This window comes from Scatophagus argus, chromosome 19 (assembly GCF_020382885.2).
Source record: "Scatophagus argus isolate fScaArg1 chromosome 19, fScaArg1.pri, whole genome shotgun sequence".
In the NCBI taxonomy this organism is placed as follows: domain Eukaryota; kingdom Metazoa; phylum Chordata; class Actinopteri; family Scatophagidae; genus Scatophagus; species Scatophagus argus.
Genome location: NC_058511.1, coordinates 13,122,837 through 13,411,194, shown reverse-complemented (window position 1 = coordinate 13,411,194; position 288,358 = coordinate 13,122,837). Strand labels below are relative to the sequence as shown.

At 40.1% G+C, this 288,358-nt stretch overlaps 2 protein-coding genes across 9 annotated transcripts; one reads left to right on the top strand and one right to left on the bottom strand.

The window, feature by feature from the left end:
* Window positions 1-52,230: 52,230 nt before the first annotated feature.
* LOC124050087 (MAM domain-containing glycosylphosphatidylinositol anchor protein 2-like) lies at window positions 52,231-273,227 on the bottom strand. 8 transcript variants are annotated; one of them, XM_046372209.1, is made up of 19 exons: window positions 272,955-273,227; window positions 211,342-212,398; window positions 162,878-163,017; window positions 153,923-154,097; window positions 137,868-138,064; window positions 134,644-134,779; window positions 134,111-134,380; window positions 120,685-120,776; window positions 120,364-120,601; window positions 108,885-109,205; window positions 99,372-99,644; window positions 87,064-87,212; window positions 80,595-80,772; window positions 72,489-72,509; window positions 70,137-70,292; window positions 67,289-67,450; window positions 61,650-61,780; window positions 60,975-61,071; window positions 52,231-59,406 (listed from the first exon to the last, which is right to left on the bottom strand). In XM_046372209.1, the coding sequence occupies exons 2-19, from the start codon at window positions 211,412-211,414 to the stop codon at window positions 59,318-59,320; spliced, it is 2,898 nt and encodes a 965-aa protein (XP_046228165.1). In that variant the 5' UTR covers window positions 211,415-212,398; window positions 272,955-273,227; the 3' UTR covers window positions 52,231-59,317. The 8 variants fall into 8 exon arrangements, with proteins under 8 accessions (XP_046228165.1, XP_046228158.1, XP_046228159.1 ...); XM_046372202.1 differs by lacking the exons at window positions 211,342-212,398; window positions 272,955-273,227 and adding an exon at window positions 170,242-170,669; XM_046372203.1 differs by lacking the exons at window positions 211,342-212,398; window positions 272,955-273,227 and adding an exon at window positions 170,242-170,669 and having other exon boundaries at window positions 134,644-134,776.
* LOC124050088 (low choriolytic enzyme-like) lies at window positions 177,624-180,067 on the top strand. The gene is made up of 8 exons (XM_046372211.1): window positions 177,624-177,838; window positions 178,000-178,018; window positions 178,153-178,206; window positions 178,383-178,529; window positions 178,617-178,734; window positions 179,403-179,581; window positions 179,684-179,765; window positions 179,892-180,067. The coding sequence occupies exons 1-8, from the start codon at window positions 177,770-177,772 to the stop codon at window positions 180,016-180,018; spliced, it is 795 nt and encodes a 264-aa protein (XP_046228167.1). The 5' UTR covers window positions 177,624-177,769; the 3' UTR covers window positions 180,019-180,067.
* Window positions 273,228-288,358: the final 15,131 nt, after the last annotated feature.

Below are 288,358 nucleotides of genomic sequence, written 5' to 3'. Positions count from 1 at the left end.
TCTCTGATGTGCTTCTCTGCACAGAGACTGCAAACAATATAATCCTCAAATAATGTTTGCAGAGCCACGTCCTCACTTATACTCAATTCAAGCACGATCGCTGTCAGTCAGGTTTTTGAACAGCCTTCATCTTAACATTTTTGGGTTAACTCTTGTGTAATACGTATGCAGTATTAGTAAGATATCCTAACATTAGACAATAAGGAATAGATATGGGTGGATTTACAACTGAAAATGCTTGAGCAGCATTTTTGATTTTGATCACTAGGGCATTTCTCAAAGCATTTGACATTTTGACATGTCACAGCAGGAAAAACACAAGTGTAATTAATAACAATTAAATCTATCTATCTATCTATCTATCTATCTATCTATCTATCTATCTACACTATATAGACAAAAGCATTGGGCCATCTGGTCATTACACCAACAGGGACTTTCATGACATTTCATCCTAAATGCAGCTTTGCAGCTGTAACAGCTTCCACTCTTCTAGGAAGGCTTTCCACAAGATTTTGGGGTGTTTCTGTGGGAATTTTTGCCCATTTGTGCAGTAGAACATTTGTGTGGTCAAAAAGGCCTGGCTCGCAGTCTCCGTTCCAGTTCATCCCAAAGGTGCTGGACGGGGTGGAAGTTAATTAATATTCCACTTCATTGTAAATAAGGGGCCCTGCCCAACAGCTGAAAAACTGCCCCATCCCAGAGCTTTTGCCTGTATAATATATCTATCTGGGTCACTGCAGTTCTGTCTGATTGCAGTTACATCATTCGACCTCATGGGGGTAGTGTGCACACACTGTTGATATGAGTGAAGCAGCTTTCTGTCCCACATTTACAAAAGACTGATATTTTCAATGTATGAGGTTTACAATAAGGCCTGACAGCAGTGAAAATGGTCATGATTCACCCTGTTGAAGTACGCAACAATAATAAACTGTGAATAAATAACAGGTGCACGGTGAGGAAAAAAAACAGGTTTGCAATGCTGCTGTGCTATAGAGCCAATAACTCACAGTCTGGGTGGATGGTGTTAATTCAGTGTTTATGATTAAAGTGTCTAGTGTGCATCTGTTTCTATGTATGTGCAAAAAGTGGGAGGAGTCATTAATTTGCTGGTTTTCCTTGTAGAAATTGTGCAAAAGATAATTATGCTTTTGTAACTGCACCCACATGAAGTGACTTATGTGTCTTTTAGCCTTGAATTTCTTTCACTGAAATCTTTCTGCAACAAATGCTTGAAAGAGAGCAACAGCAAGAAAAGTGATTGGTGTCAGAGGGTTATTTGTATTATCAACACTGTAATTAGCAGTCACTCTTTTAATATCAGTCAGGAGTCAGCAGGCCTTGAACATATCCTCACCCATGCACAAGCCAAGCAACCAGAGTGCAGCTCCTCTCCTGAAGCATTTTTTCACATTTCCACCCCCCACCCATCACCCATAGCAGAGGAATTAAGGCTTTCATAATGGAAATCATCTCTCGATGGCCTTGGTCCACTGTGGATAATGTGTTTTCCGCTCAAGCCTAATAAGCCCCCCCTAAGCCATATGGCAAGCTGAGTTCACCTGCCTGTGCCCCAGGCTGTGAGAACCCATCTTAAGCTTCGGATGGAATATGATTCATATGCTGCTGCAGCTCAAACCAACAGCTCACACTTCATGTGATGCAGGCAGAGCACCTTCAGGGTGTAAAGTGGGATAGGTCAGCAGCTGAAACCTCCACCAACATCTGGCAGCAAGAAAGTTGGAACTGTTAACGTGTTCCATAAAACTTTCAGCTATAACCATATCTCGTGGGAGGACAGTAAAGGTTGGATTACAGTGCAGTATAGCAGGCGGGTTGTTCAAGGGAGTGTGGGATTTCTTGCTATCATAGTCCTGGTATCATCATGCAGCGAGGAGCCCTCCATCCAACAAGCTGCACAGGGCTTTGGAACATTTCCAATCCAGAGCTTAGCCTGCAGATCTGTAGTCTCAGGACTAGCCCACGTCTGCCCTGTCAGATCTAATCTCTTGGCTGCATGCCGTGAAATAGGGCTTATTAAGAGTTTAACTGTGATCAGCCCAACCCCCGATCTGAGGCGTGCAAAGGAAAGGGGAACTCACTCACCTGAAAAATCTCAAAATCACAAGAACTGGGTGGCATAAGGGGTTGATATCAGTCTCCAGAGGCTTTGCTGTACACCACTACATGCTCTCTCCCTTCTGTCTCCGGGATGCATCATCTGTTAACCACTAATTAGAAACCAAAGAGAAAAGATGGATTTGAAGTTTGAACTGGAACTGGTCCCAGTATGATAGCTCACATGGCTTAAAGGGACAGAATTCTGAGCCACATGCTCCAAAACTCCTGTCTCCTCATATTACTGACACGCTGCCTGCTTGTATTTAAACAATGAGATTCATGACCCAGTGCAAATTATACATTTAGAGCACTGCTTTACACCTCAGTCCATCACTCTACTAGTACGTCTACAGCTCATTATTGATCTTATAATTTAGGTTTTGTGAACTGCTGCAGGAGTAGGTTAGGCCTGATATTTTTTTCTGCTGCTATTAGTTAGTCTGTGTCCAGACTTTATAGCCTGAATTTAGAAACTGTTGAATGAAATGATGCACAATAGAGCAATTACATTGCACAGCAGCTGAAAGAAAAGCGATGTTACTTGAATTATGCTTTTTAGGCTTGGTACTGGCATGCTTCCAGAAATGACAATATCTGTCTTAATACATTGTTCTTTTGGTTGGTTCACCTCTTTGCTCCATATTTAAATATGCATCAGCATCTGCTGGATGGATTGCCATTAAAGACTTTTCCTCTTACACCAACATGAGGCTCACATTTGTGGTGAATTTTCTAAGCAACTAATGGATGTACTGCTGTGTAATTTAACACACAAATTCATGCCTGCCTCAGGAAATTTGTTCAATACTTAGTTTATGATCAAATAACTGTAAAATGAATAACATTTCCATCAGTCTCAACTGTGTATAGAGCTAGTTAGCAACTGTTAACATGCTAACCTGATAAACTAAAGTGGCTAACATGGTAAACATTGCTAGCAGTTGCTAACAGCAGCATGTTAGCACTGACACTATGATCAACAAGTTTTTTCTGGAAAGCTGCAATACTGAAGGTATCTGTGACATTTTCACTAACAGCGCATTTGTTTTTTCTTACAGTATACACTCATGGCAACAGAAGCATGAATACAGCTTTTTATACTAATCTTTAGGCACTCGCAGCACTTGGTTAAAGTTGAATATTGAAAAAGTCAATGAATTTACTTTACTGACATTGAAAGGCCCTTTTCACAGCAGACATTTTGACTTGTCAAAGCAGGAAAAGCACAGATGTACAGTAACTAATAACATTAACAGCAGTTCCATTCAATTAAGTGTCCCAGTACACAGCATCAGTGAATGAGCATGCACAATACTGGAAGTACTCTAAATTCCATCTGTACCTTTCCTGCTTTGACAAGCCAAAACACCTCCTGTGAAAAGGCTTCATGTCCTGCTCTTCGTACTCCCACTATCTCAACAACTTTTGTGCGGTAGCAAACATAGCATGGAAAGATGTTTTAGTGTGTTTTGTTTCCCAACAAAATAAATTTGGTGAAACAAATTAGTCACCCAGTCTTACCCCAAGGATCCAAGTCCAAATGGAGCTTTAGTTTGTATTTATGCACCTTGAGGTACAGACTTGTGTCCCAGTGGGTGACCTAAGATGGTCAGTGCATTATGATGGCGAAGGGAATGCTGATTGCATAATGGTTTTGAGTTAGTGGCAGAACTAAGTAACAATGAAAGACATATGTCAAAACTGTGTCGTTTGGATTATGAGCTTTTTTCCAGTGTAATTTGGTTTTAATGTGACATGTTCACAGCATGATGGAAAGCTCATATTTTTAATTTCAGGAAGCAGAGAATGAGGAGCACATTCATTACAGTTCTGTGACTGAATATATTTCATGGTGATATAGACTGACTTAAACATTGCCAGAATACCTAGTTTCATCTAGTGGCATGTGTACAAAAGTGATTCACTGCCTGCATCAGTCTCCATTAAATCCATGCCAGGATATCCGACGTGGCCTTGCACAAACCTATTGTTGCACTCATAAAAATATTCAAACCTTCGGATACCATTCAAGCAAAGCATTTTCCTCTATTGTGAAAAAAAAGGCTTGGCTTATCAGGATGTTAGATAAAACACAGAAAATTTTGCTCTACTTACACTAAGCATAATGTGTTTTCAACTTGGGGCTGTAGCAACTTTTTTCCATTTCTTCAAAGATTGTATTGTATTTTGGAGCAATCCCTTTCTTTAACAAGAACACAAACACGCACAGGATTACACACTGCGCATGAGGGATTTTTGTGTAATTGAAAATGGGTTTATGTTCAGTAGATGGAATTCCATCTCCCTCCCTTCAGTTCCATCACCAAGAAGGTTTGGCTGCGGCTGCCATGTAAAATACATTGTGACTGCTGAGTGAAGAAGACTTACTGATAACAGAGCATGTTTCTTACACTTTGTATTTATGACACACGCCCCTGAATGTTCTTTCTGAAGCAGAATCTCCTCTTGGGGCTGAAGCATAACAGGAAAGTGTGGTGTACATGTTGGGTTGTGAAGTCATGAACCCACTCTGCTGTTTGAAAATAAAATTGCACTCCGTGGGCAGCCTGGCACTGGAATGTCACTTTTTCTTTTATTCTTTCTTCCCTCTGAGCATACATGCATGAGCTTGAATGCACCTTGGAGAAAAATGAGACCGACTGGGGGACAGAGAGTATTTTAGGGATGAAGGGCTGTGTGTTAAATGCTGTGCATGCTCAGGGTATGCACCTGGTGCAAAACCATGGGACATTAAAGCACAAGAGCAATGAAAGAGGTGACCGGTCATTTTTTTTCCTGTGCAGCTTTTCTATCCTGTCCTCTCCAGCCAGCTGAGCCACTCAGACTCAGAGTTTGATCATTGTGTGAAGCCTGACATGGACAAGGCACCATGCAACGAACTGAAAGGCTTGGCAAACACCCAGGCACTATTGCACACACACACACACACACACACACACACACACACACACTTACACAAACATACATCTGCACACACTTTTTCTTATTGTCAGTCTCCCACACCCTCTTATTCCTGTTTTTTGGTCAAAGATGCCCAAAAACACAAAACTAACAATTCACACATTTCAGCTACCCGCCACTCTGCACTCGCTTTCAGAATCCCATTCATCTCAATAATGGAGGAGAGAAAAGTGCCAAGAATGTCTGTGGCACCTCTACCACCTTGCATTTTTGAAGGTGCCAAGCAATCAGTCTGTCTGACAAAATTCATGAAGGTGCCACTTTTAAAGAGGAGGAGGAAGAAAGGGCATGTTTGAATGATGAATCTGTCCGGAGGATGAACTGCAGCTTTGGGGTCTGTCTGAGTTTCTAAAATTTTTTTCATTGTGGCTGAGGCAGTGACCGTGGGTTCAGTGTGGGCTCGTGACCACTGAGAGGAGGCAAGGTAAACTTTTCATCTGCAGTAAACTACTCAAACAAGTGACAGTCTGAAAGAAAAAACAAAACATTAAAATGAATTATAATTTGTGTATTTCTGTGGCCTTAACGTACATTCTAAACAAAAGAAAAAACAGAGAGAGAGAGAGAGAGGGAGAGAGATGGAGATGATGATGATGATGATTAGTGTAAAAGACAGACAAAGAGGTGGCAGATGACAGGTACAGTAAACAAGCTGAGGCATGCAAAGATGGCAGGACAGAGCCAACACAATTAACATAGAGCTGTGGCAGACATTAAAATGTTGGATCAAAGATGCAGTGACATAAGAAATCAGATAAAGATACATCGATATGGCTATTTGCACAAATACATGAACACAAATACGCCAGAAAACGTGTATGAGAAAATGTTCTCAGTTAAAATACAAGAGATTTGTAATTTGGAAATACAAAATCAATTCTACACAAACTGATATTATCACATTTAGGGGATTTAGTAGGAGGATTTAGCCTCAGTATGGGTCTTGCCTTAGGTCCCGCACATGAAAAGATGAGCTAATGATGTTTATTTCCCACATAATAGATTTGAAGTGGCCAATCAGGATGTCTTGCAGGTGGGAGGCAGTGAATTCAGGCGTGCATGACGACTGAGTGACTGAGTGAATTAAATTAAAATGAACTGAAATGCACCTGGGAGAATTGAACCGTGAAGCCAGAGTTTCTCTCTATTTCCTTCAGATGACAATAAGGCTGGGCATTTAGCAGATGCTTGTTTCAAGAGCGACGAATTTAAGTTCAATGGTGAAAGCAAAATCATAATTCACCAACTTCCAAGCAACCAATTAAAGAAGTGCAAAAGACACAAAACAATACCGCACAGCACAAAGTAGAAGAGAAAGACCAATCCAAGGTCATAGACTGTGATCAGGATAATTGTTACAGTGTTCCTTAACAGTTTAAATGTGGGGATTAAACTGTTGTGTACGACAGTTCACATGTTCAGGATGTTAGGGGTGTCACCAATTCAGGATAAAGATGATTTTTGAGTCTCATCCCTAGGTTGTGAAGGCATTTGGGTTGGGTTGGTGCCATTTTGATGTGAATGAGACTCAACAATCAACGATCTTTCTTTAGAATGGCTTAACATATTGTGCCTTTAAGTATTTCAAATAATTAAATACAAGTTCTTAAAGTGTTTTGTCAAAATTTGTTAATTAAAAATCTGACAGGCAATCAAAATACATTTTATAATTACAAAAAACTCAAAAGCAATTGAATATGTTTTTAGACACTACAAATATCAGCCAGCAGGTACATGAAAAAAATAGGCTTTCATTTGTAGCTGTGTGTTTGTCAGTGCCAAGTTGCATATTCACTCTTTTTTTTTGTCTGGTCTGCATCAACAGTCTGTTTGTCCAATCTTTTTTGTTTAAAACAGCTGTCTGCTGTGTCAGGAAATAAAGTTGGTTGCCTTGAGAGAAAATGAAAACATTTAAGTTTTTGTTGCAGGCTGTAAAACCAAAACAATGAGCTGAAAGATACTTCATAAAGCTGAAATGAACAGCAGAACTGGGTGATAATTCTCTTTAGGTCTGTCACAGAGAATGAGACTTTTTACATTACAGCCAGTCATTTGATTCATTGTTAATATAAAAATATGGATTAGTTCAGTTTTAAAGTCACTCAAGCTCCACCTGAATTGGATGTAGAAAACCTTTGATTTAAGAACAAGACTCTGGAAATGAAATTGCTACCTTCCTGTCTCTGTGCCTTAGGACAGAGACACAGTAGTTTTTTAAAAACTCTTTAGATCGAAAATTAAAAAAAATGTGGCAGGATTTTGCACTAACTATCTAAATAATGTATTACTCTTCACACCTTACATACTGCATCTACACTATTGCACATACCTGTATGTCCATTGACTGTACTTCTGCTGCCGTGACTGTGACTGTGTGTGTGTGTGTTTGTGTGTATTTATTGTACATGTCTGTATCAGTATGTTGTCTTTTTACTGCACACTGTGTGTGTTTGTGTGTGTGTATGTGTGCGGGCGTGTGTGCGTGTGTGGGTAATTATTGTCAATGTCTTACCTATATGTTTAGTTTTTAACTGCACATTGGAGACTGGTCAAACGCAATTTCAATTTTCTGTGCTAACCCCTGTTACATAGATTTTTGACAATAAAGTACACTTTGACTTTGATTTGTGAATTGTTTTCATTTGAACTTACGTCAACACTACATTACAAATATATTCAGTTTATTTTTGCTACATTAGACATCAAGATTTAAATCTGTGAGACAGGTACACTGCCTTCAGCAATGGAACACATCATCTATGAGTCATACAGGTCCCACAATGCACCTGACTTAAATATTTATCATAGTATGTTGTTTAATAAGCAGTGCACACTTGAAAATGGTTTAACCAACAATCTGCAGAATCAAGCGTTGGCCTCCGGTGGACAAAAGCATCTGCTGAAGTGGGAGTGATTCTAAACATATAAATGAAAGAAAATATAGACAGAGAGAAGGAAAAAGGAGAATGTGATGATGCCTACAGGCTCAGACCACGATATTATCATTTACACACTGACAGTTATGGTACATATTCTGCTCCCTTTCAGTGTCTTGGTGTTATGTTTGATCAAGCTGAAAATAATAGCTTGCAACATGCTGTATCTTCATCATGAAGTAGAAGGTGAAATCATCAGTTATTTGACTTTAACTGCTTGTCTTTGCATGATCCTGTGCAAAAGTATCAGAGTAATAAAGTGGAATGATGCAATTTTATGTGCAAACCTCCCCCGGCAGGAATATAAAGTGAAGGCAGGATGGAGTTCTGCTTTTAAGGCTTGACCCTGCTCCCTGGTGATACTGCATTCAGCAAGACAAGACTACAGCTCATCCTAATTATTTCTAACTGATGGGCCAATCCATCAAGAGAGACAGTCTAAAAGAGGAAAAGGAGGAGGAGGAGGATGAGGTGGAGGGAAACAGGGATGGATGGTAAGAACTCACACTGAGACTGAACCACTCTTCCTCTGTAGGATCTCTCCTTTCTGTCCTTTCTGTCATTTGTTCCTGTTGTTCTTTCTTTTTTAATCTTTACCCTGTCACATCTTTTATTGCTTTTCCTTCCTTGCTTTCCTTGATTCATCCCATGCTCCTCACAGTAAAATGTGCCTTCTTTTGTGTTACTGTACTGCACGTTTGGCAGGGTGAGTTGATAACGCAAATACACAATGTTGCAGTCATCATAGTTTATAATTCAGCAGCAAGTGATCTTTTGTCTGAGTGAGTCAGTGTGAATTTTGATTTAGCTCTATTCCTCATATGAGGATTTCATGACAAATATCCATGGTCCAGGCACATCGGGTCATTAAATTCAGATTTATAAGATTGATATCAATACTTATCAAAACACGAACGCCCCCTTATGCCATTAAAGGCCCCAGGCACCTATTCTTCCCTCATGAAGAGAGAGACAGATAGACCTTGAGAATGGACAAGAGAGAGAGAGAAAGAGAAAGGGGATAGATAGAGGAAAAAAAATGTCCTCAGTCACAGCAGCCGAGTGCGATTCAGCAGAGCTGACGTCTCCCGATTAGCTGACGTCTCCCGATAACAATGGTAAGGGATTAATCAGTATTCTGTGCATAGTTTAGGGCTGCACTAGTCCTTTATCACACCAGTAACTGCAGCCTTTCTCCAAAGGTAAGGTTAAAGTGGAGATTATGCTTTGTTCCCGCTCACCTCCGCTAATGAACCTTATCTCCCCTCACTACCCATCTCTTCATTCTGTCTCGCTCACGTAGAATAACACACCCTCTGCCCTCTTTTCTCCTCTGGGGAGGAAAACAAAGAAGAGGTCTGTGCTTTCTGTCTCTCTTTTTAAGTGCAATGGGCTGGTCATCCTGTTGTCTCCTTCATTTCCGTTTTGAGTCATTCACATCGAAGCATTTACACTTCACGGCTGCTTAAAGACTGTCCAATCCAGCATCTAAACAATTTGTCAAAATCCCTAACCATGGAGCCATTAGCTCATAAAGCTTCAGGCAAAGCAAAAGTAAATGTCCCTTCTGCAAATGTAAACAATAAAGTCTAAGTTAATGTAAACATAATGTTGCAAGTCCAATATTATCTTTGTCACATGTAAAGCAACAAATCAGTTCCCATAAATGCTACTGCAGTTACATTTTCTGAAAAAAATTACACAGCAAACACATAAACACGAATAGATAGTTTGCTCACATTTGAAAACATCTAATTTAACCTCAAGGAGTTTGGTTACAAGTTCCATCCATTCATCCACTTTCTATACTGCTTATCCGTCTGGGTCACAGGAGGGGCTGGAGCCTATCCCAGCTGACTACAGGCGAGAGGTGGGGTTTAGAGTAGCCAATTAACCTAATGTGCATGTTTTTGGGGCTGTGAGAGGAAGTCGGAGTATCCGGAGAAAACCCACGCAGGCACAGGGAGAACATGCAAACTCCACACAGAAAGGCCCAGACCGAGATTCAAACCTGGACATGAGGCAACAGTGCTAACCACTGCACCACCATGCTGCCAGTTGCAAGTTCAAACAGTCTATTTAAAAAATAGACCTATACATTTACTAAATGGAGATTCAGACATCATATTAAAACAGGCTGTACCATGAAAACTAGTTTTACATAGAAATTATTTTGTTAAAACTAATTTCGGCCGCCAAATGTAACAAATGAAAAAACTAACATTAGCTTCCTGACATAATTGTCTACTGGTTTAGATTAAAAAAAAAAACAAAAACAAAACAATATCATCTGAAATTTGGTTGACACTGACTCAAAATCAGATCAAAATTCTGTTTAACAATGAATTCATCTGGGAGAATTTGAGTTACATTTAAACAAAAGTAGACTATGCAACATACCTACATTAAACACTATGTTGTCATCAAAGTAACGGACTAAATATTGCTGGTTAGCTTAGCATAGTTGGCAACTCCCTCTCATTCTAAACTGCAAACTAACTTTCTAAAATCTTTATCTTCACATTATAAGCAAAAAGTTTGTGACATAACAGGACATGTTTAAGTTACTTATTTTACGAACTAAAACACTTCTTATGTTCAATTGTGTAATCCAATTTAAAAAGGCACTCTTTTGAAACAAACAAATCATTACTAAGAATAGAAAAACTTGCAAAAATATGCAGAATTATGGCTATATTGATTTTTTTTATAGATTAAATTCAGCTTTATTGTCACTGAAGTACTGAGTAAGGCAGTTTAGCATCTAAGCAGAGGTGCAAACAGAAGTTATGTGCAGAGTAATGTGTGTATCTATAATGGTGTATACTGCATATAGAATAATTAGAATACACAGAAAGGGGTAAATTCAAGTATGAAACAGCACCCTTCACACCTGAGCTGGAGGCAGAAATATGGAACATGGTGATGGCCAATCACGCCATTCAACTTGAAGAGCTTCAGAGTGCTGTTTGTACATAAAGGTGGGATCGTTCAGCACAGCGACTCTCTGATCCTCTCAACCATCAACAGAATGAAGTGGAGTTGCAATGTATCACACAAAAGCTGCCTTTCTAGGGTTACCTTTGAGAGAAAAAGTGGAAAAGTGAACAAGCTGAGGCACCAGCGTATATCCAGACACAAATCACATCGCTGTACCTCAATGTGTTGTCCTTCAGTATTCTTGGATATGTAAATGCACACTTTCAGAACATGGTAGTATTTGAATTATGCAACGTATGTGTGCTTATTGTAGTTATATGTTTCGAGTGTTTTTCAAAACTACTTTGTGTTTGTATCTCTGCTTCTCCCACACAAATGTGTTGCCTTTATGAGGCAGCATTCAAACTGGCAGAGACAAAAGAGATGTTTGATGTAATTTGATAAAGTGTCCTCAAATATTAGAGAATGCTGTCATTTCCCAAATTTCCATCATTGAGCTCTACAATACAAAAACACTTTGTTGCCTTGTTGGAGGCTTTGCTCAGCCTTCTTATTTCCCAAAATGAGAGTGCTGGTGAGAGTCAACTTAATGAATGATGTGGCAGTTTAGGACAATTTTAGTTTTTACCTGTCTGCTCTTAAAAAACCAATGGTTTCCCTTGCAAGACTTTCATTCCTGTGTATTCATTGTTTCTCCATTCAATTGAGGGATTTTACTCATCAGCCTCTAAACCACATTCATGCATCTCAGACGACAATGCCAGATGTGATGTGAATAAAATGTTGCAGCTAAAAAGAGAGGGCAAACTTGAAGAGCAGGTTAGTGCCAGAAAACAATGTGCCAGAGCAGAACTTTCTATTTACTTGTGATTTTTGCTTTGCCAAGCTTTGGTGCATGTATTGAGCTATAGCTACAGCTATAGCAGTCCAGGACTCACTCACTCTATCTATCTATCTATCTATCTATCTATCTATCTATCTATCTATCTATCTATCTATCTATCTGTGTGTGTGTGTACAATATGTGTCATTTTTAAAGGGGTGTCCCACCAAGTTTAAGCTGGTTTAAATTTTAAAAGTTTAGGTCTCGTGGAGTACTGGGGGTTTTCAGTGTGAAGAGAGTAAAGAGAGCTTATCGACTCAATGCTAAATTAGCCACTACAAACACAACACAACCACATCTTTGGTCGAACTGTCAGTGGTCGAGTTGCATTGTGGGTAATGTAAGCACCAGGTTTTGACAAGGAATAAGAATATGTAGAATAAAAAAAAAGATAATATGCTACTGCATTGCTGGTGTTCCCCCCGGCCCTCAGCTCCTTCTGTTTTTGTAGGGTGTCAACATATAGTTTTGCTTTCGTGTGCCTTTAGATCTCAACATTCCATTTGCATAAAAACAGCAAAAAAAAGAGTGTTGCTTCAGCTTCAAGGGACATATCTTTTGTACACGCACTATTGTTCACACCGAATCTCTGCAAAAATGCTCAAGCAATTTCTCTGCATGAATGCCCTTTCTAAACCAACAGGCTTTAGATGAATTCTAAATCACTCAATGTGCTTCACTCTCCACTTTCTCTCTCAGACAACTCAGATCCAGAGCTGGCATGATAAATCTGTATGCACATCTGCCAAGCCATTTCTGTCTCCTCTCCACTTCTCTCCCCATCTCCCTGTACTAACCCCCCCCCCCCCGACCCACCCCATCTCTCAGTCCCAGACTCATTTGATTTGGGGTGTAATTGCGGGTGCAGATCTGTGGCAGGGTGTGGAGAGGAGCGATTGCTGTGCTCCACTGAGTGCTGAGGATGAGATAGAAGAGAACAGTGCCCAGGAGACTCCATGCTACTATAGCTGGTTACCTAGACTCAAGCCCAGCTCCAAGCGCACTACAGTGCCAACGGGAATCTCAAGTTGACTTTACCAGTTTAAGTCTCTCTGTCTTGTTTTGTGTCTTTCACATTTGACTCTGGTAGCTCCTTATTCTCTTTTCATCTGTCTCTCTCTCTCATTTTTTTCTCTCTCCTGTTTTTCTTGTCTTCGTCTTCATTCATCCTCTAAACAATCAACAGTTTTTTCATAACTATGTATACTGTATGTATCTATTGTATATAGGGTCTAGGATAACCAAAATACGGTATTTCTCTCTGTGTCTTTCTCTTCCCCACCTTTTCCACAAGCATGCATTTTCAATTCGATGTGGACTTAGTTCCTGCAGATTTATCCTTGCTAAGGCTCGCGTTACCAATTACCACGCCAGGTGCTTTCACATTTTCGATTTCACATTCACTTGACTAGAAAAGTAAACCCAAATATATGTGAATCCATACAGCAGATGAACAACAGTGCGATTCTTTTTGCAAGTGTTGTTGTGTGGAACCTTAGTGTGCAGCCCATCAGGGGAGCAGTCAACCTCAAACACAGAAAACAGTTCTTGGGTTTACTTCGAAAAGGCCAACATGATTTTTTTGAGACATCAGGCATGCAGCTTCTTCATGCTACACAAGCTATAAGGTTTGCCATCATGATATTTATCTTTTACTTCCGTTGCTGGCCTCAAAACTGTAATCTCTGTGGTGCAAGCTACTAATCAAGTCACTCAAAATGCGTAATTATGCCAACAGCCAACTGTTAAAACCCATCAGCCTCCTGTGGTTCCATGGCATCGTATTAAACAGAGGTATAGCCTGTAATTATAGTCAAGACACACAGAGTATAAAGTGAAGTGCCTATGGACAGAGCAAAATATTAAGCTAGTTCCCCTGTGAGTTAATACCCTAGCAATTAAGTCCCAACATGCTACAGTACATAGTTATCAGATAGACTGGGCTATAAAGCTTAATTGCATGACATTGACAGGCAAAGCTTTCTCCAAATTGGTTCCCATAAGAAATGAACTGTTGCTGTGTGAGATAAATATTCTGAGTGAGTCTGTTTTGGTGGGATGAATATACAGACTCAGCTCCCTGCTCTCTGTCGCAGCCTTGAGATCCACACAGAAGAGTTTCAGGAGGGAAAAGATTTTGAGTCTGGGAACAGTTGCTCCACAGGACACTCTAGGCCTTCACAGGAAATGATTTATTCAGGAAGTAAGTGTAGCAGTGGGCCATGGGGCCTCCCCTGCCATCATTTAGGTGCATGCGCCTGCTCCATTCATCCTCCCCCTTTTATTGATTAATTCATGGCCCTGATTAAATTTTCACAAGTTGCCAATTGTCCTTCACAACGTCTGACTCCCCTGTCGATCTGGAGTGAGTAGGGACGCCTGCCCTCTTGGTAATGGGAGAAAAGGACGCTGCTCCACTGAAACGTTTACTCCCTCATCACAGACGGAGCTGGTCCAAGAGATCCCCTCTCCCTTGCTGAATATTTTACAAATTGCAGCCCATTATAATCTTTCTTTTTTTGGTTACCCAGTGAGAGATTACTTAAATATTGATGATATGGTAATTCATCAATAATTGCGAGCTGCTGGGATAACAACCCACATATGGGCAAAGGAGAGTATCAATTAAGCAGTCAATCATTTCTCACTTACACTGTGCAGTGATTCAGCATTAGTCAAAGGTATTTCGCAATACGTCGGGCATTAAACAACATTCTATATATTAAAATGTGGGCTATCCAGGCCAGAGATTTATTCCGTTATTCATAAGGCCTTGAAGAAACTCTGGCAAGAAAAATCATTTTAAAAGGTAGATGCAAATGGCAAGATTTCTTAAACTAATTATGCTGTGCGCAGCCATATTTCCTAGTTGAAGATACAGCAGGAATCTCTAAAAAAATCCTGTGATTTAAGACATAAATTAGAGTTGGATGGCAGTGTGAGTCACCTTAATACCTTTAATGACCATGTTCAAGACAAAAGTGTTGCAAAAATGTTAAAGGTTTGACAGAAAGTATGTTACCTACAAGGCAGAGCGGCAGAGATGAGCATTGTAAGTTAACAAAGTTTCCCCAAAGTAACAGCTGAATTATCTTACAGGTTTTGACTCTGACTGCTGAACTCCTGCTATTTTCCCTTTCATGTTCCACTTTTCTCGAGGCGATGACACATAAAGCAAGAAAACCCTTCTGACTATGAGAAATCACTTTCATTTCTTTGCAATAATAGAGTCAAAACCTACAATTATTCCCACACTTCTCTACCTGATTACGCAGTGGTGCGCGCACACACGTGCATGCACGCATGCAGGCACGCGCACACACACACACACACACACACAAGTACAGATGAAATAAAAAAAAGAAAGTAGCTACACTAACTTTGCTTTTGGGACAGAATCTGTATCTCCACAGCAATAGATCATGCTCCTTCCCATAACAAGATGATACAACTCTGTGTTGCATTATGCCTACGCATATTTGGATGTGAGTTAAGTGAGAGACAGAGAGAGAGAGAGTGTGTGTGTGTATGTGTGTGTGTGTGTGCATACGTGCCTGCATGAGCGTGTGTTGAAATTATCAGGAAGCCATGGTACAATAATTCTTAAATGTCTGACAGTTCAACGGGAATAAAAGACATTATTTTGGTAATGTTATTCAATAAATTTAACAAGATAATTTAGGATCAACAAAATTTCCCAAAAGGACTTTAAACAAACAAACTGGTGTTTTTGATCATATCACATGGATCTTCCCCACCCCGATGGAGTTGGCCAGCTGTCACTGAAATGTAGATATTCACATTTACATGTTTCTTTTGAGCACATTGAAGGCTTCTTGATAATGTCAGTTCAAAAGTTTAGATTTAAAATTCTACGTTCTGGTTAGACAAAACCAACCAAAGGCTCCAGAGCAGCTAGTGGTCCTCTGCATTTGATAGATTTTGGACTTGTTGTCTTCAAGGTCAAGAGAGCAATTTCAGTCTCAGTTTTAACAATATTAAAACTGTGTACAACGAAAATCTATTTAAATAATCCTCCATGCTTCCACCAGTGTGCAGCATAATGTAGTCTCATGCATTGTATGTGCAGTGGTGGAAAGCCACTAAGTACATTTACTCAAGTACTGTATTTCAGTACTTCCGTGGTACTTGTACTTCAATTTTATGTTACTATATACTTCTTATCCATTACATTTATTTGATAAATTCAGGCACTAATTACTTTACAGGTTCAGATTATTAATACAAAATATTATCAACAAATATCTTGTTCTTCTTCTTATTGTTCGCCTTCTTATTATTATACATTAAGCTACTTTTACTTCACTAAAGTTTTGAATGCAGGACTTTTACTTGTACTGAATACCTCTCCACTGTGGTAACACTTGCACTTAAGTAAATGATCTGAATACTTCTTCCACTGACATATATTTGAATCCCAAAAGACTCAATTGCTGGGATTTAAAAAAGCAAATAAACAATCTGTGCAAATTATAAACTCTCTCCTGTATGTATGGCAGAGGAATTATGTCACATAAACTCCAGGCCAAGTATGTTTAATAACCCCACTTCAGTTCAGAGACGGCGCAGCATGGAAGATGTCGGATGGGTATTTAATAACTGAAGTGTTATCCAAACCGCAACCCTAAAATTAGTCACCATGTTCAGTTGCCATGGAGAGTATCAGACGGGGCTTTGTCTGTGTGTCAGAGAGAAGCATAAATCCCACAGCCCTGCGATAAAAGCCACTAGATTAGAAACACGGGAATGTGCTGAATGCATCTTTTCTATCTCTATCTCTCCTTTGTTCTCTGCTCACTTTGTTGTTATGCCCTTTCCTCACTCCTCTCATTCCCATTTCTATCTCGTTACTACCTGTCCAAAGAGAAAAAAAATGGGCTCTTTTCCCTGCCATTCTCATATCAACCCGTAACTCTGCTTTTTCTGTTTCACTGTGTCCTCTTGCATGAGCATTATTTCCACACACTTGTGTTTTCCTCACTTCCTTCGCTTCTCATTTCTGCTGCTATACTGACACTTGTTAATTCCAGTTGTTTCAGCTTATTTCTTCCCATTTTGTTGCACTCACTCCGCTTTTTTCCTTTCCTTTTTCTTCCTCCTTCAGTCCTTTTCGGACTAAGGGTTGCCTAGTGTTGCCCCTTGTGAAAGCACCATCCCACTGTAAACGAATGAGTCTGTCACAGAGCAAACAATCTGCATTCATCATGTCTTATCTGCCTGGGCCTCCATGGCAGCAGTCATGATATCCAGGCAGAGCGAATGTGTTTGGGCCTGTGGCGTAGGGTCAAGGTCTACGGCTCACGGAAATAGCGACCAGGCTCAAGGCTTATTTGCAGAGCTGGTGTTGGATTTAAGCATCAGGCTGTGGCGGAGGGGAGCAGGCAGCTTGCCTTGTCCTTGATCCAGGAAAATGCGCTTTCTCTCTCTTTTTTTATTTGCCCAGGGTTAGTTTGCTGACCATGCATGCTCTTTTCTAGAAATGCTCGACTTCAGATTCACGCACTTGCAGCGTACATACTAACATCTGGCGGCATAATAGGATAACCAGAGTATTAAAACTTAACATAAACAGGTTTAAGTGCCTTGCTTGAGGGCTTATCATAATTAATTGTTGAGATGAGCGAGGAGAGAGCACTGCTTAATCACTTTTCCTACCCTGAATTTTTTCTTGCAGTTGTAGGATTTACACTGGAGCATTTTCAGTCACATCTACTTTAAAAATCGTGCTGGGTTGATGTTACAGATTAAAAAAAAAAAAAAGATGCTGAAAAGTTTGGACTCAGCCTGAAAGTCAGTATGTGTGAAATAAGTGTTTACAGTTGGCAATTCCTAGGTGAAATATTATTCCAGCAAGCCATAATAAGACTGAACAACCGAACAATAGCTATATGGGGACTTATTGTCAGTTATCAAAGTCATTACTACAGACAGAAACATGCAAGCTATTTCTGTAAACAAAAGCAGCACCACTGAGCTTGTATTGATGGGTTTTATGATGAGTATATGTTTAGACTGTCAAAAATGCTTGTCAATATCAGAGGGATAGCTGATGAAGTTTCTGCAGAGTTTATTGAATCCAATAGTGTTGAGACCTGATGTGAATTTTGATTTCATACCTCATACTCTGTAGTGATGGTGTGCACTGGTAGCAACAGTATAACAGAAGTACATGAAAACCTTTACAACAAAGACTTTGTCTTATCTGTTGCTCCATTATTCATCAAGAAGCTTTTTTTTTCTGGAGCTACTCTGGAATTAAACCAACTGGCCTTGAAATGATAATGATGTCGGGAAAAGTGTTTGTGAGAACTGTTTGGAAGCCAGATTGAATGATAGCTTTAGTTTGAAGGTCAGAGCTGCAGCACTGACCGAGCAACAGAGTCACTGACTCCACCTGCTGCCAAGCAGACCTTTGGGCTATCTATCACTCACCCACCCGACGGACGGCCGCAATCTGGGTGACTGGACTACACCTCCCAGGTAGCCACTCTATCACCACGGACAGTGTTCGTGGGAGCATGGGCACAGGGCACGCTGGAGGTCGTAGTCAAATGCATGGCCCAACAGTTCCATCTGAGGACGGGTGTGGGAGGAACATAGAGGTCAAGGGCCACATGGACATTTCAAGTGACTGACTGGATGCGAGATGGAACTCTGCAGCGATAATAAAGATGCGACACGCTGGAGAGAGCCCGTGACACATGATAACTGTTGGTGTGGTAATTAGAAATACTGAGATGGACATCTGCAGCTGACCATGAACAACGCGCACCGACACATATGTTTATGTTTGTGTAATTACTAATGTAAAATCTGAACAGACTCCAGTTGTGGCTGCGTGCTTTCTAATTAAAATCCCATCTCTGTGTTCCTTCTTCCAGTCACCCATCACTCAAACAAAAAGGCAGATGTGTCTTGGGGAGCAGAAAAAAATAAATCTCTCCACCATAATACATTCCCTAAATCAATTTTTCATTTTCACCCTCTTTTGCTTCTGAGTGAATTATACATAATATCCTTGAAGAACCAACCAAAAGTTAATATAAGTGCACTGGTTGTGCTGTAATTATTTCTTTAGCTGTGTGTGTTTCTTCTTCATAACTCAAAAGGAAGTTTGTGCAGGGGGGTCATGCAGCACCACACCAGTGTATATATACCAGTATACAAGCAAGTTAATGAGTACCTTGAACAATGTTTTTGTAAACAAATTGAGTTAACCTGTCTTTTAATTCAATTTGGCTTTTGATTGAGTTGTTAATTCTGTTTTTTTTTTTTTTTTTGTTTGTTTTTTTTTTAAATCGGCATGTGCATATCTATGAGAGAAGTAGAGCTCAAAAACAACTCCTTTAGCATTTGGACTAATTCTGTTCCCTGCTGCGATGTGAATGGATTCACTGATGGATGCAACGTGAATAACAATTAATATGGATAATGGTAATGACCACTGGAGTCACTCCTAGCACTTAAAGTGGCATTTGAGTGTTTCCTGTCTGCTCATTGCATTACCATTCATGATTAGGTAAAGCACTATGACAGACAATGTCTAAAAGCAGCGGCCTTTAGACCGATTTTCACCCTAAACACACCCCGTCCTATATCTTATGTGGACCGTTTGCAGCTGTCGACAGTGAAATATACTATTCTTGACTGATAGGGACACTGCTCCACTAATGTATATTTAATTGTATGAGCCATTAAGATGCTGGAATATTTCAATTACATACATGCATTATACTTCCCTTGGAGGAACAGCTCTGTGTTTAATTTGATTCAGTATAATTACTGTAAAATGAATTTTAATTGTTATATCCAATCCTAAAATAAATTGGCATATATTTTCTGCTCCCTGCGGTGAGGTGACTTTTCATTTGGATTTGAAACACTGCAATGAGACTATATTTAGCTGAATTAAGCAAATGGAGTCCATCTAGATAACTTCGTTTAAACAAAAGCATGAAGACAGTAAGGCCTCTATTAGCCCACATTGCTGCAGTATCTAGCCCAGTGAAAATCTCATCAAGGAGTGTTGAAGTCTTTCTAAAGTGAATGAAGAAAATGGAATTGAATGTAAAAATTGGACTCATAACCTTTTTTGCTTCACCAAAATCAGACAGCAGTTTGAGACAAATCCTAATCTGCCATGTTGTTTCTCCATTCAGAAGGTGTCAGGAGCATTATGGGCATCACAGAAGCATGAACATCTGCCATATTTATTACAGTTGGCTGCCTATTTCGCTTTTAAAAGGACACTGGCACCTGCGTCTGTGCTGCTCACTGTGAAATTTTCACTATTTGAAGATGAAATATATGCACCCCTATCTCTCCCCCTGTCTCTTTCTCCATCGATGGCTTCTGTTGTCCGAGCGGATCCAGCAGGTTCCGCTGGGTAGAGATGAGCCTCCCCTATTCGAAAATCAGGAGACACAGCCGCCTCATAATTAGATTTGCTTTCTGTGTGGCGCCAGTCCCTTCAATCTAATCTATTTATGCATTCCCTCTTTCAGGCCTCATTGAGATTCTATCGCCTTGTATTTGTACCCCGCCTGTCAAAACGGCCTTCTTTTCTTCACAATTTTGGGCTCATTTCACTGGCGGAGATGGGCGATGATTGCCCGCTGGTCTCATCGCAAATGCAATGTGCTGGAACTTAAGAGGCTTCTCCTCTCTCTTTAAAAGGCTGGAGCATGTGTGTGTGTGTGTGTGTGTGTGTGTGTGTGTGTGAATGTGCATGTTGGTTTAGCAAGATGAGACATATGCTTGGCTGTGGGATGTGTTTGTGTTGTTGTGTATTTGTGCTCATGTCCTTCTGTCTCTATAGTATTGTTGTGGGCATCAATAAATAGTCTGTACGTGAGTGTGTGAGTGTGTGGCAGAGTAGTAGGGCTGCAGTCGCGGCAGGGAGGAGAAGGTGGAGTGTTAAAGTAAGATTAACTTTATTGATCCCTGGGAGGGAGAACTGGTTATTGTAGGAGCAAACAATAGGCTGAAAATTCAATAAACTGAACATGAAGATGTGTGCATCATATCAAAACAGACCTCTTCTTGGCTTCTTGAAGTTCTCACAATGGTAACACTTAATGTGCACACTTTTCCACCCAAAACATGCCACTATTTTCAAACCTGAACGCCAAAGATGAACCATATAGAGAGTATCTAGTGTTTTCATCGTATCATCTGAAATTAAAGTGAGACAACAGCCAGTGGCCACACATGATAAATGAACAAAAATGCTAAATACTGAACACTGCACAACAGTAGCACATGCAGACAAGAGTCACAAAGTGAAAAAAATAATTTAGTAATGTTTATCTAAAGCATGCTAACTAGCTGACATTAGAAACTAGTTTCTGGTCATACCAAATCAAGACTGTATAGAGTAAGGTGTGTTGAATTGAAAAAAGGGTGCATTTATTTGCTTTTGAATTCTTATTCATCGTTTGAATAAGACTGAGCTATTTTGTCCATCAAAAGAAACTGCCTCATTTTAAGCTAACGCTTTAGCTGCACACTAGTACCCAAACCTGAAAGTGAACACTTTGCCAAATTAAAGGGACAAAAGTGCATTGTTACCTACTGACACTGTCAGGTTTAACAGCTGGAAGTAACACTGTCTGTTAGTCTTTGTGTGGAATGTTTCTTAGTGTGACTGTGTGCTTGAGCAGCTATGTACATTGTCCACATGAAAAGGAGAAATCCTCAAAGCAAACAGGATCCAGGTGACTTGAGGCGGTTTCGGCTGTCTAAAATGCTACTCTCTGTATCTGTCAGCAATGAAACCTGTCGCAGTTTGTTGCCAAGCCTATCAACGAGAATAGCAATGTCCCTAGAAGGGCATGGCAAAGATTCAGTACAGCCTAACAATAAATTACCCCGATAACAACAATGAACGTTTTTCCTGACAAGTCACTTGCTATTTTATCATTGTCCAGCTGTCACCATCTCCGGTGCCAAGTTGACATCGGTCCACATTCAAACCAAACCAGGGTTTGTCAGGAAGCCATCTGTACTGATGGACATAAAAAAAGAGAGAAACCAACTTAAGGTTCATCCACTTGACATCTTACAGGTGTTTGAATAAGAGGTTAAAAAAAAAAAGCCTTGTACAATGTTTTATTTATTTATTTATTTTTACTTTGTCTTACAGGTATCAAAGTGCAGCACAGAGGTTCAGCAATGCTTTTATATGTGTATGTGTCAAAGCCTAACTTGTTATTGTTAACACAAGATCATCTTATGATAAACATCTGAAAGATGCTGAGATGGTTACAGCATGTAACTTATATTAACTTGAATAAAACCACAAATTGTCATTTATATTTCTGTCTATGTACAGAATCAAACAAATGGATATATCATGTTAATTAGTGAGCTATGGAGGTGTTAATAAGCATATATTTGAAGTCTGGACAGGGCCGGGCTAATTGTTTCCTGCTGCTTCCACTCGCCACCCGTTAAGCTAAGCTAATTGCCTCCTGGGTTTAGCTCAGTAACGCTTGAAAGTGGTGAAAGTGGTATCAATCTGCCTCTCTAACTCTTGAAAGTGATTACGTGTATTTAAAAAAAACACTGATCTATTAAGGCAAACTATGTGAGTTTGTCTTAAAGGTTTTGTGAAGAACCAAATTTTTAGGTATATAGCTTATTGTTAACAACTTTTTAGATCATTATGTAAAAACTTATTGTGCGATTTTAACACTCAACACTAGATGGTTGCAGGTTTCAGGCCAACACAGAAGTGTTCCCATAGGACAAAGCTTGGACACATTGTTGTCGCTATGGTTTGTAAAGTAAGTTGGATGCAGTAGTCACTTTCTGTGCATACGCAGAGTAGCGCTTTCACGATGTTAGTCCATAACATAAAAATAAATGAATGATACACAGACCACCCAAAAACTTCATGAAAAGCAACAAGCTTGTTCAAGCCATATTCAGCACTACCATCCTCAGGAAACTGTTGTCTTTTTCTGTATTTGTAGAACTTTTCTATACTGTGATGTACTGTCTAAATTTGTAGCATGTTGGTGTATTTAGTTGGGTTGTGTGTATTTGCAGCACATGTCTTTTTTAACCTAAAAAAAACCTACCAGCTAATATCCCTCTGCTTTAGAGAAGGCACATAAGCCCAGAGTATGAACAGGCTGGAACTAGTCACTGCAAAACATCACAAGACTGTTAGTTAAAGGGCTAAAATCCCTTTTCTAAATGTGAAAAAAGTCTGTAATTGAAGTCAGGTGTTGTAAATGCACACTCAACCTTCCCTGTTGAATTCAGATGGTGAAACAAGCTGAGCATTCTAAAGCAGTCATGCTAATTGACTGCGTTGAGTAAAAGCTAGTCAGTATGACAGCCTGCTTCTGTGATGCTTGTTTCCTGTGTGCATTCAGATCTCTTGGGCATGTAATGCAGCTACGCTTCCTGAGAGCTGCAAGCAGCAGCACTGTTCTGCTGATGACACCATTACAGTGAGTGATGGTCTGTCTGACAGGGCTTCTGTCACCACTTGCAGGAGGAGTCAACGAACTGAACAGTCTCACAGCGACTGAGGAGCTCTGCCTGTTGCTAGAGGGATAAACACTGTCACTGGTTGCTTTTAATTTCACTCTGTCTGGTTGAGCATTTGTCAGCTGAACCACTTGATTGTGGTCTCTAAAGCATTTTAGTCCACTATTTGACAAGCATTCACTTCCTGTTATCTAACTGTGAGGGCTTTTGTCATGATTTTCTGGCTTTGCCCACTCGTTATGGATGGACGCCATGTAGTGTTCAGTTCTCATCTGACAGTTTAATTGCTTTTGTACAGACATGTTCGTGTGTGTAGCTTGTGAATTTGCATGTCTTACCGCTGCGACAACCCGAAGTTCATGGGAGCACCTTGAACTTACACCTCACAATACTTTGCAAATAAGATTAGAGCAATTTAATTAGGCAGAAAGCCACAGTAATAAAGCCATTAAATTAGTCGCTGGTGCAGGGCAACTGTGGCAAGGAATCCCACTAATTAACCTGTGTCTCTTAGACTGTTGCAGCCCAGGTTGTCATAATAACGAAAGCTTGACGCTACGCTGACCCAAATGTCCTCACCTTGTCCAAAACACTTAAATTCTCATCTAGTTGCAAAATTGACAAAGTTCAACACACAAAGTGTGCAACATCCTTGTGTCTTTTCAACTCAATGTATCTTTGATGGATGTAAAGTACAAATGGTTAAAGCATGATGACGTCACATGAATGATCACAGGTTTAGCTTAATTCAGTTTATCATGTTTTGCTTTCATCCTGATAATCTAAAATAATGAACATGTCTTTAAGTTCAAGCAGTTCCTTTGAGGTTTGAAGTGATATAACAAACTTGGCGTATGGTACAAATAATCATTGTCTTGAACTCATGTTTATTTCACAAATTCCTTTGCTTTTTCTGCTGCATGCAGAACCTTAACATAATATAATATAATATAAATAAAATAGCTAAATTGCATTATTTTCCTTTATTTAGTGAAGCTGCCCATAGACCAAGCATTCTTCTGAATCAGTTTCTAGCACTTGACCTGCAGCCATGCCCAAAGCAGCCCAGGCAGAGTCATAAATGTGAGGGTGTAAAAATAAATCCTGACTCAGAATCAAAGCTGAGCTTGATTGCAGAAATAACATCTCGTGGCGTATCACCCCTTGAACTCTCAGCTACATCCTACTGAACACAAACAAACACTTGAAAACAATGTTCTTTGTTCTCATACGGCTTTGGTAAAACATGAAATAGGATTAATTACTTCACAAGTCCACATTTTCTAAACACTGCAGCTAGAGGGCAAGCTAGCATAAAAAACCATTTCACTGTATGGCTCAGAGAGCTGAGGGTTAAACTGGACTTTTTTCAGCATGCTTGCTGAGCAATAATCCACTGTACATCACTCTTTTGTCAATTTCCTCAACGCAAAATGGGCAGCACAGGATGATTTGCCCCCTATTTTTAAATAATGAGAGACAAATGATTAAATTATTTGATAACTCATCCTGACCTCTTATGTCTGAGGCCTTCATTCACAGACAAGCACTTACATGCCAAGCTCCAGGAAGAATCAGCAAGACATAAAACATGACATCTTAAAGATTTAACACAAAGGTCTGAGCAGCACTTCATGTTTCTGTTGGTCTTTGACATAGTATCCGTTTTGGGTGGGTAGTGCTTCTGGCACGTGTTGGCTGACTGCAGCACCCATGGGACTTCGCCTAGCCCCTGGCATTGTCATTCTTCATTGATCAGAGGGGGAGAGGTTAACAAGGTCTCCAGGCTACATGCTGCTCTCTGCCTGCTGTTAGAGACCTGTTCCTACTGCTCAATCTGGACTGGGCTTCAGTGCTTTCACACGTTAAAGTGATTGTCTGAACCAGTGTTTAGCTTTCCTTAAGGGAAATTATATTTTTGATCTCATTTGTGTATTTACAGTCATCTTTTCTTTTACTCGCAAAGGCAATTACTGAGATGTGGGAATGCAGCAGCATTTCTAAAAAGAAGTATGATAGGGCAAGAAACAAGAGTGTCAGATAGGTTTGGGTTAGCTAGACTCATTTGGAAGAGAAAAGAAAGATGAACTTTTCACAGCTGTCCATTTTAAACTTTCATCACAGTACCTGGCAGAGTTTTGTGCTCACAGATTTTCCCTGGCATTGGAGTCCTGCTTAGGGCCACTGTAAATCACTTTGGGTCCAGTGCCGAACTCAGTTGAGCTGCCCACTCACCAGGATCTGGCACTCATTTTGGGACCACTCCCTGTCAGCCTTGATCGCTGGGTCCCCCACCCCCTGGGCCTGACAATCTCCTCCTCTCAGCAGTCCAAAACCCCTGTGCTAGCAGTGTAAACACCAGCACTCCTCACTCCCTGTCCAGGTAGAGCTCAGTTAGCCATGTAGCTAACTGAGCTAACTAAGTAGCCAACTTTGAATTTCATAGGTCTTGTTTTTCAAGAGCCATACATTCCTGTCCGGTTATGCAATTAGCATTCAGTGTGTAAGGGAACAAAAGAGGGACAAAAGATCCGAAACACACGCAAGCTGCAATAAACCCACCAATGAAAATCTGGCTGACTGAGTTTCTTCCCTAAGGTTTGGTCAACTATTAGGTGACAGCTCTAAAAAACCTGCACTGTAGATACTGCTGCTCCCTGCATCAAATATATTCCCAGTCGAATCCTTCTTTGACTTTCTTGTTCCGTCTTGGTCTTTAAGCCAGCAATGAGATCTCTACTAAAGTAAAATGAACATTTACAGGGCTTCAGTGCGATCATGGATTTAAGCGAAGTTATGTACAGAACAATGAGCATAGCTCATTAGATTGTCTCCACACCATTAAATCCAACGTGGTAATCCTGGCCTCTTACCTGCAACCTGCATAGCAATCATCCCTCCCTCTGACCTACTCTGCCGACCTACCACTTGCCCTCTCTCTCCCTGCTTCCTCATTAGTGGCTGGCTCTCGATGAGGAAAATCCATTAGTAATCCTACTATCTCCCACAGCATGAATCTGGATTTTTCCCACTTTTTTGCATTCACCAAAATCAGTTCCTGCGTTCTCTTTAATTTGCACGCACACAAGCATAAGCACAAGGCACACTTTTCATGCTGACATGTTTTAATTTTTGGTGTCACTATTCTTACTCCTGGCATACTGTTTGTCTCTCTCTGCAGCTTCACGCCATTATTCCTTGTCTTCCTTCACATGTCTGTGAAATACCCAGAGAGCACACATACACGCTCCCTCCCACGCACTCCTCCTCTGGCATACGGTGTATCTGAGTTGGGTGAAATCGTGGGCAGAAGATGTCTATTCTGCTTGGATCTAAATTGGCCAGTCCTGCACTCCGAGCTTCAGAGGATAGCCTGTGGTAACAAGCGGGAAGAGGTGAAGCCCAAACAATACGTAGCGCCAATCATTCATTAAGTTTGTGTGGGAACTTTTCTGTTCACAAGATGAGGAGGAGGACTGTATAATCAGGCGAGTCGTGAATATTCAAATGTACATATGTCTCACGTGAATATTTATGTCATCCACCTACGAAATGAGTGGAATGGTTGCAATATCAGAGTACACAGATAGCTGAGAGACATGACTTGGGGAAGCCGTGTAATAAATTAGAACATTTTCAGCACAAGGAAGACACACTGACTTCAAAAAAAAAAAAAGGAGAGAATTTGTAGCCTGAAGTCACCATATACACTCAGTATTGGAAGTTAAAATATAACAAAAGAAACAAAGAAATGCTGCCAATTCAGATGAATGGAACCAGAAGGGGTAATCATACAATTAATCTGTTTTGTTACCTGGATCACCCTGAAGCTACATGATACAACCCAGACTAAATTACACCAATTAGGTTGCTGTGATAGATCTAGTTGCTCTTCAGCTTCCACCCCTAATTAGTTATTTTTCTGCTGCAATTTTTCCAAATTGAAAATGTCAGGAAAATGCATTTATCACAAACAAAGCATAGCTAATTGTGGTGTGGAACAATGGCAGGGGTGATAAATGAATTAGGATGGATGATGTACAGTATGTGCGAGCATAGCATGTTCTTTGTGTGGGCACGTGCTTCCACAGGCAGTATGAATCAAAAGTGGTTTGTGAGAAATGCATAAACTGGAACAGACAGGCTTAGCTTTTCAAGAACGAGGTTATTTAAAATGATAATTTAAAAAGGTAATGTTAAGATCATTAAGTACAATTTATGTGTGCTTTACTTTACTCTCCCCTCCAATACATGCCACATTTTTTTTAGATGGTATTCCTACCTTCCTGGTTTTCAGCACACTATCGAGCCCAAATGGTCACTGACACTCTGTCACTCTGTCAAGAAACTGGCTTTGACTATTTCTACAGGTTGCAAAGCTAAGCTACTTCCAGTTCTCTGAATCGCTACTTAGTCTACATATCAGATTTGTTCAGTTATTCAGATTATGCCCATTGATGGCTATTTCAACTGATGGAAAGAAATAGTTGACCAGTCAGCAGTGGTGAAAAGTAACCACGTTTACTCACATGCGTATTTAAGTACCAATTTGAGGTACTGTAGTATTTTATTTTCATGCAACTTTCTGTTTCTTATAAAATATGATGTTTTGTCGTAAAGTAAACCACAATTGAAATGATTAGTGGACTAATCAGTTAGCTAATTGGCAGAAAATTAATTAACAACTATTTTGAACTATTTTTTCTCTCAGTAATTGCGACAACATTTCTCACTGAATTTTTACAAACCCATCATTCAATTGATTAATGAGAAAATAATCAGCAAATTATCATGTCAATACTTCCTCCAATGCTGCCAATCAAGACTTAGACACAGGGAACATATTCCTACATAGTTAGCTAGTTAGATATCTCATAACTTTCATGAAAAATAGCTTGATTTATTCTGCTCTGAAAGTTGTAAGTTGACTTACAAAAAACAAAAACTCAACATAATTTGATATTTTTCTTTGGTCATTTTGAAAAATTAGTCAACTTCCACGCTGACTGAAAATGACATGGGCAGGGTGGTTACGTCACTCACGACAGCTTGGTTGGTGAAAACAAACAACAAAACAGGCTAACACTAACACTGAGCAGACAGAGGTTGACATTTTAGTGGTAAATGAGTCTATAGAATAGAAGAACAGATAAGGCCGCACGGAGGTTCGTTCCAGCTGTGCTAACATATTGGGTACACTTCGACCTAACCTTGTCATTTCCCCCGTTGCGCCCACCACAGTTGGCCCCTCTCCTGTTTTACACTTTCAGGGGCTAAACGCACGTAGCCTTTATTCAATCTAGCTCTTGATCATGCAGATAATGACTTTAGGGAGCTAGTTAGGCCGAGGGACTTGAAGAGGCTTGGTACACATGACAGCCGACAGACGGGATAAAGAGACCATTGGCCTTGCCAGGATGACAAGCCGAGGGCGTTCATAATCAGCATGCAGCTTCTTACAACAGAATGTTGTATCCAGCTCCCATTCAAACAGTACGTGGGCAGGATAAGACTGTTTATTTGCACATGTACACACATTTACAGGGAAGCAGCACGTGTTAAAAATACATGTGGAGGCTGCAGGGAGGAGATTTTTGCTGAACTCTAAAAATGTCATGTGCAATAATCACAGAAGAAACCACAGGCAAGGTCAACCTGCCTTTTAAGGTCATGGAAAACTGAAATATTCAGTCATACTGTAAAGTACAGCAGTGCTGCAGCTGTGCCATAATCTGCAAACTGTAACTTGTGTACAGTAGATTTAGCACATGAATAGTAATGGAGGTCATCTTTGATAAAGTCACAACCAGGCAGAACTGTTCTGACACACACTTGTGTTAACTCCAAAATGTCAGAGCAAATTTGCTCATTCTCTCTCTCTCTCTGTCTCTCTTTATTTCATGCCCTCTTTCTTCCAGTGCTCTCTTTCTTGCTTGCACAGGAAATTTAGCAGGATGCTCATTCTCCAGAGACAACACAATTTCCTTCTTCTCGCACTTGAATCCTCCAGTCAACATCTCCCACTCTTGAAGCTAGGTAACGTCAGACCTCACGCTCATTACCAGTCGTAATCACAAAGGGAGAGAAGTGGCTGTAACGTATGCATAAGGGGAGAAATTGGCTGTCAAGTAGGGTGCAACACATGCAAATTGAGGTCCTATTTTTACTTGAGTCCAAAGCTTTACTCTAAATGTGAAATTAAGTGGAGATCCACTTGAATATTACTAGAATATAAATGAAACTGTCGTCATTTTTGTACATCCTCTTAAGGCTGTTTTCATGTAGCAAAACCGCTCATCATCAGAGATTTTACTACCACTTTTACATCCACCTATACTTTATTCTCTCACATTTAAATGACAAGCCTGGAAGCATTCTACACTAATATTATTTTAAACAACAAACCCTTCAAACATGTATTAGTAAATTAAACATCCTTTGAAAAAGGAGTGAGAAAGAAACAATATAATGTGGCTGGTTTTACACGTATGTGGGCAGTAGGAGTCAGAACAAATGTACTTGGATTGGTTGCTACAGTTAGTTAACTCAAAAGTAGTTAGATGGCTTCACCTGATGTTGATTTTAGGGTCTGGTCATAAGATGAGGTGAGGCATCATCACTGACTCACTTATGCTTGTTTACTTAATCCAAGAGACGAGATTTGGTCACGGCTGACATAGATATGCCATGCTCTGTATGGGCCTGGAGAACATGGCGACTTGTTCCCGGGGAGAAGCCCATTTGTCGCAGATGGCCACAGCTGTAGCACATTGGCATACGTTCTGTTCTGCTCTGGTTGACCCTCCCCTGTGCCGGCCCGGGTAAACACTGCAGCTGTGGTGAACCCCTGCCATGCACTCTCGCTGAGTCCCTCTCACTCTCTGATGCTCTTTCCCTCACATACACACAAGAAGACAAGCTCTTAGTCCCCAGAGATGTATATCTTCATCTGTGAATTCAGAGAAAAACAAACTGCCATCAGAAAGCAACATATGGCCTGCTTCTAATGGGACACATCTCTTGGGCTCTAACTGATACACTAACACAGAGGGCCCAGTGGCTTGAATGTTTTGCACTACTGTGGGGTGGAATCACTGAATATAACAAGTGAAACCTTTTTTTTTCTTTTTTTTTGCACAATTTTCAGTTTTCCATTGTTGTTATTTCTTCTGAGGATGATATGGATCTTGTCTTTGCCAGGTTTGAATCCCAAGGACAATTTAAAGAAGAATTCGGCAGTACAGAGAATCACAAAACTCTTTATTTATGCATGTAGGTCGGCGAAGAACAATTTCTCATTTACAAGCCTAACCTTGGAGGAGTGAATCTTTCTTTGCAGTAGGAAGGGGAGGGGATTAAAAAAATGACATTCAGGCAAACAAAAACACACTCCACTGAGGGAGCATATTATACATTGATAAACAACAACATAAACATTGGAATAAGTGCAGAAAGGCAGCAAAATGTGGTAGCAAAATAAAATTAAAACAGAAGGAATAATGAAAGGGGATTGAGCAATAAAAAAAATAGCAAGCACTGAAGAGAGGAAAAAAAAGAACAGTGGGACAGAAAAAAAATCATGAAAAACCTGAAACAGGTAAACTAGGAAAAACTGCCAGAGGCACAAGACCAAAATTAACATTTTCTGTTGCAGCATACTCAATAAAATGTGCAAATGAAGACACAGTGTGATATTTAAATCCACACTGAATATTTAAGACTTTTAATTCAGTCTAAAAGCACAACTGTTGGAGAATACTCACAACTGAACCAGACCTAACGCTTTGGACACTGATTCTACCAACACCTTGTGCACTTGCTTTGATCTACATGTACAAAGACAGTAAATTCCTGACTTCTGTTGCACAAACAAGAGAAAATTGTGTTATGAGGGAGTGCAAGAGGTGATACGTGATGGACAGATGGGCGTCTTGTAAGGCATTTGTTGGAAACACACATTGCTTGTTCTGTCTGTCTGAAAACAACAGCCTGGTCTAACCTAATCAACCCTGAAAGAACTGGAAACAAAATGCCATAGCTAGGATGTATTACTTTGATGGAACAATAATGAATAAAAGTAGGTGGACCCCTGAAAAAATATGTAGTTATCAAATGTTGCAGCTTTCTACCCTTTCTACTAAACTATTTACATCTTGTTAACGGCACTGTGTAAGACTGTAACAACAAAAGGGTGGTTTTAAGCAAAGGCATCCTGTCGAATATGATGAGAGCCAAAAAAATCCTGTGAGGAGAGCTTAAATGGTATAGTGAGTTCTAAAACCAAAAATGATTTTCTTTTTATCTTTTCTTTTTTTTGTGAAGAATATCATTATTATAGCATTATTGCAAAATTGTCTTGAAATATTGTTTTTGGGGCCACCGTTACTTTCTACACAAGGTACTTGCATTGATTTAGGTAATCAGTGCACAGAAGCACAAGGTTATTGTGGTTCATTACAAATCAAGTGGTGGTCAATGAAACAATCAAATGAAATTCCTCTTTCAGAAAACCTCTAACTGGTTGACAAGTCAGAAACAGAGCCTCAAAATTGATCTGATCCACCAAAAGTATCATGGGATTGCCAGTGGGGGCTAACAATCATGTTAACATGCTTAGAACAACAACAACAACAATTCACTAATATTATAATATTATTAGATATTTTGTGTTAGTATCAACAACATCATAGATCCCAGGCAATGAGGTTGGGTGGTAATGCATTAGTTGACAGTAAATTTAATAACATTACTGAGATTGTATTGTTAAGTGCTTAACATTACTTTGCTACTGTTGGGGGAGGATTGGTTGGAGGAGGTTCTCGTGTTTGTAAAGAAAAGTTAATCTTATTCTGTGTGAATTAAACTGTGAGCGAGCTTTTGCACAACCCTGCAAAGTGGAAAGTTAAACTAATGCATTGTTAGTTTTGGTCATTTCATAGGATGTATTGACAATAGGAAGAATCTAGAATAATGCAGCATTTCCTGCAGTAAATTCTATAAAGCAAGTAGTTTTTATAGGCCAAATATATTGTATGCAGAGCAACTGAGACTGAGAATTGAGAAAGGAAGCAGTTGCACTCAAAACAACAAACTGTCATGCTTAGATTTTGTTGCAAACGAGAATTTTAAAAAGTTAGGTTTTTGATGTTCTTATCTGGTGCCAGATTATAAAAGCCCTATAACAGAACAACAATGCACCAAAGTACGGTATGTATTCACATAATAGTGTGTATAATTCTTATTGTATAAAATGTATCCAGTACTGAAGAAGCACACATGCTACACTATGAGCTGAGAGTAAAATTTACTATCAGTCACAGCTGTAATCAGTGACTTCAACTGCCTTAAAACTTCTGTCAATTCTAAGGACTTTGCGGAAAATTCTCAAACAATGAATCCAAACAAACATAATGGCTTATGGTTTATGTAACACTGAGGTGTGAGAAAGGACAGCATCCAAAAAAAGTGCAAACAGTGTAGTTTTTGCCATGGAAACAAACTGATGTTATGTTCTTTTTTCCCCAAGTAGTGGAGCTGGCATTACAGTTTCAAAAGCACTGGTTCAATACTGTGGTATGTAGCCTACATACTGTGTTTCATCTGGTATGAAAAATTTAGAGTATGTGTTATATCACCATCCAACCCACAGAGACATGAATATCAAAGCACATTCTCTGGTTCTGTTTCATAACAACAACATATAATTCTCTTTCTACCTCTCTCTCACTGCTCTGATGCAACTTAGGCATGCATATACAGTACTGAACCTTGCACGTCCACAGAAAACACAGAATGATCAATGTTGAAACAATGGCGCCAGAATAAACCGGTGTTCACCCCTCCTCTTTTGCGGCAACTCCTTCCAGCTCCCAAATGAACACAGATGCCTCCTAATAGATTCTGCTAACTCAAAGACCATCTCTGGCGTAGCCAAGACAACACTGCTTATGATATATTCCCTCTTGATATTAAAAACAAGTGGGATGAGCAGAGGGATTGTCTGGGCTCTCTTATCTGACTTCTGAGAGCCTTCATCTATTCCCTCTTCTTCCTCCCACCTGCCTCCCCCCTGCACTCCCTCCTGCCTCCTCTCTTCCTCCTCCTGATCATCACAGCGATAACACGGAGTGATGAAGGGGGAGGTATGCATTCTGGAGGGATAACAATGTGGGCTAACTTCAGTCCCCCCCCCCCCCCACCATATTCACCAAATTCCCCTGATGCTGTTCTTAGATCAGCCTATTTGTTATACAGCGTTTTTTCCTTCACACACGAGAGATGCTAAGAGAGACAAATTCCTTGTTTGATTAGTGCCAGTGTTGCCTTGTCTCTTTTCACCACTGACAGTCTATAGGGATATGTGTGTTTGTGTGGTTGTGAGTTGGCCTTAAGTGCACCCTGTCGCACTGCCTGTTTTGGGGTGTGTGTGTGTTTACACTGAATGTATGTGCAAATTGGAAAATTCAACTCTTCATTTGTGGCGTGTGAACTCCATTGGCCTCTCTAAAGGCTGAAAAACAATTTACAGCTAAATATTGAACAAAAAGCATCTCTAAAAAGAAAGAAATGTAATAAATTGGAGTGCATAGTTAGGTTTATGGTCTCCTTTGGTATCACTATATGTGGTGTCATTAATGTCCATTATTGAGAACACGCCTTACCTTTCTGAAGTGGCTGACACAGAAAGCTAAAGACCCTAAACAGGCATCACTTATGCAAACCACGTTTACATATACAACAGAAATGAGATTAAAATTTAATTGAGTCAATAATGCATACGAGACAGAGCCCATGTCAACATCATTCTTTGATTGAATTAATTAGATTTTGCTCTTAATCTATCGTCATAATTGTATTAAAACATGCACAGGGCTTGGGTTTTAATTCCATTAATAGATGTGTACACATTTGCCATATTTCTTGAATTGTGATCGCATTCAGCGTGATATGTGGAGGGGAGCTGTAGCCTGAATGTTACCCCCAGCTGATCCATAAATTTGCTTAGAAATCTCAGAAACACAATACTCCTTTCCATTCTCAAAATTCCTGGATGTTACCAATAGAACCACTCCATTTGTAACTGATCTTAAATAAGATGCAACCTTTATGTTGCTAATGTCTCTCTGACAATATCAAATGTCTGTCCTAATTTGAGCATTTTTGTAATTGGTAGTACTTAATGTGGTCGACACTTTACAAGGATGTGCAAACAGAATGGGATTGGGTAGGGAAAGGATGTAGGAGGCAGTTGAGGGTCCTCTGACTACATGAAGACAATATACTTCTTGATTGGGTGCCCTAAAGCATTATGGGAACACTAGTTCCAAAATTCAGAACATGTTTATCTAAATGGAAATAAGAAAAGCAACAGGGGTGAAAAAATCCAGGACAAATTTTTTGTTTATGTGCTATATTATAGTTCAGAGTTTTGAGGCCCTGTGTGCCGCTGCTTGTTTTTGGATCATGAGCTTTGACCAGACAATTGTCTGTCTGAGGTGATGTCCATGGATCAATATCACTGCTAGTGCTTACAAATACATCATTGCATGGCCTCAAAACTGAAAATGTTCCCTTAAATAAACTTAATGGATATTTAGCTAAAGAAAGAGTTTGGGTTTTCTGTTATTTTTATCTTCCACTCACAGCAGAGCTGCATTTCTAATGAGGACTCAGACAGTTCATTGACTGCCATTGAACTGAACTAGTCACAAATTATGGACAAACTCACTCAGTCATCACAAATTTTCTTAGAACACAGCCAGTCAGTACTGATATTGAGCAACTGATAATCAATCATAAAACACTACTTCTAATCATTAGCAAGACAAGCTGCAAAAGCTTTTCCTCACAAGAACTAAAAACACAACATGACTAACCAGATGATTAATAACTTTTGGTTTGAGTATGAGATATATTCAAAATATTAAGTTGTCATTTGGACCAATAGTGCATGGCCATATTGCTTACTGGCCCTTAAAATGTACATAATAGTAATAATAATCAAAATAAGTTTTGTTTTTAATAAATAAATAAATAAAAAAACAAATCTATAAAATTTTCCCCAAGGAGGCAACAAACACTATGCACTAATGCGACTTCTAACGGGAAGTGCTCTTTAAAAGATTATCTTCATGATTATCTTCAGGACATTTAGGCTTTCCCAAACACAAACATACCTTCTTTCAGCATCTTTCATACAGCCTTTTTGCATCTCAACTGACATGTAGTTTAAAATCAGCTGATTTCAAACTGTTGAAGCTGTTGCATGGAGGATTAAAACTAACCGAACAAATAAACAACGAAAAATCATATGACTTTATGTGCTATAACAACACTTAGACTGAGAAGATATAAATACAATGTGGAATCGAAATGGATGCTGTTATTTGAGTCTTGCAAGAATGACCTTCAAATACAAAAACAACTCACTTCTTTAAATTCAGCATCTTCAAACAATATACAAACTCGACCAAACCGACTCAAAGCTAAAGACAAGAAAAGCCTTCACCACTTAACAGCATGCATGCACGCTTACACTTACACACTCATACACTCACATCAGAGTCAGTTGTTCCTGCTTTGCATAAACCAATAATGTAATGGGGAGAAAGCCATTCCCTGATGAACACTGTTATGAATAACTTAAAATAATACAGCTCAAAACCATCTCAAACTTTTAAACTTGCACCAATCACACACATTCAGAAAGCCCATAAAGAATTGTAATGCCAGTCAATAGATGTAATGTTGCAGAATCATTGTACAAATAAGATGAGTTGCTTGCATTTACATCCAATTCAATAACAGCCAAGTGTAAGCCGGTTTGATTTTTGCTGTGATGGATTGCAATCGAGCCTGCTAAGCAGCAGCAGTGGCCCCACGGCTCTGCTCTGCATTGAGGGTAGTAACAGAAGCGCTAGCTTTGTTTTTGTACCTCAGGGATGAGGTGACTGCTATAACCAGTTATAAGGAGATAAAATAACTCTATCTTTCTACTGTGGACATGTATATAGATAAATAAAACTGTGCTACTACCAACCAGAGCCAAAAACAGCTAAGGCTGACACCTTGGATTCCTCAGGGAGCTTGCAGTCAGCACTCTCAGGTCATGAGTCTATTCCTGACCCACTCACCACTGTTAAATGAAGCGCTATCATTGACAGATAGACTAGAGAGTAGAGTAGAGACATGGTGTAAAGATGATGTCTAACAAATCAAGCCTTTTTTAAATCCAGAAGGTATTTAAGATTTTCATTATCCTCAATCTGTACTATTTTTATTGTCCAGAGTGTCAGTGCTGATAAAAGACCAACATAATCATGCTATCCACAATATTCCTAGTCCTCATAATTCCTTGGATCATTTCTGATTACACCTTTCAATGAAGTGGCATCTGCTACAGTTTAAGAGATTTTTGAAATGGCATCATAACATAAACAGGATATGGTGGTAGCACCTTAGCCATCTACAACTGAGGACGGGGAGGCTGACATGAAGCAGCCTCAGACAGTGGTTACTAAGTCAACTTAATGTTGGCCTTTGCTAAAATGTTCATTCAGGAACAAGTTGCATTGCAGCACAGCAGCACAAACAATTGACCTTAACTACATTTGTGGCTTAAAGAAGAATATGTTGAACCTCTGTAGTTTCTTCGGCCTCCCAAAAGAAGATGAACAGAAAAAAAAAACATGGCTAAACTTAAAAGCACCAAACAAACATACAAAACTCCCAAAATGCTTTATGTATGCTCCTTTCTCACTGCTGTAAAGAAACCAGCAGAGTCAAACCCTCACTCTATTTTGTGGTTTGAGGGACCACCAGAGAAACAACAACATGACCTCTGGAGGGATCACAACCCCGTTAGGACTACAGGTATGCTTGCAGGAGAATAACACAGTGTTGTAATATTAATCTGTTATGGTAGAGTTGGTTAGTTTTACAGTTTTTTTTGCAAAAAATAGACAAATTATAATAAGTAACACTTCATTATGATGGTACAAAACACATGCTTAACCAATGCATAGCTAATGCATCACTCTTGGTGATTTAGTAATATATGCAATAAATTAGAATGCATTATAAATGTGTGTTGCTTAGCATTAATACATAATCAAGTCACTATCAGTTTAGGTGCTTGGTTAATGCTCAATGGATCATCAATTAATGAATGTTAACTGAGTTAAGCTTCCTCTGCAGGGTGGCAGGGCGCACTCTTAGAGATAGGGTGAGGAGCTCAGAGTAGAGCCGCTGCTCCCCCACATCAAGAGAAGCCAGTTGAGGTGGCTCGGGCATCTGTCTCGGATGCTCCCTGGACATACCCCACTGGGAGGAGGTCCCGAGGAAGACCTAGGACACGCTGCAGTGACTATGTCACTCGGCAGGCCTGGGAACGCCCTGGGGTCCACCCGGAAGAGCTGGAGAAAGTGTCAAGGGAGAGGGAAGTCTGGGCATCCCTGCTCAAGCTGCTGCCCCCTTAACCCGGCCCCAGATAAAGCGGAAGAAAAAGGATGGATGTACTATTGTATAATAAAATACATGTTGTTGCAGTTAAGCACAAGTTAGCTAAGACACAGGAATGAGGAACCACTCAGACTTAACATGCCTAATCTTATGGTTCATTTAACATGTTTCATAGTACAACTTAAAGCTGATCTGAAAACTGAACTGCATTTAGCAACTTTATCAACAGTGATCTTTTCCTGTGTCATTTGTCTGTTTTCAAAAGCTGCAGATGCTTGGGGATAATCTGTAAAGCATGTGTGAAAACCAATTTGTAGATAGTCTTTTTCAAATAAAATGTTCAGTTCTAGGTGCACAGCTAATGTCCAGATGACCAGCTACCCGTTCTGCAGACCCAGACACATCATACCAGTTGGAACCAAAGTAGATATAAAATGAGACATAGTTTTCTTAAAAATCTATCACAGTTGCTCAGACACAGTTGAAGTATGGGTCAACATATTTATCACCACCTGGATGGAGCACCCACTGAGCCTGCTGGGAAGAATGAAATACTGCCAACCACTCTAGCATCAGATATCCCCCCTAAGCCACCCAAGAAACTCTTTTAGTGACATGGTACTCTTGAGGGGACTCTTAATCTCAAGTCGAGCCCAAAAACCAGACTTTTTTTTTTTTTTTTTTTTGAGCCTGTGGGATCTGGTATATAAAATGTACAGTATGTAGACAAAAGTATTGGGACACACACTCTTCATTATTGAATTCAGGTGTGGTATGAGGCTGTTATTCAGATGTTGGGCTTGGCCCCTTACTTCCAGTGAAGGGAAATCTTAATGCTTCAGCATACCAAGACATTTTGGACAATGCTATGCTTCCAATGTTGTGGCAACAGTTTGGGGAACCCCCTTTTCTACTCCACCATGACTGTGTTCCAGTGCACAAAGCAAAATCCATAAAGACATGGTTGGATGGGTTTGGATTGGAAGAACTTGACTGGCCTACACAGAGCCCTGACCTCAAGCCCTTCGAACACCTTTGGGATGAACTGGAATGGAGATTGCAAGCCAGACCTTTTCATCCGACATCAGTGTCTGACCTCACAAATGCTTCACTGCATGAATGGGTAAAAATTCCCACACAAACACTCAAAAGCTCATGGAAAGCCTTCCCAGAAGAGTAGAAGCTGTTAGAGCTAGAATGTGATACCAATAAAGTACCTGTTGGTGAGGTGAGGTGGCCCAGTACTTTTGTCTACACAGTGTATGTGCTTCACCTCTACATTTCACCTCTGCATTCCCTAGAAATTCATTTTCTCTGCACATCAGTGTACGATATCGCTGTCTTTCCTTGTCTGACTACATTAAAAAACTGTCAGTTATACATTAAACAACGTTCAGCAGTTGAACGTAATATGTAAAAACCACGACTGCAAGCATAGGAAGCAGAAATAAACAAGTTATCAGAAAAGATGTTGTTTTTACCTTCCACAGTATTGCAGCTGTATGGATGATCTTGCAGTAAACAAGCACCCTGCTGTTTGTATTTCTGTTCTGTCTGTTCCACCCAAACAGGTACAACAGAGCTATTGGAGTGTGAGGGATATGTCAGTCAAGCTCAGTGTGTACACACCCACGCAGTCCAGAGGACATTTCAAATTAGCCACAATAAGTGAGAACACCTGTGTGAGTTCATGCACCATGGGTGTGTAGAGCCTATGAAGTTCACTACATTTTCAGGAAAATTTAGGAAATGTTGATTACAAATCTTGGGAATTTTGATGTATCTAGTTTGTCATTTATTAATAGTGGATTCCAAATTAAACTAATTTGGGAGGGGGATCTTATTTTATTTAAGTAAGGAATTTCTGGACCTCGTTGTCTCCATTATTTCTGGATATTTTAGTTAGCTGTTAGAGTTAGCTGTTAACTGCATGTTTTCATCATGTCGCTGCCCTGTCCCGTCTGCTCTCTCTTTTTACAATAAAATTCAACGCTGTTACTAACTGGTACATTTTATACAGAACAGTGAGGTAGAGTAACAGTACAACATTCCCACCTTGAACAACAAGAGTAAAGGGAGCCATTGAAGGATTACAAGCAAATGCTCTGATGTACCATTTTACAGTACTTGAAATGTCATTAGAAATTTAATTACAAGTGTAGCAGTTATTAGTTTTGTTCCACTAAGCAGATGAGTCACTTAATTAGGAATGATTCATTGAGCAAGTGGTCAATATGTAGACTCAGAAGTTTCTGAGAGCTAATCATTACAACTGTCATTAAAGTAGCCCCAAAATATACTACTGAACTTATTTAATTATCTGCCATTTCATTTATTTATTCATAACATATTCTTGGTAATTAATCCATGTTTCTCGGTGCTATATTTTGTTAGGTGTTAGTGTTGATTGGTCATTAATAAATTAATGGGCAAAGGAAGCAAAGCACAGTGTTTTTCTGGTATTCTGCTAAATTTGGGTATTAGTTGTGTTCTATCAAGTGAGGTCGATATGATTGTTTAAGGCTTTAAAAATTACGTGCTACATCAGCACAGTCTGCTCCACAACCATCTGTCATCCACCTCTTTCCAAAGCATCATCCAGCCGCACTTTGATCAGCTGCCCTGCTGTACGGTGGAGTTGGTCCGGTGGGACACAATGGAGGTCGTATCTGGAAGGGACAGTACATCAGCTGGACGCTAATCGGCTGACTCACCTTCACAATGCTCCCCTCTGGGATGGGCCAGAGGACTAGCGAAGGGGAAAGGCGGAGGGAAATCAGACTGTGAGCGATTAGGTTAATGAAAGAGGGAAATGGAGTGAAAGGACAGGAAAAGGTGGCCCTAAGGCAAATAAGTTTAGAGGAGAGCCGAACCAATTGGTCTGACAGCTTTAGAGCACAGCATTGAGACACTGATTGGCAGAGAAGAAATAAGAGCCAAGACACTGTCACTGGGTGAAAGAATTACTTTAAATGTCCTATTTTAGAGCCTCCAATTTCTATCAGCTGCTCGAAGGTCAATAAAGGCAGCTTTTTACAGCTGTCTGGTTTTACTGACTAACTGTAATTTAACTGAAAATCTCCAATAAAGTCTCCTTTGAAAGTTTCACTTGGCCAATTTTTATGTAGAAACACAACTGTCTCAGCCAAAACCTTGGAGTGGGGCTGCATCCAATCAGATGACACTGAGGCACCACAGAAGATGGTGATTTATGGCTGTTATTTTTATAGTTTTACTCTGATGGAAGCTGTGACCTGGTGGTGGAAATGTTCAGTGGTGGAATTATTCATATTATTTGCTGTGGCAACACCACAGTGCAAAAACGTATTACTAGTGAAAGTCATGCATGTCAAGTAGGTAAAGGTACAGAAATGTTATCAGCAAAATGTATTTGTACCTGTTTATAATTTAAACTTAATTATTTAAAGATTAATTGACTTATTTAAAGATTAATTCTTTATTTAAAGTTTCTTAATTTAAAATTTCTTCAGAGGAAGGAGAGTTTACTCTTAAGTGAGAGACTTATTTAAGGATTAAATATAAATATAATTAAAATTAATTAATTAAAATTAATTAAATATATATATGTGTGTGTGTGTGTGTGTGTGTGTGTTAAGGAGACGTTAAAGAACTTAAAAAGAAGGAGAAGTTTGTGCACCGAACAACAAATTATATTTCAGAAAAAGTCACGTTTATATATAAAAGTCTGCACAATTACATGGAATAACAGGCATGCCACAACACTTGAGTACTTCACCATGGAATATGCAGAGGAAGTAATGAATAAAAAGTTAAAAGTGAAATATCAAATAAGTTATAAAACTGAAGATAAAGATGTGAATATGTTCTTTGACTGGGCAGTTTTCTAAAGGTGTGCTTTACGATCTCATGATCACAAAGTACTTTGGTGATATGTCTGTTAATAGCATGTCAGATATGTCAGCTGGTGGTCATTGTCACAGGGTAGTGTGGTTTGCATGAAGCTGAATTTCAAATAAAACAAGCTTCACACACGCTTTCAGCAGCTCTTAAATAGAATTTTTGCACTAATGAGAAGTGACAGTGATGATTATTGAAATTTGCACCTTTGCATGAATGTGTGAGTTTGGCCCTAGGACCTGCTTCTGATTGAAATGTGCCGTACATGTTAACAAGTTTGTTTCCAGAAAATGCCTCTGTCAGGCACTGAAGAACAAAAGTCAGGAATTATACAGTTGGAGTTTGAGATTCTGAGTACTGGGGTGTTTTGTTAAATACTAAATACTCCTGAAATCAACAGCAGTGCACTGAATTATTCTTAATACAAATCCTCCTGTTGTTCTACTGTCAAAGAATCAGACAATGGAAAAGAAGGTGAATGGGAAATGATGACACTTCTTCACAAACTATTGTTGCTATATCTCAGCTCAACACCTTATTTTTTAGACAGAGGCACACCAAAGATTTCATTTCTACCCGGCAGCCGCTGATTTTGCCATCTGAAATGACACATTTTATGATTTTTAAAGCCCAGTCTGCAACCTACCATGTAGAAGACACCGAAAACAAGGAAACAACATTATTCTTGCAGTGTTGTGCTAGTTACTCTTACTATTACAAGTATGGCACAGAAAGAACATCAATTTGTTTTAACACAACCCTGCTGTTTAGCTCACATGCTTTTTTCATACTTTAATGACATCTGTTGTTACTTTTAGGAACATGGAGGCAAGAAGCTGATTCAAATACACCCTACAGTGTCAATGCTTTCATTCGCAACACAGCCATGGCAGTATTTGCCCTCCTTGTTCTCCATTTAAATTCTAGGAACTTTGCGGCTCTTCTTTAAATTATATAAAAATCCCCACAGACCACTGATTGTTCAGAGACAATAGGATTAACCAGAGTCATCTCGTTGTTCTGACACTGACACTGTTTTTTCTGCAGTCTTTTGTCTTGCTGCCCGCAGCCTTTTCTCAAACAAATGTCCTCTATTGTGTTCGTGATGTTATAAGTGGGGCTGAGTGCGTTATGTGTGTGCATAGAGAGTGTGTTCGAGAAAGAGAATTAGCGGCAGAAAAATTATGGTGTATATGAGCAGAGCAGAGGAAAAGGTTAGCAGTAATTTGTCAGTCTGGCAGTAAATGTACAGTAGAAGTTACAGCATGTCAGCTAATAATTGCTAAAGCCACTCCAAGTCCAAGAAAAGTCTCTTCTGTTGATTCTCAACCATTGGAAATGTAAAAATTATCCTAGAAGACCTGTTAACATCCTCTCCCACATTTAAGAGTAGTATCCAGAGTTTACTGTTCTAATGTGCAATGAACTGAACAGAACTGAACCTGACTGCTTAGTGGAAACACAGCTTCAGAGCATTGTTGAGATTAGGCCTGCCACTGTACTGGTATTGGAAAAGCATTTATTTTGCTGATAGCATTGCTCTCTGTGTGCTAATTTATTTCAAGGACTGGCCTTTTCAGATTACACTGGGCTCCTCAGGACATCTCAGAATTTAGCTGTGAGTACAACAGAAAAACATAAGTCGGCATTTCCTCTCTGTGCTAATGTGTTTTGCTGAGAAACAAACAAAAACATATCTGAGAAACAAGAGGAGCCATACAATAGTAGATGTAGCTATTGATTTTAAGAAAACTCTTCCTCTAGAATGTGGAGCACGTTTAAGCACCTACATGTACAAAACCTCTGAAATCCTCTCTCCACCTACCAACATCTTCCTTCTCTGTAAGACAAAAAGGATAAGACAACTAAACAAGCATTGTAATAAAGCTCAAAGGATCTCAAAGCATCTGGCCTGGAAAATGTGTACAAGCTGCGGACAAATAGCCAAGGAACAAACATCCAAGTGTCTGTGAGCTCTCATCAAATGTTCAAAAATTCACCTCGCACTGCAGAGCTGACCTGGTCTTTGCCCAGTATCCCCAACCTCTCATGACCCGACTCCGCAGTGCTCACAGACACTTCCCTCGTTGTCCAGGAGACAGCAAAGTGTCTCAGCATTGGCCTTTTGATCTGTAAGAAAAGCTCAGGTGGTCACAACCCAAACAAAGTGTGTTGAGAACGGCTTCAGAGGTTAAAGGTTCTGGCTGATGGAGAGGACCTGGCTGCTTAATGTCAGAGATGCTGAGTTCACAACAGCTGTAGGTCTTGGGGTATTTGTGCAAGATAAAGTGAATCATCTTTGGCCAAGGGAGCTGGTGAAACCAAAACAGGACGATGAAACCACGATGGAATTTTCCAATTTTTTCTTTTTGATATTTTTCTTTCCTGATTTCTCTTCCTAGTCTCTGCTAAGGGGCAGCAGGTAGTAAGTGAGCTAGGGCTACTCTACCACCAGCAGCCTCTCAGTGCACCTTCACAGGAGTGTGAAATATAATTGGACACCTGCATCCAAGGAGCACCAAAAATAGCACTCCACGTTTACACCAGAGCTCGGAGGAGGGAGAGCAGTGCGACAAGAGTATCACTGTTACCCTTTGTTAGACTCAGGCTTTTTCATTGCTGTCGTCTGATTGCCCGGCACTGAAATCCAAATCCACCCTGAAAGTTCCTGAAAGCAAAATGGAATTTCAAGTGCTTTTTGGTGTCTTTGTAAATTTTCGAGCATGCATTTATGTTGACACAAATCTCTCAGACCAGACTACTTTTTCTGTATTTGGTTTAGTGCAGCTCATTCATGAGGAATTTATAGTATAATACAAGGATTAAGAATAGTTTAGTGAGAGATGCAGCTATGGTACACTGCTTTCTGCCAACTCATTTTTTTTCATCCCTTGTCCTTCGTCCTCCGTTCTTTGCTCTAAATGATCCCTGGTTTCCCTCTTAGTGAAGCGTGATTTTCTAAATTTATCTGAGCACTGACAATAGAAAAAGAACAAAAGGAAGACGTTACCCTTCCAGAACTGAGGCAGTGTAGTAAGAGTGGAGCAAGGCCACGTCTGTCCACAGGACCTCTATTTACACTTCTCTGATCAATAAGCACTCCAGGCAGAGAAAACCTCACTGAACCAGATCTACATCTCCACCTCTTACCCCAGGGACCTGGATGAGGATCTTAGCACACAATTAAAATTTCACAGTTGACTGCATTCCACAGACTGTCAATATTAGGAAAATGAATAACAGCAAAGTTTGCAGTAAACATTAAGTTTAAGCGGACTAATAACTTACAACTTGAACTGATACAGGAACAAAAATAACAAACTAATGAAGGTCATTAGTCAAGACTAATTTACAGCTATGCTATGCTAGTTCTGTGAGGCTTTACTGACTTAAATACTAATGTCATCATGCTGATGTTTTGCAGGTATAACTGTCACCATGTTCAAGTTTACCATGTTACATCACAAGTTTATGTAATAAATATATTAATATGAAAATATGTAATATGCATGCTAACATTTGCACACAATGTTCAGCTGAGACGAGGAATGTCATAAGTTTCACAGGGGAGGAAGCTTTATTTGCCAAAATGCTATCATACTTGGTACAACACTCCAAATAAAGCGCCTTGGTCAAAGGCACTGACTGGAAAATTAACCTGACATACATATTTTGATAAACTGGATCACCCAGGGAAACTCATGCGAGCATGGGAAGAACATGCTCACTCCACACAGAAAGGCCCTGTCCAAGCCAGGAACTGAATCTCCTTCTTACAGTGAGTCAACAATGAAAACCACTGTGCTCAATCATAAAGTTTTAAACCATTTAAGGCGGTGGAATTTAATTAAAGTCAATAATCACTAAAGCTATTACAGTTTTACAGCTTTTACAGAAGTCGACAAAATTTTGTCACAATCCATCCAGACACATTTCACCTTAACCGACAAATTAACTTCATGGTGTGTCAGAGAAAAAGTCAGGAGAACGTTGTTGTAAGTTACATGAATGCCTCTACTAAAATTTGTGTCAGTTCATCCAGTAGATGTTGGGATGTTTCACAGGTAGGTGAAACACTTGACCAGCAGATGGTGCTTAAAGAAAAAAACAGAGAATCACCAAAGCCACGGAGATACAGCCTCTCTGCTCTCTCCTGATTATCTGTATTGAATAAAATCGCAATATATCCAAAAGGTGTTAGGTCACTAAAAACCAAAAATGCTGAGGACATGATCAAAAACAATGCATAAACACTCGAAATGTGTAGCGATGTCTGTATCTGCACAGATACAGACATCACTGCCTGTTTCTTCTAATTTTCCCATTATTTTGCTGTGTTCAAGATGTTTCTGGGATTTCACAATCATAAAGAAAGACTGATTGCTAAATTTAGTTCCCAGATTGTAGAATACCAATGTGCTGGTTTGGTGGCGATTTGATGACCTGAGAATGACACTCAGCTATCATCTATCTTCCTCCAGAATCACACGCCAGTGTTTACAGACAGCAACTGACAATTGTTGTATATTATGCCTTTAACCTCACAGGAAAAGTCATCCTCTGGGGAGCATGAATGTGTAAAAGTTTAATTTTCTTCAAGCCACAACACTTACATTTCTAAAAAAAGAATAAGGGATACTGCTATTATAAAAACACATCTATTGTCAAGTTCTGTGCACTAAATGGTCTACACAGCCTTGAATTCTGGGATACTCTATTCCTGGTTGTTTTTCTTCACCCAGCAGAAGGTTAACTCCTCTGGGAAAAAATGTGGCACAGGATAGCTGCTTTGTTCTCCACAAGACATAACAAAAGAAAACCGCTGCAGTGAACTAACTCACATCTTTCTGGACAAAACAAAATGAATGCCGTGTCACGCAGAGTGACACAACCCCCTGGTTTTGAAGGCAGATTTGAAATCCATTCGATCAGCTTGATAAATATCATTCCACATAAAACAGGTGCACACAGAGCATCCCAGCACAGCAGCCATGGCAGAAACAAACAAAATAAAACTGAAATTTCCTAAAGCGTCAGGTCTTGGTTGGGGCAAAAACTAGCTCTATCTATCTATCTATCCATCTATCTATCCATCTATCTATCCATCTATCCATCTATCTATCTATCTATTGATCTATCGATCTGAGATAACTGCTTGGTCTAACTTATTATCCTCATGCTGAAAGGTACATTAAGAGGTGAAAAAGAGATGAAAATACTCGATTGGAATTTCAGATACTTGCCAAATTTCAGCACTTAGACTTTTTAGTCATCTTGATGGGCTTTTTTTTACACAAGTGGAATTATTGGGAAAATAAATGTCCTGTGGGTGCATTGAAAAATATTTCCGTCTAACTTGAAACTAGCTGTTTCTAGCTGAAAAGCTCTAATGAATCCTCTGTAGTGTAGCTGCTGAACTGGTGAACATAGTAGAGCATTTGGCAGCTAAAAAGCCAAAAGAGAGAGACCAAAACAGACCAAAATTTTCTAGTTATCATATGAAACTTTTCACAAGTCACTGTGATCTTACATACAATAAAATATCACTTGCATTTCCGCTACAGCTGACAGCTATCACAGTATCATGTTGACTCCAGGAGCATGAGTTGAAGATTATTTCCAGGCTCTGTTTAATGTTGTTTGACCTACTTTTGTTTAAAAGGCATGTGACTTCATTGTGCTGTGAAATGAGTCAGCTTCACCATGCATGATCGGTCTCTCTCTAACAGAGTCAAATTTAAAGGAAAGGAATCCTTTTTTTTTTTTTTTTTCCCACATTTTTTATTTATTTATTTTTGCCAAATCTGATTTGAGACCACTTGATGCAATGCTCCAAGCAGGGAATTTGAAGCCTCTCTAAATTATAATTCTTGGGCTCCTATTTAATGGTGTGACCGCTCGCTCATAGGAGCAATGAGATAAGAGAGTAGTGGGGGTGGATCCTTGTGGCATTGTGTAATCAGGATGTGGTGATGAAAAAAGGTCATTTGTGCTAATGTAACATTTTTTATTCTATGAGAAAGACGTCAGCGGTGATAGATGATCCAAAGGTCACCGGTGTCATCACGCCCATTCTGTCCTGCGGGGTGATGCAAAACAGATCTGATGACTGCCCTCCACGCTCTGCACTCCATCAGTGAACGAGAGAGGGAACAGCTCATCTGGTGGGCAGATAAGGGCCTGGGTGGGGCTCGCTCACTCACATGATGAACAACCTTGCTTGTAACCTTAATCACAATGTTAACTCACTGACTGCAGTCTGCAGATTTTTGCACAGCAGAGTTGAGGGAATCGGTTTAAGGCCCTGTTATTTTCTTGCTGACATGGAAGACATATAGGAGCAGATTTATGCTCTTTTGATCTGTATCAGCAACTTTAACAGTAATGAAAAGCCTGTGTCCTCACACCCCGAGATGCTGCTTGGATAAACACACAATTCATACTGAGCAAATGAATCACCTACTTGATATGCGCTGTAGCAGTAATCATTATCTAGCTAGCTCATAAGTATTATACTCATAGCGCACCAGTAAACAAAGCTCGTGAAATCACTTTTTGTCAATTAGCTTTGAGAAACAATCCAATAAAAAAACAAAACAAAACAAACAAACAAACAAACAAAAAGGAAAATGGGATGGACGTGATGTGGAAAAATAAAGTGTGTCTTTGTTCTTATGCCTTACCAATTCATTCCTAAATCACTTAGCAAGGAAACTATACATTGAGAGCATGAGACATGACAAAGAGAGCGCTCTGCTTACAAATGCTGAGTGGAATATTCAGTCAGAGAAGCAGGCGTCTCATTTAAATTGACAAGAATGAACAACATAACAAATCAATACAAGATAGTTCTCACCAACCCTGAGAAACTTTTGGTTCTGTAGAAGCGGGTCACGCTGTAACCATGAGGAACCTACATGTAAAACCACTGCACAAGGTAATTCATCCTATATGAGATGGCATTATAATGCAGAAATATAATAGGAGTTATGATACAGGGTGACTCATTCATTCATACGATTCATTGTAACCATCATTGAATTAGGCTGAAAATCAGCAAGGAGTTCAGAATCTCTTCATCTATTTTTTTAAACACCTGGGAGGATGTAACTGAAACAATGAGGCAGTGCACTCTGTGAAAATGCTATGGATTTGCTCTGCAATGGTAATGCAGGACTCAGCCCTGCAGTACAGCAGAAGTAATCCCCTTAGAGATAAAGTAAAAGGGCAGCAACAGCGCAGTGCACATGTGGAAAAGGTGACCACTGTGCTGTTTAGGGAATGTTTGGCTCCTGTTTTTATATCTATCTACTGGCCACAATTCAAACTAGATCTGATGTCTTCCTCCCATGATGTGCGCTCTTATCACACAACACAGATGTCTGAGCGGATGCCAGCGGGCTCAGGTCTGTGATGAGAACTCCTAGTTATGCGTGGTGGCACCCGGTGAAAGCACTGGCTTCCGAAGGGCAGACAGATAAATTATTCAGCCTGAAGTTTTGCATCAACATGGCTCAGATGGCAGCACATGAGAGAGATTCATTTATGCAACATCCATGTGTGGACAAGGAGATGTCTCAGAGCCATGGTTTGAGTGAGAAGTGCTCATATGTAGGTGGAGAGGCAAATTATTGCTCACAATGGAAGAACTGCTAATTGCTAAGTTATTGTAGACTGTGACAGCTTTGTATTCGAGATGCAGGCGTTGAGGAAAACAACAAAAGCATTGTGAGTTACTGTATGCTCTGCGTCTGCTGTGTTGTTGCCTGTTTTCAGATTATTTTGGCCTGCATGAAAATGTTGAATCTTATTTAAAAACAATAACTTAGGCTTATTAAGTTAGAAAAATTATGCACTGATGGGGAACAGAACTAATAAATTAAATAAAATGTGTCTCTTCTAGTTCTGTTGTCAAAAAATATATGTGTTGATGTGTTTTATTCTCAAAAGAAATCAATTTTAATAGTCTCAGCTGAACACAAATTAGGATAAACACAACACATGTTGATGATAAATAAATGAGGAGGGTTTCTTTATTGATGTTGTGTCAGCACTGCACCGGCCACAGACTGAACCACTTTGACAAAGCTGACATAATTGAATAGATATTGTTTGACTGACATGGGGAGCCCTGTCAGAGGAGCATTAGCAAACCATTAGCATTCCATGACATTTTCCCAGCCGTCCAGAAAGCAAAGGTGGTTCTGTAAACAAAGTGCTGTTGCAGTGCATGGCAAGGAGAAAAGGGAATAGAATGTAAAATGTAAAATGGCATTGTTCAGTGTTTGAGATACCAGGTGCGCATTCTAATGCGGATATACAGGCCAGCTTCTGGCAGGCTGAAACAGAGGAGGGAGACGATAAGGGAGTGGACGAACGGTACATGCAGCAGGGTAATTGAAAGTGCCAGGGATTTTAAAGGCCAAATGCCACCAGGGGTTATCAGCTGCAGAAACAATCTGAATTTTATATGGGAGTAACTTATTATTTGAACAAAAAGGAGGTTTGTCACACTTTGCAGAGGGCACGCAGGATAAAAAAAAGATCATAAAAGCCACAAGTAAACTTTGGAGAGCCCTTAAAGCACTGTAAAATTACTTTTAGCACCTTGGGTTCAGCAACAACATTTGGATTGTGTACTTAACATCCCTCAGAATAAATGTGCCCCAGTTACCAACAACCGTTCCCTTCACAGTAATTGCCTGTGTAATATTATGTGGTATGATGTTGATACGATTATTACTATTTTTTTCACGCACCTGCACACGCTAAAGGAGTTTCCTAGTCAGATATCAGTAAATGGGCTAAATCCTGAAAATAAAAGTGACAACCGCAGAATCCATCATGTGTTTCTGATTGCCCATCACTGAGCAACAAATTCCCACAACAGCACTGCAGGGGAAGACACACTGATGGTAAAAAAATATTGTTGAAACAAATGTTATGTTGAGTGAGATGCTCTACTCAGTCACATTTGTGCACCTAAACCTATATGAAGACATGCAGCCATAGCATTCTCTAAGTCAGTGGGCAGCTTTATCAAAGCCCCAAGGCTAAAGAGAGACTGATGACAAAATCTTCATCTTATAAAACAATAACACTCTCCTGCTGATCCCTCAGGGTACAGGGCTGAAAAACAACACAGCTGGCAGATTCCTCTGCTCCGGGTAAAAAAGAGTGAAGGAATATGGACACAGCTTGGCCTTGGGGAGAGCTGGCTATACGGTGCAGATTTCCCATTAGTCCCTGCAGCAAGGCCTCATTGCGTGAAGAAGCCAAAGGTGTGTAAACAGATTATCCTGACGTGCATTAGTATCCGTCAGTGTTGTGTGAACCTGGTGTTTCCACAACCTTTTAAAATTAGTACAGTATGTTTAAGTAATGGTTCAAAAATTTGAAACAAATGGAAGGATTCTTCCTCTTGCTGCTGCTTACATGAGAAAATCGATATCAATCTCATGTTGAGTGAATTAAGAGTAAGGAGACGATTATGTTAGCTAACCCACTTGGAAGTAGGTGGGAACAGTTAGAAGTTAGAAGTTAGAAAATACCCTCCAACAGCTATAAACCTCACCTGTTTAACATGTTGTATCTTATTTAATCTGTACAGAAATGTAAAAACATCAGTTGGATATTTTACAGGGAGTTATGTTATGTTTATTTGAGAAATTTCAGATATTTCTGTACTATAAATATAAATACACAGAGCCAGAAAATGATTAGCTTAGCTTTATTCTCACTCTTGCCATTAAAGCAAAAAAATCTTTTTTTTCTCAAAATGTTGATCTATTCTTTTAAATGAGGCCACAGCACATGATATTGAAAGCTTACCCTGACCCTGGAACTGAATATAAACTGTCTACATTCAGTGCCAGCAGTATGTATATGATAAGTTTGAAACCTGCATTAATTACAGGGAATGTTTAAATTCCATACGTTATGGTCTATGGTCAACTCCATTTTTTCTGACCTTGCGGTCATTCAAAAATAAAATTACAGGTCTTTTGGTTTTCCTGTACATTTAGCATATCAAAAAGGTAGACTGCACTGGGATGAAAAAAGAAGAAAAGTCATTTCAGGAAGTGTACAGTAGCTTCTGCTCGTTGTCGCTCTACAAGCTTTGCTCAGTCAGGAGGCCCCTGCTGGCTAACCTTTGGATGACTTTCAAGTCCCATACACCATTGTTATTCCTCTGTCTGTCCCTCAGACGTCCTTTTCTTGCCACAATCACTCATATGCTCTAGACTCTGAGAGGAAAGCAAGCATGCTAGCTCCTCAGAAGAACCACAAACTGGGGAGTACTGTCAAAAGAACAATTTGCACTTTGCACAAGCTTTTGTTCCCAGCCCTTTGAATGGGAGACAGGTGGTCACTGTGGGGATAACTTGGCTTTTCCTTTGAAAAACTATTGGGACAAAGGTGTCAAGTAAAGGCAAGCCACAGAAACAAGAGGATTTGTACTAAGCACCAAGCGTATATTATCAGACATTGTATTCTATTCTATCCTATTTTGTTCTATTTAGGATGTTCTGGTCTCATACTGTCACAAGTGAAAATGTATGACACGGCGTGTAAAATATTCCTTTTCTTTATTTTTTTCATTAGTTGCAGGTATGGCACAAAAAATGGGTGATAAATCCAAAGAAATACAGTGAAAAAGAAGCCTGATCATATATAAATATAGAGCACAGAACAGAGAAGAGTGACAGGTCATCATTACAGGGTGTCGGCACAGAACAAGATAAATAACATCACTGAAACACAGCTTTCTCAACAACCTTGATATTACAGCATCAAATCTCATTATTCCCAGGGGTCTTTTCAAAAGTGGAGGGCTGGCAATTTCTCAATGGTGGCAAACACCTTCATCTTGTCATCCTGCATGCAGTCAGCTGCACTGATGGCAAAATAGCCGGACAAGTAAAAACGGAGTCTGTGTGAGCATTCATGTTGCTCCTGCCTGGTGTGTGATTCTTGATCAGAGCAGGTAAAAGAGAAAGAAGTGGAACGCCATCGAAAAGTCATGAGATTCACTCCAACACCAGAGACAGTAAGGTTCCAAGAGGTGGCAGTTTTCCCACTGGTAAAGTTGTCACACTGAGAAGCCATGCCATCAAATAACGACATACTGCTTCTTTTCTGACAGAGTGAAATGAGATCTCTGAAATGTGTCTACCTCTTCCACTTATTTAGTGAGACTGCAGGCAGCCTCCTGGCGAGAAGTCACTCACTACTGCCCAGTCACTGTGTGAAAGAAACTCACTGCATTAAGATGGCAATTTTACTCTTGAAAAACATTCAGCACAGGGGTAATGTTTCAGCTTTAATATGACAGACATTTTGTTAGTATTTGATTGCTTTATATGAACACTTTTCTGACTGCCAAATTCACAGTGACTACTGTTTCTACTGGTGCTGGTTGTGCCCCTCACACCCCCTCTTGGCACCAATTCTTTTCTCCTGAATCAATACCAAGAAAGAAGGGTGAGTATAGTGATAATAGGGCTACCAGCTGCCGTTATATCATGCTAGTGAAACTGAACGGTTATTTCGGGAGCTAAAATAGCGCGATGAATGGCACGATGTGACAAAGCCCTTCTTAGGTTGAACAGAAAATGAGAACATTTTCATTCAGAAAGAAATCTTGGGACTGTTCCATTTAGAGACCCTACGAGCATTAGGTTTTATGTACTTAAATACTTGGATGTTATAGTACTATCTTATAGCTGTACTGGTAAACATTTGAAAATTACAGCTGAATTATTTCAAAAACACCTAGCAAGAAATTACATTACAGCATAACTGAGCAGGACTTCACTTTCTAAGCAAGATCTTTCCTACTTTACGTTTATACTGTAATATTACAAGGTATGCACTTTCCAGGAATTAAGGCAATACCTTGTTTTAAATTAGATTTTCTCCCATAGCGACTGGAAATGGGTCTGCTCACATGGATAGGTTTAATCAAATTTACCAAAGAACCTGGGAAATTGTTTCGACATACTGCATGTTGCAGCAATTATGTTCAATCTGCAGCCTGCACAAACTCTGACAGACCATGTCCTTACAGTACTTTGATTTTAATGGTATTAATGTGAGCACTGGGTACATTCATGCACAACTGCATAATACATTTGTGTTTTCATCAAAAAGAAACAGAAAAGAAATAAAAGATTTTTTTAAAGATTCTGAGAAGAAACTGCAGTGAAAACATGTCCTTGTTTGTTTTTTGTATCATTCAATTTACACAAAGACAGCAAGTCAAGTGTGTCCTTTCATCAGTAAGGAAGGTGAAACTGCATTCTAACAGGAAAACAATGCGTACATCCCTGTACTGCAGACAGCTTCCCTCCTCCCACCTACCAAACAGCTATTGCCCTTTTTTATGCAATAAAGATCGACTTGTGTCATTTGTTTTCAGCAGAATTGCAAAGAAAAAAGGCAATTTCTAGTGTAAACTGCAACCAGTACAATGTAATGCAATACAATGCAACTGACCCAAACACCTCATTTATAATTTGTCGAAAGTGCAAGCTTTTTAGAGCGTGTTGACTATTGTGCATTTTCAGGCTGTACTTTCTCCTGGTTTTATGCGATTGCATCCTATCGAAAGGTGCCCAAAAACCTTTTTCCATATAATTTACATTAACTGCATGGACGGGCAAAAACATCAAGTACAATACAATCAAGTAAAACAAACCATCACAAGGTACAGCTTTTAAAAATGATGATAGAATTAAATCAACACCTTTCTGACACATCAACACATCAGAATTGATGATTCATGGTTACTTGGTTATATTTGGTGGAAAAGGCTCTGCTGTTAGTGAGCTCTGAAACAAGCTAAGCAGAACAAAGACTCTGCTGGGAGAATGAATCTCCTGTTAATGAACACATACATGAACACCGACTTTGTGAAATTAACAACAGCAAATATTTTAGGACATAATGAGGAGTTTTGAGTGGAGGAGGGAACTACAGGAGCAAACCACAGTAATAGTGAGAAGTATTGGGCTATGATGGCTATTCTGTACACCTGCATGAATATGATTGAACATTACTAGTCAGCTGACAGCCACAGCTGGCGATTAAGCCAGTGATTGTCAGGCATGAACAAAACATCTGATGCCAGTTCAGAGGGTAGTGTTCACTACCGACAGTTGCATTGGCTTGCACTACAATTCTTGCCCACGCAATAACAATAGAGACCTTTTTAATTCTATGTTATCATGAAAGTGCTTTCAAGGACTAAACTCAATAGATTCCAAGAAAGGTCTGCCAAGAGGACAGGAGCAAAAAAATGTGCGGCCATTTTATTTTTGCAAGCCTCTATTAAAATTTATGGCACTATCATCACAACTGCAAACTCTCGCATGAGTGTCAAACTAAAGTGGCTGCTTTGAGAAACATCTGTGTGCTCTTGGGCCCAGGCACAGTGATGTGAAAACAAACCACTTGGCACACGTGAACACATTCAGCTCCAGAACACAAACTAATCGGGAGCTGCAAATACCTCAAAACCCATTTCCCCTTGTTAGTTTATGAACACTTCACACCTTCCACAACTACAGAAACCTTTAATCTAATCATCAAAATAAAGTCAGTAAACACCATAAGAAAGAAAACTGTCGCACAACACTGTTTACATATTCAAAAACTGTTAATCCCTTTCAATTGTACTTTGAAGTAGCTTAGAGCACTTTTATCAATAAATAGAGCCGAGCTGAGTGTGTAAGCTACTCACCACGTATACACAAAGGGCAGAGGCTGACACGGTGTGTGTGGATTGCACAGAAATGGAAATCAAGGACATGGTGAGAGCTGTAATACCATGGAAACAAACAAGGATTCATTTTTCTGTCCAATTTCAGCTGTGGTACTTGGAGAATAATATTTCCTTCACACTGGTGAAAATTTTGCAGATGAATGTACCCAGGGTTTAATAATATACACCACAAAAGTAGGACTAAAATCAGGTCTGCTACAGTTTTTGAAAGGCTAATACTGATTTTAATATGCACAAAACAAATTGTAGTTATGGCCACCAAAAGGAAATATACAGTAGTTTTTCCAACTCAGGCTGTTATTTTGAAGCAACTGCTTGGCATTTTGCGGAGGACCACATATTTTTTTTTTTTCTGATTTAGATGAGAACTCTAGCACTAGCACTCTAATGTTTGTAAGAAAAATATAATCAGCCAGAAGCCACTTAGCTTAACTGAGCATAAAGATTGGAGATGGGGAAAGCGCTAGTTTTGTTCTGCCTAAAGCTAAAGAAACTCTTCCCAGCAGCACCTCTAGAGATCACTGGTGAACACATTATATCTTGTTTGCTTGATTTGTACAAAAACTGTAGGGAAAAAAAAAGACAAACCCTACTCTCATCAGGGTTATGTACCAGGCTATATCTTCGCCAGGAGCAGTGACTTTTGGAAGGCTCTGTAGCTGCCTGGCAAGCTTGTGACTTAATGACTCCCATTACATTTGTTGTTTTCATACTTTAAGTTTTGCATGAATTAAACAAGCAAAACATAAGGTGTTAATTAGCAAGCTTTAGAGGCACTGGTAGGCAGATTGTGTCACCCTCAGACAGAAGATTGGCATTCTTTCATTTAAATCCAGCTGTAATTTTTTTAATATCCATGTACTTTGAGGTGGAGTTACCATTACATGAGGATTCTTATCATAAATTAACCCGGTCCTAGGGGGGCTCAGGGTGTAAAACACAACACAACAATTTCCAAAATATGTTAAGAAACTCATATCCATACTTATTGACGACTGAATGGGGCACTTTGGCACTTTTCTTTACCCACTATACCACAGGAGGGTACAGTTACCAGCTAATGGATACTTTATCAGAGCCTATATTTTTGGAAAGTGTGTTAAAGTCAGACAAACTACATTTTCCGAATGTATGTCCAAAACATCCCGTGAATGTCTGAATGAAAGTTCTCATAATCAAAAGCACACAAAAAACATATTTTTTAGTAAAACATTACATCTAGAAAGACTGTAAGAAAAGAACCTCCCCCAGAATTCCATTTACATTCATTGTGATCTGGGCCTTATGGAAATAAAACCACAGAAATGAAAGAAAAACAGAAATGGATAGCAGATACTAGCTGTGATCATGTATCTGTAACATCATACAGACTATAATGACAAGGTAAGGATGCCCTGAAATGCTCATCATTCTGCTCTGTTTTGCTTAGCATATTTATCTTCTTTACAGTTTCTTATCACACCTATTGTACACAGCTTTATGTTCACACATGTACATGACCCACTCAGACCAACCCAGGCTTCGACGGAAAAGGCTACATATGCTGAACAACCACAACGCCAAACTGAAGCTTTACCCAGTCTGCATTCATGGGGATTTCATTTATTCTCCTGACTGGGCTGCCTTTGCCACCTTCAGCGTTCTGGCTGAACTATAAATATGAATGTCACAAGCAAAATATGATCAGTTTAAAGTTAAACATGGACTTGTTTCAGAGTGGTGTAAAGCCAGTGGGAGAAGGTTTTGTATGTGCAGAGAAATATAAAATGGATTTTATATGTTGAGACCTTAAACTGTATGTTGTGCTTCCTGTACTCCAACATAAAACATTTATCATAAACCTTTGAATAGAGCTTCTTTAACATTTACAAGTTATACAGTTACCAAATTGGTTTACTTCTTATGCTTCCATCAGCTTTGATACTTAAGCAATGCAAAGGGAGACAACAAGAAGAGAAGGAAGTAAAGTCATCTTCAACAGAAAAAATAAGAAACAAGACACAAGTCCTCAAAACATTTGTCATAACCAACAATGAACGGAATTTTTCATTTTCTTATTTTCTCTTTTTTACAATACATTTTTTAAAAACCCCGCTGGTTAAGGTTATGGTCTCAGGTAGATCTTCCACAGTCAATCTTCACAGTTTGTGTAAAAGCAGAGAAACATTCTCGCTAGAGTAATAAAATATCATGACTATTATTATGGTCATTATTATCTTTTATTCTCATATTGTTCCATATAAATGGTGGAGGATAGGGGCGAGGCACCCCAATGAAGAGCCTACAGTCCCAAAGTTCCTACTCTCCTCCCTGTACAACGCAATGTTTTATTCAGCAGTTGTTCTTTTCTTTTGTTAAAAAATGCTCGCCCGCAGGGAAGGAGAATTATGAGAAGAGAGAGGGGGTATTAATTCGACAAAGTGTCTTTATCCTCCTGTATGATCATAAACCGTCTTTCTGCAAAAAAAAAGATCCACAGCCTCACTGTTGCCACTTTTTGGATCCATATTGTTTCCAAACCTGGTCTGCCAGCACTGCCTGGTCGGCTGCCCTCAAACTGAACTACGTGTAGGCATAGGCATAGGCTTAGGCGCATGCACACACACCAACAAACACAGACCTACACACACACACACTCTCACATACATGACTGTCCCATCAGGAGTGAAATCCAAGGTGTAGCACAACCCCCATACTCCCTCTGAATACGCATGCCCTCCCATCAGCACTTGTGGGGCAAAAGAAACATGTAGAAAATAGCCCATCAGAGGAAACATGAACAGAGATGTGTCCGATGTTGATTAACACCCAGGCTCACGATTCGGTTTGTAATCTGAAGGCACTTTGTTTCATGGCAGAAAGTAAAGTGGCTTCTGTTCCACAGGCGGACCGCTGAGTCAGGCCTCACTAATTGGACCTTTCTCTACTCTCTGCCTGTTCCTCCTCCCTTCCTCCCCTTAATATACCTCCTCTCTGCTCTTTCCACCTCTCCCTCTTATTTCAGCTCCTAAGCTTGAACCTCTTTCTGCCCTCCTGTCCTGCTGTCTGCACCTTCACTGACTCTTCTGCATTTCTTTTTTTTTTCTTCTTTTTCTTCTGCCACCAGACTGTCGGTTGGCCACTTGGACTCGTGAGCACAGTGTTAAAAAGATACATGGACAGCTACAGGGGAGTAAGCAGACAGAACTAAATGTTGCCAGAGTCCTTGTTTTTCTACAGTAGAGCACCAAGCAGATAAAGAAATGCCAAGGTGTGACGTGAGGCTGGGCTAGAGTGAAAAACAGGTGTCGGTGATTGGCGTCTGGTGCAAGAAGATGAAGATAAAGATACACAGAGAAAGGTCTGATTCCATGTATTTGTAAGCAGGGAAATGTTATTTCCTCTTCAAAAAGTCAGCAGTGTCTATATTCCGCCGCCTCCCAAAGATTTTTTCATAACTTCATAAAATTGTTCTTGTGCTTTACAAACTGTCCTCCCTCGACGCTTGTGAACTCATTCACCAAAGTCCAGGTTTATTCATCGCCCACCTGTCTTTGTCCTCGTGAAGATGTTCCGAGTCCTGCACCAAGGGGTGTTTTCTGTAAAAGAGGTCTCTTTAAAAAATTAGCGCATCTTCTTTATTACTTTTTGTGTAACTTTTTATCACTATTTTTTCCTCTCTCTCATGAATTTCGGGCCCTCTCTCGTCTGTCAGGGATCCCCTGCTGCTTTCAGGATGCATGAATCTTTGGTGATTGGATGCCGAGGGTATAGTTCACAGACGGTGGGTCTGAATATTTGCCTCTGAGGTGACGGAGAGAAGGGTCACCTCTGACCTTCCAGCAGCGTCATCACCAAGGTGACGCTGAGCAGCCATATATGGGAGGATGTGAATGGACCCTTGGAGCTGAGATCTACACAGGCAGAAGTGAAAGAAACAGAAAATAACAGCAGCTATTGCTTTCCTATCCTCAAACAAAACACACCTCCACAAAAAGGAGCACATAGTGCTGTAATGAGCTGTGTGTTTGAAGGCACAGTTTACCATTTTGGGAAATATGCTTAGTCACTGCAAAGACTTGGATGAAAAACTCAATACCACTCTTATATGTGTGTGTGATAAATAATGAGGATACAGCTGGCAGCTGGTTAGCTTTGCATAAAGTCTGAAAACAGGGAAAACAGCGAGCCTGGCTTTGTCCAAGGAACCAAAAAACGGGTGTAAAAATGTGACACTGGGATTTTAAACTTTGGTTTGGCGCTGCTTTATTTCTTTGTTGGGCACCGTGACTTCTTAGCGTCTCAGCTGGTGCACTCTGTCCACAACATGGTTTTGGTTTGTCCTCCACATGACTTTATAAACCACCGGGAGCTTTTCGAAAGTGTTTCGCCAGCCCAGTTTTGCTGGTTTGCTCAGATTTTGTTTAATTGGTCATTTTCATTTGATTTACTTCTACCACGTAAAAGGAGACATGCGACATGTGAAAGGACATCATGTTTTATTTTGAAAGTTGACCAGATTCTCTATGCCATTCCTGTGTCTGACTTCCGGCCATGGTTCGATCTGCTATGTGCAGCTTGACGCAGATTCAGTGACAAGGTTCCTATTCAGCTCCTGGAAGACTTCGGACATGCGATGGAATCACAGACACTATCCTGAATGGCCATGATCAGCTCTGGTGGCCCTGTTGCAGCTGACTCCAGTTGCATGCTTTACAGAGTCATGAGAGTGGTATCAGTGTTCTCATTTACCTCGGCAAGAAAGCAAACAAATGAATTCTCAAAAATGATGAACTATTTGATTATTAATTCTTCCTTCTTACATCACATTAAGTCAAGATTCATCATATAAGACTGAATTTTGTAACTCTTTAACATCACTTTGTGTTCAGCCTGCATCACCACTCCTATGACATTAAAATGAATTAATGTTATCAACATTGAATCATAATAGGACCAAATGACTCTTGCAATAATAAATAAAACACATCTTGTAGACCAAGATCAACAACTGTCTTTTTAGATGCTTGGTCATTTATTACATTTATTAATTAGCTGAATTGAAAATTAAAACAGATTACTGATCCATCTATGGTGTTTTTCGGCGATTTCAAAGTTTGACAAACTTGCGGAAATAATGTTCCTGCAAGAATAAATAGCAGGATTTAAATCAACAATGTTTGTCTGCCTGTCAATGTCACCTTGTCAAATACAGGCCATTTTGTGTGTCCTGTTTTCTGTTTTTATCTTCTGTTTGTTCCTGCAGCGCAATTACAGTGCTTCACTCAGCCTCACACGGCATTCATGTGATTACAACACTGTTGCTACGGCAACTGTGTTTTCTCCGCAAGGTGGTAGTTCATGCTGGCACCTGTCTAAGATTAGATCCCCTCTTGTAAATCTCAACTTTGTTCAACGAATCGAGAGCGGGAATCTGGAGCTCAGATAAGAGGGACACTGAAGGGGATGTGGTGCTACTCACTGGGCGGTGGGTCTCGACACTCCCCTTCCTCCAGCGTGACATCATCGATGGCGATGTCTCCCTCAATGCCTGGTCCCCGGATGCCTTCAAGCACCACCTGCAGAGAGAGAAACACGTTAGCCTTATTAAATGTTCAGAGCACAAAAACAAGAAAATTATTACTGCTGCAAGAAAATATCTAAAACTAATCACACAGTGTAATTTTGCCAAATTGCCACTTATAAAAAAATAACAGCATGTGGAAATGTTTGTTTCACTCTTTAATGTCATAAAATTTAAAGAACTGAGAACGCTTGAGGTGTTGGAACATTTAGAAGTGAGAGTGGGAACAAACAAAAAAAAAAAACAACCCACTGAAGCTATAATTACTTTCCACAACTGCAGCCGTAAAAATGATGGAGGATATAGTAGGTCTGTATTAGCTACTCACACAAATTAGGCTTCCTGATGGCAAAGTGTGAGTGATAGTGCTTTCTTAACAGCAAACACTGTCTATGGATCCAGTCCACTTCTCTGCTTAATATCAAGGCTTGTGGAGTGCTACATCAATTGGCTGCCCCCGGGAAATCTCATAATTCACCATACAAACACAGTCAGAGAAGAAAATAGAGGGCAGCAAGGGGAACTCTGCTGTGTATCAGATTGATTGGGGGGGGGGGGGGGGGGTTGTCTCACCTGGAAGGATGCGGTTGGATGGATGCTCACTTTGGCCTGCTTCCAGCGATCACCTTGGTTACCACTCAGAGACCACACGGGGCCCTCGGAGGTCGTTTGGCCCTTCTGCCTTAGAAAAGCGTTTAGTGTTCCTACATGAGGGAGGAAGAGAGTTACGCACAGAGGTCAGAGCACACGCACACGAACAGCAAATAATTACAATAAATGTATAACAACCTCTATCTCGAGGCAGTGGACGCCTTAGCAGGCCACATGATATATGCTACCAGGTCGTGTGAAAACAACATAAACACAAGCTGATTCATAATTATATACTTGCACATGGTTCTTCAGTGTATGTTAAATCTGCAATACTCACTCAGTTTGTCTGTCCTGCATTTTGCCTCATCAACAATATATTGATATTTAACTTAAAGTGTGTCAGGACTGCTCCAGCTAACCAGTTAGTCATCACTGCCTCTTAGCATTCGACAGCGCATGAAATCTACATTTATTTACTTAATAAGTAACCATGATGAGATACAGGTCGAATAAAGTTTCTTTTCACTTTAGTTTTTATGCATGCCCCAGCCCTTTCTTTCTGTCATTATCTAGCTCATATCAAGGTTTATTTGTATTTTTAGAGTAAGTACAGGCATTGCCAGGATAAAAAAAAAAACAGACTGGAGGTGGAAAAAAAGGTTGAGAGCTCACAAAATACATCCAGTTTATGATTGACTACAGAATGACTTATGACAGAACAATGAAATTTTAATATTCCAGAAGAACACCCACATAGAACAAAAGACGAATATCACCAGCTCCATACCTAGAAAATATGAAGTCTCTCTATCCAGATGTTTTGTCTGTTGTTTGTGTGTCATTTAAATCAAGAACTTTGCCTTAGTAAGAACTTTATGGTATCAAGCAGATTGTAGAAAAGATGACAGAAGTGTGTCCACACAAACCTTGCATCAAGTGACATCAAGACAGACTTTTGTGCTACAATATGGATGCAACCCATTAAAACGGAAAAAGAAATGGAGAACAAATCCTAAAAAAAGATCAAAAATCAAAGTCTTTTCATATCCATAAAAGACTGGACATCTAAGCTCCTTTGTTGGACTAATTCTGCTCCTATATTTGAGATACCAAACAGTGGGCCATAGAGGGACACTGCAGTGACATTGTATGTAGACTTTTAAGCTTAATATTCATCTCTGTCTCCCGCATTTCACATTTATGTATTCCTTCGCATTCAGAGCAGAGCAGAGCAGCAGCAAAGGTTAAACTCAGGTCATGTGAATTGATACATTTATTAAGTTGGGATTCGGAAAGTGATGATAAATTATTCTCTAGCTCATATTAATCCAAATGAATTATAACTAATGGGCAATGTGTGATGAGAATTTTTGATGAGTGTAAATACTTTCCCTGTGGAGAACAGTTCCTCCTAATTTATCATAGTAGTTCATAGTAGTATCATAGTTTCAAACTATTTCTGCTCAGTCCGGGTTCCTTTATCACTCGGAGAGGAAGAACTACTCGATGTCACTGTTGAAACCAACTCCACATTTGGAAATGCAACATGATAGAACCATTTCAGTTGAATTCACATATAACCCTTACAATAATGCAGAAATGGTGGTTCTTAGTGGGACAGAATGGACTATACACCAGGTCTGAATTGAAGACTCCCCTCAGTGGGACATATCGTCTGGCCCTGGGCTTTGATATAAAACTGTCAGATGACGACACTGAGTGCAACTGCTTTACTCTGCACTCCAAACACTCTGATTGTGTTGGGTTTTTTTTCTTTGCCATGCAGGAATACAGAGAGAGAGAGTGCAGTATCCTTCAGCAGGAGGCCAGCAGGAGAAGCATCCAAAGACCCAAATCAGGTTAGCATTGACACCATAGCAAAGCCCAGCAGGACCACTGCTCTGAAGTCAAGTGAATTTCCCATGTATGGAAAACAGCACCTTTTTGTTGACAAGCGTGCAACAACAGCAGTTGACTGCGACTGCAACCTCGCTGCTTTTTGAAGTATCATTGCTTCACTGGGGTGCCTCATTATTGTACAGCCCCCTTCAAATAAAAAAAAAAAAAAACCCAAGTGTGCAAGGAAATGAGGGAAGGCTGTACTGTACGTCCCTGTTCACATTCTCTCATCAACGTGGTATACACTTTCCCCAGCGACAGCACAATCTCCAGTGAGAGATGAGCTCTTGTACGGAACATGACCTGCGGTTTCATCTCCTGTTGAAGTGTTTAGGATGTAGGAGGATTCTTGCTGAGCTGGCTGGCTTACATTTTCTTTGAACTCATCGTGATGTAGGTGGTTATGTCAGTGTCATCACATCCTGAGCAAAGGCACATGCTGTATATTCATTGGAGCACCCCCCTTTTTATATATAAAAAAAGAAATACCTGTGGCAGATACTGAAATTTAAAAAGATCTGAGAAGAGAAGGATGTGAGTGTGGTGAAAAATTGAGAAATAGCTCCTGGAAATTCTTCAATTATGTAGTGAGGACAAGAGAGAGGAGGGGATTGAGGTGCAGAACCACCCTCCTTCCTAATGAAAGGATGACTCCATGGCTTCTCAGAAGGTCAGACTTAAAACAGACTTGCCTGGTGTGCTTTGCTGGAGACTTAATCCTATAAACAAATGCGACACGGGCTCCAAAGGCAAACTTTGATGTGCGCTTCAGTAATTAAGTGTGACCTTGTCTCAGGTATCCCCCCGCGAGCTAACTACGGAGGAGTTTCTTTGAGCCTGTGCCACTGTTCTCATCAGTGTGTAGGCGAAATTCCTTATCGACTGATTCTGGCCTTCAGCGCTGCTGTGTCACAACTCCGCTGTGACTCACCTCAGCAGCGCAGTCCCAAAGAGCGTCAAACTCACAGGATTTCAAGACGAAAATGTGCTGCATCTGAAGGCTTTGTGACTCACAGCTCTAAATGCTAAACAACAAAGTTCTCTGCGATATGAGGAAATATACAGTATACGTAAACATACATTATTTGGACTATCTGCCATAAACATTCACTTCTCTGGGATGGAAAATACCATAAATCAACATTCCTGAGCTCAGGGGTGAATTTTTCTTGTGGCTGGAGAGGCAGAATACTAAATGAAGCGTAGCTATGGAGGATCTGAGCTGGGTTTCAAGTCCTTGACATTTAGCCCATTCATCATAACATGCCATAGTCTGGGCATGAGCTTCACCACAGACGGGGGAGGGCAGGGTAGAGAGGGTCTGGCTGGCGATCAATTTGAGCAAATTGGAAATGTCACGGCCTACTCAACCTCGGCAGGGAGCCGGAGGAGCTCTCATCTCCCTGCTGAGCCACCCTCTGACACCTCTATCCTTAGATTCTCTCCACCTCCCTCGCCTCCACCTCTCCAGATGTTTGGTCCAGCCCCCCCACCTGGACACTTGTGCTTGGCCTTTCGACTGAGGAGAGCTGAAAAGTAGCCTGGCTAATTTTCAGACTCAGACTTTCCAGTAAGTGGGGCCTAGTTATACACATTTTCTTTGGAGATGTCTGCCACTTCAGAAATACAACAGAGGAACAAATAATTTTGTTTATACTGCTCAAACCTGTGAATGTGTATTTACAGTTCACATTTTTCAGAGACAACGTCCTGGTTACTCATAACAATCCACTCAAAGTATTCACAGTGAAATTTGTGGATTACACTGAATAGGTCAGTGGTAAAATCTGTCTCAATAAACGTGATGCTGCATAAAAAGGCTCATTCAAAGAGTAACAAAATTCCAAAACACTTATTCAGACAGTGGTTCACCTCCAGCTGAGGTATTTATGTTATTGATGCATAGAGGAGTCATTTAACAAACTTCAGAAATTAAACCAGCTGGAGTGCCAAAAGATCCGGAAAAGATAATACGGCTCATAAAAATATGTATGCCAGTGCAATAAAAAAAAAAAAATAAAATAAAGTAAAAGAGGAAAAGAGGAAGCTGAGTGAGTTGGAGTTGGAACAGCAGGTCCAGCAGAAGCTCGGAGCAGAGCAGGTGGAGGGTGGCGATGCTGCTGATACCACCATGTCTCACTAGAATACTGAGGTAAACGCTTCCAAATGCTCGCCGTAAACACAGTGCAGTTTTGAGTCTGTGGTGATTTCACAGTTTATTGAACGTTAAGTTCAAGTTTAATGTGCATAAAACTGTTTATATAGTCTCTTTGTTTGTTATTCAGTTATATTTTTTTTTGGTTCCTCTTGTCTACTATACATTTTTTGTGAAGTCGTATTCTTAGCTAACTGAATATTTCTGTGGTGCAAACTCTCTGTGTCACTGTCTGAGCGCGATGAGGTCCCACATGAGCACAAATCAGCCACAGTTATAACAATTGGCTATTTGTTGTGAGAAAATTCTGTATTTTCTATTTTGCTTTTCTCAGTAGTTTGAAGTGGGTGGGCCACATTTAAGAAGCTGTAAAAATTTCTGTATGATCCATTTGCAGCTGCCTACATGGTCAGACCCTGTTACAGACTTTGAAATAAAATATGGAAAGATTCTTTGCTATTATTGTAAATGCTTTCCACAGCACCTTGGCAATCTAACGAACTACCCTTATGCCCAAACAGCATCCATCCCTGATGAAACCAAGATGACCCTGCAGCCCCACCCAGCGGTGCCCCTCACCTGCCTTATGAACCTGTGCAGCAGCTAATGATACAGGGTGAAGCTGACACAGAGAAGTCACCACTGGAGGCCTTCAACAATGTATAAGCCTGCTGTTTTATGTGCTAGAGATCCAATCTTGTTCAGCATCCCCAAATGCACAGGCACACATGCAGCCTGCACTCAGAGGAGGAGTGCTTGTGGTTGGCTGATTGGGTCCCTGGTGAAGGAAGCCTAAGAGTCGGTTGTAAGCCACAGAGTGCTCTTTCAATCGCTCTGCCATCTTTAAAATGGGCCATACAAGGTTGTTATCTACAGTCAGAGAGAAATATAAGAGTTTGGGATTTATGCTCACACCTTTGAAGGGGTTTGTTGAAAAAAAAAAAGAAAAACAAAAAACAACAACAACAAAAAAAAACTTCTTTTGCTTGAGACATCTGAGAGTGTATGTACAAAATTTTAGCATGAACGCACAAAACTCTCCACCCAAGGGGATAGAATCTCTGGAAATTACTGAATTTTTGTGGCTTACAGGGAAAAGTGTAGCCTTTCTCCCTTCTTTGTCTGTGTGTGTCTATAGGATTGTCGTGTCGCATGTGTAGGTGGCGCACAGCAATGTCAAGAAGCTTATCTCTCGACTTCTGTTTCAGTGCCAACATGATGATGAAATGTAATTTGTTGTGGTGTTTCCTCATTGGCTGTTATTTAGTTACGCACAGATAAGAATGCATCCCCTTCACTTAGCAGTGAATCGCCAAAGAAATTTGAGTTCCACTTGAAGCTGCTTTTGCTGCTTAAGCAACCAAACGTACTGAACAGTGACAGATTCTTTCAAGAACAAGAGTAATTATTATACTCTTCATCTATTTCCATGAATTATTGAGCAATGAATATAAATTAAGAAGATCTTTCTAGCAGTGGATATATGGCAGATTAAATGCAAGAACAACAAAGGCGCTTTTTATCCAGACTGGGGACTAGGAAGCATATGAGGAATGTATCTTACCTATGTGTTTTCCATACATGTGGTAGAAGAAGCCGAAGCAGTAGGCAGGTGGGTTGGTGATACCATATGGGTTTTTAGGTGCCACGTTGAAAAACGGACTTACAAGCCGTGCTTGGTCTCCTTCCTTCCGTGGTCTCGATGTCTCAATGTACATGTAGAAACCTTAAAACACAGGAACACATTAAAACACATAAAATATACATATATGTTTATACACAAGAGGCTACTGCAAGTAATCATCATCATTTGTCAGTTTTGTAAAGAGGATTCTGGTTGTTACAGAAAATGAGCAGTCAGATGATAATGCAGTTGATGAAGAGCCAGATTATCCAAAGCACTTCATTTGAAGGTAAAAGCCGAATGTGACGGCACTCTGAATCGGTAATAATCCACCATGGAACATTAGTGTGCACACAGTAAGAGGGTAAGTTTAAAAGATGGTTTGAGTAATTGTTTTTCAGTTTGCCTTTCCTTTCTCTTCCAAATAAGTCTAGCTAACATGGGGGTTTGTTTGAAACTAAGTGTCTGACTGCTTATGTTTCTTTCCCTGTAATCACCTTCACAGATCTGTGCATTAACCTGGTGAGTACAATGTTATTATTACCTATAACACAAATGTTTGAAATTACAAAAATAATGCTGAATTTGTAATAAATAAGAATGATCTTTTATGCTAATTACCCCAGAAATACTACTTTAATACTCAAGTATGTAGTAGAGTGAATACAGTGGAGATCCTCAGGACACAAGACAAAGTCATTGCACCTCACTTCGAAACTACACAAGCAGTGAATGTTCTCTTTGAAAAATATGTGCTCCTGTCAGGCAGCGTTCAGAATCCTACAACTACTTTCTGACTGCTTACTGATAAACCAACAAATTATTTGTCACTGAAAAGAGTGGGAAACAGCAGGACTTCCTTGGTCATGCTCAGTTGCTTTTTCAGCCAATTTGTAATAGTATGATGGAAATGAAACCTTCCATATCAGAGATAAGGAGCAGGGCTTTCTACGAAGGACACTGCTTCTGTTGCTAATAGCTATAACCAGGGGCAATTCAAGATGATAACAATGGGGTTACATTTATACTACCTCAATCATGGACAGCAGTGGTCAAACAGCCTTCTGATTGTGTCTGAGCCACATAATCTGAAACCAATCTCTGCCCTGCCACAGGCACAGAGGAGGTAGCTGCTCAGCTCGAGCCAAAATCAAATGGAATATCTCCCTTAGTTGAATCTCATATCAGATAATTATACGCAAAGAGGAATGGAGCTGGTAATGAAATGCTGGACGTTTTGAAACCATTAGGTGATTAAAGCCAATGCATTATTTACTGCTTCAGCTGCTGCTGGTGCCACAGCACCATAATGGGCACTTATAGTATTTTCCACCACAGAAACCTTCCTCTGATGGGCTCCTACAAATCCAATTTTGGTCATTTTTTATTTATTAAGTTCTTGAATATGGAATACCTGCACATGTAACTAACATACTGAATACTAAATACTATGCAGATCTCTCTGGCTTAGGTTCCTAGTTAAAAGGCAGCTAAAAAGATTATCTTGAAAATAAATGATGAAAGGTGCTCATTGTTAGATTGCTGCATCCAGCGACTGCTGACACAATGATTACAACTGCAATCATTGATTATGCAGCTGACACTTGAGTCCTTCTAACTTATTTCAACATTTCAAAGAAATGGAACTTTTAGTGGGATGTTTGCATATACTGTATAAAAGGTACAACATGTTGCTAATTTTACCCGTTACCAAGTAGTTTACAATAACACGATAATCACACTGTTTGCCTGTGGATTGGGGAAATTCATGTATTCATGCATGGATTACATGAGAAATAACAGGGTGGTGACCATTTAAATGTGTGCATTCAACCAAGTTTTTTCCAATCCAATGAGCAGACGCAGTGTTTTCAGAACCACACTGACAGCTGGAAAAATAATCACTTACATCAACTTCTATATTACTACTATAACTACTATATTATATAAAATGAAACTATATATCTATTCTATATACATACATGATTCTTGTTCATGTTCAGTGTCGTGAGTTGAAGCCATAGAGAAATACTGTGAATGAAATCTAGCGCAAAGACAAACACTGTCTTTTTCTCCTCCTCATTCTGTCCGTGGTCCTGACATATTCATCACGATGGCAGTAATGTCAAAAACGACGTGCACACAAAGGAATCCACTTACTGTTGCTGTAGAATTACATGAATGGACCTACTGAAGGGCCAAAGTTTAAGTGCGGTGTGGAAACTTGCAGTGCACATACACTGAGAACAGTAAAGTAGGAGACATTTTGTGCCCAACACATTTGCAAATTCATTCATAGATTCTTGATTTTTGAACAAGGGAAAACAATGTGTAAAGCTATACCGCACAGGAGGTGTGTTCTATATTTTACAAATACTACTATCAGTACTACACTCTGATAGACGCTGTTTGGTCACCTGTCAGTACAAGTAAAAATGATTGGCCTATTTCTCTTTAACATACCTGACTGGATGTTGACAACAGAAAAAAACATACTTGGATAAACAATATGGAGGTTATATCTATGATTTAATTTTTGTATTTTTAAACAATTTTTAGCAATTTTGAAAGAAAAAAGGCTTTGAGAAAGAATGAACCTGAGGAGACTGGCAAACCTAATACCGTAAGTTATCCTGAACACCTGATAAGGTAGCAATCATAATTCAAAAAAAAGGACACCAAATTCTTGGATACCAAGTATTGCTTTTACAATGTTATGATTAGACACTGTTTGGGGGTTTTAGTAGATAAGATTTCGGTCAAGATTCAACTTTTTCAAACCACTTACCCTGTTTGGAACCACTGCGGTCACCACTGGGCCCAGTATTGGGTGTATACTTTGTATCGCGGGTAGCTGCACTGTGCCGCGTCCAATCAAAATCATCATTTTTGTCCTGGGTGAACATGCAGATGGGCTCCTCCTCAAAGCTGCAGTGGAACTCTCCTGGTGGGTAACAGAGCAGTACCAGGCTCTTACATTCACATCATTACAGTAGAGAGAGAAGTTACACACTGCCTTGAAGATACAGTATGTGTGCTGTGCATCTGTCTCTGGGGGGGCAGACTACAACAAAGTCCTAATTACACCGTACAAACTGGTGAAAAGAATTTCTAAATTAAGATGTGACCTCTCGCTGACTGTCAGCGAGTGTGTTTATTTCCTGAGAAAGATATGCAGTTTGGCTCGGTACAGAAAGGGAGACTCTGCAGAGCGAGTGCTGCACCCTGACAATGCCCAATGGCAGTGTGTGTGTGTGTGTGTGTGTGTGTGTGTATTAGAGCTGGTTATTAGAAGCTATACCATGACAACCCACTACTGAGGCATGAGGCATGGTGGATTGTAAACACAGTAAACACACCCACACACACTACTTTAGCAAGCAACCCTAAGTGAGTAGAAACACTAAATTGTGATTTTTCTTTAAAAGTATTTATGGTTTTCTATATAGCAGGTGTGCTACTACTACTACATAAAAGCTGCTAATGATTTTGAGTAAATCTCTATTTTATGATTGAAAGTAAAAATGAGTTCAGTATCCTCGTCTCACTACTAGGACGCTGCGTAATCACACTCAAAAATGGACACCACCTCGCTCCTCCTCTATCACTCTCCATCTTCTCTATAGTGGGTGTGCAGGTGGAGATATTAGGTACTCCACCATTCCCTTCTGTGCTCTCCCTCGCTCTCCTTCCTCCACTGATGCTCCCCACGCACCTTTGACTGCAATTTTCAAACTACTGGAGTGTGCAGGGAGGGAATGAAACTGTAGGTTTTGTCACCCTTCAAGAAAAAAAATAAATAAATGTAATTGTAGGCCTGGCCTGAGGTTATGTGTCACATGTAAGGGAGAGTTCAACATTGAACATACTAATGATTAGTTGGAAATCACGAGTTTGTTTGGGGGTGACTGACCCACTCAGTTTAATTAAGGGGCAGCAGCAGGATCAGCAGTGTCAAAACCTCCACTTTATCCTTGTAACAAACAAACAAAAACTCTTAACCAGAGGACACAGTGGTGCTGAGAAGCGTCCACAAAGAGATAGTGAAAAAGGAACATTTAGATTCAGGAAGCAGGCATGTGTTCTGATAAATATTCATTGATTTATTAAAACATGGCTGGGAGCAGTTTGGAGTGGTGACCTTGAGTGGAGCAGAATCTGCACCTTTTACTCAGGTAATGGAGGCAACATAGACTGAGGTAGAGTGTGTGTGGATGCACAGAGGGGAGGAAGAGGGCAGCGATGCTGTGAAAGAGATAGAAAGTGAGAGCAGGAGAGAAAGAAGTGATGGAGTGGGAGAGTGGAGGAAGGGGCCAGGTTGCAGGCACTCTTGACTCTTCTCCTCGCAGGCATGCAGATTTAAATGGAGGTCTAGCTCCCGGCGCTAGACACTAACGCCCCCAACTACTGGGAGCTAAACTAAATGTTTTTTGCCTTCTGCGCCTAGCAGAGATAGGAGGATTTGGAGGAGAGGCAGAGTAAGAGAAGGCGTGCAGGTAAGGTAGTTTCCTTCCGGGATTTGGATAATGATGTTGGTGATTAGGATGTTTGTTATTATGTTGGCAATGTTTGTGCAAACACCCACCAAAATATATACCTATATAAATAAATAAACCACAAGACACAACAGTGCACTGCAGCACAGCAAACAATGATTAAGTGTGGATTCTCAAGGCGTGCATAATGTGAATTTGTAAAGTTTCAACAATGAAATGCGTCATAAATGGGACTAAACATTAAAGAATATAGACATACTGCAGAAATACATGCATAAGTAATGCTCACAAAGCACAGTGTGCAAATGTACTCATACACACGCGCGCACACACACACACACACACAAAACCTCATGCAAATACCCTCCATCATGTTCTGCAGAGATTTCAAACTCTCAACATGTCAAACAGCCAGATGTAGGTTTACTCAGAATTCCTGAAGGAAAGTCTTATTTATCATACTTCATTTAGTTCTACTTAAGAACACTTAGAAGGATTTACCAGTGCAGCGTGACATGTTGAGAGCCAGATCTCGACGGGATGTGCAGTTACTTTGAGTCGCCCCACTGTTCTCACAGAGTGTGTCACGACAGAATGAGCTCACTCTCAGGCGAGACATGCTAAGTGAGGTGCACATTACTTACTCAGGTGAGGGTTGATGGGAGCTGTGAAAGAGAAAGGCCAGGGAGAGTCATTAGTACAGCATATCTTAGCTGTCGGTCAATACGTGAAGTACTTATTAAAAGCAAATGTGCACAGAGGCACACACAGCTGTAGAAGTGCACTGTGTGGTGCTTAAACTATCGATAGAATCATTTGTTGATAAAATGTTTTGTGTGTTCTACTACAGGTCACACAGAACACAGCAGAGGCATGCACACAGTAGCTGTGGCTATTAACCTTTCATCCTGCTGGCATCATGATTCGGCACAGAGCTAATAAAAATCTACATGTATAAAACTTACAGACTTTGCTCAGTGTTCTGCTGTCACAAAATGAAATGAAAGAGGCCCATGGGAAGGTTGAAAATATTGTCCTGTGATATTAAAACACTGAAAGCATATTAGAACAAGCACGCTCCATCTTCGTCAAGCTATATTGCTTTCACAGTGCACAAACAAAAAGCAAACACAGAACTAAAGAGGGAGCGATCCACTGGCACACATGCAATGCAATGATTATTGAGAGGACAAAAGAAGAGAGATGTTCAGGTTTTAAGGTGGAAAGGTGACAGCCGTCGCTCTCTGCCTGTTATCAAATGTAAAAGACAGAGGGATTAGGAAGACCAGCCTGACCACGTTAATAAGCTTACAGCAAAACTGCTTATCATTATTCCCATTTACCTCCATTGCTGATGTTCTTGCTCAAGGTGACTTCCATTCAGAGCACTAAGCGTATTTCATACTTCTATTCAGAAGCCAATAAATCATAAAAATGAGTAATAATCACAAGTGGTTGTCTGCTAATCGTTCGTCTGTAACATCCTTATTTCTTCTGTGTTTTCATCACCACCATAAAGGGACCTTTTAGATCAAACACTAACAATTTGAGTCCAGTGAAATACATGCAAAATCTCTTTTGCATTCTGTCCACCTGAGTGTGGTTCAATGCTTCCCTCATTGATAATTTAAGAGGCTACTGCCGCAGCAAACACAGAAAGGTCAAGGGTATCACACGGAGTTGCAACGAACCAGTTAGTCGGCACTTCACTTTTTTCAGAGTAAATACCATTTAACCTGTCAAGAAGATTCATGGCTATTTTCATGATCGATTGCTGACCGGGTGAATAGATGCGATATATCAGCTTTACCGCAAAACTATGTTGCTGTGTGATTTATGAAACCTTGTTGTTCATGGGGGGAATTGATTTTAATCCAGCCAATTAAAGTGAGTAATAACAAATCATTCCTACAAAGGAAAAACATGCACTGAAGAGTGGGAAAGTACTGCAGGGCTATTGGAAATGGTCTTTTTAAAAGCAGGAATGCAAGCAGTGATTTCTGTTTATTGCCGTGTGGTTCATGAAAATGCATGTCTACAGTTTCACTTGCAGTGTGAAGAAAAGAGCAGTAAGCACCAAGACACGCACACAACACACACACACACACACACACGTAACAACAAAGACAACAAACCATTGCATTTCTGATTAAATCAGAAAGAACACGCCACGCTCCAGTTGAAAACTCACCATGAGGGGGAGCACTAGCGTGGAAAAACAGGCTGCACACACTCAGTGTATAAAAGCTTTAATAATCTTTTATGTTACAGACTTGATAACTTAGAGCTGAATCTAGACTGGACTGCACGGAGCCAAGCTGCTGCAGTGAAAGACTCTGCAGAGAGGCAGGAAATCATCCAGGCTGTTGCAGAGAAAATGTTTTAAATGACAACTTACAGCCTCAGGCCTGTGAAACGGATGCTGAGTTTCCTGACAAAATTCTATTCTTTCAACTCCTCTCCTGCTCCCCAGTTCTTTTTCTCTCTCAACCTCCCATTTCCTGTAACTCTCTTCCTGCTGCCCCCTGTTTTCCAAGACCATGGTTATGAAAATATGTTTCGTTGTCAGTTTTTTTATTTTACCTGCAGCTTCCCCAGGCTGACTCACCGTGCCTTAGTCCCGATGAATGTGTCTGCTCAAGCAATGTCTGCCCCCACTGAGGAAATCAAGCTGAGCACAGAGCAGGCCCACAGGCTACTTTACTACTGTTGTGCGTGCACTTACTCCAAAACACACACACACATACACGCACGCACAGATTATTTAACTTCCAATTTAGATGACTGTATTGCATATGGGCAAAAGAAACAAGACATGAAATCTATTGTTGACTCAACCATTTAAAATAAAACATTCTCTTCACAAAGTTTACATCCTTGTCTTTAAATACTTTCATAACTTATGAAAACATGAGTGAGCACTTTTCTTAAACTTCATGTTCAATCATAGGTGTGAAAAGCCCCTTCAGCAAGCTGCAAAGGCTTTAAAAATACCTCTTATTTCTTCCTTTATGCTGCAGCACTCTGCTTTCCCCTCCAGGTAAGAAAGCCTCACGTAATGATCAACGATGAGATGTTATTTCAGTATTTCTCAAGATAAACAGTCCAAGTTAATGTTGTTAAGTTTGGTGAGTTTTCACTGCAGCTCCTCTGTTAGGACAGGTCATGTCCTTACCCCTTGTACTGGGTGCATGTCTGACTCCTAGTTTCTGCTTTTCCAGCTGAGAGGACAAAACAAACTGCTGCTTGATGCATGAGTGCTTTCCATCCAAATTGCCTAATTTTGATTGAAACACAAAGTGAGCTCATTGACCGCCAAAGGACAGTGGTCCGCAGAGGCTGTTCCATATACAAACACTGACTTCATCTTGGCAGGATTCCCTGCCCACTGGCTTGCGGCTGTATTACAAAGCAGCAGACAATTCCATGGCTGCAGCCAAGTGTCCTCACAGACAACAGCAGCCCAGCTTCTTTCTTTTTTTTTTACTGACCTCATATCATCCATGCTGTCCAAGATTCTCATCTATCATGTTTAGGGGGCCTGGGGGAGGTGCCATGATGTTCTGAGAAAGCCCTGTCATGGCTTCACAGCTCCAACCATCAGTTGGAATAATATCAGTGTGGGCAAATGTAATTCGGCAATCTTCCCCTTATGTCTCCCTGACAAAAATAACATGACATTATTGTGTCCTTCAATCAAATCTTTGCTGCCAAACAGAGGATGTAATGGTTCTGCTCTGGTCCTGCAGTATATGCATTACAGACCCATGGACACAGCCAACTTATGTCCAACAACCTCCGGTGTGTTATCCTGCACTCGCGTCAGTGTGTGTATAACATATTCCAATCCTGACTCCTAGAAATTAAGTTTACACACAACTAATTTGCAACAGCAAATATGTTTATAAGGGACATATAACCCCAGATAACTTCTATTTCACTGAATCAAACATGTCATTTATGTGGCCACTGGATTTGCAACAAGGTGACTTGGCTGCACATTTGCTAATCAATTCCTCAGTGGACTTAGTTTGGCTGTGGCTTAAACGGTAAGCAGAGGATTAAGACATAAAATGACTGGGCTAAAAAGTGATTTCTTTCTTTCTGAGAGTTTGATGAGAAGACTGATGCCACTAGAGCCAACAGCTGGTTAACTTAGCTTTGCACAAACACTGGAAACAGGGGGAAGGAGGTAGTCTAGGCCACCAGTGACTCGGGAAAGACAGGAGGCTAGCTCTTTCCTCTTTTGTATTAGGCTGAGCTACTGGGCAGTCTTACCTTTACTGGACAGAAAAGAAAGTAGCATAATTCCTCTCATCTAACTTTCTGTCTGAGAGCGAATAGGTGTATTTCCCAAAATGTTGATCTATCCCTTTGAATGAAAATAATCTTGAAGACAGTATGCCAAAGAATACAATGAAAAGATAATAGCTAGTCAATCTTTCAGAGACCACTATGTCATGAAAACTGGTACTGTATTGATGATCACGCAATTACTACTTACTACTAAATTATATATATTAGATATTTGTCAGTATTTTATCATATTGCCATGAATATCCTTATAGTACAAATACCCTGATAATCACCAGGTACCAGGGTACCAGAAACCCTGGTAAATCTTGCAAGCTTGAAGCCCAAGACCAAAAACAATATAAAAATAATAAAATAGGATACTTTCAAAAAGTCTATTTCACTGAGTTCTCAGATAAACAGAGAGTAAAGACCAGGATTGAACAAAATCTTAGACTGGGATTACACTGACCCACCACTGTCCGAATGATACCCCTTCAACAACTCATCTATAGGAGCAGAAAAGAAGGTTTAAAGAAGATTTATAGGGGGTTGACTTTAGGACAGGCATCTTACTGTTTATTTCACTATGAGCTGCATAAAAATGGAAAATTAAGAAATGGCAGCACTGTGAGGACTGACAGGAGGTTTAAACATTAAATCCTTGGTCTTGGAGGAAACCAGAGAGAGAGTGAGTGAGAGAGAGAGAGGGGAGCGTTATGAGAAACATCAAACAGATGCAGACTTTGTCACTGCAGCAAATTTTGAAAGAGTGTCTTTGGAGCTTGGTGACACAACCATCCTTCATCCTACAGCTGGGGAAACTATAACCGCTTTTGTGTTTTCTTGCCAACTCACAGAAAGCTGCTACCATTGACTTCATGTGCATCAGAATGAGTGCTTGGCCTACTGGGCAATGCTCATACTTATATTTCTGAGGCCTGATGTTAAAACTTCAGACCAGGGCAGCAATGTTTATTCTAATGGTGAGCAAACAAGCTAACAGTCATATTTCCTTGGTCAGTTGTCCACATGTGTGTGTGCGTTCACATTCTTGGTCACTTATACGTGTTTTTGATTGCTGAAGGAAACCAAGCAAGCACAGGGTAAACAGGCTAACTCCACACTGTAAGCAGGAGAGGTGTTTGTCACTTTTTGAGATGTTCTGTTTGATTTGATTTAACACTGAAGATTCAATGGTTTTTACATGCTCATACAATAGAAAAGCTAGTGTGCAATAAAGAATAATTTAAAAAAAAAATCATTACTATATATGCTAGTTGTACTCAGAGCAGTACAGTTTTTTTGTATATTTGAACATGGTAATATCATACAAAATCTCACACAAGCCGTTGTCTTTGTAGTCAAAATCTTAAAATGCCAGCTGGGTCACTCCCATTTCCTTTGTGCATTGCATTGTGGGAGAATTAGAACTGACACCAACCATTTTGAGTATACAAATTTTGTCACTGTTCAAATGTCATGCTGTCAAAGTATGTAGTATGTGTATGGATATATGGGGCACAGCTATAGAAGCTCACAGCTCACAGCTGCTTCAGAGCGAAAGCAGTGCATTCCTGAACTAATTAATTTTATCAGCAACTGGACCAAAAAAGAGAAAAAGAATGAGAAAGAAAAGAGAAGAAGATCAGGCCCAATAATCAGCCAAGCCAAAAATCTCTCTAGCCCTATTATACACTTAGCTAAGCTTAGCTGAGGTGTTTAATGCCATACCGACACAGTGACAGGGGCTATGATCACACTGTATCAAAAGCATAGTTGTGTTAACAGTCAGTGATCAGAAGATGTTAGTTTGGCAATGGAAAATCCCATTATGTTGTTATATAGACACTCCGATTTGATTTAGAAGAGAAAAATGTGAACACTGAAATAATGATGAAGTTTACCTACACTGGCTTTTGCCTCTGCAAATGTCTGCACTATGCTTTGCACTCTATCGCTACCGAATCTTGTCATCTGAAGAAACTACTACTTTAAACAGCAGAGCCTTTTCCACTAAATTTAGCTGCGTAATCGTTGTCTATAAATTATCAGTTCTTTGACATAAGCATCTGACTAAAATAAAAGCGCTAAATATGGGTGGCTCAGTAAAAAAATCAAAACAAAATAACTGTCTCTCCTCCACGTCCAAATACAAAAATAACTGAGTTTCTCTCTGTCTTCCAAGAAAATATTACATTATATTATTATATTATAGACAGAATAAGGTCTGAATATAAACTGATCATTTATAATCACAAATACTAATTTAAAACATAACACAAATGAATTTCAGTGATAAAATCATTGTGCTGCAACTTGTACAGAGACAGGCAACAGGTCCTTGGGTGAAAGGGAAGCGATAACGGAGATGATGTCAGTCAGGCACCTGACGGGACAGAGTGGGTTGTGCTCAGTCCTACATTAGGCTGCTATAGCGACGCTATGCTGTGCGTGGGAGAGCAGAGCAGCTCTAGAGTGATAATTAGTCCAGTTTCTTCTTGGGCAGCCAATTCACATATCAGCAAACACCCCCCCTCCCCTCCTCCTCCTTTAAGTTTGTTCCTTGGTTTCTTCATTTTTTTCTCCTCACTCCTGACCTCACTGCACCCATCTCTCATTCTGCGTCTCTCTCTCTGTCTTATTTAGTCTCAGTTCTCTTCAGTTCATTTTGATTGGATTAAATAAATTCATTTCAGCCAAATTCAATTCAAGGTCTGGGGGAGACCACACAATATCACACACTACTAAAAAACTAACAGCAGAGAAAGTTTAAGCATCTCTCTCTCTCCCTCTTCCTTTCTTTCCCAATTCTCTTTTCAACAGCCATGATGAGCTGCAGTGACTTGAATAATTCACAACTGCAGCAGCTCCACTCAGGAAGACCTCAGCAGTCAGTGAGAGACAGAAAACAGTCAGCAGTTTGTTTCTGAAAATGCACTTCGCAAGTACCTGGGCATCTGTTCACTGGCACTGCTGGGCCAACTGTGAATACTAATGTAGCTTTTGTATTTCAGCCAGTCTGCCACCCCACAGGCTGAAGAATGTACCTTTATTTGCAAGCTGCTATTTCAATCTGTAGAGAAATACTTTGTGTTTTGATGTTTATTTTCTCACTGGTCTGACCAGACTGGCGTGCAATACAGTAGCATACATTTCATCTTCACGCCGTCTTTCAGGCTACTTTTTTGTTACTTTAGCAATGATTCAAAACCTCCAACCAAATTAAATGCATACTGTAAGTAGTGTGGGATGATGGGAGTTGTTGTCTTCACTGTATAAGAACCCACTGCTGATGAAAATCTTACTCAGACAGAAATGTTCACGGATTATGTAATGTAAAATTTTATTTACGTTACGTTTAGTCACGTTTGTGAACTTCCTAGCACACTCACTTGGTAGCAGGCAATCAATGTTACCCTCAATAAAATCACAGATTTTGCTGAGTTTTAACTTTGTTGGAAACATTTTGGACAATGTAAGTACACAGTTCAACAAAATACATAAAAAGGTCTATTTGGTTTAGACACTTTAAGGTGGAAATGTTTCTTATTATCTCTCTGAACAAAATGACAGCAGTAAACATGTTACTGTCCTCTCTGGTTCTCAGGAAAGACACAGTGAGTTTTTATTTTGTTAGAGAGGCCATGTGGGGTTTGTCAAAGCTGTGGACCTTTCAAAATATTTGTAATATAAAATTGAAAAAGCTATTTGTTATATGAAAAACATCCCAGGAGGCAAATCACAACCTCTGGCAAAAAGATGAAAAGGAATCACAGACAAGAAAACTGAGGGAAACTGAGTAAAGCAAAACATGATTCATCTTTGACAAGCTCTTTATGGCCTTGTGACCCAAACTACATTTTGGTCATCTGATGCTTTGATGTCATGATGATCTCTCATGCACAGAAACAAGTCAGTTTTTGCCCCAGTCCAGTACAGACCCAACTCAAGCAATAAAGGTCACAAGGAGGAGACCACTAGTCAGTTGATCTGCATTCTGTCAAATTGGCAAAAATGCAAAGTGAGTTGATTTCAAGTTGTCTTCCAAAGACTGGATGTGTTGAGATACAGTTCAAATTATTTCAACAAATTTGCTCTTTACTGGCCTTTCCTCATACATATCTTAAATAGCACATCATCATCATCATGATGATCGTAACGATTAGTGATACCAGAGTGAATTTTTAGTGTTGATGAATATGTGTCATGGTGCAGCAGCACAGATTCTAGCTGGAGTTATTTTAAGAGTATTTCTGAGTTATCTGAAGTATAATGTTACCAGCTGTAGCTGCATTCTTCCATGTGTGGAAGTTAATCAGGTTCTCTGGTGTTTCCCTTGTAAGTTGGGGTTTCTCTATATGTTCCAAACATGGAAAACTGAAAATACTGCAGGATGAGAAGACTGATCACTGTCCTCCAAAAAGACATTTCTAGTGTTCATATACTGCACTCACCGCTGTAAGTGACAATCCGGATGGTGGAGTCACCCTCTCCAAAACGTGTGATGGGGGTAAGGCGCACCTCATAGGATTCAGGCTTTATGAGCTCAGTCAGATTGTGTGTCATGAGCTCTCCTTTGTTGATTGTTCCGTCCACGGGGATCTCCTGCTCCCACCAGCGATGCAACCCCATCTGGATTGAAGGAGAAACCACAAGAGGTTCAGATTATTGAAAGTCACAAGACACCCAGAAGTTCTGCTTTTGCACCTACATGCACAAACACACAGACGTTTTATACATAATTTAAATCATCTGAAACATGCATCAGAATTTGCTACTTAAGAAGCTGTCGGCAATGGATTTCCATAAAATTGAAATTCATCTTTTACAAAAAGGCTTCAGAAAGTTCAGGTTTAAGGTTGGCCTATAGCCTATAAGTCAACCTGAAGATATGAATGGCTTATTGGTTTCTCACTGAGAACACACTGACAACAATCTCAAAGAACTCAGGAAGATCTAGAATTAACTTGACAATTGACAATAAGTTGACAATAAGTTGTCTATTTTATTTGGATTAAATCCTAGCTATGAAAGCTAGGAAGCCTTTCTTAGATACATGTAACAGAATTTACGTTTTGGTTAGAAAAGCTAATGTAAGAAAATCTGATGCTATTGACTAATCCTCTTATTTTCAGTTGCTCTGATGAGTCACTTTGCTCATAGTTTGAAGGTCTGAGAAAAACGTCACAAATTAACTTAAGATCTTGAAGTTAGGGTTTGGATCCTTCTACAGAGTCAGATATTTCACTCAGAAGTTGGTGCAGACCAAAAACAGAGCAAAAAGGAGAGTGAATATTTGACTCACATTGGCCAGGTGGCCACAAACCTGCAGGATGTCACCTAGTCAGCTGAGCTCCTGCAGCTTTGTTAGCATTAAATCAAGGGACAAACTTCAATCAGATTCAGATTTGGTCTTCAACTGCAGCACATTAATGAAAAATCATCAATAGAAATACTAAATATCGCATGAAAACATGGAGAACATTCGATCTGACATTAGATCATACCATTCGAAACTGTTGGGATTCTTTAAATTTTCATTGCATCCTTTACATTTTTGTAGTTGTCTGCGATTTAATCTAATTCATCCCAAATACACTCAATTAAAGTACACATAACACAAAGCACTACCGATTTTGTTCTAATATCACCACAAGAGGAGAGCACATGTACCATGCAAAGAGTGTTCCCTGGGATAAACTGGGTGCTTGACCACAGAAAATATGCTTTCCCTTCCCCACCACTGTGGAATGCACCGTCTCATCTTCCAGTTAACCTTGTTTATGGGCATTTGGACGATCCGTCGACATGAAATGTTACACAACAAAAATATATTTTTTTTCCCTGTAAGCTGTTGACAGCTAGCTACTAATTAGCCACATTTACTTTCAAAGCAGCCCAGTGCCTCTGAATTCAAAGACTGCTATTACCAAGCAGCAGATATATTCTTATATTTGCTGAAAGGAAAATTCCTGATTCATTTTCCCATTACAGATATGCCTCAGTCTGCATTACCGCCCTTGCAATACAGTCGTTTTGCAAGTAACCTTGGTGCCCTGTATACGACTGTCTTCAAGTTTTTCTTTAATCAAGCTCTACAATGGTTTGCTATCCCTTGCTACAGGGACTTTAAACTGACAGGAATTTTATCTCGTCTTTGCACAATGCAGGCCACACGAGCGAAACTGTCTTTAAGTGACTAAGCTCAGGTATCACACAAAAATTAGTTCAAGCTTTTTCATGTCTTGTAATACAATACAGCCTGTCTGAAATTCAAAGAAACAAAACGAGGGCTTGTTGCTGCATTTGCTGGGGGCAAAGAGAAGAGAAGTAGGGTACATTTTATCCTTGAGAATCAGTTTAAGGGGAAGAGCTGCACAAAGACAAGTTACAGCTTCTGCATCACAATTAGTGACTTTACATGCCCTTCTCAGTCAAAGGAGAAGAGAAAGTGTATTACTAGCAGGAGACATAGAGACAGAGTGAATGAAGGTGTGATAGCAGTGAAGCAGAGTCAGAGTGTGTGTGTGTGTGTGTGCGCATGAACAATACCAATTAAGTAATTACTTAGAGCCTGGATGATCCACAATTATGGGGTGCAAGTTTTCATCACCATTAGTTTGCAAGTAAATAGAGTGTTTTGTCTGCCACTGGTAATTGCAGATGGAACACTTGTCCCTACCTATCCTTCGAACATTTTCACTATCCTCTAAAGTACAAAAGGCATGGCAGCTAATTGCCATAAATTACACAGTATTGGTCCGTAAGTATATGTATGTGTGTTTCAACACTCTAAAAAGAGGATGTATCATTTTAAGCGCATTCGATATTTTCAGTAAAAACCTTTCTATGCACACAATGTTTTCAACCAGAGACACGTAGATGTATTAAAAATGGCACATTGTGTTTGTGCTTATCTGGCAGTTGGGTCAATGTCTGTGGGTTGACGGTGAGGGGCTCTGTGTCAGGAGCAAGATGTTGCAAGAGCAGTTGCAAGATTCAGAAATTATTCATACACATGACAAACTAATGAAATGCTAATACATATGTGTGCAATAAAGCAAATAATGCTTATCTATCAATCTGTGCCTGCACAGGTTATGTGCATGTGGCTGCCAGTGTGGGGAACCTTTAATTCACCTGTCCAAATTAATGTATTTTCAGGAGTGGTAGACAAAAAAATAATGGCAAAGGTGTCTATGAAACTTGACAGATTTGACAGTTTGAGGATAGAGGAAGAGGTAGGACAGCACAGTGACATGAAAATGGCCACAGCACTGAGAGCACATAAATGCAATATTCAGAGATGCTCTTTTTTTGTCCAGATGGTGGAAATCCACTTCATTTTATCTTTAGTGGAGGAAATGCGACAAACTTGCAACATTCCTGACCAAGGTTATCTCCTCTGTAAATCAGCCTCATAACAAGTGATATATCACCAACATGCATTTTCTTGCTTCTGTATTGCAGTGAATTTGCTTTGTTTTGATTTCTCTTTAAACTGAATCCGTTTGGCATCATAAAATCGAGCTGAGGTGCACAGTGTTAGTGCAGACGGAGCACTGAGGCTGCGCTTGGATTATCTGATTGGCATCAGCTGCATTATTCATGTTTCACAATCAGTAGCTCATTCATCAGCTGACTGGTGATGTCCATTACAACCTGAAACTTTTCATTGTGCTGATGAGCTTCATCAACCACCCAAACATTATCCTTATGTGTTATATTTGGCATTGATGTGTTCAATTTATATGTCAGTTTATGTTATGTATAATCACATCTGACAATTTTTTTAGATGACAGAAAACTTTATCTAAAACATGACTTTGCCTTTGGGTGTCAGCCCTGTGATTGTCTGGCAGCCAGTCCATTGTGTACCCCATCTCATGTCAATTGTCAGCCGGGATAGGCTCCAGTCTCCCCTGTGCAGATTAGCGGTAGCAAAAGAGCATGGATGGATGGACATGAGTATGAGACATGAAAAGTGGACAAAATATTTGTGAATGGCACAATTAAGCTATGATAAAACAACTGCTCTGTTGGAATACATTTGCTTTAATATCTAATTTATCGCAGTGTAATAAATGTCTTTATTGCTAGGAGAATGTCTTTGACTTTTTAATTCCCAAGTTGTCGCACTATTTTGCTTTCTCTGCTAATGTTTAGGGGGAGTGTAATGTTAGCATTATCCATATATTTGTACTGCTGTGTATCTGTTCTGGAGACCTGTGTCTGTGGACTGGTATGTGTGTCTTTGTGTGTGTGCGTGCATGTGTGTGTGTGTGTGTGTGTGTGTGTGTGTGTGTGTGTGTCCCAAAGTTCCCGGCAGATGGAGGCCTTAAATGTTAGTCTTGGCAAATGCAGACTCGAGCTGCAAACAACATCAAGTGGAAGCTAAAAGTTACATTTTGTCTGTATCAAAAAGAATTGTGCTTAAATGTGCAAATCATGTCAAAGTTGAGATGTTTAACTTTTTCGATGTTTTGAATCATACACATAGTTATTTGCTTATGGATTTTTGCACCATTGTTTTGATTCCCATTAATGTTCACTGAATCACCACATCTGTGCTCAATTAAGGTTTCTGTTTACATCCCATTACCTTTCATTTTCCACATTTTCCCCACAGAGGCAGAATGCCATATTGATTTAATTTCATTTGATTGCGGCAGCAGTTCATGCCTGTTTTTTTTTTTTTTTTAACGGCAACGTTAAAAGTAAAGAGTAGGATTGATCAAAGCAATAGCAGGATTCAAAAGCAACACGGGAATAATCAAAGCGTGATGGTGTATTATTAGACGAGGGGTCTACTGTAAATTCCCTGCATGTAATTAGTGTGGCTCCTATTGATCCACTTGCACACCCAGACCTGACAGATCAATTGAAAAAGACGAAAAGAAAGAAGGAGAAGAAGGAACAGATGAAAGACGCAGTTCTAAAATGGCAAGATGTCAATTGAAAAAGTTAGCTTTCAGGGATTGGAGATGGGCAATCAAGCCTCTGGACAGCAGAGAAGATTTTGAAGTAGTCGGGCTACAGTATCAGAACGAGGTCAGATGGCACACCTCCCCATTGCAAGCTTGACAGGTGCAGTGATTTGTGTTTTGTGATTCTTGCCCGTGCATGCCTTTCAGCTAAGAGCTCCATTCCCATCTCTCCTTCGGTCAGACTGTCTCTCACGGGGTCACTGGACGATAACATAAAGCAATCCATTACAGAGGCAACGGATTGCTTTATGAGTAGCTCTAAGAATTAATCCAAAAGTATCCAGAGAAAATGAAGCTTTCTTTACTGCACCACTTTTCCACAGTCAGTCTGGGGGGTAACTCTGCATTTATTTATTTACAAAGGGAGTCTGTCATCCTGCTAATTTATCTCTTCCGATTCTAACTCTTCCACACCAGAGAAAAATTGTACTATAAGTCTAAATCAATAATCAAAGCTCAGACTATATCAATCACAGAGGGTACACTGTTTAGTACATCCAATAAGAAAGTTGGTGAATTTTCACTAAAGCAAGGAATCTCTTTCACCTAAGACATTGGAGGATAGGTTGTTATGCCTCGCAGGAAGGAAATAATGGTCACAAAATGCACCCTCCTGAGATATCAAGGCAAAAAGGTGGAAAGAAATTAATTTGCCCAAACAATGATTGCTGAAACAGACTGAGGTAGTGATGTTTTTAATAAACAAACGTGGAGAAGGTTGAAATGTTAATGTGATTTAGGTGAGTGCATTCTAGCACAGATGCAGGCGTAATAATCTGTGCGCAGGCCTAGCTGAACATAGGAAAAGCAAATGTACATTCCTGGCAAGTTTTCAGTCAAACGTCTGGCAAGCGTGAACATGGGCCCTGTAAGCACAACATCATTTATTACCAAACAGACCAACAGAGATAGTTGACAGAAAAATCATTGCGCTACACAAACAAAACTGGTTTAGAATGTGTTTTCAAGCTCAATTCCTTGAGGGTGTACTGCAAAACAAACATGAAATTGTATTATTCATTGCAAACACAGTTGTCAGGGTATGCTCACTAATTTTGAGCAGAACTGAGTAGTATTGAGCATTGCGGCATGTGGAATTTAGAAATATATATGGATACTGTTTGTTTCTCTCAGTGCTGCAATGCAAATGCAATATTAACCTGCAAATCTGTGGCTTTAATGGACGCTTATTTATTATTTCAAAGTTTACATGAACTGAAGGTGGTTCCACACCTGCTGCTGTAAATAAAAAAAAAAAACTATAAACATCAAATGTGTGTGCATGTGTGTGTGTTTGTGTGTGTGTGAGAGAGAGATGTACACATTGATTGCCAAAGAGGAAACTGTAACGGTGCCATCTATCAGTGCTGTAAGCCTGTCATCTGTGGAGTTTACTTGAAAAGCAGGGAAAACAGGAGCTAGACTTGCTTTTTCTCTCTGCAGGGTTCCCTTTCACTCCTCACACTTAGCTTCTGATGGAGAAAGAAAACAAAAGCAATTCGTGGAAACCACAGAATTCATTGAAATGACGGCCCCTGACAGGTTCTTAGTCATCCTGTCCAGCCCACAGAGGCTCACTCACATCCTTAAAAAACTGCCAAACAAGACAATGAATTGAAGGTGTATGATTTGGTGCTGTCAAATGGTATACAACAAGCAGGAATAAAATGAGTCGAATGCACCTAAGAAGGGTCGAAAAGAGGATCAACAATACCAGTGACTTTACCAGTATTGTACCAAGAGCCAACATTTCACCCTTTAAAAACTCATACTTAGGCTGGAACAAATTCTACATGATAACAGAGCTCTGTGGGACTGAATAACACTTTTCAGCGCAGCAAGCATTTGAATGATGCGCCTACAGGTTAAGCAATGAAGGAGAGAACAAACCAGCTGGCAGTAAGGTGCGTGCTCAGACAACTCTGAGTCGTCCTACCTGTCTGATGCCTAGTCTGTAGGCGACAATTCGGTCCACAGCGTTGGGGTTCATCTGGGTCCACTGAAGCTTGAAGCCGTAGACTCTGGGCCTGTTCTGCCACAGTGGGCTGTAGGTATCGTAGTAGAATTCTGGAGGGTAGGCTTTACCTGTACAGAAAACAGAGAACAATACTTATTGCTTCTTGCCCGAGACTCACACCTATCTACAAAATTCCTGTGACTGTAACAAAAATTTGATAATATACTTATATAAAGTTGAGGGATAGAAGTATATGTAAAAAAGAAAAGATTCACTAAAATCAATCCTACCCCTGATTGCCCATGATCTTTGTGATGTTTTCCATAAAAGTTGACAGATGCTATTGTTAATTTTTCTAATGTAGGCCATGGTGGCTTTTTAAATTATACTGATTTGTCTTACTTGTTTTATTGTTCCATAAAGTACATCACCAGGGCAGGACAAATTACTCATTGCACACTGCTTATTCATGTACAGTATATAAAAAAAGGCAAAAGCAGTTTTTTGAAGTGATAATATTACAGATTTTATACACAGTACTTTATATATTATTTACAGTATATTTTTATATTGATCGATCAAAGCTTGACCTCATTCTCAGACATTAGGGCTAAACTCCACAGACTCAAGAACTGTCCCTACTAAAGACATAATTCAGCAGTGCAATACCTGATAAGTATACTGATCTTGAGAATTGGTGAAGTGTCCCTTTATTGTGGGTTACAACCTAGTGCAGTAAAAAAGTATATAATAAGCAATCATTTCTTATGTTGTGTTGTGAATGTGAAAGACGCAGGACTGCTTCAATCACAGCACTCGTACTTCTAATCGTGTTGTTAGTAAGGAAACACTTCATAACCCACGACTTGACTTTTGTTGCTTGAAATTAAAAATCTTTTCAAGTTATACAACAACATGTTTATGCATGTTTAGCAACGTTAACACTTTCACTTTAGATCTGGACTATCTGGAACACAGTCAGACAAACACCTCAGATAACATCCACAACACATTAAACCGTGCCAATGTTTTTCTTTTCTTGTTTTTTTTTAAGTGAAGGACTAAACACAACGACACATTTGTAGTGTGAATCATATGGCAGATTTGGAAAAAAAATATGCTGATCTTAAATCATTTGCATGGTTTTACATTAAGTTAGCATGAATGTAATTGATAAACAAATAGACAAATGGCAAAAAAACACGTTTTTTTTTATATTGAAAAGCCTGCATTATTATTTAGTGAAACACAGTGGAGTATAGCTGCTTGATTTCATCTGTGTGCAAACTCTGTCCTGCTGTATTGGTTTATTTCTCACTCGTTGCATGCACCCATCTAAACTTGAGTGTATAAACTTCAGAGTACATGTGTTATTTGTTAACATATGAGACAGCCTTAAAGTCAAAAAAGAATGCTGAATTGGCATGGCAAAGATGTACAGTGTCTTTCATCTTCACTATATTCTGTTTGTTCTTTTTTCATTCACTCTATATGATATTCCTTGCAATTCCTATGACCAAATTTTTCCCTCAAGGATAATTAAAGATTCAGTTTATGTTACATGACATAAGGAGTACTTTCATGGTATTGAATCAAAGCCTGTACCAGACTGCAGCAAGTCTCATGAATGTAAGAACATCCTAAAGTATCCATCCCACGCGATGACAAATCCACGCTGAGCGCAGGATACCTGCATGTTCAAATCACTTCCTCCATAAAAATACATAATTTCATCTGGATCTGGACCACCACAGAGATCCTCTCAAACTTTTTCTTTCAATAACACTGTTTGCTTTGTTGGAATTTGTGAGGATTTATTTTTCCACAGCTTCTTTCAAGTGAATCCATGAAGTTTTAAGCTTTCTAGTCACAGTCTGCAAGCTGATTTCTGACAGCTGAAGTAGAAGCTGGCAGGACATTGTATTTTAATCAAGATTTAGAAACAAGCTTATAGGATAACCTTCCAGGCAAAGAATAGCAATTCACCCTGTGTCCTTTTGCTATTTGGGCTTGTTCATTAAAGGATGACAATATCCGAGGCAGATGATTCTTAATAGCCACGGAAAAGACAGTAGAGCGGCCATTGTTAGCGCAAACAAAAGCAGCACTGACATTAGTCACCCGTGTGGAGATGCAGCAAGTTTCTGGTGTAAGTCAGGATAAACTTGTCATCTTCGTTTATGCTATTGATGAATTCTAATCTTGTTATTTTCCTGAACAGTTTGAGTGGTCTCTCCATGTGGACTCTGGTATGGGCAGACCCTTGAAGCATTTTGTTTCCTTTGATTTGATTCTATGTATGGCACTCAGGGGAGGAAATAAACTAAGGATTTGTGAAGGTCATAAGTTCCACAGGTTTTATGTCTGGTTTCAAATCCCTGGTTAAAGTCATAGAGACTAATGGCTTTTAATCTCAAGCCAGGTAATGTTTTCTTGAGATATTATTCAAATGTTTAAAAATAAGCTTTGACCTCATCAAACCAACATCTGAAACTGTGAAATTTTGAAGACAAATCAATTCTATTGAATGGAATCCCTGTCATTAGTGGATTTGTTCGTAAAGGCAAAGTCAGTCCTAGCATATTTTTCATGTAGAGTTCAACTTCAGTGACATGCAAATTTTCATCTTGTTATGGCTCGTCCACTGGGTTGCAGCAACAACTTTTATTTAACCTCATCTATCCGTGTATAAACTGCTCCACAGAAAAGGAAATGGTTTACAGACAGTTATGAGACAGGAATCGATGGCAAAATGTGTCTTATGAATTCAGTGAGAGAATGTATTGTGCTGTTAGTGGACAATCTGACTAAGTTAGCTATTTATCAAGCTTACAAGGTCGCTGAGCCAATTTCTGGTGTGACCAAGTCATAATGATGGTGATATTCCACATTTTTCTTATTGTCAAACAAACCCCATGAAAAGACAAAAAAATCAATGATGAGCTGATCCTGCTACACGGCTTTGGTTGTGAAGATAATGTCTGACATCTTATTCCTCTGTGCCACACACCACCACAGTTATCCAAAACCTATTAAGTAACTGCAGTAAGTGCTCCCAGCAAACACTGAGACATCACATGATTGTGGCTGGTTTAAATCATATTTATCAGACAGATTTCACTTTGTTCATGTTAATGATGTTTCCTCTTCACATAAAAGGGTTAACCTCAGTGTTCCACAGGGTTCAGTGCTCGGGCCTATCTTGTTCACTTTATACATGCTCCCTCTAGGAGATATTATTCAGAAACATGGCATAAACTTTTATTGTTCTGCTTATGACACCAAGCTGTACTTATCCTTAAAGCCTGAAGAAACAGAGTCATTAGTCAGACTCCAGGCATGTCTTAAGGACATAAAGGACTGGATGACCTCCAATTTTTTATTATTAAACTCAGACTAAGGTCATTGTTTTTGGCCCCAAACATCTCAGAACTAGAATAGCTGATAATATTGTCTCTATGGATGGCATTACTTTGGCCTCCAGTACGACTGTTAGGAACCTCGGCATCATGTTCAATCAGGACGTGTCATTTATCCATCATATTAAACAGATCTCTAAGACCGCCTTCTTTCACCTATGTAATATTGCTAAGATTAGGAGCATCCTCTCTCAGAGTGATGCTGAAAAACGTGTCCATGCTTTCGTTACTTTTAGGCTGGACTACTGCAACTCATTATTATCAGGATGTCCAAATTACTCTATTAATAGCCTGCAGCTGATCCAGAATGCAGCAGCTAGAGTTTTGACAGCAATCAGCAAAAGGGATCATATCTCCCCCATCTTATCTTCTCTTCACTGGCTTCCGGTAAAATTCAGAATAGACTTTAAAATTCTCCTACTTACATATAAGGCCCTAAAGGTACTATCCCCACAATACCTGCAGAATTTAATAGTTCCATATATTCCCAATAGAACACTCAGATCACAGAATGCAGGTTTACTTGCAGTTCCCAGAATTTTTAAAAGTAGAATGGGAGGACGAGCCTTTAGTTATCAGGCACCACTACTGTGGAACCAGTTGCCAATTTGCGTTTGACAGGCAGACACCACCTCCACCTCCAGACCAGATTTAAAACCTTGTGTATAGTTAGCCTATGGTATAGTTAAAGGCACTTCTTGATATACAGCCACAGAATAGGTTTGACTAACTCTTTTTAACTCTTTAATCTCAATCATCGCTTATCTGCTATAGACCTATGCTGCCGGGTGTCACAAACATGATCCACCAAGCAGTTCCCCCACCTCCACAACACCATCACCATCTCTACTCCCCCACCTCCTCTCCTCTTCTTCCTCTCCCCTCCTCTCCTCAGGTCAACATATGATCCAATATTTTATGTCACCAACTGTGTGTCCAGTTCTCCTTGTAGTTTTGTGTCTCTCCCTCCCTTTCTTTCTCTCTCTGTATCTTTCTGTAGGTATCTCAAGATCTTGTTCAACTGCATCCGGCCCACCGACAAACGCAATGTCTACTGTCAACGTCTGCCTATGTAGTTCTTCTATGTAGTGCTATTATAACTAGCTGAACAACATATCAGCTAAAAAACAAATACATACAATACATAGTCTTTCAGATTTCCAATTATAACAATCTGTCATGTTTGTCCTTTGTAATGTATGATGTTTATTGCATGTATGTTTCTCTCTCTCTCTCTCGTCCTGTCTACCTCTTTCCTGCCACTGTCTGCTTGCTCAGGGGTTCAGGCTCTGGGTTTCTGTAAAGCACCTAGAGACAATTTTGATTGTAAAAGGTGCTATATAAATAAAATTGAATTGAAAATTGATTTGGTTTGAAGATCCAATCGAGATGCCCCATTGTGGTTCAAAAGTACTTCCAAAAACAAAGTTGAGCCAACATTCAGGACGTCACCTGCCCCTCAGATGGATGTCCTTCCTGGACATTCCAGCAGCACTGAAATTCAATGGGCCTATTCAGATATTTTGCTCAGGTATATGTGCACAGTAAGCTTTCAGTGGCTTTCCTACAACGTGGCAACAATAAGTCATAATGTAATAACTCACACAGGACACGAACCTCAGTCACCTGGGTAAAATGTCTTTGCTTTACCCATTTATCCACCACAATGTCCTCCATTCACTGTTTCTCTTTATACTACACCACTTAACTTTTCTTGCAGAAAGTCCTGAAGGCAAACTTCTCACATGTATGATCAAAGGCAAACAAAGATTTTTTGCCATTACGAATACTACAGGGTTAAAAATGTGACAGGAATATACCGGTAATCTAAATGTAGCTATACATAAATGTCATGTTGATATTTTTCATATTTAAAATAGGACATTGAGTTGTAATTATTTTCATATGTGACCGTCTATGGCCATCTAATAACAACCATGTCACAAACAAATAAATTATCAATGAAATGTCATTTTAGTAACAAAAAAACACACTGGAATTGTCTTAAATAGGAATACACAAGCTTGAGGCTGGGCACCACAAATCTCAAAGTCACAGAAGTATTGACATATGGAAAAAATGCATTGTAGATTTTGCTCTGTCAATCTAATCTGTTGAAATAAGACAAATATCAAATAAAGCCAGCCTGATCCTGTAAAACAATTTATATGAAGTTAAGACAGAGTGTTTGGGGAATGTGAGTGCTCATTCAGTCGTACAATCATGCAACATTAGCTGTAAGTGATGTGTGATGCCAAAAAAATGCATTGTGGGGAGATGAAATCCATACCTCAAATCGACAGGAGAAAACAAAATCCATACTACACGGGAAAATTTCTTTGATTGCACTGTACAACTTTAGCTGTAAATACATGCACTTCAGATATAATCACTCAAATTAAGTGAGGTGCCGTTGTGGGAGGGAAAAAAAAAACACAGCGATAGCATTTTTTTCTCGCCCTCTGACTGGTTCAATCAATTCTCATAATCAACCGTGAAAATAAGTCAAAATCAAAAATGAGGGCATTTTGTTCTGTGTTTTGGAAAATAAATCAGGTTAATGATGCTTTGGGCAGTCTTTACATGGATGAAGCTATTTAAAATACAATATTGTAATCTGAGGGAAAGAATGCTCATTTATCAGCCAGATAAAATCATTCAGAAAGAAGAAAAAGAGAAATACCGCTAATGATCACACAATGTAATTTATTTTTAAACATTTTTAACAAGTTTAAACTGTTGAAGATTTGAGCAGTGTACTGTAAATTGAATATTTCTGTTTTATAACTGAAGATGCTGTCATGCAAATGCCTCTATGGCTCGGTGAGATGGTAATACAACAACAACAAGCAAGGACAAATACTGTCTGCAGTTCACTTGGCAGTGCTTCTCTGTACAGAACCAGCTGTGTTTACAGCATACTGTACAGTGAATGTTACATAAGCCAGCCTGGCACATATTGTCAGTTTTGTTCATGCAGTTTATACTGTACCAGTACAAAAATGTAGAGGCTTTAATTTGCAATAGAAAAAGGAAGGAAGAAATAATTAAACTGTCTCAAAGCATTGTATGTTTCCCAAGTTGCCCTTAAAGATTCCCAAACAGACTCTGCTGTAGGAATAAACGACTGAAAGGATAGCATTTATACAACTGTGCATTGTGCCTTTAGATATCGTGAAAATACTACACTCACAAGGTAAAGTGTTTTGTACTGTACTTGTTTCACTGATTGCATGTTCTTGTTTTATTTTGAGAAAAAACTTTTAAAAGTGGATTTCTTAGAGCTCATTAATGGCATAAGCAGAGAAACTGTCACAAACCCACTTGTGATGTCGTTGTCTACTATTCAAAAATCCAATGTAATGTAATGATGTGAAATGGTCCTGATTCCTGATAATATGTTATGTGTGGTGAAGCACATTACCTAACCCACTTACACTGCTTGAAACAGATAACCCTGGGTGGGAGACATCAAACACAAAGTGCAGAAGGCTTAATTGATTTTTTTTAAATCCTGTTTATAACAGCAGAACCAATGCAATGACTAATAACAGCTCAGTAAAACGCTTCAGGCAAGAAGATGACCTTGTTTGCAGACTTCCTTTTTTATTTTTAAGGGTTTATGAACATGTTTTCTTCTTCAGGACAACACTTTGTCCCACCATATGGTAAGCCTTGCTATTTGGTGCTGGGCTGATATGTGATGTAGGCATTTGTGGCACAAATTATGCTTACATATGGATGCACAGCTGGCTAAGACAAACCCAGCACCACCATACAAATAGCTAACTGACTGTAGGGAAAAGACATTACAGAATTTAGAAGTCTCAGTGGTAATTGCCTGGTTGTGTCCTTCTGGGATAGAGAATGAAATCTCTCTGTGGCGTTTTTTTCTTAAAGGGCAATGGCATTGAACTTGTAATGAGTCACTTCCACCCGTACTATTCAGCTAATTCTTCCTCTACTTCCTCCCTCCTCGCCTAATCCACTTGAAGGGAAAAAAACCCCAGAAAGATTTCTAATCGTTGATCATATTAACTAGGATTTTGTTTGTCCTGACCCACCGTGACTTCAGACTTTATCCTCCTCAGTCTGTGTAAATGGGAGGCCGTTCTACAGCCCAATCTTGTGATATTGTATTCATAAAACTAGAAGAAACATAAAAAAAATTAAAAAAACAAAAAAAAAAAAAAAACCTCAGAGGTTCAGGTTGTGTCTGTCCTTGAAGTTAATTGAGTCTCAGTCTGATCACAACGTTATTCATATGTTGCCTTTAGTCTCTGACCATGTAACGTCAGTCATTACTACCTACAGGATCCATCAATGTCACTGTGTCTTCCTGAGCTGTGAAAAATATTGAGCATCATCCACCATTTACTGTGGAGGTGAAGTACAATCCAAATGAACTGGGCACAGACTAAAGGGGCAGATCACTGAGTTGCAAAAAAACTTGCCTGGAACTCAAAACTAAAGCACAAATGTTGACTGAAGACCAACACTCTTTAAGTTTTAAACCCTCAAAGTACACGAATGTGCAGGTTTGAGGGTAAAATCAACTCAGTGTTGTTTTTTTTCTTTCAGTTGAAAATGTGAAAAACAAGAAAGACAAAAATAACACATATTTACACCCCCACACACACATATACACAAAACATCAGATTGCACTACTCTCTTAGAAAAAGCCCCAGAGGCCTATTTAAAACACACCTCAAAGAACGTAACAAACACATGAAAAAAAAATGACATTAATGACATTAACTTTGCTCAAAACAGACGATGGATCAAATAATAACACATCTAGAAGACTGAGTGCAGATAGGGTGAATGGATATGAGCTAGTAGGAGTGAATGTGTATGTCATGCAGACACATGCAGATATCTAATTGCTGCCAACTTTGGACACCATGGTCCACAATGTGATTGCTGCATCATTAGGCTACAATAGAAAGGGAAACTGGGATCGAACACACACATCATTATGTAGAATCTAAATTCATTTTGTGTAAAATGCAGACAATGAATATCTGAACATTGTCCCACAGAATTTTTTGTGCTAATTCATGACAGACTGCCAAAAAGAGGAATTAAATGTGGGACAAATGAGAAACATTGTTTGCCATTCTTTGCAAATTTCAGAAACTGCAGTATGAATTGTTTGGGAGACTAGTTGCTAGAGATAGAGGAGAGGAGAAGTGTGGACTAGATCTGCAGAATTTGTTGTCTTAATAGCCGTAGCCTAGAGGTTGGAGAAGCGGCTTGTGACCGGAGGATTGCCGGTTTTGATCCTGTGGACCGGCAGGAAAAATTTGGGTAGTGGGGGGAGAATAATTAACACTTTCCCCCTTCCATTATTAATGGCTGACGTGCCCTTGAGCAAGGCACTAACCCCCTAGCTGCTCCGCCAGTCTGACATGAGAGCCCACTGCTCCTGTGTGTGTGTTTACTGCATGTAATTTGCTGGGTGTTGCATATGTGTTCAACCAAGGATGGGTTAAATGAATAAATTCAGTGTAAAATGTAAAAAACATACATACTGCCAATAAAAGCTGATTCTTCTTCTTAAATGTTAGTGTCATAGTGATTAGACAAACTGCCTTAAAGGGGCAAGCGACTGATTTTACATAATGAATTCAGTTTACTCTATAATGTCTTCTTTAGCTCTGGAGGGAGTTTTAAAAATAACCATGATGCTGTTATCTGTGTCATCTCTGCTTGGGCTTGAAAATCATAAAAGAAAGCCTGCATTACCAACTGGAGGTTTGAAAGAAGTGGGTATTTAGGAGAGAGGGGAAGTCTAATGAAAAACACAATTGAGTTGCATTATGGGATGTAAAGGATCCAGGGTTTAAGGGCATGGCCTCGTAAAGCCTGAAGATCTTTACAAGCTGCAATACTAAATTGATGGAATACATGTTTAAATAGCAAGTCATTGTTCTGTGACCAGGGTTACACTGCTTCGTCAGTGCACATTTGGAGCTGGGATGTACAGTAAATGCATGAATCAGTGACTGCTTCAAACTGGAAAAAAAAATCAAAGAAGAAAAGCAACATGAAGACAACAAAATATGTTTTTTTTTCTATAGTCTGACTCTCCCAGCCCTTCAGAGGAGCATTTCAGCATTTTTGAAAACACTCAGGTTTCCCATGACGGAGAGCATGAGCCAGAGCTCAGCGGTACACATTACATCCCTCCGAGGGGTCTCTCCCCTGGCACAATTTAATGGCCAACATGGCCATTACAGCCAACTCAGTGTTTCCACAGATGTCCCAATGGCTTTGCACATGGGCATCCATGCACATGCACACACACTCTCCCCTGGCACAATACAATTTCTGCAGCATTTATATAAGCCACAGAATGGCTTGATCCTTGACTTTGGTGAGTTTGCATATGTCTGTTGGCATGGCAACATATATGTTTTGCATGGTATGTTTAATGGATCTGTGAGTTTAATCAAGCAATTGTGGCTTCAGGCCAAAACTCCTGACTGATATGTTTATTACACATCAACACCGCCCAAGAGGAAGTCAAGGGGAGGGCAGAGAGGTAATATCAGTTGTCTACCTGTCTTCACTCTGTAAAGTGAGCAAACCAAGATACTACCTTACTGTGCAAGCCATAACAAATATTTCATGAGCTTCATCTTGAAATGGGCTCCAAACAATTCATAGAGAGGAGCTGATATCCACTTTATAGTAGGTCATTTGTTTCAGCCATACTACAGAATATTGTCTCATATTGTGGATATTGAGTTTCATGATAATATTAACAAAAATCTTAAAGATTAATAAGAGCTGGAGTTAAGGGAATGGGGCACGGCAGATTTCATGGATGATGGGAGGAAGCAAAGTGGATTTTCTGCACCATGCTCTTGCACTCAGGGGGTTACTAAAAGAGCCTCCATACCTTTGGCAACCACTGAGTCCAGATGGTGGGAATCTGGAGCATTGGGCGGGAGGAATGGAGCAATAGCGGGAGAGAGCAAGAGGGAAAGAGGAATCGAGGATGAAAGGGAAGGAAGGGGAATGGAGGTAGGAAGAGGGGAGCAATACTAGGCAAACCCCAGCCCTGTTGAGAAAAACAAATGGCTGGAGGGGACCATGTGCTTCTGTCTCTCTGCTCTACCTGCTTCACAAGAGAAGACTGATTTATGACACACACATGGGCAGGGGGGTGTCCATCTCTCTCTCCAGGCGAGCTGGAGAGAGCGAGGAGATTAGAGAATGTGGATAGAGAGATATTGAAAATGAGAAAGATGAAGAATTATGGAAGGAAAACATGGTCAAAAAGAGAAAGAAAGCAAGAGAGGCGATAGCTAAATGGAGTGCAGAAAGGTACATTTAAAAAACAACAATAGATGGAGAGAAACAGACGGTATCAAATATGAGAGCAACCTAAGTGGCAGAGGATCAAAGTGACAAATGCTCCTCTTGTGACCCTGCAGCTCCTGTCTCTAATGGGAGGTCTGGGAGATTGAAACCTTGGCCTAAGTTCCTGCGGTCACTCACTGCAGCCAAACTAATTTGGTCCTGTCATAACAACTAACTAGGAGACAGACACTTGCAGCTCTTGATGGAAAAAAGGCAATCTCTTAAAAAAAAACAAAAACAAAAAGACAGCAAGCACTTATAATCTGACAGAACAGGTTTACTACATAAGACATAAGAGAAAGAATCAACGTGATCGACATGTCCCGTTCAGACTGACAATCTGCACATTTTCCTTCTTTCTCTCTTCTTTTAAATGAACTGTCTGTCATGCACAGAGACATCTAAAACACAGCGTGACAAGAACTGTTACATGTTTGAAGAGGCAATTTTAGCTGTCCAAAAAATTGTCTGTGAAGACTAATTACAAACTGAAGTTTCTGTAGACATGAGTGTGTGTGGCAGCAAAATGGCTGCTATTAAATGTAGCTTCAAGGTGAATGAAACACAGGAGGTCTGTAAAACCATGGATTTTCCCACAAGTAGTGTATAGGGGCCTGTTGTAAGAGCTATACTTTGCATGAGTTTGGAGAGTGATGTTTTTGTATTGGCCTTTCCAAAATTAAAAACAAAAAGAACAGAAGCTAACATGAGCTGCCTATGTTAGGATATCCATCTTGCTACTCTAGTTTACTACCTGCAATAATGACTAATACGTAAGATATACTTACTACTTACTGCACTATTTTTGGGGGTTATAGGTTACATTAAAGAAGCACAGTTCACCATAACATGGTGGAAGGTGTTTACACTCCAGCAACCTCTTCCAAACTCATTACCCGAGACAGAAATACTTTCACCAAACACATCAGATGGGCCTCATCCTAAAAGCTTTTTCTCTGTAACATTAAAAATGAAACAGGCTGAAAATATGATAAAGTCTTAACCTAACTTCTATCTTGCTTGTCCAAATATGTAAGCCAACAAGCCAGACATGGTAACGTTAGTATGAAATATAAGTCTGGTCTTAATATCATCCCTGATACTGTCGTAGTATCATACACTGTAATACAACTACAATGTTGTCTCTTTAATTCCATGTTTTCTACATGGAGCATCAATAGTTTAGGATTTTAATGCATTTTAAGGAGTTGTTGTTGTTTTAAAAGGAGACTGCTTGCAATTTTACACAGTCAGCCAGAGAAAATGTTTTCAACCAACTCATAGCTAGCAGGGTTTGGTAGTAACAGATCACATGTAAGAACAGTTCTAAGTAACAGTTGCCATTTCTGTTGGCGAAAATCATTTAAACAGCATGTGTAAACATGTAAACAGCAGTAAGGTTAGCAGAGCAACAGTAGCAAGGGAGCCAGGAAGACTCAATTATTAACAAAATAGTATTATGAAAAAGATAAATCTTTAAAGACAAGCACTCTTTACCTGTAACTTGGAAAGTGCATTTGCCTGCTCCGGCCTCATTGATGACATTACAGGTGTACTCCCCCCAGCCGTCTCGATTCAGGCTGCGGATGGTGTACTCCGTCTCATCTCTTTGGGCGTCAAAGGCGCCGGCATGTAGAAGCCGGTTTGATAGAAGCCATTCGAATCGCAGCACGCGGGAAGGGTGGGCTCGCAGCACCCTGCAGGTCATCACCACAGGCCTCCCCAGACCCTGACGCATCTCCATGTAAACCGGCTCCACTGTTGGAGGGTCTGAACAGGGGACAAATGGGCTCAGATGAGTTTCTCTGACATTTGATATGGAATGGATAATGTGTCAACTATGTTAATGCAGTGGAAATACATATATAAAAAAAGTCTGGATAAAGAGAGCAAAGATGAGAAAACAGAATGAGTGGGAGGAAGGTACGCTGACATCTACACAAGATAGATGCTATTCAGGTGAGGCCCATCTCGGTCAGACTAAACTGTGACCTCCAGAGCTATTTACAGAGAATGAATATCTGGAAGACAAAAACAAGTCAGAATAACAAATATAGAAGAGTTAGGCATGAGATGAATAAATAAACAGATTTAAAATTCTAGACAATTACATCTTATGAAAGTGTGAACACGAAAGGAAAATGGCTCTGAGCAATTTAACTAAGTTCATTAAAGAAGGACAAAACTGGAAACAAAATAGAAGCTTTTTGAATGATAACCAAAACATATTTAATTCATGAACACACAGCGAAAGGAAGAGAAACATTTTAAAAGACAGTTTGATATTGTAAAATGAATGGGAGCAGTGTTCAGAGAGAAAAGGGGTGAGATTTCAGCATATTGTCGGTAAACTTTAAACAATCAGCACTGCAGAGTCAATACACCTCAGCAATAGATGAAAAATGATGAGTGAAAACAATTGTGGGGACAGCGGCAATGGTTGCGGGAAGATCAATTTTGCAGAAAAACTAGAACAATGTTCTGAACAAAATCAGTCACGCTTCACGGAAAATTGGTAACAGGATGATGAAGTGCACCTCAAGCTTTCAAAATGGAAAATTAATAACTTATTTGAGTATCTGACAGGCTTCACCTCTTCTGACACAGACAACCTGGCAGTGAATTATTTAGCCAAGACATCTCAGAGCGAAGTGAGGGGCTGAATATTACCTTGTGCAACCTCCACCCTCCCTCTGCAATGTGTGGTATGTATGAATTTATATTTCAGCTTATGTTAAACGAGTGTCAAATTATGTGCATGTGACATAACCTGCATGTAGTGTCTGTTTGGGAGGACATAATGTATACAGATTCATCTGCACGCATGCATGGAAATGGTTAGAAATAATTTCTTAAACATCTTTGCTGTCGACATGCTCATACAGATGCTTGATAAAAGTCACTAGCGGGCCTGAAAAACAACATTGGATGCTGAGAAGAGAAAATGTCACACAGCCCCTTAATTGCCTGAAATTTACATAATTCCTAATAGCATAAAGGAGAGGCGGGTAGCTAGAGCCAGGGCTGGGGATCTTACTTTTTAAAATGTAATCTGTTACAGATCACTGATTACCTGATTGAAACCGTAATCTGCAACATAATCTTAGACATTATTCACACACGGTAATATAATCTAATTACAGAGCCTTCCAAACTTGATAGGATATTCAATTAAATGAACAGTTTATTAAAATTTACATCATATAATTTGATAACACTATTAATGTCATTATCTAAAACCTTAATCAGCCATTTTTTTAAATCTGTGGAAGATGCAAGCTTTTTATGGAATCTAATAAATACTCTTACATTTTTCTGGATATTTTTGCTGTGTTTTTAGGGTAGACATTCATTTTTTGCTTTTCTGTTGCACATAATTGAATTAAACTAAGCCTAGCCTGAAGAGCAGGGCAGGTTGTCCAGGTCACAGAGGCAGACAGGGAAACATGGGCAGTAAACACCATACTGTATGCAAACTAATACACTAACAAATAACAATCCAAAGTGGGATTTTACTCTCTTTCCATCGATGCTAATTATCACCCAACACACACAAAAACCTGTATTTCACACAGCCGATACTATGATTAATGACACACCATTAGATAATGGCAATGGATAATGACTGGCTGAAATGTGAAAAATAATAATTCATAACACAAGTAGCGAAAGAAAAAGTACAGCCAAATCTTGGAGAAGTTTGGACTGAAAAGAAAAAGGGAAAAAAAAAAGATTTGCCTCTTTCACCTGACGCTGTTCACAAGGTGGAGAGCAAAGTGGCTTTCATCTCCTCTAAATGAAACAGCAATCAGTTCCCTCCCTCAAATGAGCCTTGCCTAGGCTTTTACCCAGACCCAAAGCTTTATCTCTGACTCCAACAGAAGGGTCTGAATCTCTACTTATCACATTAAAATTGTAGGTTTGTGTGCGGCGTTGAATCACAGCCCAGCTCCACAGCCTCCCTGAGTGGCACTAGACCAAATTGCAGTAAGTGCATTTCCATTGACACAGAAAGACAAATGAAGACAGGATTTGGGTCTGCAGCAAATGGAAAAAAAGAAGGGAAAAAAATCTATTATATAACCAAAACATCCTTTAAACAAGGGCACATGCCTCATCTCCCCCCCTGTGTGTCTCCTGTGAAACAGCTGCCCAACGAACACAAGGGGAAAGAAGCGAAAAGGTCCTGTGTTATATTCCCTGAGCAGTGCTCTCCATGGTTAGTGTAGCAGCTAGGGTGGTGAAGTGCCAAGAGTTGTTGTAAGTCACAGGCTGTGCGAGAAGCCGGAGCACTGGCTGAGATGTAATCCATCATTAGTCACCGGTGGATACCTTGACAGTAATGTGGTGAAAAACAACATTTAGGATCACAGAGGCCTTTTCCCAATGGTCCATATAGGCTGCCATCAACAGGAAAGTGGACAGAACAAAGACATGGGGTATACATGGGGGAAATATGCGTGTGTGTTTTTGAGTGTGGGAAGCTGAGGTGAATTTGTGCGCATGCATGCACCTGCATTTCTGAAATATGGCTTGACTGGTTTGTACCTTTAGCTTCAGACACAATAGGTTTCATTTTTCTTCCACGTGCTTCGGGTGAGTGCATCAAGAGAACAACATGCATCTCCTGTGGGCGAGCCCACAAGAGTAGAGAGTAGTGTACGCTCTGTGCCTGTGCACATAAAGTGTGTATATGTGACTGCATTCCTTTTGTGGTTGAATGTTCATTTGGTTTTTCTTCCATTCTTTTTTTCCCCTAAAGCAGCAGAATGTTTTCCCTTGTGGCTCACTGGATTGCGGTGGAGGCAGAAGCACTTCAGGCATTTTGCTTTACATTGTTATTACTATATGTAGAAGCCCTGCGATCAAAATCCAACTTATATAAAAATACAGAACTATTATCAGCAAAATGTGATGTGTGGTATGTGAAAAAATAAAAGTAGGCCCACTTACTGCAGTGCAGAATAATGGTTTATATTTATTACTGTAAATTCTTAAATCGGGTAAATAAATTATGGCTCATCATTATGGTGAAATTACCTACATTCTCCTCCAACAGGTCACATGGTAAATTCAGTATGACGTTCAGCGCTTTCCATCAGAGGAACAACGGGGTCATGTCGTGCTCATCATTCTGCTAATGTGAAATAATGTTTTAATTTCTGATTAATTCCACTTATTTGTTTCTTGTACCACCCACAAAACTCATCATTTTGTTTTTTTCTTTCTCACATGAAAATCTGCTTGTATAAGGAAGGCCGCAAGACTTTTAACTGGAAAATTGTAGAGCAAGTCTTACGTGTCATTCATGACAACCTAACAGTTTGGGGAAAACAGCAAAGTGGAACATGACTCATGTAGGACTGATTAAATCAGTGCTGTGGAAATGGACATTACACTGAATGTATCAAGACGGCAGGAAAACAAGGAGAAAGAGCTGTGAACAGGGGAAATTAGAAATAAAGCCCTGATTCTCTCTGATACCGAGGTAAATAAAGGCCTATTCTCAGTTTACATCACACAAAAATGTGACAGGTTCAGCTACTTTTAACTTTGTTCACAGATGGTTAGTTTAGTTCAGTGTTTCCCAACATTTAATGTGTATCCCTTCAAATGGGCCATAAGATAAATGTAGGGTGCTATGAGATGATTTATAGGAAAGGAAAGAAGAAAAAATTAGACTTTAGATTACATCTTCGCTTTCAAAGGAAGTATACAATCACTTCAATAAAATCTGAGAAGTTTAAAGGGGAAATCAATCTGGTGAAACTGTGAACAGCTCAAATAATGTCTAAAATGGCCTTGAATAAACACTGCTTTTTGTGAGGAGTAACGTGCCAACATGTCAGAAAGGTTGTATTGTGTTCTAAATCATGTGTTTGTGAAGTGTAGTGGAATTTAAATATGAAGAAACATAGAATGGAAATAAAAATGCCTCAGAATTATAAGGTATTAAATATACTTGGTTGCTTTTCACCACTGTCTAAAGGCTGGTGTGACATCAGTGCTCCTTGTTGATACATCCATTTATTTGTTTATTTATGTGACAGTGCTCCGTTCAGAATTATGTCTCATTTTTCACACAAAAGCATTTAGCAGCTCTACAAGGGCATATGAAATGAAAAAAGTTTGTAGCATAACATGCCTCAATATCAGGCCTTGATAAAAGAAATAACATTCATCAGTAGGCCAAACACACACACACACACACACATATATGTTTATACAGAATATGAAATGATAATCCTGATTGGCCTGATTTATAATGAGTCCCTGTGTTGAATAATGTAGGGAAACGCTGCTCTGCATCAATGCGTCTTCCGTCCCTCGCTCTACAGCCGCTGCAATCAAACAATAAACTTAAGCTCCATCTGCATTACCATACTGACATTAAAACTTAGGGATAACACATGAACTTAAACATACAATTAATGATAATCAATGAAGACTCCTCAGCGTGAGGAGTGGCCTGGTGATCTGCTAATAAATTTAGCTCAGTCATTGATCAAGTTATGAATTATTCTGTCTAAGCTGTGTGCAGGCTTCTGTTTACAACCTACATATTCACTGACCTTTTCTGGTGTGGACTTGATATGGCTGATCAATTCAATATTGTTTCGTGAAAAAAAAAAGGGTTATTAAAATTTCATCCCCAAATGCAGTGTGTGAGCCCTGCTGTAATGCAAAAGATTAATTTGCTGGTGTTAGGCTAATGTGAATCGCTCTAATATGAATCACATTAGAGTGGGCCTCAGGGGCCAGCTTTGCAGGCCTTCTTGATGCAGAAAGGAAAATTAATTAAAAACAATAATCATGTAATTCTGCCCATTACTTTTGCACAGACGGTAGCTCTTTATCCTGGTGTGTTTTTTTTGATGTATGCCAGATAGAGAGTTGCTCGCTCAGGGGGACAATTGCACAGTTGCGTAAGGCAGATGTCATGGACGATGTGAAGAAGAACAGAAGGGAAGCCCGGATAAAAGATTCCTGTGCATCTGGGCTCAAGTAGAGCTTGATAACTCTCACTCTGACAGACAGTGGTATCTAGGACAGGAAACCACTCTATACCTCCTTCTTCCCTCTGTTTCTCTCTTCCTTCACTCCCTCTCTCAAGCCCCTGGATCATGCCAAGTCAGTTTGACTAAGAACATTAGGGTGTCACAGCCTGGGATTTTGGCGTTTGCAATTCTATTAGAGCGACGACTCTAAAGGCAGGCGTCTTCCATTCCCTCTACCTCTCCTCCTGGCGTTGCCTCTGCCAGCCAACAGATGCAGGTTTTTACATATCAAAGCTGTTGACTTGCCAGAGTCATTCCTTCACGCCTCTAATGCTCTTTGCTTCAGAGGACTGTACCTCGGTCCCTTGATCAAGTTAGGCTACTAAACGCGGCTTTGCACATGGCTCACCACCAAAGGCGGGAGGCTCACGCTGGGACCTGGAAATGCAGGCGAGAAAAGCATCTCAGAAGGATTGGCTTGTGCTTACCCACCATGAGACAGGCCAAGAGAAAGAGGGGAGGGTGCATACCGACAGTCGCACTGAGCAAACAACAAAAGCAGGGTCAGATTGTGTTAATAAAGTAAATTCCAAAGCTGAGAAAGACGAGCAAAGGTCTTTGTATTTGGCAAACGCACCAGAGTCAACAGTGTACATTGATGTGTACACACTGTGGACACATTTCCCCAAAATACTGTGTCAAACTGTGTCTAAGCTATCTAACAAGTCAAGTACGGATTGTTTGTGCTTTTTAAGCTTGGGTTTGATGCCAATTATTAATAAATAACAAGAGTCTGACGAGCAGCAGAACTGACTCTGAAGCGAGAACATGGCAGAATGATTGATTTATAAACACCAAAGGCCTTATAACTCTCTTCATTATGTGTTCTGCTTTGAAGATGGCGAACAGATGAAAGTGCTATATGACAGCAAGAACTGTAGATCATAAGAGGTTCTTTATTAAAAATAATACCACATAACGAGAAATAATTGCATTCTCAGAAAAACTGCGTTGAAAGGAAAAGAATCAGCACACTGAGGCAAATCCATGTGAGAAAACGAATAGATTTAACGGCATGTGCGTTTCACTTGAGGCCATGGAGTCTCGCTCCTTCCCCTCCAGAGGCATGTCTTCTCCATCTGAGTGTCACTAACAACAATCACTCATTGTAACTGAGATGGGGGGCGGTGAAGGAACAGCAGAAGCAGCAGTGTGTGATAGGAGATGACCTTTCCTGGTTGGATGTCAGAGAAAACCTTGCCTGAAAGCACATGTGATATTGACCTCCACTCTGACATGGGGGCATTTAAAGGTTGTGGAAGTTCATGGGACTAATGCACTTGCTTTCAGCTTTTACTATGTTGTTTTAGATTTAAGTGGGTCACAACAAGAATGTAGTGAATATAAAACCTTTGGCTTTGAAATTTTCATATTTATTATACATACAGCAGAAAGTTAAGGGCACTTAAATTTATAGTCCGAGGGCCTTTTTCCTCCTCTCCTCCTGCAAAATCATCTGTTATACCAGACAATGGGGCAGTGTCTGATTACCGAACAGTTTTACATTTCTGTTCTTGTCATTCTTATTTGCGACATCTTTTCTGTCTTCTCATCTTCATCAAATGTGACGTTTTCAGACTGAGGAGGACTTTGTACGAGACATCTTGACTTGCCTCCTCTGTTACATTTCTTTTCCAATTTCAATATGTTTAAGAAGCATAATATGGGATAATTAAACACATATATTTAGGGATGAACAAGTAATAAAAATATTATATATTATTATATTCCAAATCATAGGAGCTGCATTTTTTTTAATAAAGGTAAAATGTGTCACAACATGCTATAATAAATGAGGCATTGTGGTGCTCACTCCAGCCTACAAACCGTACATAAGACATAAGGAACATCTTTTTTTAAGGAATATGAGAAGTTTTGTGCATTTAAATGAATTCCACACTTCAAAGACGCAAGTTGTTCTAGCAAAAATGGATCCAGTGCCTAAAGATAGCGTGGACATTAGGGGTTAAATGTCTTAGTGTATTTAGTGTACAATCATGAAAAAATAAACACGGAAAAATCTCCTCTATATATTCACACCTAACATCATAGAGTAATTACAAATTATTAGCTTTGTGTACTCTATCAAATATCCAAAGCGTTACGTGAAACTCTGTGCTCTTAATTTTCTACAAGAACAACAACATTCAGTCAAATGCCTTTTATTTTGGGCAGACCCTGTTTATATATGTCATCTTTTATTTTTTATCTTATTTTTCACTGATTTGCAGATGAAGCTATAGCACATCATGTTGATACAAATGTAGAAAAAAAAAATATTTTCATAACTGCAGCTGTTGACAAAAAGCACATAATGCTTATGTTCTTGTTTCCTAATCCATGTGTGCTGCCCTAAGAAAAATGGCACACAGAATACAGTGTGGGCCCTGCTGATCACTGTGACCTATTGGTGCTTGTGGCAGTAAACTGCTCTCCGCAGAGTGGAAGCAGAAAGGGCAGGAGCATCACATATTCTTCAACTCTTTTTAAATAGCTGAGGCAGGGGGGGTATGTAGATGTGTCTTTGCAGCAGATCCACCGACTGTTGCTAATTAATAACGAGTGTCTTAGAGGCCAAATCCTTTGTTTACTTTTTAGTTTCGGCACTGGTGCGTAGCAAAGCCACTAACCTTTGATGCAGGGCTGTCATCACTGCATAATGATAATCAATCCAGCCAAAAACTGAACACAGTTTTCTTCAAAGTAAATCAAAACTTCATTAATTCTTATAACACAGCGCAGTGGGTAACAGCTAAGTTGAAACGTGAATGTCATAGCAAAGAGTACAGTAAAACTCTTGAAAAAATGAAGGTAGAATTATGTGCTAAACCTTGTCAGCAGGAGCAGAACGGGGAGCCGCTCTTGTTCCTCTTCAGTGAAAATACTGGTAGTGGGTGTGTCGAGTTCATCTAGAATCAAAGTCCTGGTTGAAATGCAACCTTTTTTATTACTGTTCACATTTCAAAAGTTGCTGGATATTTTGGATATTTTATGTTTATGAAGTCCAATGAGGAAGACATGGAGGTCAGAATAGCGCATGTTAATTGCCATTTGTGCCAAGTGTGATATACTGCAGCACAGGTTCTTTCTAGATTAGGGTAAATTGAGATGGAAGAATGTATGGATTAACTAAGTAGGCCATGAGGAAAACAGTGGGGATATGGCTGAGAGACTCAGTTTCTCTATTTCCTATAATCACTTGCCAGAGAATGGTAGCACCCTACATGGATCTCTTTCATTTCTTTCCTTTCTGTCTTCTGGTCTTTATTTGGTAGAGAAAAATATCCCCAGCCCTTGTATGAGTGACAACATTTGAATCCCTGACGTTCCTTCGAAATGTTCTATTCAAATCCCCATAAATGAATACAAAATGAATACTAGTGGGAATAAATTAACCGCTCACTAATTAGCCGTTAAGCCATCTTTGAATGTCACAACTTAGGGAGTGGAAGGGGTTTCTGAATGAGCGGCACTGGTGGGGGGTCTGAGGCCCGAGGACGTGGCACACAGTGTTTGGGTCTTCTCTGACACTGACTGACACACACACAGACGCACACATAAACCCTAATACGTCTGAACATCAGTATCTAGAGCTTTGCGCCCCTGTTAATATTAGTTCTGCTAAAAGTCCGCCCCTTGGTGTAAGAGGTGGAGTCAGAGCTGTTTCTTCTCAGACCTGACTGAGGGTACCAAGGGATCAGACTAATTTTACAGCCTTCAGAAGGAAATTGGATGGGCGTGGAAGCAAAGAAATTGGAGAATGTTCAATTTTTGTCACAATGGACTAGAACACATAAAGATTAATTACACTGCATACATAGAAAGTTCATCACAGAAAGAATGACACACCGTACATATATACACACTCACCACTACAAGTCATATCAAAATACTGTGACATGCATTGAACAATACCTAAAGAGACAAAAACACCCACAGTCTGTCTACTCACATTGTACGATCAGCTCCACCACGGCCTCCCGGGGCTTTACATTGAACCCATTATACTGACTGGTCTGGCAGCGGTACGAGCCCGTCATCTCTCTGGACACATTAACAATACGCAGCACCCCATCGTAGCTCTCCATCTGCATGTTGCCGTCCGGCATGGGCGCCTCCTTATCGGCTCGCGACCACAGGATGATGGGCTTGGGCTTCCCTGAAACAAGGCACTCCAGCTCCACTGTGTCACCCTCGCGGGCCACCAGGGGGGACTTGCCCCGGGGGACTGTCAGGTTGGGGGGAACTAAGAAAGAGAAAAACAGAGGAGGGACTGATATGGGGCTCTAGAAAGTCAGCACGCGGGATAAGAGAAAATGGTCGACTGGGGAGAGACGTGGCGTGGAGGGTATGGGGGGAAGCGAATGAGCATCCACGTTGCAATGGGGATGAAGCTGAGTCTCAACCACGTACACAGCTTGTAATGGAAGGACCATGCGAACATCAGCAGCAGCAATGGCCAACAGTTAGGACTGGATGATCTGAGCACATACTTAACGAAGTAAAACCATCATGGAGGGCAGCAGTGAGGAAGTTAAATGCAATCAAGCAATGGCAATAGACAATGCAATGAAGAGCTGACAAGCAAATGCACTTTGTGACCATAACCGCTGAAGAAAATGAACAACAATAGCTCTTTTTGACAAAACGTTTACAGGAACTAAGCTGGACATGTAATATGAAATTACTATTAGTATATTTTTTATGTTTTTTATACCAAGCCATGCTGTGTCCCTGTCCAGTCCGTCCTGCATAGGGCTACATATTTATCTGAAATTCCTTGATTCACTCGCTATGTGCACTTGATCATTCCTCCATCGCCATCTCACTCACACACACACACACACACACACAAACACTATCCCTGTATCTTCCACTCTTGAAACTAGCCAGAATCTCTGATCCTCACCCTAGTGCTGATAGTAATGGCATCCTCTACTTGTTTACTGCACAAATAAATTCATCTATGGTACATGACTGCTTTGGTACAAACATATACCCACCAGCAAGGCAGATGGCCTTCTGAGCTTTATTCGCCACAGGGAAAATTTACCCGCTTTTGGCACTTGGCGGGTGTTCATTTTGGACCCTGCTTGCATGGGAAAATTCTTTAAGTCACCAAATACAAAGGCAATAGAATCCATCTAATAACCTTATTATAAACAAATTCTATCTACTTCCCATCTCAGCAAGCAATTATACTGCACTACCCTTCTAAGGTACCATCATCATCGTCAACGTTGCCATTACAAACATCAGCACCACAGCATTATCATCGTTGCATCGTCATCATAATTTTCACAGCCACATCACATTCTTATCACTTCCGCATTACAATAGGATTTTTTCAGGATGATTTTCACCGCCCTCCATTACACAATCCATAATTCTGCACCATCGCTATCACTTGCATCATTACATCACTCCCCACAGCATGCAGCTACTCAATCTCAGCACGGCATCATATAAATCAGAGCATTTACAACAGAACCCGCCCAAAGGTGATATAGCATTACTGCTGGCTGGGTAACAGAATATGAGCCAATAAATATTTTGCCTTTGTTTAACAGACATTTAAAAGCCTGGCTGAAAGTGAGCAATGAATTATAAAAGAACTGCAAAGTGGCAAATTGCTGGACACATTTGCAGGTTTCATTGTGTGTGTGTGTGTGTGTGTGTGTGTGTGTGTGTGTGCACGTGTGTATACGTTCCATGTTTGGAAAGCAGGAAAACTAGCAGGTTGAATCAAAGCACTCTGGTTCCTCATCAAGCATGCTGGCCAAGTAAATTTGTTTAATTAGTAAACCTGGCAAATTGCACCAGCTCCTAGAGTGCTGTGTGTTTGTGTGTGTGTGCTTGTGTGTTCATGTATTTTGTGTGAGTCCAGCCCCACCAGCAGACGCCAAGACTATTTTGTAGGACTGCTCCCAAAAATAGTTGCCAGAAAGTCAAGGAGTGAAAATCTTCTCAGCAATGATGAAACCATGTCATGCTTCCCTGATGATTTTTGAATCACCGTCATTCTGCCCAAACAATGCTGCAGCTGGAACGTCAAGACACACTGAAGTTTCACGGTGATGAAATCACTAGCAATCTCCAGAAAATGAAACTGAGTCCAGCGATATTTCTTCTGACCCCATTTCTGTCTGGGTGAGAGGTAACAGCCCCACTGCCATCTCAATTTTGCAGCTATCGGCTATTTCTTTTGTCCCGGAAGTGAGTTGAAAAGTACTTAGTTGCTCAAAGTGTTGAAACTATAGCACAAAAAATGGATGTGAATTATAGATTAATCAAATAGGCCGAAACAAGAGAAAGTTCAACATGCAGCTTTGAGTCTGCGGCTGTACTAAAACTAGTTCTCACTTAAAAATGAAACAATACTATCCATCAACTGTAAATTTAGCTCACTGATGATCCAAAATATGCATAAAGAATCTGAATGTCCAGTAAGAAGTTGGGGTGGGTCTAAAAATCGGAGCAGGTGGTTAAAGGGGCATAGTGTCACAGAATATGCTCTAACTGAACTGTATTTAAGGAAGCATCTTTCTTAGAGCATTCCCAAGAGCATAAAAGTGTAATAACTGAGGGCTTTTTTTGGCCACTCAGGGCCTGCAAAAACAAGCTGAAAATCTTATAGCGCCTTTTAATGCGACAGACCTGCTTACACATCCAGCAGACATACAACATTATTAGCATTCGTTTCGAGTTGAGTTTCTGGTTACCAAGTTCAATATTCATTCACCAACCCCTGATGGAAAAGTCGCTAACTTTTTCTGTCTGCTGTTCAGCGCTGAGTATGTAGCGTAGAGTGGGTTTATCAAAGTCTTTTCACTCAAACAACCACCTGCTATTTCTGTAAACAGTGCCGATGAAAGTTGTGGTGTGTAAAACTGACACGGTGAGGTGAAAGATGCTAAACTGCCCTGCAGAGCTAAAAAGAACTGCAGGCAGGTGATAATTACCCATGATTTAGTCTTTATGAGGGACGCTTCATAGATGTAGTCATTTCATTTACTGTGAATATACAAATGTTCATGATCATAGCAGTTTTGATCAATTTCCAAATACAAATACTGTACTGATTAATCATTTTATCATGACATGAAAATTCCTTTAGAGTCTCTTCAACCATTGTAACCCACATGTTAAGCTGCTAACCAGTTTGTTGAATATTTATCCGGACCTTTTCTATAAGTAATGCATAAACATCTTATTGTCATTCCCATGAGATAATGAAGGCTGGCCATTCACAGAAAAGTCTTGGCAATGCTATTTGGCACCAAAGGAGCAGCAAAAATGATCTCTGCAGAGACAATGACAGCGGACACTCATTTCACTCTCATACATTTGCTGATTGGTATTCACACAATATCTCGACTGAGGCAGCCAGGTGTCAAGAGCTGACATATTTCTCTCCACAACATATTTTCTCCACTTTCCAAAAGCTTTCTTGGGTCCAAACAGTGAAATAGTGAATTGACAGCAGGAGCATAGGAGAGGAGCAGCAAGCATCCATTAGCGAGTGGAGGAAAGGTATATTCACTGAGTTGCCATCATTACACCTGGCCTCTCAACAGCCCAGATTAGGCAGGCAATTACAGTTGTCTGCCTATTGGGTTTGGCAGCAGGAATACTGGCTATCTGCTGCCTTTGTCTCTCTCCGCACTATCATGGAAACGCAAACAGGCATACACATGCACAGACACTCGCCCATCACTCTCTCTTCCTTACTCTGTCTCTCATTCGTCCTCCTACTCTCTGTTTCCGAGCGAACACCCTGCCTCTGTGTGTGAGACTGACCACTGAGAAGCACAGCGTGGCAGAGAGCCTGCTACTGGTCTTCACTGTGCTCTCATTGTGCCAAAGCCATCCAAATGCCAGTGATGCCTGCAGGGCATGCCTGCTGTGTGCGTATGTTTGTAGTGTGCACTTACTTGGTTTTATGTCTCTGCATGTGCATGTGTGTATAGCTGAGTGTTTCTCTTCTCGCCCACGGGTGACACCATGCTGTGATCCTGCCTCTGTTCCTCAATGGGATGCTTCTCGTTGTTGTTGTCGACGGAAAACACTGTGTGTGTTTGTGTGTGCTTGTGCACTTTGTCGGCCTAAATTATGAACCGGATCTCCTTGTTTGGCCTCAGTAGCGCTGTACATCTCTAGTGCCTCAGCTGGAATGATTCTCCATGTGTAGAGGCTGATTGCTGGAGCCCTTTGGTGCAATGTGAACCGACTGAAAAACGTGGAAATATCTGACACTTAACATTTTCTTACTGAGGCAGGAGCCAAAGTGGTGCGCGCAGACGTTTTTGAGAATAAACAACATTCCTGCTGCCCTCTTTTTGCTTAACTGCTGACATCACTCCCCATCACCATGGCAACATCTCTCTCTCCCTCTCTCTCTACTACTGCAACTCCTGCAGAGTGTGTGTCTGTATGTGTGAGAGTGTGTGTTTAGACAGCTTGAGGCCGGTGAGTTGGTCACAATTTGACAGGACTCTCTGCTCCTCTGAGTCCTGGACCCCTGGGGACAGAGAGAGCAGTTCGTAGGTCCACTGTGGGCATGTTTATGTGCATGCGTGAAAGAGAGAACCGCATCAATACCCCAAGTTGCTGAATTGTAATAAATATCCACAAATGTGTTAAAATTGAACTCAGCAACACGCTATTGATCACACTGACATTCTACTGCGTGTGTTTTTGAGCTCTTTTCTCGTCCCCTGAGATTTTATAACTTATCTTCAATCAATCACACAAACCCTCTCATGTGGTTTTCAATACCAAAGCCTTCATGGGTTACAGCTGGATCGGTGGACACACTCCTCTCCGTAATGTTACCCTTATGGTTTCTATGAACATAAACCCAAAGCTGAATGCCCACTGCCCAGTTTAGAAACACACAAACACACCCACTACTTTTTATGCTGCTAAGTATTGAGCGACTCCCTGAAAGGACCAGAGTTTATGTACATTGCTGAAGGGGTCTCAGCAGTAGTTAATGGAGAGGGAAGAGCGTTTCTTATTCATGTTTCCCTCCCAGATTTTCCCAGGTGGACACCGAGGTGATTTCCCAGATGGCCACCTGCATAAAGCATGACTTCAGGTGGAACAGTTGAGACTATATGCAAGTATGCTGGGCATAATGTGCTGAGTTATCCAGTCTTTTTAACATATTTTATGGAGTTACCACAAAATGAAAACTGGTCACAGCATATACCTACAACTATCACTACTTCTTTCTGCCATCTCTTGGTCTCCCAGATTTCCAAATGCACATGTTTGTGTTTATAGAGCACAGTGTTGTTTTACTCTGACAGTTTCAGCACCCAGAGTCTTCCCAGAAACACTGCAAGTGTTGTACTGATATATGCTGCCAGGTGGTTATATGTCTGTCATTCTAAAAGCAGCATGACCGTGCCATCTACAGTCCATATCAGGCAGATATTCAAGAACAGCATCTCAACTTTGGGGCAGCTGTTAAGACATTTCATCCTAGATCACAGCTCACTGGGCCCACTTCTGCACCTTCCTTGGCCTTTTAATTCAACACCAGGATCTACTGCTTTAAGATGTCATTATGTTAGCCCATGTCATTATGTTTCTTATTTGTTGGGCTTTTGCCTTTTATTCATATAGAACAGCTGAAGATATGACAGGAAAGGGGGCAGAGAGAGGGGATGACGTGCAGCAAATGAGTCTAACCTGTGGCCACTGCAGAGGACAGACAGCCTCAGTACATGATTCACACCCTCTACCAACTGAGCTACAGGGAGGCATCCACGTTAGCCCAGTTCGCCCAAGTGAATTTTGCCTCTTAGTGATCAGAGATCTTTAATTTCAAGGTTTGACTCCACACATCTAGTCCACGGTGGTGGTTGGAGCCTATCCCAGCTGACTACGGGCGAGAGGTGGGGTTCACCCTGGACTGGTCACCAGTCAGTTGCAGGGCTGACACACAAAGACAGACAACCACACACGCACACACTTACACCTAGGGGCAAAACAGAGTAGCCAGTTAACCTAATGTGCACGTTTTTGGGCTACTAACCACTGTGTTTGGTGACTGGAGATGGTTAGCAAACACGTGTGGCTCATCAGCAATGTTAGCTTGCTATTTGATTAGATTGCTGTTTGCTGCTAGCTGTGATTTGCTTTTTTGGTGTCTTCCCTGCTCTATCATTCACCAGTGGGACTTCCTATTTTTCTATCTGACTCAGTCTGAACTGAGTGTTTTGTCAGAGTGATTGATATCGGATGATTTTGCTGTCTATGGCTCCTCTTGCCTGTCATCACATGATGAGCAGTCTTTTCACCTACTGTGCTCCTCACTGGACTGTTACAGCTCACTCTTCTTTTCTGCTTTCTCACAGCTGTTGCCTTTATTTGCTCCTACTTCCCAGCCCTCATACCTTCATAAAGATGTTAAATACTGTGCACATGGGGTTCTGAATTTCCCTCGGGATCAATAAAGTATCTGTCTATCTACCTATCTATCTGCACCATTAACCCATGATGCACTGGCTGGGCATAATTTCACATTGCATTGCAGAGCCTGCTTACAGTGATCATATACCAAAAATCAATCAATGCAAATCAATGCTTTTGCATGCTAATAGATGAAGAAGTGATTAGGATACAGAACTTGCTTTATCTCGAGCTCTTGCAAAAAATGACTTGCGAGAATCTCTGCCATAACTAGACACCACAGGCCTGTCAAATGGGGTTTAGTAAGAGCTATACTCTTCTCTTAAATGTCCAGTTTAGGATTTGAGGGGATTTAGGAGAAGAAATTAAAAAGAACATCATATTTACATAATTATATTTTGTGTTTTCCTAACCTGATAAATGTTATTGAAATTTAGGCCAATTCTCACGGTTTTCAATTGACTTAGGGGGGAGTTTATGTCAAACTTGTTAACTGAAAAACAAACAAACAAGAGCTACTCGGTTTCTTTATCTACATATTTTTGAATGGTGAGGATTCTGGTTTTAAAACCAGTCAACTTGAAACATGGAAACAAACAAAAAAAACATGATCAACAAAAAACAAATTCTGTGAAACCTCAACTTTTCCAAATATGAAGGATGAAAGCAGCAAAGAATTTGTTTCAACCCATAGTGACCAAGCAGCAGCACTTTTACACTCTGCAGGTGAGTCAGCATGCAGACCAGGTTTCACTTTAGTGAGGTCAGTGAATTTGCTGCTGAATAAAGCACATCAGTCCGGTCAACAGCCAGAAGCCATGCTGTTCCTGTTAGAGTCACATGTGGCACAGTCACTTGGATGATGGCAGCTCATGATGAATCAGAGTCAAACAAATGACGGGAAGGTTGGAAAGATGATAGACAGAGACGAGCAGGCCTGCTGCGAGCTTCAGATGACTCAAATTCATTTTGAAAAAAAAAGAGCTTGTACATTGTGTTTATTAAAGTTGCTCATTTTTTAATCAACTGAGCACTTAATTGATTTGCTTAATTCATTAACTGCAGTGATTCTTGAGATTGACAGAAACACTGGGTGGTGCCAGAGTTTCAGGTGTGAGCGGGATGCTAATTGAGGGACTCATCATGGAAGGATTTATCTCCCTCACAACAAGAGAGCGGTGACTTTCAATCCTAATACTTACTTTGTGATCATCAATCAGAGTGGGAATGAGCTACTGATGCATCCTGATACTAAAATGTATCAACAGAGACTATTCTCAGCTATTTAAAGGACAGCAAAGCTGTTTTCTTTAATGTTAGAATCCACTGTTTATAGTAACTATAATACAGCAAGCACAATAAGTGGGTATCGGCTTTGTGAATCAGTGTGGTAATCTGGCTTTAAAGGCCAAGGCCAAAGGTCCATTTGTAATAACTGTGTATGCTATTGAAATTTTATCTGTAAGACGGTCCCAGTGGTACTTCCATGGGTGGGTCAGCAAGAGTGACCACAGAGGCACTGGCCCCCGCTGAAATCTGATAGGCCCCTGAAGTGACCCTGTTCACCTCAGAGCACTTTACTGGCTGAATTTTGAAAGAATACATGATAAATGAAGAAATAACATTGCTGTCCGGTGTCTGAATTTTATGTTCATCTTTTCAAAGACAATTTGACCCAAAACTGTTGTTAGATATGTTTTGGGGTTGTTTACATGCATACAAAGCCATCAGAAGGCAGGAAATGAAGTCTCATACTCAAATTTTGCACATTATACCCCTAAAGCACTTATTGTGGGGATGTATTGGAGCTATTGATCATGTAGTGAACATTTTAAGTAGTAAGTAAATAGTAATAATAATGAATAGAATATAAAATAGTAAATATTAGTGCTGCTTTGCAAAAGGTAGAAATCACAAAGGCTTCTGAAATCAGTGTTCATCAAAGCCGAAAGAACGGAAGATAATGAATATTCTGTTTCATAAAGACACGCTGTGGGCTGGGGCTAAGCCCGGGTTTGGTATGTGGTACTGGAGCCAATACTGGAACAGCCAGCAAGCTCCAAAGTGTTCAGACTAGAGACACTTTAGGCTCAATCACTTTCCAACCACTTCCCCAGCACGAAACCCTGGCAGACCTGCAGCGTAATCTTCTCTAAATGCTTTTATTAAGACTTCTAATTGCAGCTCGGGCTCTTTCCCTTCAGGAGAACAGGCACAGGAACAAAAACAGGGTTTATTCACCCCAAAACAGGCTGCAGGCGTATGGCAAGGCAGAGGCACAAGGCACTTTAGTACACAGCAGCTATACTGTGATGCTCATTGAAGACACTTTTCTGATTCATGGCATAAAGCTGACTGAAAGAAACGCCACACCTAACAGGCATTCTCCAGGAAAACAGCCCTGGCACATTCAGGTAAAGCAGCAGGAACTGTAACTGGCAGAGGCAAAATTCAATCTATTATTTCCTATGACAGGAACAGCTCTATGACAATGCAACACTTTCATAATATTTCATACCCACACATCTGCCTGGAACAATGAAAGCTTAAGAAGCAATCACATCTTAGCCTAAAGGAAATCTTTCATTTCATATGATCACAATAGAGTCAATCATTTCCTCAGCTGTATCCTCAGTCAGACAGCAGTCTTTTTTTTTTTTTTTTTTAACACATTAAAGGGTCTGCGTTAATGCATTGGCATCGCCCCGGCACTCCAAAAGAAGAGACTGCACTACTTAAAAGATAATGAGGAAACAATCTTGGCAGGTGCGATTGATCCCACTGTTTTATAGTGCAGGGATTATCAAAGGATTATCTAACAATAATTATGCACCCAAGGTCGACACACTGCTTTCATGTTCACGCTGTGAGTGGCAGCGAGGTGTGTGTGTGTGACGGTGAGAGGAAGGTGTGTGTGAGTCTGTCTGTCGATGTGAGTGCACGGGTGTGAGTGCGTAAAAAGGGGACATAAGGCTCTCCATGAACCCTATTACAAGTCCTGAAATATCACACAAGCCAAAAGTCCCTTTTCAGTACCAAACACACACACCAGCAAATTCAAAACAAAAAAATCAGACATCTCCTGCATCAACCAACATCGACCCATGGGAAATCCCCCACATGGAAGATCTGGATACTCCCAGTTGTGGTCTCCGATGCCGTGGCGTGGACCAGGCCACACCCCTCAGTAAAGTCGCTGGGCGATGAAGCAGATTAGAGATAAAGACAAGAAGTGTTATCGTTTTGTCTCTAACCACTGCATTTCACCATTATTGCAGAACCTCCAGGGAGTGAGTACATATTGTTAACTGTACTAAATGTACTATGTAGCAGTCTTGTAAAGGTCAGGCTCTCTTTTGTTGCCCGTAAAGCTGTTCCACAGTTCTTTCTTATAAAATATGACAGTGAGATAGCTGTCTGATGGTGAAAATATTGTTATAAAAGACAGCAACATAGATGTCTGACAGCAGATTTTGACTTTTAAAGATTAAATGCTGTTTCATTTTATGGTTTTGTTTTGTTTTTTTATCCGAGCACCTACGTGTCATCTTCTTTTGAAACGAGTGATGTACAGTACAGCAGCAGAGTATCCAAAGGACACAGTGAACGGCTGCTGGAACACTGCTCTGTTTCTATAGGACTACTCAACATGCCATGACTGATGCTACAATGATGCAACTCAGTAGACAAGGTGAACTGGTATGCTGTGTTACTAGCATGCTGTACACACGTATACAAACGTTAGTCGGAACAGTGGTGGAAGCAGCCAATTAGATGGGAGGACGATGGAAGTTTAGTCTCTGATTAGCTGGACTGATGGAGTCAGCTTTGGTTCACAGGAATCCAATTGAACAGTTATTGCAATACAGTGGTCTTGGTGCTATAACGTAATTGTCTTCAGTAAATAGAAGACAGTGTTTCTTGGACATTTTTCAGCCTGGGAAAGGTTACTTGAGTTTATTCCGGTAGTGAACAAAACTCTAAAGAAAATATACAACTTTTATCATCCTATGGAGATGGTCAGGGAAGAGGGCTTAAAGGGTCAGTTCATTCAAATCAAATAAACACACAAGAAAAAATCTAGTAAATAGTTATTCAGAATCAGAATTCCTTTATTAATCCCTGGAGGGAAATTCTTTTATATTCTATTATAGTTATTTATAATAATAGTTTTTTTTTTGCTTATGTTTTGATTTATGAGGTTTTGGAGAAGTGCAATGTTTTTAATTAAAGCACAACAGACAAAAGTCATTGTATCGAGGTGCAGAATTCTTATCAGCAGATATGTGAAAGCCTAAAACAGATGAACCAGAAATTGTATGAATTGCTTTTAAGTGTGAAAATGTGCTTCTAAGATCTTGACGAACTGACCATTTAAAAGAAAATGTTTGTTACAAATAGTCCTCTGGGGCAACTGAACAACAAGCAGACGAAACAAACTGAATTCTCCTATATTAACCTCTTACCTAGAGAAGAATACCGCGCTCAACATTAAAGTTATTTTTACACCTGTAAGCTGTAAATCATTAGACAGTGGAAAGTAATCTGAGCTACTGTACTTAACACAATCGTAAAAAAAGAGTTTTACAATGCAACGGAACTCACACTTGCACAGGGCTGGGTCAGATTACGTTGACATCATCCCTTATTTCTCTTTAAATGCCTCAAAACACTTTAAATGCATTTTGGATATTCAATCAAATAACATTTACAAAAAACAGCACTGGCACAAACTCCAGCTGCACTGTTTTAACATGGCCATACTTTAAACAACTAATTCAAATGTATTAAATGCATCCTTGAATGTAACTATAATCTAAGCCTCACAGTCCAAGAAACATTGCCCCGGTATTTCTTTTCTTTGCTTTGTCAACAGACATTTTCAAATTTCTATCATGATCTTTCAAAGCTTGTGCGTATGACTAAAGTAGCTAAAAGATGCCTGTGTGTTGATTGCGTCGGGGGAGGTGTGTAGATGTCTCACTGACACAAAGGGGTGTGAGGCTCACCAGTTGTGGAGGAGATGTTGACATCAATGCTGATCTCAGGGATGCCTCCTCCCTTCAGCGCGGCCACGCAGGTGTACGTCCCGAAGTCGGTGAACTTGAGGTCTATGATGTCCAAGTTGGTGGTCCCTGGGGAGATGTCGGGGTCTGTTTGGGTGATAACCATACGCTCTGAGCTCCGCAGGGCACGCCCATTCTTCAGCCAGCTGAAAGTCAGCTCCTCTGGTGGGGTTGCCTCCACCTGGGACATTCGACACGTTACTGCATTGATTAGTAACCACAATATATTATGTTATGTTATGCGTACGTGTGTGTTCACCGTACCTGACAAGATATCTTGACTTCACGTCCAATCTGGATGTTGTCATCATTGTGGTACGGGTCAGGAGTGATCCAGAATCGCCCCTTTTTCAAAGCTGTGAAAACATGATCCACTTGATGAGAACTAGCATTATGTTTCTACAGTTCACTTACTCCTTTTGCAGATCTGCCACACGAAGCTGGAACAAACATACTGCAGGTTACGCCGTTGCTTGTCATATTGATGAAATTTCTGAGATGTAATCCAAAAGATAAGCTTTATATCGATTTTTTCTTTGTGCTGTAATAGTGCTGAATACCACTGATGCTGCAGAAGCTTAGAGTCAACTGAGTAATGCTTTTCATCCAAATTTCAAACCAAAAACCTGAGTGAAAACTTCATCAGTAACAAAGATACAATTTTAGTCAATTGCAAAGGCTCATCCTGTCACCGTTGCATTTTATTTACTTTTTCAGATTCATAAGGGTGTTGTGAATCCACCAGGAAGGTCTATATTTGTTATTGGAACAACTCTTTACTCAAACCGCTGAGTGAGCCTGTTCATTTCATAATGGAAAGGATTTCACATGCAGGCAGTCTTGAGGTCCTGCTCTATTTTTAGAACTGAAAAAAGAGCAATGGTTTTGTGGTGTATTATACATACTGGAGAAGGACATGAATGATTAATGCAAATAGTCATTACCTTTGTGAATGAGAAAAGAGAACTGAATACCTTGAAAAAATACTTATAGAAAACCTCCTAAGGAAACGTTCACCAACCTTTCCCATGGGCAGCTTGTTAAACATTAAAGCTTATCTGTGACCCGGTGATTTTAATGTTAAAGCAAGAGAAATGAAGGCAAAATTTGTTCAAAGACTTTACAAAGACCACGTAACAAACACAACTTTGTGTCTATGCCAAAGACTATAAGACCCTGTGACATCAATGTATAGAGCGCACATGACAGCTAACTGGTTCTCTAAGGAGGTATGTGGAAATTATAGATCTGGTAGATGTTCACAATGCTATAATACTTACAATGAAGAGTTCTGCCACCATCACCCAGATAAAAAAAATATATATAAAATTCATTCACTGTATTTCTATACATGCCAATTGTATGCTGAGTTGTCCATGTGGCTTTATGTATGTAGGCCGATTGGAGTGTATTCTGAAGTTGACAATAGCTTAACATAAAGCAGCTGTAAGAAAAGAAAACATGGATTATGCTATTGCAAGGTACTGCAAGGAGAGAAGCTGAGGTTCTGCTGCCTCCCTTAAATTCCTATCTGCGTCAACATCATAAATCAGTTATTGAAAAGGAAAGTATGTTTGATACATACATGTTTGATACATGGGTAGAATGAAACATTAGACGTTCTGCAACGTTTGCATTGCATGTATTAACTACATATAGATTTTGTACTTATACATGTTTTGTATATCATTGTTGACTTTTTTTAAGTATACTTGGATACTGCGAACTTGCTATATTGTCTGTTAATAATAATAATAATAATAATGATAACTTAGTTTCAATCATATCCCTGTGTGCACTGGAATATAGAATATATTCCAGTGCACACAGGGATATATTCTATATTCCACAATATAGAATATAGACTTTTTGTGCTTTTCTCAGTTTCCAAACTTTGGGCTGTAAGATTAATTAATTAAAGATTAAAGTGACATATTTTGTCATTGGAGGGAACTCACTCCAACGAAATTTGTTCTCTGCATTTAACCCACCCAAGTGACGTCCACACACACACAGCAAACCCGGGGCAGTGGGCGACTGCGTGCAGCGCCCGGGGAGCAGTGGGGGTTAGGTACCTTGCTCAAGGGTACCTCAGCCATGGACACCGGGACGGGGAATCGAACCAGCGATCCACCGCTTACGGGTCCGACACCCTAACCGCTGATCCACGACTGCCTGTAAATTGCCTTTAGGCATCTCCACCAAATGTACTGTAAATGTTACCATGTTACTCCTGCTCAGCCTCTGCACACTTCAAATGCAGAGGAAGATAGAACTACGTCACAGTCGCCTGATAGAACTGATCTGAGTGTAGCATTGTGAGTAAAATATTCTTCTCGCGTGTCACTTTAATACTGGGGTTGTGAAATCATAAAAGTGGTATGAAACCAGTAGACATGGATATGACAACTGCAATTGTTCTTCCAAAACAACAACTGAAAGTTAAGCTTTTGATGCCACAGAAGGGTCAAACAGAGATCTTAACAGATAAAGCAAAATCATGTTTGTTTTGAAGACTAAAGCTTTGAACCAACATTAAAATTGATAGCTATGAAGGGAAGAATCCTACAGCATTCAAGCAGGTTCTCTCTCTCTCTCTATCTATCTCTCTCTCTCTCTCTCTCTCTCACACACACACACACACACACACAGGGAAAATGGAGAGGTACCTAACAAAATATCCACCATTTCTAATCCAATTTGGTTTGCAAACTCCATTTTCAAAGCGTAGCTTCTCTGAACGGAGAAAGAGAAGATGATTTCATTATAATGCATGCTGTATTGGTTCCAAACCCTGCGCCTACTGTTCAATTCATCTCCTCAGCAAAAAAAAAAAACTGACGGGACCATGGAAATCTTTTCATCTACCAATTCCCATGTGACATTATCATATTCAGTTTGGTAAGGGGGAAAACGAAAACAAAACCTGTGTGTCAGATTTAAACACAGGAAATTGATTGTGCAAAACACTGTGATGCCTGCCTCGCTGCGCGTTGAGGGGAGAAACAAGTGACACACGCCTCCTTGACATGATCTTCCTCCTCGCATTTGAAATCAGTGTCGGCAGGCAGGGAATCCTATTCTGACGCGTGTCAGATACAAATATTACAATCATGTCAACGTTCTCACAAATTCTTTCAAACATCGCTGAGCATTTGTATCACACCGTTCTCATTCTATCCCATATGTTCTTATTCTGCTAGGCACTGCAGAATAACAATCATGTTGTATATAATTCACTAGTAGGAGCATTGCAGGAAATGCGGCAATTAGCACAATATTGTGCACAGCATATATCATTACATGCAACCCACGTTTATTTGCCTTTTGGTCTCAGCTCTGGATCACATACATCTACTACACGCACGCCAAGAATCAATTTCCTTAAAGCCAACACACAGAGTATAAGGTTAATGAGACAATACGAAGTCCACGGTGGAAGCCATTAAGTTTGAATAAATGCAAGGGACTTGGATGTTCTTCAATCATTCGTGTCAGACAACACGAAAACACCTTGAAACAGAGTTTTAGTTGTATCTTGACAGTTTGAAAAGGCTTTTGTGCCTCAGCGACATCCTCAGCAGAGTTGGTAGCAGCTTCTTAAGAAATTTCTTTCTCTCTCTCTCTCTCTCTCTCTCTCTCTCTCTCTCATACACATACACACACACGTATTTCTACAAATGTGTGAGTCATTGTGCTGTCACAGGTGACAGCGGATAAACATTTGGATTAACTCCCTCCTCCTCTTTTTACATTTCTCTTGCTCAAGTATATATATATTTATATATCTCTCAACTTAACAAACACTCATAAAGGAAGGCACTTAACAACCCCAGTTCTATTTTACTGCATTGGACAAATTTATCAGTGTTCATGTCGAATGATCGCTCACAAGTCACCGTGCTTGTAATTTATCGATATAATTAATTTTAATTATCTTTCTGCAGAAACTGTTTTGAAAACCCAACAAGCCTACTTTGAGAAGAAACTGGCCATCAGATTTAGACAACCTCCAGGTATTTATCTATTGTCTCAAGTAAGATGAAATGAGAAACAAGACTAAACTCCTCAGCTTCTAAAGTCAGCAGATAATGTTTGCAATTCTATTTAGTTTTGCTGCTGTTGGTTTTATTTATCTCAGAAGAATTTCTCCACATAGCACTATATGTTTAACACTCCCCTTTCATTTACTCAATTATTGTCAAACAAGTTGCATATGTAAAACCTCCTCTCGTCAGCTATTGACTCACCACCATGACTGGTTAATCTCAGCTGCCTTGTGAACTACACGGTTCATGCCAGATTTAAATATAGCATACATTTTGCCCATTAGGGAAGCTGCTACTCCAGGTAGGTATGACTGTCATAATTTGCTCCAGAGGCAAATATTTACCAGCAATTTATGTAACAACACGTAAATGTTATCAGCAGAAAACATAAAGATGGGCTGGTGAACAACACTGGACCTTTTCTACCAAATTCCAAGTTTCATGTTTCATCAAAAGGTGAACAGGACAACCTTTGGCATCAAGCATGTGTTTTTCACAGGCAGAATCAAGAGTAGCAGAGTGAGTTGTCTCTAAAAACACAGTACATGGTACAAACTCTGCTGTGAACTTTTTATTTCTCCCATTTATGGATAACTGCATTACTTAACTGTTAAGGTGCTCAGACTGAAAGAACACACACGGTCATATCATAAAAGCTCATTATGTAATAGATGTCCAGCTCACAGGGTTGCAAGTGCTACGCGGTATAAACGAGGGGTTGCACAATACAGATTTATTCTCCACCGATACCAATAATTTATAATTACATATACTATAAGATAATCAGTAGTTTAACATTTTATGTTCTGGACTGATTACTGGCATAAGGAAAGCAGAGATTACAGTCTACACTGACCTTGCTGCTCATGCTTTATTTTTTAATATCTAGGATAATGCTAGCACACCAAGGAGACGTGCTATATTATCATACTGATGACAACATGTCACCACCAAGCATCACAGCTTACATCAATTTTATTTTCATTAAAAAAACATCAGTGTCTGAATATCTGTACCCAGCTCTACGCTTGTCTCTCTTTGGGTTTAAAGTTGTGATGTAGAAAATTAACTGCACACATCACTTTGCACGCAGATTTAGATTTAGATTCCACAACCACAGATCTTAACCACCAGTTGGACTGGGAGCCGAAATGTCTGATTAGATCTTGATGGTTACTTTTCTATTTCCTACTTTTCCCTGCTTTCTTCCTGCGGTTACTCAGCCTTCCCTCATTTCAGCACGGAGCTGCAGTACACGTCAAAATAGCCAATGCTGCAAATGTGCACTCATGCATATTTCAGAATTTGTTTCCTCCCTGCCTCCTCCACATTCAAACCTCCTTTCCTGCAGTTTTATCTGACCATAAATATTGAATAGCAAGTAGGCATTCCTGTATATCGACTACATTTGTGTACAAGAGAGATAAGTGGGCATTACTTCCCCTGGTTGTAGTAAATTTTGCTGGACAGCTGCAGTGACTAAAATGGTGCCTGTTCCCTTACGCATGGGAGAGAATCTAAAACTAGAGGTATTCTAAAAGGGACTGTGGTGAGTGTGTGAGGTGAGAAGTGCAGAGTTGGGAGGCTTTATCCGGTGATATTGTCACTCTTCCTTCCACATTTCTGATAACCAATTCATGGCAAAAGTCACATGAATCTTTAAAGAGGGCTCCAGTTGGAGATAGAAGTTTCCCATTTAATCTGAAAATAAACTGCATCTGGCTGATCAAAATGCCCTGAGAAATCATTAGAAGTTTGCCAGAGTATACCGACAGCAAAGGCATCATAAGAGACATACATTTGAGAGCCTTTCCCAGCTACCCTGTTTCAGTCATGAAGCCCATCAGGGAAGAAGAGGTCACAGACAAAAACTGTAAAGGTACCAAAATACTATCTGATAAGATCCCTGCCACACCTCTTCAGATGTTGGGTCAGCCTACTTTCTGTTGAACAACAGCCAGAAGCTTGATATGACCTCCTTGGGTTCAGTAACGAGGAGATCAAGCGGGAGGTCTTAAGACAAAGGTCCAAAATTTATGTATTTGCTTATTTTCAAACCTCAGTAGCTTTTTCAAATTCAATAGGAGTCAATCACCTTCTGCTTTGCATTCGAGTAGCCCAAAAATGTCGTAATTTATATCATAATGAGTGTATGTGTTTTTCTCTGTTGATTAGTAAACTGAAGAAACACTAATTATGGAATATTTAAGAATTATAACACTGCACAGTTCACTGAGGGTTCACTTGTTGCTGCACACTTGTTCTGTTGAAGCTAAGGAAGTGACAATGGTTATATTTACCCATCTGCATCACTGTCAAAATATCATCCAAAATATCACATGATATTTGCATGATACGATTTCACAGAGTAAAGTAGCTGGTACATGTTTTTATTTCAATTCAATTTATTTATATAGCGCACCTTATACAATCAAAATTGTCTCTAGATGATCAAAGATCAATAAGATCAACTCTTAGGTTTGACATGTTGTTGTGTCTTGATCATTATTTGTGATGAGAAAACAGATTTCCACACACTCAAAGAAATAAAAAGTGTGGGTCCCAGTTATAGTTTAGTAATGAAATCCTAGTGCACTACACAGCCTTTCTCCTGACTGGCTTCTAAAAAGCAGCAGTGATAACAGTGGATGGCAGTAGAAGAAGTGGAGTTAAGGTCTCATTCAAAAATATTTTATTCAACTTTGGTAACATTCAAGAGCTGAGAGCATTAGAGCAGTGAATGGAAATAAGTGGCTCAGCCCACTATTCTCATTCCACTTCATTTTGTGTAGTAGAAATTTTGAGACATGGCATAACCCTGCATTGCTCTGTGTACAATCACACACCTAAAGAAAAAGGTGCAGCAATTCAACAGACAAAATGAGGTTTGACTCATGAAGATTTCACACCTGGTTTCTACAGCCAAAGCTCAGAGTTGTGTATCAGTTTTCTCATACGTATTGCTTAGCCTTTGCACTCCTATAACTAAGATTAGTTGAAAGTTCTAGGAAAAAAAAATCAAGCTTGAGCTTTTATATTAACCTTTATGAAGCGCACTGTTCAAATTTATTGTTGTTTATTGTTAAATGCCAAGTAAAGCAATTATCACCAGATAAATGTAAGCATACATCTCAGGCAGCAGTAATAGGAAAATCCAGCGTTATTTTGAAAAACACTGCCAGTATCACAGGTACTGGGGCATAAAACACAAGTCAACATACACATAAACAAATTCTGCATGAATTATTGATGGATTTTGGAAGTTGGTTTCCTTTTATCACCATCAGAGCTTCCTGTCATTGAACCTTGACTGTGGCAATGTGCACAAAGAGTAAAAACTTCCACTGTAGGGACACTTACAGGAGCTGTCTTCTTCATGGTGATATCAACAGAAGAAATAAAGGTTCTGCTTGTGCTTACATTTGTATCCCATGTCTCCCATAACCTGTCTTACTTGAGAGATTGCATGTAGTTCAGTCTTGATCCAGCAGATATTCAAGGTATTTCTTTTGGATCGTTACCATATACATTACAGCCTTTTCCATGTGTCTTTCTTTTTGAAACTACAAACATGGTGCTTTTGCTTGCAGCGAGTCCATCTTATTCTCCATAGCTTTAATAGCCTGTGGGAATAATGGGTGGCCTGTACATGAAAAGCACAGATAATCACACAAAGAGAAAAACCCCAGTCGAGGCCTTCTTCTACAGAGAGCTCATGTCACACGGCAGGATTACAATACCACCTCTGGGGAGCTTCTTAGCAGGGCAAAAGTACACAGCCCTCACATACTGACTAGGACATGCACGTACACTGGCTCATAATGACAAAGACACAATGGTACCACTTAAGCGCACACACAAACGCAGCAACACTGCAAGAAGAAAAGATGTTCGAATGTGTGTGTATGTGGGTCCTCACTCTCTCTCCAGTGCATTCTCCCTGCCTTTGTCTGATAGAGAAGAAAGACGTGTCTCGCTCCGCTCTCACTCGGAATCATTATCCTCCTTTCTACCCATCAGTCCATCTCATTTTTCAGTCGGGCCTGTCTGTCCGTCTCTCAGCAGGCACCACACTGTGCTCTCCATTCTTTCTCACAGAGAATATCAGCATGTGAAGCCGAACTCATCTCTCAGAGCCAGATGGATGTCTCTCTAACTGCCGCTCTCCTCTGCCTCATCTGCTGCACTCAAGGTTAAACACAAGAAAGGACAACAGGCATTAGCACAGTTCAAAACACCAGGCAGTCACGCTCGCTGATGTATACACATTCGTACCGCCATCCAAACACCTTTCATTTTTCTATTATCTCTCCATGCACCTTCACATTAGCGACCACCACCCCGCATCAGCATCAGTACCTTTATAATATTACAGGCACTCACACACTCACACTCTTTGCTGGGAAATGAGTGCTAAATGCTGCTCTTAAGGCTGAACTCAGGCTTTAATGTATGTTGTAAAGCATTCACATGTTCACACAGGCACAGAATGCACAAACAAAGCCATGTGCGCATGTACATACACACCCATACTCATACAACAACACACACATGCATACACAGTCTTCAAGGCCGCAGCCCAAGAGACTGGCCTGCCTTGTGCCAGTTCTGGCCATCCAGCCATTAAATCTGGCATTCATGAATGGAAATATATTCAGCTTTCAACCAGAATTTATTCCAAAGCAAATTTGATAGGGGTCATTCACATGTTGATTCGCATGCTGACAGCCAGGTTTTTACAAGGCACGTCATGATTGTTTTCTCCCCACCAAACAGTCTACATATAAACAGCAGGGGGCTCCCAATGGAAAAAATTGCATTTTTTGCTCCGCTATAAATACCAGCAAGCTTCCAATCAGAGTTACAAGGTGTGCACGGTAGCTGTGGTGTGTGACTTTGTGTTTATGCTTATGTGCGTGCAAGTGGGCATGTGACGAAAACTCGGCAACAGCACAGTGGAGTTGATTTTGATTTTTTTTTTATTGGTAGCTGCTGCAATTCCCATTTTTTTCACATCACACTGAAGGAAAACACATTTAGCAAAAAGGCAAGAAGCACATGCACTAGTCAGCTTGTCTGTGTGAGTGCCAGGCCAGCTGCCCATTTCAACGCTATCTATAGACAGCTCTGTCTCAATTCACCAACTCTGCATGTGAGAGCTGCCGACTCATATTTGGTACCCAACAAAACAAAGGGAGGAACAACCAGTGCAGAGTATCTTTGCATTGTCGCAACCAATATATCACGGACTGGTGTGCTTTTGGAGGACAGAATGGACTGAAGTGGTCGGGGGAAAGCAGGGTATTGACCTGCAGTTGAAGACGTGTTGCGGATACTTAATCCATAAAAAGGATCTTGTCAGTGGGGTGATGTGAAGCCAGTCGCCTGCTGGGCAGGCTGTTGAGAAGGCCAAGGCCTGGAAGGCAGTCTGGCTGGTGGGACAGTATGGCCAGAGAAACTACCATCTGCTGGGGAGAGATGTGTGTTTTCACACACACACAGCCCCCTTTGGCAACACCAGTTTGAGAGGTTTTCACAAGGACCGAAGAGGAAGGTGAACAAGCTGAGAGAGGCAGAACTGATGAGGCCATGGCATGACCCTGCAAAATTCGCAAATTGAACTTGGAGTAGCAGAGCCAAATCAACTGGTATTTCACGTATACGTGCAGTATTCGCACATGAATATCAATACATACACAAACATGCATGCAGAGATGAGTGGTGGTTTGTCCCAAATGCTTATAATTTCAAATTTTCAGCAGTAACTCTCTGCATGCACGCACATACACGCAAAGACACAAGAAGAGCGACTAAAGGTCTGCCTGTGCTCGCGCCCTGAGCCCGGCTTACCTGCTTTCAATTTTTCTTTTCTATTCACTTCAAAGTATCACATCTGCAAAAAGTTGTCAGTGGAGCAACTGTACTTTTTGTTTTGTTGAACACAACTAAAAGACATAATTTTCATGTCAGAATATGGCAGTAAATTTCATTAAAAATCTGTCCGATAAGAGAAGATACCATATGTAAGACATACCTGAGAACAGCACACAATGTTTCATCGTAATTTCTGCATACTTAGATTATAATTCAGGCACATTCGATTCACTTGCCTCGTCTCTACTGTATATATTGTACTATATACAATACAGTAATGATGTGTCTGTGTAATTTCAATAGGTTGTGAAGAAGACATGTTCAAATCCATTCTGGCCACTACAGCCCCACCCTATCCACTCCACCTCCATTGTGCTTTCACTCTGCCATTTTAAGGGCCATCTTGGACCAGTTAATGGGGAATGGAAGTGGACAACATAACACTCTGTAAACTCTGACAACAGGTCTGCGCTGATTGATCAAACCAAAATCCACTACTATAATAACCTGGACTGATATATCAACTGATATGAGCCTATCTGTATGGTTTAGCTGATAAGTAACAAAAAACTGCAGTACATGAAATATAGAGGAAGAGGAAGTTAATTCTTCAACTCTAAAATGTGTCACTCGATGAATATCACAATTCTTAACAAATTTTAAGCCCCCATCCCCCAAAAAAGTATGTTAATTTATTTGCCAGAACCACTTCCAAAAAACAAAAGCACATATGTCAGAACAGTAAAAATCATGAAAAATTTTATTCTGTCTCCACATATTAGTTTGACCATGCCTCATAAGTCTTTCTGCTTTCTTTACACTCCCTTTTTATGTTGGGTTTAGACAAAAATAACACAACGTGGGGAGAAGTTAAATTCAGAGAAGAAAAACATCACTTTGTTTCTAAATTGAAACATCTAACAGCATCCATGGTGATGGAAATTTCCTGCTAATAGTGGAAATTTAGCACACCCACAACCCAACCCACCCACCCAGCTATCTTAATATGGAAAAACGCTGTAAGCTTGTTTTCATGCAGCGTGACACTCTTTTATGGTCTTTTATGGAGAAGAGGGATCAGTTGCAAAAGCATGAGCAAACAAAGGAGAAATTACTCTAGAAAAATGGCATATCTCGGACGTAGCACTGTTTTGAAAAGCCAGTTGCCGAGCAGAATACAATTAATATATAAACTATTCATGCTGGCACATAAACAAGTCCATTACCATCAGTGTATTGGGCATATAGCACTGTGTGTCTCCATTATTTCACTCCATGTTTAATGTCTGCTGAGCTGCTTAGTATGCAGCAAATCATAAAGAAACAGATCAAATCCATGATCGATTCCCACAAACAATATAGTCTACTTTGGCATGGTTAAACCTCCCACCCTTGTCATCTGGTGCATGTTGATCCCAAAATTGCATTTGCGTCAATGACAGCTCATCAGACTCAGGAGACTGAGCCCGATGCCACGCTGAGATGTGTGATAACATGCTGAAGTCTGTCCCATAACTAAGTAAAAAAGAAAAAAAACGGTGATGCTGTTTCATGGCTTATAGAGCATCTATAGTGCTTGATCCAAACTCATTTTGACACTGGTGATGTTTCATTAGACTTCAGAGTGTTCCTCATCAGTGATTTCATTCAAGTTTATCTTCCTTTGTAACTAGCTTCACTTTGATAATCAATATCTGTCAGTGTAAAAGCTAAATTTATATGTCATCTAAGTATTGAAAATCCAACATTTAAGTGAATCAGGACAGCATTTGTGTGTCAGTCAGATGTCATTTGTGCCAGCTCACTTTTTAATTGACTACTATCTAATAACTATAGATCCCACAACTGCACTGACAAGAGTCACTCTCATGAGAAGTGACTTTCTGCTATTACTGATCCTTAGTTTTCTTTGTCGCACATTGATACATTATGTCACTTCAGCATCCCCACATTTATTTTTAGATTGTTTTCAGCCCAAATTCACACTTTGAGATGTGTGACTTGATTTACTCTTGTCAGTTAATTTATTTAGCCCCCCCCTCTCCCAGACGTCAGTGACTTTTAGGTATTAAGAGAATTTACAGTACAATGCTACTGGTCAATATTCATTTCTCCACAGTGAGTAGTTAACATAAATCAAGAAGGATATGATGAAACATGCATGCAGAAACAACAGATTTAGATATAAAAGATATATAGAATATATAAGAGTGTTTTGTAACAGTTATATGATTAGGGTAATGTTCAGAACCTAACGTGCTATCTTTAACTAACCGCGGAGTCACTCTGTAGCAGCCTACTACGGAACTGAATCCTTTTTTTTCATACAGCTTTGCACTACCTTACAAATCAGTGGCTATGGATCCTGCATAGCATTTAGTCAGACAGAATAATACATATCTGCCCTGATCAACGTTCATGCAGACAATGCTCTGCAGTCTTAAATGTGACTCATCAATCTGTTTGTGTTCAAACATCATACATATTTAAAGAAGGTGATGATTGTCTTTTGTTTATGATATCCTACCAAGATCCTATATGAGAACCACTGTCAGCTCCATACCTCCATACACAATGAGAGTTTAATATTTATTGCAGCGATTGCCTTGAGTGTGCTCCGACTTATTTGCTGCCACGGGACACCTGACACCTTCTCTTTGATGTAAGCCTCTCAGTTCCGAAGTCCTTAACTATATGGGCACTTTCACAATACAGAGAAGGGGTTTATCTGTCACGGCAGCCATCAGAAATGATTTGTTGATGATTTGATTTTCATCCCAGAGAGCATATGGCTGCATAAATAAACGCTTTCAAGCAGCCTCAGCACAGAGGCGACCTGATGATGGAGCTCTGGCATAATCTCTGAGATGAAAGGAGGAAACTTTTAGAGAAACTTTGTGATCCTTCCAATCTGCTGAACCTGGATTCAAACATGTCCCAGTTGTGAATGTATGATGTTCCCTAGAACGTTAAAGTTTACATTTTATCATTACATGAACAATGCTTTCATGGCCTTGTAAGGCTTCCACTAATAAATTCGTATTTTTTCCCGCATTTTTGCATTCAGGGCGTTGGGATCCTCTGTTAAGCCACCGATGAAAGCCAAGTCACACACCACCATTAATCCTTGAGCTGCATAATAGCAGTCGATTTAAGAGTATGAAAGTCGATTTCCTCGTGCATCATGTTGCGTCTGTGCAGGTCTTATGACAACAGCTTTTCTTCGTAGGTGGTAAAATTGCCTGTCTTCAGTATTAACTTTCAAGACATTTTACTGTACACATCAAATGTCTGGTGATGTGCGCAGTTCACCTTCTCAAGGTGTGAGAAAAACATTTGCAATGAAATTCTTTTTCTGCTGCTGTCCAAGTCATGCAGTGAAGCTGCACTGATGGGGTCTGTGGGGCCTTATTTTTTTATGCATTTTATGCATATTCCCTAAATAAGTATGCTACTAGTGTTGAAGGGATACTATTTCTCTCCTTATTGAACAAAAACCTACTTATTTTAACTCTCAAACTATATTTTGTAATATATGAATGTATGTAAACATACTTTGAACAAATTAATTACAATATGATTGCAATATTTAATCAAACATAATGAGGTCAAGAAGATATTGTGATGCTGTGATATTGAAAGAGGTATCGAGTAGTGGTTTTTTACACTTGTTTTGGAGTTTAAAATTTTGGGATTGTGATCTGATTATGTTACTACTGAACACACTGGGACACCATATATCTGGTCACGCAATCATGCCTTCTCACCTCGCACCACGATGGTAGTAGACTTCTTGGCCGGGTTTCCCACGTTGTTGCTGGCCACGCAGCTGTAGACCCCTGCCTCATCTGAGGTGATGGCCGGAAGTGTGAGAGTGCCACCCTTCACCACGCTTCTTTGTGGCAGGCTGTCATTACTGCTGACCCAGGTGAGAGTCGGGGGCGGCTCTCCACCTGTGGTGATGCACACCAAAGACACCGTCTGGCCAGGATTCACCACAATAGGATCCTCCACCAGCAGCTTGATGGACGGGGAGGCTGTGAAGAAAGAGCATTTGGAGTCTTAGAAAGGCAGGCAGAAAACAGGGAGCAGATAGAATATCTGCCAGTTGAGAGACTGAACACCACTTCCTCTGCCCGCCTCCATGTCTGCACTGACTTAATTGAGACACCATTATAAAATTAGCTGTTTTCATATTGTAATCGATTTAGAATCAGATCAAATCATTGCAAAAACAGTCATTTTGAGTATACAATTCTTATAAAATGATCACGCAGAAAAGTCAGTAGTGTTGAAGTACCTGTCTTATTGGTGAGTCTGAAGATAACACTGCGGTCAGGGATCCCGCACACATTTCTGACAGACGCAATGCAGCTGTAGTTGGCATAGTCCTGGGGACGCAGGTTCTTCAACTTCAAAATCTTAGTTTCCCCCTGCAGCTCAGACCAAAACAACACTGGTATGCAAATGTGTGCAAAAATATCAACATAATCATGTAAAGACAACGCTGAAAACCAGGTACTGGGAAGATGGCAAAGGCCAAACAGCTCCAAAGAAAGGTCAAAGAGATGAATATGTATGTAGTTTTTATGAAGCCAAAAAATGAAAAGAAAGGGTTGCTGAGGAATACTGCTGTAAAAAACATTATAAAATTTATGCAGGTATTTTTTAAGGAAATTAACATGTCAGCTTGCTCAACACCACAGGGTGGATTAATCCCCTGTCAATGACCCTGCAGTATTTTCAACATTCAGCTACAGAAATATGGTTGGGCACAGAGGGGGATCCCTCCACAGTAAAGACTGTCTCACTGAGAATGGGTGTTTGATTAGCTGGGCCCATCAACCATGAGCCCCGCCCAGAAGGCTGCAATGAGGATGTGAACCTCTGATCTGCCTGACTCGAGTGTGTACATGAACGGTTGGAGGGGGAGGCAGCAGATTAAAACATGAGTCAGCCCCATGCGGCGCCAGTCCACACAAAATGACAATCACTCACATCTATCAAACCCTTTTATATCCAATGCAGCTCATGGATAACTTAATTGTATTAGATTAGCCATGGACCCCACACTCAACTTCCTTTCTCGCTCTGTCATCTCCTCGGCTTCAGAGCAGATATCAGGAGATGAGGGCCACAGTATTCAGATTGCAAGCTTTGCTCACAGCAGGGGTTGATAGTGGGGCAGATTGGACGGAAAATCTATTTAGAAAATTCAAGGGGCAGAGAAAGGATTGGAAAAGACAGACACATTAAACCAAATGGCACTGGGCGACTTGATGGCCATATTGATGGAAAAACTGAACACTTAAGTACACAAGAGTTTCAGGGGTGGGACTTACAATGATCAGTAAAGGGCAAAGAAATTTATAACTATCAAATGAAAAAGTATTTCTCTAGTTTTGCTCTGATGTCTTATTTGAGGGACTGAATGCTCGTCTTTGGGAACACAAAATCAAAATCAGCTTGATGAACTCAAAACATATGGTAGTGAAGATGAAAAGGAGGGCATTGGGCATGCTAGCAGAAGGAAAATGTGTTGATTGCATGTGGGCAACAGCAATGACTGAGGAAGCTGAACTGCGGGGTGATGAGCAATATGTTGCTAACCGGGTACGTAAAAGGTTACCTCATCAAGAGATAGACAATGTGAGCAAACACAAAATCACACCACGAGAAAACATCATAAACATCAAAACATACTGACTAATATAAAGAGGTGAGAATCTAACAAGGCATGAGAAATGGCTCTATTATGCCTTTGAAATGGTGCTATTCCCCGACACTTTGTGTGAGAAATTATGGAGAGAGAGGCGGAAGAGCAAGTAACAGACAGCAGAAAGGGCAGGGCTTCTACGATAAAAGCACATCTCTGGGCCTCACTTAATTATGAACCGATTCTCCGTACAGAGTTCGAAATGCCACCACCGCATTTCTACAGCATCAGTGGGAATGAAATACATTTAGCAGACTGAAAAGATGCAAGGGAATGAAGCTGCAATGAAGAATAATGGAAGGAGGAAGGTAAAGAGACAAACTTATTTTATTTCACAAATCTGGTTGGCCAAAATGGAGGCCTGGCTGCACTCTAATCGACTCCACTTGAGCATGCAGGCTCGGTTTCAGTCAGTTATGAATTTGTAACTCAATTGTCTGTGTTTCAGGCAAGTTCAGACATATTGTTAAAAAGATTGTTATTAGCTATTCATGTGAGCAAATTACTAGAAGTTTAGTCAGGATTTTTTGGAGGTTGGACTCATACGAAGTTAATCTCTATGGTTTGTGTTGCTCTCAAATTTCCAGACTCAATTAAAGCTTTAATAGAGGGCAGGATGAAGAAGCAAAGGGAGGAGAAAAGAGGTATGAAGAGCAGTACAGAGAAGGGAAAAGTGTCTGATGAGGCCCAGTTGTGCAGCTTCTTCATCCTCCTTCACCCACTCCATTAGTTCACAGCCATCTTTCTTCATTTGGCCAAACATCACTTTCGCTTCCTTTTTTCCTCTGTTTCTTAAGCCTCTTTTCCTCTCTTGCATGTCTTTTTCTCTTTCTGCCAGATTTCCATTCCCAATTCAACAGACAAATTGCATTCAGCTCAGTGACAGAACAATTTCAATCAAGTCTTTGTTGCTTGTACAAGATCTTTTTCAGAACAAAAGCTTCTCAATTTTCAAATTGTAAAGAAAATCCATGTAACTGTGCAAAGACTCCAATCTTCTCTGTCTGGAATTTAGCAGTATATGCCTGTAATTATGTGAAACTGGGTTGGTGAAACTCATGTTGCTATTCATAGGGTTAATGAGTACAACTTTTGTCCTGCAACACAACAACAGTTGGTGTTAGGATTCAGGTCCCTTGCTGGAGAAAAAAAAGAATAGTAAAAAAAAAATACTAATAATAATATATATATATATATATATATGCATGAAAATAAATAAATAAACCTACAGTCCCAGTGCTTCAAACAAATTAATTTAATGAAATAGCAACAGTATCATCAGAGTATTTCAAGTTGCAACATGTCAGCTTTGTAACGAGATGTTGTGTTGATTCATTAATTAGCTACTGTGGCTTACTCATCTCTGATGTGAAGGTGTGGGAAGAGAGTGTGCTGTGACGGCATGTTGCTGCACTTCTTATTCAATGTCAGAAGAGGTTAATGAAGGTCATCATTTACATACTTGTAGTGTCTGTTGAAGATGCTGCAGTATATGTAGGACATGATCTTCCATATACTGCATTACGGTGCACAAGAATTTTAATTACTAGTACCATTAATAAGACCATCACTATCAAACACAATCTTTTTTTGAAAAATGCCCTGCTCATTCTATTTATTGTGAATAAAATATTAAAACAGTACACACACATTCACTGAAATCACAGTTACAAAAAAATATTGTAATACAAACACCCTCTCATGTTCGACTGACAAGCCTAGAAACCTTTTCCCTTAAAAATACATCTTTCATTGTATCTACTGTTCTCTCTAATTTGATACGTTCATCCATGTTGCCTCTGTCTTACCTGAGTGAAAAAGGGCTCGTAGATCTCCACTCCCTTGTCCGAGCCCTGCGTCAGGACCTCTCTCCCACGATGCCAGCTGTAGCGGACGGGCGGGTTAGAATTGGCCACACAGCGCAGAAACACAGTCCTCTCATAGTAGAACTGTTCCTTAGCTTCTCCTATACTCTGGTGCACCGTCACCACTGGGTCATCAAGGTCTGTGAGAGGAACAACAAGAGGACGGAGCTATCAATAAACACTCTTCCTTAAGATGTTCAATTAATGAATGAGTCAGCAATTGATCACCACACAACAAAAAATATATATTTAATAAATGGTGGTGGTAGCACACAGCAAAATTCTCAGAGTTAATTTTCCAGCATTTAGCAAAAGTGTTTTTTGATTTAACTGTAAGGGGGTCAATTGTGTAAGAGAGCTGGTGTCATAGGACAGAGTGATGAAACCACGCCTCTCCTAACGCATCCTCATGGATTTCTATCTTTAGTGTTACACAGAGCTCATTTTTAACTCTGAACAAAGTAATTTTCACACTGGAGCGGAGTTGTATTATGAACACTTTAGGAAGTGTTAAATTAACTCTGCAAAGATTGCAACAAAATAAACACCAGCATAATGTTAGAACTGACTCTCTGAGTTGATTTAAAACTACAATTTTCTGCACAGTAATAAACAAATCAGTGAATACAAATGCAATCTGTCATGATATGAACACTTTCACTGTGATTGAAGATCTGACCGAAAGGGTCAGAACTGTCATTACATGAGGAGAGCCAGCTGTCAGCATGCACACAGGAGTCGATGTGTGACGGAGGTGAGAAGCCTCCTGTTGAACTACTTAAGTCAATAGGATGCAGCCCAAGGGCACATTGACTTCCCAGTCAATGAGTGTGCTGCTATGTGTTCCAAGTTGCACTCCATTGAGAGCTTCAAACACAAGTGAGGATGACAAACACTGTGCACAAAATGATGCTTGATGTCCATCACTTCAAAGAATAATGTTTGGCCATCCTCTGCTGATTTGACACATCTGCTACTCTACCCCATTTCCCAGCAGATCTGAGGAAGTTTTACCCCAATGCTAGACAGTTGGTTATTTGAAAAAGTGCTTGTGGTTGATTAAATGGATTCAAAGTAAATCATCTTACCCCGCTATCGCATTAAGCCTTGGCAAATGGTGTTCATCATAGCTGTGGTGTCTTTTAGCATGCTAATACTCGCCTTTTAGATTATGTCCATTTGCACGCTCAAAGAACGTGGGGAGCTAGCTGTTTCCCTTTCATCTCCGTCCGAGATGCAATCAGTTTTTAACACGAGCAAAAAGGCAATTTAAGGGAGAGGATCAGAGAAGCGAATGCAAGTTATGCTCATGCTCAAATTCTAACTGATAAAGGGTGACGTTTGGCATATGACGGGGAAGTGATGAAGTATATTAATGGGTAAGCGTATCAGTTACTGAACAACAAGGTGAATGATTGAGTGATTGAAAAAGCCGGTGTGTGAATATGTGAGTGAGAGAGCACAAGCAGCTTACAGTACAATTATAAGCCTCCAGTGAAAACTGTACATGCCTTAGGTATTATTAATGGACGAATTCATCACTTTTAATTCAGTTGCAGTGGCCCACCCCTGGATTTGCTGAGGATCAGGTCCTAATCAAGGTGCCTGTGGGCCACAGTGCACAGCATCCAGCCTTTACGCACAAGCCAAAGAATGCTGATTCCTCAGTTTCATTAAAGACATGTTCTGCCCTACAGCCCCTTAATCAAAATCTAGCAGCGGTCAATACTTCATCCAGGATCCATTACAGTGTCTCAGGTAAGAGCAATTACCTTTGGGGGATTGGGGAAAAACAGGGGAGGGGGACACAATGCTCTGGAGAAGACAGAGCGATTGCGGTGCCATTTTAGAGGAGCAGATTGCTCTAAGTAAATACACTGATTCATTATAGAAAGGAGGGGGAGAGTATGAATCCTACATCTTATCTCTGACTCTACCCAGCTTCCCCCTCATCTGTTTTCTGCTTCAAACAGTCAATTTACCAACTGTGGCAGCAATGGAGTGATTCATTGACAGCCCTATCTACCTTGGGATAACACGTGTCTTTGAAAGTTGAGCCTGATAGGTTGTTTTTTTTATTTTTTTCTCGTGGTGACAAGAGTGTGAGGGTGTGTTTCTCTATGTTTGTGCTTTAGGTAAGGAGCAGTTTGAGCTATTAATAGGGCCAAAATGATATGCAGAGAAGAAGTGTATGCAAGGAGCGCAAAGAGATAAATATGGAAATATGGAAATGTACGCACTGGATTAAAATTTGATGAATTTCAAACAAAATTCCACCTCCACCATCAGTCCTTCTCCCGTAAGCATGTTGTGTGTGTGTGTGCGTACGTGTCACTCTTGTGCAATTAGCTTCTGAAGTCACGCTTGATTGATTGTGAAGCTTAAATCCCTGAGCCCAGAGGAAAACCGCGATGTACAGGCCGCCTGCGCCAGAGTTGTCAGGGTTTGTAATTGCAGGTTTATGGGTTCACAGGCCGGTAAATCTGCCCATGTACGGCTAAACGCTCCAGCAAGCTAACCTTAGCATCACTCGTGCTCACTCTCAGTAAACCGTGACAAGCCTCAAAGCGCTGGGTTTCTCTGACATTAAGACACAGGCATGGGGCATCATGACACATGAATGTGAAAATGCCAGACACATTGCAAGTGTGAGTCAGAGGGAGGTCTCAAAAGATGAGCAGAAACAAAAAAGGTACAACATTCAGTTCAAGTTGATATTCCTGTCTGAATAGCAAAAGGCACATTTCTACTTTATAGACCTACCAAAACATTTGTTGGACAAATAGGCACAAGTGAATGGTTTGGATAAAAGAGAAGATGAAGATTAAAGAAGGTGCTTCATTATCACTTCAAACCTCCGCTGCTTCCTTTCATGTGGCCCAATACCCCCCCTCCAAAAAAAGCAGACACCTGCATGAAAAACTCACACACATTACCTCACTCCACCCACCCACACCCAAAGCATCCACCCAGCCACACACACTCCAAAAGACCCATGCATACAGTTTTAGGACTGTCCTTTGGGTGTTAATCTAATGCAAGTTTTTTTATATATTTTTTCATGGCTTTGATGTCTTTCACACTCTCCCCCTGATCTGTCGAAGTCACCTGGGAAGAGAACACCTATCAGGCTGCCAGGCTGTCAGCCATGAGCGACAGAGGCCTGCGATTAATTTCACCTAATCACTGTCCCAGCTTGATTACCAGGGGGAGCTGCTGACCTGAATGACATTTGTGCATTGCCTTTCATGAGCAAAAACAGCCCTGTTATGTCAACGATAAGCAATTTGCTTTTATTTTGTGCCAAGGGACAGCAAGAGACAGCAGGAGAGAGAGAAGGGGCCGTGGTCACAGAGAAAACAGAGACAAAAGGATGGAAAGGAGGGTAAAGAGCATGTAAAACTTCTAATTTGCTGCTATCCAGATGCAGGGTTAATGAGGTGATGATACCACAAAGCAGCTGTCTCCCGCACTTAGTCCAAATAAGGGTGACTTGTTCTCATTGTAATGGATTTTTTTTGGTAGAATATAGACATGAGGCATAAGTCATTAAAGAAAGTTGGCAGTCTGCCCTGTCAAGGACCTCACCTTCAGCCTTTTTTTTCTAGAAGCTTGAGTTTAAAATGAAATCCTTATAAAACGTGTAGTCACCACCATATAAACAGGAAGCAATATATCTGAATTTATTTTCCAGCTCTTGGACAATTTCCAACCAGACTTAATGTCCATCAGTGGCATCTGCTCATGTGAATAGTGCTGCTTTTTAATGTCACTGGGAGCTGTTTTTGAATAAAAGCCTCAGATAAGTAAATACATTTAGATAATGGGCAGTGGATATAACACGAGATGCAATGTTTGAGATATTTGTGCTGTTGATGCATAACCCATGGGATTAATGTACTGTAAAAGATCTAAAAGAGCAAACAATATGCAACAACCAGTACATTATGTGTAAACACACTACATCAAATAAGGTAGCGCAAATAAAACACAATATATATATATAATACTGAATGGTGTGCTTTGATGCATTTCATTTATGTGCGTCAAAAGGTTAATAAGCCATATTGGTGATATATGACATCCATCTCATGTGGAAACCTCTGATGGAATATGTGAATCCCGCATGTAATTTACTGTCAGAACATTTCCTTTCCCTCCATCTCTCAACCCCCTGGCAACTGTGACCTCTATCTCATGGCTACACTCCACAATAACCGGCTTCTGCTGGCTACATCTATTTGGTGTCAGCTGTTGCTTCACACTAAAGTGTGATTGTGGTGGCGAATGGATGTGTTTGGAGGGTGGGTAGGTGCATGATGCATCTATTTCTGCAATAAGTTCACTCTGACGTTGGGCGGCTGTGTAACAGAGATATCTCAGTATACTGAATATCATTTCCTGAGACATGAGATACGAGCTCGAGCTGCTTCATGTGTAGTCGGAGGGCTTAAAGGAGAGGGAGGAAAGAATCCAGAGAGGGGCTTATTCAGTTGGTGTGTGATATCTGAATGTGGCAACGTAACACACATGTTAATGACAAGAAACACATAAACAGTTACTGGACATATCATACAATAGGAAAGCTAAAAGTGCACCACACCACATAGTAAGAGCAGTAATGTACACATCAATGGGGGACTATTTCTTGGCCAGGAGGAGGGACTGACAACATCACTCATCATCAACTGACATCTTCAACTTCACTTGTGCCCAAAGGCTTTGTAGCAAGGCATAAATACAGGCAAAACACATATAAAAAATACAAAAAAGCTAACATGAGAGGGGTGAGGGGGCCAGGAGCATAAATGTTGCCACCCTGGGGGAAGAGAACAGTAGTTCCTCAGTTGACCTTGAAATCACAGAAGTTAAGTCTAGAAGTTTGAGACATCAACAACAAGCTCAACATCACTAATATGAGTAAATGCTACAAATGGATGCTATAAAATCACTTTATTAAGACATTTTTAATAATGCATGTTTTTTTTTAAAAAAACTGACTCATATGTACAGATATATATCATCCACTTTGAGCTCCTTGGAAAACACTCCCCTTTCCCAACCCAGCTTGGAAATCTGATTTGAAATCCTTATATTTATTTTGGAAGAGGCATTTTATGCTGGATGCCCTTCCAACACTCTGGAAATGGCAATTAGAATGGTACTTTTTCAGTGCAGCCCGGGGTTCATTGTTCTGAAGGACAACATGTGGACAGGAGGAGGGTGAGATCAATCTGCCAACCCTGCAAACAGCAGACAACTCGATCTACTTCCTGAGTGACAGCCATCTCTTCACATGTATATTTTAGGATTGTAGATTTGTTTCGATAATGTTGTTTTTCTTGTTTGGACCTAATTATGATGTTTATCTTATAATAACAGTAATTCAACTGATCTGTACTAAAGTTAATCTTCATTTATTTTTAAAATATTTCATATTATTCTGGGAATACATATTTTTACTTTTAGCGGTTGTAGTCACAAAGATTATACATTCAACTCTGTGATTACTGCTGACATGCATTTAAGACACCTACTAGAGCTCAGAGCAAGAGCAATGACAGACAGACAACAATGTGCAAACATGGTTCACAACATGCAAAACACACCCAATTAGCTACTTGTGTAATGAACTTAATGTCACCGGCAAAGATAAATAAAAAAAGTACACATTAACAAATGAGCAGTGTTGTTGTTCCGGTTGCATCAAAACAACAATAATGAATATCCAAAGCCTTGTGTCACGTTAATAAAACATTGCAGGTTCATTAGGTTCATTCCTTCTCTAATTCCCCATCCAGGTTTAAATATTTGAAGTTTGGAATTGAAATTTAATCAGTGGGTCAGTTGCTGGGGGTGGAAACATCTGTTTTATTACACTGTAAACGGGTAGACCTTTGAGTCCAGGGTTTTTATAAAGGCTAATGTTCTGCCTTTGCCAGGAACACAGCTAGAGAGAGTCTGGACAAGTGAGGTTACGGTTTGTAAAGGGCAACACACCACCCCAACCATGGCTGGTGTTTGGCATGCCTCCGTGGTACTGTGTAATAAGTCCTGAATTATTTATTAAGCATTTCCACATTCCTTCTTTAACTTGAACTTAAATTGGGGGAGGGTGGAAAAAGCTGCTTTTCTCTCTCTTTGACTATAAAATAATCCTGATCCTTACCTTAACCGAACCCTAACCACAACCCTAACCTTTACCCTAATATTTAATGATTTACATTTACACACTCTTTTCTATCACACACTCACCATCACAGGAAATGCAATAAGCATTACAAACTCTCTCTCTCTCTCTCTCTCTCTCTCTCTTTCTCTCTCTCTTTCTCTCTGAGGCCTCAGTCATCAGGCCTGGTTAAGTGTAATTACAGCCAATTAAAGTTGCAGTTGCAGAATGGAGTCAGTGGGGCGAGAGTGAATGATACAGCATGCTACACTGTTGCTAGTAGAGTAGCCTAAATGAATATAAAGGATGTGGTCTTGTTAGTATTGCAAGAAAATACTATAGTAAAGTGGGCTCGTACCCTCTAGCTACTAACTGCTAATGTGTTAAAAACACAAATAACTGAGACAATTTTCAGTATGGATCTAAAAAAGCATTTTATTTGTGCTATAAACAAACCTCCAGAGCTTAAATATAGACTTTTGATTGCTCCTTTTCCCTTGAAGTCAAAACTATGCAAATAGATGATATTTAAGCTCAAAGAGCGGGTGATGTTTCCCTCTAGCTAGATGAAGTCATCCTGCACTCTCATTGTGCTGTTTAAACTGCTGCTTTAAAAGCTGGAGCTGTGTTCAGGATGCTGCAACCCACTTAGGACTGCTGCACCTCCATCTTCCTCAGTGACAGTGCTTTTCCAATTATGCTGTCTTTGGAGAAACCCTGGGTGTTTGTAGGTGTGTGTACAAGACCTGCGTGTGTGTTTGTGTGTGCACATGGACAATGTGTGTGATAAATGGAGGGGCAGACGTCAGCAGCCTCACAGCAGAGCCAGCAACCTCTCACTTCCTCCCAGTGATGGAGATGAGGAAATAATGAGGCCCAATTCAGTTGTGCCTGCGTATGTTTGAGTGTGTGTGTTTGTTAGGGGTTGAGGAGTAATGAATCTTCTCCTGATCCTCTCCATCAGACAGTGGCATCTGCCTCAGCCCATCTCCTCTCTAATTTATCTCCATAGAAAACAAACAGGCCACAGAGCACTGATCTAAACAACACCTAGAAAGCCACTATTAGAGTTGGGGGCAAAGCACCAGTGACATGATGGAGTTCTTTTCTGCTTTCAGCCTAATGACCATCTCCTTTGTTTGGTCTGGTCAAAGAGCACCCAAGGTTGGTTGGGAATTTGAAATTTGAATTTGAATTTCTCCACATATCAAAGCAATGTAGTGAGAATGAAACCTATTATCTCAAGTTTTTCCAATGTGATAGGCTTTTAAAAAAACCCAAAAACAAATCAAAACTAACTTATCTATAATAACATCATTAGGAGTATTATCATTTGATATAAATAAAGTAACAACTGTATGCAAATGTCCTGAAAGGGATTTGTTGGTTATAGGAGGTGCTATTCATTATTGAGCTACTTTGGTCTCTTAGTCTTGCTGCTTGTTTGACCACTGACATAATGTCTAACATTAACCACACACCACATTTCTTTAAATCACATTTCAGCCAACATCCCAGTAAACAGTGTATCTCAAACAGTGACCTTGTACCGTAATAAATGGTGTGAACGTCGCAACCAAACCAAAAAAAACATTCTATATTTACAACAGTCATCAAATCAGATTAAATACTTTCTCTGACCAATACTTGATTGAATGACACTTGAGAGAATTAATAACGTTAAGTCCTGACGCCACATGCTGTTTCATTTTAATGCAAATTATTGTAACTGAAAATAACACCTTCACAACCAGCTTGATGATACACTGACTTGAAATAGGGACAATGGTGCCTCTGTCATTCCCACTCTGCATCCCCAGCATGATATGGAGTTTCGTGATGGACAGATAGCTTTACTTGTTGCTAAAGTGTCCGCTAATTGTAGTTTTGTTAGCTCAGTTATCTATGTATCTAGACTAGACTGGGACCTGTGGAGTCAGTAAGCACAGGGGCTCTGGACCACTCGGAGGAGGAGGCCCAAATGGGGAACTGCTGGCTTTTTATGTTGTGTACTGTGAAAAAAATGACCTGGTGTGATGTTCCTTTAAGGGAGTAATGAAGATATTTCATAATGTCTTTAATGTGTGCCTTCAGTGTGCTGTTTGATGCTACTGCACTGACCCCCCCCCCCCCCCCCCCCCCCCCCCCCCCTTATGATTTATTATTGATTCTTTATTCTATCATACTGTAAAGTCAGACCTTGTAATTGGGATGGTGCCCATATTCAAAAATACTGGTAACAAAAGATTTAAAACATAATTAGTTGTCAGTACATCATCTGAGGCCTTTCCTCACCCAGAAAGAATATACAAATAAGAATGAAATTCTGAAAAAGATAATCACATTAGCATACACAACACAAACACATTGTAGTATGTTTAAAGCTTCTGATGGGGAGAAAAACAGAGGCAAGAGTTGAGGTTGAATTCACTACTCTGATTAAAGGGCCCTTCCTCAGCACAGGTCCTTGAAAGAGTAATGGGCAGTCGTGAACTGGCTTTACCTCCATTAACCAAACCAGCAAACATTTACATAATGTACACATAATGTGCTGATTCATTCTGTCCTGATTCAAACAAGGCTCAGATAACTCACCGTGGCTGTATCACACCATTCATCACACCAGGTCATTTCCATCCAAAAGCACTTAAAGAGCTGCTGCACATATATCTTTGTCTACATACATTATGGGATCTTTTTAGAAGACTGTATAATACATCATCTCGTATCACAGGATCACATCATTTTGAGAGACCAAGATGGTATTCCACGGCCTTTCTGGCAGAAAATTCAGTTTTAGTATGAAAATAGTTGACGAAGATGCCATATGAGGAAGAATTATTATATATTTCACACCCAGTTTTTTAATTTCTTATTCTGTCCACGGTGAATTAACTGTTTTATAAACCCCTACTTCAAACAATGATGAACCAATCATAGCTTGGTAAGAGTAACTATACACAGTAGGTCTATCAAGCTTTGGATTTGTCCACATATCAAAGCAGTGTAAAGGAATGTAGAGAGAGTGAAACCTATCATCTCAAGAGCATTTTTTTTGACTTTTCAGAAAAAAAATATATAGTTAAACTATTGGTATATGCTTTATAGCTCTAAACTCTAAGCTAAAAACATTAGTCTGCCTGAGTAACTAGATTACCACAGTAGTAACTGAACAATATCAAGAACATATCATTAAAACTACAAACTACATTTGTTTGTGGAGTTGCATGCATAGATTTATAGCTGAACTAGATAGCAGACACAAATACCACCTAGTCCATGCAATGAGAAAATATAAATAAATATAATATTTAAAGTGTTTAAAAATTGTTGTTACATTCTTGTTTGACAACACAAACAAGAATTCAAGCTCACAGTCTGATCTCACATTTTTTCTTATCATACATACATACATACATACATACAGTAATGATACTTCTTGTAATGCTGTTTTTATTTTTGGTTTATATGTCCTCTATATGGATCAACCAACTAGTGAGAGTGCTAACTTATTGCCTGAACATGTTAATTGTTAACTGAAAACAGTTAAATAAAAAAGGCAACATTTCAACTCATCTAGCTGGCATTAGCTTAAACAGTTAGCTAGCTGATAAAATAGTGGCAGGCATATTTTAATCAAGGACCACTGAGTGGACTGTCTGTTCTTTTATCAATGAAAACGTCAAAATTAAACGCTTCATATGAAGCCCATCTGAGTCATAACTCAACCTATTGAACTTGCCTCCAGCACCTGCTTCATCCAACTAATCAATAGGGTCCCCTGAGATCACCAGCCCACACACTTCCCTCTGCATATGCCCAAATATATTACCAAGACATTTTAAATGAGCCTCTAAAGCGCAAATACCAACAATGAAGGGAAGGAATGAAAGAGTTAATAAAAACTGCACAAGCCTCACTCAAAACATGATTTCTATCACCTTGTTCTGCATCTCTGTGACTCAGTGTTTTTGTTTTTACAAAACTCTCTGCCTCCTGTTGCTCTGCGTACAAATTTACTCAGGCACCTTGCATCAGAGCGGCACGAATTGGACACCTGATGAGGTAGGAGGCGCCAGTTATACCGACCGACTGAATAAAGGGAAGCCAGCATGCCTGCTAAACAAATATCATCAGCTGCTGTTTGGTCTCTGAGCTCCTTCATGAACTCCACCGATGGAAGGCAAACACAAAGCAGACACCTCCCCAAGTTGGCTTCACACCACATGCTGCTGCACAGCGATGCACAGCTGAGGAGGTGTGTGCCAAGACAAGTTAAGCCCTTGACATGTGTGTGAGTCAGGACCTCACCGGTGGAGAGTGTGTTCATGCATAAGCATGTGCTTGAACCCAATGGGCAGCCTCTATTTTTGTTTCCTCCCGCACGCATGAGCACACAAAGATATAGACACACACATTCAAACTTCTTGAATAAAGATGAACGCCACTGTTTCGAAAAAATGATTCAGGCTGCGACTCTTGCCACTGTGTCAACAAACACACGCCAACACACAGTATCGTCATTAAAATTCTCTGGATTCTGCACCAGCAGTGTGGACTAAGGGGTGTTTAAGTCCTTCCAGAGATAACACAGAGAAAGTAGACTATTGTCTTATTCTAATCCTTCTTTTGAAGAAGTGTAGTGAGAAATTTCAGGGAAGAGTGAGGATGTGTGTGAAAGCTTCTGTGAGATGACATCCACAGTCCAGTTAGGTGTTTCTCAGAATATATGCAGCACTTGATTCTTACTATTTCACAGCTACTGACAAAATGACACAAGCAGACAGCATTAGCATATGGACAAACCGTGCCTTTTCTTTCCTCTGAACTCTGGGAAAATTTGGCAGCATGTTTTTCTTTCTTTCGTCACATTATATTTCTGTTCTAAATTTATTCAATTTTGTCAAGCTCGTTCAGAACATTTTAAAGTGAGTTTTAAAGTGTTCCTTTATCACAGCCTGTTCAGAGAATGCTGACCTGGACTAGGCAGGTTTGAGGCACAGCAATTTGCCTTGCATTTGTCCATCAGCTTTGGTTGCGAAAGGAGAAAAGGTGAACTTTCATGTACTACCAGAGGACCTGAAAATCCGATGAACAGACTTGCACAGAAAACACAGGTTTGCAGTAGCCATTTTGAAAAGCTTTACACTTAGATACACAGGTATCACAGTATTTGGGGAACAATTACTAGGAAAAGGCACAAGTTTGAAAAACAGTCTAAATTCAGATAGTACACAGTTCAGTACACATGGCCTTCAACTCTTTCTTTACTTTTTTTCCCCTCTTTTTTGGAAGTAAACATCTCATCATCATCTCAGATCTCTTTGAGATAAGTCCTTATTGCGCTGGTGATGGTCAGCAGCGAACTCTGAGCCAGCAATAAGCTGCCCCTGCAGAACTCTTAAGCCCTCCTCGATCAGTCACTCAGTGAAACATTAGATGCTGCAGCAGAATTAATGCAGCTGAAATTAAATGAAAACACTGAAGACTCCCCTGTAGGAAAAAGAAGTGAGCATCGTAAGCTTAAAATCGATCAGTGCAGGACTTGGGCAAGGTTCTTTATTAACTTTGCAGAGGACCTTCCCCACAGACCTAACTGCCGACAAACACAACTGAAGTGTCAGCAGGTATAAAATGTGCTTAGATGGACTTCTAAGCTTTGTAAATACGTTACCTTTGAGGTGGCTATATAGCTATTATCAGCTCCCCTGAGCTGCAGAGGTCAGTTATTACCATTAATTATCACTTCCTGTTTTCATCTGCTGCTCACAGTCAATTCTCCATAAAAAAGCGTACACTGTCTGTCTCTCTGTCTCTGTTTTTAACCTCTTATTTCGTTCATTTAATTTCCTTGAAACTGAGACGTGTGGGCTGTGACTGCTTTTATGAAGAAGGTGGGATTTCTGCAACACACTTTGGTCTAATAAAGGTGCACACATGAATAAGATCTCTAGATGTTTCTAGATACTACATTCTAGGAAGCAGAAGCAAATAAATGGTCTCAAAAGAAAACCAGGGAAGAGACTGTAGAAAGATCATTGAAGCCAAATCCTCTTAACGTAAAGTATGCTGGTGCCCTGCCTCTGGTAGTGTTGAGCATCTTTCCTTTGCAGTAATGGTGCAGCCCATTTTAACTACCAGAGTTATTTCCTCTTCTCATAGTGGTATGAACAGAGACACACATACAAGATTCATCTGAATGAGGAAACAAGCATAATTCAAGGTGTTGTATTGGGAAGACTATCTCCAAAACACAAATTTTAATACTAATTAAAAATCATAGCTGCGAACCACTAAAAATAGCACGTACTGCCGAGGCCCATCAATTAAATTCAGCCCCAGGGGACAACTAAACATTGCTCAGGAGGAATGATGTGCTTTTGCTGGATGTGCAACGCAACACGATGCTAGCTAATGAAGTACACACATAATGTGTTTACAAGGCCAGATGCAAGGACATCGTTGGAATAACAATTTAAAACACTACTATGCAAAAAATATTTGCTTAATAGTAATCCTAATTCTATTCAAGTGTATGAAGACTTTTTTGCAGTTTTCACTACTCCTCCTGTGTTTATTTTCGGGGGCGAGGGATCATGAGCCTGATGATGTATTATATTACTGTATTACATTACATTATATTGCTTATATCACTATATAATAACCTATAATACTATTATTATTATTGTTGTATTTTTGTATTATATTATATGCTATATCAACATATTCCTTTTCATTTGTATTATATGTATTAAATAACATTGCATTATTTATGAGCGTATTACATATGCTGCATGTATACAACTATAACTATATAACCAGTATGTTCCCTGACAGTGACAGTAACACAGGTGTCTGTGTTTAGCTCAGATACTAGACCTTTCTTTAGAGCAAACCTGTCTTAGAGGAAGGTCTTTACTTCTAATTCTTTGTTTAATAGGTGTAATTGTTAGTAGTTTAGTACAAAACCTCAGTTTGATCTAAAGTTACTGCATGTAAATGTTAATACAAACCCAACTCTTCCTCTAGGTTTCAGTGGACAGAAACCCCTCATTTCTAAACAGGACTTTTATTGTAAAATATATGCAGCCATACCATATGCAGAAAGAGATTTTAAGGACAACGAAGCAAAGTGAATCAGACTGGTGGCTTGGATATATTAACTGCAGCCTCTTGGGATCACTAGTGTTGTGATATTGTAGCCACATTTCAGTTTAGGTTTGCGGCAACACTCAGTATTTTCCCACACATGTGCTTTACATAGGTGGGCTGCCATGTGAGCATTTTTACTTTATTTAATCCATCCAAAAGAACAACGTCATCCACAATCATTTGAGTAGTGGACAACCTGTTCTCACTCTACCTTTCTCATACTTATTCATTCTGATATTACACGATGGGCTTGCTGAAAATTGAAAATGCTCTGCATTGTTAATATCTGTGCAACCTTGGTCACTGACAGAAAAGACGATCATTGCCCTGGAAAGCTACTTCCATCATTTCACAAACAGCCCCTAAAAGACATTATAAGACTGGAGTTTGGTGCTTTCTGCTTTGGCAGCGAGCGAGACGGCTTTTCTTGTACCCCACGCTTTTCAGAATTACTCTCTTTGCACGTTGTGCACCAACAGTACTGTGAGACGCCAAGTCAAACCAAATTGCAGTCTTGTACATTGCAATGACATTCTCTAACATCTTTTCAGAGCTGACATTCTTGCCAACAATTGAAACAGTTTCTTAAAGAGTAGATCTTTGCAGCTATAACAGCTTCCACTCTTCTAGGAAGGCATTCCACAAGTTTGTAGTGTTTCTGAAAGAATTTTTGAAGTACAGCATTTGTGAGGTCAGACACTGAGGTTGAATGAAAAGACCTGGTTTGCAATCTCCGTTCCAGTTCATCCGAAGGGTGTTGGATGGGGTTGAGGTCAGGGCTTTGTATGAGCCAGGCAAGTTCCTCCACACCAAACCCATCCAACCATGTCTTTATGGACATTGCTTTGTACACTGGAGCACAGTCATGCTGGAATAAAAAAGGGCCTTGCCCAAACTGTTGCTACAAAGTTGGAAGCATAGCATTGTCCAAAATGTCTTAGTATGCTTAAGCATTAAGATTTCCCTTCACTGGAAATAAGGGACCCAATCCAACCCCTGAAAAACAGCCACATACTGCACCTGAATTCAATAATAGAGAGGTGTGTCTGAATACTTTTTTATTTATTTATTTATCTATAAAGTAATATAGATCAAATAAAATACAGATCTTTATTTATGGCTTTAAATTTCAGTGAAATGCATAATGAATTAAATTATACCTCAATATTCACCAAATGCACAATCATTAATTTGTCTTTAACAGCATTAAAACTGAAAATAATGTCCTCAAAATGCTAGTTGATGAAGCTCACTGAGGATCATGAGCTCCAATTATTCTCAGGTCTGTCTCTAGTGTGTTATCTGGCTTCACTTCCATGTCAGCTTCTCTAGCTCTTTAGGGCAGCCAAAGTGAAATGGTGCACAGAGAGAACAAGGCTCTGACTGTCAGCTGCTGAGTCGCATTCAGCCTTTGCTCTTCTGCTCCAATAAGGCCTTCCACAAGCTTTCTAAACAAGTTTCAATTCCACAACCTCTGCCCGTGTCGGTCCAAATAAACAGATACAAGGATGTGGCTCCCACACAGAGCGGTTAAAAAAAGAAAAGCCAGAGACAGGAAAGAAAATATTGGCAGAGGATAGGAGAGCAGAGGCCCCTAACTGCCTGAGTGTTACTCACACAAATGCAGAGGGAGGTGAGTGCAAAAGAAATGCATCAAATGAATGTAGGTTTTACTGGAAAGGTGTCATGGACTGGAGAGGGCTCAAGTGCATCTTATTTAGTAAAAACATTTTCTACCTCACTACCTCTTTCTTTCCTCTGTGACTGTAAAGTGGATGTTTGGTAACAAATTAAGGACATAGAGATCATCAATTTTCAAAGATAAAGCAGTTTTTACTTTGCAGCTTGGCATAAAAAAGGAAGCAGGGTTTGAGAGCTACTGAGGGAGCAAAGACTGAGTGAAATATTCAGGAGGCTCTTAGAGAATTTTGAAAGGCACCAAATGTATGATTTTAAATGTTTCTCAGCAGAATTTTGTGATGCTGGAACAGCAAGATTAGAGATCTGTTCTTATTACAGCTGATTACAGCACACCTACATATTACTCACTGGAAATAAACCCCCACTTGTTAGAGGTTTTCTGAGGGTAAGGCTTTAATGAAAGAGCAGTGACTTCCTTGTCTTTCCACTCTTCAACCACTCTTGAAGTGAAATAGGACAATCAATTTCAAGTCAATGAAAACAATAGCACTAAATCACTGTTTTCTTCAATGAATGCTAATGATCCCTTGCCAGCTGCCGTACAGATATTTTAAAGCTAGAGAGGTTGCACTTACAGTCGATGGCTGTGTCGAGATAATAAAATCCTTTTAGCTGGGTTCATATTGTCAGAGAGTGCAGGGGTCTCTTTAGATGCTTTACCTCCAAATAACTATATCATCAATATTCCTACTAGACAATTCGGTAGAAGACGAATTAACACCACTGTCAGTTATTTGGACACAACACAGATTGAGACTCTGACAGTCACACATTTGGGCAATTTAACAATTTTTAGATCATACTTAGATCAGAATTTATCTTGTATTATTTTACAAATGAATGAACAAATGAAGCAAGAGTGAGCAGTTATGCTATCTTCAGCTGTTCTCATAGCCTTGCTTTTATATTATATGACAAATGAAAAATATCTATGATGCATCACGTTCAATTTTAAAGAAATATATGTCACACTTACAGTAGACGTCCACCCTGATGGACTTGATGGCAGGGGATCCGAGTCCGTTCTCAGCCTTGCAGTAATAGCGACCTCCCTGGGTCCTCTGGATCTTTGCAATGTGCAAAGTTTCATTGAACACACTGGAGTCCTGGAAGCGGTCCGACACACTGCCGGCCGTCTTGGTCCATCGGATCTGAACAAAATCAAATGGCAAAAATCACTTTACTTTAAGGTCTGATTTCAAAGGTTTTTTTTCTTTTGTTGTAGTATGTACGCAATAGAGTGAAGAGTCTAACACAGCAAAAAAGTACGTAAATACGTTTAAATCAAGTTGGAGAATGATGTAAATTCTCTAATAAGAGCTAGTATTCAAATAAGAGACAAGTCTGGCACCAACAAAAATGGAAGTCATGAATACAAGGTTGGTAAGAAAGACTGAAGGGTTGTAATTATCTTACTCACATAATTCACAACACTAATTTCACCAGTCTGTGTTTCTCTCTTCAACATAAATGTTGTTTTTATTCACTAATTATTTCTAATCATTTTGACTTTCACTCATCGCTTCCCGCAAATTTTTCAGGAAAGGGAGGGATTATGCTTTCACGCTAACATGCCTTTATGTAAAATCTCTTGAATTTCCGCAAGTTCATTTCACTGCACCCAACTTTCTGACACAACTTTCACACATTCAGCTATGGAGAGATTCTTTTTTTTGAAAAATTTGAAATAATTAATGAATTAAATCAGCATTTGTTTTTTTTTTAACATTAATGTGAAGGAAGTGCATTTACAATAACAACCATGGCTACCAAGGTGACTTCCTGGAAAAGAAAACAGAGGAAATTAGAAGTAAAGACCTGCCCGTTTCAGATGACTTTTGAGAATTTGCAGATTCGAATATCTGGTCACTGTTTGTTATACTGACCTGTGTTTTTGACAAGATTCTGTACGAAATGCAACTTACAGATCACTGATGAAGAACATCCTATTCTTTAGCGAAATGTCACAGTAAGAGGAGGACTTGAGAATTAAAAATCTTCCTCTAATCCCCCTCTTTCTTCTGTTCCACACAAGACTGACCTCAGTGTGGCCTTCTCAGCATGAATACCTTTCACTAACTGATGAGACCCAGTTAGCCCATGGCATTGAGGTGTAATGAAAGGTGAAATAGTGTTACTCTCCAACATGAGGTTGTAATTGACTCTCCATCATCTCCCTCTCCTGTCCTCATTAAAGTATACAGCATGAACAGGTACTGTGACAACTCTGGCCTGGGGGCCACACAGTCAGAACTACAGAGCAGCAAGCTCCATTCAATCCCTCACCCTAAGTAAGCCACAGATGGACTGGCTTTGCCTGCAGAGGCTCACATATCTCTGTCTAGGCAGGGGAGGCTATGAATTAGAATCCAGTATTTCCACACTGTATGGTGTGGCTTCATCTTGGAAACTGATAACATCCCATTTTACAGAGATAGCATCAGATGGAACAGGGATATCACTGAATGGTGGGATGGGGATGGGGTGCTATCTTGTGAGATTGCTGCTGTGCTGCTCTTGCTGTGGGGTTTTACCCATGACTCCAGCCTGAGGTTACAACAGAGGGGTAATGAAAGGGTGGGTGGTCCAAAACCTGATAATTGTCTCCTTTATTTATTTATTTATCTGGCGCTTGGAGCTTGAAGATGACAGGAACAGGCATTCACATGCAGTAAAAGTTTATCACTGGGGTTTCAGATTCTCAGTCTTGCTTGGAATGCTACCGTTCAAAGAGGCAAAAATAAATTAGCTACCCTGAAACGAGTGTTTCAGACTATGTGTGTTGCATTTTTCCCTTTCACCAACCTCCTTCTTTGAAAAAAAGACAAAGTCTCCAGCCAGAGTGGGCTTCTCTCCCATCCCTTTACACAGACTTTAAGTCAATATATTATCATTAAAAATAAATGCCTCCACATTAATACACTGCACAGAAAAGGCTTCACTTTGTCTGATTCAAATGCATCAAGAGGCACTGAGAGAAAGCACTCCATGAAAAAGCCCAAACTCAGCAACTGATCAATGCTAAAAACTCACCAGTATGTTATAAGAGCTGGGGACACCATGAGTTCAGCAAAACAAGCCCTAAACTAAGTTTTGATTATAAATTAGATGGAGCAAAGTTTTTGAACTCTGTGTCACTCCCCTACAGTGCTCTGGATCCCCTCATGCAAATACTAAGCAGGCTGGCTTATGGCGACCTCAGCAGAATTCAATATTCTCCCAGATTATACCCCCAGTCATTTCCTTTGCCTTTTGTGTAAAGAGCTTTGAGTTTTAGGAAAGTGCAGTATCAATAAATGCATTGTTAGAGTGACACTAAGAAGTGGGTATTCAAATAACTCTTCATATTTCAAAAAGAGTGCTCGAAAAGTGTTCCTGTTTGTTTCATGGGGGCAGCAGACCACATTACTTTCAACTTAGCCTGTACCCTGAAGCTATTTTCATTCCTCCACTCCTTTGAATTTTTACATCTCAGCACCTCTACCCACAGGGGGAGTTGTGAAGTATGCCTGGTGAGAACAGTTTGACCCTCTTCACTCTCCTTAGCGCAATGCAAATACTCTTGATCTGAGAGGAGCTGGCGGATTTGAGCAATATGATAATTGCTCCTTGTAGCTCACTGACAGCCTGGCTGAGTTTTATTTGGCTGTTTTTGCAGCTACTTTCTCATTCCACAGCTGAAACTCATAAGGTGCCTGGAAGTATACACTGGGGAATAAGACAAACTGCCCAAGATGTACCGCCTTGCCGCTGTTTTATGGCAGAAAATTATTATTCCTGTATGTCCCCATGCAATTATGTGCATATATTATTACCATGAAATGTAAATGCGGTGTGGTTTTCATGTTTCACCTCACACAGTCTGGAAAAAACGAGTTGAGCATTCACATTTTGTATATTATATTAAAAGAAAAAATCATCAAAAACATGACACCACTTAGATCCACAGGGAAAAGCAAAGTCAACACAATAATAACACCATTAAAAAAAATCAGACATCCAAATAGAAAGATCAACATTTGCTCACAAGTAAAGTAGAAGCTCGTCTAGATTAGCATCCAACCGAAAATCCCAGCTGTGTTTGAGACCACACATGCTGCGATGTCACGGCAAAAGCTAATTAAAATGCGCTCAGTGTCTGTTGTTATGCAGGGATCATATGCTGGAGCACGCGTCTTCGGTGAATCTCCCATAATGCCTGCTGTGACGTTTCGTTCTCCCTAACCAGAGAATGGTTTCTAATTGCTTGCCATCTTTTCTTTCAGGCAGTGATGGTGAGTCTGTGCTGCTCAGTGGTGCAGCCAAGTGTGGCTGAGCATGACAATCAAGAGATCAGAAGAAGCAGCAGGGGGCCCAAATCACAAATTGTGAGTGCACAGACTCTACAGGTCTATATTAGGACATACTGACCCTAAAAACTGGACAATAATCTGAGACATGTTGCGGTTAGTTATAGATATTGAAATTTAAAAAAAAAAAAAAAAAAAAAAACAGAAATCAGGATGAAAGACGAAGGGAAGTGCGCACAAGGATAAAAATGTCCTTGTGTGTTAAACCGCGTGTAGACAACTGAGTGTAAAAGACTGTGGGTGCACAGGCTGTAGTTCAAGCGTAAACTCTGAGATGGTGCCCCTTCTGATACTGCAGTCTGTATGGCAAACAGTGCAAAAAATAGAAGGTTAAATCATGTTTGAAAAAGCTCCATCTGCTAAAGACACCAGCACTGTAGGCAAACTGTCATGGGAGCATCCAAAACAGATCACATACTCCAATTGGTCTTTATAAAGCAAAATGTCCCAAGGCCTGAGGTCAGCTTATTTGTACTCGGTGACCCATGGTGTTGTGAGTTGAATCTAGCCAGCCAATAATTTAAAAAAAAAAAAAAAAAAAAAAAAAAAAAGGTGTTTGCAATGTGCTGTTGGATATTGGAGCCTGGTACTCAAACAAAGTAGTGTGGACATAATGGATGGAGGCCAGGGCAGGGGAGATGGGGGCAGATGGCTTCATCATCAGGGACACTTTGATGTCTATTCACAGCATCAAAGACAATGAATGAGGCTGGAGAACAGTGACCATGAAAGCATGAACAGATAAAGCTTTACATGTATGTATGGGGTGTACTGATACAGAGAGAGAGAGAGAGAGAGAGAGAGAGAGAGAGAGAGAGAGAGAGAGAGAGAGAGAGAGAGAGACTTTTTAAATCTGATGTAGACAAATCTTCAATTTCCATTGATATAAAACAGAGAAAAAGAGTAAATCTTTGCATTTTACTTGATAAATGTCAGAATTTTCAGTAGTAGTAGTTTAATTTCATGTTCATCAACTATCTGATTAGGTAGACTCAGACTCTTTGTCCTTTTTTTTGATAAATGACACGAGAAATTAATTGATTGTCAAAATTGTTTTAGGTGATCCAAAAACACACCAGCTTAGAGGAAAACTGGCATGCTAGCATTTTACACAGAGATAAAAGAGTGAGAGAAAAGTAGTGGCTACAATTAAGATTTTCTGTCTTATCCTTCTCCATAGAGAGCCAAGTTCCACAAATCCTTCCTGTGACCTCTAGCACTGCATATCTACAAGAGTTTGACTTCAATGCCTCTCTCCCCCAAGCCTGCCAGATGCCAACAGTCCCAATCATCCTGGGCAGCCCATATAGTAACACCTTGAAATGCCAAACCCACGAGGCACAGAGAAAAAGCACGTATTATATGGTGTGCTGGTGACTGACAGGAACATACATTTATTTGACAATTAAATGGGGAGGCAGACAAGTGTTGCCGCTGCCACATGTGTGTGTTTGATTTGTCTCTGTGTGTGTCTGAAGTTGGGCGCGTGTATGGTTTTATTATTAGAAAGCCTCTGCTGGTGGGCGGATGTGCACAGGGTTGACAGTGAGGCCCACTGTGAGGAAACTGCTGGCTGGTTGGACACAATCCAGAGACTCCATCAGTGGGAAGGCCTGAGGGGCGTCTATGTAATTTAAGAAGTGTGCATATTGATAGACATGCAAAGAATTAAACGGTGGCGAAATTGCCAACTATGGCCCCATTTACTCTGTGGTTGGTCCTTTGTGGTGTTGATGTTGTACTTGGCACAACACCCCTTGGTCTATGTATTATCGCGGAAACTAGTAGTATCTCAAAGTCAGAGAAAGAGACTGAAATCGAGACAGTAATGGTGACAAAAGCAATTTTGCAATTTGCTAATGCAGAACTAATTGAACCCACTTACAGTGATCGAGTAGTGTGACTTGGCCCCCTGCGAAACTGTGGTGGAGTGAGGTTTCAGTCACACTGAAACTAGAAAATATGTTCTCATTAATCTTAGATGTAGACCATGTGGTTGGTTTGTGGGGTTCCAAATGTTTTCAGCAAATCCTCAAAATCTTCAACTGTTTTTTTTTTTTTTTGTACTCAACCGAGATGCTGCACAGAAATGCATGTGTTTTGAGCAATGTGGTCTGAGTGATGCACTGAGGGAACAGGTAAGGCAGTCCTGTGTAGTCTTTATGCTCAGATCCTGTCAGCAGAGCTCTGACAGGGAAAGTTTCAGTTCCACTGGACAGCTTTCATGTCTTGACAGTCACCAAAACGAAACAAGTAAAATAACAGCGTTCAGCCAAGTTTACTCAGGACTGTGTTGTAAAAGCGTTCACTCAAATTGGTGACACAGCTCACCACAGTTGGCAGTTCAGTTTGTGTCTACAGCCTGAACACTCTGCTAAAAAGCAAGGCCTGCACATGAAAACATCTCAGAACAACACAGCAGATGACAGTGACGATACTGAAGTGTTGAAGTCACTGAGGGCAACATTTCTGCTTGATCCCAGTCTACACCACAGAATGTGTGACTCTAAACCTCTGTCATCTGAAACATTTGATGAGGCATCTTGGGTGCATTGGGTTTATCTAATACCAGACGGTTGATTTTAAAGGTCCAGTCACTGTGTAGGATTCAGTGGGATCCATCAGCAGAAACTGAATTAACAGTATTATGTTTTCATTCAGGCGCTCATTCAAGGGGACAGCTCCTGCCTGGGAGCGTGAAATTGACAGACGGATGGGCACAGCGACAGCAGCAATGCGGTCGATGTATCGGTCTGTCGTGGTGAAGAAGGAGCTGAGCCGAAAGGCGAGGATCTCGATTTACCAGTCAATCTACGTTCCCACCCTCACCGACAGTCGTGAACTTTGGGTCATGACCGAAAGAGCAAGATCTCGGATACAAGCGGCTGAAATGAACTTCCTCCGCAGGGTGGCGGGGCACTCCCTTAGAGATAGGGTGAGGAGCTCTGTCACCCGGGAGCAGCTCGGAGTAGAGTCACTCCGCCTCTTTGAGGAGGTGTTGCGGGCATGCCCCACCGGGAGGAGGCCCGGAGGAAGATCCAGGACACGCTGGAGGGACGATGTCATTTGGCTGGCCTGAAAACGCCTTGGGGTCCACCCGGAAGAGCTGGAGGAAGTGTCCAGGGAGAGGGAAGTCTGGGCATCCTAGCTCAAGCTGCTGCTCCCACGACCCGCCCAGGATAAAGCGGAAGAAAATGGTGATCGTTCAGAAACTAACAATCACTGTGTTTTCGCTACCTTAGAATGAACCCCTAATATTTACATAGGCAGCAGGTCCTGAGGTCCATGTTGCACTGTTAATTTCTACAGTAGCGCAGAACAGGCAAATCCAGCACCGGCTCTACAGATGGCCTTTCACATTTTTAGCAGCTTCCACATACATGCTTAGAAAGGAGTGAAAGTGTGTGTGGGGGGGTATTCAGCTGGTTATAGCTCGCAAACAATGCGTTGAGAGACACTCATCAAAAGTCAGGCTCAAATATTTCACACTGAACCTTTTGAGTTATTAATGTATGGTCACCATAACATGTACATCATTTATATGCAAACTATACTACAGGATGGTATACCACTGATTCCTCTTTTATCACTGTGTCAGGAGTATACATGCAGGTGATAGCCATGTCATGTTATACAATAAGGTCATGACTTTAGGCTCATGTTTGATCATTCCAAAGGATGCTCCATTTTATCAGCTGCAGCTGGAGTTGTTCAGTCCAAATAAACAGAGACAAGAAACAAAGGACACAAGAGTTTTACAACGGATTTTAGCAGCAGAGCTAGAAGCTGCACATCACAAAACATAAAATATCATTTTAAAATCTTTTTTTAAAAAATGCATACTGTATGATACAAATTCAATTTTTTTTGAACAAATACATAAAACATATTTCAGTATCAAGAGCTACATGCGTGTAAGTACAGTATAAGTATGTGCATATGTGTATGTGACGTGGACATATACACTTGGCATAAATGTCATCCCAGTGTTAAAACTAAACCTGTGCTCATGAAATTAATCAAGACAGAACCAACTGAAAGTACACCACAACCTCTGCATGGAGTACTGATTACTTTTCCCCCTCATATGCTTTTGAAAGATGAAGAAACTCAACTCAATTAAAACGTAGAACTTTGGGGGAAAAGAAAGGCTGAATATGTTCTGAGAATTTAATATTAATTCTAATGAAAAGACAAGCTGTTACTACTGTATTAATTTTGTGAGTCTGATTCCAATGTGGTCGCATACCCTTGTGTTTTTCCACCAACATCACAAAAACCAGCCTTAGGTCTACTGTCACCCCAGATAACCTCCTCAGCTTCCGAAACCACTCAGAATGAGTGTGCTCTGCCCCTGGGTCTCATGCCGCTACCAGAGGGGGACAAAGCTGACACATCCCAAAGTCCAGAGAGACACAGCCGAGACCCGCTGTGCCAGGGGATCTGCGTGAGTCTCATAATGACTCTGTTTAAAAGGAGATTCTGGTTCTCCTGCCACAGCCATGCAGGGCTTTTGATCTCCCACTCTCCTCTTCCCCCTCCCCTCCTCTACTCTGCTCTGTTTTTCAAAAATTCTAATTAAGAGCAAAGACAGATGATGAGTGTGAAGTTGCCCCCCCCCCCCTCCCAACGACAGAAAGAGATGAACAGTGTGTCTGAACCTCTCACTAATTTAAGAGGCCTCACCTTTTCAATTGAAATATAAAAATCAATATGCTCTTTCGCTTTGGCCCCCATGGGGGAAGTGTACAAACTAATGGCCCCGTCTATCGATCAAAAGGGGAACTGTATTAATGTAAACGAGCTCAGTCCTGTCTACAGACAGTGCTGAATTCTGTTCAATTTGTGTTATCAAGCAAATTGGAAACAACATTCAATAAATGTTTGAAAGGTTAGTGTGTGCAAATCCTGCCCAGATTAATATGAGAACAAAATGTGATGGTCAGGTAGTTTGTGGCAGTGCTGACATTTATCCCTACACGAATCAAGTTAGTTGGTATTTTGTTTAAGCAAGACAGGATCTTGTTACTGCTTTTTTCTTATGTTTATTAGCACATTTTCGTCTACGAAAAAAAGCAATAAATAGAAGGACAAGACCAGACTAAAAGCCTATTTTCTTCTGGAAAAAAGGTGGAAGTTTTTGTAATTAGCTCAGGAAATAAAAGAGTTGGGTGAAAAACTCGCACGCCAAGGACCCATGTGCATTGACCTGACCCAGAGTCTTTTTACTGTGGCCTGCTTCTCACTCGTTACAGTTTTGTTTTGGCAGTCTTGTTACTGCATTCTCATTAAACTCTGAAGCTTTCATTATCAACATGCAGGTGCACAATGCAACCTGAACCATCAATAATTAAAGGATTAAACTTTTAAGCTGGTTTAGTGCACAGGTACGTGGTGTGCCACTCAATGACGGTAATGCAGAATTAAAAGAAAGCTGTTGAAGGAGAGTTAAGAAAGGTGAAACAGACAGGAAGGAGAGACGGGCTATGAAATTAGCATCTTGTCCCATGATTCCCTTGTGTAGCTATTTCTGTCCTTTCTGTAAGAAAGGACAAAAAGGGAAAAGGCACCGAGTTCTTTACCTGTGGTCGAGGATGCCCTGTCACCAGACAGGTGAGCTCCAGGGTCTCCCCCTCTCTGATGGTGTAGACTCTCTCCGTGTGCCTCTCCTCCTCAACATTACAGGCATGCCCTGAGTGTATAATGCGGACAGTCGGAGGGGCTGCAGAGTAAAAGAAAAGCACAAAGCGTGTTAGCATTCTGGTCGTTTCTGATGTAATGAATGGTTTAGCACAACAGATGGTGTATTGATTAGGAGGTCAGAACATTGTGGTCATGTTTGTACTGCACATGGCAGACCAGGGGTATGTGAACAAGAAAGAATAGAAACGTATTTTGCTTTTATAGGCTTCACTTTGGTTTAGCTTTTGATACACTAATACTTTACTAGAAGCAAGGTACTTTGGTAAAGTGATTCACTGCCTTAAAATGCAGTTGAAGTAACTTGTGTAAGTAGCACTTTCACAGACATTTGATACTGATAGGGTTTTGGTCTAAGACAGGTTTATTTCTGTTCTGCAAACTTGAGCAAATCCTTTTAAGTCGAGTATGATGTGTAACAAGTATTTTACTTTTTTATTTCTTTCTTTTAAATTTGCATAAACAAAGATGGAAAATACTGTACATGTATGCATATAAATTGGTAGCACACAAAGAAAGAAAAAAGCTACCAGTTTGCATTACAACATAATGTCAGTACATTCCATCACTCTACGACCTGAGCATGCCTTTGCATTTTGATTGGCACTTAAATTTTTTTAAATTTAAACAAAGCGGTTGTCCAGCACTGCCAAAAGTTATCGTAAAGTAAATCCCCAGATTAACTGACAGGTCTTTCCACACGGCAACAACACATCTAAGTATAACATCTGTGAATAAATGAATTTTCCCACTCATGTATATGAATATCCATCAAATCTGTGTGATTTATGTGGTCATAAAATACAGATTGAAGCTTGAATTCTAGTATTCGAGTATTCTTATCATGGGAGGGGTCAAAGGCACACACACAGTTTTCTTTTATCATTTATTGTCATTTTTTGAATCAATATTTGAACTCGTGAGTCTATACACCTTGATCCCAGTCACAATATGTTAAAAAAATGACAGTTTGGAGAAAACAGATTCAGTCGTTATAGCTGAGGCAGAGTGAAACTCAATTTGCATCTGAACTAAATAAGTGAGTGTGAGCAGCAATAATCCAATTGGAGTGTCAAATAGATGATCAGCTGTCAACTGTCCTTATCCTCCCAAAGTCCTTTTTACAGAAATAAATCAGAATGAATTAATTACAATTTACTCAGTGTAATTGCATGACAGAGGTGTTTCATTACAAAGCCATATAGACGAATATATACTTTGAAAAAGAAGAAAAAAAGAAAATGATCTAAATGAGTCATCGATATTTTGATAAACACTAACTCTGACCCATTTACTCAAGTAAATGTCTTATAGTGATTTCAACATCATTCCACAAAATTTCAATATTAACCAAAAATATTCTCAACTGTCATTCATTAGACCATATAGAGAGTGAGCGTCTGTGTTTAAATTGGCGGAAAATCTCATTTTGGAACAGAATTCATCATTTGGCACATTCATTTTAGCACATAATCCTTATGTAATGCAATTAGCGATATGAAAATGGCAGAAACTGAGATATGTGCAAATTAAACTAACCGTTCAGCAGCACAGACACACTGAAGCACGAGTTCAGGACAGAAAAGCTGTAAACTACCTACAGCTGTCTATTCACAGCTCTTATGGCTGCACCGGTGTTTCTCTTCCACCATTAGTCGATCTCTGGGAGGAAATAAGGGCATTTTACAACCCAGCTTAAAGTGGTACAAAAGCAGTGGGGTTATACAGAAGGGACGAACAAGTCATATAAGTCGTATAGTAATATAAGGCAAACCGAACAAAAACACTCAGTTCCACTGAGCTGTGAAAGCAGAGTTGGGTGTAGCCGAACCCTGACAATACCAGCATCTGTTAAGCATTTATTCCTCTCCAACTTACATGATTAGTGCAGAGGTTTGGGATGAGATGATTTAGAGAGCGGGGTATGATTAGGAGGAGGGGTACAAATTGGTGGATAAAGAAAAAAAAAAACACTAACAGAAATCACAAGGAGTTACAGACTGCAGTGTGCCTTTCATGTTGGAAGAGTAGCTTCCTGTGTGGGCCTCTCTCGACAGGCTCAGCCCCAGAAGCAGACTCAGTTCTACCTCTATGCAGGCTGCCATGCTAATGAGCGTGGCCACACTCCTCCCTAATGCTGCATTGGGAGTCTCAGCCACAGTGTACCCTTAGCCACGCGCTAACCACCTGTCCCTCCCTGCTACCAACCAAGCTGTTTGTCTCATTCAGCTTGTTAGCCTAAAGCTCCGCCATGCTTGTCCTGCCTGTCGAAATGCTTCACAGATTGATGAGTGCTGATGCTAACTGGCTACTCATAATGCCTCATTGGACTATTCTTGCCCTTACCCTCCATCTTCTCCCTCTCTCCATTTGGAGATGAATACGCTGGTGGTCAATTCCATGGGGGGGGATAAGGGCTTGAGGAATAGGTTTAGTGCAAAGGAGCTTCATGCAAGGCTGCAACTTGAAACAAAAAAAGGCTTAGAAACAAGACCCCAGGGCACTAGCCGAACAAAGTACTAATGCTATTTACTCCGATGAGCCCGTATCTCTGCAGTGTACTATCAGTCCTGGAGGAAAGTAGAGAAACACGTGTAATTAATGATCTTCAACTGCTATAGCTGCTACTGTAATGGTTACACATACGCAAACACACACACGCATATATAAATACACACTTGTTCATTGTGCAGACAAGACTGAGCTTGCAGCAACAAAAGCAAATAACCCTCTCTTAAGCGTATATAATGAGCCCCATAATGTTCCTGCACTCGCACTTATCCTTGTATAGCTAAGACCTCTTCTCTCAGATCACTTGGCCCAAAGCATGAGCTAAAATCGCTGTCATTACTACATAATTCCAGTGTTTGTTTAGTTTTCATGAAAGCAGCTCGATATTCTACTGACACTAAGTACTCATAGAAGATTAAAAAATTCAGAGTATTAACACAAACAGTATATTATATTAAAGGATTATTATTATCACTAATACCTAAATGTGGAAGCAGCAGCGTTGTAATTGGTTCTATATATATACATACATATATATATATATATGTGTATATATGTATATATATATCAAGGTAACTATGGCTGTCAACTAAATATTTTTAGTTGTATTTTGTTTAAGCGTAATAGAGTAGCAGTATAAAGTAGCATAAAACTGAAATATTAAAGTACAAATGTTCTTCAGTACAGTACTTTTGCAGTTTTAGTTGCTTTTGACCACAGACAGCCACTAACTGTATAATAATATGGATTTGTATGGGGGGGATCCAGAGCAAATCAGCCCCAAACAGACCCTGAAATCTTCTGTTTGTATCATCGGAGGCCATGTTCTTTGAAATTCAATTAAAAAGTTACATGCTTAAGGCCTATTAATAAATCAACTTTTCTAGCAGAGCTTCTTCTATTCCCTCCCATCTTTCTGTAGCTAAAGGACAAGATGTTAAATGAGTGAGTAGACATGTGTCATGTTGAGCAGCAGAGCGGAGGTCATTTGGGAGCAATGAGCTGAGAAAAAAAAAAAAAAAAAAAACAATTCTGCTGGTAGCACATTTGGAACTTAATTAAATACTTTCTGATTTTGATTTTTCCCTGCCAGTTGGGGAATTGGCATTGGCAGGAGAAGCACATCTGCCACTCACACTGATGTGAGAAGTGCAAAAAAGTGCAGGGAAAAATCAGTGCTAAACACTGAGAGGATATTTGGAGTCAAACTAATGCCGAATTTGTCTGAATTCACTTGTTTATTTGCTCCAGAAGCACTTGTGAATAAATTGTGCTGTTGCAAAATGTTGAGAAAATGTTGTCACGTGAACCTATAGGTTAAGACACGAAATTTGCATAAACGTGCATCTCAGCCTGTAGTGTCACTCCTCCCTCGCCTCCCCACCCACCTAACCATCTGCAGACACACACACAATTCAAATTCACACACAAAGCTTCGTGATAGTTGTACGTTTAAAGAAAAAAAAAAGGAAGCAGTGGAGCTGCAGGCTAGGACCAAGAATCTCAGATGTGCCTCACTTTTTTTCATGTCATTATCTCATTTTCATAATACTGACATCATTTCCCGCTCTGCAGAAACACACAGCGGGGAGAAAACAAGCAACTGCCTCTGAACATGCTATTGTGCTCTGTCTTCATCTTTAGTCCACTCGCCGTCTGTGTATGTCAAGTTGTGTTTGACTGTGCATTATGTCATTGTGTGTTGAATGAGCAACTCCCAGTGGAGTGCCTAGCCTTCCTTGGCCTCAGTTGGGGGGAGATGGAGACAGCTTTATCCACTACCGCCAATGGAGATTAAACTGGATTTGGCTAAAAGCAGCCTTGTCACCACAGTTCTGGAGTGCCCGAGTGGCAGAGGGGATTCTTGGCATTGGTAGAGACTGTAATTTTGACAAACAAATGAATGTGAAAAAAACTTCAACAGCTGGGGCTCGTTGTCGCTGTGGGCTTAATGTCCTCAGACCAACCCCTCGGGACCACTAACCATATCTTACTAGTTTTCTGGCTCTGTCATCACCTTCATGAAGGAAGGGAGACAGACAGTGACAAACAGGAGGAAGTGAGAAAAGAGAAGGAGGACATTATAATGATATTGTATTATAATGATCATATGTAACAAAGTTTTTTGTTATCACACCAAAGTAATTAAGAATTCTGTATCAGGACCACTAAAAATAAACTCTTACCACAGAGTCCTACTCCTACAGCTGAGTGGTGAAGCAAGAAGTAAATGTATATTTTTCTATATCTATCTAAAGTTTGCCAAGACCGTTAGCCAACAATATTCACCATAAGCTCTCAGACACACTGTACCTAACCCTCAATCTACTAAAATGAGCAAAGACACATTGTAAATATTTTTGAATTAGGAATAATTGATTTTTTTGTGGCTACTTGGGGGCAGCAAAACCAGCATTAGACACAACATAGATACATAAACATTTTAAAATGCTGTTTGGCAAACATAGCAACACTCCTTTAAGCTCTTTTTTGGTCTCCACTTTTCATGAGCCAGTATGCAGCTCATAAAACAAAAATAATGAGCTGACCTACGTGTGACCATTGTTTATATAAAAATACTGACAAGCGCAGCTATATTAGAATGAATAGAATAATGTATGACCAAACCAAAATCTATTACAAATTTATGGTAATCCTATAATAAATCTATGGTGATAGTAGGTATTAAAGAACTGGAATAACATTCCTCCTTTCATGCCATAGCTGAGCAGAGCCACCCATATTAAATTTGAACGTGAGTTACCCTTATTAGTATTTGCTTTGTCTTCTCAGGTGATGCAGAACACTGGCACCAGTTAAGTCAGTGTGAATTCAATGGATTTTAACTGTGAGAATTATAAACATGGGCCATTGCCAAAGGCGCATGCAAGAAAGATTCTATTATTTTCTATGCTTTCCCCCATGCCTCGCATTTTAAAAAAGTGTGAACTTACAATACACCCAGGCCTCACTACTGTATAATTGAGAAGCAATTCATCCATGGGGTCATCCATGTGTGTAAGGCCTTGAAATGGTTCGCCAGCAGCACATGCATATTATTACATCAGGGCTTGTCAGAGGGTATTGATTACACACTGTTATGCACTCGCATGCACTCTTCGGCCTACACTGTTATTGTAAATGAGCCTCTGTATAGATCCAGCTTCCCACTATCAGTGCAGATCATCTATCACACGGTGCGTACCCTGGCCCGAAAAACACAGATGCTCATACGCTGCAGAGGCTGCAGCATCACAGAGATCATAACAGCATGCTTTTTTCCAGCTCAGCAGAACAAGGCAGACAGTCATTATTAAAATCAAGATAGACATGTCAGGTGGTCTTTTTGTGGCACAAGGGGACAGACCAAAGCTTACTGCCATAAATTGGGCACTTGAAACAAGATAGTTCATTAACACAGAAGAGGGCTTTGTTTGTCCGATCATCCAACAGACATGGAAATGCCTCAAGAGCATAACACAGACTGCACAGATGTGACTCTCAGAGGTGCTATTTATAGGAAACAGACATGCACAAGAACACACATCATACAAAGACATACCCACATCCACATACAAAGATACACCAATCCATACACACACCTTGTTACTCTAAAAATAGGCCAATGTGAACCAGCCAGAGCTCTGCTGAGATGGAAGGAGAGAAGAAAGTGGACTGACTGTGGAGGGTGAAGGTGGGGAGATGTATACGACATATTCATCTTTGCTCTCACATTTGGCCACTGCACAGCAGGGGTTATGGAGCTTGACCGCATACAGCTGCGTCCATTATGGTCATGCAAAGCTTTATATCTTGCCAACCACCTTGAGGAAATGACACAAAAATGAGCCTGGTTTAATCTGATATATTACTTAAAAGCCGGTTACTTGTTTTTTTTACTCCAAACCAAATGTGTGAAGTTAACAGACCAGAATATCAGGAAAAATGCTGGGTGACTCGACGCTTGAAGCAGTGCTGTGATGGTGCTGTCTCTGTCCATGGTGATGAAGCATACAGCAGTTGTTATTTTAACCATGCAGGGAGAGCCCACTGTACCAACAGAGCTATGCCTGCTGCCTCCACAGCATAAGCATCATACCAAACCAGATGCATACATATAGTTCAGGGCGTTAAATCTGCCATGTTGGATTTACTCTTTGGGTCCCTTCGAATGTGACACGAAAATATAGGATACATACAGTATAAAAACCTTATATGGGTTAAAATTTTTGTTGAATTCTACTGTGCGTACTTCAATACAAAGTTGTGCTGACACAATTAGACAATTAATATGTTTATCAATTACCAGAGAATTAATGACTTGACAAAGACAAAATATTTTTTAAGGCAAATATGTCAAACATTTGGTGTTTCAGACCTGTTGACATTCTCTGTCTTTTCTTTTGAAGACATCAAGCATTTCTCACTTTTTTCAGTCTAAATAATATGCTTGTTAACAGAAAGTAAATACTGGCAGATTAAGCTCTAATGTGAATAAGTGTTTGCATTGCCTGTTAGAGCATGTCGATGGTAAAGCTGAAACCTCCTGTTATCCACCTCCCTCTCTTTCAGGTACATGCATGTTTTCATCAGCTACAGTAAGTCTTGAGCATTTCCTGGCATGTATACGACTTTCTCACAGACTATAAAGAAAACATAGTTTTATAGAGGACTAGACAGTTCAACCACTAGCATTGAAAAATGGATTTTTTCACATTAAGAAAAAGTTACATACCTCTTTCATAGGTGACATTTTGATTTAGCTTGGCAGGAAAAGCACAGGTGTAACTAATAACATTAATTAGGGTTCTGTTCCATGACAGGAACATGACATGCACAATAGCAGGGGCTGGAATTATCTCATAGCTATTGATTACACCTGGGCTTTTGTTGCTGTGACTTAAAAATCTCTTCTGTGAAAAAGATCTAGTAGCATTAATCTTTTTGGTTTTCCACCATGATGTGGTAACCATTGGAAAATTTCAGCATCTTTTGATGAGTACAGTTTGATTTTCAAGTGTTTCCAAGAACTGACATAGCAACTTATATTACAGGTTATGTTTAATTATGTTAAATACAATATAATCAAATATTGTGCAAGAAAAAAGGCAGACATCTACGCAGTCTTACAGAAATAAGTAAGCCAGACTTACTAACAAATGCACACACACATACACACACATTTCCTACTACATTTTACAGCAGAAACAGAAAGCTTTAGTAGTACTAAAACTTCTATACTATCATCTGATCTAATGCCCATGTCAACTTAAGGTGCAGGCATGTGTTATAGGCCCATTAAACCAAACTCAGAGAACAGTGAACATGTCCTTGGCTCGTGTAAGCCAGTATAGGTTTATGAGGAATAAACTTAAAGGCCTTTAAGAGAACATGCTAATAAATCCAGAATCTCATTAAAGACCTCGACAGTTAAGATCTGCCTGTTTGCTAATGGTATTATCAAGAAAGGTCATCAAGTTGTAGGTGTTTACCTATCAACAATGCTAAACAGCCGAGCACTCACAGCATGACAGCCAGAGTGTCAGTTAAGTAAGCCTTTGTGGGTTTTTCCTATCCCATTCTCCCAGTCTCTCCATTCACGGTGCCACACTGGCAAAGTGGGCCTGTTGTGGCTGTTTGATTTCCCTAAACAACACTAATCGGACATCTGTAGGGAAGGATAAAGCCCGCATTGGCTGTAACCATGCAGCAGTTCTCTGTTGATAGGCCTAACTCTGGCCAACATTCACACGATTGGCTCACGCAAGGCAGCAGCTTTCTTTATGGTTGGCTAGTAGCGAGCCAGCAACAGCTCACCAAGGATAGAGTATCTGGCAACCCTCTGAAGATTGGGTGCTTCCCGCCAAGAAACTGTCTGATGATTGGCTGTGGTGACTCCGGTGTGAACTGATTGTCCTATCAATGCCCACAGCGCAGGCTGGCTGACAGTGCTGCCTGCTGGCTGGCTTTGCAATATGCAGCTATCCATAACACCTCCAGGGGGCATATATCCATGTCTTTGAGTTTGCGTGTGTGTGTGTGTGTGTGTGTGTGTGTGTGTGTGTGTGTGTGTGTGAGAGAGAGAGAGAGAGAGAGATAGATAGAGAGAGAGAGAGAGTCTATATACATCCATAACTTTTCCAGTGGGGAGGTGTGCAGCTAAGCCCTGCCAGCAGGCTCTAACACCTCATTATTCTAAGCCAGGCAGGAAATGGGTTTTAGAGATCTCTCACTGAGCTATGCTCTTGGAAACGATGGCTACAGGTCTCCCAATATCAGCTGCACAGACCTGGGAAATGCCTGTTCAGTTGAAGTTGGTCACACTGCAACACTTCACCAAAAATTAAAAAAACCAATTCACTAGGCACCTACTGTAATAGCACAAAACACAAACTGTTACAGTCTTGTGCAAATTAATTTGGGTCTGAGGGTTTTTGAGATTTAATGAATTTGAATTTTTCCACCGAGTCTTGTTAACTGAAGGGTGCTTATTCAATGTGATGTTAAATACAGCTCAGCGAAATGAGGAAGATGAAAAATAGCAGCGCCTAAAGCCTCATTAGGGGATCTTCTACATTTGGGTGAAAACCTTAAGCAAGTTAGTTCATATACACTGACCGAGACATTTGAAGAAGGAGGTAAAAAAGGCAACAGAGGAGAAGAAGAAGAAAAGCTTTATGTTACTCACACACACACACACACTCTTTTCAAACAAGAATGCATTCAGAATTGCAAAGTGGGTTTACACAGTGCTGCATTATCATATATTTTGTCATATAAAGCATTTAAGAAATTCAAAGCAAAATAAAAATGCTACAAAATGTTCAAACAAATTTGATCAAAATTACTGAAGTCATTCTTGAAATATCAGGTAAACAATAGAAATAAAAGCTTATTTCATGTGACTTTAGTTGTAATGATTAAAGCAATAATAATTCATGACTGAAGGAGTCACTCAGTTTAAATTCTGGAGGAAAGTATTACAGGAACAGCCCTCCTGATCTTACATTCAAAAAATGACTTTCTTACTGTGCCCATGTTTTCCTATCACCTCAAGTATTCACTTCACAACATAAAGTGCCAATGATGATAATAAATGTGTGTAAAAACAAATCCCCACAAAGCTGAATGAGAGATGACACCTCTTCACTGTGTAACTGGAGACAATAAGGTAAACAGCGATTGCCTTAAACTGCATTTGCACCACCCATTAGCCTGGGTGTGACTGATGTAAACAGAAGCAGAGTGAGCCTTACAAACAGCAAAACAGTCCCAGTTAACCCAGGACAGGCTTACAGCTTTGCCCCGACAAACAAAGACTTATACATGGTAGAGTCACGTTAATTGAATGAATGTTTAATCCACAATTCTTCACAACACAAATGGAAGGATGATCAACACTGGAGTTACAGTGGAGGCTCTGTCCTTAGACAGAGTTTAGTGTTTAGCATGCTAACATGTGCTAATGGCACTGTATACAAAGTATGGCTGATGGAAGCGTCATTACTTTTTGCAGTTATTTTATCAAAAAATATTAGACAAATTATCACAAAGGTGACAGGAAATGTGTATGAAGAGACAGTAGGCACATGAGAAGACAGGATGATTTGGATTCATCTAATCATTTCTAAATCTGATGTATTTGACTCGAAATCCAGAGTATTTGTTCCACTTATACTCATCAGCTTTAGGATATTTATTTCAAAGATCATATTTTTATTTAGCATTTTACAGACGTATGCTAGAGGCTGATGATTAATTGGTCGACCTCAAGCATATTATATATTGAGCAGAATACAATCATTTGTTAAAGTTTCAGTGCTGAAGACATGGAGGAATATTCTTCTTTAAGCAAAGGGTTGAGGGGAATATATTTTTAAAAATTAGAATATTAAATAATTTAAGAAGTTAAAATAATTATGGATGTGCAGACAGGGCAGGTTTATATCAGAGGCTTTAGCCTGGAGGTGGGGAGATGGGCAACCACTTCTCTAACATCATCAGCTTCACACGGGCTGCGGAAACGTGGGTGGGCAAAGCGGATGAGTCACACTCTTCCTTCCTTTAACATCATTTCTGTGGTACCCTTGAGCAAGTGATATATTGGGTTAGCGGCAACCAATAAAAAGACTGGACTGGGTGGGATGTTAAAATAATATTTTTTCTTTGAAAATTCCAAAAATAGCCCTAAATATTCCATTATCTGAATAATATGATGTTAAAATAAGCAATGACAGTTTGAAGTACAATTTTGGAATTACCCAAACAATATACTATTGATTCTGCCCTTCACCTGACAAGCATTAGACACCGTTTTCTTCTTCTTCTTTTCGCCCTCACTGCTATTTCTACCAGTGCAAAGACATTTTACTGTATAATTTTCAAATCCACCACATAAAGCTCTTGACACCTCATCCATCAAACACAATTATTCCCTGAATGGGCTGTGCAACTGGATTGTGACTTAATAAATTGCATTAGGACAATAATTCACCTGATTTAATTTAATATTTGTGTGGCTCTTACAAGTGTGGTAATTCACACCAATTAAGGTGGTGTTCATATTCAATATATTTGTTCCTGTTAGTCTGCATGTCAATTAACATGAGCGAGAGCGTTCTCAGATTGACTTCAGTATAGTGAACAAAGAGGAGAAGACAGAGCTACTTTTAGTCTTCAAAAAGTTTGTTGGAGGAAAAAACAAAAACTAATAAATCCATTACTGTGAGTTACTAATGCTGTAAAAATCAACTTGTTACCCGCAGGCATTCAAATAGATATGAACACGATGCTTTGGATCAGACGGGATGCTTGAAAATGAACTGCAGTGTATACAACTGTGAATTGTTATTTTAAAACGCAGTCAGAGGCAGAGCAAGGGGCGAGTGAAGGGAAAGCAAGCAGGGCATCTGTGTCAGTCGGTAGGATGACTGACTGCAGAAGGAGAAGGAGCTAAGAGTGAGTAAGAGGGAGCAGCACGCTAATGCGTTTCATTTTAAAGGGTGGTCATAACAGCAGAGGACTTCCTGGCACACACTTCCACTGAACACCAGCGCAGTGATTCGAAATGTTAAGCACATTGTTTAATAGTCCATTACGTAAATTGATATTGCTCATTGACTGTTGTCCTTGGCTGCCCACATAGTGTCAGAGAAAGAGACAGAGATGTACTCTACTGCAGTGGACGCCTAACAGGGTATGCTATCGCTGTCTGGCGCCAAAAGCTTCCCAACTGGTCCGATTACTCCCACGACACAGATCATCCTCCCAATACTGTTCAAGACGCAACAGAATAAAAAAATATATTTTCAACTAAGTCATTGACTAATTTGCAGTAACTTTTGGATGTCTCCTTTTAGGAATAATTTTACCAGAGCTCAAGTGTTGTCCAACCCACAGCCCAGCACTAAAATATATCAGAAGAAATTCATTTTTATGCAATGGAGGAGAATGGAAAACATGTACAAAATGCTTAACTGATTTTCAAAACCACTTCTGCTTCTGATGGCTGACTAGTCAATTATCTGGAAATACTCTAAATGTTGTTCTCAGCTAATTTTAAAATGTGTACAAGATTATACTGAGGTTTAAGTACAAGAGGACAAACTATACTTAAACAATGTCATTCACCACATGCTATACTTTACTCTGACAAATCATGGTTTTCTTAAGCTTCTTCTCTGCTTAACAAAATGCAGATGTTTGGAGAGAAACAAAAAAATCTTTGTGGGTAACACTAGACTGACATCCAATTGAATAAGATCTACTTCCCCCCGCAGTTGGAGAGGCATTAGGAATAAAGCTCAACCGAATGGATGGGTCATACATCATTGAGCATTACTCGTGCTGTGCCTGTGCCTCTAAAACACAAATTGGATTACCTGTGCAGCCACGCGGATCACCCGAATTGGACAGACACAGACATACAGGCAACACACACCCACGAGCAGAGGCACATATAGGTGTGCATGTGCAAAATGCATGATACGCACATTGAAAGCTGTACAAATCTATAGGGTTTTACTGGGCTTGCAGTAAATGGAGTTCACATATACAGCACCTGCAGTCCATCTCTCTTTAAGACATAAGCACACACACACACACTGCAATTTTGGTTCCCTGATAATAAATGCCACATTATTGTGATGTACAGTGGAGGACCCGATCATATAAAGGTTGCAGTGATGGAATCTCAGTTTGAAGCTGCCGGCCTTGACATGCAAAATCAGATCCTAAAAGTGTTTATTGTGCCATGAAGCCAGACAGCATCCCTCTTCTCTTGTAAACAATCCACTGGAAGCTGATGATATATTAGCAAGGCTTCCAATAAATCTGAAATGCTCATCTCTTGAAATAACCTATTTGTGGTTTTTGAGTTTTTAGAAGGCTGTTTTGTTTTTTTGTTTTTTGTTTTTTTTGGTTATGTTTTGTTTTGTTTTCATCACAGTCTGGTGGCCAGGGCCTGATCTTTCCAGCTCAGATCATCACTGATGCTTCAATAATTTGACTTTACAGCCAGTCACTAATTGAGCTATTATTATTATTATTTGAAACAACACATCTTTAATGGAGCAATACAGCAATACTGGAGTTCACACACAGTGTAAACTAAAACGCTCTTTGTGGAGCCTAAAGGCTTGCAAAGGCCAAAGTGGCTGTTTAGTTTAATGGCAATGGATGGGCAGGAGTTGTTTGTGAATAAGCTCTTAAGTGCTATCTGGATCAAAAGACAAGTTTGCTCTGATACCAATAGTTAAAGAAGTTGTTTGTTTTGTTTTGTTTTTTGCTTGTTTTTATTTTTTTTTGTTCCAATAAAATCCATCCATCCATCCATCCATTTTCTACACCGCTTATCCGTCAGGGTCGCGGGGGGGCTGGAGCCTATCCCAGCTGACGACGGGCGAGAGGCAGGGTACACCCTGGACTGGTCGGCAGTCCATCGCAGGGCCAACACACAAAGACAAACAACCACACACTCTCACACTCACACCTAGGGGCAATTTAGAGTAGCCAATTAACCTAATGTGTATGTTTTTGGTATTGTGGGAGGAAGCCGGAGTACCCGGAGAAAACCCACGCAGGCACAGGGAGAACATGCAAACTCCACATAGAAGGGCCCAGACCGGGATTCGAACCTGGAACCCTCTTGCTATGAGGCGACAGTGCTAACCACTGCACCACCGTGCCGCCCCCAATAAAATACAAAGAAAAGAAAAGAAAAAAAAACAAAACACAGCAGCATGGGAAGCCACACCACAGCAGCTCCAAACCAAAGAGATGTTTGGAAAAGTGGAGCAGCTTTTTCAACAAATAATTATGTTTTATATATAAAAATTTATATATATAACCAATTTGATTTTGATACATTTAAAATTAATATATTTAATTTAGAAAATGTTGATCACTGTTGGCTCTATTTCTTCTGAAAATGTTGTGAAAACTTTTCATTTATTTTATTTATTTTTATTTTCACTGGTGATTAATCTGCAGTTTATTTTCTTGATTAATGGAATAAAATGCCTGAGAGGTGATGTCTTCAAATTCAAATTTGTTTCATTCTGTTGATCCAAAAACACAAAAATATTTAACGCACCAGTATACATGACAAGGACAAGCAGCAAACACTCACATTTGTCAAGTTCAAGAACCACCAAATGTTTGGATTTTTTTTTTTCTTGAAAAGTGACTGAAACAGTTTATCCTTAATCAATAATTTTTCAGCTGTATGTGCTTAAAACACCACATACAGCAAAACAACACACCCTGTGCATTCCTTAGCACTAAAATAGTTCTTATTTTGTTAATTTTAAGGATACGAAGTTTAAAAGTTACAGTGCCACTTCGTCACAGTGCCTGCAAATCTTTAATACATACATGGCATTGTTTGTTTCAAATGGTGTATTACTATTATTGTTATTTTTGGAATAAAACTTTGGCAGGCACAGATGTCATGAGCAGACCCCCTGCAGGTTAAAAAGGCCATCTGAAACGTGATGCTAAACGGGCCGACAGCAGCCCCCGGTCACTGTAATCCCCTCGGAGTGAGATTATCTCTGTGTGGCAACAGTGGACCAGGGTGGGCAGGGCTCTCCCATCAGCTGTGTGTCTAAGACTGAGCCCATTGAACACCTACTCCTAATCTCTGTACACAGACACACCCTGACATCCTGTACATAAATTCAGCCCTGACTGGGTTTCAGCACCAGTCCTCAGTGAGACGAGTGAAGACTCTGAATCTTAAGCATCACCAACTTCGGACAGCAATGAACCTTGGGACAACTGTTTCTCTTCTGCTGCTGCTTGTGGCCCTCTGTAATGCTCACCATGTCAGCGTAAGAAATAACTCATTAAATATACTGTAGAACAACTTGTATACTCTGTATTCAATGTTTGCATCATTTCCCAGACAATCTGTGTCTTTATCCCAATCATGGCATTAGACAGAGTTTAAGTACTGCAAAATAAAGTGCTCTGTTTTTTATTTTATTCACAGGATCATGGTGCAGAGAATGGTAAGTAACCAAACCTAAGTGCATTTATTTGCAGCTGTGCCTATTAGACAAAATCTCTCAAGCATAACACACTGAGTGTCTGTGTGAAAACAGTGTATAACTTCTGCTTTGCTTCCTCTGATTTGTGATCTTAGTGGCTAAGTCTGACCTTGAGGACATTACTATGACTATACTGAGGATGAATAATGGTAAGTTATTTGATACTACAAATAACAGCAAGGGGACATTAGTTTCTCACAGCATGAAAGGAGAGTTTTTATATTCAGTAATAGAAACCATACTAAGGGAACACATTTTTGAAAGTTTTTTATGCTTTTGATTTCAAGTTCTGACAGATTAAAATGCATATTTTCTCCTCTAACAGGATCTCGTGATTTTCTGCTGGAAGGAGATGTGTTCATTCCCAAAACCAGGAATGCTATGAAGTGCTTCAATGAAGCATATTCCTGTCTGTGGCCAAAGTCCGCTAACGGGAAGGTGGAAATTCCTTTCCTTATAAGCCAAAAATATGGTAAGTTTTAAGATACGGCTTTGATGGAACTGGATTGGAAGTCTCTTGAGAATGTCACTGATGAAGTTCTTTCATCCATGGCTGTAGATTTCACTGAGAGGAGTACAATTTTGCATGCTATGAAGGACTTTGAATCTGACACCTGCATTCGCTTCATTCCACGTGCAACTCAGAGGGCGTATTTAAGCATTGAACCGAGATATGGGTGAGTCATAAACTAAAGCACTCTTGAATGTGAAAGAAGAAAGTACAGAAGTATAAGTAGCGTCCATAAAAGCAGTAATTTATATGTATATAAAAAAAGAACAATAGAAATACAGATCCACACTTCTGTAATGCACTGGGCATCCTGTGGTATTATTACTTTATTTTACTTACTTACCTATCCACTATGTGCCAGGAGGTTCAGGTTTTTTACGCTGTACAAAATACTGTGTTAGGATGCTCTCCTGTGTAAGACAACTTTTCCATCATGAAGTTTCTGAACTGCCTTGATACAGACAGACCAATCTGATGCTACACAATACTGGAAAAGGGCCTCAGACACAGGGCAGCAGGCAGCACCGGGGCCAGAGCAGTTTGCTCCTGATATTTTTGTTTTTTGTTTTTTTTTTTTTTTAGAGTATCTACAAGCCAAATCTAATGCATTATTTGGAAAACAACTACAAAGAAACAAATGAAAACTTACAACAATACAGCTGTGCTGTTTGTAATCTCCATCCTGCTTTTAGCTACTACTTTAGAGTTTTTTGTTTTTTGTTGTTGTTTTTTTTAAATGCAGCTCTCTTCCCTGTAGTTGTTCATCTATTAATCAGTTGTGTCAAGTTGCATGTTGCATATCAATGATCTGCGTCTCTCTGTCATTATTGTTAGCTGTTTCTCTTTACTGGGTCATACTGGAGACAAGCAGGTCCTCTCACTGCAGAGGTTTGGCTGCACGCAACACGGAATCATCCAGCATGAACTGTTACACTCACTGGGTTTCTACCATGAACACACCCGCAGCGACCGTGACCAGTATGTCAGAATCAACTGGGATAACATCATGAAATGTAAGAATCTCACAGCGCGGTTCATGATTTACTAATTAGGACTGATATATTTCTTAGTCTGTTAACTTTATAATGATTTTTTCTTTCTTTTCTTGTCACCAGACTCTGTCTCCAACTTCCAAAAGATGGACTCGAATCATCTCAACACCCCATATGACTACTCCTCTGTTATGCACTACGGAAGGTGAGGTGGAAAAAAAAAAAGCTTGTGCTCAATCAAATAGGCAAATAATCAAATAATCTAATTCTGTTTTTTAAAAACTAATTCGTGAATTTTTCATTGTTTCATTAACTTTGTCCAAATCTGTAGAACTGCCTTTGGAAAGCATGGATCAGAAACTATAACTCCCATCCCTGACCCATCTGTTCCCATCGGGCTGAGAGACGGTCTGTCCGACATCGACATTATCAGGATCAACAGGCTGTACAAGTGCTGAAATTCCATCAAACATACTGAAATATGATTGTGCTATGATGCTTGACATTCCTGTGACAGTACAAGAATAAAATGATTAATTAAATGAATCTTTGTCATTTGTGATTTATTTGACAGAACATTATCCGTATCGGTTATGTGTTCTATGAAAATAGTCAGATTTACCTTTAAAGGGGGAGTTGGTTTACTAGTTTAGAGACAACAAATGTCTGACAGAAAGCCTGTGTTACAAACTTGAACTTTAATAGACGTAGATGTCTAGAAGGCATAGAGGCAATTTTTCCTGTTGCCCCATGTTACTTTCGCTATACTGCTTTCAGTATGAAAACAAAGTTGGGAAATGTTAGCAGATGAAGATGAATTTAGTTAGCTGCACATAAAATAAAAAAAAACCTGCCTTGTATTTATTTAACTACATTATGTCGTATTGCTCCATATTACTTTCAATATGAAAACAAAGTTGGGAAATGTTGGCAAAGGACAACGAGATGAATTTAATTAGATACAAAAAAAAAGGCTGAAGGGCAAATATGTGGCAATATCTTCATAATTGAGTTCATTTCCATTTCTGCTTGTAGTAATTATACATTGGTGAAGAGTACAGTGTTTTTATCAGCGTGAATCAAGACTGCAGTATATTTTGCAGGGCTGTGTCTCTGCAGAAAAGCATAGATGTGGTAGAACAGGAGATAAGCCCCTCTCCTGCTACTCCCGAACCCTGCAGAGACATTAGTTTTTCACTTGGCCACATCCCACACTCTTGAATGTTTTTTCCTTCACCCTTTGAAATCCTACGCAGTGTTAGTCTTCTGTATTCACCCAACAAGAAAGAGAGAGAGAGAGAAAGACAGAGCAGTGTTGGGTGAGGAAGGAGTGGCGTGGGAATGTCAGGGTGAGATAATGGAGGACAATGCCTGGGAGAGAGAACAGATTCTTATTAAGCAAATTTTCCTCCTCTCATGATGTATGAATGCACTAACAATCATGACAGCATTGCATGTATATCTCCAGAGTTCTGGCTTAAATGCAGCTAAAGAGGCCATGGCACAGGCAGTGCTCTGAGGAAGACAGTGATTCTGTATAGTTCAGATGGACATTGGGCCTTTAATGTTTCATAAAGTAGTTTCAGTTCATATCAATCGTTCTGCGCATGAAATATTTAAAATCTACTTGTTTATTGAAATATTTACTGGTACAGGCTCTGTTCATGCTCCAAGAAGCTGCAAGAGGACTCTCAGCCAGCTATAAATTAAAGTATTTCCACAAATCCTGATTAAAATAAGATTGGGACTGAGCGCAAAGTACAAACACAGTGGGACACAGTGTGGCAGGGGAAAAAAAAAATCACTGAATGTTCAATGAAACTGGAGTCCAGTGAGAGACATCTCTGTGAACTATGATGCTAAATGTAAACTGAATCACAGCGAATGGAATATCCTTTTCTTTGACTGTTTTACAAGTGTGTCTCATTTGGTTTTGGTCTTACTAAAGTCTTTCAAAGGCTAAAAAAATGAAACGGAAGCCTGACCCACAGTATATTACTATTTAATAGTTTTTGATATTACTGGTTTTTATTTGTCTGAGGCTTTAACAGAAGCTCTTTGACCGTACTTTAAAGGGCAGAGTGTATATGACCAGCAGGGCCTCCTGAAGGACGTCTGCTCTAATGAGAGCAGGCCGAGCAGAGCCAAACGCAGTCTGATCTGTGATGTCACTGGTAATATGCTGGCAGGCCATAACCGTCGGCCGGCTGAGCAGCTCTTACCACCGCGTTATTAACACAGATCAGTGTACCTGCCTCTCTTCAAACATGATAAGCTTCAACACACAGCTCTCATCAGTTCACTGCTGCCTAATACCTGCCAATAGGAAATTAAAATATTCCCTTTGAGTAGAGCTACCAACTTAGCCAGTCCAACCGTGGAGGCTGTCTCAGGGTTTTATGTACCAAGTTCGGCATTTGACCTTCCTGTAAATAAAAAAATCCCTTTAAAGTAAGACCAAGAAAAAGGTGCCTTTACTCATCGATCCGCAAGCTGGTACAAGTGCTTTTAAAGGACAAGTGTGTTTCAAAACAATACTGACACTGTAAACATTCATCCTCTCTATACATAAATCCAATGCTAATATGAGGTCCTGGTTAGTGAGATTAATTCTTTTTGAGTCAACAATAACAGCCATAACAATGAGCACCCCCAGAGGATGTCATTATCTCAGAGGTCCATAAATCCTCTTTGGAATCACAGGCAGGAAGACATCCCTTATAACTTGAGAATCATCATCCTTCTAAGTTTTATTCAGTGTCAAAATACTACATTGGTAGTTAGTCTGCACATCCATACAGGAACTGCCAATGGCTAATTTGGCATAACTTTGATGGTGCCAATTCACCAAATACAAACAAATATAGACTAATACTGGGTTCCAATTGTACTCCCATATCATGACCTTTCTGTTTGTGTCCATCAGAGCATACAGCTCAATATATATATTTTTGACTTGTCCAATCAACACGGTTCTCATATTCCTGAAACACTGAAACTCCGCTCTATGCATTCATGTGCAGATATTTGCTTTGTGTTAAAAACAACTCAATTTCAAATTGAATTTAAAAAATGGCCTAAAATGTGTATCACATAACTCGTGCAAAGTAATGGCATTTGTAAGTAGTCCACCTTATTCTGAAAATAATCTGACAGGTTGAGGTGTGTAGTAACTGCAAAAGGCCTGTAAAGAGCTGTAAGAAAGAAGCAAAGTCTTTTGGTACAATTTTCCCTACCTTTGTTGCTATTACTTTTGCAGCAGCTGAGCAAAAAAAACACAGTCTGAGGAAGCATAAAAAGGAAATTTTGTCGTAAAAAATCTGTAACTTTGCAAAATACTCACTTCATTGGTTTACCTCAGATTGCTGAAGACTCACTGAAATCACTGGGTTGTGAAATGCATTTTTGCATCGAGCGATGACTGCGGATTTTATCTCCGCTGTCTCGCATTAAAATCACATTAAACAGGGATCTCATCACGGCCAGTCTGCAAAGAATGATGGAACCATGCAGTAACTCCTTACACATACATGTGGGCCTGTGAGCATTGTTTAAGACATCCTTTACTACAGAATATGCATTAAACCGAAGAACATGTGGAAAAAAATCCAATTTAATAACCAACTGGACTTAAAAGACTTGAAAAAAACAACAGAAGCACTTGCTCACACAAATCATTCGACTTTGCAATCTACAGTGTGCTTCTGTTTTCAAAGCCTGTCTTGGGTCACAAGCAAGTCAGCTGTTAAGTGCCCCTTTTGAGAGAGATGAAAGCAGCGCTCACAAAAACAAGTAAATTTAGTTAGGGACGCAATCAAAAGAAACAACAGATTGGCATACAAATTCACAGAGTCTTTGTTGTTGCCCTGCAGGACCCAGTGGAAACGATTACCAGGCTGAGAGATCGAAGGAAGGCAAAGTCTAACATGTGCTATTGTTGAAGCTTTCATGAAGTTTCCCTTAGCTTCTCTTCTGCAGATCTGAGGAGCCATATACAAACTTCTAAGGTGTCTGAACCTAGAGTAGCACACAGACAAGTCACCGTCTGTTGTCACTGCATTCTCAAATCTCCTGAATATTTCATGCATTGTGATCCCTAATACTGAGATTGCGGCTGACGTTATTTTAAAAAAATAAATAAATAAATGGACATTTCTGAGATGATGCAATGTGAGGAGATTTGGACTAGAGATTGAAAAGGAAAATGTGGGCAAATGAGTTCCAAAAACCTTTGCTTTTTCTTTTTTCACAGGTTGGTAATGTTTCTGTACGCAGCCTGTGTGCCAAAGACAAATGATGTTTTAAAAAGGTCTTCGTAAATGTGTAAATCAGACGGAGGCATTAGTACGATCCCTCTGAGCTGCATACGCAGAGCTGCACCACATCTCTGTTTGTCAGCACTGAGGAATCACAGCTGTCGAAAATGATGTGGTACCATTAGTGACGGAATCCAAGCTGAGACGGAGCCAGACAGAAAGCCGCTGTGGGGACAAGATGATAACAAGGTACTCATTGGAGATGTGAAGGATGGTGTTTGTGCATCACTCTCTGTGTGCGTCTGACGAGAACGGGGCAGGGAGAGTGAGATGGAGGGGTTTAGATAGATAGATATAGAGAGAGAGAAGGCATGGAGAATGAAAGAGGGAGGGGAAATGATGGTGGAGAGATAATACACGACAAATAGAAAGTGGAACAATGAGACTGGGGAGTTAAAGGGAGTGACCGGGACAGTAATCAGGAGAAGGTAATACTGAAAAGGGGAAACAGACAAATCGCAACAGACGAAGCAAGTGAGTTGGCAAGAGATAAAGAGAGAGAGAGAGTGAGAGGTGCAAGATGCAAGGGTCCAATAGCTTCCTGAGAGATTGGCAGGTTTATTCACAGGGAGTTACTGATCTCTCATCCGGCAGATTGTTCCACCTTGAGGTATGGGTTGTAGCTGGATAAAGACGCAGCCACATCACAAATGCAGCAAAGGATATCATTTAAATGCAATAGGCTATGATGTCACACTACAGAAGACGTTCTGGTATGAATTGAAATGATAAGTCTGAATTCATTTCATGTAAAAGCATTAAAAATCAGGGTCGAATCAACCTGCTATAGCATAGCAGAGGTCAATACCACACCTTATTGAGATTAAGACTTTCTTTAACACTATACTTCTGGTAATACCAACAATAAACTGGATTCAAACCAAGTGCGCCACACGTCTTGTTGCCCTGCTACCTAGTTAAGAAAACTGCAAAAAGTTGAAGGACAAATCATGTGCTCAATCATCCTGAAAACTGAAGGAAAGAGTCCACACGTAGCAAATCAGCCTAACAATCTGATACACTAGGAGTAAAAACAGAGACACAAATCCATTCACACAAACAGAAATACTTTGATTGCAGTAAAATCACTACAGCATCGAGTATGGAGCACTGTCAAAGATCATTTCTTAACCAATCAATGGACAGTTTACACCTTAAAAGAACACGATGTTCCAGTTGCTCTGGTCAACATTCGGTCCACAAAATTTTAATTAGAACATAAGTAGTACACAGTTGTGCTTCATGTCATGACAGCTTCAGTTGGGGAATAAATTCGAAACCTAAAATACTTTGATTCAGCTATTAGACTGGTTCTTGGCGAGGACAAATGGTTCAAAGCAATTTTCAGGTGAATTTACAGCAACAAAACATACAATAAAATCAAGCTGACATCAAATTGATACAGATGCTTTAATTCATCTCTATATGTGCATCGACAAAGATGATGCTATTATGTGTCAAGCACAGGTGCTATGCAGTGCCGAACGTTAGAAGAAACTTAGTGCTTGTGTGCACATGAGTGCCTGCGGCGTGTGAGCAATGTATCTGTGCATTTGACTGTGCATGCTAAAGGTGGGATTGTATAATTACTGCTATAGAAATAAAATTACAACCTTGAAATGTGGCAATTATACGTGGCAGTTGCACAGGCTGTATGAGTCTGACTTCTACGAGCGGCTTCCGATCCCCATGAAGTCTTGCAGGGCTGTTCTTCCTTGTTATATTAATAGCAGCTCATCTTACTTTCATAGGCAGGACGCCTTGTCTTACTGCTTCAGCTAATTATCACGACATTAGGCTGTACTTCACTCTCGTTGTCCTTGGTGGACTTGCCAATAAACCCAGGTGGATTGTGATCGTCTGACAGCTGTTTCTGATTATACATCCCCATTATTTATTTATTTATTTATTTATTTTGTGAGCATGCTTAATTAAGTTTTTGGTGATGGCTCCCAAACCACTTTTAAGCCAATAAATTGGATTGTCATTTGCAGTCAAACTGTGGTTTAATCATAGCACAGTTGTATCATGAGCTCAAATGAAAAATCAAATAAAAGGGGCAAACAGATAACGGTGAGATGACAAAAATGATGAAGCAATTCCCGACATTTTCAGTGATCCCCAAAGGTAAGACGTTTATTTGTTTAAGTGTTGCAGAGCCATAAATGTGCTTTTAGAATTCGAGTGCTCCCAGATATCACCAATGAGGGGAAATTAAGTTCTTTTTTTAAATCTAAATGTTTCTTTTTTCTTTGTTTACAACATAATGTTCCTAGGAGGACATGTTATCCCCGCAGAGATGTGCTGCACATTTAAGATATTTTTAACTTAGTATACTTGTGTATTGTCCCAATTAAAGCCATAATTAATGCAGCAATGTTGTGCTTCCAGGAAGATGTGAAACTTAACGCGTATGACAAACAGCCCAGATCAAGCTCCTCATGAAAAGAAAACCTCTAACAACAAAGACAAAGGACAAAGGTCACAAGTGTCTGACTGTGCTTTAAAAATGTTATTCCTATAAAATTCACTTTGATGGCATGTTTGTGAGCTGACTGCATTTCTCCACGTATCCTCTGGCCTGAAAGTTCCTCCATCATTTTGCCGCAGACGATTGGAAAATGTAATTTCTTCTTGTTGAATGAATGGGTTGGAGAGCACATGATGGTCCGCTCGGGCGATGTATGTCTCTGTCTCAGAGCAAAACACACTGTCCACAAGGACATGCCAAATTAGCAGAAAGGTCAAATACAGTGCAATGAGAGGAACACTTTGTCAGTATCTCTGTAGGTGTCCACACAGTGTGTCTGGGTACTACAGGCAATTGGAGCAAAAACATTTTCACAAACAGGAGACAGGAAACAGGAGATTTTCTTTCCTTTCATGTGTCTGTCTGTTTGTATTGTACACATGGCTCCAGTCATTTAAGCAGAGCTGAACTATATTCTTCTTCCACTTGAAAACATACATACATACATGCATATATATATATATATATATATATATACACACACACACAGAGACTCACACATGTATAGCTCCCATTCAGAGGAAACCTTAAGTAGGCTTCTCATGTCTAGACTCTTCCTCTGGCCTCATCATGCTTTTAAAGCAACTGGAGAAACCTTCCAGTTCCAAAAAAAAGAAAAAAAATCCATTTGAGCTGTGTTTGAAATTCCAAAGCATTTGGCAGTCATGTCCTCGTGAACTGTTAACAAACCACCAATAAATCCAAAGTAAGAAGCCGTTTTGCTCTCAGCAAAAAAAAAAAAAAAGACAACAGCGGGCAGTGTTGTGGGTATGTCCTAATGCTCTTGGTTAATCGCATCTGACACAAACTGGAACAAAGGACTCCATAGTTCTTGCAGCAACCCTTGGCAGCAGTAAGGGCAATAGCAGTAAAATGGAAGCAGGGAAGCATGTTAGCCTGTAGTCTACAAATCATATGGGTATACAGTTGATGATCCTTCAAGGCTGCCGCTCCTCCTGCAGCAGTGCGTGCTGAAAAATGCGATGATGGTGATAGTGCATTACAACAGTGCACGGGCTCATTAGCCTTTTCTCCAGTTCACCAGTTCTGATTATGAATCTTTTCATCATTTCTTCCAGTGTATGTGTTTTTACTGCTAGTGAGGGTTTGCATATGTGCGCAGATGTGAGAGAGACACCATATGAGGAACCTCCCTGCTGATTTCAAAGTGAGGATGTTTGCTAAAACCAGTTGAATGCTTCTTTTGTTGTTTTAGTTCTTCTGACATTCACGTGTCAGACTGTTTCAATGGGTTTAAGGCAGTGGTTCTTAACCTTGTGGAGGTACCGAACCCCACCAGTTTCATATGCGCATTCACCGAACCCTTCTTTAGTGAAAAATAAAATATGATTTTTTTTCAAATTCAAGACATAGGCATATGTTTTTTTCTACTGAGCGCGCTAAATTCCCCACAGCACTGATTGGCCAAGGAATGTAACGTGATCATCTGCAGCCAGTGATGGCCAAGGGGGCGTGTCATCACGAATTGACACGATGAGTCGGGTGTGTCTTGACCTCCGCGGCGGAGGCTCCGCCGAACCCCTGAGACCAACTCATCGAACCCCGAGGGTTCGATAGAACCCAGGTTAAGAACCACTGGTTTAAGGGTTTTGACATCTGACAATCAAAAAAATATATATTATTGGTTAAAGTTTAAGCTCAGCTTCTCAGTTTGTGCGAGGAAAAGCTTTTTTTTTTAGCTTTAGAAGCTCTTTCTCTGGTAGATGTTTCGCGTGGGCAGTCTTCCAGTTTTTATCCCCCCACCCCCTTCCATAACTAACTTGACTTGTTGTGAGCCAGTATGATACTCCATGCGATGACTCATTAGACCATGAAATTGAGCTGTTGTTACCTTGCCTTGTATAAAATTTTAAGGTAGACAAAGGAGGAGAATGAATAGAAAAAAAGAGAGTTGGAAAGACTGTTTTTGTCATTTCTGTTCAAAGGAGAAAGAACATGGACCAGAGTTTTTATTCCTATAGCCTCTAGAGGGCTTTGTCACTTGAACATAAATGTGTTGTTCAAGGACATTTGCTGAAACAACTGAGTCTTTTGTTTTACTTTGGAGAACAGTCTCACATTTCCGTGTTCTGCTGATAAACTGTCAAAATCTTGACTTTAACTGATTTATTTTAGTTTCAGCACCTCTTCCCCATCACTCCTTCTAATGTAGCAGTTTTTCTGCACAGTTTTCACCTTTATTAACATTTTTTCTCTACTTAAGACATTATTTCACTCTCATTAGTAAAATAATTCAGCTCAGTTGATCCCATTTGGAAGAAACTATTAAAAGCCATGCACTGTCTAAAGGAACAGTTTGTCTTTTCTGAAAATATGCTTAAATTCTCTCAATTGCCTACGCATACTGCATTTCATTTAGCAGATCTATGATGTATTCAGTACTCTGTGATTCTATCAACATGTGTGAATAAAACTGTCTAAGTTAAGACTCGACTTTGCCTGTTGACTTGACTGCCTTTGAGCCATAGTGAAAGGTCATCCTTACACTATGCCAAGCTACACAAAACATTTCATGTCTTTAGCTTTACATTTACCACAGAAATATGAAGGTGGTTTTCATCGTCATGCACAGACATAGCGACTGTATCCAAAGCTTGAATGAGGCCTGTGTCACAAACAATGATGACCCTTTCAATCTGACCATAAAGGAAAATGTTTCAGTATACACCAAGAAGTTGGTGTGGTGCCGTAATAAACTGCCACACCAACATATCATGCAATTCTAGTTCTAACATACTGCAGAGTAAAAACTGCAACATTTTGGAAGTGGTTGTGTGAGGGGAGTAGTAAGGTAATAAACAAACAAGAAAAAAAAACAGTGTTGCTCCATGGAGTGTAAAATGGGAGGGTTTGGCAGTGTGCAGAAAGGGAGGACAGCAGGGAAGAGGAGGAGAGTGGCTCGCAGTGCATTGTCGTGAGGCTCACGGAGGGAAACCCATGCATCACACTGTAGCTGTGTCCAGAGAGCTCTCTTATGATTGATCACTTCACACTCCACTTTAATTTAAAGTCAATGGTATCTACAGATACCTGTCAGAGCAGAGAAACCTCTAAGTCTCCTCACAGGCCAGGACCCTCAGTTCTCCGACTGAGGAGCCGCCAAACGCCAGGCAGAGCTTTAGCAGCTCAGGAACAAAAGGAAAAGAAGGGAGGTGGGTCTGGTAATCACTCATCCAGCTGCTTTATTTCTGGCAGCCATGACAGAAAGTGTGCAAGGTGTTCACTGATGATTCGAGTCAAAGACGGATTGCAGCAGGTAAAATCCAACATAACTGAAGGGAAATCAGATTAGCTATCCATGACCTACAACTTCTGACTACAATGTATAATTTAGAATTTAGTTTTAACCTCTAGAGGAGTGTAATCATACTGACCAGAGTTGTCTTTGGCATTATTAAACAAAAACATTCCTCAGAGCAGGTTTCTCTTACTCTTCTACTCTGTGTGTTTTTTTTTTTCACCGCAATCTTAATATGAGGGGAGAGGCAGAAAGACAAATAGGGGTATTACAGATGAAAAATGAGATAAGTGTAAAATAGTTCCCTCTATGTATCTGGCAAGTCTGCAACTTTCTGTATTACAAATGACAGTAGGCCTCGCAGGGACATAAGATTGCACCCATTAAATGATTCATATCTTTCAGCAATTGCATTTCATTTTTGGCAGCAAACTTATAGGCCATCTAAATCATGGAAATAAGAACAGGGAGGTGATGCTGACTTACTTGAGTGCAAAATTACGTCTTTTGATTCGTGATTATAAAATGTTATTTTCATTTTTTTCTCTAAGTGAAGGTTGCAAGGCACTTTTCTCCTGCATCTTAATTAATCATAATATGACTTAAAACACCATCACAATAAAAATCAGCATAGTCTTACAATCAAGTCAGGCTTTGTCATCCAGATGCTGCAAGAGCATCAGCCATTAATCTCTGCACCATCCCCTGCTCTTATAAACAGGACCTGGTTTTGTCCTGTGGCTTCCATCACTATCATTAAAGCAGACCCTCAGGGTCCCTGCTGGCAAAACCATATTCTGATTTGTAGTCCCTGACCTCAACTCTTGCATTTATAATACGAGACCTTGCTCCAGAGGCCATGACAGACACCTACAGGAAGCAAGTAGCCTGGAGCAGGAAAGATATGAATATCTGACATCTTTTCAGGTTTAAGGTCATGTACTGCGAGTGCTTCATATGCACTCACACATACAGTACAAGGCGCTGAGATCTCTGAATTTTAGAACACATGCCTGCATATGTAAACATGATGCTACGGTACACCCACACGTCTGGCTCCGTGTCAGCACAGTCTGTGCATGAAACAGAAGCTGCACCTTTATTAACAGGTTTCATGTACAATTTTGTTTTAATTTTTCTGGAGCGTCTCTTCATAGATTAATTTTTTTCATTTGGCAGTTAGACACTACTTACTAAGGCATTACAGTAAAGGATTGCTTTTTCAATTTCAATTAAATTTACATTATTACAAAATTACATTAAAATTACTTAACCCAGGAGTTTCTTACAGGTGTTAGATGGTTAAATATTATCAGTTTTTATTGCGATGTTCAGTGGACAGACTGATCCTGAAGGTGCCATCTTAACACAGGTCTTGAGCTCGGGGGAGGAAGTTAGCCTCAACCAAAAGAGGAGAGATGTGTGTGCATTCACTGAGCCTAAGATAGCCACTTAATGGTCAGTACATTTCTCAAAGACTAGGACTACCTGTTTATCAAACCACAATGTATTGTTTTCTATTTTACTTGTGTGAAATAAAAAGGCTTTAGCAAGTGGCTGTAGAGGATCTGGGGTTGCTTAAAGACACCTTTGACCATACTGGGCTGAGTAAAAAATGTAACCAGTTTATTCATATATTATTCATTCATTTATCATGTATTATTAATTTAACTCATCACTATTGAGCAATTTGTCAATTGTCATTTTCTGCCATTATTTCTAAGCACAAAATATTGTTATAATTCTGTGAATATGTTAACTATTAACAAGAGTAAATGTAAAAGCCCAGTCAGGACAGTCACAATGGTTCCCAAAATTTTTGGCTTATACCCTTTTCAACTCTCATCCGCAGGTTGTGACTGATTGAGATCTGTGTCTATATTTAACTTTTTGACTCACCAGCCAAGTTGACTGGTACCTAAAAAAAAACATATAGCATATTTTTTACAGGGAAAAATGTGTACATACTGGGTTTGACTTTTGTTTTAAAAAAATGTTTCAGTGAAACAACTTGAAAACTATCACGAGGTGCCCTTGAACGCACCATGAAGTTTGTGCCCACACACTTTGCCATAAAAAGCTATGTAGGCTAGTTAGTGACAACAAAACACAATCCAGACTTTTTGTATATTATTGTAACCCAAGAAACAAAGTGTGGTCTTACAGCAAGGGCCATCTCAGTCTTGAACAAACTGACGCACATGACACCACTACAGGGGAGGAGCATATGTCCGTTCTGCTCATTTCACGCACCGTAAACTGTCTGATTGTGCCATGTCACCCTGTTGCTCTAAATCTGTGTCTGCACGTGCGTAACTGTGCATGCGCACAGGCAGTATGTGCAGGCATGAGTGTATCTGCCATAGAGAATCACATTTTTGGATTCACTCCATTTCACTCTGTAATTGAGATAAGTGTCTTTGCCCCAATCATCCATCCAGAAACCACAGAGGGAGTAAATCAATGTCCAGTCATAAAGCCAAAGGGTTCTAAAGGGAGGTCTGGTGCTGTACAGTGTTAGTCAAGGTAACATTTGCAGGGAAGGACAAAAAATGTATCAGATCATTCTTACTGATGTGCCTTCAACATAAAGTTTGCTGCTCTTGGATGGGTTGGAGCATATGAGTTAGTGACAATGTATAATAATTACAACATAGCTTTCATGCAACCAGATTCGCATGACTTGAATGATCAGATGTTCACTGAAGTGCTTGAATATCATCCAACCATCTTTGAATCATGTGAATGAGATGGCTGTATAATCTGCCACCGTCGGTCAAGCCCAGGTTTTGAATTGGTCTGCTGAGAGAAAATGCCCCAAAATTAAGTAATTTATCAATAAACACATAATTCTTGATTAGTTTTAACCAACTTGCTGTTCAAATGACTCGTTTGGGATTGGCACCCAGGATCTCTGGCATGATGGATATTCGATGAAAAGCAGCCAATGGTAATTTGACTGAACCATCATACCCACACCAAAGATACTACATCCACCTACCAGCTTTGTGTAAAAATAATAAGGCACTAATCACTGTGTACAAGTGATGAGGGCTTGTCACCACTGCTCAGGAAAAATGGATCCATCAGAAAAACCTAGTACTACCTACTGCCCTGTAGGGTAAGTCCACCCCTGCAAGGAAAACCACTGATTCAGTGAGGCTTGTGCCCCACAATGCCACATGTACGCTTACATTTTTTAACTTATTGACCAAATAAGTAACCAACAGAATGACTCATAATACCTACTGGATGCGGTTAAAAAAACTGAAGTGAGACAAAGCCATATTAATGAGACGTTCAAATGACATTTAATGCACCATTTGTGCATATTTCATGTGCACTAAAGCAAGCCAACTCGAACACTAAACAAAAGAAATGGCAACTCACAACGAGAGGTTTCTAATTATGTTGTCAGCAAATTACACACTGTTTCTTACACTGCAGTGGGTCGTGACATACAGTAGTACGCTGTGAGACACAGAGACATAAAATTCAGCCATGTAAAGATATCTCAAACACAGCCTTGCAAATGTGAAACATTCAAAGCTGCAATCTTGACAGGCACTCTCCCAGTGGGAGAATCTTACAGTCCGCTTAGTTTGTAGATCATAAAGGCTTTTATTGCCTCGTGCGTTACAGTTCATCGCCATGCACAGGACTAAATGTGTGCCTATTTGCACGTACATTACATGTCAAGCTTGAGCGTGCCCAAGCCAAACTGTTTCCTGCTCTGCACTTAATGGCCCACTCCATGCCACAGGCGTGACGGAGCTTCTCTAATAGTCAGTGCTCAGTCAAAGTAGGCATCCCTAAAATGTGAAAATCAATCATGGATGACAGCTCATTTGGGCTATCTACCAGGGGAAGGCAGAGTAAGGGAATAAAAGGGTAGAAATTCCAATTACACAGTTAATGGCCATTTGCTCCATGGATATGTCTAACCTCTGGCTGACGTTGTTGACGCCTCCAACCACCTTTATATTGAGCATGCTGTGGGTGTAACTTGTTCAACAGAGTTTAAAGATCACAAGAAAAACAAAGTGAGTGTTTCATTGTAAAGAAGGCCCAGGTGCTTCAGTGGAGCAGCCAGCAGGGTACGAGATGAGATCACTGGCAGGTATTCCCTCACTGTCACAGTGTGACAGGCAAATTATCCCATATCACTGGTTGAACCTGGCAACAGTTAGCTGATTAGAATAATTAGAGAGCAGCATGTTATACTGTCAAATATCCGTCTGAAGCAATATATTACATATAGTTTATATTAATGCACAGTGCTTGTGACAAAAGTTAAACTTCAAAAGCCAGCCACAAATCAAAAGATGAGATCACCGTGCCCCATGCTGACAGCAGCTTACATGACCCATTTAACCTTCTTGCAAGCCATGCAAACCCCCACAATCTGTTCATTGGCCCTCCTGTCACCCGTGGATGGAGCGCCACAGCAGCCTGCCATGGAGTCAAACTGCTCAAAACTAATATAATTTTCGTCTGGGCAATCTAATAAAACACAAGAGCCATTTTCCCTCTTTTCTGTCCCTCCTGCCCTCTTTCCATATATCCTGGCGAAACTGCTATGATTCATAAGAGATGTGGTGGCAGCTCTCAGTATGCGATGAGCGAAAGGCACCTTGGGGAATTTTATGATCCATGACGAAGCGTCCAGGATCATTTTGGATGTATGCATGTGTCACTGCATATTAATAATGGCCTCTGTCTCATGAAAGCGCCAGCACACCTTCAAAGGAGATAATTTAATCTTCTCCCACTGAGCCACCTCTCCTCTCTACGTTTGCTAATACTTTGCCTCAGAATCCCAGTCAAAGGAGCCATCGCTTACATTGTGCACCTTGGCTTTAAGATAATAAAAAGAAGAAACAGGAAATGATAGAGGACATCAAGCCAACCAGGAGGAGGAAATAAGCTCCAGATTCAGAACACTGCTGAGGAAGATAAACACAGACCTGAAGGAGAATCTGCTTTCTTCTCTTTACATATGTAAATTGAGTGGACATACAACACTACTAAGGAGCTACTTGTTGAGGAAATTGACGTTTTACCTTTCTGGGTTATCTATCCACTGCTGAGAATCATGTGCAGCCAGTAAAAATTCCCTCATTAAAAATTACCATCCTGCAGTGCTCTTTTTTTCCTTCTGTCCCCATTTTTGCACTGTAAGCCCGCAAACAAGCAAAAGAACAAGGCAGGGTGTTCTTGAGTGAGCTCCATGTGCCCTTTATCTCGCAGAAAGATTTCATTCTCTTTAAAGAGCTAGCGCCCTGCGGTGTAGCCAGCAAATGAGGAGAGCATTGTTGGATGCCGGACTTGTTTACGGGACACCAGGGTGAGGATTGTCAGAGGCAGAGCTGATACTCATTATTCAGTAACTGCACAGCATACCGAAAGCTACGGAGCTCAGTAAAGCTCAACCACAAAGCATCACTTTTGACATACAACATCAGATGATCTAATAATTACATGTAGAATCAAAGTTGATATGTAATAACCTCAATTATCTGTTTTATTGTCATACATGTTGTGGTGAGAACCTGTTAACCTCCTTCCAATGAAACCTGTCATAAAAGCCCTTCCATTATCTAAATGGATTCAAAGACATATTCCCTGTATACCAATAAGTGTTTCACAGCACACAGCATTCACACGTTAGTACACATGATGACATACCGCTATTAAGAATAGAGTAATGATGATGTAAGTGCACTAAGAACACTGGTAAACCTATGGAAAGAGTCATTAATAGTCCATCTAGAGAGTATCCATCCAGAGAATAAAGTAAAGTCAACATCACCTACCAAACACTACATGACACAGAATTGCAAATTAATGCAAATCTATGCTAAATTTTTTTTAAACTTTTCAAATGCTGCAAAGAACACTTAGCATATTAACAGAAGAGCTTGATCTCTTGATCTTAAGGAGCGCTGACTTAAATTTAAGTTTTAAAAGCTTTGCAAGTGCAGCATGTGTAACCACTGCCTTTGTGTACTCCTGAATGCCAGTGATTATTAACAGCTGAAGATATGCTCCATTAATTTTCTTCTTTATCTTTTTTATCTCTTTTATCTTTTTCGTTAGCATTTGGAGTTCAGCTTTTATCAAGAGTGCCAATACATCTGGGGTGCAGGAGGGGAGCACTACATATTATAAGAGCGCAGCTCTTATAATAAATGTGAGGAACAAAACAGGGGGTAATATATGTTAACGATTTCTGGCAAAAGTATCTGCATTGCATTGTGGCAGTTGGGATTACAAGGCTAAAAGCAAGTTGAGGAAATATGAAGAAAGCTTTGCAAATATTAATCAAGGACTTAAACCCAGCCTCCCACAAAAATGTGCTATTATTATGAAGAGGTAATCTATATTCAATGAGGTCTGGAAAAAAAAGAATATGCTGCAGTAAATCTGATTTATCTTAACTCTCTGTGAGGGGGAGATGCTTAATGGAGGTATCTTGCTGATGCTTCACATCAGCCAGAGGTGTCACTACAGTGCAGGAAAGGATCAGCAGAAGAAGACTGTTACAGGACTTCAGTGATGGATCTTTTCTGACACACAACCTATTTTTTTCATTTATTCTTCAGGGGACCTACAGTCACACCACATAGGAACAAGCCTTTTTGTTTTATGAGATCTTACTCTTCATGTTATTATTCACCGAGTAATCGAACCGATGATGCTCCAGTCACAAGCTGGATGACAAAAATGACAAAATGACCAAATAGGAGTGGGTGATGCAGTGATATGACAATATACACTGAAAGACAGTATAAACGTACATCTTGTACATTGTGGGAAATGTTGGTAACCAGTGAGTAGGATCATACATCAATACGCCCATCACTGATATTACATACATACATTACATACCTGACAAAGTTTATTGCTGTTTCCTAATGGGCAGCTAACTCACTGGATTAAACAAAAACAGATCCTAATTACCAAATTTCCTATATCGTGCCAAAATTCATTCGAAAAGCTGAAACCTCTGCCACAGTACTCACTGATGCAGCAGAGAGATGTGTGAACATCTACTCCATAAGTTAATGAGTTTAAGCTTATTGTGTCATCAGACAGGGCTGTGAGCAATTCCCACAGCTGTTCCCCTTTTGGCTTTTCAATGACGTTATCATCATGGCTGACTCCCACTTCCGCTGATGCACGTAACCTTGTAACATGTACAACAACCCACTTCATGGTGAAATAAATGAGTCACAGGCCTTCTCCCTCTTGTCTTTCCTGCATGAATATGTGTGTTGTGGATGTGTGTGTGTGGGAGAGAGAGAGAGAGAGAGAGAGAGAGAGCGAGAAAGAGAGAGAGAAACATAAACAGGAACAGAAAGAACTCCCATGCAAGTGTGATACTTTCTATGTATGTGTGAATGAACTGCATGGTTCAGAGAGTGCTCTTTTATTCACTCACATCCCTTGCACTCAACCATGTTTGTGGCAATGACGAAATCCCCTGCTGTCTTTAAGGTTTCTTTCTGTCGCCACACTCTCACCTCCCCTCAAGAGCATGGAGGAGGTGAGAGGGAGAAAGCCTAAGCTGTCATCACAGTTTAGATCATGTCCTGCCTCCACCCCCGCTGCCTCCCTTTGCCCTGGACCCAAACCTCCAGCAGCGTATTATGCAACTTCAAAAACAAGGTCACGAAAATATCCAGAGAGGAGTAAAGAGAAGAGGAAAGGAAAGGAAAGGAAAGGAAAGGAAAGGAAAGGAAAGGAAAGGAAGCGAAAGGACAACGGTCCTCCCACTCCTTTTCCTTCTGCTTGGGTTCATTGCAATGTGTGATTCAGCGGGAGGTCAGACCACTGGAATTAGAGAGCCCAGGGCATCTAATAAATACAAATGCCTGCAGATGCACACTTAGACACATGCACAAACACAACTTTGGCACATAAACATGTCAGACACTGGCAGCTGGAGAAATCATGATAGTTTCAACAAGAAACAGTGCATCGTGTCCTTGTTTTTGTCTGTCTTTTCAGGCTGCACGTTAAGAGGTGTATCACTGCACAGACTAATGCTCACCTGCGGTTAAATTTCCTAAACAAGGCATGCGGTTAAATAAGAAACCTTACTCTGACCCCCTCTTTGTCATGCATTATTAATAAGGTTTCTAGTTTTTTAAAAAAAAGCCCTGGTGAGCTTAAGAGACATCACAAGTTACTTCTGCATTACACTGGGGATTGTCAATAGCAGCTACTGCAAGGGAGAAGAAAGAGGTGTGAGAACAGCCAGTAATTGGAGAAATATTACTATGAAGTCCACACTGCTTTTTAAGGGAATGGAGTATAAGATTATTATTAAAATAGTAAATTAGTCAAGGAAATTCAACAATTTATAGTCTATAGTCATGCCAGTAGTTTTCCGAGGCTAGACTTAGTAACAGGGGGCTTTGAGCGAAGTGCTAACATTAGAATGCTAACATGCTCACAATATTATGGGTGTGTTTACCATGTGAACCAACTGAATTTAGCATGCTAACATCTGCTAATTAGCACTAAGGACAGAGTACAGCGGAGGCTCATTTTGTAGATTTAAATTTTGACCTGAAGACTGCAAATAAAAGAAAATTCAGTGGATCACCAAAGCGATTACCATTCACGCTGTGGGAGACATGAATGATTGTACCTCACTTCATGGCAGTCCATCCAGTAACTTCACTATGTAGCAAAGGGCTGTTCCTAAAAATGGTAAACCTTCACTGCTTTTTATATGCTGTATGAACATTTCATATGCTTGGTAATTGTAATGTGTGTATTGGAGAATATGGAAGGGTTCAGAAGGCGCTAAAGGCTAAAAAAAAAAAAAAGGGAAAGCAAACATCTGGTGATCATCAGTGCTGGATTTCCATTTACTGTTGTTGTAAAAGTGCAGTGATTCATGTTGTATTTTGCATAAAGCCTGCATGGTCTACAACTACACACACAAACACACACAGATACTGATAAACACACATATGCATCGAGTTCAACAGACACAGTTGATTTGTATTGTGCTGACATTTTTCACTATTTCCTGCCATTTCATATAGAAGAAACATTCAATAAAATCAAAACATTACTAGATAATGAAAACAGTTGCAGCTCTTGTCTTCACTATCCATCTAATCACAAACAGAGCAGTTTGTTACTAAATGAAGATTTTGTACAATTATGTGACACAAATCACAATTAATTGCTGATTTCAAGTCAAATCATTGTTAGCTAAATTCAAAAAGTGTAAAACTAAACACTATGCCAGGATTTAGGTACGTCCCCACCCATCAGGGACAAATTAACACTCTTGATACTTTCGAGCACCTGCTCCAGAGCTGTATCATCTCTTCCATGAGAGAACAATCAGTTCCCCCAGTCCTCCCAAAATAAGTGTCACTGAGAAATCAACAGTCATTAACTGGCAAAACTGCGGTGAGCAGAGTGTGTGTATCCACAGCTGTATGTCTCCCTATGACTGCCATGCTTGTCTACGGTCATGTCATTTCATGTTAATGGGCTTTCCTCTGATGCTACAGCCGAGCAGAGAGACGGAGGTTGTGATGGAGAGAACAGGGAACCATTTGATGTTTGCAAGTTGAAAGAATAAGCCTTACTTTGGGTTGCGCTTTCCACAGAGGCATGCTGGGATTGAAAGAGCGCTTGCCCAGGGCTAAAGGGGATTTTTGGTGGGCGTCACACATCCAATTACCTCGGTAGCATCACAGAAATCCACAGGGAATGCACACACAAACAGACACATGCACACATTAGCGCACACGCACGCGGACACCAGTGCACACACCGACATCTAAGACGCCCACTGCGGGTGGCTCTCACCGCAGAGGGAGCGCAGCCAAATCTCACTATTCTGCTTCTGCTGCATCGGTTACTACAGAATTCATGAATATTATCAGCATGTGTTGATATGTGGCCGATGATATAAATATGGATAGCAATACAGAAACACCACCCAGGTTCCACCTCTTAGGAGAGCCTTGTTAATGCATTCGGAGGGGCTATTACTAGATTTGCATGGGCTCCTCTGATAAGCCAAGAGGACCTGAGGATCCACTAATATGTTGAGTTTTATTGGTGCATTTCAAAGCTGTTTTGAAGTCATTCGTTCTTTGGTAAAAAAAAAAAAAGGGATCTCTAGCTGCTTAATATCCCCACTGACAAACTTTAATAACACACTGGTCCCACATCAGCACACCAAACACACAGACACATCAAACCAACCTCATTTAAAACACAACATCCTGGAATTAATGCATTTAGATTTTTTTTTAACTTCTCCCTGCACAGGTTAATAACTGTAATATTTCCTCTTTCCTTAAAAAGTGTGCCTGAAGGCCAATGGGAAATCACACTTCACCAGACATTACTATAAAATCGATTTTTTTAATTATAAAAGATTTATCATTTCTTTTAATAACCTGATGAAATGGCTTGGAGCATTACTTTTCTCTTCCTGACGCTGATAAATTTCTAATATCTGTGTAGAGTTAAATCACCAGTGCCACCAAAGAAAAGATGGCTCTACATTTTGTAAACACTTCCAAGATGTAACAAATTCATGTCAAAGTTTGTACCAAATTTCAACTTGGGGAATATGATTTAAGAAGTCACTCTATTCAAAATAATTTGAGAAGCTATTATGTAGAATTTTCTTTCTTATTTGCATTACAAGCAGGAATACAGCCCTAAATGAGACAAACAACACACAATACTGGTGTTCTTCTTTTTATCCCAAGGACTGGCACAGCAGTCCCCGAACAATCAACTATAGATCGACTGTTGACTTACACAATCAACCTTACCCCTTACTGTGTTAGGAGGATAAAATCCATCGTGAGTCTGGCTGTCAGTTCAAGGAAAAAAGTTACTGCTCAGGAAAGCTTTGCTGCTTAGCGCACAAACCTTTGATTAAAATTCAAGAAAGGATAGATAGAAACTGTTCAAAGATATATTTTGGCAACCTTCTCAAGGTAATCACACCAATGAAGGGTCACTGGAGAGGTCAAGCCAGCCTGTTCCTTATTATTAAGCTGCTCAGACATGATATCACTCTTTGAAGTATTTGGTACGCGCCAGAATCGAAAGAGTAATAATATTACGTGCAAGGGAAAAGGCAATGTAAGGGCACAGGGAAATAAAATGGAGGGAAATGGGAGGGGGACAAAAATAATGAAAAAGGGCGGGAGGTCAGCTCAAGCTGTGAATGTGGCATTTGAGGAGGCCTCCTTCAGGCTTCAATCATCTTCAGATGAAACACATCTAACTGACATGAAACATGAGCAAAGGGGATTCAAAGTGTGCATCTCTGTATGCACATGTATATGAAAGTGGGTTTCTTGCTCTTTTGGGCACAATTTTGATATAAAACATAAAATGAGGCACATCTAGTTTTGTTGTACTGACATACAATGACAATAAAACATTTCTTCTGGCATACATAGTTGTAAGTAACTGCATTATACATAGTATAAGTAGTGAGATATAGCAAAATATGACCAATTGAACATTCATGAAGGAAAAGCATTAGATTTCCTACAAGAATGAATTAATCAGCAATTTTGAATTAATCAGCAATTTGACTTGTGTTGAATATGCAAAGTCTTAATTTTGTAAAGCTCATGTTACTTTAAGTATGTCATTGTAATGATTTAATTACCCTATTACAATAAAAACATTTGGACACAAAGAATAAAAATGACTCAAAGAAACAGAAACCCATGTGGTGAATAGTGGATGCGTGGGGCCAGCAGAGATCAAACCAAACCAAGTGAGAATTTCATTGAAGGCGCAAAAGCGTGGGCTGATTCTTCCGCCATTTGTGGTGAGGGAGCAGCTCTCCAAAGGGAAGCATGCCTCATGCTGTGCAGACATGTATAGATTGGATCATGAGCCAGTCAGGCTGCTAAAACTGAAGAGCAAAGTGTGAATGTCTAAGATGACTCACCAGACTGCGAGGAGACTGAGGCTACGCAAGAGTTAAATCGCTTTTCTCAGATTCTGGACTCACTGTTTCACTGTTATCAGCATTCGTGGATACCTCTATGAAGTAATCCCTAGGCAGCTACAGTGTACAAATGTAACTCCAGGTAAAAACGACTATGAAGTGCAAACCTTATGCTGCAGCAGCCTGAATGAAGACAAGAAGGAAGACGACAGACAATCAGAACTGGGCGAGAATTCCTGCATTAAATCTAACTCTGAGATTTCTTTCTCTGCTTACTGAAATCTCAGTGGAGAAGCGCTTTGCCTACTCCAGATAACTCTGCCTTCTTTGCCATAGGAAGCCATTAACTGACAGTACACGGCTTGAGGTTATCCCCATGGGTGTAACAGCCTCTGGGATATACTGTGTCTGGCGGAGAGATGAAGAGAGCATGACGCTAAAGAGATTAGCTATTACATTGAGAATTTCTGTTAGAAGAATGAGGTTTTTAGGGACTATTGAGGGATACACAGAAAGCCAAATAATACAAGAAAAGGCTCAGCAGACAGTTAGATATCCTGCTAAAAAGGGTAGGAGGTTTAGTAAGTAAAAAAGCCCATGTAATGACTGCATCACATGTTTTTGCAGGCACTTTGAGGCACGTTCAGCATCCCTGATGAGTATTGTTCAGACAGGATGATGTGTGAATGTAGTGATAAATCACATTGCTAAATTAATATCTCAGCGAAGTATTGCCCTAGATAGATGAAAAAGCACACACGCACACAGAAAATGAGTACACATGCTCCCACACACAAACTGTGTGTTCATCTGTGTTGAAATTTCTCAATGCCTCTGCAGAGCTCCACAGTCTCAGTCTCCTTTTGTCAGCAGGTGAGTGACTAGATTTCGTGAGAAAAGGGGAAAAAATGTAGCATGGTTACTTGTGTTTTTTTTAGTTTCATTTTCACGAATGGGCAGGGTGGGGAGGTATGGATATGATGGTACTTGTATGCAGGGGTGTCGTTATGTCTGAATGTGTCTTTATGCGCTGTCCGCCATTGGTTTAGAAGATAGAGACTACCGTGGGCGTCATTGTCAACACATTTACTTCGCCACTGTTCCTGCTTGTCAGAGAAGCTTAAGTATTACTCGCCACAAAGATAAGTAGGCCCCTTCCTGCAGTTGCCTCATAGCAATGAAATGGTGGTTATTTTTGAAAAGACACATTCAGCCTCTCTCCCCCCAACCCAAACCTTCTGAACCCCCACCCCAAGAGCAATCTCATCTTCTCTCGTGCGCAATTGTAAGGCTGCTGCGAGGAGCTTGCGTTTCTGCAATCACTTCACATTTGTTTCAGCGATTGATTTCCTGGCATGTGAGGGGAAGGAGAGAATGAGTGAGTGGGTAGGCAGCGAGGGAGGGAGGGGAGGAGCGAGCACAGGGAGGCAACAGGGAAAGTCAGAGGATGTGCAATGCCAGGCTCACATACTGTCACCATGACAACAGACATCACTTCACAGGAGCAGCACTTAGGATGCCTGTGTGGGCTGAAGTGAAATAGTTGAAGGTTGGCATTAGCCTCTTGTGGGTGCCACAATGTACCAATCCTCTCCTGGATAGCTTTTTTGCTTTATTTCCTCCGCAGCAGTGCTAAAAGGTGCCCTGTTACTCTTACCAGATACCTATTGGGACTGCTGAGTGATTTGTACTTTGTGTGTGTAAATGCGGGTCCTGCCAGTTTGACTTAACAAAGACAATCCAATTGACTGAAGTGCGTATGGGAAGACGGGAAGAGACATTCATATTCAATGAGCCCCTTTCATCATTTGCGTGACTTTGAAGCTGGCTAGCATGTATAATTCTCTGTGATTTGAAGTGATGCCAATCATGGAAATTATAACTTGAGATACAGAAACAGGCACTAAAAAGGATCCATCTTGGCACCTAATCTGGCTCTTCATTAAGAAAAATCTGAAGCACTTTATGGGGGTATACAACTGATGTTTTTAAATGCAAAATCAATGCATGACTCATCAATATCTAATGCACCTATTGATGGGTTATATAATATTAGCTTAATTTTAATAAATGATTAAGTTCATGTATTCATTTGACACCTTATGAATGAATTTTAATACAAAGTTAAGACATACATTCATTACCATGTCATTATATTAGCTATAAATCAGGTAAAAGGACATGGGCCTCACTCACTGTCAGCCTCCCTACAAGCATGAATGCACCTTTTTCTTCTCTTTGTGCACAAATTACATCCCTGGCTAAAGAGATTTTGGCCTGCTTTTATCAGCATCCAGCATGCAAGGCTGCATGTCTTACTTTCTGCATCGTTTATCTATTCACATACAGTATACAGAATTTACGAGCTGGCCAACATGTAATGCATGTAGGAGGCATGATGGCACAATGAAAGCATGAATGTCTGTAACATCCAGTAAGTGGCATTTCAGTGAATGTATGATGAGACTTAAATGAATACATGACTTAACATAGAGTTAATCAGAAAAAGGTAAGAAAATTGTGTGGATAGAGGGAAAAAGTCCATTTAAATGATAAAATATATCAATTTGACCTACTTTTAAAACTGAAAGACTTCCTTTTTTTACTGAAAGATTAATCATTTACCTGCACATACAAATTACACAAAGGAAAACCTCATTCTTAAAGCATGTAAAAGACAAAACAAGACAAAAAATGTGCGTTAGAAAATTGCTCAGTAGTAGTTTATTCATTGTCTAATACCATTATTCTAATTATCATTATTATTATGCAGTCCTACATTGCATTTTGTGACATGTCACATCACTGACTGAACTTGGTGTACTTTGGAAATGTAATAAGGTGATATACTGATAGTGATAGTAAGAGAAAGTGGCATAGTATTTAATGGTTATTGTTAAACTGATGCAGGTGATATTCCAAAACTATATCCGTGCCTCATGTCATTTAGAATGAATGTGGAATCTGCTTGATTTGCAACTGCATGTTCTTTAATATAACACTATAAGGTGTTACATTTTTATTACAGAAGTACCAGCCAAATCTCGTCCCTTGGCCTTGGTCAACCACATCAAGGCCAAGCATTTAGTGGAATAATTTAAGTACAAGAACATTTAATCAACAGTTAAGGTTTTTGTATTTTACTTGAGTATTTACATTGTATGCAGCTTTGTGCTCCCATTTCACCACCATTTAGAGGGACATTTGTGTATGTATTTTTTTACTAAACTACATTAATCTAACAGCTGCTGACAGATTGCCAATTAAAGGCTTTGCACACACACACAGGTGTTTTCAATTACTCTGGCTAATTAGAACTCGCCAGGTGCACTGGGTGTAGCTATGCTAGGAGTGGCATAATTTCACTAAACGCTATGCGCTGAAAAGGATCGTGAAAGGGTAAGTTGCCGGGCCCTAAAAGGTAAAATAAAAAGATCCTACAATTACATTAGAAAATATGATTAGTATTTGTATCGATTAAGAGTAAGAGTCAGACAGAATATGTTGTGCATGCCTTTATGCAAATGCTGTTGCTGTGAATTACAGTCCTACTTGAGGAACCACACAGGACATACTGATGACATTTTGAACATATTTTCTTGGCCTGATTTCATATATTAGGACAGCAGGCTGTAAAGAGCAGACAGGAAATGTGAGGGAGAGATCTTTGGGGTGGCGGGTTATGTATACAGACAAAAGTATCCAGACACACCTCTTTATGGGGCTGTTTATCAGATCTTGGGCTGGGTCCCTGAATTCCAGTGAAGGGAAATCTTAATGCTTCAGCATACCAAGACATTCTGGAAAATGCTGTGCTTCCAACTTTGTAGCAACAGTTTGGGGAAGGCCCTTTTCTATTTCAGCATGACTGTGCTCCAGTGCACAAAGCAATGTCCATAAAGACATGGTCGGATGAGTTTGGTGTGGAAGAACTTGACTGGCCCACACAGAGTTCTGACCTCAACCCCACCCAACACCTTTGGGATGAAAAGGAAAGGAGATTGTGAGTCAGACCTTTTTGTCCAACATAAATGCCTGACCTCACAAATGCTCTTTTGCATGAATGGGCTATAATTCTCACAGAAACACTCCAATATCTCGTGGAAAGCCTTCCAAGAAGAGTGGAAGCTGTTAGAGCTGCAAAGCTGTCTATGCATTTAGAAAGGGATGTCAAGGTCGCTGTTGGTATAATGGTTAGGTGCACCAATACTTTTGTCTGTGTAGTTTAGGTGCCTTGCTGGACTGGTGACGCTGCTTCAAAGAGGATGCCCTCCACAACTGACATTTCATCTTGCAAGTATAACAACAGCCTTTATGAGAGTTTAGCCAGTCTTTAGAAAAACATTAGACTGCTGTCATGTTGGCAAATGTTGCTATAAATGACAAGAGTCAACAGCAACATGATATTAGAGTTACAGAGTGTTACAGAGAATGTTTTCATGCCCTTTTTATACAAAATCTTTTGATGAAAATGGAAACAGAGACATGAATGGAATGGGAACGAAACACAATGCAATGCCAACGTGAATCTTATCACAAGCATCTACATCTGTCCTGAGTCAGTGCAGTGTTAGCATTGACCGGTTTGGCTTCCTAAAGAAAGATACTGTAGCTTTAATTTATTGCAGTTGGTCCAGGTGTCTGTCAACATGAGGAAATGAACACTATTACAAGAGATGAGAAGAGAAACACTACAGATAAAAGACTTGCTGCTGTCCAAAGGTAATATTAGCAGGGCCAGGGTTGGCATTTAAGATTTGAATCTTGTTTTTCATGATCCAGATGATGAACAGCCGTGGCATTAGAATGTCAAGAGACAAAGGGAAAAAAATATCAGTTCAGGTTCAGTGCAGGTTAGGGGCCAAACCAGACTTTTGCAGAATTACTTTTGATTCTAAATAAACCAGGGCAAGAGGCCGGTCTATTCATGCACCAGAGCAGGGCTTAGTGAATGAATGAGTACAAGATCATTAGCAGCAGCTTTCTGTCCTCAGCACTGTACAGCGCAATACAAGTAGCTCAGGGTTTGGGGATGTGGGCTTAACAGTTGAAGCAGCCAGCCAGGTTACAATAAGCTTCTTTGGTCCGCGGTGGGGATTTGGCCTTGAATGATCCAGAGGTAAATTGTGTTCCTGAACTCATCCAAATCCTCACAGTAGAAGGAAGAAAGTATTACAGCTGCTCCTGATGTGTGCAAAGTAGCCAAAAGTACATTATTCTTTAGTTTTTTGGTTTTGAACAGAAATCACCAAGAAAATTATTAGAGCAAATATCCACTCTGAAAAAAATATTCCATTCATCACACCTGTGCACAACTCCATCTTTGTTTTGAACTGTGCATAGGAAAAAAGGGATGGAATTGCTTATTTTCTGTGGACATTGCAGTAGTTGACAATGCTGTTAAAGTCCTGGATACAACCCTAATGCTTATAGCTCCATTTTCCATTTTGTGTACTGCCAAATTGCACACAGCTACATCTTTTAAAATAGCTAAAGGGAGCAGAGAGAGGGCCAAACTAAGAGTGGCATGCTTCCAGTGGAGAGTGTCGCCCCACAACACACAATCACACCACCAGTAAACACAGTCAGGGTGAACAAAACAGCAAAATAACAACAGTAAACTTAAGAGGGCACTTCAGTTTACACATTTGAGAATCATGACTTAGTATGAAGATTGAATGAAGTCTTTTCAAAATCTGAGTCATACTTCTCATATGTGGAAAATGAGGATGTCATAGTGATGCCATCATGTACGGAAATGTATGTTTAAGTGTTTTTTGAACCTTCACCCAAACTAGGGACTAAAAACTGGGATATCCTCGCTCCTGTTGCTGCCATGTAGACCACTTTTTTCAAAATCTGACTCTTAAAAGACCCTCGATGTTACAGTGGTGCTATACTAAACAGGTGGAGTATCCTTTTAATTTGAACTCTGAGCAAATCTGATGTCTGGTTTCTGAAGTTCACCCCACTGAAAAACAGCTGTTTCACTTTAATCGCATTGTATTGGAGTATTAAAGTTAACACTGTCAAAGATTATCCGGTGAATACGGAGCACAGCAGGAGTGCCTCAGACTTTAAGTTCAAACATTGTCTCTGCGGTGTATATTCAGTGCCAGACTCAAGGGACTCGGCCCAAAGAGAACTGACATTCGGTATGATTAAGTTGGTGCTATCTGAAACTCCACCCAGGGGGACGTAGTAATCCCCAATGTGCATCTCACACTGTTCTACTGCAACGAATGACTTCTTCTGCACAGTACCCAGCTCTATATCCTCATTTGCCTCTGATTGAAGCACATATTCTGGAGACGTCCATCCGCTATCCTGCTCCCCAGGGTAATGGGAAGGAGAGACAGGCAGAAGAGATAGACAGGCAGAGAGATAGGGACTGAGAGTGGGAGGGAGGAGAAGAGATAGAGTTATCCTTGGTCTCATTACGGTGGGAAATGTGAGGGTCCCGATCCAAGGGAATGATGAAGGACTCTGTGGAGGAGGCCTCTGAGAACCAACAAAGACGGCTTTAGTTTCACTGGCAGAATGCATTTGCATAGCTTAGAAGCCAAAGCGTCTGAACCGGGGCTCATGAAAAGAAACCCCAGCAATTGGTTGGACTTCAATGCAAACGAGAGTGAGGGAGAGAGAGTGAGGGGGAGAGAGAGAGAGAGAGAGTGAAGTTATCTGTACTAAATGGGAGGAAAAAGCAGTAGAAACTTTTTCTCTTCAGCAGCATCACACAAAACAACATCAGGAACATCTGCACATCCCATGGAGGTTGTCAGTGACTGACTTTGATGCAAAGAGAACATACTGAAGACAGCTCCTACATCTCCTGATAAAGCAACAAGCAGAAACACACTTCCATGCTATCATAAGAGTCATGTTCCATCAAAGCCATTTGATATTAGTATTTAGTGCAGTGTGGTTGTCAGCAACATTAGGAGATAAATGACAGATAAGAATATTGAGGGGGTTTGTAGGCGATTCCACATTTGCGGTGATGGAGGAGCAGCTACTGGCCTACTGGAGCTATGGAGAGTGACATGGAGGTGAACACAGGTTGAGATAATAGAGCAATCTGCCGGAGAAGAACATGTGTGTGTGTGTGTGTTGATGAAAAACGAGAAACACACACCGAGGGGATGGAGAAGGAGGAAAAAAAAGAAGTTAAAGAGAGAGAAAGAGCAGAGCAGATGTTGTACTCAGAGACATCTTTTTCCCTCTGTGGCCTGGAGTCATGGAGGAAAGACTAGCCTTCATCAATCCTCTTTAATGACTCTGGCAGCACCACTTAACGCACTAGTATGTGATTTCTTCATTACTACATCATGATTCCACCATTTAGTCAGTGGAAAAGACGTATACCGATGCTGCGGGATAAAAATTATTGGTCGAAAGTCTCATTTTTGTAAACCTGTCCTATTCATCTGCTCTCAAGTCAATCCGGAAAAAAATTGGGAGGTAAAGGTCTCGCCAATCAACAAACCAAAGCAACAACAACAACAAAAAAAAAGTAATGGTATCTGGTGGTTAACATTACGAGATAATTCCTACCTGTTGTGAAACTCTCCCACTTCAGAGTTACTGCCACCAATATATGCCCTCATTTTATTCAGTCACACACCCACTGGCTTTCACCTGTGGTGCACAATACTTCATTTCACTGCCCCCTCCCTTCTTCACGTGTCAAAACTTTCAGTGCATACAGTGGGAGGCAACGTAACATGCATGCTAATGTTTTGCCACAGTCAATAATAAATGTTGACTTCTGAACCTTGCTAATAAATTTTCATACAGGCCACCTCCCTGGAGACGTGCAGTATGCTTTAAACATGAGCGCATACAGAGCAATGGCTCCTCGCAATTTAAAGGAAAGTGATATGCAAGTTTAAACTTAACGTCTACGGCTCTATCTACCTAAGCCCTTTTCTGTTACCATGCCAAAATATACAGTAGCAGCAAGACAGCAGGACATATAAAATTCCTTACTGAAGCACTCCCACTACAAAACAGGTGAAACGCTGTAGTGATGTGGAAAAGGGGGGGGGGGGGGGTGCTCAAGGGAATTTTCAGCCTGCACAACATACAAGCACAAACACAAAAGAGTTAAATCCTCAAACTCTCCCATCTGCTGCACCTCTTCTGCTGCTGCTCCGGGTCTACTAGTCCACACATACCTCTACAGCAACACCAGATATCAAGCATTATGGGATATGATTCCTTCTAATGAGCTTGCATCTTCATGTGCACATACACACACACACACACTGTAGCATGGACAGCTTGCTCACAGTGAGAAACTGCAGCTTTGATCTGACATTCATGTGATCAGTTTTGATGGTTAGCATCATGCCTGTCTCCCATGTGAATCTTGGAGGGCCAATTTAGCAGAAAAGGATATCGACAATGATTTCTTGAGACATCAATGTTTGATGAGAGGTTATGCCTTCAGGCTTAATGCGTAACTAATGGAATTCACTAACTCCAAACAACAACGCTGACTTACAAATCTTACATTGCCTTGAGAGTGCTCAGAGCTTTGAGGATAACGTAAAAGGGTATGTTACGTATTTTTGGCTGCGTTACTGTGAAACATCTCTACAGCAGGTGTTAGAAGGAGAAATGTGGTAATATGATTGTGTATGTACAGTATATGAACAGCCATACTCATATGTTTCCTTATTCACCCTCCTTCCTCTGGATCAAAAGAACCAATAGAATCTTGGCCAAGCACTAGACAGGTGCAGCACCATGACTGTTCCTGTCATGCTCACCATTACCTTTCATTGTTACATCATCACACACACACGCACCACACCAACAAAACAACTTTTTTAGTGGCACACCATGCCACATCCATACTTGACCTCTTGTTCTCCCTGCACAACCTCTGCCCTGTTCAGAGCCGCCGTCACTGCTGACAGGTCAAGTCTGTGTACCTCAAGGTTTCCTCCGCATCCTAACGTCAGTGCACATGAATCATTATTTCCTCACATTGCTGCTGCTGCGAGCATGACGATTCATATGAGACATCATCTGTGCCACTGGTTGCACAAGCAGGCAGGGTAAGAGACAGAAATATGTGCTCACTGTTGAGTGCATGAGTGTGTGCATGGGAGGGAGAGACAGGGAGAGTTCCAGACAGACAGACAGACAGACATAAGGAAGAGGTGGGCAGATAGATTCACCACACATGATAATAATAATTCATGCCTGTGCATACTAAATGCCACTGCTCAGGCACACAGATTACAGTCCTTATGGTGACATTCAAAAATACATTTAGCCTAATGTAAGACAAGTGCCACGTCGACCTTTTGAATGAAAATTAACGGATTACATGTCTGAGAGGCTAGGAGATCAAATCTGCCAGGTTCCAGCCTAGTAATCTATGACTGTACTAAATTTAGCCTGCACACCGACCATGATGGGTGATGGATTGGATGAGAAAAGGAGCTGTGCATGATTGGCTACACACGCGATTTGCTGTATAACCTCAGGGTATGTTGAGAACATTTGGAGCCTCTCACTCAAATATGGCATTCAGACCTGGTTTGTCACCCTTACAGGAGTTGATGTTGCATGGTACTTTCATTACGGGACCTTGTGTGTGTTAAGGGAATAAGGTGTGATTTATGAGCGACCACTGTTTTACAAGGTCATGATCACGTTTGGGTTTTCAGCAGGAAGCAAACTGTCTACACTCACCGTACACTCCTTGGCAACGGGTGCCCTCCACAATTAGCGCCAGCAGCCCCAAAACACAGATAATTAGATCCATCCTTTCACGTTAATCTCTGCATATCTAGCTCTCAATGGCAAGAAGTCCTCTCCGGGGCGGTGTAGCTGAGGTGCATAGACACGGCACTGTTCCGATCCACGCGTCGATTAATTCAGTCTCAGAATTCGCTGTGAAGGTATTTACGGCCGCAGGAGGCAAACACACTCAGGAGGTGATGGTTTTGATGTCCAATGCAATGTAGTGAAGACGCGGAGCGCTCGCGGCAAAGAGTCGCCGCGCGGAAGATGCGGAGAAGCGGCGGGGCGCGGGGAGTGGGCTGCAGAAAGCCCGGCCTTACCAAACAGCAACCTCCCCTAGACTCCAGGTATAGGTGCGCTCCACTGATAGCGTGTGTGCCCGGACTGTAGCGAAGACCCCCGCGAGGAACCAACACGACTTCGCACACTGATACTGTCGACTACAGGCAGACAGAGGCTCGGTACCCACGGACATACCTCCTCATTTCCAGCTGTGGTTCACGGCTCTCTCTGCGGATGCTGCGCGGACTGCATGCTGTCAAACGGAGCTATCACCTCTGCTTCCCGCACACACACTCAAAACACACTCTAAAATGCTCGCTGCGTTCACCTTCTGGGCTGTAAAAACGCTCAGCTGCCGTTGTGCTCATACAGTCACATCACGACTGCACCTCGATGCCGCGCGCTCGACTCAGCTCTACCGGTGGCAATGACTCGGACAGGGTCCAGTCCTGCGTGAAGAGCTGCGGTCCTCGGCGATGCTTGTCGCTGTCTCGAGCGTTATGAGACGACTTTCTAAATGTATTCACGCGACGGTGGGAGCCGGATGTGCCCGCCGTGCAGCCAGTTGAGCATCAGTCACGTTGCGCAAATACGTGCTACGGAGACCGAGTGGCACCGCAACCGGTCTGTGGCTACGTCAAGAGGTGCGTGGCTTCCAGCGCTCATCTGTATGGGAGGCTTCGCTCAGCGTCAGGAAAGGCATGAGAGGCGCAGCTGCTGGATGCTGAGAGAGAGAGAGAGAGAGAGAGAGAGAGAGAGAGAGAGAGATGGGACCATTGGAATTCAGGAGATCTAGCTTTGACAGACCTTTGCAATCAACACCAAACACACAGTCTATACTCCTGTCTGCTCATGTTTCACAATGCCTCCTTTATCAGACAGGCAGGGTGAGACGCTGTCTGTCATGTAGCATTGATTTGCTACATCAGATTTCTTTGGCCTGAAACAGTGAGATGTCTATGTTAGCAGCTATATCCACGCGTGCGCGCGCGCATACGCTCACACATTCACACACTCACACTCAGACTGCTGCTCCCACAGGCCTGCATGGTTTTGGCAACTTTTTAGCAATGTGAAAGTTTTAAAAATTTCAAGAGGTACAGCTAAGTGGTTCCCAAATGGGGTCTCGATATGCCTTAAGGGTTCCTGCTGGCGGTTCCAGGGCCCTCTTGCAAAAGGAGAAAATCCATTTTATTATGTACAATTTTGCCATATTTAGAAACCAGAGATACCCTAATTAGGAATGTCTATTCTGATCATAGGTGTCACCTCACAATTGTCCTCCAAGTACAATATTGACATGGACATGCAACTATAACAATGGCTCCAGCTTATTGTATTTCCTATTGAACAGACTGATAATATATACACTAAAAGTTGGACTATAACTGTTTCCTTGCAACACAAATTAATGAAATGCTTTTGATTAGCATGTTTTCCTCAGTACAGAATGTCATACTTTTAGGATAAATGGGGATGAATATCAAGAGCCACAGTTTGATTCCTGATCAAACACACAGCATAAAACACCAGGAAGCACACAGCTTTGATTCATCATCAAATTAGGTTTTCCCTCATGTCAAATAATGCAGTTGGGTAGAAAGTCATTTTTAATTCATATGTAACATCAAAAGCATAAAAAGCTTGGAAGTGACACCACATTCAGATTGTTTGCTTGTGTTTTATCACTCGAGACAAAGTTAAAGGCTCAGCAAAGTCCCACATCAGCTCAACTTCTCCCCAAACCTGTACTTTGCCTTGACCAGTAATTTATCTACTGTTGAGCGCAGACTTTTTCTTAAAATTAAGTTTTCGTAAAAAAAAAGAAGTACAACAACAGAAAAGAAATACTACTTGAAGGACAGACCCTGTCCTTAGAGGGCCCCTGCTTTACAGGCAGCTGCAGATCAGATAAAGTGACTGTTGAAGCACCTTCGGGTGGTTTGGCGCCCTCTACAGGACTCCATGAAATGAATCCATAATCATGCAGTCATTCTGGGTTATGCCCAGTTTGTGACCAGGTTATAACTTTGATTGCACATGCTCACTAGTTAAAACCGAAATAAAGATGACATCATGACTATTTCATTGCCTCATGAAGTATCCATCATTGTGATTCAGCTGAGCTGTCAATATCCAATCCTTACAAGGACCTCACAGTGGAACGGATAAGTAAAATGAATTTGATGGATTTAATATTTGATATAGCCTATTCTAAATTTAATTTCATAATCTAAATGATTAATCGTGTCCATCCCTTTTTCACTGTCATTAGTGTGGTGCCCTTGAACACTGGAGTGGTGGAGCAATGAAGCAACGGTCATTTTCAGGATGTTTCAGATCTTATTTTGTGGCATCGTTTCATCTGAAGGTGTGTGATGCCGAGAGCTCTTTAAGCATCTCTGACATGTCTAATGTTTAACCATTTCTTGCTCTAGCTCTCTTTTCCCTCCCTCTCTGTGAAAATATACGTAAGTGTGTGTCAGAGAAGTGGTCTTTTCATTGCAGACAAATCAATAAAAGCCTCAGCCCAACAAGCCATTTAATATTGAGTGTCCACTTGAGGATAAATTTTCTGAAAGAAAAACAAAAAAAAAAATTACTGGATGAAGACTCTTAGGCGAGTCAGTGAATATTCTGACACGTCCAGAAATGTTTGTGCCATATTGCCGTATAAGGAGGTAAGTATGTGTATTGTCGCTTACCCCACCACCACCTGCTTGCTGCTTATCGTTATGTTTAGTACTGGGCCTCTACATCCCCCATCCAATATGGACAGGAGCGAGAGACCACCACGGAAGCTTAGAACTTAACCCCCCATCTGTCTATTGCAGATAAGTCTACTCTGCTCTACCCTTTCTCTCTGTCCTTGGTGGGATATAATGCAACTCTATTTATCCAAGGTGTCTAATGCTACTACACAGCACTGACATTGGAGGGAATACAACTATGAAGCCCATTGTGAGTGCTGTGTCTCCATGTAGCATCATGAGGGAGTTTATAAATATAATATGTCCTCACTACTATTGTAGTTGGAGCCGTATGACATTTCACTAAATGTATTCAGTCTTACAGTGCATGAGGTGCTGGATATGGTATGAAATGAGACAATTTGGCATTTGGCGAAGACCTCTGTGGGCTTCACTGGCGAACGCAGCATATCTAGATGGTGTCATAGTAAAACACAAGGCCAGGGTCAGCCACTGAGGAGTGTGTATCTGCAATTGTGTGAGAGCGAACACGAGGGGGTTATGGCTTTGGTACTCTGACAATATTCTGCTCTGGTTGGCATCACACATGAGCAAATCTCAAATGGAACAACGTGTATTTTTCCATCTCACTGCCTTAAAAGCCAGTGGCCACCTGTGGAAACCGTTCCACCGACAACCGTGGCTCAAAGCTTGCCAAGCAATGCTCATTTTCTTTTGGTCCAGTCACTGTTGCTTCATTTAAATCGTCAGCATCACTGTTTGAATGTGACATTTGAAGCGAATGATTACTTTAAGCTTTTATCTGGCAAATGAGATGTCATTCAGCAACCTGAGGGAAATGTTACATAGAAGAGATGGCAGGCCCGATCTGAACCAACCAAACAGTCAATAAGAATGCTGCTGAAATCTGCAGCATCCAGGGTACAAGGACCCATGGCGGTATGGGGGATATACTTTTGGTCATTACTCAAAATTGCACATGCTTGATATCCTGCGAACCCTGGATGCATATTAGCTACAGTATGCACACTCACAGGATACAACCTAGCCTGCCCCCCGTGTGCCACCGTTGACAAATGTTTCGCTTAGAAAATAGGTCACCACTGAACTGGCGGAAAGATTCTAAAAGGGCCAAAATTTAAAAGTGGGCAGACGATTTAGTTTCTCTGTGTCACGATTCATTTTCAGTGCAGTAATGTCTTGGATGTGGCTTATCCAGGAGGTAGCCCACCAAAAGCACACCAAAATGCATGCAAAAAGTTGAAAAAGGTGAAGTGCAGTTTTCATTTCAATAAAAACATTTAGCACTGATGAGGTAATACATACTTTCTTTGGTGATTTTCTAAAAAGCAACAAATTTTTTATGTATGTCTGGAATCCAGACTAGTTTGCTCTTCATGACCTTCCAGGTGAAAAGGGGACGACCCCATTTAGATTTAGTGGTTCTATTTCTCTATTGAGGAAAGCATCATCTTCAGTGCGCTCTTTTAACGTGGGCTAGTGCAAGCTCTCAAGCTGGGGGACAAGCCTTAGCCCGACAATAAAAACAAAAGGCAGTTCTGACAGGCATGACGCGCGTTTCTCGTCTACAAATGTTCCCTCAGACACCCCTCATTTTTTTTTCCCTTGGTAGAGGCACTTTGACGCACTCAGTATTCACGGCAGCAGGAAGCCTGTCGACAGTATTTACACACATAACTGGGGTGAAAAGAGGTAGATTTCACAATGAGGTGCAGCGGTTCATGGCAGCTAGTATCAAGATGCTGTCAGAATGCAGAAACCGCAGCCCTTTGTGACAGTCCCCGGTGAGATATCAGCATTGGTCTCCACAGAGGTTGAATTGTCAACGAATTCATTGAAGTCTTGTGAAGTTACCTGCACATTTGAAGCGTTATAAAACTTGCTACCACAGTGTGAAAAGTGTAAAGTTCACGAATGGAAAGATGTGCAAATCAAAAAGACTTACTTTATTCATTTGCTTTGCACACAAGAGGATTTTCATGGTGCTCTTTATCACTATATGATCTGATTAATATCTCCACAAATCAATTTATTCATCTGTCCATACTGTGATTAAGAAAACCTTTGATGTCCCTTAATTTAGCTGTACTGCAGCTGTCCATTTTTAACACGGGGGAACTTCCTATTGGCCTATTGATCAGCTGCACTCCCGAGTGATTTGTCCCAGCTCAGATTGATTCTCTCACGGTTGTATTGGTGAGACAGCACAGAGTTAACATGGCATGCCAATTGAGCTGTATGATCCCACTTGACCATTTAAATGGCCCAATACTTGACATCATACACAGACAATTGAGACTTGTTTCATTTTTGAAGGTTATGAAGTTTCACATGAACCAAATGGGCAGTTTGAAGATTAAATTCAAACGGAAAACAGGCTGCTGCAGATTTTCTTCATTACAATGTTTCTGTAACAGTGCTCAAACACAACCTGCTCAGCTCTTGATAGGATTTAGTTATTAACTCCTCATTATGACAATACATTTTGGTAAAACTTTAAACTTGAAATATAGTTTATAAAACATTACGTAGTTGTACAAGATAGGAAATGTTCAAGTATCTGTAATACTAGACTACTTCCTATAACATAGTATAGCTATAACATAGCTGTAAACATATTTAATGGCGCATGATTACACAGGATGAACCAATCCTTATTGTACATCATAGAACTGGAACTGGAATTTGGAGCTTGAAGTTAGCCAAGTTTATTATAGAGAATATAGAAGTTATTCTGTATAGATTCAGAATATACTTTTATATATACTATAGTTTTTCTTGCAATAAAAAGATATATTAATATTAATTAAAAAGAAAGTGTCTTGCAATTACAAGATAAAAATAAAAATGTTAAATGTCAGCGTACAGATATAAGAATTTTAATGATCGCTGAATTTGCAGAACTTGAATATGTTTGTTTAAGCATACAAGGAACTGAAGCCTGGTTTCCAGTGGCTTTCAGTGTACTTTCAAGATGATTTTAGACATATTTTATTACAACATCAAAGTCCCTTTTTGTAATGAGAAAAAGACCTTGAAAGGTGGATTTGTTTGTCTCATGGCGGTGATAATACACTGTAGTGGTAATACACTGCTGTGCTAATCACAAACACCACAATGTAAGCAAGTACAATCAGGCCACCATTTTAAACCCCTTCACCTGCATAGGAAATGTGATTCTGACTTTAGTATGCAGCACTACTTGGCTAGGTGTCTGAGAATGTAATTATCTCTCTGTAAAGTAGGCAAAGTGAAGCCCATGTTAGCCTTCGTGTCCTTGGTTGCTCCGGGGGCGGGAAAATAAATCTTCAGAACAGATCTCATTCAGGGTACATTCATTACACAGTACACATTGCACTCGACAGACAGTAAATTACATTGCTAACTCCACTTAAAAATGCAGGTAAAGAGTGGCAGAGAGGAAATATTTATTCTAAAGTAAACTTCAAATATCGGTTTGTATCAGGCAGGCAGGATCAGCACTAAATTACACACCAGCCCAACCTCTACCACTCCAAAGGCCATTAGTAATCACTGTTTGTACCTGTGTGAGAGTACAAACAGATGCGGATAATTGGGTGTTTCGTAAGAAAGACACCATTACAGTGTAATTATTTTCTTTATCTGCTGCAGATTCTCTGCCTGATCCTGCGAGAGAGCTTCATTGTGAATCAGAGCTCTTTCTGGAAGCATAGTATGGCCTACGGGCAATAGTAGAAAGCAATGAAGTATGGGTAAAGTGGTGTGTGTGAATGAAATACAAATGCCACTCCATTGAGCAGGACAGAGTTTGCCACAGATATACACCCAAATGAAAAAGGGCCACAATCACTTTAGGCTGAGTTGCGAGCAAACAAATTAATTATTTATGAACAATGAATATTGCATATTGCTCTCAAAATTGTTGTTGCTTCTCCTTCATAAGCCAGCAGATTTGATTTACAGGGCTGGATATTCACTTCCAAAGAGGCTGAATTCTAATCACTTTTTCTACGTCAGCACACAGAGATGGGAGAAGCAGCCAACACGCAGCTCATATTTGTGACAGAATGATAAAAAATTTATGGTGTATGTATTTTTAAAAAATATAGATATATATATATATAACCATGTTAAATAAATTGCATTTTTTTGGTATGCAACATAGTGATGGTCCATCCTTTTCTTTTTTTTTCTTTTTTTTTTTTTTACATTAAACCCAGTCATGCTTATGTTTTTATCATCTGTAGCAGACAAGCTATGTTTCCCCGGCAGCATCACTTCATGTTGTGTCTCTTATTTTCACCCAACATTGCATTCTGATGTGCCCACTTTAAAAAGTAATCGAGTGGTCAAACAAAGCTTGAAGCCTCCACTGTGTAACCATTGGCTTTGCTATTTTGCACTGTGGTTCAAATATAGTGTAATAACGGCTCTGCCATCTGCTCACTCGGTTGTCCTTTAAATTGTATTCTTTTGCTACTTTAAAACAAAAATTTGAGTGCACACTGCTGTATGTTTGGCACGCATTCACTCTAGGTTTAACAGTACCACCATCACCAAAAGATTATTCTGAAAATATGAGCAAACATGGTGGTTGAATTCACCAGGTTTTATAAACTTGAAGAGAAGTCGGTTACTTATTCAAAGCATTTCTCTTTTTAAAATGAAAAATAAATCAATAGCACATAGCACCAAAACAAATAAACCTAATCTTTTTTGTATGCAAATTGATACATTCTTACATGATGTACTTCTATTCCCTACATTGCCTACGGATAAAGATTTATCTTTCCATCCACCACTCCATCAGGGTCTGGGGCAGCAGTCCATCACAGTATGAATTTGACCAACGGAAGGGGCCACGCTGAGCAGGTCAGCAATCTACCACAGTGCTAACACAGATAGAAAGACAACCACTTTTATACCTACACGCAATTTATTGTTTCCACTTCGCCGAACCCAAATGTGTCTGGACAGGCGGAGGAAAAGCACACAGAGGAGAATGTGTGTACTCCACACAGACAGACTCCAGCTGGCCACGGCAAGTTCAAATCCAGGGCCACTGATTATCCCATCTATCATTTTATGTTCATTTTGATGGAAGCAAACAAACATATGAGTCACAAAGTTATATTTCCAACTGGCTCCGAATCTTTTCTCCCGGTAGTTCTAGCACTGAGAGGTCACTAATAGCTCAGAAGCACTAAATTATGAATTCTTAAACCTACATTAATTGATGTACTGTAGGCTGGATGAACATGATACAAGACATGTCCTACTAGTGTCAAGAATATGTTGAACAAGGAGTTGTTTTTGCCTGGTGTCAGTATTCTTGTATTTAATATTCAACAGGTCTGTAAAACAAATAACCTTTTATTGGTGTTGTCATGACCCCAAGCAGAAAATATACCCCAATATTTCATGGATCGACAGCATGTGTGAAAGAAGCTCGGTGTGAGCTCTTCTTTGGTCTCAAACAATTATCTGGCACGCTTGGGCTTTTAAATGCTTGGCAATCTTCATCAGTTAGTCTGTAACTTTGCCTGTTTGACCAAAACTATGACCATCAGAGTTGCCTCTCTGTAGGGTCATCACTACAAGTGACCACTTTACACACATTATAAATAGTACTTTCATCCGTCTTTTACATATGAAAACATGGATGACATGTCTTCACTTCTTCCCACTGTACAGAAATGGAGTAAAAATATCCCAGATATGAGTGCTTCCATGTTTTGGAGTCAGTGTGTGCGGAGTGGTGTTCAGGCAGTGGAGAAGCGGGATTGAGATACATTTGCAGCTTTAATGTTTGAAATTTCATAAAACAAAGTAAAGAAATATGAAGTTTCAACTGCTATATTCTCCTTTCTTTTATCTGAACAAAGAATGACTGATTTTGGGATCAACAGGAACTGATATACACTAACATACTTAGTTTGTCTGGACTCATCATCAGTCAAAAAATGCTGCAGGAATGGTGTGACAGCAGCAGCCAAAGTCTATCCAACAAAACAAAGCCTGGGGGAATGATCTTTTTTTGCAATGTGTCATGAAATTTTAGAGGTGAGATACAGCTTTCTTCATGGCAGGTGATGGACTTGCATTTGTCCGGATTCCTTTCTTTTGTTACATGAAAAGCTTTGCTCTCTGTGGACTTTGACTGCAAAGTCAGTGGATGAGGAAAAGCTTTGTTCATTGCACACGCTGTCATCATGAATATCACAACGCTCAGCACCTCAGTGACGCTGTTGGTCAAAGTATAGTTGCATCAATTTGAGTCTGGGTACCTTCCAGTTTATGAGTAATAACAATATATTAACATAAATGCCAATTATACTTATTATTTCAGATATTAGTAACAAACATCAGTTAAGTGCATGTTCTTGCCATCATGCTTTTGTTCACACAGTATGGAATGTCTGTCAGAGTTTGCTGGTCTTTCAAGATCTATTCAACCTTCAGTCAAGTGGGCTTCAGGGGAGGAGTGTTATGAGCCTACTTTAACATGTTCTGCCAACATCTCAAATATTCATGATCTTGTAAGCTCCACAGTAACAGAGAATCGTTTTTCCAAGGCTGCTGAAACCTCATCACACAGATTCCTCTCTCAGACCTCATCTGGAAATCTAAATCTTCACCAAAAGCGTCACCTGGAATGGGTTTTTACTGCACAGCTGACAAAAAAAGAAAAAAAAACTAAAGTAATATTTAATTCAACAACATCTCCCATTCATTCAGCTTGTATACCTTGTATTTCGTCTCTACTGCAGAGGTACTGTGTCCAAGCAACTGAGAAGTAACATTGATAATAACAGACATTTGTGCAAGCAGAGGGTGAATTCTCATTTCCCTTTAGATTTTGAGAGCTCGCAAATCTGTAAATCTTCCTGCAGAGCTAATTAGGAAATTAGATGTAATCTTTTCTGATATGCTGATACAAATTGCATCTGAGACAAAGCTTGCCTTGTTTTTTTGCATCATTTCATTTGGATGCATGTTGTTAGCATGCAAATGCACCAGTCAACATGTTGCAAGTAAACTAAATTACTAAAGCTGTGGGCAGATTAGGGATTTAAAAAAATTAATCTTTTCCCTATAAGGATGTACTTATTTCCTATCATCATTCATCACATTTTCCGGGTGTCATTTAATTGCTGGGCAGGCGTCCAACACCATAGACTGTTACGTTGCTAATAGATGTAAAATGAGAGCAGACACCAGTAGCTGCATTAAGAGGATATAAAAGCAAAAGTTGTAAGAGTATGGGATTTGGCAGTTTGACAGCCTGCACCTCAATCAAGTCTGACTATTCAAAAACTGATTACTCTGATTCTTTGATCCCTTTTAACATGAGTGTTGCTAATAGGACAGTGTTTATCTTTACTCCACCTACTATCGCAGAGACCATGAACATTTATCAACAGCATCATAGTTTGACGGTGCAAGAGGGTAACGTGATCCCATCTTTCTTTATATAAATTTACATTATACTGTATGTCTTCGCGCATGCACAGTATTTGTCTCTAGGGTGTGTGTTTGTGTGTGTGTCTGAGGGGTTGAGGGGTTGGGGTATGCATGTCAACATGATAGCATGTCTCTGGAGAGCACAGCCAAGCAGAACTGTGATATGTGGAGTAGGGCCTAATTACGGTGTGACGCAAGTTCAATGTGCTGCCCTCAGCACTGCTGACCGAACACTTCTAATGGGACGTGCAGGTGCCAAAGAACATGGGAAAACGCAAGGAGGGCTGCTTAATAAATAGATAATCACATTGGTTCTCCCCTCCCTCCTCCTCTCTGCCCGATTAAAGCCCCAGGCTGGGCTTCATTAAAGAGCAGAAGCAGCATTACTCTCGCTATAGGAAGCTGACCACATTGACTCCTGCAAGGTTTCACGGATTGTTCTGCTGTTATCATAAATGATTCTCAAACCAGTGTGATGCTGAAGTTGCTCGGAAATGCGAGCACACCCCTGTATGAGAGAGTGGGTAAAGGAGGCAGTCTGCATTGGATTACACTCACCGTCTGCATACAAATCGACGCGCCGGCCACAAGAGACAGAGAGGCCGACAACAGATTTAACATCTCAGTGAGCGGGTGAGGATGGTGCAAGCTGGCAGCTCCAATCTTTTCTCTCTCTCCTTCTACGCCCTGTCTTCACTCAGCCACCCTCCCTGGTGATGATGGTGGAGGCTGTAGAGGAGCGGCGGCGGTGGCAGCGGCGGGCCAGCTGGTGTCCCGTTGAAAGAGCGCATTGGGAGGGCAGCCAGCACGAACTGTCAGAGGTCTGCCAGGGCTTCCGAGGAGCTGGGTGCTCTCCGTTCTGCTCAGCATGATGCAGCAACAGGAAACACACACACACAGCCATGTTTCCATCACTTACGGGGACATGACACAGACTTACATCCATTTCCTGAAGGCTTAACCACTACCTAACTCTAATCTCAGCCTAAATTTAAAGCAAGCCTTCAGCCTTTAATGATTTACATTGTGGGGATTTGCATGGCCACATAAGTAACACAGGTCCTCACAATGTGACTGTGTAAACAGATTTCTGTCCCCACAACTACAGGAATACATGTCCACACACACACACACCAGAATCTCCTATGATTACTACAGTCCTGAGCCCGTAACTTTCAGTTTAGGCCCCTTCACTACATACTCTCAAGCCTGCCAGCATGAACCATGAACAAACTGGTCCAAAAATCATCTAAATAGCACTGTCATGAGCAACAGATTTACCTGTTCGGAAAGTTTTACATTTCAACTTTAGGGAGGTTTAACATGTGAATAAAATGAATGTGAACCACAACCCACTGTGTAGCCTCTGGCCTAGTGGTCACTGCAATGTATAAAATATACACAAGGTACACAAATCATGTTAACCATCTTAGATTAGTGTGTTAGCATGCTAATATTTTCTAAGTAGCACAAAAAGTACAGCTGAGGTTGATAGGAAAGTCATCAGTTATGCAGGCACTTGGTTGTAAGCCAAAGCACTGGACAACATCTTTTTGACCTAATCGATTTGTTCTAGATGAAAAGTCAGGGTATTATCCCGAGCAGCTGCTCTGAACAGAAGATGAAAAGAAGGACTGCTAAAAACACAAAGTGTATAAGCTTTTCTCCATTTGTCTTACATGCAGGCACTCACAGATAAACACACAAATAATTCGAGAGTGAATGGCGAGAATGTTCCAAGTCTCCATCATTTTAAAAAAATCTTCATTCACGCAAACACGCAGAACCCGAGAGTGAATTGAACCTTTTTCGGTGAAGTGGCCGCACAACAACACAAAGTTTCATTTTTATTAAATATGTCACCTGTTGTGTGACACTGAAGGTTCTCTTTCGTCAAATCATCAATTTCAGTTAATTACACCACGTGCTCGGGCTCCAATCCAAGGCCTTTTGAACATTTTCACCACTGTTTTGCTTTCATTTTCCATCTTCTTTACCACACATCGACACAAGACATTCTCCTGTCTGTCTGTCATAGTCTCTTTGTCAGTCTGCTCCTGTCTGTCTGCACCTCCCAGTGTCTGTCAGTTTGTCTTTCCACTCATTAACAGGGTTGTGTGTAGTGAGGCTCAGCGGACATTACATGCGCCATCTATTTGCCAGATGTTATTGCTTACACGGTGGCGATTTCATAAGGTGCTGTGACAATTTCATTAACTTGGGGGAAATCAGACTCCTTCCCAGAGAAGGAGAAAATGGAGAAGCAAAGGGTAGTTTGGGATCTGAAATGCCGCTACATTAGCAAGATGGGGGAGGAATACATCAAGGAATTACTGAGCGCAATAGACATGGCAGAGCCATTCTGCTATATTTTAATGAGATATGCTCAGCTCATGCAACCTGCAGCCATATAGGTAAATGAAAACGCACTAGGATGGCGGGATGAATTGTTACCGACAAAAACCTTGATCCAGCAGCAATGTAGCTAATTTTCCAAACCTCAATGGATTCAAATTTTAAAATTGAGAGACGTGAGATGGTATCAGACATATCCTATTTCAGAAACGTTTTGTGCTTCAGAGTAGCTCACTGTGGGAAAAAATTGTACTAGAGCACCACGGTCACATGGTTAATGGGGTTTCATTGAAAGCACAAGACGAAGGTTGATAGCCCTCCCTGATCACATTAGTCACATATCGATCAAGACCCTCTTGCTTGGTAAAGGCAAACACACAAGACATAATCCTGTTAGCAGCTATTTCCCCAACCACTCACCCAGATGTAGAGATTTCTGTGATAAGGGTTTCTTATCTGCTTACATCTAAGGTTTCCCTGGAAGAACTGTTTACAATCTCATCCTGCATCTGATTTTCCAACATACTGTTTTTTTTTTCCCTGAAGATCAGAGATGCAAAAATGAACTGCTGTCTTTGTCCTGATCACTTTTAAAGGCTGTATCTTAATAAAGGAATTCTGATCTGATTATCTACACACATGCACACCCATCTACTGCATGCACACACATGCAGAGGCAGAGTTGTTACACACTGTATATACACATATGCAGATATAAAAAATACCCAAAGACAGAGTTCCTGACAGCAGGGTGCGATTGCTAAAAAAGATGAAGAGATAAAGGGGATTCATAAAAAAGCATGACGCTAAAACTCAGTGGCCAGCCATGCATAATTCATCACTGATCAAATTTGACAAGTTCTTATCTTCCTGTTTGGGGATTGTTGTGGAACAATGCTGCAACATTGTCTCTGACTGCTGCCAGAGTGTGAGGAGTCTAATTTCCATTTTTGCAGTCTGGCACATTAGCATACATTCCTCCATGCAGTAGTGAGGAGGCGGTGGGGTGGGGGTGTAGGGCAACTGGGGTCCTCATCAGATAGGATTAAAGAAGAGAGCCTGCTGGAGCATAACAGATTTAGAGAGAGCCGGGCAGAGATAGTGAGGAAGGGAGAGTAGTGGTATACAGAGGGAAAGAGAAGAAGGGACAGAGAAATAGCTGGACCATGAAACATGAGTCTTCGACCTACCACATGGCTCCTCTGCAGCTCATCTGAACTAGTTATTAGATGGTATTGGAGTCTCTTAGTGAAAGTCATGACAGTTCAGGCGTTTATTGTTCTTTATTGTTAACATCAGTACTTCTAAAGTCTACTCTCCCAGCCAGAGTCTCTCTATCACAGTGGTTCACATCAGACCTTGAGGCTGAGGGGCCCCAGCAGGTGATACTCTGCTTGTGTAATTTAATTTCATAGTTGTTCTTAGCACAGTGTTGTTTTGCCCTTGGAAGGTACATTAGTGAAACTGATGGAATTTTTGCTGCATCATCAGACGGTTGTTGCACTTATACATTGAGAATGTATTGTCAGATATTTCATATCATTCAAAGGCAATGTACTGTAGAGCGGCAGATAGATGAGTTTTCACACTCAGGATGACTGACTTGGATGCTAGCAGTCACAAGGGCGCAGGGGCCCCAAGATGAAGAACTATAAATTTAAAGGGTAATTCAAAGTTTTTATTTCCCCTGTTTCTGCCATCGAGCAGTTCAGTCAGATTTTGTCAGTTACTAAAGTTCTGCCCTTTTCTCTTATCCCCAGGGTCCCTGTGCAAGTCAATAAAAATCTTAAGTGATTAAAACTTGTTGCTTCAAAACAGTTCTTCATACAATGTGACATTTATGCAAGGCCTGCAACTCTAAGCAGGATTAGTAATGAAGACAGCTGGTGGCTGAAGTAAAATTAGTTAAAGCTAACACAGAGATTCTGCTTCACAAGTCTACAGGGTCCTGTGCTTTGCATGTCGTCCAAAAATGATTAATTTAGCAATGAATTATACACATGAAACTGTGCATAATTAGATTCTCTCCTAAGTTCATGTATTATATGAACATGTATTATAAAAATGTTTGTATGTAAGCCTGATTATTAACTGTATTTATCATTAATCTAAGTTAATTGTCACATACACAATCATAAACAGCTCAACGTAAAGTGAAACTCCATCTCTGCATTTAACCCATCCTAAGTATAGGAGCTGCTGGCCCAGGGACCAACTCCAGGTTTAAGTCAGTGTCTCAGTCAGGGGCAGGAGACAGAGGAAAATGACACAAGAATTAATGTAACCCTTCAGTCATACATACATGCATGTACACACACACACACACACACACATACATACATATGTATATGTATGTATATAATATCCCTAACTTTTTGTGAGTGTGCTGTATATGGTGTGGTTCTCATTGAATTTGTGGTTCCACTACTATGCACGAATTCAGATCATTTCGCAGTCAGCTCTTGGACTGACTCTGACCTCCAGACGCAATCCGCAAGAGAAGGAGAGCTCAGCGCTCAGAGTTCACTAGTGGGATTTCTATGAGATCATGAATCTCATATAAGAATGATAATGTAGTGTATTCTTTATTCCAAAATATACAGTCATAAAATGACGATATGAAAATCTTTTGGTTCAATTATATTATGTCAGAAAGAGTCAACACCGCTGCACCTGTTGGAGAGAGATAAGAGGGTTGAAGCAGCAGGTCACGCAGCTTAGAGTGAAGCAAGTGGAGAAGGAAGATACAACAACTCCCTGCTGCCTGTGTGTTTGCGGTTACAAAATAACAAGATATTGGTAATTACTGATAATTACTAATCTATTTTCTACATTGTAAGAATCAGATTTGGTTACAGGGATAGGTTTTCATTAGTTTGCCATCAGACGTGCCAACATAAAAGGAAGGACTACAAGTGCATATGAGATTTTTCCTTATAAAGTTAAGTGCTACTGGTATGTTGTTTGGCAGACAGACCAGTTTGTTTGCTTCCAAGCTTCACTTAAGCAGTGGGACTGATGGGGTTAAAGCTTCATTTGGCATGAGAAGCATGGAATGTGAAAAAAAAACCCAATATGCTTTTGTGGGTTTCTGCTACTCCATGAACGTACTTTCTTGCAGCAGCAACATGAACAAAGACTGAAAAAAGGAAAGCTACAAATGGATGACTGATTTCCAAAGCCTTTATTGTAATCACACTAAAAAAGTAATAGCTGAGAGGCAGGTGGGGAATCCACCCCTCCATACTGAGTGTCCTTGCAAATAGGCTTTGATCATAATATTGCTTTACAATTCCAACAAATACAGAATGTATATGCAAAATGTATGTAATGCCCTTCATTTTACCCAGCCTTTCAAAGATTTTTTTACTTCAAAAAAACATACTGTCCATTTCAACAATTCATTCTTTTATTGAACTTAATACAGAAGTTCAGCTAAATTCTCTCCATTCTGTTAGCTCTGCGATATCAAACAGACGACAGATAATAATTCTGCAGTGGCTGAATGCAGCGCTTGAGTGATGAAAATTGTATTCATGTCAAGTAGTTTTCCAGCAGTGATTCACTGCCATATTTATAAGGTCAGCTATTACAACACATGGGCTGTCTGGCGTCATGTGGCTGTACATGATGTGCTCGGCCTGCCACCCATTCAGCATGTTCACGACTCTGGTTCTTGCCTGTCCTAACCTTCACCATCACTCATCAGTGCAGGTCCATGCTCTCTGTCTGTCTCTCCCTCTCTCCTGGGAGCTCACACACATCCCTCCATGATTAATTCACCATCCCATTCCTCCAATCCAACTGGATAAGTTTGGCACATCAATTATGGACAGAGAGAGGGAGGGAGAGAGAGAGCATGTGAGGCTTTCATTTGGCATACCTGGATCAGACAAGGCTATCAGGAATAAGAAAAGAGTTTTGATTGAAAAATTATTATTGCACTTATATCTATTTTGCAGAATTCCTCAGAGCAGCTTCAACTTTCCTTTCTGCACAAGGAGTAAAAATACGAGAATCGTAAGATCATGCTAAATGTAAACTGAAACAGACCAGACTGACCCCATCTGTGAATATACAAAGAGGCCAAGGAAGCAAAGTGAGCAAGACTTCATCAAAAGGAATTCACGGATGAGAAAAAGTCGATTCTTGCTGCAGTATCCCGCAATTCTGTAGCACTCTGTGTTGAGGAAACGTGATCTTGAGTTGCAGCAGTTCAAACTTTTTTTTAAAGCACCAGAGACTGAACACACAAAGCTGAAGTTTAAGTAAAAGTTCAACGTTCAAAAAGTGGTTTTGGCAGCAAGTCAGTATGCTGAGACGCATCTACCAGTGTGGTACCACTTAACATGTGGACTTCTGTTTTATAACCATTGTAAGCACAATTTGGATTTTTGAGTAAATAATAATAATAATAATAATGCAAATCAGAATTCCCAACATCATCCATTTTAAAAATGCAAGCCATATAAACAATCTCTTTATCCTTTTATTCACAGTAGTATTTTCTTTATAAGGGAAAAATACATTGGCAAAGTTTCTCTATACCTGTCATATTAAATTCTGTAAATCACAGAAGGAATAAAGTGGTTTTTGCTCTGTATTTGTTGTTTCTGCTTGTTGTAGTTATTACTGTGCCATAAATTCAGTGTCAGCTGATATACAAAGAGTTCAAGTACAAGAGTAGAAGAGTACAAGTTCTTTGACTACCGGAGCTTAAAATCTGTGTTGTTGATATGTTAAATAGACAGAGTTGTTACACTGAAACCATTTTCAAACAGTAATTACTTAAAATCAAAATTCCAACATATTGGAATGGCAGCACATGTGCATTGTACCGTTTGTCTCCTTCTCAGGTCCTTTCTGAATATAATGCGTATTTCTCTCTGGAACTGCACAATGTGTTGAATATGGTCCAAGTTTAGAACCGGTGAGGGACAGTTTGAAAGAGACTGTGACCTTATTAAAGTTAATCTACACTTCCTACACACAAATAGAGCACCTTTGGAATTGGTATAATATACACATTGTATCTGTAATAGTGTCACAGCCACAAGCAAAGACTTGCCCTGTGGCCAAGGACTTTCCATCTTTACCAGGTAAGATAATCCCCTGGAAGACATTCAGACTGAAAGTGACAAGACTTCACTCTGTCTTTCCATTGCAGTATGTCTAACTGGGAGCCCCGCTTCTACCTACAGCCGCGGGCGAGGAATTCTCTTCCATTTTATAAGTCATCTTCGCTCTTGCAAAAGGAGTTAAATTAACATTGCTTCTTGAGATGTGAGGCATCTGGATTTGAGGGGGGATTTATGATTAAGTTATTGGCGCAGGAGTTTTATAAAGGACAGTTTGAATTTGAGCCGTTACAGTGTAGGTTGAGAACTTATTTCTTGTCGCATCAGCTCTTACAAAAACTGGGGAAATCCCAGTAGTATGGAGCTCGACAAAGAACGAGGCTTCATCTTGGCGGGGAGAGTTTAAGGTTTAGTGACCGGTACTTTTTATGCAGTGACAGCAGCAATATAATGAGTCCTGAAGACTGCTGATTCCTCTTTAAAGCACCCCACACAGGAAATCACCAAAACTCTTGCCGCTCATTATCCACATGGCTGGATATACAATTATCAATGTTGATATGAGTTGTAGGTGTATTAGAACATATACAGACATGCATACCAGCACACGAGCACGCACGCACGCACATACACACACACACACAGATCTCACTCGTCTACCCACTCTTTTCCATCTTGTATATTTCCAGCATGACTGAACTCACCACATTCCCCTACAGAGCCCTTCTCTAAACTTGCAGAGTGCTTGAGCAAACACTGTGTACTGGCCCAATTAAAACTCCTGTGGCGTGGGCGAGGGTATGGTAGCATGGGATGGATAGATGCCGCATAACAACCCATTTGGGTAATGACCAACTTTTCCCCCTTTTCCTCCCTCTCCTTATATATACCTCCACCCCTCTTTTGTATTTGTGTCTCTCCACTTGCTCTTCCCGTCTCTCTCTCTCTCTTTTAATGTTGATTGTCTGTCACTCTCTCAGTGCTCCTGGGAGCAGCTAATTGCACCTCTTGCACTCCTCCGCTTCCTCCTTGTGTCACAGGATGCCGATTGTGGCGGGTGCTCACTTTAAGCGATCAATGGCGCGAGTTGCTAAACAGCCCAGCGCAGAGCTCACTCCCTGGTTGGAGGCTGTGGTCGATGAGAGGCACTTTTTGCGGCCTGTTTTTCATGCATTTCAAAGGGGTGTTCACACATGCATCACATGCCACGCATCATCCTCAGATCAAGTGAGTTGTGGGGCAAAGAGCACACGTGACAGCAGCCTTTCAAAGCTCTACCATCCTCAATAGTAATGATGGTAACCAAAATGGAAAAACAGACAGAAATATGGTGACAGTATGAATCAAAGCCACATCGACCCAAAGGGATAAACAAACATTTTTTTTCCCAGTGTGCAAGAGGTTTAAATTGAAAGTTTAAACCTTTTCACTCATATGAAAGCATGATGTCTTCTCTTATGTGTCGCTCTCAGGTGTCATCATGGTTCCAGTTGACAGCATTGCTACACACTTCAGAATAAACAGTGAGATGGCATAAAGGAATAGTGACAGAATGTGACAAATTATCACTCACAACTTGTCAATCATCCACACCCTAGGGTTGTTTGTTGTGACACAAATAGCAGTATTAAACTTAGTCACAGGGAAGATGGCATTTGTAAAGGTTCGGGTTACGTCTTCAGCATACAAGGAGCTGTTTTTATTCCAACAGCTTGCGACACCAGCTCTCCTATGTGCATTAAAAATGGTGAAATGCTCTTTCACAGGATTGAGGCCACATTTCACACAAAAGGAAGCAGATTGGCGATAACGACATCTCGTTATCATTTATTCACTCTCGCATTTTGTGCAGACACATTCGACTACATGAAAACAAACTCTGCCAATGATTGCATTCAGAATTACAAAAGTGCATTCTGTTTTGTATTCTCCGAGTCTTTATTTTGGCAAAATGTCTGCTTCTAGACTCCTCCTGGCACATCGCTGGAAACAGAAGGGATCGTTTTGGAGTTAAACACATTGCATGTTGTGAAAGAGCTGTCACAAATGATCTGCTAATGTGATTACAGAGTAATACCCCTGAGCGCTGAATGTGAATGGTAAAGTAGGAAGCGAGGAGGAAGAGCTTTTTTTTTTTTCAAGTGGGATGATGTTTGGCAAAAAGCTTTGACATGGCAAAAAATTAAAAACAACACGAGTGTAGGGTGAAAGCAAATGTCTTTTCAGGATTGAGTGATTTGCTAACATCATCACATGCTTTAAAACCACAACAAAATGAAAAATGATCATGGGAGAAACATGCTCATCTATCTCTTCATGTGTTCACCCTTTCTCACTGCAGTCTTACTGTAAAGGATGACATTAGCAATGCCTAATTACACTTCAGGTTTCTCATCAGTTTCAAATCTAATCAAGCAGAAAATTAATATTTCAAAATCATATTTTCTGAGCAGTATTCAACTCCATTCATGTCTGTTAATGAGAGAGGCGTAGATACACTAGACAGGCTGATGTACTCTTTAATTATCCCCTTCTTGCCCTTTCTCTACATTACACAGGATCACTTCACTGACCACTTCCTTTTGACCAAAGCATGGAGGTCAATTCATTTGTATTTTCACTCAAGTGCTGTATGAGATCATAGCCCATTTTTATCATGTGTTCTTGTCCATATCCTTTTTTGTTTGAGACTTATCAGTATCTGTATTATGTGCTGCTCGAAAAGAAATCAGAAATTGGATCTGTGTTGGTTAAACTGAATGATAAAAATTTTATCACATTTTTCACATTCTAGAAGCAAAAGTTAGGCAGCACTGTTAACGTTAGAAAGGCACGGTTGTTTTCTTTTTTTATGAAGCAACATTCACTCTGACTTCCATTTCTGGTCTTTTTGCCATATTTATTTCTCACCGTTTATGTTCTTCAGTGTTAAGAATCCATAGCTATTGTCCATAAATTTCTATGCAGCCAAACATTTCACCGATGCAACAATACAATTGCAGCGTTCACCTCCTCCTCCATCTAGTCTGTCCCCTGAGTCGAAGTTCCTACCTATATTATACACCTACTGAAACAAGGTGATGTCCTACATACACTGAGCTCAAGAAGTGTCTCTTACATGTACAGCAATAGAGTACTTTAATAAGCTTCTATATTTCTGGTGTCTGCTGGTAGGAACATTTAAACGACTAGTCCCTGAATAAGAAGGATGGATCAAATGTTGGCACCTTATCTGTTAGCTTCTAAAATAAAAGTCAAGAGAGGGATGAGCATCAAACCTGCAGTAGCATGAATGTATTGCTGTATTTTGAGATTTTTGTATCATTTCAAGTGGGCTTAGTTGCTTCGACTCTCAGCAGACTCAGAAATGTTAATAATTAATACATTTTCACAGTTAAAAGGCAGAGAACTGCACCATATCTAGGAAGCATGATGTTAGCATGATCCATGCTTACGGAATCCAGATCAAGCTAATTGTTCAGGAAGTTAAATCAAGCTTCTGATCATCTTTTAATGACACATCTATCCCATCTGCTGGAGTTGGCTTGGGGCCAATACTGACTTTATTATGCTATCAAGCTTTTTAAAGTACGACCCAATCCATTAATTGTAGCTAATGTTCAGTGTTTGGCTAACCTGGGGGTTGTTTAAACCTGTATGACTATCTGTTTGTGTTTCTTGCCCCAACTTTAATTCAGTAACGTAGATATGTGATCTCAACTTGGTGGGCACAGTGTGATGATTACTGACAGAAATAACAGCCAAAGTTATACAAACAGAGCTGGGTAAAAAGTGCCTTATTTCATTACTGCCGCTGTTACTATTGTACTGATTACAATAGTACCTATAATAAACACTATTCTAAATAACAGGAACTTCATTTGCTTCAACCTTTATGTCCATTTCATTCTGTAGCTTCCTACTGATAATTGCTTGTGTGAGCTATTAAAAGTTTCACTCAAACAGTAAATTAATCAATCCAGCATCTCAGAAGGTCTCTGTCTGTTAATGAGCAGGAGAGCAAAATGCTCTTTGTGCCCTTTTAATGATACAAATGAGCTAAATGGGCAAATACAATGTGGTCACCTTGTGAATGTTTGCTGACATGGGAGTTTGTATCCTTTCTAATATGCACAAGTCTTTGAATATACATTGTTTCTTTCAGGCACTGGCACAAAAAAAAAAAGAAAAAAAAAAGAAGTTTGCCTTGCTGGCACAGCACAATTGTAAGAATTTGTTTACAAAGTGTGAAGTCTTTCAGCAGAAACATCAGTCATGTTCAGTAACAAATTAGACACATTGAGTACATTTGATTTCTTTAACATTTTCCAGCATCATCTACATGTCACCACACTTTCAGTTTGAAGACAGGTGATTCAGGCCAGGTGTAATTCCTAGCTCTGCCCTCTCATGTTAATTAGATAATGCTTCACTTCTGCTGGCATCACACACTTGATGAACGCAGTCCTAGGAGATTACTTCTCCAGAGCAGCAGACAGACTGGATTACCTAGACAAATTAATGGCTCTATAATTTGATTTTCCCGGGATTGCAATGCCTAAGCGACTCAAGCAGAGAGGAACGGTCTGGGTCTGAATCAGCCCCTGCTGTGCGGTGACTTTAGCTAATCACATCTGCATGCTAAAGAGACCATTGGGCCACAGAGAAACAAAAGGCCCCACAGAGGTAGGAAATGGAAACGATTTTCTCCAGGAAGTGATCTGCAGGGAGAACCGGTGATGTTCTTGGCTCAGAGGTGTAGCTGTGGATTCAACCAATCAGGGGGCACACTAAAGGATGCAAAAGGCAAGATAAGAGGCAAATCTGTTACGAATGGAAGCAGCACAGAGAAAACTGGGCAATCAGTGTGATCAGGCTGCAAATGTTTGTGTTTCAAGCATTCACCATTGATTCAGTCAGAAGACCATCTATGTGTACACAATGCAGAACACACACGAAAGCAAATTCTCAGCTGAACTGACACTTCTTTTCTGTTCTGTAGCACTGAATTCATCTGCTTACCTTACTTCACAGATAAATGGTTCACAGCGCTAGTGTATCGATTTCCCAAAATAAAAGCATTCGCTTCACAAAATAAAAGCAACATTGTAGTATCTATGCACTTTGCATGACCCACTGTTGTACGGAATGTTGCAACCCTGTGGAAACAATGACATATAAAGAGATTGTCCTGCTGGTTCACCGTGTTAATAAAAGTTGTATTGGCAGTTCTACCACTTGCACAAGTCCCAATGGCATGTAATTAAACTGTCTCATCAGGGAATCCTAGGCCTAATGAGCGTCTCACATTTCAACAAGTAAACTGCTGCTGCAGAACAGTTGTGAGCTCAGGCAACCGTTCCCAGTCCATTCTCTGGGGTAATTCTTTCTGAATGAAAGTTTCGCAATTTACTTGCAAATAATTTGGCTCCTGCAAAGCCCAATTCATTTCTTTGTATGTGTGCGTTCTGTGCTGCTGATAGTCGAGCTCTGAATGACTGACACTGAGTGACAGCCAATCAGGGAAGCAGCTCTGCCTATCCAGGAAGTCCCATGTGTGCTGCCAGTGCAGATTCGATCGCCTCCTGCACAGGGTCGGTTTGCACACCGCCCACGTAGCAATGCACTCAGAGACGATGGCACAGCAACACCTAAAATGGGCCAGCCTTGCAAATTGTTTGTTTTCTTATGTAACAACAACAGTATCTTGTGTAAGCATTTAGTATGGCCATTCTTACTGAAGTGCGCAAAAACATTTAATTCCCATGGCACTGCTATGATTTGAAAGTATGAGGCTATATTCATCTCTGTGAACATGCTGCAGTAAGTGTTATTATGCAAGCATAAAATTTCAGTTTCATACAGGCACCAACCCATCAGGGGCTGGTTTCCAAAATCCATGTGGCTGTTCTTTGTTCTTCTTCAGCTCATGTGTATTCATGGATAATTAAATGCAAATAACTTCTTTTAGTATCACCCTTCATGCATGCAAACTACGCATTAAAAGATGACTTGTCATTAGCAGCATTATCTTTCTTTTCTAAGTCATTAGTTTCATGTGGCTTTATGATAGCTGTTTACATATGTATTTTGGGTTTTAACTTTACGAGACATTTTTACAATATTACAAGGCCAACGTTATTTCAAAGAATAATGCCTGCCTAGTATCACACACCCATGCAATAGTTTCATACTGAAAAACCTCATTTGCAGACACCTGAATAGGATGGGGAAATCAAAACTGTACCTTATCTGACAGCGGGAAAGCCAATACCAATGAGAAACGAGCAGGTGTTATCCTTGAGACCTCTATCAGTCAGTGATCAGCGAGCCTGTACATCCTGGCACACAGTGTACTCTGGGGAGACCTCTCGTGACTTTCTCCCTCTTCTGTGATTCACAACACTGAATTGTGGCCATTTGATCTCTGCATACCCCCTAAGGCAGAAAACGGCTCTGGCATTTGCAGACAACAAGGCTGCGACGAGCACTGTGAAACACTGTGCTAAGGAGGGTCAAAGTGTCTGGACAGAGTGGGGACGCCACTGCAAACCTCGTAAATACTCCCGATACGAGCAGAGAGGGGAAAAGAAATGAAGAGAGCGTAGATGAAGCTGCTTCTGGAGCTCTGGCAGACATGAAAGGAAAGAGCATCACACTCAGGGGTTTTGGTTGAAAACATTTACAAGTTAAAAGCAGCCAAAAAGTGCATTCAGTAGTTGGTGGGGCTCGGCATGCGGCTGTCTGTCAATGTGCATATTATTTATTACAGTATATAACAATATAAAACTTCATATTTAACAACAACTTGCTGCCAATACTTTTATTTAAGAAGATACTGAATAAAGAACTTCAATTTGTAATGAAGTATTTTCACAGTCTGATGGTGCTACTGTTATGTAAGTCAAGGATCTGAGTACTTCTTGCACAACAGATAAGAACATATTTTATGTGATTAGCAATTAGCAGTAAAAATGGTATTTCCTAAATTCCTCCCTCAAGTGAACAATAAAAGTGAATAAAGAAACTACTTAGTCTATGGCAAGAATAAGCAACCAGAATAGTACTTTATTCTTCAGTCCTCTTCACCAATCATCATTTCCTCTCACAAGATAAAGCCATATCTTTCCATTAATTTATTTTCCCACTTCCCTCCATTATCCTATCAGATTGAATGCTAATGGGCAACTCCCTCCTGGTTCACACCAATCTTACTGAGTAAGCTAGTACTACCACTCGCCTCTCTTACACACACGGGGCCCCATTACCAATTAGCATGGTCTTTAGAAATGCTATTTAGCTGCACATGGAGCATGTTGCCTCCATATATAACATACAACCACCATCCCTCCCCACCGACGACAGCATTCAGACAAATTCACACTCTGTTTCACAAAGTAAACAACATCATGTACCAAACTAGCAGCTTAATTGCACTATTACAACACTGGAGTTCTCCTCGAGGATGGCTCTTTCAAGAAAATGACAATGCCGGTGATGACACAGATCTTAGCCAGTCTCGAAAGAAATAAACTGCTTCTTAAGACATATCCTTATCAAGTACAGTCGCACAGTTTCAAACCAGTCCACCACTGTCCCTGATTCTGGCAGTCACATCATCTTGAGGCAAAACTACCACTGGGACTGATACAAAAGCTCTGTTCAGATATTTGTCAGGTATTTCCACAATTAGAATACTCAGTGTCTCCTCAAGAGTATCAGCAGCATAGAAGAACGTTAGCACTGGCCTTGCTTTGAATGTTGACCCTAAAAGACGAGGAGTAGTGGCATCAACATCTGAAACACCTTATATCAAGAACAGAAAAAAATATATACCAAAAGTACGTATTATTTTTGCTAAGCTTCCAGGAGAATTGGTCTGTCCCAAATGCATTACTGCATCATCTCACTGAAAGCAGTGTGATGAATATCTTTCCAATATGTGAGGGAAGAGAGAATTTCTATTAGCAAGCTGTTCAGATAACACAGTAGGGGGAGAAAAACCTCATCCAGCTGAATGAGTGGAGCTCCAGTCTCTTCTGTGTTTGCTGCTCCCTCCCTCTCTCTCCCTCTCTCTCTCCTCTTAGGTGTACTGTTCAATCAACCTCCATTAGTAAATTAGATGTTATCTTCCCTGACTGGATCAATAAATTATCACATAACAAGATGTTGGACCTTGCTTTGCATTACTGGTCCTGACAGCATGCAACAAACTAATTATTTCTGAAGGACCCCTCGCTCCGTGTGTGACAATGTGGCAAATGGAGTGGAGACATTTCTATGACTCGCAAATGCCCACAGAGATAATGCACGGAAATGAAAAGCAATGACACACCCACATTAAATGCGAGCTACAAATAGACAGAGAGCTCACACAGGAGAACCGAGGGCGCCGATACTGAAATAAAGACATCTTCATTAGAACACATCATCCTAGATCCTCTCACTCGACTCCCTCGAACGGTTTTATTGGCATAATAAAAATAGGACATAAATGAGCATTTTGCACTTTTATTTCTTTGTGTTTTTATTACATAGGCCTATTGATTTTTTAAAAGTGTTTTTATTTCTTAATATGCTTCAGTGAATAGCTTCATGAATTCTCATGGGTTTTACTGTACATCCATTGTGTTTTATGATCTAAAGCTGAATACAGAAAATAAAGGACAGTTGCTGAAATGTCATTTAGGGTAAGGTAATGGTCTGAAAGAGCTGCAAATGAGACTGCGTGAGACTGAGCGAAAAAATAAGATACCATAGCAACGGTTAACATGCTGTTCCCTGTGAATGACAGTATAGTTGTCTGGGACAATCAGTAACAAGTGTGTTACCTCCGCATGTGTTCACCCATTGAATATAAATTGTACGAGATTTTTTTGTTTTGTTTTGTTTTTTAATAGCACATCACAGGAAACTGGAACTTGCATGAAATGTAAATGAAATATCAAGAGTGAAAAATGTATTGCCTTAATGTGGCTGTCAAAGGTATTATAACACACAGATTCACGGCACCACATGGCACTCATCTTGCAATAGGTATTCACTTATAAAGAGGAGCAAAATCTGTTGTCTTGGGGACTACTGCTGCATGTGTGGGGAAACTTATGTGGCTGCAGAGGGAGTTGTGTGAAGCCCAGTTAACTGCTTTGAGCTGAATACTACACATTTGAAAATAAAATAAGTCTGAGATGTGGAGTTAGAAAGAAGTGAACTTACTGGGCTCAAGGCTACATTAGTTGCTCCTTGCATAACACACCTGAATCACCAGCCAAACCTATTTGTGATCTAGGCACTGAGGTTTGACAAGGAAGAATGAATTGCATTTAAAAAAAAGAAAAGAAAAAAGTTGATTGAAACTTTAGTTAGTTGACCAACATTAAAATCAGTGTTTCAGTGATTCACTAATTTAAAAAGTTTTAAAATGTCAAACATTGTCTCCTTTGATGCTTTTCTTTGTTTTACGTCACAGTGAACTGAATATGTTTGAGCACTAAAGCGCTGGTCTGACAAAACAAAACATCTGAGGATCTCTGAGCTTGATTTCTGAGAGGCTTAACAGTCCAGTGTGTAGGATTTAGAGGGATCTACTGGCAGAAATGGAATATAATATTCCTAATTATGTTTTCATAGATATATAATCAAATGAAATAATCTACATAGTCCACCATATTTCAATGCCATGTTTCAGCAGTCCAAGGAAGACAAACAAACACTGGCTCTAGAGCCTTTCATGATATTTGAGGCCACCACAGATTGTCCTACATGCTTAGAAAGTGAGGGTGAGTGTCAGTTAATTGCAATCTGCAACCTCATTGCCAGATTCCTCTAAATATTACACAGCAGCACTTTAATGGACCAATAATTAATCAAATGTAAAGATATTTCACAGATTAATTGTTAAAACAAGGTGATATCTCTGGTTCTGCTGCACCTCTCTCTCAACATGAAATTGATCTGCAACAAGCCAGATGTAAATTGCATAAATACTAAACATTTGCTGGTACTAACTTCTTAAATTTGAGTATTTTTTTCACAGTTATATATCATTTAAAATTAAATTTATTAGGGTGTTACACTTGGATTTGGTAAAAAAAAAAATAAAATAAAAAAAAAAAACAAGCAATGTGAATATCTGTCTACTTAGGCTCCGTAAAATAAGGGCAATTTTCCACAAGTTTGTGAATTTTTATAGAGAATTTCTTAATCAAGCAAATAATGAGAGACCAATCATTAGTTGCAGCCCCAATGAACATCTAATACAGTCTATTAAATGATGATGATGACGACGATAAAACTGGGAAGAGGTATTATAGTGGAAAGATGGAAGAGGACAGAGGGCTTTAGATGTGGAAGCAGGTTTTTGTTTAACTGCCAGAGGCTGCAGGGGAAGTTAAACCTGAGTGTTATATTAGAGGGAGAGAAAAGAAAACCGGTAAGCAAGAGGCAGAAAGTGTCTGTCCTTATAAAGCCAAAGTGGGAGAAGGACACAGAAGACCGAGACAGACAGAAAGAGATGGGATAGAGGAAGGGATTGAAAAATGGAACAGAGCGGTGAGGGAGAGGGCGGGGGGCGCCAGAGAGTCTGAGACAGAGAGTATAGAATGTGGGACTGGCTGGTCGGGTAGAGGGAGCTTTGGTCCCTATAAAGTCACATTACTGCAGGCTCATAACGCAGGGAAGCTGCTGCCTCCACAGATATGAGCAGGGGCTTTGCTACATGAATAATTCAGCTAGCAAGAAGGACACAGGGATCCACGGATACAGTGGCATACGGATGGGCCTTTGCAATGGCCCCAAGAGACCCAACACAGCAGGAAAGAGCACAAGTTAATTCACATCGCTGCAAGATCTGACCTCACACACTCATGAAGTCAGAACTAGCAGAATCTGCTACATCGTTGGAAAAGACCATCTATCCTTGTACCTCTTTTTTGCCCTCTGTATTGCATGTAGGCCTCATTAGGCAGTGCGAAATGTGCATCATGTTTTACAAGAGGTTTGTTAGCATGGAAATGCATGCAAAGCCCCACTGTGGGACAGGAGCCTTTATTAATCTGGTGAGGAGAGAGTTAATGTGAGAGTTCCTTTGCATGCATTAGATAGCGGCTGCGCTAATGGGAGGCAGGCTGCTAGGAACCTGGCCGACAGGGATTAGATAGAGAAGTGATCACAGGGAAGACTTCATCAGAAATGCTGAGGCACCAGGCAGCTCATTACTACTGTAGCAGCACAGCCTCAGCTCAGTGGTCCTTCTCTGCTCTCTGCAGCACCCCCCACCCACCCACACACAAACAGGCTGGAAATGCAATATCGAAGCAAACACACACACACACACCCACGCCAGAAAAATCCTACACAATTAAACCTTCTGTTCATACACAAACACATACACGTAAGCATCTGTTACAAGCAGCACTTGTTCTAGTCATTATATAGCCTTATGTAGTGGAGCTTCTTGCCCTAAGATTCCTGGAGCACTAAAGCTAGAATTCATGCGCTCAGATACAAAAAGATGCTAAAAAAAGATCTAAAGCAGGCATAACATCGTCACAATGCACACTTCAAACACACACAATTTATATTTCATGGTGTTAACTCTGTGAATCTAAACAAAAGGAATTACACTGTTTTCAAAAAACATCAAAACACATCTTCAATGAGGCTGAATGATCTAAGATCCTCTGAGGACAACAAACATAAAAAACACCTTTTTTCTGATTATGATTTTGAAACTCCTCTCAGGAACTATGTCTTCTTGTTTGAAGGGCATAACAGTGTTATCAAGTTTTCTGCCTTGCTCTAGTGGCTAGTGATGGCTTCTCATCTCCCGCTCACAGTTCTGGTTCCATCCATTGCCTCAGCAGAAACACTGAATTGAGCTGGAGTTACATCATACATCAGCCCCCCCATACAGCACCACCTATTTACAGCATTCTCTGGGAGACTTTATTTTTCCATCTCCCTGGAAAACCTTTTTCTTTAAAGCAAGAGATAACTTTTTTTTCAATTGTTTTACATTTGTCTGGATAGTGGTGCTTTAGAGACACTCTCAAAAGTGATGCCTCTCAGTAAACCAACCATCATCCACATAGGCTACTGTCAAAGCATCAATCAACATGGCCACATAACTTATACACCTAGAAAACTGTGAGTGAACATAGTTTCTTTTTTCCTCCCAAAGTTTGACTAACAAAGACAGAACTAGAGACAGCAGGGCACGACTGTATCCGTTTTACACAAACTCTTTTTACGTTTGTAAAATAAATATTTGATTGCATTCTGTGACCCAAGATAGTGTGGAGACAACAGGATGTTTATCTTTGAAAGCCCCACAGCTAGCAAACACTTGTCTGCGCTGGATGACAACAGGTTCATCATAGCAATTGCCCATCTCCTGCTCAAAAGAAGAAATGACTGCCAAAGAGAAGTAATAGCAGGGTTCTGTGCAGTGCAAGTGAGTTCACAAGAAACAGCTTTGCACTGCTGTGGTACAGGGGGATTGTCAAAGACAGCATGCAACACAGAAGAGGGATCTTTTCCTGCTGTTGTCTTGACAGACTTTCATATTCAGCCATGTTTCTCCATTAGGGAAGCCAATAAGAACAACTGTGTTAGCATTCATTATATCCACAAATACACAGAAAACCACACCAAACAGACAGCAGACATTAGCCATCATGTTTGCCACCACGTGGCCCAACAGATTGCGGGCATCAAATGATCACAGTCTGTAAGATGCCAGATCCAGACTGAGAAGTCAGTCGCAAATCGTGTGATAAATAAGGACAGATGGTTCAAACAAGTGAGGAAAAATGTTTGGACAAACAGCAGCAAAAATAGCCCATCATTCTCTGTTGGAATAAAAAGTCCATCCGATGCTTCTCCTTGGATGTCTGAGCAAGTGCAAATGTATAGCTTCCCAAATATATATACATTTCACCAAGGACATTTTCAGCCATGCTAGCAGCATGGCCCCAGGGAATATACTGTCTGTCTGGCTGTCCATCCAGATATAAATACTGCAGTTTAGTAGAACATCTGCCATGAATCCGTTTGTAAGACATTGATGGTCCCCAGAAGACACATCGCAATGATTTTAATGATTCCTTGATTTTTTTCTGAGGTTGAGAGTGAAAAATCTTGGTGACCTACCATGAAATTTTCCTCATAAACAAGTTCCAACAGGGAAAACTTTATGACTTTGGTGATCATCTGACTTTTCCTTTAGTGCCATAAGTAAGGGGAAAAATGTGAAATAGGCTATTTCAACATTTACTTGATGAAATGAAACAAATGTTATACACATATGGTCATGGTCCCCAGGCAATCTACCCCACTGACTACTGAGTGGACTGCTGTAAAATTCTATGATCCTCAGAGGACTTTGATCCCCTGACCTTTCATCTACCACTATCATCAGGACAAAATTTTGTCAGTTACTTTCATTTATGAATACATAGATCGCAAACATATGTCATCAGAATCAGAATCAGAATTCCTTTATTTATTCCCGAAGGGAAATTCTTTAAGCATCCGCTGTGTTAAAATGTTCTGATGTTAATATGCTAAAGTAAGAACATTATATTTGCTAAACACCAGTTGTCTTGTTTACAGCTGAAATCAAATTTACTGACGTACTAAAAATACAAATCATGATGTAGTAATAAATACGTACTACTCTAAACAATAACTACACATGCAATACTAAAAAGTTAAGAATGAGATCAGTCAAGTTAGCAGTCAACATGTCACAAACAAGTCAAAGTCAAAGTCAAATGTTTATAAGCTTTACTGTGTTGTAGTTTCAAGTGACATTTCATTTTGACAGTCCACAAATCATTTTTGGTTCTCTTTTATACCAAATCCCTGTTTGAGGTCACACCAACTGACACAGTAAATGGAACAGCCATGATGAAGTTGAGGAAGTTCAGGGACATAAAGGGAAGAGAGAAGTCCAACACCCTTTATGTCAAGCTATATGCTGGCAAACAGCACTGTTAACAGCCAACGGCAGGATTTCTCACTCAAAGTTCTCACTGTGCCTATGAACTGTGACCTGACCTCTGTGATAGTTAAGTTATTTGAGTGCCTTGCTGTGTCCCATCTTGGTGGAGGTAGTACATGAAGCTGGGGGGACATGTCTGACTCCCAAGCCATCAGCACTGAAAACCACAAGGATGTGTCTGTTCTCCCTGTCCTGATGACCTCCAGCCATCAGTCTGTCAAGCTCCTGAAGTTTGCAGATGACACCACCCTGACTGGACTCATCAGTATTATAGAAGGATTTAAAGAAAGGGTTACAGAAAGAGCCCTATCCCTCACCCCATCACCCTGAGTGACTTCTGCTTCCTGGGGACCATCATCACTCAGGACTTCATGCAGGACCTAAACCTCTGCTCTACCACCAAATAAACTCAACAGAGTATGCACTTTCTTCAGCAGTTGAAGAAGTTAAATTAAAACGATGATGGTGCACCTCTACACTTGCTCACTCCACCATGAAGGTGATTGGCTGCAATCTTGCATTCTGACCTGTAGTCCTCCAGGATCCTGCATGCAGTTAAGACTGTAGCTCTTTGAGACACCCTAAACTGTGGTCTCCTGCACACTAAAAAAAATACTGAGATATTGCAAAATTTTGCACATTTTCTATTCAGTTAGATGCACACTCCTTAAATAATGGCCATATAGTACATAATGTTTCCATATTTTTTATGTGATTTTCAATTTTCAGTACTACACATTAATGTAGACATTTCTTAACCATAATCCAATGTTAATTTCATTGACGAATAATTTTCTCCATAGTTTTCATCAACTATCCTGTGTTCTAACTAAACTGTGCTAACTAAATAAAAACTGGACAAAACCTATGATGAAAACTATTGACATTTTCATCACTGAATAAAAACGAGATGAAAACGACTGCCAGAGAGAAAATGCACTTTGGATTTCAAAAATTGTTCATCAACACAATTAACACTTCCATAATCTACTACTACAGGTTAGTTGACATGTTAACTATTGCAACAACAGCCACCAGCCTCCAGGCTCTTCATGTAACTATCATTCTGATCACATCATTTCATATAATGATTTCATGGAAGAGAGTGTCCAGTTTGTCCTGAGGGTGTGTTCACTGTACAACACACCTGGAGATTTTCCCCTACGTAATCTGGCAGGCTATGTACATACAGTATAAAAGACCAGATTGATGTGCATCAGAGCACAGATGTTGGTTTCTTTTTTTCTGCAGCTGCCTGTGGTTTTGCATAATTTAATCAAGTTAACCACAGTGGATCTGGCATGCATAACTTAACTTAGACAATGTGTGTCACTCAAATTAGAAGGTGCAGATGGAAAACATACTTGTCAGTTTGCTGTAAAGGGAGTTGATTAGCTGAGTACTAACATTAATGAGATGCTTATAAGAATAGACATGAAACTTTTACTTTGCCTTCCTGACATTACTGCCATAACTGCTATAAAATTGTATATTTGCTATGCATTTAGATGTGTCTACAGATTGATGAATGTGTATTGAAAATGAAATTGACAATCTAAATATGCATAGCAAGGGTCCGTGTTATTTTGAAGAGTTCCGTGGAAGTAGGTTTCTAGCCCGTTAAAGTGAAGACAATATGAAACATGAAACATCGTTAGAGCATACATGTTGACCTGTTGACCTGGACCAGGAAGGCACACAGCGCATGCTGCAAAACGCTGTTAATACTGACACCAAAACTGTAGTGAACCGCCAATTATCTAAAATTCCTGCAAGAGGAAATATACTGGAAGTGCTTTTCTTCTTCAATTAATTAACTCTTGCTAAATTATTTTTACTATGGGGTTGTGATCATCTTCAAACTTTATTAAGAAATAATTTAATAAAAGAAGAAAATTTGTTCCAGAGTCTGATTATAAGGGTAATTGTAGATTCTGCACCTTGATAGAAGGCAAAAACGAGAAGAAAGTATTACTATAAAGAACACACTGCGATCCTGAAAATGAGTTCATGGAGATGAGTATTAAGTTTACACATCTCACATTCACCTCTAAAAACAAGTCACATATTTCTATTTTCTTGTTTATTACAATTGTCGGTTACATTCCACACCGGTGCCGTAAGTCCAAAGGGATGTCCTTGTAGCGTGACCGTGTTAAATAAAAACCTGAGCGTGACGCCCGGAGAGGTGGGCTGCTGTCAGCGCCTTCTGCTTGACATGCAGAAGAAGAACGAAGTGATGAAGCTGGGGAAATTTAGCCGAAGCAATCCTCGATCCCAAATTCAGTGAATCATTAATGTATCATATTGCAGTCAAAACTGCTTTCCATTTCAATTCATTCTTATTTAGACACCTCGTTTCATGTGAAAATAATCACAAAATAACCAGAAACAGAAATAATCATATTCAAAACTGCGGGAGGGGAGTGGAGTAGATTGAGGGAGGACCTGCGTTACTTTATTGGTAGAGCTGAAGTGAACACTCTGCTTTCACCTTGTGTTGCTTTACATTTCATCACTTCTTTACCTTACTTTAGCACAGCCGTAGTTGAAATCCATATCAGCAATACCAAAACTGAAACTGTTAGCAGTTCTGAAGAGCGTGACATATCAAGACAGAGTGGTCACAAGTCATTTCATACAGTCTTTTTCATATAGTGTAAGTGTATAGTGTAAATCCCATGGGGTTTGTAAGACACGGGTATGTTGTCAGTAAAATGATTTTTGGATGAATCACGCTCGTAATTTATAATGAAACATCTGTGACGGGAGGTACCCACACACAAACTATCATCACCACCACCACTGCACCATCTTTCCACACTGGTGCCTCTCATGGCACCAGACAGACATCACCTGTATGCTGACCAGAATACAAATAAATGCAAACTCATGTGCACACTCACTGAATGATACACAGCAAAATGACAGAGGGACAAAGTCACTGTTTGCAGCTGTTCAAACATGTCATCTACTCACTTGTTGTGGACTTCCCATGTAATTACACAGCTGTCACACTGTAATCACTCTAATCTCTGGTGAATCACAAGGAAATAGCATGGGCCACTCGCTCATTAAGAAGCATGCCTCCCCTTCATCTGCCATGTGTTTGTTTTATAAACCTGGAGAGATAATCTCCTTGTCTGTGATGGGATAAAAAAAATCATCACTTAGCATTCTGAAAAGAAGTAAATGTAAACACAACCACTGCCAGTGACAGCTTGTGTGAGATCTTCCCCTCTCTCTCTCGCATGCACGCACACACATACACACAGGGAATAATCAATGTTAGCGTAAGGATGAGCAGTTCCATGCAAGATGTCTGTCGGGGATTTTTAATCCCGTGAATTAACCTGTGGTCAGGTTGAGTTAGTGCAGTGTCCACTTTTTGACAGTTGAGAGACTTGGAGTATAGTTGGAGCATGAAAGAAGTGAGCTGTCAACTTGCGTCCATTAAATTACAGCTGATGTGCTGAAGTTCAAAGGGACGGCATTAAAATGAAAATGATTGCTGAAATGACAACTCGCAGTCAGAAACTCACATGTGCGAAAAAATAAACAAATTGTACATATATCTTACAATGTCTTCAAGGCCCCGACCTTCTTGATTAGACCTTTTCTCTGGACTGTGGGGGTGTATGTACTGAACTGAAATCTCTCTCGCTTCCTCTGTTAACCTCATTGAGTTGGTCCGTCTGTGTGTCCGTCCCTGCCACTGGTATAATCAAAGCGGTCTGCATTTGAGCCAAGTCATCAATCGTCTCAGAGCCTCAGGAACATCTTCAATTATTGCCTTTCTCACAATCCAGATAGAGAAACACCAGAGAGGTTACTTCCTGCTTGCCTCTTAACTGCCAACTAATGAGCAGCAAACTGGCCTGACCGGAGCTAGTACAAAGAAACTGTGATTAACTTTAAATATTTTTTGGCTGAGAATTATTTTTGCTTTAATCTGAACTATTTGCCTGTTGTTGCAGTGGAGCTCAATATGAACACATTTCGTGTATGTGATCAATTACTTGGTGAATAAAGGTGATTCTAAAAACACAAAGAACCGACAAATTCTAAAACATGGATGTTTCACAAACATCTTGAACCCGGCAGCACAGAAGATATATCTGAATGGATCTGACCTTCTGAGTTCCTGAGCTGTTGAATAATGGCCAAAATAGTGTTTCTGCCGATCATTATGATGTCACAGTGAAGTTGACCTTTGACCTTTTGGATATAAAATGTCATCACTTCATCATTTCATCCCATTAGAAATTTCTGTGAATTTTTTCCATAATCAGTGTGCGAATTTCAGTTTTTCAGCAAGTGCACATTTAAAAAAATGCCCTAAAAGTTTTCATGGGAAATTGTGTTGACAAGAATGGGACGGATGGAAAGATGAACGGACGACTCAAAATCATAATGCACAATTGCACGTAGGCATCAAAGTAGCAAATATAGATTGACTAATGTCTAGTTCTGTCTAAGGCAGGGGTCAGCAACCTTTAGAAAGAAAAGAGCCATTTGGCCCATATCCCATCAAATTAAAACCCACTCAGAGCCACAAAACCTATATGACCACTAAACTGAAAGTAACACCACATATAGTTTCCATAAACGTATGCTTTATACATGAGAACTATAGTGTGCTACTTTTATGAAATCAATAAACTTTAAACAGAAAACGACAAATTTTTATTTTCCATTTTTAACAATGCAAAACACCTAATTCTTTTGCATTTTGAGAGAAAAAGACTCTTGCACTTACATTCTTACACATACATTTAATAATATATAAATATATTAGGGCTGTAGCAACGTTAACATGTTAGGGATGGACAAGACAACACCTACAATGATTACTTTTAAGATCTACATTCAGTGGTTGATGCAACAGATCTCACTGTGATGCAGTGATGTTCAATTCTTATTTACTGATTTAGCTCTAAAAACGAAGAGCAATTTATTCAACAACTACATGAAAAAATAATGCAAGATTGTGAGGTAAAAATATAGTATTGATGCTTAAAACTCATTAGGCCTTAAAAAATTCTATAAATTGCATCTACTGGTTAAAAACAAAAATGCATAATAGGACTAGTGAATGAAAATTTAAAAATAACCTTAATACTGCTCAGCATGTATTGCAGATGGACCCTGTGCCAGTGGCAACGCAGAGAATGAAGATTTTTTTTTTTTTTTTTATGGTCTTACTCCAGGAATTTTCTACAGAAGAAAGGATTAAACGATGGTGAGGTTTTAAGGCCTTGCACCTTCAGGGCTTCTAAAAAGTTAATCAGAGGTTTTGGGGAAGTTTATTTATATGTGTTGATGCGATGTATGCATTTAGAATGGCAATGCTGTCACTCTAAACAACCCATGGCTGTATCAGGGCAACTTAGTTTTTACAGCTGGTATTTCCCATACATTTGTATAATTTCACTCCTCACCATAGAAAAAAAGCCTACTCTTCAAAGGGTGTTGTATAAATTGATTGGCGAGAGCTCTTTCTATTCCCCACCACCGCAATGTGAACACCAGTGCTATGCATCAGAAATAGACATTCTTTTCAGAAGTATGGAGGAATTGGGGGGTAGCGCACACAGAGAGAAAAAAAAACGCATGTATTCAAACTAGAGGCCTCAGTGAATTGATGGGCACCAGGCGTGGAGCTTTTCTGCGGGGAAGTCATTTGCATAATGGGAAAGTGGTTGGAGTTGGGGCTGAGAGCTCTCCTCTTGTGGGGACAGTCAGTGAAGTGGAAGGGGAGAGCTCCTATCAGACAGAAGGCCAATACCAAGGTGCTCTGAAAGGAGATGTGTGCTTGTGATATGCCCTTTCGCTTCCTGTCACCTGCACATTTCATCTGCAAAACAATTTACCAACAATCTCTCAGACGTCCACAGCCAATATGTACTCATGAATTTACTTTTGAAAACACTGCAGCAGAATGGCTCCGTCTTTGTTCCGCTAATGAATCTTGCACAAAACTTGATTAAAAAAAAAAAAAAAACAAAAAAACAAGGCTGATTGTTTTGGAAATTGAAATTCAGCTGAATTAATTTTTTTTACACTGCGTCTGCGAACACTGAAGCAAGCTAAAGGTTTAGTCAAACACGCAGGCTCACCCTATTATATTGTGAAACTGTGCTCACACTTCATGCTCACTCAGCCATAGCTCCAAATTGTGACCCATAGCAATTCCTGCTTTAAGAAACACATGAAACCTAAATTTAGAAACAGTGCTGTTGTATTATATGGCTAATAATTGAGCACATGCATTAGAGTCATGCTTATGAAAAATAGCTTGAAAGATATGGCAGATATGGAGGACAAAAAGCATAGAGACTGCAGCGCTGAAAATGTTTCTTACTGCATGATTTATGGGGCTTTGGCTGTTTTATGCAGTCTTATGATGTATGTGTGCACTTACCAGAGAGGAGGTATGTAGTGTAGGCAAGGATTTGAGGATAGAAGTGAATGACGTTTCAGTCATACATTTTTCAAAGGTTTTGGAGGTACTTGGTGGTTTGCTGTTGCTTGGAAAGAATATCAACAATATCTTTGCAGAAGCAGGAAGGAAAATAAGAGCATGATCTTCCTGGAATTGTATAAATAATGACAATATTTCTTGCATTGTAACACACTTGCAACACAAGTATTTTGGTATTTAAATCTAAAACATGATATCAACCATTTGACTAATGAAATATTTTATCTTATAAAATACAGTTAGCATTCAAGTGATGACTACTGAAAATCAGTGCTGTAAAGCCTGCCAGCTAGTTCAAGCAGAGAAGTAGAGAAGCGATGCATTCTGAATCAGCTAACGTATAATCTCCGTCTCAGGCTGACTATTGACACAACATGCATTTATTATCTGCTCTGTTTGAGTTCTGCTTTGAGCTGTATTTTTGCAGCTAAATGCCGTTTGTTTGTATGTTAACCAGTAAAGTTTTGGCAGTGATTGGCAGGTATAGTCTAGACTTACAAATATATTTTGAAATATGGATGAAGTGCTGACATAGTGCTGGTTGTCACCTTGATGACACACAAGCATATTCACTCAGCATGCAGTATGCTGCTGTTCAGTGCACAGTGACTGGGTACATTTTAATGGTACTGAACAGTTTTGCATTCTCTCTTTGCAGAGGCCACCACAGAAGCTTTTAGCTGCTCTCTGGTGTTAGCAAATGACTTGCTGTCAATTAAAAAACAAAAAAGCTAAGTGCATTTGACCTGAGCCCTCCAGTTTGTGTCTAATGTCTGTTTTAATCAGCGGGTGGCTGGTACTCCACCTCTAAGCAATACAATTAGTATCAACCCAAAGTCTTGACAGCTCCCTAACAAATGGACTATGTATGCTGGGCTAAAGATACTGAATATTATTGTTGCACTGGCACCCTGACCCTGCAGTACATTCACTTAGTGAAAGCTATCGTGCCAAAGCTTGTCTCAGTTAAGTAAGTAGCATATCATTCAGTGTAACAGTATGACTCACTGATGCTTTTAAAATACTTTTAACAATGGAGGGCTTTGGCACAGAGGACCTAATTAGGGTTTTCTATACTCATAATAAATTCAGTTAGTTTTGTCTTTTCTGGAGATCTGTTGACAGTGAGAAAAATAAATAATACCAGCATTATCTTTTAATAACAAAAAGGAATGTTATGAATATATAAATACATACATACACACACACACACAGCAAATCATGATAAGCTCAAAATCATTTTGGCTGAAGGGACCGCAGTATTCACAATCAAAACACATGTGAGTCTGTGCATACTGAACATCAGCACATGTTCTTCCCTCAGAAATGTAAATGTTTGGTCTTGGCCTTGGCGTGTGTGTGTGTGTGTGTGTGTGTGTGTGTGTGTGTGTGTGTGTGTGTGTGTGTGTGTGTGTGTGTGTGTGTGTGTGTGCATGGAAACAATAAAATAGTATACTGTATATCGTAATTGCAGAGACAAAATGAGAGTGGTAAAGGCAAGGAAACACCAAAAATTTGTACAAAAACTATATATCACACATTTTGGTGTAAAAGCTGCTGTATCAATAAAAGTAAACTGTAACACAGTGCAATCATACCTGACTTAATGAATATACTATGACACCGATGAAGCACATAACTTAAATGTCCACTGAAGCTTTGGCTCGACTGAGTAAATGAAAAATTGTGGCAAAGGAAAACATCGGATATGTGTGGGCAGATGAGGGGAACGAATATCTCTCAAATGAACACCTAAAACAAATGCTACATTTCCACAGATAGAGAGACAGAGATACTGTACATATTCTGAGCGAGACCTGACCACAGCAACAACGGGTATTAATTCAACACTTACTTAAATTCAACACTTACTTTCCTCAACAGCCACATCAGAGATTTGGAGTCTAATGATTTCTGTTGCAGCAGAATAATAGGATCCTTCTTCATGCCACCCTTTGAAGTCAAAGAGCCAGATCGTCAGGGTAAAGAGTGCCACTTATGATGTGCCTTAGGTACAAATGAGAGGCATTAGTTTGCTGGACCCTCACATGAATATCAATAGCTTGCTCCATGGACTGGCCTTAGCCTTGCAAGTCACTCGTATTTTCATTCAAAGCATCCAAGGGTTTTGTCTTCATATTTCTTTTTGGTTGACAAGTTACACAGTTACCACGAGTATGAGAGATCAGTGTGAAATGACAAGTAAGTGAAACGACCACACTGTTTTTAAATGTCTGCCAGCCTTTCAAACCAGTTCTCTCCACTGAACAGTCTTTGGTTGATTGTTTAACAAACATTAGCTCGGGAGAGACTCTATCCTTTATTTGTCCACAGTGCTTGATACTGCAGTACTTTGTCTGTACACTGAAGATAAGTACTGCGAGTCAGAACATTCATGATTCGTCTCTATTACCTCTGAAGAACCTGTTTATAGAAGTAACAGATGACCTCTATTTTGTGCACGCTTTAAAGAAATACTTTGACATCTCGGTCTCCTTCACCTCACTTTTATTATTGACTGCAGTTTCTTTTGTTTCCCTTTGGCGCTGTAACTATTCTTACGACTATAAAACCGCACTACCTTATCTCCCCGCCATAATAAAGGACAAATCAAAACGAGTAGCACATTAAGGTTGTCTGTTTTTTGATTCAGTGTTTCTTAAAGCTAGCACGTCTGAAATGGGGGGGAAACAAGACCCACTGATAATATTAAGAAAAAAACATTTAGAGAAGCTGAAGAGAGGAATGTGGTGCTATGTCTTTGGTCTGTCACCTCAACATGACCAGCGTGCCAGCAGGCATACAAATATGACAAATATGACATTTTAGAACATGGCAACAGTCATCCTCCACCACAGGATTGTTTCATATTACAAGATCAATATTTACTGAAAAGTATTAAGTCAATGGCAAAACGGTATTAATCATTACAGAGGTACATGTGCAGTCAGTCATGATACTGGATTCAGCCCTAGAACAATTAACCTTTCATTACTGTGACGATTCCAAAGCCAACTAGAGCCTAATTTATTCCCTTAAAGCTTTTTCATGTGGAAGCCTCGATCTGATCCAAAACATGCCGATAATACAGGATGAATTTCTTAAGCCTTTTTGTCAGATTGTGTTTGAACATTGGTGTCAAAACAAAAACAGTGTGGCGACTCCGTATAAAGCCTCATACATCATATCTCCACATGACAGTGTGCACTGGAGCATTTAACCAGCAGAGTGGATACCTGCACACACTGCATCTAAAAACTGTTGTTCCATTACTGATAGCCCAGGGAAGAAGGTTCTGGACTCAGCTGGAAATAAACTACATTACATTAAGCATGTTATTATTGCACTGCACATGAAAACACAATTTATGTTGTTGTTCAATTCTTTGCACCACTAACAACCCAAAACTAATCAACACATGCACTGTTAAATCTTTATGTGTTGAACACAACAGTAGTAACACTCATCAAGTTTATTGAGTTTATTGTCACTTACTACTCACTCACCACATGACTCCAGTCTAAATCTTTATTTCCAAACAAACTTTTTCCCCCTCATCACTGATTTTGGTCTCATCGCATGCTGTTAAGCAGAGAGACAGCGAGAGACAGATGGCATAAGATGTAACGGTCATGAGGTGGGTGGTGAACAGATGATGCTGGGGGCTCAAGCCTGCTACCACACCTGGACAACTTAGAACGTGATCACAACCAACCAACAGCATATATGTAATGGCAAGATAAATAAAAAAATTGGGCTGACCACGCGGTGATGTTTATTCATACATGTTTTTGGTCTGTTCTACAGCAGAATGTAACGGAAAGACACATTTGTATACTTGAGTCCCATCTGACTTTATACAGAGAACAGATAGTCTCTTTGGCATTAAAACAAATGCAACATAACTTTTTACTGATAACACATTCATATTACTGCTTGCGGTCTGGTAATGGAGATCGAATAGAAATATGAGAAAGCTGAAGACCGAGTGCACTCCCTCCCGCCCTCCTTCATCATTTCAGTCCACCAACGTTAATTTAATGCTTCGTCTATCTAATATTGTAATCCTATAAAATTTTCTGCTATTGTAATTTTGCCCAACGCCACCTCTGAGTCAAGCGCAGACCCACGAGTTTATATTCCCACAGACTCAAACTCCATCAGACTGCATTTCCTTTTTTTTTTTCATTTATACAACTGCAAACTTTGTGCTTGCGTGTGTGTGTGTGTGTGTGTGGGTGAAAAGAGCAAAAAGAGCAGGCAGGTTGAGGTTCAGTGTGTTGTGAATGATTCAATCCCCAGAGATGTTAAAAGGTGCAGTCTTATGTGCACAGAGAGAAAACGCACACATAACACCATACAACATTTCCTTTGACAGTGCTTCCTCTCCCACTGGGAGTGGCTACATGAGAATAAGCGAGTGTGTGTGTGTTGGAGGGTTAAGGCTGAAATGGAGATACTGGACAAAAACCAAGCAAGAGCACAAACTGTGAACTAGTTCAGGTATAACAAGATACAGTGGCAAATTACTATATCAGAGTGCTAGACACTCCTGGTTTTCCAGCTGGATGAAGTAACTGGAATCTGTCTCTTTTATATGGAAAATAGGCTGCAAATTACAACCTGAGATGAGCTTTGAGCCGGTGAGGCAGGATGCAGTGTCCCGACTTTTAATATGCATTAGATAACCTGATTTTGACATTTTATTAATGGGGAAACTGTCAGCAGAGGGATACAGAATTCCTTATTTAATCACTGTTACATTACCACTGTGATTGTGTATCATATGAAAAAAATGACACAATAATCTAATTTTTATGAGAACAGCATTTTAATGTATGTCAGAGAAAAAGAAGCAATTATTGTGGCCTGCGTATATTCTACCTTGTATGTGCGTCGGCTGTCCTTGAGGGAATCGATAACACGACATTGATATTCCTTTAGCATAGAGCTGCACAATAACCAAAGGCATACGCTTGGCTCAACAACAGAGACGCATACCTCTCCGCTGATATCAATAAATAATGGCTGAGTTAGTGAACAAGCGTTGAAAACGTCTCAAGAATGTGAGAGAATTGAACCCCTCCGAGGATCAAAAACACATTTCCAAGCACCACATTTTAATAAATACGTTTTATAAAATCTAATCTAACAAACCCATTTGTGATTTTTATTTAAAAATGCAATTACCACCTCACACTGTATTCCTCTGCACACCAGTCAGGTTGCAGTTTACATCCATGTCTGTCCAGACTCATATATGTAGTGAAGATCAAACATACAGTGAGTGTGAGTTCATTCAGAGAAACAAAAAAAAAAATGTGTTCAAATGTGTTCACACATTTGATCAAACAAAAGAAATCTTGATTATGATAGAACATGAATTCTAAAACACAGAACCTTCACACACACTTTCAACCCAGCAGCACAGAGGATCTACACGATCACAGTTTCACAAGGTGGACACCCAGGACTGGTGTCACCTGTTCAGTATCGCACCAAATCCAAAACAAGGTCACAATCTGCCCTCCTGCTCCTCAGTTATGACAAAGTGAAGTGAAGCTGACCTTTGGCCTTTTGAACATAAAATGTCACAATTTCATAATTTTATCCGATTAGACATTTGTGTGATATTTTGTCATACTTCTTGAAAGAATTCTTGAGGTATGGTTAAAATTATCTGTCAAATTTTAAGAAAGTCCCGAGATACCATGTTTACAAGAATGCAACAGATGGACAACCCACAAACATAAGTCCAGCCACGTATTTATTCTCCACTTCCAACTGTTGCGATGACATACAGCGATTAAATGAATCTGTTCTCGAACTGTTCTTTCAGGCAACTGCCTCAGCTGTGTCAGTCATCAAATCAAACAGCCAATCAAAGGGCATCGCTTTCATTAAGTGTGACCATCAAGAAAAAAAAAAAAAAAGCGGAGATGTCAGCATCTGTCTATTTCAACCTCAGAAGTGTCAAAAATGCTTTTCCACTTGGGGATACTGTTAAGTGCACACGTGTCACACCTGGTTTTTAGCTGTGTGGTTTTGACACTATTTAAACATCATATGTATTATTTTATTCTATTAGACATTTATTTGAATTTTTTTGGGGTGGGTGGGGGTACAAATTAATTCCTGAATCATAGCTAGTTCAGTGAGCTTGAAATTCTCTGAGATATTGTTTTTTACAAGAATAAGACAGACAGACGAATAGTGCCTCTAGCCACAGCTGCTGCCAAAGCAAAAAACAAAACAAAACCAAAAAAAAAAAAAAGGTAAAGTGAAAATCTGTGGATAAGCAAGTGGCTACATTTAAATGACAGGAGTTCCTTCATAGCTGAAGAGTCAGAGAAATGCATACAGCACCTGTGCACTATAATGTTCTACACCATTCATGAATATAATAACTCCTGAACAAGGAAAGGAAAAATGCAACAGGACTGTTTCATTCATTTCATTTTATTTGTCTAGCATTTTATTTATCTAGTCAACCTGAAACATAATTAAAGGTTTCAAACACATATTGTATCCGGCATTATTTATAATGTATTTTCTGTCAGGATTTTGGATACTGAGCGCAACACGATTATCCTGTGGTGTTATATTGTGAAATTCACAGGTGAGCGTTCCCCGATAATCACGCAAATTAAGAAAATTATGTTGAGAATTGAGAATCACACAGTGTGAGATGACTAGCTAATCTCTTTGTGACGTGTGCACACACACACGCACACACACACACACGTTCATATGAACAGTCTCACAGCTGGCAGAAGTAAATTGACGGCTCATATTCAAGTCAGTTTACCTTGTTGGGCCTGAGAAAAGTTCATCATTCCGATGTTATTTATTCTGAGGTCACAGAGGAGAAGAGATAAGAAAAAGTGCTCCAACATCATTTATCCCCCTCTGCACAAAAGTTAGTCTTAACAGCCAGTTGTTTTGTTGTAAAATATTCTATGAAATCAGCCTGTGTGCATTTGATTGCAATAAAAAACGTGATTAGGATTCAGGTACTACTCTCTCTGCTTGCAACACCTCCCCACACACCTACACACACACACACACACAGTACCATGCACAGAGCTGTTGCTCACTCCTTGTTTCCAATTCAAATGGGAGTAGAGTGGAAGGTCGGTGCCAGAAGGAGAGGCTTCATTAATGCTTTGGGTTGATGACAACCTCTTGATATCAATAATCAATCATCAACCCCATGCTACGATCTAGTCAGTTAAGCACTGGTACAAATCAATACCATGATGAAGCGACTTGTCCCTCGGGCACGCCCTACTGCTTAGTCTGCTCTGGAGAGACTTTCCTTGGCCAGGCACTGATCCCACTGAACTCAACGCACATTTTTCATCAGCTGGCCATCGTCTGATCAGCACACACCAGTAAAGTTGTTTGCAACACGTTCAGTGTTGCAAACAAAGGCCTGTTCAAAGCAAAAGCACTGATAAGAGATTAACATGGAGGCGATAGACAATATAGTGTAATCTTGCAAGTCAATGGTTCACATTTAGTTCAGCTGAGGCTTTAGGCTGTCACACCATGTTTCACATTTTTTTCCTACCACTGTATGCTACTTTAAAGTGTGTGCAAGCGTTTCCATACACACAGCTGGTTTATGCTCTTATTGATAATAACTAATTACCATATTTCTATGGGTTATTTCTTATCTCAACATTTAAATTCCACCTTACTTTTGTGTTTACTCACAAACTACTTGAATGTGCCCTGCATTTTCCTTCAGTTTTCCACACATAGAAGTTCATGGCCTGAGGGAGAATTTATTTTTCAACACAGTTCCCTCCTACATTTACACAGTACAGAGCATATGGAGCCTTTTTTGGTCATCCACAGCAGAAACAACATCATCATTATTGTGAAAATAGCAACCACTGATCTCCCCCTTTGTTCTGGGGAAGAGGTATAGCATGATAGTGCCAAAGCAGCTGCAGAGTTGCCCTGGTGCAAGAGCAATCTTCCTATCAGCATAATGTCCCACAATTTTAAGTTACCTGTAACAGAGATATTACAACAACAGGTTCTGTGAAGTTCTTAACTTCAAACTTCCTGCAGAGTTGAACTTGACATGTATGGAATGAGCGCTAACTTGTTAACTTGGCCAAGAAATTATTAATCACTTTGTAAGGTTAGAGTAAGTAAGCATACATTAAACAGGGGTGGTCGCACCACAGTCAGTGCATTTAAAGGGCGGTAATACCAGAGAACACCTCACTCTCGCTCTCCCTCTGTCTCTCTCTCTCTCCGTGTCTGTGCGATTGTCAACAGATGGGAGTGGTAGAGCGAGGGAAGATCATCCGCTAGTTAACTGATTGCAGATGATGTTGTCCGCTCAGACAAATTAAAAAAATAAACGCAAAAGTAAAGCTAAAACGGGTCGCCGAATATTCATCAGCAGCCATTAATACACCTGGGCAGCCCGTTCAAGTAAAGATTACATGTGGGAAACAAAAGGTGTGTGAGAGAGAAAGTGAGCAAGGGCCACACAGCTGCAAAATTACAAAATTAATATGTGACAGACTGCCACAAATAAATGAATGTATAGGAAAGCCTATGTTAATAAACTTACACACACACACATTCTCATTGTAATTAGGGCACAGAAATAAATTGTACAAAAAAGAAATACAAACCCAGTTGTAGAGTGGAGGCAGCCAATTGGGCAGCTGACTGTCAGTCCTAACATGAATCTTCATACTATCCAGTTCTACCTTAAAATCCAGGGGCTCATTAGTGCTTCTGCAGCCTATCAGAGCTCTGTACTGTTGCCATAGCAGCCACTGAGCTCTTCAGCTCTGCGACAGAGACAGTGAGCTAACGTAAACTCTAGCAAATGAGCTCCAAAAAAAGAAAAAAATAATTACAATACACACACAAGCACAAATGTGTTTCTTGATGTGTGTTAATGATCCCTTAGCTAGCTAGCATCTTTCTGTACATGGCATGGTGTTATGGTAGGTTTTATGTGGTAAACTGCAGTAGATGCAGTGTCTTCTAACTGTACTGACCTGTATGTGGTGTTTTAGCTTAATGGACAACTGAAGTCAACTTGTGTCAGTTTCTCACATCTGTATTTTTTGGATAGGGGACGTAGGCAGTGACTTTTTGAGGGTCAGGTGTATCGCCTGCAGAATCCAGAAGTGTTCTTGCTGGTAATCATCTCCTGCCGTGCTGATCAGGACTCCACTGATTTACAGCATGGATCAATGAGCTCGCCACTCGACACAATGCAGCACCACAGCTGTTAAGACAATCACTGGCATCCCTCCGCTAGCTCTACAAGAGCTATTCATTCATTTATTTATCTGGGCACTCGCAGGAGCAAGGCCATGGAGATACAGCAGAGGGAGCTTTTTAATCAAGCCCCAACTCCCAAGTGGCTGACTGATGTGAAGCGACGTATGTTTGTTTATCCAGGGTGCAGCTACTGGAGGGCAAGGTGGCCAGGGAATTTCTCTCTCCCCCAACACAGTGAGAACAGTTTTGTGAGAAAGAGAGCACACGAGAGAGAGAGAGAGGGAAAAGGCAAGGAGGATCTTGAACTTTTTCTAACGAGATCTAAAGCACTGGGTGTAATTAGAAGCTGTCTGGAATGAGGACAATTAAGTGCAGTTTTGGTGTCCCCCAGGGTTCTCTCAATGGGCCGAATTAGAAAACGGGTGCAAAAAGATTGATGAGTTCAATGTTTTCCAAATGAGCAGCCTTATACACATAATTACACCACGGAAATGAATGGATCATCACGATACAAACTCAGGCGAGGGTATGCTAATTGCTCATCAAATGGGAAGGCTGCGGTGTCAGCTACACAACTGCAGCATTCAGAGTAAAAAAAGAAAAAAGAAGTGTTGGTGGGAGGGGGCTCTGCTGCTCAGATTAGTGTGATCCATCTTCCTTTTGTCTATGTTCATTATTCTATATTCACACCGTAACCCCAGTTATTTAGTCCTGCACCCTGCGCCAGTCAAATGCACAAGGACACTGCAGTCCGTCTTGAAGTCCTGTGTCATGTCTGCCACTAAATGCCTCAGCTCTCTTTGTCATGCACTGGATGGTGGACAAAGTGGAAATTATACATCAGTCTTACACTGGCTTTTATTCTTTTTTCCTTGTGTGGCCTTTTTATCAATGGATGAGTACATTTGGTAATGTCTGCCAATATTTTGATGCTTTTCACTCCTGCTTGCATAGTTTACATTCAGCTTAACTTTCCCAAGGGTTTGCAGTGACACGGTCAAACGGTTCAGGGTAGGACATTTTGTCACAAACTAGACATCAGTAAGTAATATTTAGTGGAGTGATCTTGGGGATAATGACATGACTAATTTGAATAAATCCCCTCTCTGCGGTATGGGGGTCATTATTATCATCAGAGGTTTTAGGACTTCAGAAACAGCTGCCAGTGCGCCTGTTAAGTTGATGGAAGGAGTCCAAAATGAAACTTGGTTTAAAATGTGAGGAGAGTAGAGCTTTGATTAGGCGATTCTGATTTTCTGGTTTCTGATTTTTTTTGTATCTTACACAGTGTTACAGTAGATATTCAGCATCATCTCAGCCTCAGTCCTCACTTCACCCTGTGTGATTTATATGAGCAATGGTATTTTATTTTCTAGTAGTAGTACAGAGTTTTTTTTATTAATTAATTATTATTATTATTTTAAATTTAGTATTTGAATTCAGCTCAGAACAGATTTTCTACATGTCCCATCAGCAAAATCATCAATGTGCTATGAGTTCAGATTTACAAATCATCAACTCGGACACTATCACGCACTGCAAAGTCTACCCAACTAATTTTAACTGCACACTGGACCTTTGATATCATCCTAAGCCTGAGGTGTCACTGTTACAGGGGACATGTCGGCAATGGTCTACTTCTCAAATCCCCAGGAATGGATGGCAAATCCCTTTTTCCCCAACCTTATCTGATATCTGTCCTGCAAGCCTTTCAGCACGCTCCTTTCCACAATCCTGCATCACATTAGACCATATGGCCTTCGGCTTACTGAGCTGGCGTGTATCCTTCCCTCCTTCCCCCACACCCCCACATGAATAAGTGAGTGACCAGGAAAGGCTGCTTGGATCTCTTTAGAGATCCTTTGGGATGCCCAGTCTCGCCTTGTGGAGCTCACTCCATTTAGGGATGCTAGTTACAGCAAGGATTCACACTGCAGTGGGTGCACAAGTTTCAAGATGATTCAACTACATATTTAATTAGTTTTTCTATGGTTCAAGAGATATTCTAAGATGCGGAAAGACATGAACTGGAGGGGAGCGGGGTGATTTCAAGATTTTAGTTTTTACACCAAAATAGCCTCTAATGTCTTTATTGTGCTGGTTCAATGTGTCAATAAAGAGAAAACTGAAAAAACAAAAAAGACTCAGAAGTCCTCAGAGGGAATGCCTTGACATGTTTTGATGTTGCTAGAATCAGAAAGGCAGACGTTTCAAAGAGAACCATGAAAGGCACAAGTAAAAAGGCACATCCGTGAGTGCAGACATTAGGAGGCCTCAAAACATTCCCATTCTTCCAAATCAAGGTCACAGTCTGAATTGATGATGTTATGGCTCACTTGATATGAATATTTAGCTAATACTTTGAATGCGAGGCAGTGCCGCTATACATAAATATATTGACAATCACATAATGCAGCAGCAATCCTGTGAGAAGCCAGGATGCATTCAGAGACGCCATTACTGAGTAGTTGTTAGCACAATGCCAAAGGGCAGTGAAAAGAACATGAGGACAGGACTGGAAGACATGTCGTCCTGTAGGTACAGTCTGCTGTGGTGTAGAGCTGAAGCAATCAGTGTGACTGACTAGTCGATGGACGGAATATTAATTGTCACTTTTAGTAAATGGGCATTAGAGAAAAAAATCTGACCGCAACAAAACAAATAGGCAAAAAAAGCATTATACATCAGGTTTCTGAGCACAAGAAACTGAAGCTCTAACTCAGTAGTGGGCTTACATCTGGTGGTCTGGATTAAATACTCAACCTATGTCAGATCAATGTTAACTGCATATAGCTGATCAATCAAACACAAAATTTCGGCACATTATTGGTAAAATTTGCTCTTTTGTCATATATAAATACTTGTACCTACCTACCTATACCTGTATACAATTGATTTTTTTCCCCCAGGACAGTCTACATGGACTTTGAACTCTCGCCTTTGACACAACCTTTGGTACAAGCCACCTCACATTTAAGGCCAAGGTTTGATCCTCTGTTTGGATGTTTTCACACAGGCAGGTGTGTGTGTGTTCGGTTGTGTTTAATGTAGTTAGAAAAGCTTCATGTCACTTTGGTGCACACTACTTTTCCTACACTGAGCTGTCAATGACAGACCGATTATGCTGTGCAGAAATTCTGACAGAACTTAACAATTTAAAATTATGCCTGTCAGAAAAAAAAAAATGAATTATGTGTTTAGCATACATAAACGCAGAGGGAGATTGGAAAGTGTGATGTATCTTTCCACATAGTGCTGCTGCTATAGCTGATATGATTAGTTGATTATTTGATTTGCTGATCAACAGATTATTCTTTGGCATCTAGATTAATTCATCATTAATCATTTGGTCTATAAATTGTGGGGAAAAAGCAAAAAATGTCCGTTCCATGAGTTCAAAGTGATGTCTTCAAATGTGACTAACCAAAACACTATTTCATGACATCCGATGTACAAAACTACTAAGCAATACTTCAACAAAATAAACTCCACAGTGATTCCATAAAGCCCATCATACAGCAATGTCAATCTCAAGTTTGCTGACATTAGCTAACATTAACCACTAATGTTCATACCAAACGAAGTAAGCAAAGTCCTTAAATGTACTCAAATCAAGCAATCGTGTTTTGTTGCTTACTTTTCATGATAACTTTGAATTTTATTTCTTGCAATTAGCTTATTTATTAATTCTTTCATTTAATATTTTTTTAGATGTTTTTGTTTCATGTAACAAGGAAGGTTAACACAGAAATATTCCTTGTCACTTGAAGCATTCATCAATGAAATTAGAGCATGTGCCAAAGGAGGTCAAGGAGCAGCTTGGAGCAGCAAAGAGAGTCCTCTAAGGTGAAACCTGGACGTACCTGTCCCCATGGGTCATTCTTGACTTTTCTCTCAGCTGCCACATTCAGATTGTAGCCTTCGGATCCCATTTAAATATAACTAGACTGGAGAAAGAGACTGGGCCAAAAGGCCAAAAACAGTGGATGTGCATGGAAGTTAATGGGCTGTTAATGGAAGAATTTGCTAGTCAGGACCATGGACAGCACCACAGAGAAATTCCAGCCAAACTTTAAGCGAGAGCGTAATCCGCACCCTTATGAAGGAAATTGCAACCAAATTAAATGCACACGACGGCTGGTGAAAGCACACTGGGGTCTTGCAAAGTATCATTTGCAAGTGTATTTATGCGTGTCAGACACGCAGCTTTTCGGAAAGACCTTCAGCAAACTGCACTGAAATCCATTCCATGCAGGATTTCCACAAAGAGGCTTGTGACTAATAGTTTGGACACATGTACTCCAGCTTGTGACAACTGAGCTCCAGTGTTAATTATGTCTGGGTTTAAGGATCAAATGAATAAACATGAGCTTTGTTTAATTATGGTCTTCAGTGGAGAAAATTCTTTAGATTGGGTAGGACATAAGCTGTCAGGAGGAGGATAATCTCTCACACCTGCATGATGACACATACTCTAAGTCTCTTTAACAAATATGTCGGCCGTAAATCTCTTCACTTTAAATAGGGTGCATTCGTACAGTTTCCCTGAGTGAGGGAAAGGGAAATAGCTCGACAGAAATGTATACACAAAGAGACACAACCAAGACAGACAGCAACAGACAGGCAGAGAATGAACTGTGTGCCACTTCCTAACCTCCATGCTCGGAAGGCTGCGCGTTGGTCGGGTTAACCTGCCGGCTGTCTCAAGGCAGCTCTTCAACTCAACGCCCAAATGCTGGTGTCTGCCTCTGAGCTTATCAGGCTTTCCCAGATGGTGATTTGAGTGCATGGAGAGAGCGAGAGGCGCACTGAAAGGGAAAGGGGAGTGGAGAGGAGTGGAGGTGAGTTTACGAAGATGAAACAGACTCTACACTTGGGGTCAAAAAAATGGGGCTTTGATTCATTTTTTTTTCTTTATTTATTCCTGTGGTCTTTCTTCCAAGGTGCCTCTGGATTCATTTCTGTTGGAACAAGTACAGTTTGTGTGCTAAGCACTGGGAAGTCTGAGGGTTGAATGAAAATAGAACAGGAGAAATGTTCATTAAAGAAAACAAAAATTAGTCCCTAAAAGCTTTTTAATAAACACTTTGGCACAAATGAAAGGCAAGATATTGTGCATCCATTGAGATGTTATAATCAAATATCTCACCCTACACTGTCAATGTACTCTGTTATTTCCAGTGTGCTGCCCATTAGGTTCTAAAATTACATTAAAAAAGATGTTCTGTATCACGGAAAAAAAACCCAAAAAAAACAAAACACAAAGCTAGCAGCAATTTGCGTCTATCTATACCCATCACCCACCATTTTTTAAACTAGTTTTTACCTAAATGTTTTAAAATTGGTGTTACATAATGCACCAGTGCAAAATGTTTACAGAATGGAAATCATGTTTGACCGTGCTTATGACAGCAAAACAGCAAGTGTCATCATGATCTGGGTGGGTTCAAGTGTTGCGTTACCAAATGTGGTGCTACAGGATGCATCCATGCAAACTCGCAGGCTAATTGACTGTAATGTCATTTTATCTGCTTCAGCAGGTTATTGACAGCAACATCCCAGAAGCCTGTTCATCCTTCTGTCAACTCGTCAGCATGGGAGAAGCCATTATCATCTCATTACGGCTCACGCTTTCATATAATCCTGACATTTCCTCCTTCCATCCCTCTCTCTCTCTCTCACTCTCTCTTTCTGAGCTTTCGGAGCTGCGATGCATGGCTGTATTGTAGTGGTAGTAGTGCAACATTGTGTGTGTATGTGTGCGAATGGAGGGTGGGCTGGGTGGTGGTGGATGAGAGAGGTAATAAAGACAGTTTTAATTTCCTGAAGTCACTCAACAGACAGTCCTTATCCATCTGCCGCTTCCCTCTAACAGTCTCTCAACCTTTAAATCTACACATTCTTGTACTTCAACAAAAATAAACAAACTGCATGCTTCAAATACAACGGGCTACTGAATCCACACCAACAACTTTGGAAACAGTTTTGACAGTGTTGTTTGTGGAGCGCACAGCATTGAATGATGCCTAGTTATTACTGAAATAACTGTTGTGCGGTCGACAAAGGAAAAGGTCACCGACAGACATGAGGAATGGGAGGTGTGTTGAGGCGATGGAAAGAACTCAGAGTGGTGCACCCAGGATTAATCTTGTCTTCCCAGAGTTACCTGGGGAATGAAAACACGCTTCACGCCAAGAGCAGGGAAAAACCTTACAGAAAAAACAACATTTGAGTGTGTGTTTGTGTCACCGAAGGGAGAAGAGAAAAAAATGTATTAATGTATCAGACTGTCTCTGCTTTTTGCCCATGTGATGCAGCGATCACATGCTCTTTTAAAGGTGTGCAGGGTCTACAGACGACCTTCTCTCTGAATCGTGTTTCTTTTCATCTGCCGTTTCCAGCGACCCTCCGCTGTGCCCCTTATTAATCTTCCATGGAAAAAAAAAAACACTCTGTTTCAACTGAGCACTGGGTGCAGAGGGATATCAGAGCAATCGATGCCAGGAGCTTCTGAAAAGGAAGCAGCAGCAGGCCCTGGTGATGTGGGCGAAGGTGAGAATCTCAGTATGAATCCTACAATTTATCCTGTGCAGCGTAGCAAAGAACAAAGGGAAAGTTCCATATTTCCACTTCAGCAGCCATCAATAGACTCCCAGCCTGTCTCCCACAGCACAGCTGTTACAGGATGGTTAGGTGTTTGTCAGGTGAGACTGAAGTATATCCACATTAATGACAAGCATTGTGTTTTCTTTAAAACCTGCAATTTTCGTAGTGTGACATATATTCAACATTTGAAAAGATTTGTTAAAAGTTGCATCATTATTTTACAAAAATTACATTCGTAGTTGCATATACTTTTAGGTAAACAAGGTTCAACATCATCAGCTTTTGGTTGCCAAAACTGAAGATATGGTTGCCACTTTTAACCACCACTGTCTATACTGTTTTGTAATATTTTTTCATACTGTTAAGTTTCTATTTTCTAATTATATTTCTAGACTGACCGTGTCAAACCTGTCTCGAACCGCACTGATAGATGCGCTGACAGATGAAAATAATAAGTCAGCAGGGGGAATATATATTAATCTTCATGGCTGACAGTTTTAAATACATGGATCTGTGTTTCACTCTTGCTTAAACTGGAGTAGATTTCATTAATCTCTCAATCTAACACTTCTAAAACCTTGCAGGACAGAAAGGCCTAAGATGCAGTCCATATGCAAGGGACAGGATACAGCACAGTTAAGTTGGACTTGACTCTGGGATACACTGAAATGACAGGAGTATGGGTGCAAGCACCATGATGCTGATGACATTTTCAGATTTTTGTTTCCAGAATCACATTTCCATCTTTCCATTTGGGATGTTTTACTGGGTTTAATGGCAAGATAAATATATTATATGCATATATAGAACACAGGCAGATTTTTTTCTTTCTGCAATATTACCAACATTGAAAACATTACACGTTATACGCTCACATTTATTTCATCTATGACAGATCAATGACAAATCAACGGCTGAAAAGAAAAGCACATTAAGGCCTGTACCAAATGTGCGACAGCTTGCCATAAATCCATGCAGCATAAATTGGACCAATTATTCTCCTCCTGTCATGAACACACAGCCCGTTGATTTGACTCAATGTCTATGCAGAGCTGCTGTTGTTTTTTTGCGCTGCTATTCTAATGTGCCACAACAGAGCTACATTCTACAGATCAGCCACACTGCCAGCCTCAGTTAGCCAGCTCCGTCCTATCAGGAATACCAAGTACATGTTCAGACTGCTCAGAGGATGCAGATACAGATGCCTCTGTGTCCGGCCTCAGCTCGCAGACTGGAGGCAGAACGGCACCATATTACAAAGCCTGATCGTCGGACTGTGCTGCTCATCAGAAGAAACACGACTCCTCCTGGCTCGTGCTGACTGACGATCGGATAGTAGCTTGACGACTGAAGGGATGGTCAGTGATTGGTTTCTCTTACGCTGATTTTAACTAAACGTAAATAATCTCTGGATCATTCCATAGCAGCTCACCAAGGACCACCTGGTTCATGTCATTGATTTTTTTGAAAAACATCTTATTGAATTCATGGGATCTTAAAAAAATCTTCAGCGCAGATGCATAAAAAAATGTACAGATGTAATTTTACTCTTTCATAATTTTATGAAAATTCCTCGATTTTTCATACTTTTCACTGGGTGTAATGTTACATATACTTGTTTTATTTCATGTATGGATATTTTTACTATGTGACTTCAAGATAGTCTCTCTTTGTGTGAAAGCTATTGGGCCTGTTTTTTTGCTGGGTTTAGAAAATTTGCAAGTTACAGTTGTAATGACTTTGTTTGTTACATACTAGCAAGGATGAAATTTTGATTTCAGAGGTGGGGGGAACACAAGTATTTTTAATCAATAAAACTAACACACTTCACAAGGTTATTGAGAGCTTTGTAAATGATGAAGGGGATCTTGAAGTGGATATGCTGCTTTATTGGAGCCAGTGAAGGTGTTGCGGGACGGGTGTAACTGTAACTTACACTTTGACTTCTGAAGAAGTCTCTTATGTCCACTTTCTTTTTTTTTTGACATTTTGGCTGCGCCCAATTATCAAACACACATATGCGCATGGACACCGATTCAAACGTTAACGTAAATGAAACCTCTGATATTACAATCCTTCTAGCTGACGTGACCCAGGCCAGGCAGAACAAACACCCAATTTACAGTAGCAGATTAACAAGGACTCCTGACCGCACACTAGCAGACCGGTGTGCAAGCAAGGTGGAGTGACAGGACAGCGGGGACGGCCAACCACACAAGAAATGGCAGAGCCAATCGAGGAGCTTGTGGGCGGTCTAAACTAAGGGAAACAGGCTTCAGCTTGAGCTGCCGTTTTCCGCTTGGTCCTAGTGCTTGACATGTCTCTGTTTACTATAGCGTTACATTGTTTTTGGACGGAAAAAAGTGCCGGGGACCAAAACAGCCTTTTGAAGAAGTGCAGAGGACATGTCCCCTGCCCCCCACCCCAAAAAAAATTATGTCTGTGCATACTAGATGATGTCATCGTATTCAATGAGTCTGGACAAAATATTATCCCTGGGACACTGGGACATAATCTGTAGCCTTCTGTGTACTCAGATGTTCCGGTTGGAGTGACACCTTCCTTCACTGAGCCTCACAGCACAAGTGACGAGTGAAATTAAATCCTTGATTGCAAACCAGTTTGGATGGATCTGACTTTCCGTCTCTCCGTAATCCTGCACGTCTCCTATCCAAAACTTTGCTCTGTGCTTCATAAGAGTGGTTAAAGTTATGGATATGACTTGAATTGTGACAGACTTGCTCTGATTTAAATCTATGCGCTCTCTCACTCAGCTGTGACTGTCGCTGCCCCGCAGGCATAACCATAACCTCAAGTGCTGGACTGAGTAGCACATTTCGAAATGTTACTCTACCTTGCCGTTTGTAACGTTTCTGTTCAGAACATGGTGGTTTTAAGTTGATAACTGTCATTTTGTGCTGTTGACCATATAACCATTAGTGAGAAGGCTTTGCTCAGAACACACTGGCATTTCATTAGCTGCTCTTGCAAGCACACACACACACACACACACATATACAGTCATACTATATTCCTAAGGCAGCATAAAGGCCAGCGTGTCCCGGCTGTCATACATGAGGGAACATGAGTGATATGGTTCTATGCCTCCAGGCCTGACTTGTCACTCAGCTAAACTGTTATAATTTCCTTCTCCTGAACTGGCCTGCAGTTGCATAACTTTCTACATGTCACCTTACCTCTGTCCTTAGGTCAGAGAGGGATTAAAGCTGTATTCTAATATAGGCAAGAACGTTAAATGTCATCTTGGAAAAGCTTTTTAGCTTTTGAACCTCTTTCTATTCATATGGTGTGTAACTGTACCAATTCAGGAGTACAGTATTCTCAAATAAATGTGTGACTGCATACAGAAACCAAGACATATAGCAGCACATCAGGGCATCATGTCAGACTGTTTGCTATAAACGCCTCACATCCACTTCATTTATTCCAAGACTGCATACAGTCTAAGTGTATATCTTGAGCAAAGTGTCACACACAGAAAAGCATAATGGCCATAGAGAGAATCATAAAGATTCATCTAAAACTGCTCTATATGCACTTCTCTCCAGTCCCCTTCTGAGCTGACTAGGGGTGATGGAGTTGTCAGTTTCTCTAACCCAAAGGTCCGATAGCATCTCTCACAGGTTTTCTTATCTACGCTCACTGCAGAAGACTTAACAGAGGGGGCCAAGGCACAGTCTGCCTCTGCTTATTTTATCACAGGGTTAGTGGTCAGACATCTCTAACGACTCGCAGGAAATGACTGAAAGAAGTGAGGAGCGTGTCAGGAACAGAAATACCCAACAACACCCACTTACTGTCAAATAAAAAATAAATAAATAAAATAAGTGGAAGCTTGTTGGTGCTCCCAGAAGAGGGATCCCTCCTCTGTCACGTTGAGCATTCTTTAGAGGGTTTTTAGAGGAATTTCAGGCTTGGACTAATATAGCGGTTTTCTAATCTACATAATGTGGGACAGGATTGGTACCACATTCACCCATTCACACACCAAGTTCCATCATCAGCCATCCACACATATGCACCCATCCAACAGCCATGAGAGGTTTGGGGTTCAGTAACCCGCCTGAGGACACTTCAAAATACAGCTGGAGTTTGGAATTGAACCATCTACCTTTTAATTAGTGGACGACCTGCTCTCCCTCCTGAAAAGCCACTCCAAAAAAAGCAAATGCGAATTATGACACTGAGCTGTAGAAATAAAATTGATAAAAGTAGGACGAAGGGGAGGAAGGATGAGAGGAGGGAAAACAGCAAAAAGTCCATGTGCGCCCAAGTCCTGTACTCAGCTGCTGAGTGTGGCTCTCAGGTTGCCATTTGTCCATTCCCAGTTCCAGAGAGAGGGGGGCGAGGCGCTGAGAGAGACTCCCTGCAGCAGATGGCAGAGTTATGCTCTGCAGAGGTGAGAAATAGCCCATTAGCCTGACCAAAAATTACAGCCTGCCTCCTTTTTAGTGCTCAGCCTTGAGTACACCTGACCAGATTGGGACTGTGTCTGGCATGATCATCACTCTGTAATCAGACTGTTGCTCTGTTGCCAAAAATAATAACAATAATAATAATGATAAAGGTTGTTAGTCTGCTATTGCCATCCCTATCTTTACTGTGAACGCATCAATTTAATAAAAACTGATCTGGCGGAAATGAATTAATGTTTATGAAAGACTGAGAGGGCAAAGCAGAAACATTTTAGCAATTAGAGCATTAATTAGAGCATTAATGCAGAGCATAGCCCTTCCCCTCCACCCACCCCCTTTGCAGTTTAAACATGCCTTCAGCGAAAATTAAGTACCAAGTATGGTTACAGCTCAGCGTTCATACTTTCCCTGAACATTTTGTGATGGAAGCAACAAGATTAGAAAATGTGACTTGTCAGCTAATCTTCAAAAATGTCTGCATCTCAAATTAAATACACACCAAAGTCAATTTGGAAACTTAAAAACTTCACTTATGGCCATAAACCCTTAAAAAATAACCAACCACTGAAAGCTAAGCCATGCCCAAGTGACACTTATGACCCATGGATGCAATAACTAAATGTAAATGACTCTTTTGTGCCTCATAAAATGAGTCTGCTGTAGCCTAAACTATCTAATCAGTTGAAAAGAACAGCAAGGGCACACATGAGAAAATGTAATCATCTTGTTCTTCAGGCTTTCTTCAAGAGCAGTGTTTTTAATACAGCTTATTTTTAAATGTGATTCTTGGCAAATTAGTAAAATAACATTTCTATTCATATTTTAGGTGTACCCAATGGAGTGTGCAACACAAAAGGATGAGGGACTTGGGAGACTTTTAATGCCTTCCCATTCACAGAATAAGGTGAAACTGAATTAATACGGCAGCTTTCCAAGCAAAAGACACAGCATTACAATGTGGGGAGTTGACAAGCGTGTAAGGATTAGCTTGTGTTACACTGGAAGTAGAACACGAGAAGAAGCTGCTTCAGAAGGAATTAAAGAGCCATAGGTCATACATGTTCTGACTGGCTTTCTGGTTTTTATGTCAGGCACCTCTGACCGCTTAGAAGAAAGCAAGGCTGTGCTGCCAGCGCAGAGAAAACTGCACGCATCTTGTCTGTTGATTCTGGTGTTCATACAGCAAGCAGAGAAGATTTTTTTTTCTTTTTTAAAAAGACAAAGTAAAACAAGACAGTCATCAGAATTTTAAAAAGGCTATTTTGGTTGGCTACGACTTTCATGGCATAATAAATTATGTCCCATTCAGTTATGTCCCTTCATGACATTAATGGAACATTAGAAATGTCCATTAATGTCATGAAGGTAGAGGTTACAAACTGACACTAAAAAAAACAAAAAAAACAATCAGATGAAAACATCACAACAGAAAAAACAGCACAAGGGACACACGGCACACCGCAAAGTTTCATGATTCGTTAACTCTAGACATTTAGTCAAGGCAACATGAACCGCTACATTATGTGATCAGCACTAATGCGTGCCATACTGGGCAACAGTGTGGAGCCACATATTCCCGTGTTAGCAGTAATTACTGGACACAAGTGCGTGCTGATGATGTCATTAAGCTGGAATCAGACACAACACCACAAATAATGGAGGCACATGCCGTCGGCTTTGAAAGAAATCAAAACTGTCTTGCTTGAAAATCTTTTCTTATCAAAACAAAAATTAATAAAAACAAGCACTTGAACCATTTAAAGAGCCGTGGGCCTTACCACACTCTGACTGTAATGTTGTATCACCAACAGATGTGGGCATTTTACCAGTGACAGAATTTGTTTTTACCACAGAGTGAATGATGTTGATGTGTTTAATGTCTCTGTTTTCTGCCATTATAAGCATTGTGGCATTTTTTTTCTTTCAGTTTACCATATCATGACCCTGCATGTTACTGTCAACACAGAAAATGACATATTGTAAGAGAAAATTTACTCCATAATCGATCATCCTCTCCTTATCTGTAACATATTAAAAGTGGCTAAAAAACATTACATGAGAAAGGCAGTGAAAATTTCATTCACAGTGGAAATTCAGGCCCCTTTAACCAACATGGGCCAGAGTGGGACCAGGTGGTGTTTTTGCACCGTCGTTTGAACATGAACGCTCTGTTTAGCTGTGATTTGTCTCAGAAAAAGAAGTTTGGGAGACAAGTCAGGCAGGTCATCTATAAATATAGGTATAAAAATAGGACACTGTCATTTGACTAACAAAGTTAATTAAGTCAACACCTCCCCATTGTGGTTTATCATCCACAACTTACATAACATTCAATTTGCAAAGCACTAGATGACATTTAGACAACAGATTTGAATTAAGATCAAAGATGCACACACCTGTGCCAGTCCTGTAAAGCTGAACAATCCACACAGCATTCATTTACATATTATAAAATCTACAACCGCATGTATCAAATGTATAACTTCCACTCCTGTTAAGCTACTGCGGTCAGGCCAGCGTGCGTAAAAGTAAGCACAATGCCAACAATATTACAGCGTGCGTAAAAGTAAGCACAATGCCAACAATATTACAGCTTATCACTCAACACAGCAAAATATGGATAAGGAAAAATGACAAACATTCCCAACGTACACACACAGCCAGCTTGTAAATTAACTTCCTTAATTACAAAATTGGGCAAACTCAAAACAGTTGCTTTGTTTTTTGTTTAGTGTGTGTGTGTGTTTGTGTAGCAAGCAGCTTTGTTATCCAGAACAGCGCTCGTACATTCAACCTCCAACGCCACACACAGAGTATTTAAACAGTTAAGCCATCAGCAGAGACACGCATGCAAAATATCAGTTTATGACTCACATTTAAAGCCGTCTCTCCGCCTCCACTGACGAAGGCCAAGCATGCTCCTTCTGCACACGTCGCCATGACAGTGTACTACTGCATCACTGCTGGTAAACTAAAAGCAACGTAGTTAATGTCAGTACTGGATATAAACTAACTCTTCCGTTTGTATCACTTCAGTATGCTTCCCGCATCTGTCGGATACTACTTAACCTCCTGTAATCATATGACTTCAGCTTCACCTGGACCCTCTTTGGGGGTTTTTTTGTGTGCAATACCCTTTTTCACCACATACGCTGAGGTGCCGTGACTTTACAGTTCAGTTGTATGGGGGCGCTGTTTCGCCACTTTTTAAAGACCTAAGAAGGAGAATTGTAGAAGAAGTATTGAGAAATGTGTATTATGTGACAGAAATATTTACTTAATTGAGTAGATAATTAACTGTAGCGCTATCATTTCTAACAGGTAGCATTTTGAATCTTCATATCCTTCATATCCTCATATCTTAAGAGAATTCATAGGTACTAATTCATCCAGCTTGCTTCTTGTTTCAAATGGAAAAGTCTTCTGTATGTCCAGCAATTTCTGAAAAAAGATATGTCGTGACAAAATATATAAATACCAGCTGACAGGTGTGTTTGTTGATTTACAGCAATTTATTCCAGCAGTATGTTATGAATAATTTGCCTAATTAGCAGTTATCATATTAACAAGTAGTGGGAAACAGATGGGTGCAGAGAAGCCCAGCATTAGGTCTCACAGAAGCAGTTAGATAGCATCCACAAAAATCAATTTTTGCTGTAGTACTGAGAAACACAGTCAGGTCAATCAAATCAGCCTCAGACACTGAGATGTTTCCTCTATGCCTGTGCAAAGCAGACAAAGGAAACATACAAAACTGGCACTTACTTCTGTATATACTATTAAGTTCATGTTCTGTTTCTCCAAATAATTTCTTCAATCGCAACATTTGTCTAATTTTTAAAATTCTTTTAATGTCCATTTCATGTTAACAAACAACTACTCGAGCTCTGTTTCCTCTGTTACTATTCATGCTTTGATCCCAGATGAAGGTTTTAAAGCATGCCCAAGCAACAATCCTGACGCAACACATTAAGGGAGAAATCTATTATTTAAAATGTGCAAAAGATTTTATCTGGAACTGTAAATTAGCTGCAATACTTTCTGTTGCAGCAGAAAACTGAGACATAGAGAACATTAACCTAAAAAAACAATAATATGATACAGTATAATAATAATAATAATATAGAAGAAGACAATAAGCTTAGATTTCCCCTGGGCTGCCGTTACCTGTGCTGAGCCAAACTATACTGCACCGCTGGAAGGCTTTTCTGTTAAACGGCAGCATGAAGTTTTGGAATTAACATTGCAAGCCAGTAACGAACTTTCATTAACCAACCAAGGGGAGCTAAAACTGCGTTCTATGAGATGAATGATACAAAATGTAGGTGTATAACTCAGCTCCAAGAAAACAGCAGCTCTGGTGTTACAGGCAGCTAACAACTCTGCAGAAAGCTCAACAAAGTGAGTCTTTCAAATGTCACCATCTCTCTATTCCCATCCCCTGCATGGCCACACACTCTTGAGCCAGTCATTTGACTATGCTGTCATTACAGTTCAGGCTTGGGCAGACATCATCACACACCTGCAAGCAAAACACACAAGCAAAACATGCCCACCACAGGTAAGTCACCTGCTGAGAATGTGTTTGGTACAGCTGGCATTCGGCTATGGGGCTCCTTTCTAAATGGAAGCATGATGTATGCGATTGAGTGTAGCATGAACAAAGTCTGCTGGGATGTGTTCACCTTATAATCAGTCCACAGGGGAGGAATGCAGATACATGAGTGTAGGCAATTAGATGACACCATATTCACCACAGTTACAGATGCAATTAACACGTTATTAGTGAGATTTGCAGCTGGCAAACAGGTAGAAAAGAAGCCACAATATCCAGGGCACATGTAAACCGCACACTCATCATCAGACGAACATGTCATGTGTATACGTAGGCATAGAAAGGGACTAGTCAGCAGTGCAAGCAGTGCTGTGTATCAGCTCTCATAAAAGAAAGACCATTTAGGACTTGATGCCGAACATGGAATACAGCTGGTGCAAAGCTGCAAGTGCTCCGTGGGACTGTGCCAAATCCATACTTATTTTTATTGTTTTGCAGATGATGGGTTGTTCGACAGAAGCTCTGAGATTCCTGTCAAAATGTTGACGTCTGTTAGATCCCTGATGGTTTCTAACTTTAAATGAAAGGGCCGTTGGCTCCGGCAATTTTCCCCTGCTGTAATGAAAATGTTCTCCAACACTGTAATGTGTTATCATTTTGTGGCTTTCCTGAAATGTTCAACTTCTGCAAGGTATATTTTGTGGTTTTCTTTTCTTTTTTTGAGTACAATGTTTCATCACCTCCTTAAATGATTGAATGGTGGTATGGGTGACCTTATACACAGTATTTTTCTGGCGACTATAAAAAAAGCAGCGGGGACAGATTACACACTTCCTTGGAAACAAACTCCCTACACAGCTTGCTAAGGGATGTCAATCAAAATGTCAAGCCCCCATGTGCATGTTGGGTATGTAACCTTTCACACAGTGTTGAAAGCACAACATTTTGAGTTCAAACTCTATAGACGTCAGTTTTGTCAACTTTTTGTCCTTTTTTCTCTCTTTTTGAACTACTTTACTGCGGCACACTGATAAGGAAGTTTCATTTTTCATTTCACAGGGTACACAAGGTGAATTCATATATAACAGTGTCACTGTGGTCAAACGGCATCCAACATGTAGGAGGCATGAACCAGGCAGACAACTGAACAGAACTGGTAGGAGAAGCACAGAAACGAGGCTGGCAGAGGCAGCTGTGATGTATAACACCAATCACGTCTCTGGGATTGAACTAATGATTTGCATTCTCCCAAACACACACACATACACACGCGTGTGCACCTGAACAGAAATACAGCCATAATGTTCGGTTTTAAGTGTACTGTATCATCTAATAAATTCAGGCCATGTAGCCAGAAGTGCCTGTGCTGAGACTGTTTTGGTTGCATTGTCAGTATTTAAATGCTTTTCCTGTCCTCATTTAGATGCAGAGAGAGTGGACAAACATCAGAATCAATTGTTGGCGCTGCTCTGATTCCAAATCCTCAGGCAATTTTGCCAGCTTATATGTGTTAACTTTTCAAAACAAAGACATTGCCTTCAGATAGCTGGTGTGTGGGCATGTGCGTCAGTGTACACACAAGTCTTCCTGTGCTTTGCATGTGCAGTGTATGCACCTGTGTGAGCACTATCTGCTCTCACATATCTGTCTAGTTGTTGTAAGCTGCAGAACTGAAGGAATAAGTAAGTTATCTTGCAGAATTCAAATCTGGATGAAAAGTGACGGGTTCTCTTTGAGGAGTCTGCAGATCAAATGCTCAAAGAAAAACTGTTCATTTTGTTTTAACATTACGTCAGAATACTGTGGTCAAACAGGTCAGAATCTACCAGACATGAACCTCAGACACAGACCCTGTTCCACCATTTCCAGGTCCAAATCGGACACATTCACCCATGTGTTTCATCCCAAATATTAAAGCTCTACAGTAGCACTGTCTTTATAGCACTCATTCCAGCACTACAGTTATTCCCTAGAAAGCAGTCTAATTAGATATCCAACCTGAAAGAGACTCTTGATGTACCATAAATCCAGTGAAAAATCAGTTTCTTTAAGGAGCTGCTTTCTTGTCCTCAGGTTCCACCAAGACTTTCAAAGTAGAAGACTGCCTTTAGAACTGACAGGGGAAGTGTACACTGACCTATTTTAATGCTATCAGGGTCAAGTTAAACACCAGTTTGAACTGCTCTTTCAGTGCAAAACCCATGAAACTAAGCTCTTCAATAGCATCTCGTCTGATAAAGCTGCCACAGTGTTGTGTGCAGTGAGGTCCATCCAGTATATAAGGATCTCACCCTCTCTTCTGCTCATTCAGCACCATTTATCAAATGTTCACTATAAGATCCCAATGTCTGTTTTTTTTTTTATTATTCATTTATGTATCTATCCTTCACATCACATAACAATCTCAGGGATTATTTTGTGCTCTGAACTCTGGGTTTCTGTTTTATTACACCCTGGCCTCTGCATTTCTCTGCGGGCAGTAACTGCTTACAGTATGCGATGAAGCACTCTCAGTATACAAAAATATTGTCATACTGAATACTGTGTGGCTGTAAGGTAAAAGTATTACTGACAGTAAAAAACAAAGATCAAAGTTTTGAATTGACAACTTCTGACAAATACTGATTTCAATTCATCAATTCAATTCATTGCTTGCATCTTAACTTTTTATATAAAACAGTCAGAGAAAGTACATTTTACACTGGGAGAATGTAGCATTTATCTGCTTTCCACAATATAAGAGAAGCAACTAAATATAATGTGACATTTACTTATTATTGTACAGCTTTAAATATAAGGGAAAATAACAACTCACATGCAGAAATGAAGTAAGTTAAACTTACCTTAACTAATTTTTTGGCCACTTGAGGGCAGCAGAAACAAGCTGTGAACACAACACAGTAGTGAAACATTGACACGCCAAACATGTTGCCTTTCTGCAGACCAAGCAGACAAGACAACATTAATCTGGACTCATGTTTCCATACGTCTGATATTCACTCTCAGTGTAGCTATGTTTTGGTCTCCACAAAGTCTGTAGCAAAATATGCTGCAGGCAGATAGCATGTAGGGTTTTTTTTTTTGCAACTTTTTCACTGAAAAAAGCTGCCTGTCACATCTGGAAACAGGATGAGAATGAATCAAAACAGTCAAGCTGTGGGCTGGAAAACCCAAAAGCAAAGAGGAACTGCAGAATTGGGCCATGATTTTCTGTGCGACTGTCACCTGCAGTGAGTTACTTGTGAGTTTCATGTAGTTATGTGATCTGTGATTAACATAGAAAAATGTATTACATCAGCTTTAACTAACCTGACAAAACGTGATCGTTGGTAAATAGGCTATATCCCTCAGCAGTTAAAGAGAGACATTTTCAGCAGGAGCGTGTTGCCCAGGGCTTAAACAACTGTGAGCTCCAGCTCCAGAATATCAATACATTCACAGAGTAGAAAATTTTCATTTTCTACATCTGTAAGAAATGTTGCCTCTGGACCAAGGACACTAACAATAGACTCACTGTGGCTCTTGCCCATACACATACACAGTCTCCTCTGTGTATGTTTAATAATTAATGACACACTCAATTGGTCACAATAAGCATGGTGCTATTTACTTCAGAAATGAGCATCTGCTGTCTGCACTCCATCTATTGATTAGTTGTCCATCCATTCAGCATTTGTCTCTCTTTCACACACACACACACACACACACACCTGCACTCCATGTATTGATTAGTTTTCTATCCAATCAACTTCTATCTCTCATTAGAAGCTGATTGGATAAAAACAGGATGTTAGTCCTGGTGTTAACATTGTTTTCTAACACACGCCTCTTGCCAACTTATAAAGCAGACTACACCAACATTCACAATTTAATTAAAAAAAAAAGCAAACAAAAACTGTCTATTTTTTCCATTCTGTCATGTTTTATTATCCTCTAATTCCGCCAGTATACTTGGCAGACATCTGTAGGTGGGCAATCGATAGAATTTTCACAAGCACTGTCTATCCTTTGTGCATATTTGTTGCCCATGTACAATGTTCATTTTTCTTTCCCTTGAACTAAAGGAATTTATCACGATGCATAAGAAGTCAGTCCCATGGTCCCTATTAGAACAGATCTTAGATCTGATCAGCAGCGCTGCTGAACTGAATCCTTTAAATCCAAACTTGTCTGTTTCAGTCTATGTGTCCACAGTGCCCTCCTCAGGGCTCCACAACACTGCTGTTAATCCCGCATGCTGCCACACTAATTCTCAACCTGGAGATATGTTGTCCATGGTTAAATGCTCTTTAGTGCAACCAGTGCTGTAAATATTAGTTGCAGTTGTCAATGTTGCTTTGAAGTCCCCCATTCAAATTAAAACTGGGACTCCAGCCTGTTCATACATACCGTAAACGCAACGGCTCGTTTGTCTGGTACTGCCTCAGGATTTTCACCAGTGCCACTACATGTTTTGGTGCTGATCAGTATGTATCCATGGGGAGTCAAGTACTGCGAAGTATATTTGAATATGCCAACTTCTACTCCACTACAGCAGCGACAAACACGAAGTAAACAGAAAACTTTCAAATCTGTACAGTCATATTGTGCAGTTTCATCCTTAGAGTAAACTGCAGTAAATACAGCATGAAAAAAAATCACCTTGTAATCTGAAATACATCAACAGGATTTAACTTCAGAGCTCCAGTCGCACGCTAATACATGAACTGACTGAATTTTTGTTTGAACAAGAGAAACAGACTTATGGATCAAAAATAGTTGTTTTTCATGACATAAGAATCTCTTGATGTATCAGAATACATTTTCAATCTGTCTTACCCGACCTATGGTTTTCTTCCTGCAGGTAAATCCTAAAAATCCACAGCCATCAATACCTGACACCACTGAGCCTGTACAGCGTAGTCCCACATCAGGTCAAGTTCTTGCCCAACTACACAATTTGTGGAAACAATCGTATAAAACTCAATTAACAGATCAACACTGTTGCAACCTGAAAGTCATGTTTCTCCAGATTTGGTGATTTCAGTGTGTAAGTGTTCCTTTATGGGATAAGGAAACTTTCGAAATGAAATAAGGCATCTAAAAATCCAAACTGATAAAATGGTGACATTGATGGAGATACATTGTTTTCACAGGCCACTCTATGCACAACATTGGCTATTATTGTTTGAAAGGGTGTAAAAATGTAACAACCAGATCCAGTAGGTCTGATTAGATGTCAGAGATACACAGCAATCAAGCCACAAATGTGTACAGGCTTTAACACTGAGATATGGACCTAAATGAATCAAATGCAAATATAACAAATGATTTGCAACAGACAGATACACTTAAGACACAATAAGTGTGTCGTGCAAAAGAAAAGATAGGTACCAGGGCACTACAAGATAATGCTTTGTGGTTAAGTGGGTCAAAGAAATTAAGATTTGCTTGAGAAACTATTGAAAAGCGTTCACTGGACATTGTGCATCAATTCAACCCCAGCGTCTAACTGCAAAATCAATACATCAGTAAATGGAGACTGGAGACATTTCATCAGTACAGACAGCTTGTCTCCTGATAGCTCCTCTCACTATCGTCACAGGGTAATTTAATGTGTTTATGCACCGCTGTGTGATTGGTATTGTATAACTGGAGTTGGTAAACACAGGAGCTGAACATATTCCAAATGACATAAATAAAATATCACAAATTTAACAACAGACAAATGCATTAGTGGTAACAGTGCAGTGGGGATGCTGATGAATTTTCTTGCTCAGCTGTGAGTGAAGTCTTAGGTTTGGGTGTCTGTAAGCAAGACACTCACCAGCATAGTGAATAGCAGGAGTGACCAGCTGGCTGCACTTTTATAGTAATCCAGTGTTGTTGTCCCAAATACACAAATCTTTAGCATTTTGATAGGTTAACTAAAAATATGTATGTACACAGAAAATGGTCTATATAAACATGTCTATATAAACACGCGTTGCCTGCAAAGACAAGTTGTCAGAGTCATTGCTAAATAATTTTATTTAACTCATTAGCTTATTGGGTCACACAAATTTAGAAACCAATCAAAATCACACTTGTCACTTTAAACGGGCAACAGAAACAAGTTACATGCATCAATATTTAATTAAAAAGAAAGGAATCGCTGCCTGCATATTCATGTCCTTTAATTTTTTCAGCTGCGTACACACTGTACAAGTAGTGATGTGATCCATTAAGATGAAAATATTGATTGCAGTAGCTTTAACAGGAATCTAATTTAATTGATCTACCATCTCTGCAACAATCATGTTAAGAGACTTCTCTTTCATAATCTCTCCATATCTTTGTTGTAATAAAGTATAAGAAGAAGAAGAAGAAGTATAAGTGCAAACCATCTCAGTGTTGTCTGTTATTCTAGTTTTTCTACTTATTTCTTTTACTCTCTCCATCTTAGTGTCTTAGTACTTCTCTTTCTGTTCCCCTCTTCCCTGTTGCGGCTCTTCCCCTCGGCTCCCCACTGACAGCTGGATTACCATGTATCAGTGCAGTGCCAGAAACTGGCTGCCAGACAAAATCATGTTTTGTCTCATCCTTGGCTACGGCAGAGTGATGAGGGCCAACAGCGTATGACACTGGGAACAAGAGAAAGAGAACTAGGTGTAACCAGAGAAAAGGGAGGCGGGTTTTGCGCCATGTGTACGTATGTATACAGGCCTATGTATATATATATATACAGTATATATGAACAACATGCATCATACTCACGTGCATGAACACATTGTCTCCCTAAAAATGTGATGACAGAAAGTAATCAGTTACAGATTACTAATGATAGGCACTTAAGAGTAATTTATGAATCACTTTAAAGACTGTATGTGAGTTACAGGTGCATATACATGAAAAGTACATCACTGTATATATTAAGGCCTGTGGAGATGTCTATATGTGCCATCATCTGATGTGTGTTCAGAGGTTATAAATGCTTATTGTCCCAGAGACCGTAGTGAAATTGCAGCTCGACGAGAAAGATTCTCACCGGGTTGCAGGCTGAATATTGGATTTTCCGAAAAGTCAATAAAGGGCTTGATCATTAAAGTGAATAAATATTCTCTCTCCTCAAAGCTATTTCAAGACTTTCAGTTTCCTATCTGTACTTTGGTCTTTTTATTATTTACAGTATTGTGCTGACACACACACTCATACTGCATGTAGTTTCTTATATGAAACTGAAAAAAACGCTGCATGAAGAGAAAGTTGCCAATAATACAGAGACAGCTCTATTAAAATGGATTACCTCTCCCCCACTCTCACTCTTTCCCTGCACTCCCCAAAAATAATGTATAAGATTTCTGACAGGGCTTTTGCAATAGATTGGCTTTTTGTATATCTGTTTCTCAGAGGAGTAGGAGAGGTTATTTTGGAGCTATTGGTAGATGGTAGTTAGAGGAAGCGATTTGCTGAAGAGGTAAAAACAGTTTCATGGGGGAATATACAGTATTGCAGTCATTATCTGCTACCCATACAGTGGACTCAGGAATCAGTGACTTTGTATTGCTGCAATGTGCTGACATGAGGCATGCGGTAATAAAGCCCAACTAAATATCAGTATAGTGATTGCATAGTTCATGGCAATGCTGACAAGTAATCTCAGAATTTCAAAATTTAACTAGTCTTGCCTTGATTGGTGTCATTTTCTATCCCTCTTCATAAAGACTGAATCACTTAGAACTAATAGGTTATTCAATCTTTAATAAACTAATTATTTACTACTGCTTTTTAAGTCATTAAAAAGAACAACCAAAAATGACTTTAACTGCTGTCTGTCCTTCTCTAGAGTGACATTTGCTTTGTCTTTGTTTTTGTTCTATCAGAGTATTTGACCTCTGGCCTTCTGGAAAATAATTATTATATGTATAAATAACTTCTAGAGAAATTACTAAATAAAGACATGGGGTTTGGTCCAAATGCCCTGCAGCTCTTTTCTGGGAGGTCAAAAGTCATTGAAGAGAACTCTTTATGAGGTAAAAAGCTACAAAGACAATTCAAAAGTTGTTCTTGTTGGTGATCTATAAGGCATTAGTAATTTATTTATTAAGCATTATAAACAGTTTACAGCTTACAAGCCTTTACACAGATTGGCTTATTAGAAGGTGATACGTGGACCTTTTTAGAGTCTGCCTCAGTGAGGCTGTACCTGAACTGAATGCTAACATCAGCATGTCAGTACACTCACAATGACAATCCCAACATGCTGATGTTTAGAAGGTATAATATTTATCATGTTCAACATGTTAGCTGTGTGTGTTAACATGCCAACATTTGCTAAGCACTGACACCAAACTGAGCAAAACCTGATGTAAATGTGATCAGTTTTGCATGTATTTAGACCAAAAAGTACTGGACAAATTCAATGTTTGACCTACATAGAAGCCATCCAACAGTTACTGAGATATTTCAGTGTGGACCAGTGCGGTGCACCAACAGACTGACATTTCCATTCCTAAAGCAATGACATTAGTGTTGCAAAAATGAGCTGTTGGACCCTTAATCCTATATTTCCCCCTTTACATTGTTTTTCTAATCATCTAATAACTTTAGATTATCAGGGCATTAGCAAACTGGCAGTTTAGGGTACAAACAACAACCACAAATATTTGATAGGAATCATTATCCCTGAAATAACACTCTTGTCCCTGCAGTTGAAGTCAGATTTCCAGTGCATCTTCTTCTCACCGGTGACTAATGGTGTCATGAGGAAGCTGTCCAACTGTTCATCCTTGTATCTGCTGGTTCTTTGAAATATCTCTTCTTCCATTTGCCTGCACACGGTTTCTGATTATTTACCGAGCTGCAATCCCCTAAACCCAGACAGACAGGAGAGGGCTGATTTGTATTCATCTGGACTTCCACTCAACGTAACAGTGCAGAAGGAAACGAGGAGTGAGTGGGCAAGAATATGTGAGCGTATCTGTGTTTGGGGCATATATCTCAGAGTATATGTGCACATTCAGGTGTGTACGTCCCTGTGAATACTTGTTTGTGTGTGGGGCAGCTTACTTCTCCTCCTCACACCCAGCACTGCCCAAGTTAATTAGTTTATTTATGAGGGAGGTGAGCAGCAAGAGGAGCCAAATGAAGACTTAGTATTGTTACTTATCTTGACAGAGCAGGATATAGGAGAGATTAACTATGTGGGTCGAACATACAGCTCTTGTGGATTGATGACTCCTGAGCTACTGGCGTTCAGACTCAACACTTCTCGGATACTAACAACGTCGCATGTAAACCTTGTATCTCCCACAAGTGACATCCTCTCAAACTAGCATCATCTAACGTCAATTGAAACTACACTGAAACTCTTATACAACAAATGTTTTTATGCCTAAATTTCTCTGGGACTTCATCACTTGGCTTGACTAGCCTTGTGTGTGAGCCTAAAGGGTCCATACTCTGTTTGTATGTTACCTTCAAGTCACATCATCAGCCATCTTTCCATTTAATGCAGATGTTATACAGTTGTACATATCATTTAATGCCGATGATCATAACAGACTATCATTTCTCCAAGGCTGTTGCTATGACAAGAATAAATGGGTGGACCAAACCTTTCCAGTACAGCACAGTAGCATCAATACACCAATTGTCAATTTATTTTAAACTCAACCTTAGAAATATTTAAATTATTTTCAAGCATGAAAACGTAAGCCACAGGATGCGTTGCTGAACTGTTATAACCTTTTTCTCCTTCATGATATCTGAACATACCTCAAACCAAACTCAGATCTAAAGGGGGCCAAGCTTCTGTTTAGTGCAGCCACTGAACTTTGGAAGAGCTTATTGTGTTCTGTTATCACAGCTGATTCAGTTGGTATTTTCTAAATATTGTTTGAAGGCTAAGTTTTTTTTTACAGTCCTATTTTGTATCAAACATGTCCATATATAACATTTTTTATTGTAATGTTTTAAATGTGTTTTTATTTTAATTATTTTACATATATGTTACTGCTCATTAGCATTCCCTGTGCTCTAAATGTTAAGAACCATGAAAATCTGTTTTTAAGAAGTGCTACATAAATTAAGTGTATTATTATTATTATGGTTATTATTACTGAAAGTAGTGTTTTTTATCCCACCTGTTCATATAATCCTCCAACTAAAAACACTTCTGCACAAACGGCAAATAGAAAGTGGACATTTATTAGACGTTTTGACCAAATTACACCTGTTCTGACATCCTTTCACAGCCTCAAGTTCAAGCTAGATTGAATTTTAAAGTGGTTTCTATTGACATTAGCTGTGCTGTAAATCATTACATGGGCTTTTTTCTCTACCATTCAACCTCTTCATCCTTCATCTAAACTGTCATTTCCTCCCGTTGCTGCATGCTTTTAGCTTGTTGAATCAAGAAAAAACAAAAAAACATCCTTTTTCCACAGTTGCTGATCTCTTGCACCATATCCTGTTGCAATGAGAACCTAGTGGAAAACCCTCAAATCCAAAAATCGAACACATCCATTCTCACTGTACTCATATGAGTGACTTCATGTGTGTACGAGGCAATAGGATTTAGGACCCAAATGCAGACACTGAAGTGGAACAGGTTGAAGAAAAGGGATTTTACTAAATCAATGTTCAAATTTACAGGCTTGCTGTCGTGCACAAGAAGGCAGTCCAAACAAGCAAACAAATCCAGAGGGGCAAGGCAGACAGTTAGGTCATAAACAGGCAGCTGGTCATAACATGCTTAGCAGATATCAGGCAGACTATCAGGAAAAGGAAAACAGGAACAGGATGGCTGGAACACAAGTGAACAACACTGACAACATGGGTGAACTGGCAAAGGGTAAGGGATGTGAGCATCACCCACAGATGTTAAAGGATACCTTGTGTGTCTGGATGAGGCGGGAGCTGAGGGGCTCGAGGCCTTACACACTGCCCACAGACACTAAAGGGAAGGTTTTGCGTGTTGCACATGCTAAAGAGTACCTTGTGAGATTGGATGAGATGCTAGGGGTGCTGACCTGGGCTGACAGCCTGGGATGAGAACCTGTTGGACTGAGCACCAACAACAGCCCAGATTTTTGTCCCATTGAACTAATTTTAGAGCATTTTATGAGCTCAGTGGCATTTAATGAATTTTCAAGGACATTTTCCCCTGTAGGCCTTGTGAATTTCCAAACTTGACACAGACTATTATATGTGTTAAATTCAGTAAATTAGACACTTCATTTACTGTCCCGCTAGCTGAACTTTAGGGTTAGGGTTAGGGAAATGTTCCTTTTTAACAAACAATGGCAGTGTATTTAAGATAATGTCGTTGAATAATTACCACCCCGGTGTACAGACTCAATAGCAATGGCCACTGTTTGCATTGTTTGCCAACCAATCATTCATTATGCAAGGACTGTAAAGAGAGGAGCTCTGGGTAAAATGATCAATCAATTCTTGTCCTTGAGAGGCCCTGAGATCCAGCTTGCTAAACTAAGAGTATACTGGATCCTTTAGAAACTGCTTGGAAAGGATTTTTTGTTCACATCCAGCTCTTTTAGATCAGTCAGTGTAGCACTAAATGTTCTTCTGTTGGCTGTTGAGCTGCTGGAACAGTAAGTGCTGTCATTCAGTGCTTTTTATATCTATAATAGAGCGTCTGTATTCAGGTGGTACACACAGGTATCAACACAGTCACACAAGCACACAACATCACACACACACACACACACATACACACACATACACACATACACATACATGTATACACATACACAATACTTGGCACTCAAGAATGACACACCTCTTCAATATTCAAGGCCATTGTCAGACTGATACACCTTTGCAACAAATTACTTTATAGAAAAGATAGAGTTTGAGGGTATAGTTATCCTCCCACTCCCTGTTGTAATGGGTCCCGATGCCTGATGCATAGGTGTAGGATAATGACATGCAAAATGCACACTGTGAAGGCAAGGTAATGGACAAAATCTATTTTCTTGTTTCATACATGCCAATTTGGAGTTGCTGGAGTGAGCTTGTTCAATTGGAACCATCTATGGTTGGTAGAACTGACAGTAATGAGCACATCAATAAGAAACCTAAGATCTGCCCCCTCAGCCCTCCTGTCCTACCCTCCTGATGAATCGAAGTCTCCAAAGACGCTCGCATCTGGGCCAATTTATGGCCATAATATGGCTTCCTCTGGTTTCAACCAATACTGCTGAGTGGATGCTCTGAAAACCTGCATATGAATGAAGAAATAAAAATATATGTGCTGTTTCATTCATATGCTCTGAAAATATAGAGTGATTTCATTGCATCTCTTGGACTTTGATTTGTGATCATGATAGAAACTAAAGACTTCTTAGTTGTAACAAGAGACAATAAGTTTGTGAGATCTCTCATGGAATGGTTTGACATTTTGGGATATGGATTATTCACTGTCTTGCTTAGTGTTAGATGAAAACATCAATACCACTCACACGTCTGTATGGTAAATATTAAGGTACAGCGAGGAGACGTTGGAAGGCATTGAGTAAAGACTGGCTTAGCTTAGAAGACTGAAAACAGGGGTAGTGCCTAACAGCACCTATAAAGCTTGTTATATCTCCTTAATTGGTAAGCTTTAAAGGTGTTCATAAGTGGATTTTGCTACCTTAGTTTTTATGCTAAACTAATATTTTTAGCCGCAGGCTGTAGCTTCATGTTTACAGTATAAGCTTCGGATTGGTATCAATATTCTCATCTTGATCTTGGCAGGAAAGTAAATAAGGGTATTTCCCAAAATGTCTACCTTCATAATCTGGGAGAGATTATCATTCTTTTTTCTTTTCACGAAAAAAGGAAACATAATTCAATTTAAAAAAAAAATTCAGGGCATCGTTCTTTTATGAGTAGCTTTTAATCGTAGTCTCAATTAGGGGTCAGATTGTTGGTAAACTTTTACTATACATTTACAGCTACAACCAGAAGTATCAGTTTTACACTTTCAGGCCATAAAATGCATATGTTTGATCATAGAGCGGAGCGTAAAATTGGCTGCCTGTCAAATTTCACACATTTATAATGAAGACCTGACTGCACATGAAATCCCCTGAAAAGAGGAGTGATGACCGAGCACATAAAAAGTGTGCATGTGTTTTGGGGGAAATACATGGATGTGAAGTAGAGACACAGGCCATGCACACACTATAATCAACATGCAAATAACAGGGTAAGTGACATTTCATTCCTGAATCAGCCACCAATGAAGTAGTAATGGCAATAAAGTCAAAGCGATAATGAAATTTCGAGCAAGGGTTCAAACTGAGGGTTTGTGACTGTATATGTGTGACTGTGTGCATTCATCCACTCATGCACTAAGGCCCGCTGTGGTCACATCTGAGTGAAATTAATATCCAGCCAGAGACGCCTCCAGTGAATTCTGGCTGCGTCAGTGTCATTCGCAGAGATATATGCAATCAGGCACACTGTAAAAAGTGACATTTCACTTAAGCTTGCCACCTCGCGACCAGCTAATGCTCGCATGCAGATGGCACCTGTCACAACACTCGACGGAAAGCTATGACACAGATTCAACTTTGTTCTGATAAATGGATTTGTTCAGAGTATCTGGTGTCCACTACAGCAGATTCACTGGGGAAATGACTCACTGTAAAGAGCCACAGGAAAGTCTTCCAGATGGTGCAACAGTTTGAGTGTTTTGTTTGATTATATGGTGGAGATGCAATAGTCATATTAATTATATCATATATGTATACAT

Excerpts from the sequence above, each read along its gene's own strand:
- LOC124050087 (XM_046372202.1), bottom strand. The coding sequence starts at position 170,479 with ATGGTTACCACATCATGGTGGAAAACCAAAAAGATTAATGCTACTAGA. Across the intron at positions 134,381-134,643 it reads CAGACTCACCAATAAGACAG|CCTCCCCGTCCATCAAGCTG; the intron begins GTACTTCAACAC and ends CTTTCTTCACAG. Across the intron at positions 61,781-67,288 it reads CATGTATGGAAAACACATAG|GAACACTAAACGCTTTTCTA; the intron begins GTAAGATACATT and ends TCCCTCATGTAG.
- LOC124050088 (XM_046372211.1), top strand. The coding sequence starts at position 177,770 with ATGAACCTTGGGACAACTGTTTCTCTTCTGCTGCTGCTTGTGGCCCTC. Across the intron at positions 178,735-179,402 it reads AGCATTGAACCGAGATATGG|CTGTTTCTCTTTACTGGGTC; the intron begins GTGAGTCATAAA and ends CATTATTGTTAG. Across the intron at positions 179,582-179,683 it reads CTGGGATAACATCATGAAAT|ACTCTGTCTCCAACTTCCAA; the intron begins GTAAGAATCTCA and ends TCTTGTCACCAG.